This window comes from Tachypleus tridentatus, chromosome 11 (genome assembly GCF_004210375.1).
Source record: "Tachypleus tridentatus isolate NWPU-2018 chromosome 11, ASM421037v1, whole genome shotgun sequence".
NCBI classification, from domain to species: Eukaryota; Metazoa; Arthropoda; class Merostomata; order Xiphosura; family Limulidae; genus Tachypleus; species Tachypleus tridentatus.
The window spans coordinates 56,134,830-56,423,187 of NC_134835.1; the positions used below are offsets into that span (position 1 = coordinate 56,134,830).

At 32.6% G+C, this 288,358-nt stretch overlaps 5 protein-coding genes and 1 long non-coding RNA gene across 25 annotated transcripts; 2 read left to right on the top strand and 4 right to left on the bottom strand.

The window, feature by feature from the left end:
• The first annotated feature begins 62,343 nt into the window (after nt 1-62,343).
• Nucleotides 62,344-88,486, top strand: Mpp6 (M-phase phosphoprotein 6). Of its 5 annotated transcripts, none has more exons than XM_076467339.1 (7): nt 62,344-62,481; nt 65,877-65,892; nt 66,135-66,208; nt 70,018-70,118; nt 78,095-78,185; nt 79,208-79,290; nt 80,822-88,486. In XM_076467339.1, exons 3-7 carry the CDS (start codon nt 66,152-66,154, stop codon nt 80,955-80,957), a joined length of 468 nt encoding a protein of 155 aa, XP_076323454.1. In that variant the 5' UTR covers nt 62,344-62,481; nt 65,877-65,892; nt 66,135-66,151; the 3' UTR covers nt 80,958-88,486. The 5 variants fall into 5 exon arrangements, with proteins under 5 accessions (XP_076323454.1, XP_076323458.1, XP_076323455.1 ...); XM_076467340.1 differs by having other exon boundaries at nt 62,345-62,481; nt 65,828-65,892; XM_076467338.1 differs by lacking the exon at nt 62,344-62,481 and adding an exon at nt 62,600-62,623.
• Nucleotides 85,330-164,951, bottom strand: LOC143232193 (RNA-binding protein 39-like). Of its 14 annotated transcripts, none has more exons than XR_013017427.1 (14): nt 164,444-164,772; nt 158,392-158,456; nt 142,611-142,663; nt 140,487-140,891; nt 138,594-138,671; nt 133,808-133,919; nt 125,018-125,110; nt 122,301-122,498; nt 119,035-119,100; nt 103,449-103,653; nt 97,930-98,012; nt 97,365-97,494; nt 93,916-94,100; nt 85,330-85,880 (listed from the first exon to the last, which is right to left on the bottom strand). XR_013017427.1 is itself a non-coding variant. In XM_076467328.1 (14 exons), the coding sequence occupies exons 1-13, from the start codon at nt 164,481-164,483 to the stop codon at nt 90,252-90,254; spliced, it is 1,728 nt and encodes a 575-aa protein (XP_076323443.1). In that variant the 5' UTR covers nt 164,484-164,771; the 3' UTR covers nt 85,330-85,880; nt 90,221-90,251. The 14 variants fall into 14 exon arrangements, 13 of the variants coding, with proteins under 13 accessions (XP_076323443.1, XP_076323448.1, XP_076323444.1 ...); XM_076467328.1 differs by lacking the exon at nt 97,930-98,012 and adding an exon at nt 90,221-90,349 and having other exon boundaries at nt 164,444-164,771; XM_076467333.1 differs by lacking the exons at nt 97,930-98,012; nt 164,444-164,772 and adding an exon at nt 164,793-164,951 and having other exon boundaries at nt 140,487-140,879.
• A 24,952-nt stretch (nt 164,952-189,903) lies between these two features.
• On the bottom strand, nt 189,904-206,370 carry LOC143232196 (uncharacterized). 3 transcript variants are annotated; one of them, XR_013017428.1, is made up of 3 exons: nt 204,610-206,370; nt 190,651-192,466; nt 189,904-190,181 (listed from the first exon to the last, which is right to left on the bottom strand). XR_013017428.1 is itself a non-coding variant. In XM_076467344.1 (2 exons), exon 1 carries the CDS (start codon nt 206,213-206,215, stop codon nt 204,620-204,622), a length of 1,596 nt encoding a protein of 531 aa, XP_076323459.1. In that variant the 5' UTR covers nt 206,216-206,370; the 3' UTR covers nt 192,502-196,309; nt 204,610-204,619. The 3 variants fall into 3 exon arrangements, 2 of the variants coding, with proteins under 2 accessions (XP_076323459.1, XP_076323460.1); XM_076467344.1 differs by lacking the exons at nt 189,904-190,181; nt 190,651-192,466 and adding an exon at nt 192,502-196,309; XM_076467345.1 differs by lacking the exons at nt 189,904-190,181; nt 190,651-192,466 and adding an exon at nt 192,504-195,571.
• Nucleotides 206,371-250,228: 43,858 nt separating this feature from the next.
• LOC143232197 (uncharacterized) lies at nt 250,229-252,217 on the top strand. The gene is made up of 3 exons (XM_076467346.1): nt 250,229-250,387; nt 250,944-251,298; nt 252,091-252,217. The coding sequence occupies exons 1-2, from the start codon at nt 250,376-250,378 to the stop codon at nt 251,286-251,288; spliced, it is 357 nt and encodes a 118-aa protein (XP_076323461.1). The 5' UTR covers nt 250,229-250,375; the 3' UTR covers nt 251,289-251,298; nt 252,091-252,217.
• A 13,745-nt stretch (nt 252,218-265,962) lies between these two features.
• Nucleotides 265,963-267,888, bottom strand: LOC143231496 (uncharacterized). The gene is made up of 3 exons (XM_076466031.1): nt 267,586-267,888; nt 266,457-266,792; nt 265,963-266,157 (listed from the first exon to the last, which is right to left on the bottom strand). Exons 1-2 carry the CDS (start codon nt 267,595-267,597, stop codon nt 266,478-266,480), a joined length of 327 nt encoding a protein of 108 aa, XP_076322146.1. The 5' UTR covers nt 267,598-267,888; the 3' UTR covers nt 265,963-266,157; nt 266,457-266,477.
• Nucleotides 267,889-271,071: 3,183 nt separating this feature from the next.
• Nucleotides 271,072-272,458, bottom strand: LOC143231497 (uncharacterized). The gene is made up of 3 exons (XR_013016949.1): nt 272,303-272,458; nt 271,493-271,681; nt 271,072-271,209 (listed from the first exon to the last, which is right to left on the bottom strand). It is a non-coding gene; the product is annotated as an uncharacterized LOC143231497 (long non-coding RNA).
• Between the last annotated feature and the right edge of the window lie 15,900 nt (nt 272,459-288,358).

The following is a 288,358-nucleotide window of genomic DNA, read 5'->3' on the forward strand; positions in this document are numbered from 1 at the left end:
TAACCCAAGAGTGGTAGGTGGTAAGTAATTGTTTTGTCTTTGGTCTTACACTGCTAAATTACGAACTGTCATCATACATATCTCTTGTGTAGCTTTGCACGAAATTCAAAACAAAACAATCTCTAGAGAAATAAAATATTAATTTCTCTGGAAATAATGGTTATTTTAGCATTATAATAAAATGTTAATTTCTCTGGAAGAGTATCCCGCTAGTACAGCGGTAAATCTATGTATTTACAACAATAAAATTGGAGTTGATTCTCTCGGTGGACACAACAGATAGTATGATGTAGCTTTGCTAAAAGAAAACAGTCACACTCATTCTCTGGAAGTAAAAGTAGTTTCAGCTACGCACTAAGTTATCTGTACTTTATTCACTGTGATAATTGAACCGCAGATCTTAGTATGGGTTCACCACAGATGATACGCTGAAAGACCTCTGAATATGCAAAATTGTATGGCTATCAATAGCTGTTATCGGGAAGGCACAAAAAACACATAAGTGTGTAACTTAAACCAAACCAACAATTCTAACATGTACTCAAAATTACACCAACCTAACAAATAACTGATTTTCACTGTCGAAGATCCTCAAAATAACTTTCTTATAAATTGATATTTCATTTGGAAATCATAATTTAATAATTAATAGGAATAACTCCTCTGTAAATTCTTGTTGTTAAAAGTACTTGAAACGAAGCCAGTAATTTGATATTTCATAATGGTATTATCAATCCCTGGAGGTAAAGCGATTTTATTATAATAACTATAAACATAATATAATCTATGTTTTTCAACAGTGAATAGGTATCTCAGATGACTTATGAAGAACATTCATAACAATAAATTTTATGCATATATTGATAAAAAGTTGTCTTACTAAAATAAAATGTCTCCCGCTGGTACAGTGGTAATTCTACGGATTTACAAGCTAAAATCAGGGATTCGATTCCAGTCGGTGTACTTAGCAGATAACCCGATGTGGTTTTGCCATAAAAAAACATACACCCCTCCCCACACACACTAAAATAAAAATAATATATTTAAGTGAAAAGTGTTAAGTCCAGAAAATTTTGTTGTTAAAGATTTCTGGAACTCTGTTATCATAAAAATACAACCTTACTGGTATATAAGATTCAGAAAAATAAACTTAAATTACAAAAAATTACATATGTGCAAAAGAATTAATGGAGTATATTAATCACAATGTATATTAAGCCTGAAATAACAATATACTTCCATAACAAAATAACAACAGCTACTGTAAGTGACCACAATGAAGCTTATTTTAAGATTAACATAAGTTCTTAACACAAAGAATCCAGTCAGTGGTTTTAAGTTTAAATCATTATATTTCGTTTTTTGTTTCAACCTTAAGAAACTTGAATGTCCGTATTTCCTGTATATATATTTTGTCCAATGACATAAAAAATCGATTATGGTTCCTTCGAATAGACACAATTTATTAACATATTTACTCGTGCACTATTCTGAAGAAACCTGTTTTAAAAGATATTTACTCGTCCTTGGCATAAAAGTAATAAAAAATATTTTCGTCGACAAACTTCAATTCGTAATTAACAGAATTAACTGTTATTATATAAATCAATGCCTACTCGTAGTTACTGTTAGATACGTTTCTTTTTTATGTTCTAACGATGGATTAAGTTTCAACCCACTTCATGTATCTTAAGATTAATGAAAGCTGAACCACATCCAATATCGATAAAAAGTTAAATTCTAAGTGCCACTACCTTTTTTTAAGCATTCATTACCATATTTTACTTTCAAACAAAGTTTGTTGTTTAATTGCTTATCTGAAATAAGGACTGTATTTAGAAAATATATAAAACCAAAATTATATACCGAGTTAAACCAAGCTGTTATCTGGGTATACTCTTTAATTCTGATTAAATGTTTATCGCTCGTTTTCCTACATTAATTTCTAATACCAGGGGTTAACCGAAAAGCTAACTGATTACAAAATCAATATCGGCTCCTGCTGTATCGTTTTTTTGGTGGTCGGTAAATTCGAACGAAAAACATGAAAGAAAAAAAGATAAAAATATGGAATGAACACTTTTAGTAATCTACGACGACAGAACATACATTAGTGCTTTTTTGCTTACAAAGACAATTTTAATTATAAAAATATGTTTTTTCTTTTAAAAGTGAAATATTTATTTTTGTTTTATAGAACATTACTTTCTCTCTATTTGTCATAGAAAATTAAAACTTGCAATCCTAAATTAAGGATGACAAAATGTAATCAAAAGACAAATGAAAACTAATGTTAGGCAAGACATGCCTAGTTGTTGTTTTTCTATGAAATAATAAAAGTATCTCCAGAAGGCAAATAACTTACGAAAATGTTATGAATGAGTTTTGTTCCGTATTGTATTTAAAAGCAAAACAGAATACAAATTATATTCTATTTTTTTAGAAGAGCACTATCGATTACTCCAGGAGTATTTTTTTTTTCTATATTCAATTACTTTAAACTAGAAGTGACTAGCCTTCTGGTTGTCAAAATAATCTCGTATATACGACATTTTTATTCATACTTGTGTGTTTTGGTTTATGAGCTTCTTGAGGGTGTTCAAGAACTCCACGTGTAGCCCCTTGGTTAGTTTACGTTGCTTATCACTGCTTTAGAAAATAAAATATATTAAGGCGATAAAAGGCTCATAAAATCGTGCTTACTTTGATTCCTAAATCTACTTTTAATTCATTTGTTTACAATTTACTATTACAACGTCGAAATAAATTGTTTTACGATGAAACTATTGTAACTTCTCTAGTCATAGATAACAGAGCAAACAAATAGGCTTGAATAAAATTGAAGTTTTAATACAAAATTCGTTACAAAATTTATAAAGAATGTTGCTCTTCCATCAAGTATAAGTATATTGATATGATTTTTTTTATATACGAGTTCCTTCTCTTTCAGTGGTTCCACTGCACTTCAGGAAAATTAGATTGCTTCTCTACCCGCCTGAAGATATGTTGAACAAAGATAAAGATAAAATTGTTATACAGATACTACACTAAGTACCAATCATTGATGTTTTCTGAATATAATACACACTTTTATTCAAAATGTGATGTAAAGAGACAACTACACAACAGAGTGAGGAAATTTTATATTTATTTTAAACGTTGACTTTTTCAGAATAAATATGAAATGTTTTATAGACATACAGCGCTAAACTGAATATTTATTTCATGGGTTACCCGCAGCTGTTAGACGTATTTTATTATTACTATTGGTAAATCTCTAGAAATTCCCTTGTGTCCGTTGAAATTGTTTTCACCAATTAGTTATTAGTTAACTCATAGACGAAATGTAGGAAAGAAATCTGATTTTTTTATTTCCTTGTTGTTATCAGTGAATGTTTGACAGTTTTTCTTTTTTTAACAAAGATATGTGTCCCCTGGTGATAGAATAGTAAGTCTTCGGATTTACAACACTAAAATCAAGAGTCTAATTCCCCTGAGTGAACACAGCAGATAGACAACCCAAGGTATTAGAAAACCAGCTCACCAAAACTAAGTCAGGAAAATAAATCGAAGTATCAACTGGATAAAAAAAATTCACTTCTTTAAAAATAAACTTAAGTTACTTAGCATAAAAAGACATAAACTCGCATTATAACGAATAAATGGTCATTTGGAAAATCAGAGTTCTAACTGAAAAAAAGAAATGTTCAGTTATTTTATATACATACTAATTACATTTTTTAGCTTTTCTCAATCACTATTACAAGTATAAATTTCAAGTACGTCATAAAAGTGTAATTAAATTTTCACACATATTTCTACGGGGCAAGAACCAATTTATTTACAATATAGCATTATGTTAAAAATATTTCTATAACTTTAAATTATAAAATTATAATCATACAATAACAGCTGATTCGATTTATTGTTTAAAAATAAATTAATTACTTTTAGTAATTATTTAAAAGCAGGAAATTCGAAATCCCTCATTCAACCTCTTGACGAACTAATAAAGTTTCAAAATTCTACAGCTAATTACCACTCGTTCAAGTTCCTGACGAAAATCAAGTTTGTTGACTTTAAAATGATTCTTTATGAGCGGTTTATCAGTTTTACACACCTTTTACTATATTCAATGAAACTGTTTTTATTTTGAAATACGGCGACAAAACAAATTTATGCACATAAGTATCTTTTGATATTCCTCTTTGAACATAAAGTAAACATTTACTTTGGTAGTTAGTAAAATACACTAGTGTTCGTATGGTTTCTAATTTGTATTATAACATGTTTTTTTTTATTTCTTAGCTACTAAATAGCATTAAATTAATTTCACAAAATACACTTTTTGCATGTTTTTCGCTCATTAGCGTCATATCAGTTATACCAGTGTCTGTTAGATTTATGTGTTATTATTTCTATTGGTATAATTCATAATTCCTATATGGCCCGTGAAACTTTTAGGTTTGTAGCTTATTTTATCTGCAGACTTAGATGTGCTTAACTGAGTAAATCAGACTTTTAGTTTGCGAAAATAAATTCATAAAACAAAACGGGAGTCGTCATTTCTTTTTTCCTATGTTAGAGATGACCAAAAAACCGTGATTATCCATCGAGCTTCTTCTACCTCACTGATGTTTGAAGTACAATTTAAAGATAAAGGTTTAAATTTTGTATATTTTTACAAATATTATTTGTTTGTTTGTTTTTTTTGGAATTTCGCACAAAGCTACTCGAGGGCTATCTGTGCTAGCCGTCCCTAATTTAGCAGTGTAAGACTAGAGGGAAGGTAGCTAGTCATCACCACCCACCGCCAACTCTTGAGCTACTCTTTTACCAACGAAAAGTGGGATTGACCGTCACATTATACGCCCCCACGGCTGGGAGGGCGAGCATGTTTAGCGCGACGCGGGCGCGAACCCGCGACCCTCGGATTACGAGTTGCACACCTTACGCGCTTGGCCATGCCGGGCCTTACAAATATTAACCTGTTGCTTTTGCATTCAACATGGGAACTGTAATAGTATAAAACTGATGTAGCTAATGTTTATGTTTTATGCAAATCTAATGTCAGAATGCAACATTTTTGACGCTACTTCTTACTTATTTTTTATAATTTCATGTAATAAAAAGTTTGAACATTTATTTTATCACTTGTGGATGTACTTATATTTCACAAAAATAGACTTATCATGCAAATAATCCATTTGGAGCACCTTCACGGCGTACGCCTTGAAACTTCCTCTCGCGAAGTTATGAAAATTAATTACCTATACTATTGGGTTGTTTTTGTTGTGTTTTTTGCCTTTTTACAAAATTTATTTTATTTTATTTTTGATAGCTAAGAACACTTCTATGATACAAGTAAAGTTCAACAGATTTTTGAGTTTCTCTAAATAGCACCTTCATTTCTACCGTATCTAGAATGGATTATTGAAAAAGCATCTGTAGACAGATCTTCAATAACAAAAAGTGGTTAAAATATCAGTTACTTCCTATAGCTACAGTCTGTACATTTGCTATAAAAATATTTCCAAAATATTGTTCAGCCATGTTAATCATGTTCTTATATTTCGTTCATGAATTAACACTTTTTGTATTAATGCTAAAGAATGATTTGTATAAATGGTCTTCAAATTGAGTATTAATAGCCTCAAAACCCAACGCAATATCGACTATATGCTACATACTTTTCAACTTCTCTTTGTATTAATGCTAAAGAATGATTTGCACAGATGGTCTTCAAATTGAGTATTAATAACCTCAAAAACCAACGCTATGTGGACTATATGCGGCATATTTTTCAACTTCTTTCTTCTAACGTACTAATAACAAACGAGGTAAGTGTCACCAAAGTATTACGCTAGCAGAACTATTATTTCAATAACTGATGTCGTTATTTTGGTGTAAGGCTACAAAATGAGCTATCTATGCTCTGTCCACTGTCAATAGCGATTCGAAAGCCAAATTTTTAACATTCTAAGTCCCTAAATTTACATTTACCGAAGGATAATTCAATGCCAACGAGGCCTTACAAATAATAACAGGGCTTTTAAAGCCATCTGGGATACAACAAATGTAGTTGTATCTCAGACTCTTTTTATATTACAAAAATGCTTGCCATATTTGTAATTGTATCAAGTTAGTAAAGAGTAACTTATTACCTAGTTTATTTACATCACGAAACATCAGAATTAAGATAGGGATTTTTAACATTATATTATTTATTTATTTTATCAACATTTATTATTATTTTCGTGATTCGACCTGCTCATTATTGAGAAAAACCGGAGAACCAGCAAGCTACTTACTTATTTTGAGTTATCAACGTTTATTTATCTTCATATCAAACGACATATGATTTGACACTTACATTCGTTTGAAAAGATATATAACTTAATGTCTATTTTTCTCATTATAAGTATCTATAGCATTGGACGATTATATATATTTTACGTGGAACATTATGCAATTTGTTATTTCCTTTCATATGAAATATCGCAGAGTTTGGATACACCTTTCACTGTTTGTACTAAGAATGATACTTTTCTTTTCATTTCTATGCACGTGGAAAAGAAGATCATCAAAGAGATGGTGTAGAGGAAATATTTGCTCTAAAATTATGCAAATCTAGACATTTACTTTGTGTGAGATCATACAATAAGCATAGTTTATGTTCTTCATGTTGTTCACTATAATTTTAAAAGAAGTTACAGTTAAATATTTATTTTCATGTAAGAGTTACTGCAAATATTAATATTTCATAAATCTCGCACGAGCTTCTAAAGAGTTGAATAACTAATGTGATTTGTTTGCACACTTTAAAGTTTAATGTTTAACTATGTTACAAAATATGTTTCTTATCCTCCCCTGGTGAGATACACACAAATGGTTGTTGTTTTACAGTTTACTTCTTTTCCAGTAAATTTCTACAGAACTGAATACTTCCTTCTTTTCATATAAAATGCTGAAGTGTTGTATATAATGTATAAAATTTTGCAAAGTTCAATTATTTTTTTATTCGTGTAAATTGTTGTGATATTTATTATTCTGCCCTTCAGTATTTAACAATAACTTTTCTTGGTGTGAGTTTCTTCAGTCTTAGCTATTTAACTTTATTCGTGTCACATTCTAAACGCGTGTGAGCAGTAAAGATCTTCTATACAACTTATTTATCTTCTGATAAAACGTTTTCAACTTACTCTTCAGGTACATGTGAAATAATGTTCAACGTTGTTCAGTTTGTTTTGTTTGTTTTATTTTTGCAGGTTGCATCAAGATGTCTATTTCATGTTTTAGTTGTTTTGATACATGATATATTCAATAAAATATTTCTGCAAATTTATTTTCAGACAGTTTTCAATAGAAACCTAAAATCATATAGAAAACGAAAAAAGTTTATGTATGAAACATTTTAATTATTTAACTGTCCTGTATATATGATCATTTATGTAGTTTTAATACAAATATATTTATATAGATGTATAAGTCATTATAACAAAATATATCACGTGCTAAAAAGTAACATACAGGGTGTGGACCAAAAAGGGACCCCCCCTTGAAAATGTTGTTAATTTGTTATATATTTTATTAGATAAAAAAAATATGTAAAACTAAATGATCAAACAAGTTTGTCTGAAATTGCTGAGTCGTTGAAAGATATCTTAAAAATAAGTGAATTGATGTTATCGAAAGGCCAAGTCAATCACGTGATGTCAATCAGATTGAAAATTTATGGACTGAGTTAAACCGATTAACAAACGATCGCAAGTCAAACTCGGAACGAACTTTTTGAATTACTCAAAAAAGAATGGCAGTAAATCAATCTGGAATATGTGAACAAAAAATATTTAAAGCATGCCACTTCCATGTGAAGCAGCACTGAAATCCAGGGGAATGCCGAACAAATGTTAATTTGTGAAACTGGTTTGTGTTATTTTTACGTTAGACTATTGCAGAGAAACTTGTTTGATCGTTTTTAGTCTAATTTGAAAAAGAAAATCTAAGAAACTACAGCGAGTGCATAATACTTTTTATGAGAAAATGTAACTAAAATCATGAAAAGTTCAGGTATTTACGAAAGCCAGTGTTAAAGTTACGATTTGAAATCATATTTGAACAGATATTAACAAAAGGAATAAAAACAGCATAGTTAAAGAAATAAAGTCATCGGAACTATATTAAATGAATGCAGGCTTTTTAAAGTCCACACAATCTTAACAACAGTTATATTCATCCATTAACATACGTGCTTTAGAATACATCACTAGTTCTATTGCAAAGCTGTTCAAAAACGAGTGAGATTTTGATCTTTTCCCTGATGTGTAGTTCAAATGCTGTTACAAAATATTGAGAGAGAGATATTTGAATTCAAACCGAAAACACGAGCAATGTAAATTTTATTAATTTTAACATGTGTATGATTTTAACAGCGTTGTCATATGTGTTGTACGTTACTCAGATTTTTGGTATTGTGTATTACACAAGTTTGTCATACCACATTATCATGCCGAAAGAAGGAATTTCATTTATGTGTCCTCCAGTGGCACAGCAATATTTCTGCAGACTTACAATGCTGGAAAACAGATTTTGATAACCGAGGTTGGCATAGCATAGATAGCCATTGTGTAGCTTTGTGCTTCATGCCAAAAACTCAGACAAAATCTGTCTATGCAGACAAAGTAACATTATCCACAACACCAATATACGAAAATAAATCCATGCCTCATCCAACTCTCATTAATTGTTCTATACTATGACACTAACCCCATCTCAACTACCACTCTTCCAAATCTGAACAACAGAGTTGTATCTGAGGTGCTCTCTAGGTTGCCATCAGTTCCATAATAAAGATGTGCGTTGTTTTACTTCCCAGTTGCGATGCTACAGGTGAAAAACTGATTTTTTTTTTTTTTTTTTTTTTTTTTTTGCAAAAGCAACTTATATATCGCATCCCACTCATAAATTCATCTTCTCTACAGCTCTGGTCTTTCAATCAGTTTCTGGATGTGATTGGTGAAATTCATTCACGACGTGTAGTTTTTGTTTCAAATTTACTTAGTTCTCACTTAACGAAGATGATAACTGTTAGTTGTCTTTACCGATATTCCACATTAATACTCTTTTGTTTATTCAGCATATTAACTACAACGGATTTAAGTAGGAATCGACGAGTTAAAATATCTTTAGCTCTCATAATATCAGCATACGTCAAGTAACCGTTCCCCCTCGAACTTTCAAGGAGTCTTTCATTGAGACATCTAGACTTCAATTGATTGTCTCTTGCATTTTCTGATCCTAAGTTAGAGTGCACATTACGATTTATCTTTGTTTATTTATTTAGAGCAAAGCCACATTGGGCTATCCACTGTGTCTACCGTGGGGAATCGCTCCTGGATTTTAGCTTTGTAAATCTTTAAACGTGCCGTTGTCCCACTGGGAGACCGTATTTATCTACAACATCAAGAATAATTGATACAGATCTTTATTAGCTGAGTATTTGTTTCTTATAATTTTATTCCAAGTTTTATTAACCGTTTTCTACTGATACTCGTAGCACATTATGTACTTGATTTTCCTAATAATTTCAATGAACTCTTTGTTATTTTGTATTAACTTTAAGCATAACTAAAAATAAAGTCAAATAGAGCCACTAAACACTGATTTATCTTTTCAACCTTAATTGCTATTGAATGGTGAGACACGTAATTAATTGTACTAGAGGGTGTATTGTGTAAATTTGATTATTTACATCTTGTTACGTGAAAAGAAAAGAAAGTTGAATTTTTACTATGAAGCCTATTTGTGTAGTTCCCCTTTTTGTGATTAATATGATACCAATTTAAAAATAGTTAATTATTTTTGTTCAGGAGAAATGGATATATTTTAAAATAAGTTTCTATAGCGTACACCAAGTACAAACCGGTCGCTGTGTGATTTCTTAATTTTCAAAATTATGTCATATCATAAACTGTTGTATCTACATCGAATATCATTTTGTTGTTGAATCACATGTTAGTTTATATTTTCTATTGTTTCAACAACATAATTTAATATCTCAGATTTATTAGAACTCGTTAAGTAGTTAACTAATCTAGATGTTACTTTACTTTGCTTGGAAATGCTTTTAACTTAATAAAATATGTTGTCTATAACTTAATATAATACGCTGACTATAATAAGCATGTAGTCGACAGCACGAGCTCCTACAGGAAACGTAACCGTAATCTATAGGGGTGTAATATGTATGTAAACACACACGCACATGCTCCAAGATAGATAGATGGATAGATATTCTTCTAAATATAACTTTTGTGTAATTCACTTATGTAACTTTCTTTCATGGGAACTGCTTGTATTAAATGTATTTTGACCTTATTATTAAATTACTAAAATGATGTATGTCCCGTTGTTCTTAGACGTGTACTTCAGCTTAGTAAATTAAAATGCGACTTTGATTATCCTCGGTAGCTCAGCGACAAACTTATGACTTATAAGCCCATTGTAGGCTGAATTCCTGTGGTGGACATAGCGCGGGAAGTATTTAGTACAGATTTGCGATTAAACAAAGCAAACTTAATTGAAAATTCCAATGATTGTAGGTTATATACGACAAGTGTATCAAGAATATTTAATTTTATGCTACAGTGAAAATTAATTTTCTGTAAGTCTTCACCTTGAATAGAACAAAACGTGTTCTAACTATAACACTGAGTTTAGTATATTCAAAAAATAGAAAGCTACCATATATAGGTTGACGTTTCAACTAATCAAACCCCATATCACAAACATAAACGTTTCAAGATTAAAACATTTATTCCAATGTAAACGCTTATATGATTAAATAACATTTTATTTGCTTATTTTGTACATAATACGCCGTTTAGAGTAAAATAATGCATTTTAGAATTGCACTGATTTCCTCATTATTCTAAGAGAGAAATAGTGGAATTATATATCGTTTAGAAGCCTTTTTTCTTCCCTGAGAGGATTAACGGTAGTTTTACGGACACACACCGCTAAATAAAGGGTTTGGTTCCTGCGACAGATAGAGAGAAGATAGCTCATCGTGTACTGTTGAAACGAAAATAAAAAAAACATTTCAGACTTGTAAAGCATGTATTCGAGTACGAAATGAAGATATTTTAAGAAATGTGATATTTGATTTATGTAAAAACCTATTGATATTTTACAAATCTCAATATTCCCTATTCCCCTTCTACTCAACACATCTAAAATGTTTAGCTTCAGTACGTTTATATTATTACTTATACAATAATACATTTATGAGTTTATGTACTCGTGTATTTAATCTCTGTTATTTTTATGAGTAATTCATACTAATGAAGAATTAAATTAGCATTTGTCAACAAAGAAGAAGATACTTCAATATATAAATGATGTTTTCCAAACCTTATCACTTGAAATATATACCTTTAATTTAGGTAATCACAAAATACAATTGGTCAGTGCCACGAACACAGACCAGTCTAACGTAACCTGAACTAAAGGCCTAATAGTTAAGTGATTGTTTGTTTGTTTTTGGAATTTCGCACAAAGCTACTCGAGGGCTATCTGTGCTAGCCGTCCCTAATTTAACAGTGTAAGACTAGAGGGAAGGCAGTTAGTCATCATCAAACACCGCCAAATCTTGGGCTATTCTTTTATCAACGAATAGTGGGATGGACTGTCACATTATAACGCCCCCACGGCTGGGAGGGCGAGCATATTTGGCGCGACGCGGGCGCGAACCCGCGACCCTCGGATTACGAGTCGCACGCCTTACGCGTTTGGTCATGCCAGGCCATAGTTAAGTGGTCCAAATATAACAAATTATGAACACAGTTTTATTTAAAATCACAAGGAAATCGTATTTTATTTTACTAGAAACAGCAAAATATGTTGTCTGATGATAAAGTAAATTCTTTCGTCTTCGTTTGACCATAAAATACGAATAGTTCATGGTTAGTTTTATGTTATATTTATGAAAACATTTTTTTTCAGTTCGTCAAATAAACCGGCACTGGTATGATGTGATTTAAATTATTTTAGTAAGAAGAAATACTTACACAGAGATATCATTGAAATGAAAGTAAATATATGAAAATAAATAGAAGTCAGCAATTAAACAGTATACTTTAACAAACAGAGGACTAACTATTTAACACTAATTAGCTATATACAGATGGGATATTAAAAAATAATAAATTCATCTAGACAGCTATTATTTTTAAGTTGGTTATTTTAACATAAATAAAAAATAAAAAAAGACTTCTTTGAACTGTATTTAATTGTATTTCCATTAACGTAAAGTACTCTTTTCTTTTACTATCAAAACTTTAAATTTCGGCAACAAATGAAACCTTGACAATCAGTCTTACAGCTATAGGCTTTATTGTGAAAAGATATGTTATCATGACAGCAACGTCTAACTTTATAAAGCCTTTATAGATATCACAGTATTTCCACCGGCGACAAAAACCTCCAGTTTTTCAGCTATACGTTATGTAGGGTAGTGCTTCTCATCTTTACTACACAGTGTCTACTTTCACAGTTTTCAGTTGTATAGAATGCAATGACGCCAGTTTATACCACATGCTTATATTATACTATAACTTACTAATTTCACCAGTGAAACATTTTTTATAAAGGTTAATGCTTTCTCAGTGTTGAGAATTCGATTGTTTAGAGGCGAACTTTTCTCACTCATCGTTAGTTTTTGTTTCTGCTATATCTGGTTCTGTTCAACTCTTCTAATCAAAATAAGAATTTCACATGATTCAAAACTCTGTGTCTTGTACTATTATATAACCTTTGCCCAAAGAGTTACTGCATTATATACTATAAGAGGACGATATGACTAAAGTTATGTTTAAATACAATCATGTATCCTTAATTTCTAAAATAAAGTGTGTATTCATCTTCTGACTAGATCTTTTTGTGGTAATTCATTGTTTACATCTTTGAAATCGAAATCAAACGGAGAGATTTTCTAAAATTCTTCTAAAATGATTTTTTGAATGATTCAATCATCATATTCCTCTCCTATATAAAACATGTTCTTGATCCTAGGCTGATCATTATGGGACAAGCGGTAAATAGAAGCTAATTTTTCATAAGTTAGAAAAAGTGCAAATAAGAGCGAAGTAAGTGTCTATCTTAAGTCAAGCGAGCAAAAAGTACAAGATTTCCCAATTACAAACTGCTAGTACGACACTCATTTTAATTGCTTTAAGTACCGCATTTTAACCACATAAATAAGGTTAATTCAGATGATATTTTTAACAGAAAAATAAAAATCAAAGCCTTTTGATACAAAATTAAAAGCCCCCCCACCCCGTGGCTCAGGGGCAAGTCTAAGGACATATAATAATAAAAATAGCTTATTCTGTAGCTTTTTATTTAACAAGCAAGTGCAGAACATGAAAAAAATATATAAAATATGGTAATTATTTGTAATATTTAAGTTTCACAAACTGCTTTAGTAGTAGTTCAAACAAAAAAGGAGATTTACATACAACCCAAAACGGTTGCAATACTTAAATGAAATGTAAAATGATTACACTTTATTGTATTTAACAAATTTAGCTTTGATTTTCTTTCAGTCTTCTTTGAAGTGTAGTAATATCTTTTCATACTTTGATTTTAGGTTACCAAAATTGTTTTTAATAAACTTTCATTTTTATGTTCAGATATTGTAACTTGTAAAGCACTATGCTCTAAAGTGAAATATCAGCGACTAATTATTAATTCACGTTTTTACAGACAAGTAAACGAAGTTATGTATATAGGGTCCAAAGATTGCATGCCGTTGCCGCAAAATTGTAATCCTCATTTTTGGGCTGTCGGTGAATTATAAAAGTGACAGATAGATCTCTATATTCGACTAAATTATTCTATTATTTTGATATAGGCATATTTGTCTGCTGCGTTTTCTCTAACCTAACAAATATGTAGACGGCTAATTCATATAGATCTTTTGTAGCTTTACGTGAATGTCCGAAACACACAAAGTTCTTTACATAATTTTTATATCCCAAACTTTTATGTCAGCTGTTTTTCAATCCTCTGTTGCTATAAAGTATATATATATATATATAGTTTTAATATTCAATAATTTCATTTAAATGCAAGTTACAAACATATAAAACATATGATAACTACGAATCATAAATATCATCAAGGGAATAGATAATAGAGGATTTTTAATATGTATGTTTTATGTAATACTAGCAGAAACACCGTTCTATGATTGGCTGTTTGGTCTGGATCTTGATGAACTAAACAGTGTAATTTTCTATAATAAAATTACTTCTAACTTCTAACTACATCTTGATATGCTTCAGTATTTCGGGTTTGTTCCTGGCTTTTTTTCATTGAATCTTGCCTCATAATTTGGTGAGCAAGTCTATATGTAACTTACATTCTGACGTTTTATCTTCTTTCTCAAAGTTTTAGACTTTCTTCGTGATATGTTCCATTTCCGTTGGATAATTTTTGTCATCGTAATTTGCGATGTTTTTCATAACTTTATTCTCATACTGAAGTACAAAAAGTACTTGGGTAACTTATAAAATTTCTGAAAATTTGTATACGAACGAACACCATACGAAACACTTGAGATTCCTTCGGTCATTGAACTATTCATTTCGTAGCGTTCGCTTGGATTCTCTAACACACAAAAAGTCACTTTTCTCCTGAAATACCACAATTATTATTCACTAGGAATATTATCTATTTTTTCTTGCATTAAACTTATTTGACTACAATTTTACAAGTTTTATCCAAAAAAATTAATTTCGTTCATTATAATAAATGTTTAAAATTAATATACATTATTGAAAAGGAAAGAAACGTCATCTGTCCATTAAAGAAGTGGCTTTGGAAAAAATGTTATAAAATAATGTTGTACAATTAATAACTTTTTCATTTTGGTGCGATATAAACTGTTATTGTTCTATTTCTTTAGAAAAGTGGACACATGCAATAAATAATGTTTTTATAAGAAACCCAATTGTAATGGAACTTACGATGTTGAAAAATCGTGCAAAGTTTTGTCCAAGTTGGACTAAACATGTTGAAGGAGTTTTGTGGACAGACAGGCATTATTTTCTTATATAGATATTAGCATATAGTCCATAAAAAATGACGGGGCAAGTACTATCACCACAACTTGATATCACATTGATAAATCAATCTTAAACAATAAAGAGGTTGAAAAGTGTAGTCGAGAAAGTCAAATGTCGGTAAATTCCTTTCTGACCCAATCAAAATTGAGATTTCGTGAAACGAATTCGTGGCGTATTTGTAGAGTAATTATTGGTAGAAATCAGTTATAATAAATTCAAAAATTTAATTGCGCATAAAGCGTTTTTGAAATCTTTTTTTAAACTCTGACAGTTTGATTTGTTTTTATTTGTTTGTTTTTGTATTTAAACGCAAAATTACATAAGACGTTGTGCCCACCATAATCATTGCGTGTTTTCTTATAGCAAAATCACATCGGGCTATCTGCTGAGCCCACCAAGGGGAATCGAACCCCTGATTTTAGCGTTGTAATAGACTTACCGCTGTACTAGCGGTAGGCCACTATCATTGTACTCCAACTGTTAGCATTATGAGCCCATCAGCTTACCGCTTAGGCATCACTAAGAGGAAGGAACGAAACATACGAGAAAGCGTAACGAGATATATTTCCTCTAGTACCATTTATCGCGGGCCCGGCATGGCCGGGTGGTTTTGGCACTCGACTCGTAATCCGAGGGTCGCGTGTTCGAATCCCCGTCACACCAAACATGATCGCCCTTTCAGCCGTGGGGTCTTTATAATGTGACGGTCAATCTCACTATTCGTTGGTCAAAGAGTACCCCAAGAGTTGGCGATGAGTGGTGATGCCTAGCTGCCTTCCCTCTAGTCTTACACTGCTAAATTAGGGACGGCTAGCGCAGATAGCTATCAAGTAGCTTTGCGCGAAATTCAAAACAAACCAAATCATTTATCACATTAGAGTTAATTACCCTAAACTAAAGTACTAACGAAATTTTCCGAAAAATTTAATGAAGAAATAAATGTGTTTTGAAACTTCTCTACAGTTGAGTTTCTCGCTCGTATCATGTTGCCCGAAAGTGATTTGTAGAACATTAAGGAACGTGTATTTTTTGTTCTTCTTTATTTGCACTCTAAAGCGCACGTGATAAACATAAAGAAAAATTTACGACCGTTGAGATGCCATAAAACGTCAGAAACACTGAATAAAGAATTCAGCATTATAACATACTATAAAAACACACTCAGCCCACTTGTCGTAGTAATGATGTATCTGCTGTCTTAAGATTATATTATAATACCAGAAAACCAATGGTTGTTATTATTTTTTTATTTTGGTGAACCAAGAACTATTCATTTCAAAAAGTACATCTTGATTGTAGTATGTGCCATTCAAAAGATTTATGAATCACATACAATTCTAACCAGTAAAAACAATTACATACATAACTAGCATTACATTTCTTGTACCATTTCGCCCCGATGTTTCTATTATATAAAATATAGCAAGTACTCAAAATGAAACGATTACATTTTTGTGTAGAATGTCTATGAATCTATTGTTCTATGACAGATAAATACCAGTTCTTACAGATAACTGGCATGATATTGCAGCTACAGGAAAATATGCATGGAATTAGATCTATTTTTAATATTACCAGCTTTACTGAAATGACAGCTTTGAAATTCCTTCATCCTAGGCTGTAGCTGGCGAGTATCATGTACGTAAGCTTTTAACAAAACTGCCTAGCACAACCCCTTTAACATCCAGCAAATAAGCAAGGATTGTTCGTTTCGGGAAGGAGGGGGGAGTGATGCGAATGGAACTCGATGTTATAAAAAAGTTTGTATTTTAACTGAAATAAATAGAATAAGGAAATTCAGATACTTAAATAAAAAATCGATGTAAATAATTTTTAAAACTAACGATAGAAAAACAGTTCTGTGGTAATTACCTATATGTGCATTGATGCTTTATTACATTAATTTAGCAATCACTAGTTCTTACTGTAAACACGTTCCTGTTCAACAGAACTTTATTTCATTATGATGATTATTTTAAAATTGTTTTTTGTAGTTCCAAGTAACGCTAATACAAGAAGAAATAAATATAATAGAATAGCAATCTAACCAGTCATATTAAGTATTCTAGAACACGTTTGTTTAAACCCAGTATCACACCGTATTAGGTATGATTGGTTTTATGTTACTCAATCCTCATCAAAATTTATTATTCAGCTTATTCATAATTCATGTTGAATGTGTTTTCTGTCAAACGCCATGATTGTTGAGGATCTAACTGCAGGTGTTACTGACAGCAAAAGTGATAAATTATATGATCTATAAAACACTGTCTAACAAGACACTGTTTCTAATGTATACAATGTATTTAACACTTCTGATATGTGTCAACCAATGGTCAGTGTGCCACATTATGAAAATAAAGGTTCTTGCTTCGTGTCATGTTGCCGCAAATTCCCGCTCTCAACTTTGGACTGTGGATACGTCATAACAGTAACCGTTCAGTTATACATAAGCAAGTAATGAGAGGATTATTATTTTTTACCAAAATAATCGCTTAAAACAGACTTTCGCAAATGATGTCTAACACGTTATCTTAATGGCCTTCTCTCATCATACTTCGCTAATTTTATGTGGAGTTGTAAGTAATAGTTGTTTTGTGTTTGTTTTTTTTTTGCAGAGTTTTATTAAAGTGATTTTTAACCATTATCGCTAACGAATCAACACAACCAGAGTAATGACAAAACATTCTCAGCACTAATTAACTGTCAGGTAATCAAAATCTAAAAGCAATCCACTACAATGTAACCAGATTTCTAATGCTACAAATAATGTCGATGTGTGTTTTATTATAGCAAAACCACATCAGACGATATGGTATGTCCACCGAGAGGCATCGAACACCTGATTTTAGCGTTGTAAATCCAAAATTTTATTGCTGTCCCACTGGGGATAATAATGTGTAATTTATTCTCTTACAAACATTCAAACTACAAACATGGATTTTACCTACACGATAGTATATGCATATGCAATCTTTCTGTGGGTATTATAATTAATTGATTGTAACACCTTGTAAAAGAGAAAAAGTGTGCAAGAACTTTTGTTCTTTTTGTTGCTTAGTTATTCATCTAATAATATCTCAAAATTAAATGTGTACATGAGTTAAAATCTGGATTTGAATCTTTACCTAAACAAGAGAGAATCCTCAATAGCTAAGATTGTTATTAGGTCTCAAATCGGCCGAAAGACGGAGCTATGAACTAAATGTTTTTACTTTTAAAAAACACAACTCAGAACCATTCCATGTCCAGCTATTCCATAGCTCAAAGTACTTTAACTTGTAAACGTTCCAGGTGGTATACATCATGAATAAAGTTTATTGAAAAGAACTTAACGTTAAGTATATACGATGTATAATTTCTTTGGATTTATCATGAATACAATACACATGCTTGTTCTTACGATATAGATTGTAAGTATTTCACATGATGTAATATCAATGCATACCCATAACTTTGTTCTGTCATCCGTTCAATATACGAAATGGAACAGACAAGCCATATTTTCAGCTGAATGTTTCTTTTGGTTTGCTTATAACAGCATTTAAACACTAATTTCCAAACTAAAAGTTTCTGAATATGGTAGTAGTTCAGTGTAAACAGAAGTTTCCTTATTTTGGAAAGAACTTGATAAAAAATTAAACGACAACAAATAAGTTTGTTTGGCTGATCTATGGTCTGCTTTTAGCAGGTTAGGACCCAAGGTGTCATATACAAAGACAGATGTATCCCCAATTCTCTCAGACTAAAATATATTTATAGAAAATAGTGGGTGTTGTTTTCTAATTGTCTCCCATTTAATCTCTACCATAACAGGTGGTTAGGGCGCTTGACTCGTTATCTTATGGTCACGGATTCGAGTCCCCCGGCCCGACATGGCCAGGTGGTTGAAGCACTCGACTCATAATCTGAGGGTCGCGGGTTCGAATCCTCGTTACTCCAAACATGCTGGCCCTTTCAGCCGTGGGGGTTATAATGCTAAGTTCAATCCCACTATTCGTCTGTAAAAGAGCAGCCCTAGAGCTGGCGGTGGGTGGTGCTGACTGTCTACCTTCCATCTAGTCTCACACTGCTAAATTAGGAACGACTAGCGCAGATATCCTTCCTGTAGCTTTGGGAAAATTTTCAAAAACAAACAAACTTCAATTTATATCTTCAAAATTTGGAATGATTATGGTCAGATATCCTTTGTGTAGTTTTGAATCAATTTTCTTAACACAAATAAGCAAATAAGCTGACCATTTAAATATATTAATAAGCATTAATTATAATAAGTTATAAATATTTTACCCATATAGTATTACTATTTTACTCGCCCAACATCTCTTAATATAATAACATCTTAAACTTGGTATTATTTCCAGATGATTTAGCTTTATGAAATTACAATATACCCAATGAAAATATCACTGTAATTACCCCAAAATATGTTATTATATCTTAGTATTTTCTTATGATGTTCCTTATCCCACTTGTGCATTCTTTGAATATAAAGAGCCTGGTAGCGACGCTGTGGATTTAAAAGTTTGCTAAGAAAAATATTTCTGTCATCTTACATTCTGCTTTATGTACACAGTGGCCTTTCAAAACAATTTTTCGTTAAGAAACTATGCTTTGATTTTAGCAACTTAAATAATGTCAAAACAATTTAATAATTATTTTAACTATATTTACAAATTACACTTTAAACTTTATAAAAGTTGTTTTGTTTTATTCCTATCAAGTAAGGATTTCTTACAAATCGGGAAAAAAAAGAACTATCATTTAGGTAATATTTACGACAAATACAACAGAACAATCTTAGATCATTTACATAAACTCGTGTTGCCTTAGTAACGAATAAATAGTACTGAAAAAATAATGTCAAAGTGTACACATAAACAATTACTGTCCAGAAATTTTAGTCGTTTATATACTAGCGATGTGTTTCTCATGGGTTCTGGAACGATCAACAAGGTTCTCATGTTGCAATTGGTTCAGAGAAAATAATCAGTGATGTCGAGAAACCCACTTGTTGAGAAATTTATATGCAAAAACGGCTCGTTTGGGTTGATAAAATATTTTACATAGAAGAGCGAACAACGTTTCGACCTTCTTCGGTCATCGTCAGGTTCACAAAGAAAGAGGTAACGGACCGGAAGCTGACCACATGTTTGAAAGGGGTTGTGTTACTGAGTGTCGGAATGTAGAGGGCGGTGTAAGATGTTTGAATATATAATTTTATTTATTTTATTATATTAATTTCGGTATAAAGGCGTTCCTTTATATTGGTTTATACCTTTATACCTATATTACACAACCCCTTTCAAACATGTGGTCAGCTTCCGGTACGTTACCTCTTTCTTTGTGAACCTGACGATGACCGAAGAAGGTCGAAACGTTGTTCGCTCTTCTATGTAAAATATTTTCTCAACCCAAACGAGCCGTTTTTGCATATAAATTGGTTCAGAGAAAACTACAGACAGTAGTTGTCAACATTTTAAGAATAACAAAATTAGACATAATTTCAATGAAAATTATTCACATATGTAAAAGTAAATATGATGTTTTGTAAAAATTCTGTACACGGTGGAGAAAAATGGATTAATTTTCAGGTTTAACGTATAGGAATTACTGTAGAACCTTTTAAAATTTCAATGCAATCAAACCATCGCAAGCCTGTGTTATCATTGTTGTGCTCTTCTTGATAATAAGATAAAAGCAACTACCAATTATGTCTCCTTTTTCAGTTAAAGAATACTAAACATTTTTAATGATCAGAGTTACAAATTGAAAACTTAATATTTTCTTTCATTTAGAATTTTTTTAACTCTGAAATACCTGAAATGGACATAAAAAGTGGGTGGGTTAACAATAAACAGTCGATCTGTGTAGTGTAAAATCGATAAATGACAGACATGTTAGTAAATGTGATAACAGTGTCTACAGAAAGCTATTGCAAAAACAAATAAAATAACCTAAACCTATATTGCAAAAATAAAATTTCACTCTAATACACGTCCTTTAAAGAATTTCTTTGGCAGTTGTTGATATGCTCTCCAACGCAGAAACTTATGGAAAGATCGAGACACGGACGAAGTTTCGGCACTCATGTACTTTCGTCATCTAGAAACTCAGCACAGATACCTTATAAACCTCCTTAAATCTTATCAGTTTCCAATAACTAAACATGAAAAAGGAGTGGAAGGCGAACTATATTTCCTTGGTGTTCTAGTCAAAAGCATTTCAACTAATTTATCCATCTCAGTTATCAAAACCAACCAACACAAATAAATTTCTGTATTATCGATCAAACCACCCAGACAATACTAAAAGATGTATTGTCCGTTGATTACACAAAAGAATCATTTATATAAATTACTATGAAAATCTACCTCAGAAAGTTAAACACCTGAGAAATACCTTCGACACGACGGTTATCTAAACATGGTGACAAAAAAAAACATAAAATATATCTACAGGAGTTTTAGAGAACCCAAGTGACTCATATTCATTTCTTTCACGTCTTAAATCAATTACATAATAAAAAACCTGCACAAACTTTCAGAGTTAAACTACCTTAAGCATCAGCCACAATAAAAAGTCTTCTAATTGAAATAAAGCAACGAATCAGCAAACGTTTGCTGTTATCTAAGAAATTCCTTGTTACTGTCATTATTTATGCAAAGAAAAGCATTCGGACATTTGTAGCAGAGATAAAAATAAAGTGCGTTTTGGCTAAAGAATATTAATAGTTTAGACAGTGTGGGCAATTACTTGGTTTTTGGTTTAGTTTTTTTAGTTTCGCGCTAAACTACAGAGGACTATTTACGATAGCTGTCCCTAATTTAGCAGTGTAAGACTAGAGAAAAGGCACTCATTTACTAATGAATAGTGAGATTAAGCGTCACGTTATAACGCCCCCATGGCTGAAAGGGTAAACATGTTTGGTGTGACGAGGATTCGAATTTACAACTCTCAACTTACAAGTCGAGTGCCTTAACCACCTGGTCATGTCGAGCCGATCAATTATTTAGCCTTTATGCTACAAAAGTAAAGAGTATTAAAGAAGAAGATGTGAACAGTAACGTATTATATAACATGAGGAATAAAATAGGGGAATGAACTACGAAGTAAACGAGCTCCCAATTCTTTCATTTTAACAAGTCATTATCATAAGAGAAAACCGATGTTATTAATAATACGTTAAGCTTCCACAATTTAAACAATAGTGGTCTATCAAAAGTTATTCTTAGTAGTGTGTGTTTGTTTGTTTGTTTTTGAATTTCGCACAAAGCTACTCGAGGGCCATGTAAGAATAGAGGGAAGGCAGCTAGTCATCACCACCCACCGCCAACTCTTGGGCTACTCTTTTACCAAAAAATAGTGAGATTGACCGTCACATTATAACGCCTCACGGCTGAAAGGGCAAGCTTGTTTGGCGCGACGGGGATGCGAACCCGGACTCTCAGATTACGAGTCGCACGCCTTAACACGCTTGGCCATGCCGGGCCGGTAGTGTGTGAGAGATCTAGTACTTCGTTTTCATATATTATGACAGACTGTGGGAAATTGCGTTTGAAATATTGGGTTGAGGAATAATTCGTGAGCGTTTTTTCAAGTTAAACAAATATATTCATAAATGAAACGCTTTCGCAAAATATTTCATGTCATTTGGTAGATAATTTTTTGCTCTAATAGATGGTGTGTTTGATTTTCATATGTCTTTAATTTTTGCTTTCATTTTCAGCTCATTAAATGGACTGTCAAGTGGACAAAATCGAGCATTTTCGACACCATCTGCTTTTCGCATTTAATTCCTTGCAATTTTGTTTAAAACAATGCAATCTATATACCTAGGTATTACATGAAATAAAGTATCATAATAAATGTTTTGGGTGTAATGTGTTCATACATTGAAGTATTGTATAGTCTTGCATGTAATGCTTGAATGAAATTATTTAAAAACGCTCACGAATTATTCCTCAACCTAATATAACAGTAAAAAGTTGTAAATGATATATTTGTTGCGTTCAGTAAACCCTTAGGTTTTAAGATAGAAATATGCTTTATAATATTTCATTACTTTCACACGAAACATCGTTAAAGTGAACCACTATAATTTACTATATAAAGTACTGAAAATTTTCAAAAGGCAGCCATGCATCGAAGAATCTTTACAAACCGCTAGTTTGTATGTGCCTACGTATACTTAAATTTAAGGCCCAAACGTTGTAAATATATATTTGATATTTTTCAGTATTTCTTAAGGTATTATAAGTTATTTTTATCAATAAGCTGTTTTCTGGTCATGAATCTGGAATACCCATGCAAACCAAACACTTAAAATTAAAAAAAAAAAACTTTGAGAGACACGTTTACAAAGTGCCATATTTACAGCATACAGAATTTGAAATTATCTAACTGTTAAAATAAAATGTTTAGAAGTTATACCTTCTATCACTTGATAGTGGTGTTTTCATTACATACAACGTTTGATGACCTTTCACACTTAAAATAAACGAAACATTGTTATATAAAATAATTTTTATAAAGTATTAGCAGGAATTACAGAAATGTACAGTTGGTGCACATACAGGAGTCACAAATAATGAGTAATTGGTGCTAAGTAGTCAGTTTGTCACTAATTTCCCCCGCTGGTACAGAGGTAGGTCTACGGATTTACAAGGCTAAAACCAAGGGTTCGATTCCCCTCGGTGTACTCAACAATGGCCCGACATGGCCTTGCAATAAGAAAGCACACATACACTTGTCATTAATACATTATTATACAACATGCAAAAAACTAATGAAGAGTGCATGAATAAGTATTACATATTTTGTTTGTACAGAGCATTACGTGTTGTTTAAACGATACTATAACTTTATCAAAGTATGATTGGGAAAGATCCTTCCAAAAGTCCTATTTGCTGTTACTTCTCAGGATTCAACAATAATTGTGTTTGTCTGTTGACTTTTTCAGATTTTTCTAAAATTCATACAACTTTATTATTCTATTCATACTTTGTGGATTCGACATCATGGTTTTGAATGATTTATCTTTCTTCTTTTTTCTTCCAGATATCCGTTCACCACTTTCCCTGCATGTTTGAGATCTAGTTTTGCTCAAAATATATTAATGCCAAACATACTTTTTTCCTGCAGGAAGTATGAAAAATGATGATGAATCAACACTATCAATTTCCTTTACAAACATTTCAATCAAATCCCCTCCAACTCTTCTGTTTTTCAAGAGAAAATAATTTTATAGATTCCATTGTCTTTTTGTATAACAACCATTCCATCCCAGGGCACCATCCCAGTAGCTCTTCTCTAAACTCTTTCCAACAAGCACGATAAGCATAACGGATAAGAAACTTCTTGAAGTTAGCAATGTGGATGTCTTCACTTTACGAAAATCTCGAAGACCACTAGTTGAGATGCACTTTATACTTTTTAATAGGCTCCTGCCGCGATTCACTGCAGATAATATACAATGTCCATGATACAGTTCTTCTCTCTATTCTCAAAGGCCCGGCATGGCCAGATGGGTTAAAGCGTTTCACTCGTAATTTGAGGTTCGCGGGCTTGAATCCCGATCGCACCAAACATGCTCACCCTTTCAACCATGTGAAGCGTTATAATGTAACAGTCAATCCCACTATTCGTTGGTAAAAGAGTAGCCCAAGAGTTGGTGGTGGGTTGTGATGACTCGCTACTTTACCTCTAGTCTTACACTGCTAAATTAGGGACGGCTAGTACAGATAGCCCTCGAATAGCTTTGTGCGAAATTCAAAAAACAAACAAACAAACTCTGTCCTCAAACAAATTATATTTGAATGTTGAAAACAATAAGAATTTTGATTTATCAGTAATAAGTTCTCTTTTCTCATTGTAATTGTTCCATTGTTTAAAGTATGATCTTCATTTAACATATACTGCTAAGTAACAAGTTTAAGTACCCACAAGTAAACTGAGTCTACTTTTTTCTGATGTGTTTTACAGATTTGAGGAATCTCCCTGAACATACATTACGATAGAAGGTAAAGACGTCAAAAGTAAAGGGACTTACTTATTTAAGGGCAAATATCAGTGGTGGTTACAAGTATAGAAGAAATTAAATCAAATTATAAGAATAGCAAAAACAGCCTTATTGATTCTCAATTAATTTTTAAGGAGGGATGTCAAACTATAATTGAGGAAGACACTATTAAATGCTACTTGTGGTCAATCCTACTCTGCAGGATGAAAACATTTCCACTATCTGCTAAAACAAAACGAAAATTGGAAACAAATTAAATATTTTTATAGACGAATATGAAAACAATCTACAGAGAAAGAAAAGTCAACGAGAGGTATTAGAACGTTCAAAGCCAAAAGCAACATTTAATTTTGACTTATCAAGGAAAATTGGTAATGATTGTAATGGATATACATGAAGAACAAAGACAGACAAAAAGAGGCTCACGTCGCTCGGTGAAGTTGCAAAAAAGATTGAAGAAAAGAAGCAATTAGGAAAGTCTACAAAAGAAATGGGAAGTATTGAATCACAGTTGTCAATCTTCAGAATTGGAAAATGTATAACGGCTTATTGCGTGCCTGTAATGGAAATAACATTCACAATTAGGTTATTAACTCTACAGAATTATTGTATATCAAACACAACATAACGATTTCGGACAACATGGGACTCATTAGTCTACCTCGGCTCTTTCATCATCTAAAATAAATTAAAACTATCAATCAATCAATAAATAAAATCTTATTTCTTCAAGAGAAAAGAATTTAAAAGATTCCTCCCTTTTTCCATATGACAACCCCTCCATTCAAGGCACCATTTTAGTAAACCTTCTCTGACTCCTTTACAACAATTAAATATCTTTCCTAAGGTAAGAGACCAAAAATGAGCACAATATTCCATCCTATAAAATAAACTAAAACTATCAATAAATAAATGTTACAAAATCTTAAAGCCAACTCTTATGATTCATGTTCTTGTCAAGCTTTCTGACTTAAATTTACTGCTTCCACAACATCTGCAAGCATCCTATTCGAATGGTCACACCCTGTTAGAAAAATAAAACTGTCTTAGTTGAAAATGGCTCCTACCCTGCCAAAATTTATACTTTTGTCCCTTATTCCTATTGTTATCACTGTTAAGTATGAAAACAGATGCTGCATCAACACCATCAATTCCCTCCTCATTCTTCATTTTTCAATAGAAAATCATTCGAAAGATTCCACCATTTTCTCATACGACAACCCCTTCATCCCAAGCATCATTCTAGTAACCCTTCTCTGAACTCTTTCCAACAGTTGAATAATTTTCCCAAGGTAAAGAGCCCAATAACGAACACAGTATGTCAAATGTGACTTAACCAGAGATCTAAATAATGAAATTATAACCTCTTGAGAGTTGTTTTCAATATTTCTATAGATATAACCTAAACTCCTACTTGTCCTACCAATAACAACAGCACATCGTTTGCATAGCTTTAGAAACTGGTGTACTATTACACCAAGATCCCTTTCTTTCATGACATTATTACGGTTATTCCTATCCATATTATATTTATATTTCAAATTATCATAACACATGTGCATTATATTACATTTATTATGATTAATAACCATTTGTCATTTATTTTCCCAACTCACTAACTGATATAAATCCGTTTTTAAAGCATCAGTATCATTTTCACGGATAGCCACACTCAAAGTTTTGATATCACCTGCATATTTAAGTAACTTACTGACCATTCTTTTATCTATGTCATTGATGTAAATCAAAAAGGGCGAAGATCCTAAGACGAAAACCTATGGTACGCAATTTGTGACATTAATCCAGTCTGATAAAACCGTATTTGTAACAATCCCCTGCTTTCTTAAATCCAGCCACTCTTCTATGCAATTTGCTAACTTATCCCAAACATCTATATAGATCGGTTTTTACAGTTTGATGAAAATCCAGATACACCAACTATTTTCAAAGTTATTCTAAGAAAGAATTTTTACCTGTATACGTCTGAATCTACAGAACTGTTTCATGATATTAATAAATAAAAAGTGTAACTGTAGTGTTACAAAGTTGAAAATATAAAATATGTCCTTTTCTAAAGTATCAGTTATATAAACATGCAAGTGCATAAAATGCTGGAAACATGTCTATGTATATTGTATATACATATAAGTATACGAAGGCACTTCAAACGCCTAACAATAGCTAAAGGTTGATTATATATACGTAGGCGTGCACAAAATGTTTAAAACGCTGAATTATGGCAATAAATTGCACGATTACATATACACATTAGTCTAAAAAATGTTGAAAGAAGTCTAGATATAACTACAAGCTATTAATATGCACATACGCATATAAAATTCCTAAAACTCTTAACAATGACTACAGATTGCTTATATAAAAATTATAGTCTATGGTCACATATTAAAGTTGTTTTTTGCAAAAAACGTACTTTACATTCAGCATAGTAAATGTTATTTAGAGAATTTGTAACCTTGAAAATAATCTCAAGTTAAAGATCCGCTTTGAATTTTTTTATATTCATATGATGTGGATAGAAATTTTTGATTTTTAAACATTTCAACTATAGGAATTAATTTATTATTCTAAAGAATGAAATTCGTTTTCCTCAATAATATTTGGAAATTAATTCCATATTATTTGGAAGATACAAAAAATAGTTCAGTTTTCTCTGTGGGAAAGCAGTAAGTTTACAGACTTACAACACAATATTCTAAAACAGCGTTCGATTCCCTACAATGGAGAAGTTGCAGATAACCCATTTTATAGTGTTGAACTAAAAAAGGAACAACATAAAATGCAGAATTATATTATTTTATGTTTGATCGTTTTGTTCACTAAACGTGTGAGTGTTTTCTCATAACAAAGCTACATCAGGCTATCTTTTGAGTCCACGGTAGTACTCGAACACTGATTTTAGCGTTGTAAATCCGTAGACTTACCGCTGTACCAGAAAGGGACTCAATTAAACAAAAATTTCGTAAACTGTAATCATGAACTTTAACACTCAGAGCTGTGATTCGTAATGCTTCTTCAAACTTATAAAATATAATTTCGCTTTAGAAATTAACACTTAAAGGGATTTTTGCAGTTATTGGTGTCAACGCTACATGAAATCATAATTTAAAATTTCTCTTTCTACTATATTTCATTTCTAATTTATTTTTCACATGCATTTCTAATGCTTTCTTCCCTATCCTACGTCATGGATTTCCGATGATTGATCAGTTAACAAGTGTAGATACGAGTTTATAAACATAAATAATAGAGAAACGCCTATAAAATGTGATTCATTTTATATACCTAGTTACTACATCAAATCTTAAATCTTATCAATGAGGCTGAATGCCCGATATTAGCTAATAAAAATGCTTTACTCATATTTTCTTACACGCAAACTGAAGATTTTCCCATGTATTTGGATTGGTTTGTTTTGAATTTTGCGTAAAACTTCACGAGAGCTACCTGCTCTGGCTGTCAATAATTTAGCAGTATAAAACTAGAAAACGGCAGCTAGTCATCACCACTCACTGCTAACTCTTGGACTACTCTTTTACCAATGAATAGTGGAATTGATCGTCACATTATAGCGTCCCCACGGCTGAAAAGGCAAGCAAGTTAGGTGTGACAATGATTAGAAGCCAGATTACCAGTTAAGCGCCCTTAACCACCTAGCCATGCAGAGCCATGACACTTAGTAATCGAATCTATTTTTTCTTAAATAATTATTTTAAAAGACAAATATTTCGTCAACGAATTAAACAAAACATTCGATAACATAGTGTTTATGCAAGTTTTCTGTATGAAAAGCAGCATCTTAGATTTCTGCTTTTGATAAGCTTTCATCACGCATATAGCTTTTTCTTCAACTTAAAAATAATTGCATAACCGATCGATTCATTTGTTTTAACGCAAAGTTACACCATAACCTGCTTTTGATGTGTCAACTGCATGGATCAAACCTAGAATTTTATCTTTCTTTAATTAGAAAACAGAATGGTTTTGAAAGTTACTGATGAAAATGTGAACAAAGTTTAATTTATCTAATATTTTTAACGCCCTATCAGAAGACCCTTCTAAACAAAAAATATTTTCAAAAATTAAATAATGAACAGTTTTATACAGTGGATAGTATATTATATATCATAATTACTTTTCGGAGTATGTTGATTGTTCTTCCAAACGAACTGCCTCTAATAATAAAATTATAGTATCAAAACATCTTCTTATTGAAGTTTGTTATAGCATGAATGGAGTTATAAACATTGTTTACTTTATTAACCAAAGTATGTGAAAGTTGTTATGACGTACTTTAACGCATGGAGAAAAAATGTCACAACACATCAGTGCATTAAATGTGAGTGAACAAAGCAAAACCGTCCCATCAGAATACTTCCTACATAAACTCAGAATCCAACACACAAAATGTCAAAAACCATTTAAAATTTCTATCACCCAAAAATAGTTTAAAGAAACAAATGTATCAAAGCTATAATATTCAACGAATAAATTTAAAAAATGTACAGAAACAGTAGATGGCGTATATAACTAAACCGCGATTCAGAAGATAATACCTCATACCAATACTCCTAAAACTATCATAAGTACGGTAGTAAATATAAAAGAAATACGCTAGATGTGCATTATGTGTATGTGGAATACAAATTAAAATCTAAAGCAACTACAGTCACCATGTAAACAAAACTTTGTAAGCAATTTACAAGCACTGTTGAGTAATGAATAAACCGACTGCTGAGTATTAAGGAACCAAAGCACTTGATAAAACCGGTAAAGTAAAAACAAAATTTTCACAAAATCACAACTTTGTCCATCTTCCTACCACTCAGACAGACTGATTAACGTTGTTATAAAGACACAGCTCTCTCTTTCCTTACCCGGCATAGTCAGGTGGTTAAGGCACTCGATTCGTAATCCAAGGGTTGCGGGTTCATATCTCCGTCACACCAAACATGCTGGACCTTTCAGCCGTGGGGTCGCTATAATGTGATGGTCAATCCCACTATTCGTTGGTAAAAGAGTAGTCCAAGAATTGTCGGTGAGTGGTGGTAACTAGCTGCTTTCCCTCAAGCCTTACACTGCTAAATTAGGGACGGCTACCGCAGATAGCCCTCGTGTAGTTTTGCGCGAAATTCAAACAAACCAAACTCTCCTTCCTTCACTTTATGCAAATATTTATACTTATTATTGAATTATGCTACCATAGCTAAAAGCATTATTCGTAATTTAGCTTATAACCTCTGTGATAACAATAACCATTTTGAACACTCCTAATGAGCTAACGATACAATATTAGCCATATTCTATTCTTATAAGTACAATCTGTGAGTTGTCAGGTAACAACCTGCCCTTATATCACGTGCGGGTGAAGGATTGCTTACATGTACGAACTACATGACCAGCCTTTAGCTGTATTAGTAAAGTAAAATAACGTAAACTACGTATATTCTCTAAATCTATATTCTAATTATGATCTAACCTTTAAAAGCAGAGTTTTAAGGTCTATACATATGACAGGAAGGTTTTGTGTTGGACAAAGCAATTGTTTCATAGCAGTCAGTGGCTAAGACGTGAGTCTCCTACGTGAGAAAGGATGCTAACACTGCAGAAGTCTAACATGGCTTTTCTCAAGTGCTCTGGACTAAAAATAAGAATGATAATTTGTATAAAGTATATTCGCATTGTTTTCAAACTAAGTATGACTTATATACATCTAAGGTTGTACATGAAATAGCGTGATTTTTAAAATATGCCTTTCAGGGAAGAAAAGAGAAAATAAAAATATATTATGTGGATAGCTTTGAAATGTCTTTTTCCCAGCGAAGAAAGCAGTGTTGTAAAAATAAAGATGAGGTTATAAACAGTAATACTGAATATACGCAACAAGTCTTATTTATTAATCTAACCAAAAAAAAAAGCTGCTACCTTGCTAGATGGAAAAAGATCAAATAGCAAAGATATGAGCAAAAACCAGGAAATGTCGAGAGAAAATTCTTAGAAAAGCTACAAAAGACACAGATTTAGTGCCCAATTGATCTAGACTAGTACCAAGAAAAGCTAAGAAAAAGTTAGGTCTAAACCTCACTTACTCACGAGACTTAGTACTAAAATGTTTCAATAAAAAATTAGAAGTAAGAATGGGAGTACAAAAAGGTAAGGAAACAATGTAGAAATGGACGGAATACCATTACAGCATCTTGACACATTTTGACAAAGTGTAACCTTAAAGTCGATATGGCCATCTTTGCGTCCATTACTACTTTGTGTTTTAAAATGAACTTTGATCCAATTATAGACGTGAAATACGTTTTATCAATAGTTAATTATTTCAATATTTGTTTTTAATTTACAAATCAACGGGTTTTGATACAATTCTTTTGGTGTACCCGTTTACCAGTAAGATAACTATAATGAATCTCTTTTGATGTTTTGCATTTTGTTAGGGTCACATAATTACATACATGTACCTACACATAAATTTAGTTATACATATCTTTCACTTAGTTTGAGTACGCACTTATCATGTTACAAAACGTATACGAGATAGGAATGGATGGAAAAATAGTTACATCCACTTTAATATTGCTTCATATCATAAACCGCTAAGTGTTGTAATATTTTTCCCGTCCATTCCTATCTTATTTCATACCTTTAGATGCTCTTATTACTACTTCCTAATTTCTGTTTTAAAATGTTTACATTTGTTAATATAAGGTTAACACTTTCGTACCCTGGCGTATCACACAGTCTTACTTACAATTTGTTTTAAACACTGCTAGTATACTTTTTTATCCTTTCAACTTTACCTTTTAGTTTTTGGCAGCTTCTATTATTCTGTCTATTTGCCATTGAGGCTAATCATAAAACATTTTGTGATTCTCATTATTTTCATATTTTATGTAAGGAGTATATGTCATATACCACATTTTAATGTATCTTACTGTAACTTTTACAACAACTGACTGCATTTTAAAGATACAGTGTAGTACTATAATATTTAGAGTAGTCATCTGTGATTCAGCCTTACCTTGATTTATATAGTCACATATGGTTCTTTTTGGCACAACATATCCCGCTATTCTAATTACAGCAATTCACAGGAATTTTTTTCGACAAAAATATATAAAATATTTCAAAAGTATTTTTTTTCAAATTGATTGAAAATATGGAGAGGTATTTAAGATTTTTGTAGGGTGATGATGTTACTGGGACGGAAAGATAAAATAGTGTATACGAGAAATCCTGATAATCTGAGTTAGTTTTGTCGTTACTTCAGCCAGATTCAAAATAGTTCAACAGCTATCGTTTATGATCAAAGCTCACTAAGAACCTGCCTCAAGTACTCTACTTTAGAATGATGTATGGGAATGTCTAGAGAGAGAAAAGAGGCTTATATCTTAAAATCAATTTACTTTTATATAGCCCTTTCTTAATATAAGCCCGTGAATATTCATTTTGACACAGAACGAAGCTCGACTGGCAATAGCATTCTTCTCACGATTTGTCTGTTGGTCCAGACTTATATTTTTCTATAGTCGAAGTATTTGCTAAATCCCGAAAAACTCTATCAGAGAAAATAAAATTTCTAAAGGTGCCCGATATTACTCAGAACAGTAAATCCGAAAGAATAAGAGTCAGTAAAATACAATTTGCTAATTGGCCCTCTCCTTGTTTATAACCCTTAACACAATAATACTGCTTTATTGCTTGGCAATAAACTAATCTGAGTCTAAAGAAGTCGAGGCCAATAAATATTATAGATTTATAATCCATGTCGTAAATCTAAACAAATATGTACATTGATTTTATAAATAAATAAATTTCCATTTCATGTTAGCTACTCTGACGTCATAAGTCTCGCGAGAGTTTTGTAGTTCAGCAAGTACATTTGCTAATGTTTTCAAAGCTACAAACACACCTTGGATACAATGTTCAAATGTCCACAAGTTGACACATATGGAATAAAATTTGGTTCTGTGTTCACAAATTAATATACTTCCATGCATGTCAACCAGGCTTTCCACCTTGTTTAGGCCACGACTCATTTAAAGGCTTGTTTTCTGCAGATCTTTCATTTTATCTGAAATAGTTTGCAAATGAAAAGTGATTATTTCTTACATATGATTATCTCAACAGAGAAATATATCTATTCAAACATTTGGGTAGTGATTCAAACAACAAATCCTGTAAAACGAACTTAAGTTCTTAAAAATTAGGATGACACGCTGTACAATTGCTTATAAGTAACAATATCTCATATCCCTTGAATATCAAGCGTGGAATTTGTATCTTCAATTCCAAAACCTTGTTGACAGGATATGTGCACCAAACATTTTTGCTTAAAGTTGAGATTGACGATTATCTTCATGGTAGAAATATACACTTTCCAAACAACAAGATGACACTAAAACACCATTACTTGACACATTATGCAGAACCCATTCTTAAATTTTGATCAAGTTCAAGACTGTGAACCTTAAGATTGGAAAGCAAATAGAATTGCTTTAAACAGTGTGCAAGAAACTTGCAAAATTTGAAAACTTTGTGCAATTGGCAGAAAAACATCGACTTTTACAAGCATCTATGATTTGTTTCCTCCAATTATTGAAGCTGAAAGTGGAATAAAATTTAATCAGGGTAAGTATGATGAAAGTATCACAGAGGTTGTGAATTGTTTTGATTTTACATCTTCTAATACAGTTGTATGCAATACTGTCACCTACAAAGCTACAGTATGCAGGAAGGGTATGTTTGTTCTTATGACATTTGTTGGTGACTATGTATCTTTGGAAAAATTGTCCTTTCATTAGAATTTCCCGATTCGAGTATTTATCTTGTCTGACTAAATTGCATTAATTGTATCTGTCAGACCTGGACCTGTATCATTTAAGACAGCAATTAGAAAATTCATTATGTAAGAGGGTTCTCTTACACAACTTCTTAGATTATTATATGGCACCAGTTTATCAAGTAAACAGTTTATCGCTGTTGTTACTTCACCATTCTGTCTGTTAAAAATACATAACATGACTAGCAAAGCAGTGTGTCACCTATGCATGTCACCCTACCGAATCTTCGTAAGATTCTGTTACTTCTGTTACTAGTTGTATCACTATATTCTTTTGTTCTCACCTTTCTATGATATCAGAACACTATAGAAGCACAGTTTTGAAATAGCTAAAGTACAGCTTAAATATAATTTGATAAGACACATTATAATCTACTTATGTCAATGTAGAGCAAAAAAAGCAGTTTGAACAGAAGTTTATGGTCTCATGAATAAGTGACAAGTTAAAGCTGAACAATAAAATCCAGCGAGAAGAGCTGACAATTACTACTGAAGTGCTCTTTGAAGTGTATATGAAGCCATTCTTTAACATCCACTAAACATCAGCACTTGAAATTCTCTCGAGACGGCCCCCTCAGTCCCAGGACAGTTATTCATTTTTTTAGAACACTCAAGTCTAGATTAGAAAACACTCAGCAGCTATGGAGTTTCCAAAACGTGATTCTTTTCTTTTCGTAATTCCATAACAGAGCCCCAAACTCAAGAACATCTTTAACATTGATAAAATTGAGAAAGTAGCTAATCTTTGGTCAGTCTCTGACGAATTAGGTAGTTCAATATCTCTAAGTCATTAAAAATTACTAAAGTGAATGTCTATTTTTCAACCAGATTAAATATTAATACCACAAGATCCCGTATAGTTATGAAATGTTATATTCTGATAAACGGGAAGTAGATGCAAGGTCAGAGATAAAAGGGTCAGTCTGGTATAAGTTTGAGAAATGAAGACAAAAGACAAGACTTTAACAAGAAGAAGAAAAAAGAGAAGACAAAAAGATGTGAATGAGAAAATGAATAAACTGGGAGAGTGAAGGAAGAAAGTTATGTGCTGCTTTTAAGAAAAAACTATTTCTATGTCGATATGTTATTTGTTACCAGTAATAAACAGCAATTTGCTATGTTACTCCAAACATTTTATAATCGTTTTGAATATCTTACTCCTTAAATTCGTTGAAGACTGACCAAAGACAAGTAACTGTCTCAACTTCAGCGATGTTACCTTACATCTAAAGATCTACGAGTATGATTTTTACAGCATTCATAAAATTATTATGTCCAGGAAAAGATTATTCCTACATCTTCCTAATCTCTTGAGGAAATTCCTTACATCAGCAATGAACTACTTTCCTTCGCTTCTTGGACCTTTAAATTGCATAAAATACAACTTTCACTTGGATAAAGTTCTAAATTTATAAAACACAGCAGTCAGGGAGAGTGCAGAAAAGTTTATCCACAAAAGAAAATAGAAAAATCTGTCATAATAAATAACGCTGAAGTGACACACCACATTTTATTCTCACTACCTTATCCTATGGTGTTTTCAGGTTCATTGACAACATTACAGGCAAAGATAGACTGCTTCTAAGTGAAGAAATAGAAGGAACTATAACGCATAATTATGTTAAAGTTTTCAGATTATTCAAACTGAACATAATGCTGAGTAAAGTAAAATCAATCTTTATTTTTCAAACACAAACAAGTCAAAACAGAAGAGTGCACAGAATGTGAGACAGCGTGTCGAGATTGCAGGAATTTATGTTTGAATTCTCTATCCATCTTGAAAAATATTCTGAATCTAAACTAAAAAACTATCTTCTTCATGCTTTAATGAAAATGGTAAGCTCTCCTAGAATGCATAGTTACTAGATCACTTGGGTGTTTCATGAGTGAAAATAAGGAGGACAGAACTTATAGGAATTTACAACTCACATAAAGTGATACGTATATATAAAATATCAAAATATGTTTTTGGTAACACGCCATCCGTGAATTATATCCAAATATACCAAAAATCGACACACTCCTTGAGATAAGGTAAACAGGAACCTTAAATAAGGTCATTACTATGAAAGGTGATTTTTTCTATATATCAAAGTTTACACATGTTCCAAATGCGTGCATGTTTTAAAATATAAGTAGACCTTTCTAAATTATTAGAGATATAAAACATGATCAACCATTAATTATGTTGGTCATTCTTCTTCACTAAACCTAGTGACATTAATTTTCAACATAATATATGATGAAATGGCCTTGTATGTCATCAAGTATCGAAATAGTACGTAGTCTGTCAACAAACACTGACAAATAACAGTTCATTAACATTCAAGTAGTGCAAAATGGTTTAACATCAAGGTTTGCATCAAATAATGAGAAACTACGGTCTTTGTCTAGTAATGTGTTAGGTTTGTTTGTTTGTTTTAAATTTCGCGCAAAGCTACTCGGGGGTTATCTGCGCTAGCCGTTCCTAACTTAGCGGTGTAAGGGAAGGCAGCTAGTCATCACCAACCATCGCCAACTTTTGGGCTACTCTTTTACCAACGAATAATGGTATTGACCATCACATTATAAAGCCCTCACGGCTGAAAGGGCGAACATGTTTGGTGCGACCGGGATTCGAACCCGCGACCCTCGGATTACAAGTCGAACACTTAGCCATGCTGGGCCTTCAAGGTGTTAGGATGTTGTCCATTATGAAACATAATGACAACATGTTGTTCATTCTCATGTAGGACAACCAAATGTGATCCATTAGCATGATAACAAGACATATTTCATTAACAACCATTGCAATTGGACATTGTCATCATTAAGCATTGTAATAAAACGTGGTCCATCGCATGAATAATAGCAGAACATGACTCATTATCAAACATGATTGGTCAAAAGTACGCTACCAACCAATTAAGTTTTCTTCACAGCTTTAACATGTAATATAACAATATATTAATCTTTACTTAAAAACAATGTTTAAAAAGATGAAACAAACAGATATTTATATAAATCTTTCTTTATCTTGTACTTTCATCAAAATCTTCTTAATTTGTGTATCTTACGTGCAAGGCTACCAAACTGTGGATATTGATTTTACTTCATACACTTTGGTTATTTACCGTAAACTTCAGCAAGTCTGTTAATCGTGGGTGAAGTACTTTTACGAAGATAAAAAAAAAAAACCTGTACCATTACTAGTAAAATCTTTTGGTGTACGTTGTTATTTACTTTGAGATTGTTACTAAAGTAAAGAAAGAAATTAATTGTTGTATAAACAGTATCTTAATAGACGATTGAAATACTTTTATGAAACTGTAACATTTCTGGGGGTGAAAATATTTTACTTCAACTTTGAAGGATTTATATGATAAAATCTTTATCTCCTTGCTTACTGAAATAATACAGCTTACATGTTTATTCTGCTTACTTATGATTGCATTTTCGCAAAGTAGCATCAACAATCAAGACTGGTTCTGTTGCGTACGTTTATCCAATTTCACTGTTTACCAGATACTATGTCAAATGAAAAAATAAAACATGGGATACATGACAACAGTATTATTATAACCAATTATGTATATAATAATTGTAAAGAAATAACCTATGCACGTTCTTTTGCGTAATACCAAAGTTATGCTTTATTGCATGAAATGCTTGACACTTTCATTCTGTTACTAACAGTAATGTTCACAATCATACTGCGTATTAGCGAGATAAGCCTTCCAAGTTACAATTCCTGTCTTCGTAATTCTCAAACGTCTAACATTTGTTCATGGGTTCATTTTTTTCTAAAGTTGAACCACTCTAAAGACTGAACTCAATCTAAGTTATCGCTAATATTAAATGGTATTTTTTAACGGGAAACAAATTTCTTATCTTTATTAATACTGTTATGATTTAGCCAAATACTTATAAAGTTTTACGTAGATGTACCAAAAATAATGCAACCTCTCAATTTATTAAATGTTCTTTTTAATTTAGCAGATAAAATGCATGCATATTGAAAAACCACATCTGAAAGGTTTTTAAAGTGTGTTAAGGCGTTCGACTCGTAATCAGAGGGTCGCGGGTTCGAATCCCCGTCGCGCCAAACATGCTCGCACTCCCAGTCGTGAGGGCGTTATAATGTGACGGTAAGTCCCACTATTCGTTGGTAAAAGAGTAGCCCAAGAGTTGGCGGTGGGTGGTGATGACTAGCTGTCTTCCCTCTAGTCTTACACTGCTAAATTAGAAACGGCTAGCACAGATAGCCCTCGAGTAGCTTTGTGCGAAATTCAAAAACAAACAAACAGTCGAAAATTACATGTTATTATTGGAAATCAGACATAACCAGCAACTTGGAGCCCATGGTAGGACTATTGTACCACTACAGAAGAGAAAAAATGAGCAGCTCTTCTACTGATTCAGATGTTGCACTAACAACCCGAAGCAATTCAAAGTAGGAACTACGTGTAGTGAAAACCAATAGAGAGGAGAAAGGCATTCCATTTTCCACATAATATACTATATTTATTAGATAACAACGAATAGCCTGGCTGCCTTAATAAAAAGAGGGAACACTAGCTGGTTCACGTCTCAAGAAAAGCTAGCCTTTTGAGAATACATACGAATATGAAGAGAAACTGCAAATTTGAAAATAAACATCTTACCTTACAAGAAGGCTAACATATATCGTTTATTTTTACAATAAATGCCAGACTCATGTTCACTTTCTCGCTTTTTTTATAAAACTAATTCATGCATCTTATCATATCGCCATATAAACAAAGCAAATCTATACATCGTTACTTTACAAAAAATAAACACACATTTTCTCATCTTACAAAATGTTACACACGCACACATATATATATATATATATAGAACGCAATGTCTTACGTGCTAGTTGTTGTTTTTATCTTAGATAATTGTCATTCTATGTTGCAAGTTTCACAGTCTCTTTACAATTAATAACATGCATGTAGTGAAGATAACTTAGAGGTAACATCACAGCTTATACACATCGTGTTGCCCCCCAGTGGCCCAGCAGTATGTCTGCGAAATTAAAACACTAAAAACCGGGTTTCGATACCCGTGGTGGGCAGAGCGCAGATAGCCCATCGTGTTGCTTTGTGCTTAATTAAACAAAAACACATCGTGTTATACATCTAAAGCTAGGCCAAGCATGGTTACATGGTTAAGGCGCTCTACTCATAATTTGCGGGTCGCGGGTTTGAATCTCCGCCGCACCAAACATGCTCGTCCTTTTGACCATGGGGGCTTTATAACGTAACGGTCAATCTTACCATTCGTTCGTAAAAGAGTAACCTAAGAGTTGTGGTGGGTGGTGATGATCAGCTGCCTTCCTTCTAGTCTTACACTGCTAAATTAAGGACAGCTTGTGCGTAAAATTTAAAACAAATATCGAAAGCTGATAACGATTTTTATAAATATCATTATAAAATGATATCAATTCGCTATTGGGCTAAGGTTAGTGACTTCAAATAGTTTAAAATTAAGAGTGGCTTACCCTAACCCGCAAAAATCTCTGATTTGAGCATTTAGCCCATTTGTCAGTAAGACTAAAAAATAAAATATGGGGCCCGGCATGGCCAAGTGTGTTAAAGCGTTCGACTCGTAATCCGAGGGTCGCGGATTCGCATCCCAGTCGCACCAATCATACTCGCCCTTTCAGCCGTGGGGGCGTTATAATTTGACGGTCAATCCCACTATTTGTTGGTAAAAGAGTAGCCCAAGAGTTGGCGGTGGGTCGTGATGACTAGCTGCCTTCCCTCTAGTCTTACACCGCCAAATTAGGGACGGCTAGCGCAGATAGCCCTCGAGTAGTTTTGCGCGAAATTCAAAACAAACAAAAATAAAATATATTTTCCATTTTCAATTACATTCAAAATTTAATATATGTTTTTTATTTCTGACTTTTTCTAACTGAATAACACAGAAATAATTGTAAAAATATATAACATACATTGTTTAAATTTACTGGTTGATATGACACAAAAACTCGCTAATTTCAAGATTTGATGCCGAAACCTTACACATACATAAAATGTAGTCAGAAAAAGTTGCATAAATTAATTGTTATCATCGTTGTATTCATTGATCATTAAGAAAAGCTAGATTTAGGATCATTAGAACAAAAAAGATATCTATTTTGTTTGTTTGTTTCGTTTCTCATTGTTGTTATTTTATGCGTCTATTCCTGCTCCAGGTTTATGTAGTTTATATAATATTATAAATTTTATATATAGAATAAACAAGTACATCTTGACTCAAAATAAAACTTTAAAATCAGATGAAAGCAATGTGATACGGTGTAAAGAAGCACGTAAGAAGACGATAACTCGTAGTTTTTGACTCGCTAGGACTTACTTGGATTCAGCTGGACAGACATTGATCGAATTAAACTCTCTGACATCCACTACAGTCGATACAGAGACACTGTAATGGGTTTTACTGGCTAACATTAGTCTATACGGTTCCCAGCTTCAGCGAAACTCACGATCTATTTTATGGTTGTCGTCATTCCCTTAAAACTGCAAATGATCTTGAACATCTATAAAAAGAGCTTGTGTCTGCTAATGCAGTAGGTGGACTCCAATGAACTCTAATTTCTGTGTATTGACTTAACTTTTTTTCTCAACATGAGTACAAAAATCATTTCACGGATGAATTACAAGTGACTAGGTTATGTTTTAATGTCTTTTATTTTGTTCATTAACTTTTACAAATATAGTGCTTAGTTTTCCTTCGTTTTGATTATCTTAGCTTTGCATATTTTTTGCACTTTTTCAATCCTCTTCTTTTTTAAATGTCCTTCGCGGTAAGTCTACGGACTTACAAGGCTAAAATCAGGGGTTCGATTTATCTCTGTGGACTCAGCAGATAGCCTGATATGGCTTTGCAACAATAAAACACACATATATATTTTAAATATTAATTTGTATTAATAGCGCTCTTTATTTACAATCTCCAATTATCTTATAATGAACCAACTAAAACTTATCTACACTTAGACCTCTTCTGGTATTTAAAGATGATTATCAATACGTATGTGTGATAAAACCAAACTCTTGGATCGCTAAATTAACGCACATGCTATCACTCTAAATTCTTACCAACACACTTATAAAAAGTCAAAATAGTGTTCTGAAAACATAGATGCTAATTAAATTGCCAAACCAATTCAATATAAAAAATACACATAATTGTGAAGTATTCTCAACTTTACTGATTTTTCTTGGAATAATAGGGTAGAGCAACATAAAACATGGATGTTTCCAAAAAATGTATTACAGGGCGAAGGTTTGAATTTCACGCAAAACTACACAATGGCTATCTGCACTAGCCGTCTCTAATTTAGTCATTAGTCATCACAACCCACCGCCAACTCTTGGGCTACTCTTTTACCAAGGAATATTGGGATTGATCGTATCATTATAACGTCCTCAGATTACGACTCAACTGCCTTAACCACCTGGTCATGCCGCGGCTGCATAGCGAATCTCTGAATATAATTTACATAATGTACAACACAGAGAAACATCCTTTATTTTAACAAGAAAGATTTGTTTCTTTGTAATTAAGAAAAAAGCTACTAATAGGCTATCTGTGTTCTGACCATCATGGGTATCGAAACCTACTTATTAGCATTGTAAGTCCAAAAACATGCCACTGTTCCACAAAAGGTCCTCTAATCTAAGTTTGAAGACAATTGTACTGTGCAAAACCTTTACTAGAAATAAACCTCTAAATGCTTTGCAATATAAATAAGATGATTGTGTATTCTATAGCAGTATGTCAGACGAAAAATACGTGGCATTATAAATAAATGACAATAACGTCACTCTTCTCAGGACACAAGCGCTACCTATGTGATTGACGATCATTCTCACTTCAAAATTAAAGATATTCCTGGGGCATCACCTGACATGCTAGTATAAAATATCACTCCTTATATACATTACGTTCTTGCAACAGAACTCTTTCTCAAGAGAAACTATATCTGGCACTCTAGTTTAATGACCTAGTTTTTTGGGTAACTAAAACGACAGGAACTTATTAGTTATCTTCACAATAGTTGTTGTTGTTTGCAATTAAGCACAAAACGCTATCAGCGCTCTGATCACTATGGGTATCATAACCTGGTTTTTAGTGTCCGGATACATACCGCTGTGCCACTGGGGAGCTATCTTGACAAACATTCTACTTTAGAACCACATATATAATATTGAAAGAAGTAGGAAAAACACATATTATGAATACAAATCACAAATATACTTTCTTTATCACACTATATATTTGATAAATTCAAAACACGTTTTACCTTATAAGCAATCATGCATACATGATTACAATTTATGATGATAGAGTTTATGCCACTCTTTACATAGCAGGATTGACTGTCACATTATATCCATTTTCTGGCTGAAAGGGTGAGTATGTTTGGTGTGATGAACATTCAAACCCATAACCCTCAGATCACGAGTCGATTGTCCTAACCATCTGGTCATGCCGGGCTTTCAGTAGAAGAAACCAATGATAGAACACAAACTTATCTTCATTATTACTCATTGGTAAAGTTTCGAAAATTTATTATTAATGGAATATGATTGTTTAGCGGTAGTTCACTGACTTGAGGTTTTGCTTGTTTGTTAATTTTACCATAAAGCTAAATAATGGCTATCTGCACTAGCCATCCTAATTTAAACGCAATGGACTAAAGGGAAAGCGGCTAGTCAAAATCACTTGTTGCTAACTTTTGTGCTACGGTTTACCAACGAAAAGTGAAATTGACTGTCACATTGTAACATCTCCATGACTGAAATGTCGAGCATGAACAGTAACGGGATTCAAACCAGCCACCCACAAGTTAAGAGTCGAAACCATAATTTTTCGGCCGTGCCAAGCCTCTTGAATGTTTGTTGGAAACTTCATGATATAGTGTTATCTCAGTTGTAGAAAACTGACTTTGATCTTTAACATTGCTTTATCACAAACGTTGTTATTCAATATTATTACATTAACTTAAGCTTTTATAACGGGTTTTAAGTAGCACTGAAAGATTATTCGTAGACAAATGACTAAAATCATAAGTGTTTTTCAGTCTTTTTTGTTGTTTTATTGTATAGCACTCGTTTGAAACATTTTAGAGATCAACACAATCTGTTCAGCTAAGTCTTTCTTATGAATTCAACATAATCGTGATTTCTTACTGAGTTTAGTTATCAGTAGTAATGACTGTTTATCAGATAATCAAAACATCCGTTATAGCTCAATGCTAGAAATCTAGTTCAATGCTTTATTAAGAATTTAATACAGTTGACTTGAAATGTATTGAAGGAGGTATCGTAGCCACAATAGTCCAAGGGAATGAGGCACTAGTACGGTTTGGTTTGTTATGAATTTCACACAAAGCTACACGAGGGCTATTTGTGCTAACCGTCCATAATTTAACAGTGTAAGAACTAGGGGAAAGGCAGCTACTCATCACCATCCATAGCCAATTATTGAGCTACTCTTTTATCAACGAATAGTGGAATTCACCGTCACGTTAAAACGCCCCCATGGCTAAAGGGCAAGCATGTTTGGTGTGACGAGGATTCGAACCTGAAACCCTCAGATCACGATTCGAGTGCCTTAAGGACCTTTACCGGTACGGATGTGCGATTATTTGTAACTTGATTGTGGTAACATAAATATTTTTATATTTTTTACCACACTTCTCTTGAAGTATGGTTTCTACACTCAGATGGACGATTTCTAAAGTTTTAGAAAACTATACTTGTTAAGATACTTTTGTAACCTAACATCACATCATTTAGCGCAATTTGCATCATTTTGGTCAAAATAATATTCACTTGCACTCTGAAATTTAAAAAAAAAAACATTGTACACATGTATCATAAGTTGCTGTCAACAGCAAAATCAATCGATTTTTGTACTATTAGATACAAAAAAGATGGAAATCTCTTCTCGTTAATTTATTCACGTGAACCAAATGACACATTTTCTGTTCTTTTTTATTAAAACACTCGTACATCTGATACTTAATAAGTTGAGTGTGGCTTAAAGTTATAGTGTAGTGTTGTGTATCAAGGGTCTACGGTTTGAGTCCTGATGTTGCTCAACACGTTCTACGCATTCCGTTTAGAAGCATGTAAAAGTAACTTTCTGTTTTATTATTTGTTTCAAAGAGTTAAGCGAGCAGATGCATTCCTGGTTACGGGTGCTGCTAACTGGCTTACTTTCATATGGTTAGTTGTTCAAAATCAGGGTTTGTAGTTTGTTTAGGATATGCACAATAACGGAGCTAGTCACCTCTAATTTTTAACTGTTAAACTAAGGAAAAGGCAATTAGTGAAAATTCCCATTCAGCTCCTGGGCTAATCTAAACCGTAGACTGTCACTCTTGTAACGCGCCCACGATTCGAAAATGCGGGTGCAACTTTGCGACAACGAGACGCAAACTGTGGAACTTTGAATTCACAGTGTGGCAACCTAATCACTAGGCCATAAAGAGTCCTCAAAATATAAATGGCTATAAATAAACTTTGAGAATTTCTAATGCAACCATTTATCTCACATGTCACTCAGGTCGAAACTTCATTATTCTAAATAATATATTTTTTTGTGTAACAGATACAGATATGAACCGTATCATTGCGTTTTAGAACCTAATTTACTGGTTTTCTATATTACATTTCAATTGTTAATGTATATCTGTTTCCTTATGTGTATAGAGGTACGGAGATAGATATACAAATAAATTTTTCTGATGTAAAATAACTAAGTTTTTTGCATCTGAACTTATTATCTTCAAAGACATGAAATATGCGAAATAAAATGTGTGCCTATTAATGATATCAACGTGATACAACAACAACAAATTATTGATCTTAACTCATTCACCTGTTATACTCATACACAGGAGTCAAACCAGAAATATGTGTAGAATTTGACGTAAAAAATAATAGACCTGTATGGCAACATCAATCAAATAATTTACTAGCGCACATGTTTCTCATGCAATTATAATAGGTTCGTGATGACAGCTTTTTTATTTCAACTTTAGATCCTGTTTCAGAAAGATTACCCTGCTTGTGTCGTTTGTCATTCTGACAGCAGTTTATAATGTATATCTTCAAAAATAAAAATGCACTCAGAGAAGATAAGCCTTATATGACCATAGTTTAGTATACATATATATATATCAACTTAGTTTCGTCGCTCAGTAAAAATGTTAAAGCAAAACATTTCTGTAAGAAAAATTTGGAAACGTTATTCGAAAGAAAAATCTTACTTAACTTAAAAATCAGTATCATTTTATTACAGAGAGGGAATATTTTCATAACATTTCAGTTGATATTAACATATCTTAATTTATAGTTGATGTTTGAAATTAAGCTCAAAGCTACACGAAGAAATATCTGTGTTCTGTCCACCATAATTATTGAAACCCTGTTTCTAGCAGTATAAGACCACAAACAAATTCTGGTGTACCACCGTGGGAGATACTTTATAAACCTCTTATATTTCTCACTTCCAAAATATAATACAATATCAGTTTAGAGATCTTATTTTTTTTATAAACTGGAATCGGTGTTAGTAATAAAATTAATTTAAAAAGGTGGGTAGTTAGGGCTCCACTTCATTATCCAAATGATGCCGGCTCACGCCAACTGGCTATCTCAGAAAATTGAGAGAAGGATGTATGTAAAATGATGATATCACTGACATCACAGTTCTACAAAGTATCACCAGATGGTGCAACTAACTTGGAGAGGGTTGAAATTATAGTTTGATACGAAATGGGTGATAATGCTGCAGTAGTATCAAACAGTAAAGAGCATGTTTCCAGGCCGCCATGACAAAATGACTCACACAATATGTTCTAAACACTACTATTTTTAACCAGTTTAAATTACTAATATATTAGTTAATTAAATTAATTATATTTAAATCATTTTAAATAGGACACTTAACACTATTTATTAGTTAATTGAATTATATAAAATATAATCATCCTAACAAGTATGCTTAACACTAATTCATTAATTTTCTTAAATATTTATCTGTTCTAAAAGGATGATATCATGAAATAATTAAAACTCGTTGTTTAACTCTTTAACTATCTATCAAGTGTTTAAAGATTATTTGTGGTAAGAATATAATACAATGTTTTCAGCACAATATTTCTCTTAATAGTTTATTTAATTTGTCACGATAAAGATTTTGCAATGTATTTTACATGAAAAAGACACGTCTATTAAGAATTTATTTACATGAAGGCATTTATGTCGATTAATTAATTACTTTAAGGCCCGGCATGGCGAAGCATGTTAAGGAGTTCGACTCGTAATCCAAGGGCCGCAGGCTCGAGTTCCGGTCACACCAAACATGCTCACCCATTCAGCCGTGGGGGCGTTATAATGTTACGCTCAATCCCACTATTCATTGGTAAAAGAGTAGCCCAAGACTTGGCGGTGGGTGGTGATCACTAGTTGCCTTCCCTCTAGTCTTACACTGCTAAATTAGGGGCGGCTAACACAGATAGCACTCGAGTAGCTTTGCGCGAAATTCGAAACAAACAGAAACTATAATTGTGTGTTTGTGTTTTCTTATTGCAAAGCCACATTGGACTACGCCCAGCCCACCGAGGGGAATCAAACCCCTGATTTTAGGGTTGCAAATCCGTAGACTTACTTTTGTACTAACGGGGGCGTTACTATTACTTTAAAAACCGTTTATAGTATTTTAACAAATTAGAATGTATTGTTAGACCATCAAATATAGGTCGATTTTCTTCCAAATTAATACTGTTTTGGTTCTTTTCTTTCTTTCGCTTTAAACAATCTGAGACTTTTGATTTGAATAATATGTGTATTAGAGTATGCAGAATATTCCATGGATTAATTAATGTTCTACATAGTAGTTGTTGCATCCAGAATTTATTTTTAAACATGAGCTCAAGATATTGACTGAGATGAAAAAAAAACACAAGTTTTCGAAAATCGTGTATGTTTAGACGTTCCTCTGATTCAGAAATAACTCATGTTTCTCAGTGTATCTCACGTAAAATTTAGTTTTACTGGAGCAAGTAGTTTTTAAGATATAATAATTTTACTTTTGGAGATTTCTACATAATCACCTTGTGTATATAATAACTAACATAAGTAATGCTATTCGAACTCCAAACTAAATTTTATGGTTATATCAGTACAAGATGTGTAACTTCTCCATGGCATTTTCAGGCATGCTTATTTTAAAGCAAAGCTACCTGTCCTATGTCTCCAGGTGACACTATTTTGTGAAGAAAAAAATGGTAACTACCATGTTTTTAACTTGATTTTTATATTAAAAAATTCAGTTAATTAACTTCAAAACACATTACGTATGTGCAAAAGAGAATTAAAAACACCATATCAGTCTTTCAGAATACGTATTAGTATGATATCAGTGTAAGTTCTAAATATTAAAACACCTTTTCAAATATATCTCTTTTAAAAACAAAAACAAATGTAAAGAAACAATAGTACTTATGGGCAATTTTAATCAATTTTTTAGGCTAAAAAAGTCTTATTTCTTGGCTTGTATTTGTTTCATACAGTATTTTTTTTCTTTGTTTTTATTTTCATCGCAAGCTTTCGGTTACAATTGCTGTAATATTCTTTATATACTTGAACCATTGAATAAAGCAGATGGCCATTCCAAGTGGAAGCAGAAACTGCTTGTATAAATCTTTCCATCTACATTCTGATCCTACCTCAGTATCTGAAAACGATTTCTCAAGTAAATACGGCTCAATCAACCAAATGGTAAAAACTTAAAATAAATTCAATACTAACAAAAGCAATAAACCATAGAAATCTCGATCAATTTCAATGTTATTAATTAAAGGTTCACAGCGAGGTAGTGATTCCTCACACAATTAAATAATCTATAAATATATCAAAACACGTTTTAAAGTGCATAAAAAGATTATTTTAATTTTTTTATGCGCTTTATAGTTTTAAAGTGAAAATAATGCCACACTTTGGAAATATATTTGAACCTCAATAAACATTATAATAAGTTTATGCACATATAAGTTCAACACAACTGGCTTATAAACATCGATTTTTGTAATCATTATCCGAATCACAGAATACTTTCTTTTCTTAGGTAAGTTAAAGCATGTTATTCTTTTAAAGAGCAAACAGACTGTAACAGTAAGAAAATAAAACGTTCCTGATGTTTATATATATATAGAAACGTTTTCTTATATTGTATTTTAAAACTTATTGAGCAAAAACAAGTACGAAACCCATTTTTGTTCATTAATCCTATTAATCCCTTTAGTTGTTTGTTATTTTAAATTAGTAACACTGAATTAGATTGTTCAGGAGTATTGTTTTTGTTTGTTTGATTCTGAATTTCGCTCAAAGCTGCACGAGGGCTATCTGTGCTAGCCGACCCTAATTGAACAGTTTAAGACTAGAAGGAAGGCAGCTAGTCATCACCAGTCACACCCAACTCTTGGGCTACTATTTTACCAAAAATAGTGGGATTCACCGTCACATTATAACGCCTCCACGGTTGAAAGGGCGATCATGTTTGTTGTGACAGGGATTAGAACCCGCGACTCTCAGATTAGAATTATTATTCCGTTTATAGGTGTAAAGGTTCGTTACCGCCTTTAGACAGCAAATATAGAAGTCTGAAATTCAAGAGTCTTTGAACCTAACTAGCTGTCTAGGGATGATGTTGATAAACTGACAAAATGTTAGCACTCATAAATGTATCAGTTCTCAAAGTTTAGAGGTAAATGCGTCACAATCTCACATTTATTCAAATATGAGCAAACTATGAACAGTAAATAAAGAAAAAAACGTTTGTACATATGGATGGTCGATAGTACAAACCATTGTGTGTGCGACTCACAGCTATCTCAACATAAAAATATATCTTGTGCTTCAGAACTGCTAAATTCGTCGTTTTATGAGTGTTAATAGTTATAAGTTTAGTCACAAAAACTCTTTCTCGTATTTTTCTGAAATACATCAAGCATCTCTTAAATTTACACTGAATATTACTGAAAGTGTAAAATACATTGCATAGGTCATCTGTAGACTATAAAGCAGAGATAATATTTTAATCATGTAATTAGCATTAATTTTAGATTTTATAGTTATATTTTTGGAACTAAAGTTAATAAAGAAAGTTATTTTATAATCAATGGTTCGCTTAGTGACTAAACTTATGTAACAACATACTAAAGTCAGTATAAGGCTTTATCTGCATCTCTAAATTTAACAGTAGGTAGTGGTTCTAATATTTTAATTTCAAAAGTATGTGCATCTAACAAACAATATACGTTTATGTTCAAGCTTGCAACAAATGTTTATCTTTTTTTTTCTCTATTTAAATTACTCACTTTCACCATTTATGAAGAGTATGATTTAAAACTTGGTTTATGTTGAAACTAGCAGTGTAGTAATTTTAATCTGTATGACAAGATTTTGTGAAGCCTGCTCAGCCGTACCGGAACATTACTTATCTTTAAAGCTTTTGCAAGACAAACACTAACAAACCAAATTTTAACATCAAAATTTTGAAATTAGTTTAATCTAGGTTTTACAAAACTGTCCCGTGCTTGATGGCCTGATATAAAGCTTTTTAGATGATAAAAATATTTTCAAAAATGAATTGTACAACTATGGATCAGAAAAACGTACACAAACATCTAAACTGTAAATTTCTTATGCCAACTAAGTATTAAAAGATGTATAACAACATTATTGCCAAAATCTCAATGATCATACTTCTACACAAAACTATTTCTCAATTTCGCTAAAACGGCAAGAAATATCTTTAGTTTTTCTTTTTCTTCATCATATCAATTTTTCAAAAACGAAATGGTCTCAGTTAAGTGGAATTAATGTAACTGCGTGAGATACATAAACATACAATTACTTTGTTAGCCTTTAGAAATATTTAATATATAACAATAATGTGCTATACGTTATATTCATATAACATTTCTTTTTATACATTATCTTTCTAGCAGTTTTATTTTAGAACAGATACATAATATATATTATCACAAAACCACTCAGCAGCACGACTTAGCAGCTGCAAATGACGCTCCAAATACAAAAAAATGAAACTATATGAAACTGTTGTTAATTACTTCACCCATGTTCCTTCCTTTGGAAAGAAGACATGTAACTCAACACAGAAATGAAATATGAACAGAACTTTACACTATACTGAATATTCATGCCTTTATGTTACAATATGTAAAAAATATTATTTTTTTAAACAAGCGTTAACATTAAAATGAGTACTTTTTAAAATTTAAAATACTACGAAGAATATTTTATAAGCTTACAGTAGAACTTAAGAGAAACTTTAAAAAAAAACGTTCAAATTTAATAAAAATGTTCTTGTATTTCAATAAGCATTTTTAAATGTGGTAGCTCGCTGTAGTGTCATTTTCAGAAAAAAAATATCCTAATAGTCGTAACTCTAAAATGCAAACCTTTTCAAAGTAAAAAATATTAAATATTTCTCTTCAGTTAGCTGCAGATACCTGTCACTGAGCTCAAATTTATTAAAGATTAAATAAGAACAAGAAATAATGATGCATTATTGAAACTGCAGCGCAGCGTAACTGTGACGTTTTTCATGGGGAGTCATGAAAACGACGTAACGTAACAATGTAACTTGGCCTGTTACCATACACCGTAACCTTTTCTAATCCTTACTATAAACACTTTTTCTAGAAAGTCAAAATAGTTACCAAGAAGCCTTTTGAAATTTCGCGATTTGTACCTCTTATTTTCTCTCTTTTTCTTATGAACTGTATTAATAAAGTTTGATTTCAAAGCATACTTTAGGTTGAAGATGAACTGAGGCTGTAATCTATATAAACATGAAATGTAATTTGCCTCAACAATATACATTTTAAAGAAACAAATGTTGCAACAATAGCGTCTTCTAGCGATCTACTATCTTAATGGGTACGTTCTACTTTTACGTGTTTATTTTGTAAATACATTTTACACACACCACCTGCATAATAATGTCAGTGTGAAATATTCTACAGATAGAATTTGAGTACTTGTTCTTCCTGATTAGTAGTAATCATAATTCTTTTGACATATTTTGATTGATTTGTTTCTTAAATTTCGTGTAAAGTTACTCAACGATTATCTACAATAGTCGTTCCTAATTAGTTAGTAAAAAATCACCCCCTTTCAATTCTCGGACTACTATTTTACCAAAGAAAAGTGGGATATCGTTACATTATAATGCTCAAATGGAGACCACGTACAGTGGCAAAATTAGAACCCGCAACCCCCTTATTGTGGGTCGAGCGTTTTACCTATCAGACCATCCCAGGCCTATTTCGGAATGAGTAGTTTTATTTATTAACTTACACATTTTTTATTAATCAACTTTTACTCTGTCTTATATCAGTACATTTTTATCACTTCAATAAAACATGTACCCTAATAACATGAATGAAGTAATGGTGCTTTATTTAGCTTTGAGATGGTGTTTGTTGCTTTGACAACAACTTCATAATGATCTATCTGTATTTTGACCTCCACGGTAAAACGAGCCCCAGCTTTTAGTGTTCTAAGTCCATGAACTTATCGTTGATCCCCCCGAAGAAAACTTTGAGATGTATATTAATTTGAGTTAAAAAGATGTAGAACTGGACAAAGATAGCGTGTGTTAAATCGTGAAACTCCACCTTAAAATAATTGCATTCCCAACTAATGTAATTAAAACTACTTACAAACCCCATTGTGTTTATTCTCCAGTACGAACAGATTTAATTAGCATAGCTATCTAAACGTGCTTCTGCTTGGAATATAATAATAAGACTTCTTTCTCTTTATTATGTATTTTTGATATTCTTTCATAAGTGAATGTTTACGAGACGTATCACTGTTCTAAAAGATTTATAATTAGATATATTCTATTATTATCCGTATAACAGATATAACACTTGTATTGTGGTCTATGAGTTGTTTGAATCCATTCGTCTTTGTATTATGTTACTTTTCTTTATTTGTTTCGAACATGGTTGTATAGCTCTAAAAATTTACAAACAAAACTAAATTTCTTGATGGAATCTTAGCAAATGTTTATGCGATAGTCACGAAATTATTTTATCAGCTCCAATGAAAATATTAAATCACACTAAAAACTGACCCTTACACAAAATGTTTAGATGGAGGGTTCTAATGTGTAAAATCATAGCTAGCACGTGTTGTGCGAAGCTAATAAATACTACATGGGTCAGGTGGGGGCATGCACCCTCAGAAAATTGATAAGAACTGTCTATTATTAAGTACTGGCATCCACTTATACGTTCTAATGTTCTCGTACGAAAGTAGACTTAGCATAGAATGATCAGACGTTTTCTGTAGGTCTGCGTGAGGGGAACTTTTATTATCTCAAATGTTTGTCCACAGTTGTACCTGAACTGTCTTGGCATGAGACCCAGAGGATCTCGTCAAACATTGGGTCCATAATTTTTTTTTTCACTGACAAAAATAATACTGCAGTGACAACCTGTTCAGCATTGTACAGCTATATATCGATCATCACGAAAACACTTTAAAAATAGATAGACACCTTTTATTCCTTAATATAGGAAAATGGTTAACTGTTACTGAATCCTCTGAAAATATGATATGACTTTAAGTTATTTCTGTTACTACAGTGAACATTATTAAATTTTCGTAAATCTTACAAAAATTTCGTTGTCTTTTAAGATGTAGAAACTAAAACTTTATTATATCTAACTAATTACGCTGTGAAGAAATTAGACTCTGTATAAATTGGTGAGTTATATTTATAAGCAATGATAGTTTTAAACAACAAAGCTGAAAATAGCAACTTATAAACTAAAAAAATAATTTCTCAGTGTATCAAGTATTGAGAATTTCATGCATGTACAATTAGTTTTCTATATAGTTACGTAAACAGCAAAACTTTAAAGATAAATCTAATCACCTTGATGCATTATTTTCATGTGAATTTATAAGAATGGGTTTTGTAAACTGATTCCATGTAAAGATTGATATATCTTTTCTGGTGTATCATACCTATCTCCTGAGATTACGAAACTTAGGAATTTATCACAATATTAAAAATTGTCCACTTTAACATTCATGGAACTTATTTTTTCAAATAGAGTGACATTACAATGTACATAATACATTATCTGTCATTTATTTCTTACTAGTGCCACAATCAGTGTTCTGTATTGTTATATATCAAATGAAACATGTTATATTTTGTTTTCATTACATAATGGAAAATAGATTGCTTCTCAAGTAGTTGTCAAGTGACTAACTAATAAAGATCAGATCTTTGGTCACAAAGTTTTACTCTTTGGTGTCACTTTTTAAAAAGTTCCTTTGATCTGTATTAAAAATATCTACATATAAGTTTGTAAAAATAATAAACAAACATACCCACAGACATTAGTTACGAGTGTATACATTGTACTAAATGTTTTCAAAATGTATAATCATGTAATCATTATCTTTCTACAAGTTATTAAGGTGCGAGTCCTATCTGTTTTGTTTATGTCTTATTTACACGATCATATGATTGAACATTCATATATTACCCAATTACTTCTTCACTGGGCCATTGGTATTATACACAATATGTACAATATATTTAAAATAAGGATTCGTGTTGATGATAATTAAGATAAACTCTATTCCTCTTCTGAAAAACGCTGTTTTGTTCAAAGACGTGAATTCTAAAGGGCCTTTTAAGGATCATCGCATCCTAAGAAACAGAATATATTCTTCTACTTACCACCTTTGCAACTAAAACGTTTCTCGTTTTTTATACTTAGAGTGAATATCGCCATTAGGTATTGTCTGTTTTTTTAAGACCTATATATCTTTATTACCGAGACCAACTTTGTTAACACTGTTCATGTTTATGTATTTTCCAGTATTTCCAGATAAATATAAGATTGTGTCTTATATATGTTTCAGTAACAGTCATAAATATTCATTTGTCTTGGGTTTAAGTTTATGAAGAAAGTTGAGCTAGATAAATAATTATCTAATATTTGATCTTTAGTTAAGTTTCGAGTTTATTTCTACAAAATTTGTTACATTTCAGATTGAACAACAACTGTAGTTGACAAACGAAGTTCTTTGTATAAGTGTAAAAGATAATACGTGACATTTACTATAATATTGTAAACATGTGCTAAAAAGTATCTTGATAAATTTGATGTTTGTTTACAAAAATAAAAATATAAATTCTAACTGAAATAGTAATATGAGTATAAAATACAAATGTTGTATTTAAAGTAATACAGTATTTAGAAGCTAAATACTTTATGGTATGTTAGTGTATGTTGAAATTTTGCTAATAAATATTTTGTGTTTTAAATGTATGTGTGCGACTTTACTTACAGATGATAGTCGTAGCACGATAATGAAACGTGTTTTATATTAGAAATGTAAATAGAGACTTGTTAGAAACTGATATTCATGATGAGATTTAACTTAGCATAAAAGACTAAGCTAATCATAAATAAATCAGTAATTCATAAACTAAGATGATTTCGTAGATGGTATATATATTGAAATTGTGTTAACACTTGTATCAGTATGTATAATACTTAACTCTAGGATTGTTCTTCGTTTTATGAATAAATGTTTCAATATGCATGAAAACTGTCTTAGTTAAAGTTTGTGATTTTGCACTGAAATATCTATAACAATTGTAACATGTGGTCAGAAGCTTATTAACATTTAGAAATAAAAATTAGACTGTTTATTGCAGACTGAACTTGTGAATGAAATTATCAACACTACCCCAAAACAACCATCTCTGTTAAAATCCTTTACATAATAAAATTTTATATATTTTACATGTTGGTATTCAAGTAGATATTAGAATTTAATCAGTCTTTAATCTTGAAATATTATTCTAAATCTAACTGACATGGTCTAAACATTTGAGTGTTTGCTGTGTGTGAGGTACAGTATTGGGTAAAAAATATGCAAAAATTATACACTAACTGAAACATGCCGTTAAATATCGTGAATAGACATTTAGTATTTTAGTGAAAGAACTACATTTATTGACTTTCAAATTTAGTGATGTATAGAAGTTATAGTTAAAGTATGGTGAAAATTAAATTTACGTAGAAAAAATATTATTATATAGGGTTTGAACAGATTATTTTCAATATTAATTATAATATAAATACACTAGATAGTTAGTTAGTTATCACCATTAGATTTCATCTAGGAACATAGGGCCGCAATCGCTTGCGGATTCTTCAACAAGTATTTAAGTAAGTAGGTTGTTAGCCCACTGCACCGAGTCGTCCCTAATTTAGCAGTGTAAGACCAGAGGGAAGGCAGCTAGTCACCACCACCCACTGCCAACTCTTGGGCTACTCTTTTACCAACGAATAGTGGGTTTGACCGTCACATTATAACGCCCCCACGGCTGGGAGGGCGAGCATGTTTGGCGCGACGAGGGTGCGAACCCGCGACCCTCGGATTACGAGTCGCACGCCTTACGCGCTTGGCCAAGCCAGGCCTAAATACAGTAGATAGCGACGATGAATTATAACTGACTTGTTAAACATTTCTTTTAATAACATATTTCTTCTTATTTTAATAAAACCATAATTAAGAAAACGTTCTACATTTAAAGGAAAGTTTACCTGTTTTAGCAAATACAAAAGTCAAAAGTTTTTCTAAACTTCACTTCCTGCCCTCTATATTTCCTAAAACAAAGGTTTATCAAGCCACTAAGTTGTCTTGAATATCAAACACATGACTCATATCACGAATGGGCTAAAATAAACCAAGCAAACATATTGACTATATGCAGTTGGTAAAAAACAATCTCTACTAGACAAAAATGTAACAACAGTAATCATTATTTACAAAGGTTCTTCAAGCACAACTGACTTATAAAACTAAACATGAAAATAAGAGTCCTTTTCAGGACTAACCATTTGATATAGAGAAACATTGATTTTAGTTTTGTATCTTTTAATTATATTTTCTGAATCTATGAAAATTATAACATGAAAAAATTATACTGAACTTTTGATCAATTGTTCAATATTGTTCATAAACCATATAAAATCTTACATACTAAGTTAGAATGAACATAATTTGCATAAAAGCTAATTCAATAAAATTATAAACTATGATATTTATAGTATTTGAAGTTTTGCTAAGTAGGTATGATAGCATATTGAGCTATGAAAAGATATACATTTTATATAAGAACCCTGAATTTTATAATTCATGTTTCTGAAAACATTTGAACTAACTACATGGTTTATCATCAAAGGAGACTCGGCATGGCCAGATGGTTAAGGCACACGACTCGTAATATGAAGATCATAGGTTTGAATTCCATTCACACTAAGCATGTTTGCCTTTCAACCGTAGGGGCATTATAATGTTATGGTCAATCCCACTATTCGTTGGTAAAAGAGTAGCCCAAGAGTTGGCTGTGGGTGGTGATGACTAGCTGCCTTCCCTTTAATTTTACACTGCTAAATTAGGGATGGCTAGCGTATATAATACTCTTGTACCTTTGCGCAAAATTAAAAAACAAAACAATCATTAAAGGTTCTTGCGTTAATTTGAAAACTAATAGGTTTAAAGGAAATTTATTAGTTCTTGTACAGAACAAATTGCAAAATAAAGTTTTAAAAAGAGATATTGTGTCCAGAACTTTTACTTATGTTGAATCAGAAACAGTTTTACATTTTATTAAACCCAGACAATATTGACACATTAAAGCAATGAGCTTATCATCATATGTTTATAGAAACATTACTTTTAATAACACCATCCGTATGTATGTGACCACGTGACTACTTTTATATTTCTAAACAGTCAAAGTTTATTGAGATTGATATTACTGTCCACACCATTTCTATATGTGTGATATTCCCAAGCAAACAGTGGTCTTGACATCAGACAGGCTCGAGATATTTTGATAAAGAAATGTTAATATTCAAGTGAATGTTGTATAAAAGATGTATAAATAAACAATAAGTCGCTCATTCATTATATTTAATTGGAGCAAAATATTAATCTTTCTCGGGACATAAAGTTATGTAAAATATCATTGTTGGTTATAATGACTGCCTAATTCGCATAATGAATAATAACAATTTATATAAATTATAATAGTTGTCTCGTTAACTGGTGAAAGTGAAACATCAGATATCCTATGAAACATTGTCTGCTTAAAGTAACACTACTCTTAGCAATGATAACATATTCAACCCATAGAAATGCTGTAAAAAGTTTATAAGTCGAATGATGTATTTTGTTAAGACCATACTTATATGTATAGAGACAAACTATGGAAAATGCATGATATTTAAACATAAGCATCCTTTCAAGACAATAATTGCAAAAAGTATGTTTAAATTTAGAAACAAAAACTAAACTAAGTACATTAAGTTCCCCATTGAAACGTCCGTAACCCCTCCTACTTACAATGATAAATTTAAGGGTTTATCCTCTTCAGTGGACACAGCAGATGGCCTAACGTGGTTTTGTTATAAGAAAACACAAAAACACGCACATTATGTTAAATCAAAATTGGTTATGTATTTTCTTGTACATTATTTTAAAAATCAACGAATTGAAGTATTTTGTAAGTAGCATAGTTACATGGATTATATAAATTCAAACTAGTGAAAGTACAAACATTTATGTTAATTTATTGCCTGATGTGTCCTTTTAATAACAATAATTGTGAAAAATATGCTTAAATATTGAAATTAAAACAATAATTAATGTATGTTAAATTTGTGCTAAATAATATAATATAAACTGGCTGACATGTTGAATATTTATTCAAAAAGCATCAAGTATATCCAAATCCTTTGGGAAGTGCATTAAAAATGCTAAGATTATCGTCCCAGAGAAACGCAACTGTATGAAAAATAACATGAGACATGTCAAAACCTGTATGCTGTCCAATGAAAGTATGAACACACCTTTATAAAACATAAGTTAAAATCTGTATGCAACCCTTAGTAACACTTCCCACTTTTCTAAGACCATCCGTCCATAGTGACACATTCCTCCTATAGAAACACAGTCCACCTATAAGCATTATTAGCACAATCCTTTTATAGTAGTAACAAGTCTTCTGGTATCAAAACATGGTGTTATCTCTCCCTAAGATAACCATGCCATAGAACTAAGACGTCGTCATCTCTAATATTCTTCTATCATGACTGTTTATCAACACTTCTTCTGGTGACACATAGTGCAAGCATAACAACACTATTTCTTGTGACATCATCGAATGACACCAGCGCTCTCCACTGATACTTCTTAGAATCCATCGTTACATCATTATCTCACCCATTAGTCTCAGTCATCATACTTGTGACGCCCTCTAGAGGCATGCTGTACTATCCCTGCCCTAACAACTAGAGTGATTATTTCTAACCCCCAAAAAATGTTAAGCGTTGGCGGTATCTGGTAATTACTAGCTTCCTTCTCTCTAGTATTACACTGTTAAATTAGGGACAACTAGTGCAGATAGCCCTCGTGTAGCTTCACTCAACAGTAAAAGTTTACCGTTTTCAGTTTTTCAGTATTCGAATTGAAGAGATTGATTCAGATCAGCAAAACTATAAAGTGAAAGAAAGTACAAATACGTAAATATTGGTTAGGCCGAGCAACTCAAGTTAGTACTTTCTATCAAAAATTTTCAAAAAGAATCATACGGGTGGACGGTTATTATTCATTATTCATTGCCAATTTTTTCAGCACAAATTTACAAATTTCATTAAATTATTCTAATTAAAGATCGTTTAGCGTCACGTGATATTACCTTAATCAGTTAGCATAAAAAAGAAAGTTATTAATACTGTTTTAGAGGGAAAACTCCCATCACATATTTCAAAGAATCCGTATGTTCCGCATATAGGGTTGCGATCCTAAAACTAATGGTGGTTACTATAAAATGTCACTTTCTTACATGCTGTGATTTGTTGGTGTTTATAACTGTTAACTACACTTATAGTAATGACAAGACATTTGCAACAAATTTTTATTCATTAGTTAGGCTGAGTTTTTGTTCAACTTGGGAGAATTGGAGGATAAATGTGTAGCTACCAGTTCGGCCGTCAATTTTGATTTCATTCCTTTAGCTCGCATATTCAATCTTTTTTTCTCCGCATTTTTTTCATACTTAAGGTGCTTTTTATTAGATTAATGAAAAGCACAAAGATATAAACATTAAGAGCTTTTACTTAGAATGTTCCTTAATAAAAACAGAATTACTTAAGCTCAGGAACAGTCAAAAATAAATTAAGAGTAGTGGGCTTCTACACTGAGCCACATTTCCAGCGTAGTATACCAAATTAATTCCATAGCTTCTCTCAAAGTTGAAGAACTTAACACGTCATTCAAAATCTTTCCAATACCATTCTTCACAAGCAAATATTATATCATTCTCAATTTAATACTCTATATATTTGCTACAATTCCACCTGTCAAATACTTTCAACCTTTTTTTTAGAAATTAGTTTATAAAACACTAACGGAATATTAACGGTATATAAATGTTTTACAATTAATACTATGATAATTTCTTTTCTTAAAAATCATCTATCGTTTCAAATATAATCAATTTTTGTTTTTAATTTGTCTAGTATTCTAGTGAATTTATATAAGTATGTCTATGCATTTACAACCTAAAATCTGGGGTTTCATAACCCATTGTTCAGCTTTGCGCTAAACCAAAGAAACAAACAAATGTACTTAAATTTCAAAAAAATAATTACAGTAAAGGAAAGATAAGCAAAAAGAGTGAAACCTTATTTACTTTCAATCAAGAAACAAGCAAAAACAAAGGGGTTAATTTTCAAATTCCTAGAACCAATTTGTTTTGTTCACGCAATAACATTTTTTATTAAAAATAGATTTACTTTCACATATCTCCTCACTGTAACTTGTACAGAAGCTTATAGTATTGGCTACAAAAGCGGTAATTCATAAATTTATCAACAGGAAGTTCGACATTAAAATTAATTAACTTCATGGTAACTGATGAAGATTATTTCAATTTTTCTCTCTTATCATAGACTCTTTCATTAAAAATAACAAGTGACGAACAATTCATGAGAGAAAAATTCAACCTAAATTAAAATTTGATAACCTGGTAATTTGTCTCAGGTAATGACGTAACATTAGAAATATTCTTTTATCGTTATTTCAAAAAATAAGAACCTCTGAAATGTATAAATGCTCAAATGAAATAAAAGGATTTAATATAAAAGGAGTAAATAATCAGTGTTGTTTTTAATAATTTGATAGTAACTTGAAAATTCTTTATTTAAATAGAACAGATATCGTTTGACGCTTCCTCATTATTACCAGATCACAGCTAAATTTTGCTGCTAGCGTCATCCAACGACAAAATTTCTGAAATACCTCTAAGCAAATCATAATGAACAAACATTTTTACACCTACTCTAATTCAGTTAAGCTAGCAAGAAGTTATATAGCGATGATAATTTTTTTTTCTGTGTTATTTGAGATTTTTCTTAAGAAATATTGAGGTTTTATAGTTTGGCAATAAATTGTAAATGTATAATAAACATAGTAGTAATTCATAACAGGAATCGCCAATTTATTCTTCTTTATTATTATTTAATATTGTTTCATCATCCTAGAGCAAAATGGCTGCGATTATTTAAATAGCATCTGGACAATGTTACTAAACGCATCAGTGCACACTGTTTAGTGTAATTTTTAATTTTATTTGACCACCTAGCAAATAATAGTAGTTGTATAACTGTTGACACTGAGTTGTTTCTAAGCAGTCTGTAGTTTATATGGAGCCTCGTAATATGTTACATACACACATATACAACTAATAAAACTTAAGTGTAGCTTTTATGAAACATTTTTATTCCTTATTTTCCTCTTTTTCTTCTTTTACAATTTCATTAAAGTAGGTTTATAATAAAAATTTGGCTTCTTATGTAATGATTTTTGTATGGTTTTGTGTATTCATCCGTACTTTCTTTCTGTATTTTTCTGGCATTGTCATCCGTACATCATTCTTAATTTTTGAATTTTTTATAACTTATTTCCCTCTCTTTTTATTGAGACAATTTCAATGAAGTAGGTTTATAAATGAGCATTCATTTTATTTTAATAATTAAGTGGTTAGCTTTCCAAACATGTCAGGTAAAAAGTGGTGGAAAAGCACGGATCATGATAAGGTTACATGAAAATTTTGAAGTCCTAATTATCCTTTTATGTACAGCGATATCCATCATTAAAGAGTAGAAGGTGCTTCATGTCACGGAGTCATTATCCAGATCAGGTCGATCTTCCAAACTAAAGAGCCCAATAAGAAAGAAACTGCCAATGAATTTTATTATGAAACCAACAGTGACTTTGAAAGATTTGCAAAGTTCCATGTCTGAGATCGGAATTAGTATTCATATATCGGCACTACCCCAGTCCCTACACAAAGCTGACTTATATGAAAAAGTGGAAATAAAAAAGAAATATCTTAAATCTCATATGGAGATTGTGACAAAGCATGTAAATGATGCTGCAGACGTGTGGCTGAAAGTTTTGTGATCAGATAAGACAAAATTTGAGCTTTTATGTCTAATTCAAAGAACAAGCCTAACGCAGCACATCAGCCAGTCAACATCATTACAACTTTCAAGCATGGTGGTGGAAGCATCGTGTTATGGAGATGCTTTTCATCAGCAGGGACTGGGAAGCTTGTCAGGATTGAGGAGATAATAGATGGTGCAAAGTACAGGGAACTTTTATAGGAAAACCTTCTTCAGTCACTCAAGAATCTAAAATTTGGGTCGAAAATTTACATTAGAGCAGAATAATCACCCAAATATTTATGGTGAGTCCTAAAGATTGCAGTCCATAAATGATCTCTAGTCAGAATTAAAGAAATTTTACCGGAAAGAATGGGCAGAACTTACAACATCCCATTGTGCAAAGCAGGTATAAACCTGTCCGTAAAGCTCACAGCAGTAATTTCTGCCAAAGGTTCTTCCACTAAATGCTGAATACTTATGCAAGCATCGAATTTCAATTTATGTACTTTCTTTGCATATTTTACTAACATTTAACCTCTTTCAAAAATAACGGTGTTAGATTCGATCAGTAGAGTTTTAAATATAATAAAGTTACTAAAAATTCTCCACATTACTTGTGTTTTACTAAAATATGACATTTTGGTAGCAGTGAATACTTTTTAAAAGGAAACTTAACTGTTCCGAAATGCGACTTTTACACAACAGTGGGCGCTGAGGTTATTTTGTGACTCGGGGTTGGTGAGGACGGTTATAAAATTATATTTACGTTCAATTGTAAAATAAGAACATAACAAACTTATTTGAATATTTATTTTTGTTTCCTTGCATTTAAGAACTTCAGAATTAAGTAAGTAGTAAGATGAATATTAAAATGATAGCTTCTTTTCGCAAAGAGTGTTGTCTAGTTGGTGTTGTATCATTCAACTTACGATCATGTGCTACACGACATTTGCCATAATAAAGCGCCCGTTTTATAGTGTATGCTTGCTGTATCTATGCTACGGTAATTGCGCTAATATCTGCAAATTACAATGTAATTCTAACGTAAACAAAATATTAGAGTATAGCAGTTAGTTTCTACATGAATATGTATTATTGCCTTTAAATTGATTATTATTGCTGTATTGCTTTTACTAGCATTGCTATTGCAGTAGTAGTAATAATTTATGACTGAAACAACTTTAAGTTAAGGTTTAGAAAAGATTGGGTAGTTTTCAAATGATCGAACAAAATCGAAAAACTTAACATAGTCTAAATAAATAAATTCAGACTCAAGGGTTTTGCTTTTCCCATAAGGAAGTATTCAAGGACTTTGGAGTTTATCACAGTATTCATGTTTTTCTTCCAGAAGAAAGATGTTGTTAAAGGCATATTTATCAAAATTATTTAGTGATTGTTTATAAATGCCAGATACTACACAAAAGTGGAAATCTAAGTTTAAATTCAAATGATAGTTTATTACCAGCCATAATGAACCAGATGCACTTACTGTAACGTAGTGTTTAAATTTAATGTGCCTGATTGTGTATATGAGGTCCAGTATGTTTCATTATTATAAAGCAGGAAGTAGCATCATGGACTTTCTGTGCTGTATTCACTGTGAATATGATAATCCAATTTTTAGTGCTATAAACTCATATTTAACACTAAGTCAATGGTAGGTTTGGTTCCTTTTCAAGTGAAAAGAAAATATTTTTATGCAATATGAGGCTTCTGCATGCATTATAAGAGTAATAGTGAAATCAAAAGTAATACATGAATTGCTGTTGGATGATAACTAACTGCCTTTCCTCTGGCCTGTCACATACAAATTAGCAATGCCTAATTTATTAGACCTGGTGTAATTCACCAAACCTGTCATTATACAGGTGAAACCTGAAGAAAAATACAGAAAAATGGTAGTTTTAAAAATAACCAGTTTTATTTAATGAAGTATTTCATTTTTCAATTTATGTCTATTGAAGATTTGTATTCAGGCAAGTTTTGCTATTAAGAGTAAACTAGACTTTTTTTTTTTTTGCACAACGAAAGGTAAAATCTTTATTATTATTTATAGCTAAATAGTTTCAGTTACACAGTTACCATTAATGAGGGTTAGCAGATGTACAGCTACAATATATTCAATGTATATTTAGTGAAAGAAAGTGAATCATACATAAGGGATTACTTAAGTGTACTAGTAAGACGTTGATTTGTCCATCATGTCTGGCCAAAACTGTTTTTAATTATGCAAATAGTCTATCTTATTTTTCTTTCTGTGTTTATTTGTGCATTTCTAAAGATATTTACATTCTTTCAGTCATTATTATTACAGTTCCAAAAATTTTAGCTTCACAGGAGGAAGTAGGCTCAACTAGTATGAGTGCAAAAGTGATAAGAAAACAATGTTGATTGCAAACAGGAAATTTTAATGTCTTCACACATTGCCTATCGTTAAAGGAATTTTTTCTTTTGTTCATGTAAAGAAAAAATATGTTTGAAGATAATGGAATTAAATAAATCCAAGCCTGGTCTAATTTGTAGGTATTATGTTTATTGAATTTCATATCAATGTACTTTGACTGGTGTGATCAATTTAGCTCAGTTACTGAAATGTATAAATTGTAAAATTTATAAATAGATCCATAGCATGAGTGTTTGGATTAGTACTTAAATATGACCAAAAAAGTTTATAGGAGGAACAAAAGGTGAAAATATTTATGTAAAATGAACAATTTTTGCTCATAAATGGGAATGTAGGAGAAATTGTGAAAGAATGAAATACAATAGAATGCTAAAATAGGCAAACTGTATTTCATAGTTTTATCAGATACAAATAATGTTGTATTTCTAGCTATTTGGTGTGGGCTTGGCATGGCCAGGTGGTTAGGGTGCTTGACTCATAATATGATGGTCACAGGTTCAAATCCCAGTCATACCAAACACGAGGGGCATTGTAATATGAAAGTCAGTCTTGTTCGTCAGTAAAGGAGTAGCCCAAGAGTTGGCAGTGGATGATGATAACTAGCTACCCTCCCTCTAGTTTTCCACTGCAAAATTAGGAATGGCTAATGCAGATAGCCCTCATGTAACTTAGTTCAAAATTCAAAACAATTTGGTGTGACAAAACTAGTGCATAGATTGGTGTTGGGTGATGTTGACTAACTGCCTTTCACCAAACAAACCTGTCAAGACACAGTTACAGTCTGAAGCAAAATAAGGAATGTTATCTACTGAAAAAAAATCTTCCTCAAAATTCACTTATGTCAAATTTCTTATGTCTCCACTGTTACAAAATCTAAAATTTCCTCTTATTTTATACCAAGAAAAGTCAGTACAATTGAATTCAATCAAAATTTTTAATTAAGTGACAATTGTTGAAAAAAGTTATTTTTTGTAATGACAGTTATATCATAGTTTAAAATACCAGTATTTTTATTCACTTCCTTTTGCTGTTTTCGATGCTAACTTAACTGTGGCATAACTAATTTTCTACTTTAGTGTAATTTCTAAATGACTAGTGTATTGATCATTCAAATAAGGAGTTTTATGTTTTTTTATATGTGAACAACAATAATTTTGGTTTGAATATTTTACGTATTAATCTTCCTAATAATTCTAGTAAGAATTTTTCAAGAATATTAATTTTCTCATTTAAGCATTTCTTGTAATCCTCGTACTCTGAAAAATGTATCAGGAAGTCAATCTTTTTCATGTGTTACCACTGCAGTTATTTTAAGTGTTACTAAGCCTTTATTTTAACAATAAAAACAAATACATTATGATTTCTAGCACCTGGCCTTCATTGTATGTATTTATGAAAGAAAAAAAATACAGATTATTTCAGCCTGTGATGAATTACTGATTCATTTCTTTCAAAAATCTTATTACATTGTTATTCTTTTATTTTTTACATATAGTTTAGTTGGCACAGTTTACAATTATTATTATTTAATATTCTCTCAAAAAAAAAAACACAAACTTATAACAAAGATCTGTATAAATGTATCAGATTAATGTATTTTGGTTTTTTAATCATGCCAAAGCATTTTTGAACCTTTTTACAATTTCCCAAATATATTCTTAGTCAGTTTATAATTTAAAAATAAGATGTGTTGTATATTCATTTGGAACTTGCATGAAACATTGATATGTAAAATATGTAAATTGCAAAGTGGATTGTATTTTATGGAAAATATAACTAAGAATCATAGTTTTACCTTGACTTGCCCTGCCATGTTGTCCCACTCTTGAAATGGACAGGATCAGTCTATTAAAGGTAAACCTCTACATTTATGCCTTGCCTAAAATTACTAATAGTTTTGTTTTAATGTTGAGAGAAAGTTTGAAATATGTTTAAGTCAAAGATTTATTATTAGATAATAAAAAATAAATTTTGTATGTATATATTTTTACTTCATTATAAATGTTTATGGGTGGTTTTAATCTTGTTTGTGATGGAGTTAGTGAAAAGTAAGTTATTTATTTTTATTTCACATAATATTTTTTTATATATTGTAGGTTTTGATAAGAAAAAGATGACTATGCAACCTAGGGAAAAAGCAAAGCTTTCTAAACATGTATTAGACATGAAGGTACATGTAGTTTTGAATTTATATTATATCCTTTAATGTCAGCCTTGATTTTCACATATTTATGTACATTTTCTTGTTTTGTGTTAAATTCTATCACCAACTCTTTCCACAAGCTTAGAAGAAAAAGGCCTTTTGTTTATTTCACTTTTTAATAACTTTTATTCATGTATTAATGAAAGTAAAGCTCTTATATGATCTGTTATATTTATAAAGACTGCATAATAGTTTGTTTCTTTTGGTATCATATCTAATAATACATTATCACTAAAGCTACAGAATGTCACAATTAAGGTCATTACTGATATTTAGTGAAGAACCTCCATGAAATCATAACTTAGCGGAAGATGGGAGAAGTTGCTCTGTAGTATCTACTTCTCACAATACCCAAGTTTTAATAAGACAGCATCATCATTATTGCTATTTCTGAGGTAATACTTTTAATTCCTGGAAAGTTGTTTTCAATTTTATTCCTGCCATTTTCACTTTTAATACAGCTTATTTCATTTTTATATAAGCTGTACATAACAGTTGAAATATGGAAAACTTAATGACCCCTATTACTAAATGAGGTACTTTAAACTTTGAGTCAATTTTACTTTTCCACAAATATTCATACAAACTACCTTTGTAAAAAGTATAAGGGAATTTTCTTCTCAGCTTAAGCATATAACACGTCATCAGACAAACTCATTTCATAGTATTACAGTTCTAGCATTAGCCTTCGACTCATTCTCTTTCATATAATTTATTTCAGACTATGAAAGTTTGATTTCATAGGATAATTGAAATGACTTATTAGCTTCACAACCGGTTTTAATATTTTGTTCAAATTTTTTAATCTATGCATATGCAAAGTTAGTCTTGAACAAATGTAACTTGACATTACAATGTAATCTTGTGTATATATTGTTTAAAATAAATATAACTTGGACCTATCTGATAGGTCTACTAAATAGCTAGAAATTTCCTACTTAACTGAATCGGTGTTAAGCATTATATAAAATGAGATTTGATACAAGCATAAAAAAGCTAACCTTTATTTAACATAAAATGCTGCATATGTAGGCTTGCAAATGCTGGATGCACATTTTTGCCAAGTTTTCTTTTAGATCAAGATTATCTAACAAAATGGCCTTAGATATGCATAAATCAGACTGCCAAACATTGCATTTATTCAGAGTGATGTGCTATCACATGAATGGTTATTCTCATTACATACAGGTGGGGTTGTAAGTTGTATATGTTATCTAAGTAGTCATTGAAGAGTACTCTGTTCTTAACACTCCAGATTTGCTTATTCAGTTCTCTGTTTGTAGTACATTTAACGTTACGTCATTCAAGCAGCCTTATTTTGTGGTGGTTCTTGAACAATTTTTCACAAACTTTAGAAATTAGAAGCTTCTCTTATTACTGCAAAATACTATAAAGTGTCAGGTCTAGCTGGTATGGTTTTGTAATGTGGATGTTTGCATCTAGCAAGGTGCTGTTGCTAAGAATCTGATAAATATCTTTTAGTATAGTCAGTGGGTGTGATTTTTTCTGTGGATTAGAAGTCTGTATTCCTACATTGCCATCTGTGGATTGACCTCTTTTGTATCATAACCTGTATCCTGCCTCAGTTTTTCCATCTCTTTCAACTGAAGGTATTGAACTACAAATGTTTTTAGCAGTGATAATTCTTCAATGCTGAATCTTTCGTTGATTATTTTAGTGCATAAATCAAGAGTGATGAAATAGAATTTTATGCAAATTACATATTTTGAACTAAGCACAATTTAATTTTTACCACACATGATCCAGCCTTTTTAACACCTTTCTTGTTCACTGTTCCTTTTCAAATTCTACTTGTATTTTTGAAGCAACATTTTCACTTTCACTGCTACAACGGGACTGGAAAGGCCAACTTCAGGTGACTAATGCTGCTGTTTGAACTACCCGTCAGTCGTCCTGGCGAGTTGTTATTACAATTTTGCTGCATGTCTTTTAACACTTTTATTACTTTATTTTTTGATACTGGCCATAATGACACATAACCAATAACCAGGACTGGAAAGGCCAACGTGGCTGACGGTGGTTCTTGTACTTACCTGTTAGTCTTCCTGGCAGGTTACGATCATTACCATTATGCTACAGAAAGTCCTTTACAACTTTGTAGACTGGATGTCAACATTGGTTTTATGCCATTTATGTTTTTAATTGCTGTTTTGTTTTTACCTTCATTTCCTTTTATGAATTTTACCACTTTTACCTTTTTACCAAACATTTGGCAAATTATTATTACAATTTTGCTACATGTCTTTTAAAACATTTATTACTTTACCTTTTGATAATGGCTGTTATGACACATAACCCGGAACCAGGATTGGAAAGGCCAACTTCAGGTGACTGATTGTGGTTCTTGTATTTACCTGTTAGTCTTCCTGGCAGGTTATGATCATTTCCATTTTGCTAGAGACAGTCCTTTACAACTTCTCTTTCTCTGCTTTCTCTCTTAACATTGTAGACTAAGTGTTAACATTGATTTTATACTTTTTTTGTTTTTCAATGCTGTTTTGTTTTACCTTCATTACCTTTTATGTATTTTACTACATTTATTTTTACCTTTTTACCGGACGTTTGGTGCAGATAGCCTAGCTGCTTTGTGCCATAAAACACTAAATCAATCAACCATCATTGCTAGAAAACTATAAATCTGCATTTAATCATTAAAGTTCTTTGCTAATGTTCTTATCCATTAAAATAAGAAATAAAAAGGAATATTAGAATTCAAATATATTTTATTTAGCTGTTTATTTTTATTATGAAAACCTGAATAAGTAATTCTCAGTATTTATGTCAGAGTTAGTTTTGGTTTAATTCTGTTAGATTTCCAGGCTTATTATTAGGCCTAGCAGTGTTGATATTGTACACATTTCCAGTCTTTCACACTTTGTATTTTTAGCTTTCTTGAAGGATAAACATTATAAGTCACTAAAGAATTGGTAAGTTTTAAATATTCAGTGTGTGACATATTTAAGTTTTAATTAAAGGACAATATTTCATACATAACAGAATGGGAATCAGGAAAATAAAGCATTTTGACTTGGTAAGCTTAGCTGATGTTTGCAAAATGCAAATGGTAGGTGTTACTTATATCAAATTGAATTAGGTATTATGACTAAAAACAACCTGAAAGGATTAATGAAGAGTGAAGAGCCTGTATCAAGACTGGTTCCTAACTTCTCAACCATGCAACAACAGTAAAAGTAGCATTTTAAAAATCATCTTATTTACACTGGAAATAATAATAAAACAACAAATAATAATAAAGTAACAGTGATTGCTGCTAACCAGTTATCTTCTTGTTTATGGGTTTAGAATTGGGGATGGCACTGTACAATGAGTGGGTCTGTGCACTAACAAATGTGCTGCAACATAGATTTTGCCACATTATATCTAGCAGTTTTTGCTGTAAGCTTTAGTATATTGAATGGCTTCAAAGAGAAACTTGTTCAGTTGCAGTGAAAAAAATGATAAAATCTGCATTATTTCACATACAGACATGAATATTAAAAAGTTACTACAGTACAAGTTTTTAATGTTTATTCTAGATGAAGCTAATTAACTTTCTAAAACAGCTATCATACTCAATTAAGTAACCAATAAAATATCTTTTTGTAGGGAGAATCCATTCATAGTGTAATATAATTTTTACTACATAAATAAAAACAACTAAGTTTCTGGCTACATGTTTATAAATTTATAAGCTGTTCCTTTCATGTTTTTATTTGAAGTAATGAAAAATTGTTTTCTTTTTCTTTTTATTGCAGTTTATGAAGAGAAGCAAGGAGAAAGTTCAAAAAGAAGCTGAAGAAGAAGAGAGAAAGACTATACTTGAAAATCATATCATACATGATTTGAAGAAAGAAGGGTAATTTATTCAAATGAGTTTTCAGCTCCTAAAGATTTTGAACTATGTGTTAGGGCAAGTTAATCACCTGTTACACCACAAGCTTCTAAGAATGCCTGAAGTGATACAGTTATTCCATGTTTTAACACTTACTGGAGATGTCTCAAATGTGTTGTTTTCTCTCGTACTTTAGACTCCCCCTCAGTTTCGATTCCTGTACGTGGTGAAGGGGACCTCCCAGGGAAGGTTCTGTTCTTTCAGTTTACCTCCTCTCGGATCTAAACATCCACCCATGTGTTTGCCGTGTGTAGTAACCTGTGAAAGGGAGGAGAGGACCAACCCTAACACACCACGTTGGCCTTGAATTCCCATAGATGGACAGCCTTTGCTTCCTACCATCCTGTGTATCTTTCCTCACAGGAAATATTTCTGAAACCTGTTGATACAGTCACCTTTCAGCAGTTTTCTTTCTGTAAAAATAGCAGGCTGTATGATGGAGGATTGCATGGAGGGTGGCACTTGCTCACCCTGTCTTTACCACTCTGCACATCCTTGGAGGCTCTAGCCATCCATGTTTCCTTTGGTCATACTATCACTGTTTGTTCTCTCTACCTGTCACCTGGAGAGACCTATGATCAATCAGACTTTGATGCTCTCGTTGAATAGTTGCCATCTCCATTTTTAATCCTGGGGGACTTTAATGGATATAATCCCCTCTGGGGAAGAACTGATAGTGCTTGGAGGAGTTGCTTCATAAAGCGTATGCTCTCAGATTGCTATTCTCCACTTTTCATGGAGGGTTGGCAATAACCCATGAGGCAGTGATCATTTTCCTATACTTTTGAGAGACTGGCGCGATCAAAGCCACCCGACCCCTTGTGACTCGATGGAAGCTGGATCAATCCAACTAGCCCTCTTTCACAGAACTTGATCCTGCCATCATCTATAAGCTAACAGCAGATGAGTACGTGGCACTAATAACTGACTGTATTATAAATGCAGCTGCTCAATGTATTCCTAAAAACCTAGACATGTTTTCCACAATATCCTTATATTTGGTGGAATCCTGCCTGCCACATGGTATGGAAGGCTCAAAAACAGGCCTGGGATACTTTGCATTAGTATCCCACACTCTTGAACCACATCGCTTTCCAGCAGGTCTGTGCACATGGTTGAAGGAACCTTGAATTAAGTTCACAACCAGCATATCTTTTATCACCAATTCCAAAGTCATATGGGAGAAGATTTGAAGGGTCAGTGGATAATATAATTCTGTTCCCCTCTTGATCTTGCTCTGTGATGGCCAGGAAGTATTTGATACCTAGAGCATTGCTTATACTCCAGGTGAAAGCCTCCACCTTCTTAGCCATTAAGACTCAGGCACAGTGCTCACCTCTCTCTTTTGAGCTGATTGTCTTTGTAACAGTAATTGCCCCTTTACACTGGTGGAACTCAAACTAGCCCTACATAGGTCAAACCTGATGATGTACACTACGAGATGCTGCACCATCTATCTCCTGCTTTTCTTCTGATTGTTTTAACTGGATCTGGCAGGAGAATTTTTTTTTATGCCTGGTGCTGGGCTATTGTCCTGCCTTTCTCTAAGTCTGGGAAGAATTCCAAGATTACTTCAAACTACTGTCTAATTGCTTTAACTAGCTGTCTCTGTAAGACTTTAGAGAGGATGGTTAATGCTCATCTTGTTTGGTTCCTAGGATCAAACAACCTTCTCTCACTCACCCAGTGTGGGTTTTGATGACAGTGCTCAACCATGGACCACCTGATTCGACTTGAAACATCAATCAGAGAAGCCTTTTTCAAATAACATCTTGTATCAATATTCTTTGTCATTGAGAAGGCTTATAACACTACATGGACATGTGACATTTTGTGAGACCTCCATTTATATGGGTTACATGATCATTTGCCCATTTTTATTAACAAATTTTTAATGGACTTGAAACATCAATCAGAGAAGCCTTTTTCAAACGACATTTTGTATCAATATTCTTTGTCATTAAGAAGGCTTATAACACTGCATGGACGTGTGACATTTTGTGAGACCTCCATTTTTATGGGTTACATGATCATTTGCCCATTTTTATTAACAAATTTTTAATGGACAGGCAATTCTAAGTTTGTGTGGGTTCAACACTTTCCCATTCTTTTCTACAGGAACTTGGAGTCTCTCAAGGCAATGTTTTGAGTGTCACACTTTTCAGTATAAAGATTAATGCCATCACTGAACAACACCCTCTTACTGTTGCAAACGGGATCTATGTTGACGACTTTGACATCTCATGTTAATTATCGAACATGAGTCATATTGAGCTACAGACTGCCCTCAATCCTTTACTGAAGTGAACCACAGCAAACAGTTTTAACTTCTCTCCCTCTCTCTAAAACCATTTGCATGCACTTTTGCTGCCAATAGGGTATTCACCCTAATCCTGAATTCTGTATTGGTGAAGTTCTACTACCTGTGGTCCCTGAGACAAAGTTATTGGGGCTTATCTTTAACCTTAAGCTGACCTTTATACCACAGGTCAAGCAACTACAAGTCATATGTACAAGAGCACTGAACATCCTCCATGGCCTCTCTTCCACCTCTTGGAGAGCAGATTGATGTTCTATGCTGAAGATATATCATGTTCTTATTCGATCAAAACTAGACTATTAGTCACTGGTCTATGGCTCTGCACAGGACTTCCTGCAATCGCCCGTTTCAGAGCTTATACACAGAGTCTCATGAATCTCCTCTACACCTTTGAAGCTTTGATCTTTACCACAGCATCCCACTTGGGGTTGTGTTTTCCTTCCTCGGTGAGCCATGCTTTTTCAGAACAGACAATCTGCCATTGCTCCTTTTGGCCTTTGTATCCAGGTGCAGTTGGATGAATTCAGTCTGTCCTTGGATAACATTGTTGTATCCACTGGTCAGATCATCCCACCATGGCTTATTACAATCCCTAAATGTGACCTTTCTTTGAGTCATCTGAGAAAAGCAGATACTCCCAATTGGAAATACTGTCTGTTATTTGGTGAACATCCTTCCATTCCTATTTATACAGATAGTTCAACATCATGTGACTCTGTGAACTCTATCATGGTTTGTTGTGGTTCAATAGTTGCACACAGACTCCCCTCTCCAGCTTGTGTTCACTGCTGAGCTCTATGTCATTTCTCTTGCCCTTGATCACAGAAAAGCTAAGCAGTACTCAAATTGCACTATTTATACTGACTCACTTGGTTCTCTACTGGCATTGGAATTGCTTCATGTTAGTTCTCACCGACATTCAAAGCCAACTGGCCCATTTCACTTTAACATCTACTTCTATCCAATTTTACTGGATACCAGGCCACGTTGGTATTCATGGGAACAGGCTAACCGACACTACAGCTAAATCTGTCTGCTTTGGCACTGTCACTACTGTGCCTGTTCCATACATGGGCTATGGTTCTGTATTCAAGGCTCGGCTCCATGTCAGTTGGCAGTCGAATTGGAGTGAGCAACGAGAAAACAAGCTACCCAAATAAAACCCTCTCTTGGACTTTGTGCATCTTCCGTAAGGATCGGAAAGTTGTCCTGACTAGACCACGCATTGGTCCCAGTTTTAACTCATCATTTTCTTTTATCTTGGACTGATGTGCCAATGTGTTGTCTGTACAACATTCAGGCCACAATAAGGCACATTTTACTGTCTTGCAGTTGTTATGGCTCTGAATGACAGCACCATTTTAGACATGTTTTGTCCCCAAATTTATTCATATATATTAGACAGTTATTAGTGATGGTGACACTGCCCACCTTAGAAATGTTTTTAGTTTTTAAAAGCCTTTAATCTTTTTAATGTTATTTAAGTTTTTTATTTTACAAATTAGACCTTTTTTAATGTGATTTCCTTTTAAAAATTAAAGTACCTCTAGTTTGATTTAACATTAGGAAATGGTCGTAACATCAAATAACTTGAAACCAGGACTGGAAAGGCCAACTTCAGGTGTCTAACACTGATGTTTGAACTACTCATTAGTCATTCTAGTGAGTTAAAATAATTGAAATTTTGCAACAAGTCTTTTAAACTTTTTTCTTTACTTTCTGAAAACAACCATAATGCCAAATAACTCAAAACCAAGACTGGAAAGGCCAACTTCAGGTGACTAATGTTGAATTTTGAACTTCCCCATTAGTCATTCTCACGAGTTATTATAATTACAGTTATTCTACAGAATGTCCTTTACAACTTGAATCACTATTGTTTTTCTCTTACCCCTGTAGACTAGATATAAAAATTGGATTTAATTTCATTTATGTTTTTAATTCAGAAATTAAACTTCCTTTTGTTTTACATTAATTTTAACTTTTTATCAGATGTTTAGTGCAGACAGCCCAATTTCTTTGTGCTATAAAATGCCAAACCAACCAATCAACTTCCAAATATAATGAACTTTATTTTCCAGCTAATCTATACTATCTTTTCCAAAATTTATTGTGAATGATAACACTGTGTAACAAAAATTTTGTTCTTGGATAGTGTGTGTTATTTCTTAATTGCTTATGTTGTAAAAGTACAGAAAATGGTCATTATTCTCTTCAAACTGTGCTTTTGTGACCTGGATAAAGAAAATTAGGAATTAACCTATTTTTTATGTAAAAACAGGCAAATTTGCACATTTTTATTTACATAAGGTCTGAATAAAACAACATATGAATCAAGATTTACATGTATTTATACTAAAGTTATACAAAATTGAACAAAAATGTTTAGAAGTGAGTAGCTTTTCGAGATTTGTGAATATAATGTAAATCACTTTCATGTATCTGCTCCCAAATATAGTCTCCTATCATGTTTTTGTTATAAGCTCCTTGGTAGCGGCATTCAAAGTCCAGTATATCTTGGTGGAAGTGCTTGCCTTACTCCTTTGAGTATGCTCCCATGTTCTTCTTGAACTTATCAAGATCAGCATCAAGAATATGGACTTTCATGGACATCCGGTAGCCCATTTTGCTGTAGTTCTTCACCAGAGCCTCAACCAGTTCCACATAATTTTTGGCCTTGCAATTGCCCAAGAAGCCACAAACCACTATGACAAAACTGCCCCATGCTTTGTTTTCCCTTCCCACTGAGCTTCTTAGGGAATTCTGTGCACTACTGGATCTTCTTTATTTGTGGTTCAATGAAGACACCAGCTTTGACCTTTGCCTCAGACAGCTTAGGGAAGAGGTCTGGAAGGTACTTGAAGGCTGCAGAGACCTTATCAAGAGTTGTGACAAACTATTTCATAAGACCCAATTTTATGTGCAGTGGTGGGAACAACACATTCTATAGGTCCACTAGTGGCTCACACTTGACATTGTGCCTCCCCACAGAGAACTCAGTCCATTGTGGCCAGTGCTTCCTGTTGTAGTGTGCTGCAGTGTCCCTGCTGTCCCAAAGGCAAAGATAACAGAAACTTGGTAAAGCCTCCTCGGAGACACATCAGGAATGCCACCATTTTGAAGTCTCTGATAACCTCTTAGCCATACTCATCATACTTCAGGGCTCCTAGGAAGTTATTGACACTGTTGTATTCCTTTTTTGAGGTGCACCGAATGACCCAGGGAAAGAAATGAATACTTAATTTCATTATGGAGCAACACAGCTTTGAGGCTTTTGGATGAGCTATCAAGGAAGAGGCACCACTTATTTTGGTTAAAGGCAATTTCAGTTGCCTCGCACAGGCCGAAAACATTGTAGCAGAAGTAGAGCCAATCTTGACGAGTAGACTCTTGAAAAATTTTGGTTATGCTTCCTCTGACTTGGAACTTGCACACTTTCATCTATCATATCCCACTCCTTGAGCCTAGATGTCAAAAGCTCAGCATTCGACTTTGTTAGACCATAGATCTCTGATCAAGTCATTGAGGTCTCTTTGATTGGGGGTAGTATAGGTTTCTCTCACCAGCTGCACCTCTGAAATTGTAATCTGGATCTTTAATGTCTACCTCCTTTTCTGATTTGGTGCTCTCTTCTGAGGATGGCTGCTTTCTCTCTGGCAGAGTGGATACAGGGAGCTCAGGGAAGTGTGGCACTGGGGCAATGGATGATGGAAGGTCCAGATACATGATAGCAGATGCATTCTTGCCAGCCTGATGTTTGTAAGGATCCACCATGCAGAAGTAGCAATTGCTTGAGTGGTCAGTGGGTTCATACCAAATTCTTGGAATAGTGAACTTCATGACACTCTTTTTTCTGCTGTACCATCCTGCAAAAGAGCAAAATAAAATTATTATGAAGAATAAATTTATTTCATCCACAGCTAATGTGTTAGAGGTTCATGTAAAATATTTTGATATTTTTCTATACTATTGTAAATTATAAAAAAAAAAAATATTAAATTTTGAAAGGTCTAAATTTTGTATAATATAAAATTTTACTATTCAAGCAAGCAAAAATTGTCTGTCTTACCTTCTAGTTTTTTCTAGTGCTCGCAGGTAAAATGAGGTGCCTGGGGTTTGTCTTGAACCCCAACAGGGATACCAAAATATGCTTTCTAGGCTTCACACATTATAGTAGATGCTGTCACAGAGTACTTTTTCTCTCTTGTCTTGATAAATTGGCCACATACATAGCAGAATGCATCTGGAGAATGCTTGCACCTTCTTGATGCCATCTCTGATAAAATCAGATAGGTCTATGTGTTCTCTTGGGCAGCTGGAACTAACTGAAGTGGTGAGCCCTTGTATATATTTTACTATGGAAAGTTCTAGAAAATTCTCGTAAGTTCTACAAAATTCTAGAAAGTTCTTGAAAATTCTTGTAAGTTCAAGAAAATTCTCTATCAGCTACTCAGCACTGAATCTACCTGGAATGTTCTGGAAAATGGGTAAATTTGAAAATTTCATTCCCCAGGTCACAAAAGCAAAGTTTGAAGAGAATAATAGGTCTTTTCCATTTACTTTAGGCATAAGCAATTGGGAAAAAACACTTTCTGCCCAGGAACAAGAAAAAGCACAAATTTTGATACATAGAGTATTGAATATTTACTAGAAATGTTGTGATTTGATGAGACATCATTTCTCTCTGTTTTTAAGTATGAATTGGAATTGTCTCCCATTTTTAGTACTTTAAACATGGTTTTTGAAATAGCATGATCAAGAAGTAAAATCTAGTCATTTTTAAGATTTATTTATACTCATATTTGGAAATACAAAACTAGTTATTGAAACATTATTTTTGATATTGAAAACTACAAGTCATTTTGATGAAACCTTCAAATTCTCTGATAATTTAACAATATTTTTATTTTGGTCACAGTTGCAGAGATAGCAAGGCACTATGGCAAACATACTATTAATAATTATCGTAACATTTTTTTTCATCAAAGAATTACTTTGACTGTAGTATTGCAAAAATCTAGGTACACATTTACAGAGGAAAGGCAAATTTCACTCTTTTTGTCTATGTGTATTATATTTGGGAGTGTACGTGTATTAAGTTTGAGAAATTACAGATTACATATTTTTTTGAAGAATTAAAAATTGAAAAACAGTGAAGTAATGCAGATAAAAAACTTGTGTGCCATTCAGAAGACGATAGTTTTTTACTTGGTTGAAGTATCTGCCTGGCATGCAGAATTATAGGTTTTAGATTTGAACAAATTAATATTTAATTGATAGTCTTAATATAATATATGAAATGTTTCGAGTTTGTTTGTTTTGAATTTCGCACAAAGCTACTCGAGGGTTATCTGTGCTATGTTTTGAGACACTTTGTCGTTAGGCTTCAATATAGAATTGTGTTATTCACAAGTAAAAATACGTAAAATATTTTTTCAAATAACGACACTTTTAGAATAAGATTAAAAAAAACAAAGTTGAGTACTTTATTGACCTAATGATTGGTTGGGACAGTTTTTATTAAAATGTTCTGATATATTGATTCAACTCTTTAGTTTTTTGGTTTTTTTTTAATGATAAATATTTTCATATTGACAAACTTGTTCTTAATTAAATTCAGGGAAAAATTCATTATTGAACCCAGTTTTGGACCCTGTGAAGAACTTGTAAGTGGTAGGATGTCTTTTAGGGGCATGAATCCAAGGATAGAGGTATGATAAAAATACAAGGAATAACAGAATAATATGTCAAGAAATCTTATAAAGGAAAGTGTTTTTTTTAATTTAAAGAAGTAATATATAACCTATTGTTTTGAAATTAAAGTAGATGAAAACTGTGCCTAAAAATATTTTAAATACACCTGAAATTTAATTTTATAATTTAATATTTTAGGTATACTTTCCTGAATTAAGTGAATAAAACGTGAAATAAATCTAGACTTGTCAGAGATAAGTGGATAAGTATACAGCTAGATTGTGATTATGTATTAATTACACTTACAATTTTGATTATGAGAAAGACAAATAAAATAGTATGACACACACACTGAATATTTTTAAAGTCAGTCATAGATGCATTTGCAAACATCCATATCAGATGTTTCTTGTAATGAAGCAAAATATTTTCTTAGTGTCAGTGGGCAAGTTAAGCCTGACATTTTGTAGAATCATAACTTGACCAAAAATTAAACCTTGAATAATGAAATATTATCCTTAGTTAACTAAAATATCAATAATTAATATATTTCTATGAACAGTATAATAAGCATGATGAGTCAAATGTCATTTGTACAGTCAGACATTTAGTAATCAGTAAGATTGTATAATATCCAAGTGCTGAACATTTTTAATAAGTTTTCTAATTTGTTCTGTGAATCTGTCTGAAAACTGATGTATGAATTAACTATTATATGTACATAATTTTTTGTTGTGCACATAATTGCACAATTTATTAAACAGAAAAAGCAATTAATGGACAAAATCATGTGCTGCACAAATATCAATATTTATTTTTGTAAAATCTTCTGAAACTCCATTAAAATCATTATTATTTTTAGTCTATAAACTTACAAGATTTCATCATTTATAATTATATCTCAATAGGAAGAAAGATGTATTTCATTGAAATTAATTTCAAAATATACATATAAGATACTATAATAAAAATATTTTCAGAACACTGTATTACACATGTGTAGCTAAATATTTTATTGAGATTTATCATTGTTTTGCAGAGAATAATGGAAGAGAGAGAACTGGCTGCTAATCAAAATCAACATAAAATGGCTGGTATTTCAGATAAAGAAATGACAGAAAGGTATGTATTCACTGATTTCTCATTTGACATGATGTATATTAACTTAACTGGCACTCAAATCATTTTGTTGGTTTTTATTGTTTTGAGATAACATATTCTATTAATGACCATGTTAATATTGAAATAAATCAAATATACAAGTCTTACTTGGATTGGTGCAGTACTTGTGTAAATTTTAGATATTAAATCTATGTTTCTTGTTCATAAATATCTGTTACCTCACTATGGAAAGTGTTTTTCTGATTACATCACTTTAGGGCTTCATCCAAATTATTTATTAGTAACAGACCTTACATATATATTTTTATTTTACTTCAAAAGAAAGTTCATGCATACTCAAAAGAATATTTTCATCTGCAAATTACACTAAACCTCATTAACTCATACCCAAAGAGAGCACTATTTATAGTTATTTGAAATAAGTTGACTGTTATGTGTATAAAGCAATAATTTCATGTGATAAAAATATGTAGGTTCAGTAAGTCATGATACAAATTAAATAACACATGTATGTACCATTAATATATGTTAAGTTTTCAGTTATCTATGAAAATATCTTAAGATCTTCTGTTCATGTTACATGGAGAGGCATAATGAGTTCACAATACAGATTTAATTTATTCTGGAATTTAAAATTTGGCTTGAAGTTGCTGAATAAATCAGTATTTTTAACACCAGTGATGATTCATGAACACAAAGTTTGCTTTTATGCATTATTTTAGTGCTTGTAATTACATTTTCATGGATTTTTTTATACGAGAATGGTGCATCCGTCAAGTCCAGTATTGTACTGTGGAAAGTATGAATAGTACTTTATTGCTGAAATATCAACAGTACTTTTATGTTGTAAAATGTTACTGGTTTTGATTCAGCTAACTTGTGTAAAATACATGGCATTTGATGGTGATTATTCAGAGAGATACCTAATAATTTTGAACTTACATAGAATGAAATTACAAAAGTGGCATATTTTACTAAAAATCAATATGGCTGATCAAAATGACACATTTTTAGTGTAGAGAGCTGTGCAATGTTTTTTGTAAACTAATTTCTGCAAAAAATATGAACAATTTAAAGCCATTATAATCTTTGAGATTAATCTGACCTGTGGGTATTCCAAATAATTTTCCTTATCAGTAATGTACACTTCTTTGTAAAACATTTTGAGCTCAATTTAAATGTATTGTGAAATGAAAGTAACTTTGATACCCTGCAGATGGAATTTAAGTACAAGAAATTACATTTAATATGTAACCAGGAAAACTGGTAATTAGAATTGTGTTAAAGGGTGTAAAAAAAAGTTTCAAGAAGATGAAAATATTTATTTAACTTTTAAGTAGCCATGTGTTCACAAGAATATCTTTGATAAAAAATTTTATTTTTGTAACAGTTTGCATTAACTATGTTCACATTGGCATTTTGATTTTCATGATTGAATAAGACTTAAATCCATGCACTTCTACTGTTAGAATTGTAAGTAGCAAAGAATTTGTAAGATTCTAGTTTAACACATTGTTTTTTCTTACTTTAGGTATTCTACTCTAATTGGTACAATAGCAAAAAAATTTGGGAAAAAGCGAGACAGATCAGAATCAGTAAACAAACAGCAAGAGAAAACTAAAAAAGATTCAAGAAAAAGGAAATTCAGGAAGCCATTAGATGATTAAGTTTTATTTAGATGATCCAAATGTGAACTAAAACTGTCAACATCATAACATCCTGGAATTTAATACCTGTTTATAGAATGTATATTTTAAAATTTCTTGCTATTCCAGAGGTTTATATAGATGGTAACAGAATGACATGAAATTCATAAAAATACCAAATGACATACATAGTTGTACAATTTCCTTCTAAAATTGGAATTATAAAGTATTAGTTTTTGTTAGATCTTTATTATAGTTTTAATATTTATACTATAAGAAAGGTCAGTTTAGTGATTTAAAATATTTTTCAAAACAAGCCTTGCTTAAGTTCTTAAATTCATTACTATATTTTATGGACTTGCAATACAATAACCTGTGTTTTGATGCTCTTTTTGGGCATGGCACAGATATCCCAGTATGTAGGTTTGCACTTAACTACAAACTATGAGTATTTGGTAATGGCTGTTAAAGCCATTAATATTACTCTCTCTTTTAAATTTTTTTATCTATTGCAACAAAATGATTCATGATAATTATATTTTAAAAATATAATGAAACATAATCATAACTTTTGACTGATGTTAAAGAGACTGGGTAACAAACCCCTCAATGTGAATTCCTGTACATGGTGAGGGTACCTCCTAGAGAAGGTTCTGTACTTTCAGTTTACCTCCTCTGGGATCTAAACATACACCTGCGTGTTTGCCGTGCATGGTGACCCATGAAGGGGAGAATAGGATCCTGGTGGTTGAAGGGTCCAACTCAAACACACCACTTTGGCTTTGAATAGGCAATCTTGGTGTGCTCCCCAAGATTCAATCAGCTAGTCCATTTAGGCCAATGTCAACTGAGTGACAGCAGTGTCCTCAGTGGGTGTAGTGGACATTATGTCTGATAGTGGTGTTCAGGTATAGTGCTCATGAAACCCTGGCATTGCTGGAGTGACCTTATACCCCTCATATAAAGAAAATAAACAAGCATGAGAACATAGAGAAAAATCCAACTACTGGCAAACAACCACACACTGATGACTTTATACAGTCAAACTCACAACTTGAAGCTGTCCTGCAATTTTTAATTATACATTCTTTAACTGAAAAAGCCCTTAGGGCAGGTGTCTCCATTTTTTATTTAGAAGGGCTTGCTAGCTCTCCTAAATTGGTAAAAAAAGTTATGGTCTGGGGACTTTTAGGGGAAGTATCTTCATCACAACATTCTAAATTTCTCTTGAAATCAAAAGTCATTGGGGATATACCCATTGAGGTTACTTTGAATTCTTCCAGAGGAGTTACAGTTGAGAGAGAGTTAAAGACCATTCCTAAGTCAGAAATCCTTGCAGGTTTCACCAGCCAAGATGTTACAGCCATGTGCCGAATTTTTACTCGTAAAGACGGGTTTATGGAGCCAACAAATATTCTAATATTGACATTTACAACATCACGTCCTCCCACCACAGTCAAGGCAGGATATCTTAATTGTAAGGTATGGCCTTATATTCCTAACCCTGTTAGATGTTTTCATTGTCAATGATTTGGTCATTCAAAAACATCTTGCCATGGTTCCTTGACATGTGCCCATTGTGCTGGGAAAGACCATGATGCTTTTGAATGCCAACTAGAACTGCATTGTATTAATTGTAATGGTCCACATCCTTCCTATTTTACTTCTTGCCCTAAATGGGTAGAAGAGAAAGAAGTACAATGTCTAAAGACAGTTCACAGTATTACTTACCCAGAGGCTTGAAAATTACTATTCCCAATTCCATGTCCAACTTATGCTGCTGTAATCCATTCCACTATCACAGAAGGAGTCCAGATAGACATTTCTGTGCCTCATACAGAATCCTTAACAGTGCATGTTAATCTAGTACCTTCCAAAATCAATAAAGTTAATGAATCAATATCTACTTCTATCTCTGTCACTACCACATCTTCCAGTTATTGCCCAACTTCACCTTGTTCAAGCCCAGGTGTTTCCATGGGTTCTTCCTCTCTTGACACCCCAAAGATTACACCATTCATTCACACCCTCAATCACTGGAACATATGCCTACAAACACTGACCTGCCTACTTGATCCAGAGTAGGATCAATAGAGGGTGACAGACCCACATCCATAAAGAAAAGAAATGTAGTCATAAGCAGAAGGTCTGTTTGCCATATTCTCCTCCAAACTAAATAAATTGGCCACACTAATCAAATGGAACTGTTGAGGTTTTCAGTCAAATGTGAATGACATCAAGGATTTGATTGACTTTATCACCCCAAATGTCTTTCTTTGCAAGAAACATTTTTAAAACCTACTAATACAGTCACAATTTGACAATACTCCTTATACCGGTCACAAATGACAGGTCACTACTGGTTGATCAGCATGTGCCCACCTGATCCTTATTGCTGAATATGCCCTTGGAAGCACTAGTCATCCATATTTCCTTGAGTCATATCATCACTGTTTGCTCTCTGTACCTTACCCCTGGAAAAAGTTATAATCAATTACACCTTGATGCCCTCACTGCCAGCCCACTTTTTAATTTTGGAGGATCTTAATGGGCATAATCCCCCTTGAGGTAGTTCTAGTATTTATGTGAGGGGTGTGCTATAAAGTATATGCTCTTGAATCACAACCTAGTCTCTCTTTAATAGTGGCTCTTACACTTATTTTCATGCACCCAGTCAAACATTTACTGCTATAGATCTTTCTATCTGCTCGTGCCCTTATCCAATCCAAACTTGACTATGGGTCTATGGTTCTGCCAGAACCTCAGCACTGAAAATGTTGGATTCTATCCACTTTCAGGGGCTTCAGCTTTGCACTGGGGCCTTACGTACTTCTCACCAGTCCAAAGTTTGTACGTGGTGGAGTCCCATGAACCCCCTCTGTATATATGCCATTTGCAGCTGTCTCTTAAGTATATGCTTCCAAATTTTGCTCTTTACCACTGCATTCTACTTTGGGTTGTGTTTTCCATCCTCAGTGGGCCACACTTTTTTCTAATAGAAAATCTGTTATTCCCTTTTAGCCTTGGTATACAAGCACAATCAGAAAAATTGGATTTATCTTTGAATAGCACAGCAGTATCCACAGATTGGCTTCTTCCACCATGGCTAATTACTATCCCCAACTGTGACCTATCTTTGAGTCATTTGATGAAGGCAGATACTCCTGATTGGAAATATCACTCTTTATTTGCTGAACATCTTTCAAATGATCCATCCATTCCCATATGTACAGCTGGTTCAAAATCAGGTGATTCTGTGGGCTCTGTCATGGTTTGTAGCACACAGAATCCCCTGTACAGTTTCTGTGTTCACTGCCAAATTGTATGCCATTTCTCTTGCCCTGAATCATATTGAAACTATGCAATACATGAATTGTATGACTATATCTATACTGATTCACTCAGCTGTCTGTTGGCCCTGACATCATTCCATGTTAGTTAGCACCCTATTCTTATCAATATCCAAAACAAACTGACCCATTTCTCTCTATCATCTATCTCTGTCCAGTTTTTTTTGGACACCAGATTATGTTGGTAATTGTGGGAATGAGCAAGCTGACAGAGCAGCAAAGTCCATCTGCTCTGGCTCTATCACCACCATACGTGGACTATGGTCCAGTTATTAAAACCAAATTGTACACCAGTTGGCAGTCGACCTGGAGTGAGCAACGCAATAATGAGCTTTTTCAAATCAAGCCTTATTTCACTCTTTGGACATCTTGTTTCTGTCACATTGGTCACAGTTTCTTAACTCACCACATCCTTTTATCTGATACTGATGAACCAATGTGTGGCACTCAGGTCATAATCATACATATTTCATTATCATGCCCTCATTACAATGCCATTTTAAACATCTTTAAAGTAGGTTTGTCCTTGACATTAGCCAGTGTCATAGGTGATACTGCCCACCTCACTCATGTTTTTACATTTTTAAGAGCTATTGGTCTTTTTAACTTAAGGTTCTTATTGAACTATATACTGTTTTAGCACGATTTCTTTTACACATTTTTATTTTGACCTGAACCCAAGACTGGAAAGGCCAACTTCAGGTGACTGACAGCAAGATTGAACTTAATGCTTCAGTCTTCCTGGCAGATCTTAATTTTATGTATTTCACTTAATTTTTCATATACCATAATGGTATAGTACATCTTGTTTGATACAGATAGCCTAGTAGCTTTGTGCCAATAAACATGAAATACCTACCTGGGTAACAAAACCAGAATTTGGAAGTCCATAGTTGAAGAACTATGAAAAATTTGCATCTGCTACAGAATAGCATTTGTTCATAAAACAGTACCGAATATATTACCCTTATCTTACAGGTTGAATTTTAAAAGCAAGTAAACTTCTTGCAATCTTATTTGGTTTTAAGCTTGAAGCACACAAATTTTAGGTGAAGTATTTATTAATTGTACAAGGATGAAAATTTACAGAATGATACACTATCAAATTGGTTGAATAAGTTTTTAAGTCCTAAAAATACATATAGACCTTAGGACATTCTATAGCCTGAATAGGCATATAATAAATACAGAAGAAAATGACAGTATCCAAGTGTCAGCTTTGCAAAAAATGTTTAGTACAAAGAAAAGCACTTTTATTTATCTAAACTCTTCAAAAATAAATCAAAATAATTTTAATAACAAAATGTTTTATTTTAGTATAAAATGAAATAAATGTACTTAATTTAAACAAGTTCATTAATAATACTTCTGATGAAATATTTCAAATCGAGACCACGAAGGATATTTTTCACAACAAAATACCAGTATTAAACTACTATAACCCCTTTATACATTAAGAAACACTTTTAGTGATAATTTAACTCAAATCTTTCAAGGCATTTTTCAGCTGTTAGTGATGGTGATACATTCACAGCATCTGCAAACAAGTTGTGGTAGTTAGTCAGTGGTACATATGCTGCAGTGATGATACGCCCTATGATAAAAAAAAAATCATAAGTGGAAATAACAGATTTGAAAATATTTATGAAAGGTAGTATTGTATATAGAAGCCAGCATATATTCATGTGCAGCCAGTTATTAGCAATCTCAAAAAATAAGACATGATTTCCTGCATAACAGTTCTAATGAATACTGCTTCCTATGCTTTTAACTTTATTCTCCACCCAATTTTTTTTAACTATTACAAGAGCACATAACATGAGGTTAAATAAATGCCAAGTTCTATCCTAATATAGATTTTATTAATATATACTTTAAATAAAATCCAAAATTTTATATCAAATGGTAAAATTTTCTCCCAGACTAACATTTTATGTTTGAAGTATCTGTATTTCAGTTACATTTTATAAACTCAGATGCAGAAACAGAAATACATTGTCACCAGACTAGAAAATAGTTAAATACCATACTCTATTTCCTTCCATAAGCTTGTACAAACTACTCAACTTTAGACTTGCCACTACCTTGTAATTTTGATAGTATAATTATTTACTAACCACAAGATTACACCAACACTTAACATTTAATTGGTATAAAAACTAACTTATTATTTATTTCAAACACAAAAGTAGGCAAATTTAAATAATCTATTCAAACATGCTTTAAAATAACCAATGTTTAATATCTGGAGTAAACTGTATACCTCACTTAAACCAAATACACAGAAGCAGTCAAGGTAAATTAAGACCATCAAAAATCACCCAGTTTTCAATTATGGAATTTATATTATTCCTCTAAACAAGTCACAGTACTATCAACTACTGATAAGTCACTAAAAGGGCTTTTAAAACAATTTCAAAATGTGGTTAACAAGCAGTAAGGAAGTTATCTGCAGAATACAACAATAAAATATTTCTATTTTAAAATTATTTATGAAATAATGATTTTGAATGTTTTGGAACAAACAAAAGAAATATGTAAGAGCATTACTATACACTCCTGATATGCAACAGTATCCCTATCTCCACCAAACTGTAGTTTCATAACTGGTGAACAATAAAATGCAGAAAGATAAAATATTTAATATCCTTTTCACTTTCAAAAAATATATTATTATCATGCTACAAATTTATGGTATGATATGTTCCTGCCAAAATACTTAAAATACATTAAGATAAATTACTACAGACAATCAGAGTATGGTTAACAAAAGTATTTACAAGTATGAATTAAAATTTGTTATGCCTTGAAAATGCTGTTACACTTCAATTTTAGAAATAGTAGTAGCTAAACATATATATTTTATCATCAACTAAAACCATTATGAGTAACTAAATCAGTTTTGTTATGAAATATTGTATTTACAATTTAATACATTTGTATGTTTAAAATAGACAATTTTAAATGGATTTTACAGTTTTATGTTCATCAATGCAGCATCTAAGAATTTTACATTAAAATCATGAATACAACTAAATTCATTAAAGCATATATTTAACAAATTTATCTTAACATAAAAATGATTTTTATGGGGAATGAAAAGTGCATTATTTTCATGCTTTTTATATTAGAGTTAAGGATGTATCATCAGTAATCCTTTGCAATTCTAAAGAACTAGTAAATTTATTACTATATTTTTTAATTACATGATTGAAAAGATTTGAAAAAGCCAACTACAAGAAAGGTGTATTAAAGATGTTGGTTTTCTCCAGCAAAAGTCAAATTTAATTAATTCATTCTTTCACTACTGGTTTGCTGGAATCCACCTTGTCTGTAGCCACCGAAATTATCCATGAAAATAGTTATACTATTTTTGCAGATTATCAGTAAACATTACACAGCTTCTATAGAAAAAATATCAAGATTTAAATTAAGTATTATGATTGTTTGACACTATCAAAATAGGTGATGGGTCAAAGGCCATGCCATCACATTTGCTGACTTGCATTTAAAATTGTATTCAAGTACTATTTTATGAATGTTGTCATAAAATTTGGTATCAAACTGTAGTTATAATTAAAAATGTCATTATAAATTATTTAATTTCTTAATTTAAAGGATACACCTAAACATCAATATTTGTGTATCATGATGTATGTTGTTCAATGCAGCATTGGTTCAAATTAGATGTTTGTGATATCACAATACAAAGTATAGTTTTGTAGATATTAAGTACTCAAATTACTAACACTTAAAAGCTAGAATATAAAATATTAGATATCACTGATGCACTGAATCAAACACAGTGTCCTTCCCACTCATCCCTTCAATTTTTGGAAACAGTCCCTTACATACATTTCATTCTATACATGAATGTAAATATCCAACTGAAAGCTCGGATTATCCCAAAAGTGGTTTTTCTACCCATTTTCATGTATAATGGCATCATTTCTTCTTCACAATAATTGATTATTTTCTGGTTATTCAAATGAACACATATAGAACTTAAAATTATTTCCTTTTAATCCTCCATGTACAAAATTTCTTAAGGCTTAGCAACCAAGTACAAATGTAAGTAGAAGAGATAATTGTTTGCTTTTCTTATTTATATAGGTCAATATAATAAAACTAATAAATAGATACAAGTGTATATTTTTATGACATTTAAGCTATTTAAATTAAATACTTTTGTTTTCAAGCTATAATTTGTAGTTATTCAAGAAAGAAAAAATATGTATTTCCTAAATTTTTTTATGGGGGATACAGATCAGTCAAATTTATTCACCACCTGGAAATTCTGGTTTCATAGTGAAATAACAGATACAATTTTATTTTTTCCTTAAAAAAAAACGTGAAATCTTTTATAAACTTCAGATATTTATCATGTGGAATTTAAAAATTTTCTCATGCATAAAAATATTTTTAATCTTAAAATGAAAATTACTCTGCATGCCTAGACAACATTCTGAAAGAAAAAATTTACAAGAAAATCTTTCATTGAAATATCTTAATTTTTAAAAAACTGATATTTTGTGCACAAAAAGCCTTTTAACATTTACTAATAACCTGCAAAAATATGTATGCATTATCAAAAATCATAGCATAATTACTCTCATGGATGTCTTCTTGGTTACAAGCTAGGTGGATTCCACCCATCCATAAGGAAGGGTTAATTAAAGATTTAGTCATTAATTTTTCTTTCTTTCAGAACATTGACTATCCACATGCAAGCCAATTTTGATTTTAAGATTAAAAACACTTATATTTATCTGAAAACTGTCAAGTTTGTTTTGGATAACCATCAAATATTTTTTCAGAGAAAAATTTATATTTTAACTGTTAATTTGTCAACCTTAAATACATACAATGTTGATCTGTTTGAGCAACCTCAAAAACATCATTAAAATTGGAAATCTAATTTTTTTCATTGTTTTCTAGAATGACTTCAAATTGTAACAGAAAATCATAAATGTTTATTCCAAATAGCTTACGTTCTGTAACAGTACATATCTATTTATACTAAATAGTTTTCATTTAACCTTGTCCAACTAAAAAATACTGACACAAATTGAAAATCACATGGAAACCATGTAGCTCACACTACAGTATCAAACAGGTGAATGCCCAAGTTGCTTGCGTACATATCCTGTGAAGAATTTTGATTTTTAATTATTTAACCTAACATGTTTCTACTTTTTATCTTTTAGTTACTTTCATAATAATAAATACAGAAAAGAAATGAAATATAAAAAAAACTTTGTAATTAAATATTAAAACAAAATATAAAGCTTTCCTGGAAAAAAAATATTTATTTTTCTAACAGTACACTTGATTTTCCAGGATGTAGACAAGTAATCAAATTATAATGAAAATAAAGATTGCAACATGCAAAATGTATATTATTATTATTATCGATCACAAAGTTTCAAAGTATTGATGATCAGAGTTTACACTTCTCACCTTTTTACAGTTATTTTATTGCTAGAAGATGGCTGAGAAACTAGAAGAAACAAAATGAATAGTACTCTGTCCTCTTTCAGTATGGGTAATGAAGAACAAAATCTCTACAGTTTCCTTCTGCTAGTAATCTAACTGATTTTTAAAACGTTTTTTTTTTTACAATGGAAATATTGCAATACATTATAAATTCAATGACTAAATCCACAATGAACCTGTAATTTGAAAAAGTAAAATGGACTCTTATTACTATTCAACACGTTTCAGCTGATTTTGGTTTAACTAGAATTATGGATCATAACCTTCCTTCTCTTTCTGGCTACTAGCCTTCCTGTCCACTTTCTTTACACCCCTTGGACACCAATATTTTATCTAAAAACAGGTCTTATTTTATTCACAGATACTTACATTTTAATAACAACAGTAATGCTCTTCTTAAAACTACGATAACATTTTCAAAGTACAACCTATTTATACCTTCTAGAATCCTTTGCTTCCCACAATTCTCCTAACAGGGAATTATCTTCAAATGAACAAATTTAAAACTGGTCTCCCTCAATATCCACCAAAGAAACCTGTCAAGTGGGGTATCATGTTGTTTAAGATCTACACAAGCAAACAGGGACAATTATTACCCACATATCTTGCAGATGACATTGTGATGAAACATGGACAAATATAACAGATTGATAAATCAAATATAACTCTGGGTTTCACGAACAACCTTTATATTTCTTCTCATTGATTTGACAAATTATTGTTTGTTGGAGCCTATGTTTGTGAAATATGCAACAAATACAGATTTTTTAAATTACATAAATAAACTTTTCCCGAGTTGCCAAGTCTTTAGTTTTGTATAATTTGTTTTTATTCTACCTCAAGAATAGAAAAATAAGACAAGTTCAATAAACAATTATACTTGTCTATTAAAAAAAACTGGCCTACAGAGTAAAAATTTCCTTCTCTTAGCACTAGGATACCAGTATTTTGTAAAATACAATGCTATTTAGGTTAACATACCTTAAATGTGTACATATGTTATTATTATTACAAATAAATACTTATATTTCAGTTACTACTTCCAAATTAAACTGTAGTGGGTCTAAAAGATTCAGTTTCTGTTCATAACAGAGCCTTGATCAAGATATTCAAACTCTAATGACACAGGAACCTTCAACTCTGATATAACTTAGGAAAATTGGCAAAATTTCACAGAGGAAGTTTAAAAAGTTTTCAAATGGCTATGAGCTCATAGGTATAGAAAAGTATGTGTAGATAAACAAGTATTCTCAAATTATGAAGTGGAGGGCAGAGCCAATATATAGTGGGTTTGCAAAATACTGTGATATCCCAGCAAACAGAAAAAGTAGGACATTCTTATTTTATATTCTTGCTTGCCACAATCAGAAATTCAAGTTCCTAATTCGTAAGAGACTATAGACGTTTTTGAGGAGTCATAAAATGTAATGTGACTGAACCTAGAAGACAACAAGTCACAACATACAAAGATCAATATTTTGCATTTGTTTTAAATACTTAACTCTAAAATTAAAAATTAACTAATGTATAACACTAAAATCTGAACTACAATCTACAACATGATGCCACACGTATTGACATGCATTCATAAAACAGTATTTCTAAAAAGTTTTGAATGTAAGTTTACAAATGTGATGACATGATGAAAGGGATAACAAGTTTGCTGCTGCAGTAAGTTTAACCCATGCACTAAGCCATTAATATAGAGTGACTTGCACTTTTTACTTGTATTAAAGATCCATATGGCAATCATTCATTACTGCTAAAATGGCAAAACTTTAGGAACAATTCAAAACAATCACATGCCATAACAGTACTGACAAACAAGTGTAGCCAGCACTGAATTAGTAATCCTCTATCAGTTTTCTCATGATGCCTTTCATGAAATGAATAACAAGAAATTTTATCATTTCAGATGCAACCATTGCAGACTACTGATGCTTTTAGGCTTTAGGCAGTTCAATTCAGCAACTATCACATTTACAACGCCCTCCATTACAAACAGCTTGAAAACGTAAACTGAAATGGCCTCCAGTAGCAAACCTACAACCACTTCCAGCTGAGCAGTTAAAGAAATATCAATTGGACTAACATGTGTAGTCTAGACAGTCTGCTATCCATCAAGTGAAGCTGGTATTCACATTTTTAAGAATCATGCTCCTTAACTTTGTATAGTGTGTGTAAGCAACAGCACTCTTTAAAATCTTAAGAGTAGATTTAAGAAAAAATACTGTAATCAGCACAGCAAATATAAGGATTTAATTTCACTTGATCATTATCAAACTTACTTTTAAACTGGCATGATTCAATGATGCACATGCAAATCAATATACTTTAAGATAAATTTCCATCAGAGATTGACAAACTGCTCTAATTACTAAATGAAACTTGTTCAACTAGAATAGAGCTGATCAGTACCAATGTTACATGAATGTTCAACATGAAATAGCATGTGTAACATACACCTTATTTCATCATGAAATGTAACACCTATATGAGGCAACATACATCCAAGTGATTTTCTGCATTAGTTGGTTCTATACAATGTTATAACTTCTGGCAGCACTTAAAGAAAATTGTATTTTTAGAGCTGCATGACTTTCAAAATGAAAGATGTAATAAATAAGTACATCTAAAAAAGAATTTTTTTGTTCAGGAGAGTGATTTTCTCTCCACTGTAATTTAGGGACAGCAATTATAGCTGTCCTTGTATTTATTAAAATAAAGGAATGGATAATCAATCCATTGTCACTGTCTGGATTGGCAGTGTTAAGCTTGAAAATTTACATGGTATTTACAATCCAGACCTTTTTATATTACCAGACTCAGAATTACTATTTCTACCTATATCATCATCCTAAAATGATTCAGGATCCGATTCTTGTAAAATATTTACACTATCACTCAGACTAAAATATCTGTGCAACCTTACCATCTTGTAGCTATAACAGTAACCAAAGCAAACCACTGTGTGAATCTCAGGTCATGTTACTTGAAACTTCAACAACAGAATTTTATGTCATCCACAAAAGGACAGCACACATACAATCATAGTACAATACTAAGGAACTGTTTATCTGTATGCTTACACATAGCTGCAGCTTTTATGTTGATTAATGTATCAGTACCACGTGACTAACAGAAATGATTGATACATTAACACATCATTTATGGTGAATGTATTAAAATATTTGGTATGGTATAATGGAAGTGATGAAGTGTCAACAGCAAAACAAAAATCTGTATGTAAAATACTGCAATAACTACTAGTATTTCTATGTTTCAAAAAGTTGAACAGAGTTTGGATGGTTTCTGTTTTTGAATTTCATGCAAAGCTACACGAGGACTATCTGGGCTAATGGTTTCTAAAGAAAATTATCTCAAATGGATTTTATGAATTTTGCAATAAAAGATAAAAACAGGGTAATGTGAAGAACTGCTACAACAAAGTGATTAAATAAACTAGCACAAAACTGTTGTCTGACCTGCTCAAAAAATGTATAAAGAATGGAGATACAAAGGGTGACAAGAAAGGTTGAGAGACAATAATTGCATGAAAAAGAGGTATGCAAGAAAACTTGGATGGCAGAGCAGCATAAAGAAAATTAATTAGTATAAGGGATGTATTTCTAAATTGGCTGACTGAATCACATAAATCACAAAATTACTTTTGACAGAACTTTACTTGTACATGAAAGACTATCAAATGTTTTGAAAAGTGACCTGCTCACTGAATGATCAAAGATCTGTATACTCAAATATAATTCTCAACCAAAACTTTAAGCAAAATCCTAAAACATCAAAAGCAAGTAATTCATTAGATGAATGAAAAAGAAAACCAATATTTATCTCAAAAGTGAATACCAAAAATCTGTTGAAAGATCAGAGTACTAAAGATCTAAAGAGACAACTATAAAAACATCAAGCAATCACTGTCTTACATATTATTACATATACATTTATTGAATAGAATCAAATACTCTTAAAATTTGCTACTTAAATTCAATGAGTGATGGTAAGCTAAAGTCAAATATACACAAAAAATAAATTTTAAAGCATCTGAAACCAAAAACATATTAATTTTACAAAAGATTTATGAAAAGCCATGTTAAAATTAAATTTAAAATTTTTACCAGCAAACCAGCGACCATGAAGAGAATTCACCGAAGCAACTGCTGCAGCTGTAGTTGGACATTTTACAAACACATTTCCCTGGGCAGACGCTTTGTCTACAAATACATGTAATACACCACCATGTTTCTGACACTCTTCTATGACATCATTTCGTATTTCTTGATCCCAGGTTGGACTTTTTTCCCTAAGAAAATCAAAATTCCCAGCATAAATTACAACACAGGTATAACCCTCTGTAAATTCTAGTCAGTACCAATTTATCTTTTAGGTTTACATACTTTTAAACATGTATAGAGGTTCACTCAAGGTAGCCAACCTTGTAACCATGCAAACTATAACATAACATACAAAGTGTATCTTCAAGGAATTTGTAAAGCCTTGAGTAAATGTTACAAGTCTTGTGCACAAAAAGACCTGGTTTTTAATTAAATAACTTTACTAAAGATTTGTTTATGAATTTATGAAGACTTTACAAGGTAAAAGGTTATCTTCATGCTTAGAAAAAAATACTTCTTTTCAACTTACAGTTTTTGTATTTCACTTGCATAACCTCTAACACCTACTAAGTGAAATCAAAATGATTTTCTTGGGGGGGGGGTAAAGGGGAGATGAAAAACTACATTTTTTTCTCAATTTTTTCTACCCAAACACTAATTGTAGCAAAATCTTCAAGGTACAATGAAAATTTTAAAAACAAAAAAATTATTTCTTTACTTTTTCAAGAACAATGGATGATTGTAACAAACAGTTACAATTATTTATCTTCACAGTTTCAACTTGTAACCTCTTGACATGATTTTTTTTAAATTTTATATTCTTGTTACTGGACCCAATGTACAGTATTCTGCTGCAACTTATGTTTCCAGTCAGGTTAAAGTAAACATGCACTCAGGTAATAATAACAAATTCTTTTAGCTTCCTCACTAAACTAAATTCTATGTATGTTTTGTATCTAACCTATGAAGTTTGTAAATTATACATTTTAGTTGCTTTTGTTAAAGTTGTATAACAATAAATAAAACATTTACATAAAAAATTAAGAAATTTAGCACTGAAGTCATTTACACTTTGACATTATGCTTCTGTGGGGTTACCTTTTTCCTAAAATTAATTCATGTAACTTTTAAATGTGTAGTTTAAAAACAAAATCAGGCACTAGAACAGAATGTCCCAAAACTACTATAATTAACCTAAATTTTGATTAAGCTATCTACAGGTTAAAAAAATTCCATTATTACTCAGAACAATGACTTTCCTTAACAGACATTAAACTTTTGTTGTGCATTTCCATTGTTTGCCAAAGGTAGGTACAATAAGATCTTCCTCAGATTACAAGTCGAACGCCTTAACCCACCTGGCCATGGTGGGTTCGAATCCTGGTCGCACCAAACATGCTTGCACTTTCAGCCATGGGGGCATTATAATGTGATTGTCAATCCCACTTTTCATTGGTAAAAGAGTAGCCCAAGAGTTGGCAGTGGGTGGTGATGACTAGCTGCCTTCCCTCTAGTCTTACACTGCTAAATTAGGGACGGCTAGTACAGATAGCCCTCGAGTAGTTTTGCACGAAATTGGAAGAAAAAAAATACAAACTCTTCCTATTGCCTACAAGCATGTCCGTTCATAAATTTCTTGGTATATCAGCAAATCAAGTCAGTAAGAAATTCACATTTTATATTCCTTGTGAAAATATGTAGTCTAATCTTGTAACTGGATAGAACATACAGAGGTTGTTTTGATTAAATTATAAAATCTAAAGCGAAGAAATAAGATGGCAGAGATATCGTGTGACATAGAAGAGTAAGGGACTAGACGTTTTTGATACTTTTAAAATAAAAACAAGTTAGGTAATATTAATAATTCAATTATAAATTGTTTTGATACCAAGTTAACTGGCACACATTGATAATAAAGTTGTTAAGTTAAATGTTGAATGTAACTCTGTAAAAAGGTTGCAACATGCAGAGAGTTAAACTGTACTCTAATTTCCTGCTAAAAATAAACTAAAGTATGAAATTCAATGCCATTAGTAACATAAAAACAAGAGCTCTACCAAGGGGTGCAAAAGCTCATCATACGTTTGCAACATACTGATCGAGGTCTTCCATTATCCACAATTACTTTTATAGATTTCTCAAACTCATGCAATATTTGTTACCAAACATGTCAAATAGTTGATGCATAGTCTCCTGATTTCATCTTTGCTAACATTTAAGTGTTATCTCTCACTCAGATACATATTATTAAGGTACAGTTAAATTGTATTTAAGTTTTATATTTTATTTGTTATGTATTGGGTTGAGGAATAATTCGTGAGTGTTTTTTCAAGTTAAAAAAATATATTCATAAATGAAATGCTTTCACAAAATATTTCATGTCATTTGGTAGATAATTTTTTGCTCTAATAGATGGTGTGTTTGATTTTCATATGTCTTTAATTTTTGCTTTCATTTTCAGCTCATTAAATGGAATGTCAAGTGGACAAAATCGAGCATTTTCGACACCATCTGCTTTTCGCATTTAATTTCTTGCAATTTCGTTTAAAACAATGCATACTATATACCTAGGTATTACATGAAATAAAGTATCATAATAAATGTTTTGGGTGTAATGTGTTCATGCATTGAAGTATTGTATAGTCTTGCATGTAATGCTTGAATAAAATTATTTAAAAACGCTCACAAATTATTCCTCAACCTAATATTATTTATGTTTTAAAATCTCGATTTGAAAGGTTTAATAATTATTTAATACAACCCAAATTTTGCCTATATTCACAAGGGTTAACTCAGTACAAAAGTGCAAAAACATTTTACCGAATGTTTGTATATTTCTGTCAAAGATGTTGAAATATGCTCCTCTGACACCTGATAAATGTCAAGAAAATTTAATGATATGTAAACAAAAATAAACTCTACATAAAAAAGTAAAGACCTGATATTATGAATATAGCCAAAAAAAATCTTAAAATAATTTGATGATGAGTGAAATTTTACATTCTTATTTCCATTTCTTAATTTCAAACAATTTCATCGCATATCATCAGTGATGATAATAGCCACAGTTAATAATATTACAGAGAAAATGAAAAATTAAATATAAACATTTACCTTATAAAAACTTCTGATATTCATTTGGGAAGTTTTAGAAGTAATATGAATGAAATTTAAAAACTTTATAAGATAAAAAAAAAAGTATTTTTATACTAAATACAAAAGTCACCTTTCACTTCAACTCCTCAGAATTTGAATGCAAATAACTACAATAAATAACATATTTTAATACAAACAGTACAAAAAATAGTAAATATTCTAATTTTCTGAAACTACATGTCTTTAGAAAACTGCTTCTCATATTTCAAACAATTTCATCCACTACTTATATTTTTGGAAGCTTCTTACAATGTGAAGGGGTTGACTAACAGAAATATTTCACCAATGGTACTCACAATGCTGGATCAAACATGTTTGATAACATGAAACACTGCGTAGCTATTGGTGGAACAGAATTTTGCTGAATGATTGATCCCTGCATCTGAAGAGCTGACATTGCTACCTTGGGAATTTCAAAACCTGTTCCTGTATAATACAAATGTTTTATGAAATAAAATATTAAGTTAGAGAAATATATGAATGACTTATATTTTCTAGTACAAAAAATGAATGGGAAATTGCAATATTAAGATAATGATCCCCCCTTTCAAATGTTCAAGGAGGTTCACTAGCCTTTTCATTAACACAGAGTATTACAAACTAGTTGTTTTACTGTAAAATTCTTCACCCAGAAGGCACAGGTAAAACAATGGTAAAATAGTTTTCCATACCACAAGTCACTTTTACTTGTAAAACATGTTCACTAGCCACTTGCTCTAGTAGCAAAATTTTAATATCAAGCAATAACGATTTCTTCCATTTATATATGCAATAAATAACTACTTGCACTATGAAAAAAAAAATTAATGGCAATATCTAGCATATTTAGTTAAGAAATAAAAAATACAGCAATAGCCAAACCTTTGTCTCTGCAGATTTCCAGATAGGGCTATTTGCTAGAGTAACTGAAGACTTCCAAAAGAAATCTAAATACCTTGGTATATCTATAGACCATAAAATATTGTTTCAAAAAACATTTCAATATTTACACAAGATAATGTTGTGTAACATACCAGAGAATGCTAACAATTACTTGCAACTTCTACTTGCAACTAACAAATTATCTCTACATATAAATCTCTCATTTTAATAACAGTCAGTACTAGTGCACACTATTCAATATGGTTTTCAGTGTTTGAAAAATGCAGATTTGTGTCAAAGGCCTTACTCTAACAAGGAATTACATATATCTAGACACTTTTCTAATAAAGAAAATTAACTGGTACTAAAAATTGTTAAAAGAATTGAAGAGCTACAATCTCAATTACTATTAGAAAACTCTGAGATCCTTTTTTGTATAATATATCACATATTAAACTTTACATCATACATTTTGATCCAAATCAAGCACTGCTGTATATACATCAGTGTTAGTTGCTTGTTATTTCAATAAACAAAATATAATTTAAAACATCTATTTATATATAATTAAAAGGAATACAGCATTAAAATAATTACACAATAAATAGTAAAATATGAACTTGCCTTTAAAAGATTAAATTTTTTAAGTATTTTTAAAGCAAGTCCCTGTTTTAATAACTATTTACTGTGTAATTATTTTACTGTTGTAGTCCTTTCAATTATATGTATAAAACAAATATATTTTACTGAATACCTCATTTAAAACACTGAAGCAGTGTTCATAGCATTTTTGTCATTTACACCTTTATAACACCATCAGATGAGTCAAAACAAACAGTTTATATAATACTCATAATAAGTTATCTTTCAGTTGTAATAAGTTGCCATTTCTCAGACACACTATGAAATTATCAACAATTTAAGGTAGCATGTACCCTTTACATGTCAGAAAATATCACTACTTGTTTGAATATTACAAATTCTTAATCCCTTTACTTTTACTGTCTAATACATAAAAAAATCTTTATTAAAGTAGTAAAAACCCTTAAAAATCATGAAGATAAAAGATTTTCCACTAAATCCTTTTATTTACATTCCATTTCCATGGCAGTGTGATCAAAATTGTTGCTTTTCTCCTCATCTGGAAGTATTTTTTGTCATTTTATCTATAGTTCCACCTGCTTATCAAAATGCTGCATTCTTGCTTTCACTTTGAAGTAATTTAACTGTTCAAATAACTTTTCATTGATGAGTCAATCACAAAGGTTAAACTCTATGTGTTTAAAAAGAAAGTGCTTTTACTGATATCTGTAGTCTAACTTGTCATTAAAAGTACTTATTCCCATGGTAAGTCCTCAATATTTGAGAATGAACAGAAAGCATGATCCTAACAAATCAAAGAGGGGGAACTTTCCTGGTAACAGATTCACCAGAAACAAACAGTTGAATAAACAGAACACTGGGAAGCTTAGCGAGCTATTCAAGTTTTTACAACTTCTGTGCACAATTCCATGGAACAAAATGCTTCTAAGAGAAAGTTTTGACATTTGTATACTTCCAAACAGACTCTACCAAAAAAAAAGAAAATATTATACAAGATTGTATCTGAAATGGTAATATTTTTGTTGATATGGACATTCTGTCAGAAGTAACAAGTGAATTTTGCCATTGTTCAAATGCAGAAAAGTTGAGTTTAGAAATTACCAACAGAAGTGAACTAGCTGCTTCTCTAAAACCCATGTGAAAAGGAATGAACTGTCATAATGAGGAAAGTTTGGCATATAAGTAAATAAACTGAAAAGAACTCATTTGCTACGAACAAGCAAGTTCTGTAGACTACATCATTGGAAAAGGTAAAATTGCCAAAGAATTGTTCTGTGTTGTTATGAACATGACCCTACAAATTACACAGAAGTCTTGGGACAAGCATTTCACATTTGTTTTGGATGCCACTGAAACAGATGGTAGTGAAAGCGTGAAAAAATAAAAAAACTTCTGAAGATTTGCAAAAAGATGCCAAAGTTACTGAAACATCTGTGATGTGTGATGGTACCTGGCAGAAACAGGGGCTATTCTTCCTTACATGATGTTGGCACTGTTCATTCAAGTGAATCTGAGAAAGTCACAGACTATGAACAGCTAAATAATTACAATCATTCCTGTAACAAAAACAGGGCAGCACAGGTAAAAAAGAGGAAACTGTAGTGTGCTTAGCACACAATGATGGTTCCATACCATTGATGAACCAGTAGGTAAGGTGAGGATATTTCAAAGATCTGAGGAAGAAAGGAACCTCAGGTACAAAACATACATCTGTGATGGTGGCAGTTCAGAAGAGCCTAGAAATAGTTTTGTGAAATTGAAAAAAACAACAAAAAACATGAAAACTAAAAAGCTCAAAGACAGCAAAGAAATAGGGAAATGGTATGGAAGAGCTAAAAAAACTCAAACATAAATGTGGAAGAAAAGTGGAATGCAATTTGGGAAACTTGATACAATTAAATATCAACTGACATCAAACCTTAGCATCAGTTGTGTCCTACTGGTGAAGATCTTGGAGCAAATTCTGAAAAGCTAAGGCCACCAGCTTAGAATATTCACACAAACATTTCATGCCAGTGTAATAAAAGCCATCAAGTCCATCTAAGAAAGGTAATATAGTGATGAGCATTTGAAAAAAAATGCTTAGATTGCATCTGTGAGAAAGCTAATAAGTTCCTAAACTATGTAAAATAGAATAATTACCCCAAGGATATTTCTGTTGGTGCAAAATGTATAAGATGAGATGCTACTGATGCTGCTTAACATCAGTGACAGAAGTTTCACCAACAAATTATTTGCTTATGCAGAGAAGAAAAGATTATCTGCTACACAAAATAAAGCTTCCAGGAAAGTAGTAAAACAGTGACAAATAAAAAGAAATGTCAAAAAGGAATCTGAGGAGATCAAGAAAGACAAGGAGGAATAACATCCAGAAACATATTAAGGTTGTAAGTGTCACAATATGCAAGATGTGGTATATCTTTTTTCAATTAGACAAAGACCCTTAAAGTTCCCATTTTGTGCTAAATTTTCAAACAAGTTTTTCACAGAATCTGAAAATGGACATTCTATGGTGGGTTTAAACTCACAACTTCACATCTATTCATGTTATAGACTTCACAATTGGTACAAATATGCATCATCAATGTATCTAAAGTTGATAAGAGTCACTGTACCCAAAACCTACTTAGGGCATACTCATTAGGACCATAATACCACAATACTAATGTTACATAACACATTACAGAATACATCTTTGTACTTATTTCAATATTTTCATACAAAAAACATAGTATGAAAATATTTTTTCTGATCAAAAGGCCAAAACTTAGATAAAACTATGTAATGGGTATACGCTACCTTATAGGTAATATATATATATATATATTTTTTTTTTTAACTTTTCACAGACCTTCCTGATTCATAGATTTCTTATTATAAACTTAGTATATGTGTGTACACTCTATATCATTTAATTTTCTTTCTGCTAATTACATAAAATATTCCAACATAATGGCTAAAGCTAGACAAGTAGTGGAGTTTGCCAATCCATTAATCATCAGGCTTATTAATTAATTACATTCATTTACAATTCTCACAAGACTAATCATCTATTTTCATGTTGTCTAATGACATTTTTGAAATAAACTGCATTTAGATAATTTCAACTAAATAGTTTAGGGTTAAGTTACTTTGTTATACAAGCAAAGGAATCCTACAAAATGCAATACTAAACCTGAAAAAAGCCAAAAATATAATTAACTGTTTCATGGTTTCTCTGTACATATTTTCACAACACTATTAGAACTAAACAAACTTATTCTTTATTAAAAAAAATCAACCTTATATTTCATAAAGTAAAACTACTAAAGATAAGATATGATACATAATTATCCTGAATAAATACCAAACATTTTATTTTAAGAATAACTATCTCTATTATTTGCTCTACTATAACTCTACATGGGATCATAACATTTGATTGATCTCATAACTACCATTTAAAATTAAGAAATAAATCCTCATTACTTTATTTTGCTGTCTTGAATGACTAGAAATTGCAAAGGAAACCAAAATGTTTATCTTAAATAGCTTTAAACCTGTAAAAGTATGCATATAGTTAATTTCATTGTTTTATTGACCTAGGAACTGTGTACAATTAATAATCCTGTCACACAATTTGTAAATTACTTGGCAAACATGAAGATCACATTATCATATAAAATTACATAACACACAAGTATATCTTGTGAATAAAGTTGTTGTTTTTTTCTTTTATCCAATGCAGCTTTGCATAACATAATAAATTACTAATTTTTATATTTTAGTTCATTTTATATTAAATAAATACACATGAAAAACAAAAAATATGCATTTAACTGGATTTTTTTTCTGCAACTATTGATGAAACTTAAACCTGCATTTTTGTATCAATGGAACTACTATACTTAATAATTTATTTAATTACATAATGCACCTAAACCAATGTCCTATAAGTAACATAATTTACCTGGCTTCTCATGCATGAAATAAGAGATTTTAAAAAACATTAGCTAAATTTGTAAATGTGAATGCTGCAATAGAAATCTTCAAACTGGAGGCTAAACAAACAATACTCTATGCAGAAAAGAATGTAATGTAATATTTATTTGATAAATTAAAACTCTGACTTTCTACTGGTTATAAATAATATATAATATAGTATAAAACATCAGCAAGAAGTACTGGCAATGGTGAAAGAGAGGATGTGAGAGGTGCGAGTGGCAAGAATGTCTAATTTTCTTGTTTTGAGCTCTGTAAACAAATAAGATTAAAGATATAAAAATTATGGTGTTCCTTAATATTTATATAATGACGAGTAACTTGTGTTAAATTCCATATTTCTTGGGGGGGGGGTAAATAAAATTATAAAAGAGGAAAAACTAGAAAAACGTAACAATTCTCAAACTAAGGAAGACTGAGGTCTTAATATTTTTATAAAATTAAAATCTTAAATAATATTTGAAGTTAATTTGTTAGCTACATTTTTGATACCAAATTCATCTGTACAGATAGATAAAAAAGTATTTTTAAATTCTGAACATAACTCTGTAAAAGGCTGTAACATGCACACTTTGATCTGCCTGGTGCTTAAGGGTTAGTCCATGGAATTGCCAACAATGGTTTTATAATAAACATTCCAAATAAATTATTATTATAATCTTTAGATTAATAATAACAATAAAAACAACTGTTCCATGTGATCTAAACAACTGCATTTTGTGACACATTCCAGCTCTTGAATTGGCCACTTATGAGCTATCACTTACCTACACTGCATCTTACAGCCTAGAAGAATCACTTAACTCCTGTAATGTAGCAACTTATGGGCCAAATTATAAAAAAAATTATGTAATTTAGGTAGAAAAATTAGATTTTCTCTACTCAAAACCTAGAATTTATATATTATTGTGTGTGGTCATTACCTTAATACGTACCTTCAGCAAGCTTAGCCATAAGTTGCAGTCTTCCAGTGACACCAAGACCTACACCAGTATGATCTAATTCATCACTATCTAGGAAAGATGCACCATAGACATAATCAGATCGATCTGTGACATTGCCAACTTTTATTGAACGTCCAGCCAATTCAAATCCATTTAGCTGATCTAGAGCTTTTCTTGCATCTTCTGAATTATAGAACTGTAACATTCATAAGCATCATACCATATCAGCTAAACTACACATACCAAACAAATTTCATTAAGTTTACTCAAATATCAGAATCTAACATGGATAATATAAGCAAACTTCACAGGACATATTGCAGACATTATATGCACAATTCACAAACATTACTATTGTTCAAAAATTAAATTCACCAAAAATACATTAAGATCAAGTTTGAAATATGGTTGTTATTTCATTCATAAAGTTTATTTCCATTTAGTATTTCCCCAGCTTACATAATGTTCCTAGGCCTTGAAATTAAAGAAACTACCTTTTCTCTGCTTAATTACAACTTCATAATTAGTGTATTTATATCTATAGTATACACACAAATCTTTACTCAAAAGAGCTAACATAAACTGTTTCTCATTAACTATCTTTCAAGAATTCAAAAAACATACACTGTAAACTCTACATTTACAAATTGGAAAAACATCCCAAAATGCAAATGTAAATGAAATCTATATGGAAATAATTTATTTAGTTTAACATTGTTTGTGTTCAAGGAATGTTTCAATTTTGGAATATACAAATGCAAAAACTGGAACATATTAAGGTTGGTTGGTTTATTTAGAGTTTTATGGCACAAAGCAGCCAGGCTAACTGTGCCAAACATCCAGTAAAAAGTTAAAAGTAGACTTAGTAAAATTCATAAAAGGAAATGACAGTAAAACAAAACAAAGTACATAAATAGAATAAAACCAATGTTTACATCTAGTCTACAATGTTAAGAGAAAAAACTACAGTAATTCAAGTTATAAAGGACTTTCTGTAGCGTAACTGTAATTATCATAACTCACCAGGAAGACAAACAGGTAAGTACAAAAACCACTGTCAGTCCCCTGAAGTTAGCCTTTCCAATCCCGGTTCTGAGTTATTTCACATTATGGCCATTTTCAAAAAGGAAAGTAATAAAAAGGTTTTAAATGACGTGTACCAAAATTATAATAATAACTCACCAGGATGACTAATGGGTAGTTCAATCAGCAGCGTTACTCACCTGACAGCCTTTCCAGTCCTGGTTTCAAGTTATTTAATGTTACAGCCAGTTTCTAATTTCAAATCAAACTAGATGAACTTTGATTTTTAAAAGGGTGCCACATTAAAAAAGTGTAACGTACAAATTAAAAAACTTAAATGGTAGTAAAAAGTTTAATGGCCTTTAAAAAAACTAAAAATATCACCAAGGTAAACAGCATCACCGATAACACTCTCTAACGTTATGGACAAACCTTGGGACAGAACATGCTTAAAATGGTGGCATCATTGAGAGTTGTAATGATGACAAGAAAGTAAAATGTGGCTTATTGTGATCTGAGTGTTACACAAACTACACACTGCTGCATCAGTTCCAGATAAAAGAAAACGATAAAAAAACTGCGTTAAAAAACTGTGACCAATGTATAATCTAATTAGAAAAACTTTTTTCTTTCCAATCCTTACAGAAGTAAGATGGTCAAAATCCAATATAGGGTTTCATTTGGAAAAGCTTGTTTTCAAATTGCTCACTCCAAGTCGACTGCCAGCTGGCACAGAGTCAAGCCTTGAATACAGGATCATAGTTCAGGTATGGAACAAGCAGAGTAATGGTAGTGTCAGAGCAGATAGATTTAGCTGTGGTGTTGGTTAGCTTGCTCCCACAAATACCAACGTGGCTTGGTATCCAGAGAAACTGGATAGAAGTAGATGTTAATGAGAAATGGTCCAATAGATTTTGAATATCAGCGAGAACAGGGTGTGAACCAACATAAAGCAATTACAGGGCCTGTAGAAAACTAAGCAAGTCAGTATAAATAGTGCAGTTTGAGTTCTATGGGATCCAGGGCAAAAGAAATGGCATACAGTCGAACAGTGAACATTGAAGCTGGAGAGAGGATTTTGCATGCAACCACCGAACCACAACAAACCATGGCAGAGCCCACACAGTCACCTGATTGCAAACCATCTGCATAAACTGAAATGGAAGGATGGTTCAAAAGAAGTTCAGCATATAACAGACAGTATTTCCACTCAGGAGTGTCTACTTTTCTCAGATAACTTAAAGATAGGTCACAACTGGGGACTTTAAGAAGCCATGGTGGGAAGGGCTGACCAGTGGATACAGCAATGTTATCCAAGGATCGACCCAATTCATCTAACTGCACCTGGATAAGAAGGCTAAAAGGAATAACGGCAGACCATCTGGTCTGAAAAAGCATGGCCCATCAAGGAAGAAAAACACAACCCCAGGTGGAATGCTTTGGTAATGAACAAAGATTCGAAACATATAGTAAAGACAGTTTCAAATGGCGGAGGTGCAAAAAAGGTTTATGAGACTCTATGTATAAGCTCTGAACTGGAGAAGTGTGGAAAGCCCCAGTGCAGAGCCGAAGTCCTTAATGATAAATAGGGTCTAGCATCTTTAAGGCCAATGGTCTGGCAGAGCCATAGAACAGTGATCCATAGTTGAGTTTCGATCGAATAAGAATTGTATATTCTTTAGCACAGAATGTCGATCTGCTCCCCAAGTGGTGGAAGAAAAAACACGGAGGATGTTCAGTACTCTTGTACATTTGACCCGTAGCTGCTTGATGTGTGGTATAAAGTTTCAGCTTACAGTCAGAACTTAGTCTCAGGGACCGCAGGCAGCACAACTTCACCGATACGAAGTTCGGGACCAGGGTGAATACGCCATTGGTGGCAAAAGTGCATGCAAACTGTTTTAGAGAGAGAGAGAAGGTAAAGCCATTTGCTGTGGTATACTTCAGTGAACAATAGAGGGCAGTCTGTAGATGACTCTAAATTTACCTCATGTTCGATGACTGATGTAGAGCCCATTTGCAACAGTGAGAGGGAGTTGTTCAGTGATGGAATTAATTTTCATACTGAAAAGTGTAAAACTCAGAACACAGCCCTGAGGGACTCCAAGTTCCTGTAGAAAAGAATGGAAAAGTGTCGAACCCACACATACTCGGAATCTCCTGTCCATTAAAATTTTTTTAATAAAAATGGGCAAATGGCTACGTAACCCATATATATGAAGGTCTCGCAAAATGTCATACTTCCATGTTGTATCATAAACCTTCTCAATGTCAAAGAATATTGATACAAGATGTTGTCATTTGAGAAAGGCTTCTCTGACTGATGTTTGAAGTTGAATCAGGTGGTCTATGGTGGAGCGCTGTCATCAAAACTCACACTGGGTGGGCAAAAGGAGGATGTCTGATTCGAGAAACCAAACAAGATGAGCATTAGCCATCCTCTCTAAGGTCTTACAGAGACAGCTTGTCAAAGCAATTGGATGGTAGTTTGAAGAAATTGAAGGATCTTTCCCAGCCTTAGAGAAAGGCAGGACAATAGCCTGGCACCAGGCATCAGGAAAAACATTCTCCTGCCAGATCCAGTTAAAAACAATCAGAAGAATAGCAAGAGAAGCAGGAGACAGATGGTGCAGCAGGTCATAATGTACATTATCAGGTCCATTGATATACTGCCAGACAGATGAAGGGCTAGTTCGAGTTCCACCAGTGTAAAGGGACAATTATAGTCATAGAAACAATTAGCTCGAAAGGAAAGAGGTGACTGCTCTACCCGAGTCTTGATGGCTAAGAAGGTGGAAGAAGAAGCAGAAGTGCTAGATACCTGGCAAAAGCTTTCATCTAGAGTATCAGAGATGCTCCGGGTATCAGCTACTTCCTGTGTATCAGAGAGCAAGATCAAGAGGGAGACAGAATTACATTGCCCACTGACCTTTCAAATCTTGTCCCATATGATTTGGTACTGATGTTATAAGAGATGCTGGTTGTGACATTAATCAAAGATTCCTTCTGGCATTGACATCTTTCCCATGAAGCATATGCATGGGCCTGCTGGAAAGCGATGTGGTTCGAGTGTATGGGATATCTACGGAAAGTATCCCAGGCTCGTTTTTGAGCCTTCCGTGCCATTGGCAGGCAGGATTTCACCATGGACGAGGATATAGTGGAAAACGTTTCGAGGTTTTAGGAATATACTGAGGACCTGCTTGTACAATACAGTCAGTTACTGCTGCCATATAGTCGTCTATTGATGGTTTACAAACGATGGAACGATCAAGTTCTGTGAGAGCAGTGATAGAGTCCCAGTTTGCCTGATCCAGCTTCCACCGGGGCACATGGGTTGGGTAGCATAGACCACTGCCAGTCTCTCTCAAAATTATAGGAACATGATCACTGCCTTGTGAAATATTGTCAACCCTCCATGAAAAGTTGGAGAACAATGAAGAGGAGCAAATTGAGAGATTGAATGCAACAGGAGTTTACTGTGTTGAGGTGTGGATGTTTCCACCAATATGTCACCAGATCAAAGCTTCTTTCCTGACTTTGAAGAGCCAGCAAGTCCCTCTAGTCCCTTTTGAATGAAAAAGGGAGACATTTGCCCTAAAGATTTGTCTGAAAGTGAGTGCAATATAAGAAAATGAAGTAGAACAGGTGGTGCAGATGGTGAGTATTGCTGCTCAGAATTTTCAAGACATAGTCGTTTACCTACAACATTTTTAATTCGAGTATCTATAATAAATAAAGGGAAATTTCAGTACCCACTGATTTGACCCACCAGAGAGCCCTATGAGGGAACACACTACAACGTCAAATAAGGACACTGCAGCAACGTCTGAGTTTCGTGAACACCATACCCAAACACCAGCCTCAGACACAATGTCCACAACACCTGTTGAGAAGATCCAACACTGGTACTTGGTTGACCCTAGCCCAAGTGTACCAGCTGATTGACCCAAGGGGGCCACCCCAAGGCTGCCCATCTACAGGAATTCAAGGCCAAAGTGGTGTGTTGGGGTTGGACCCCTCAACTACCAGGATCCTCTCCTCCCCTTCACGGGTCACTACACATGGCAAACACGTGGGTGGATGCTTAGATCCCAGAGGAGGGGAGCTGAAAGAACAGAACCTTCTCTGAGAGGTCCCCTTACCACGTACAGGAATCCACACCAAGGGGAAACATATTATAAGCACAAGCAAAAAGTTAAAATTAATAAATTAATTCCGCATAAAAATACCAACAGTATTGATCCATATAAGTGAAATCTGTACCAAGTCTGTTCAGCTAAAGCATTTCTGAGCTAATGTTTATCAAATATCATCACAAATTACATATTTTAATTACTTTTTACAATGTTTAAACAAGCACAGAACCCTTGAAGCATAAATATAATAATCATTTAAAATTCTTGAATGCAGATATTCTTTTAATCAATAAGTACAAAATAAAATGGCTAAGAATGGTTTCACTATGCACTTGAAAACTGTTGTTTTATAGCATTTCTAAGGTCTATGTATATATTCAAAAATATTCTAAATGTAATAGCTTTCCCAAACTAATACACTGAGGAAATAGATAAAATATGAATTTAACTTTTTCCAGACTGAAGGAGTGCCAATAATACCCCTTGATTTTTTTCCTTTCTCACAATGGAAATACTTAACTACATTGCATCAAACTCAATTCATATATATTAAATATTATCTAGTGTTGGCTTTAAAACAAAGTTGAAATTGAAAAAGATTTATTGGCAGCCTAAGACTTCACAATAGTATTCAATAAACAAGGAATTGAGTCATTGAAATATTCACCTACGTAAACTTAAATGATGCCTTTAAAAAAAAACTAAAAATTAATATAGTGTCTAAACAAACTACTTAATATTTCTAATTCTCTGATTTGCATTGATGTTTCCCAGCCTTCCATTAGCTTCTTCTCCTCATTCCTACAACAGCTTTCACAAGATACTTTTTGAAAAACTATAAATTACTGTTCAAACCACTTTTATTTACTATACAATGATGAAAATAATTTATAATTTGCTCTATTTAGTCACATTTAAGTATTGGTTTGGTTTGTTTTGAATTTCGTGCGAAGCTACTCAAGTGTTATCTGCACTAGCTGTCCCTAATTTAGCAGTGTAAGACTAGAGAGAAGGCAGTTACTCATCACTGCCAACAGTTGGGTTACTCCTTTACCAACAAACAGTGGAACTGACCATCGCCTTATAATGCCACCATGGTTGAAAGGTGAGCATGTTTGGTGTGACAGAGAGTCAAACCATGGCCCTGAGATTACGAGTCGAGTGCCTTAACTACCTGGTCATCCCAGGCCTTTAAATACTGACTGGTTATTTTCAGTTGAGCTTCATTAATAATAATTCAGACCACCTTCATGCTGAGACACAATAAAAAAAATGCCAAAAAAAAAGTTATAGTAATAAATAAAAGAGAAAAACATTTTAGAAACATAATTTAAAAATATATTTTTATGTGATGATAATTTCTTAGTAAATATAAAACTAAACTTTAAGACAGGCAGAGAAATTTTGAAAAGTAATTTATAGATGCACTGTTTATGGGGAAAATTATTTGGACATTTTCGATATTTTCCTTTATAAATTACATTAAATGTTATCTCTAAAATATTTTTCAATGAAAATCTGTTGAAACACAGCAACAGTTATTATTGTTACTTGACACATGTAAAGTGTTTACCAGTCGAGATAGGATTAATGATATTCCTGGGAACATTTACATTTCAAACATTAATTGCTTCAGAAATATCCATACTCTGAAAAAAAAAAAAATTGACAATTTGGTAAGATTCAATACACATGTGCACCATCAAATGTATTTCATGCTTGAAATGGAGGAAAAGAAGAAGTTGGATGATTTGTAAAATCTTCATATCCGAGTACTATATTTCTTGTTTTTCATGTGTATAATTTCTTTATTACTATAAAACTAAAATGTAAAATTATTAAACTTATTAGGTTAGATTAATTAAGACAAGAAATAAAATTATTTAAGTAATAGTACAATTTTTTTCATGAGGTATATTCACAAGCATCTTGTACAGTACATAATTCAATATGGTAACACAAACTGCACATTGAATGAGTGAGTAAAAACACGGATGGCAGGATTAATAGTTAAACTGGGATCAAAGTAATAATTGTTTGAAAACAACACATATTTTTCTTCCTTGATAAAACATCAGGTAAGCTTTATTGTCTTATCAGTAAACATGACAAAACAGTAGAAACAATTCCATCAGCTGAAATCATTTCACAACTGTTAAATTTATCATTATCACACAATGTACATAAATAAAATAATTTAGGATTTATTGTACATTTATTAAATACAAATTGATCTTGATGAAAAATACTATTATAAAAATAGGTTTACTCAGTCTGACTTAAACACTTAGTTATGGCATAGCAGCTCAGAGAACAGCTGAGTTTTTTTAAAATTTTTTTCAAGTACAAATTGTAGTTCAGAGCTCCATCATTTCTTTTTCAACTTGAGATCTAATTATGCTTTTGGAGTCAGGAGGTCAAACCCTTTCAATTAATGTATCTTACCCATTCAAGGTCTCACAGGTTAATTTATTCCATCTTTGCCTAAATGAATTTCATTTTGAGAGTAGGTCAACAGAAATCCTTATGAGTATTACTTCTTAAACAGTAGAAATGTTGTAGGTAGCAGCATCAATTGATGATGGCCACCATTTAAGAGTTAAAGTTAAATTGGGTGTACACACGCCCCACACTTAGTATTACTGGTGCAAAAAATACAACTAAAAATAAAAGGAAAAAAAAATCTTATAAATTTAATCCTGCCTAAAATAATTTTAAGTGTCATGGCTATTAAAAATTCTCTCTTGTTAAAGTTCAATTTACATAAATTTTCATGAAAATTAGTTTTATATCAATAGCAGAAGGTGTATTAATGAAAAGAAAAGCAACGAAAGTGAAAGACATACATACACACACACACAACACATGTATGTATCTACACATACACAGTTAAATATATATTACTTGTATTTACATACATCTATATCATGCATTTTTTTAATTATCATTGGCAAGGTCCAATTTGATCATGAATCTATCATACACTCTTAATGACAGCAAGTCTGTTTCAAACAGTTAGTAGCACTATAACTTAGAATCTTCTCAATAAACACCTAACAGTAAGTTTTCGGATACAGTCAGCTTATTTTCATGTTTCTCTTCTCAAAATTCCTGCAAATTCAGTAAAAAATGTTTAAATAATCCTTTTCATGTGTGTAAATAATAAAACTTTCAGATACTTTTCCTGAACTGTAAAGTTTATGATGCTGTTTATAGATATCAGTTTTGTCATCAGATAAACTGTTATACATAAGGAGTGTAAACAATTAATTTCTTTAACCCACTCTGGCTGAGTGCCATTTACTGCATGTCACATATTTTTAGTGACTTACATTCAAACTTTCATAAAACTACTTTTTCTTTGTTATACCAATTAGTACAGAATAAAATTGTAGTTAATACTCCATATTTCAATGGTATATAAGTTCTAAGTCCTTTATTTTATATGCAATATTACAAATATATTTAATTTTACCTAGTGTGAGAAAGGTAGTATTTTTCTATACATCTTCTCTTCTCTATTCTATTTGTCACTCCTTCACTACATACAAAATTCAACATAAATTACTCACTACAAGATCATCACTGCTCAAACAACCAATAATTTTTATAGCCTTCAATTTTGTTGATGCTGATTTTGTTTCAGCACAACTGTAGTTTTGAGCTATTGCACAATCAATAGTATCATGAAGAAAGCTGCAAAAGTTCCTTTTCCTCTTCTGCCTCGTATAAAAAATTTCTGCTAACACTATGCAAATTCCATAAATATTTGATACAAAATATTTTATTTCCCATTTTCTTTGATTCAATAGTTTAGAACATTTTGACAAGATATAAAGACTTAAAAGTTTGGTCAAATGTAAATATTGGTAGGCCTTGATTGGCAAAATTCCTGGTCAAAAACAACTGCAATGACTTAATTTATCATAACATTTTATTCTTTTCAGACTCCAACTCTGTCCCACATTTCACAGTTGATCTGTCCTATTGATAAAAGTCTTTCATCATAAAATCTTAGGATTTGGTCATTTATCTGCAAGACTTTTGTAATGTTTTGCGTCATTCTCATTACTTTTGAGGCCACTTTCACACATGTTCTAACATCAATCACTTTTCTACAGACTTTACAAAAGGCCTCATGTTTGTTGGGTCCACAGTGCTGACACCACTGACAGAATTTACTACCCAAGCATTGTTGAAAATGCATTTTTCCATCTCAAACGTTTGACAAGCTTACACACTGCATGCTTAGTTGCCATTGTTGTTTAGTGCCATGCCTTATAAAAATGAACAGTGATGTATGTGTATCAAACTATTCATTTTAAGAAAATCACACATTTAATAATGAAATATGTTACAAAAATATGAATATATGAATCTCCATAGAACTTGTACTTATTTTGAACCAATGACTTCTGGAGTGTTAGAATGCTTTTTACCAATACTGCTCACTTTGTCATGAGCATGATTGAGCATTATTTTCATATTATTAGCCAAAGCCTGTGGCCACAATGTTGAACGTGTGTGTGCGTTTTCATGTAGCAAAGCCACGCAGGTTTATATGTTGTGTTCAACAAGGGGAATCACATCCCTGATGTTAGCATTGTAAATCCAGACTTACAGCTATCCCAGCCATTTGGCCAATATTGAAAGAGAAAGTTGTTTATAACAAAAAGTCACATGTTCAAATTTACTGTACGAAATATACCACCAGAATAACAAGTAAATTTGTCATAGAACACAAGTTTTGATTTTAATTGGTTCAACACAAACAAGGATGCTTTGTTTTGAATTTTGTGCAATGCTACCCAAAGGCTATCTGCATTAACCATCCCTAATTTAGAGGTGTAAGACAAGAGGGAAGGCAGCTAGTCATCACCTCCCACTGCCAATTCTTGGGCTACTCTTTCACCAACAAATAGTGGGATTGACCATCACATAATAATGCTCCCACGGCTGAAAGGATAAGAATGTTTGGTGCGACATGGATTCAAACCAGCAATCCTCAGATTATAAATCGAGTGCCTTATCCACCTGTCCATGGCCAGGTCATTACAAGCAAGGGATGAATTAAAACTATCACTATGGGTTTGCTAACATCAACTAAATTTGTGACCCCAATTGATCTTTATTTCCAATTGATCTCCAATATTTTAACAAACCTTTACAAAGAATTTAGTCTTTAGTAGCTAAAAACAAATTTTTAATGAAATATAAAGTACTGACTGTTATTAGTGCAAAATGATTTTAACATTAAAATTAAAAACACTTTTCTTAATTAGAAAATTCTGAAATTACATTTACCTAATCTGTAAAACTTAAATAAATTTCATGTTTTTTAGAGTAAAGCTATATATTTTATATATTCTCTACCCTAACTCTATGAGATTCGTCAATAAGACCAACTCTGTAACCATCACAAACAAAATTGAAGATGGAATATAAATTACCCTTTTTCCTTTCTGAATGATTTCAAATTGTAACATGAAACCACAGTCATGTGAAAAAATTAGGACACCTTATGAAAGCCTGTATATTTTTGTAACATTTTTGGATATATAGATATTTAATCCCAATTTTAACAATACTGAGAGATTATAGGAATATAAATAAACAATTAAACCTGAAGAAAAGACTTTTCAAAATCATCTGTCAAATGTAATTCGATAAAAATGTATATTCTAACTGAGGAAATAGTTAGGACACCCCCACATTCATACCCACATAAAATGGCTCAACTCACACACAGGTGTATCACACCAGGTGCATGTGATTAGAAGATTGTTACTCAGCATTGTGAATAAGGCTTGCCCTATTTAAACCTCAAACATTTAGTTTGGTGTGCTCCTGACTGTTGAAGTGAGAGTGAGCACCATGGAAAGAGAAAAAGAGCTGTCTGAAGCCTTCAGAAAGAAAATTGTAGCAGCTTATGAGTCTCGTAAGGGATTTAAAAAAATCTCAAAAGAGTTTGAAATCAGCCATTTCACTGTCCAGAAAATAGTCAACAAGTGGAGGGCTTTCAAAACAATTGCCAATATGCCCAGGTCTGGTCATCCAAGCAAGTTCACCCCGAGAGCAGACTGCAAGATGCTAAAAGAGGTCTCCAAACACCCTAAAATGTCATCACAGGACCTACAGCAGGCTCTGGCTACTGTTAATGTGAAAGTGCATGCCTCTACAATCAGAAAGAGACTGCACAAGTGTCACTTGCATGGGAGGTGTGCAAGGAGGAAACGTCAAGACCAGACTGAAGTTTGCCAGGAAGAATGTAGACAAAGACCAGGACTTCTGGAATAATGCTCTTTGGACAGATGAGTCCAAATTGAATTATTTGGACACCAGATATGAGAACATATTTGGCATAAACCAAATACAGTATTCCAGGAAAAGAACCTCATACCAACTGCAAAGCATGGAGGTGGATCATGGATTGGGGCTGCTTTGCTGCAGCAGGACCTGGACAGCTCACAATCATGGAATCCACCATGAATTCTACTGGGTATCAGAGGCTGCTTGAGGATCATGTGAGACCATCTGTAAGAAAATTAAAGCTGAAGCAGAACTGGACCCTGCAACATGACAATGACACAAAACATACCAGTAAATTCACCAAGAACTAGCTGAAAACTAAGAAATGGAGAGTCCTGGAATGGCCGAGTCAAAGCCCAGATCTTAATCCCATTGAGATGCTGTGGGGTGAGTTGAAATGAGCTGTACATGCAAAAAACCCCTCAAACATCTCACAGCTGACAGAATTCTGCATTGAGGAGTGGGGCAAACTTTCTTCAGACTGATGTCAGAGACTGGTAGATGACTACAAAAAGCATCTCACTGCAGTTATTTCAGCCAAAGGGGGTAACACTAGCTATTAGGGAGATAGGGTGTACTAACTTTTTATTACTGTTATTATTCTCTTTGTATTCTAACCTAAAACATTTCTAATTTTTACATTTTAGTTATTTTTATCATAAAGAAAATAAAGAATACACATTTAAACAAGAAAAATAGTATTTATCTGTTTTTGTTTTTTTAATCCTGTCAACTGTCAATGAAACATAACCCTAAATTTTTATACTAATGGTACTGCTGCATTAGAAAATTTCATATTTTCTCTCTCTCAAATAGATCAACTCTGTGACCACTGTTTGTTTTCAGTTTTAATACTATTATCTTTTATTGTAGTATCTTCACCAAATTTGACATTTACAGTAATCATTACAAGTCTTTTGCAAAAAAAAATTTTTTAGTGAAATATTTTTAATAAAAATTATTTCATGAATATATTAAATCTTTTTTCTTTAACTGCTCTGAGTGCAAAGTGAATACCATGGTAAGATTAAAAATACTTTTCTTTACCTCAAAAAATGTTAAAATTTTATTCGTATAATGTCCAAAACCTCCAAAATATATTTCAAGCATTTTATTCCCAGTAAAACTTTATATTTTATCTGCTTTTTCTACCCTAACTCTATGCACTGTTGGTCAAATTGACCTCTAACTACCTAAAGAAAAACAATCAAAATAAATCCTTTTTTTCTTTTACAAAATGTTACATAAAACTACATTTTTATCATATATAGCTTTAAACGCATTACAAAATACATTTATTTATACTAAATTTTACTGTTTTATTGTTTTTTGAACTATGTCTAACTACAATTCACACCATTATAACTTGTAAATCATTTGAGAATGTGCAACTCATGATACACTACTAAATGATATGACATGAGCTACTCAAAGCTCTTGTGAGTGTACCCCTGAAAATTTTTTTATGTTATTATTTTCCCAATTCTAACCTTAATTAATCTTAACAATTTTCTATTTTAACATTTTAGTAACTTTTACAATAATAAATAAAGAAAACACCTAAAAAAAATAAAGTACTTACTTGGGCTTTTCATTTATTTGCTATCTTCTGTTGATGACACTTAAACCTACTTTTTTTTATATATTGATGGTAGAATTCTAGTGTACCAAATAATTTTCAGTTAATCAAATAATGAATCAAAGAACAAAAAATAATAACATGTAAAAAGGGAGAATATGTCCACAACCTATCACAATTTTACTGGCTTGGTAACTATTCAACAAGAACTATAACAAAAAAACGTTTTTCTATATATTTCCAGCAGGAATGAAACTTGTAATGAAAGAGAAATTGACATTTTTCTGTACAGAAAACAAAATATATCATGTGATTTAACAGATGAAACCTTAGCTTTCTATTAGTTATAAATAATCAGGTTATACTGATTTCCTGTTTGATGGTTCTGTAACCAAACAAGATTGAAGTCTATGAAACTTATGCTTCGCCAGAGCGATAACAATATAATGAGTAATTTACATTGAATCTTGTAATTACTGGAGAAGTGGAAAACAACTTGGAAAAGAAGGGATGACTAGAGAATACTGTTTCATTGTTCTAACAAGGAAAAATTCAGAATTTTGTTAAACACAGCATGTAAAACTTGTACATTATTAAAATATGAATAATGAGCTAGAATTTTATACTTTACTAATTGGTGTAAAATGAACAAAATATAAATTTTGAATGAAATTCACTCAAAACATCATGGCATACATAGTAAAGGATGTGTTTGGTAAGAGGATTAATTAAACAATGCATCAAAGAACACAGAATAACAACACAAAAAATGTAGACTATGTTCTATAACTATCATATGTCTTCTGGCTTTCTAAGTATATGACAAGAGCCATTAGAAATTCAGCTACACTTGTCTATATGAGTCCCCTGGGAATAGTCTGAACTGGAAGGGAAAATAAATAATTTTCTGCACCAAAAACAATGTAATGCAATACATTATTTGATAAAATGAAATTTGGCTTTCTATTGGTTATAAATAATATGGAACTACATATTAAAGATGACTATTGCAATGTTTGAAAGAGAAAATCTAACAGCTGGGTATAACAACTGGGGCCTAATTTTCTATTTTATGACTATGTAACCAAATAAGATTGAAAGCTATAAAAATTATGAAAAAATTATAATGAGTAATTTATGTTATACTTCATCCTTCTTTTAGGGATGTTAAATAAATTAGATAAGATGAGATACATAGAAAGCAAATGTCACAATTCTCTTACAATGAGGAATCAAGAATTTTGTTTCGTTATTACTTTATAAAATTCAAATTTTAAACAGTATTAAAATTTGGAATGTTAGAAACATTATTATGTCGAGTGTATTCATACACGATGATTAAAAAAGTAATTTACTTAAATCTTGAATGTAACTCAGAAAAACTGACATGCTGAAAACATTCCTGTACCAAAAAGGTTAATTTTAAACATTTTTAACATTGCAATTGATGTTGTTGACAACATCTATAGTTATTGATATCTAATCAAAAACACCTAAGTGCATAAACATGGTGGAGCCAAAAGAGGATTGAGTGTTCATCTTAAACAGAGTGAAATTAAAATTAGCAGCCAAAATGACAGCTACATTTGTAGCATTGATAAGAAGTTTACAACAAATATTCATTCATTAGTCAGCTATGCTGTGTATTTTATTCTACCTACCACCATACCCCAAGCTGAACAAAAACTCAGCCTGGCTAGCTAATAAATGAATATTTACCGTACAATTCTTATCAATGCCGTAAATGTAGTAACCAATTTGGCCACTAAGGGCCAGGTATGCTTCAACTAGATAGAAGAACAAAAAACCTGAATTAGTATTATGAGTAGGCTCTTGAAGGTTTTGTCAAACAAAGTGATTAATATTATCTAAGTGAGATGTTTATATATAGTACCAAGACAAAGGGATAGTGATGTAGGTGGAAAATATAATTAAACAAATATTGTCAAGGGCATTTAAGTGAGGCATTCTGTATATTTTGGTTTGTTCTGAATTTTGCACAAAGCTACACGAGGGCTATCTGTGCTAGCCATCCTAATTTAGCAGTTTACGAGTAGAGGGAAGGAAGCTAGTCATCACCTACCACTGCCAACTCTTGGGCTACCCTTTTACCAATGAATAGTGGGATTGACTGTCACATTATGATGCCCCCACAGCAAAAAGGGTGAGCATTTTTGGTACCACAGGGATTCAAACCTGCAACCCTAAGATTATGAATCAAGAGCCTTAACCATATGGCCATGCCAGGCCATTTTGTACACTACATATCAAATAGGTCATTATTCATTTACATTGCCACCTCATGTGGCTATGAGAGAATTGCTGCTAAGTCAATATTTTTTAAAGTACATTGATCACAGCATAAAAATTGCAGTTTTAGTAATTTTTTAAAAGGTTTTGTTTGAAACAAAGTAATTAAAACTTAGATAACATAAAATGCTTTCTGTATGCAAGTCATTTGAAATGAGACAAGAAAAAAGCACTGTTCTCTATATATTGAAAGATTAAAAAACATTAAGTTGCTCACTGTAATGAATCCATAACCTTTAGATCTTCCTGTCTCTGTATCTCTGATAAGTTCCACTTTTTCAATCTGAGTATTAAAAACAACATATATAAAAGACATTTATATACATTAAGTAATCACATACCAAATCAAGTCTTGAACTGAAACAACACTTACAAAAGTGTAACAAATCAGTAAAATAGTTTACTACAAATAACTATGTTGACAGATTTATCAGCAGCTTTATTGTTTCACTTCCAAACCTTTATTCATACCTTGAAGCACTAAACGATTTTACATTTCATGATTGCATTTAAATGTAACTAAGGCCTGTGAAACAACAATTCAATATTACTTATCAAATTCAGGTCTTCAACAATAAAACCTTAAAACAAGAAACACAATAATGAGTGAAAATATTAACTTTAACAATTTGGTTACCATACATATCTTTGTAGTAAAACTCTTTAACCTTACATATACAGCAAGGTCAAAGTGCATGTCACACCAGTTATATTAAAAAATTTGATCAATATGTCAATAAACTGGAAACTAAAAACATAGTTCACAATTCAAGTTTTACTACTAAACATTTTAACTCTCTCAACATGGGCTCAGTCTATATGACCAACCACTTGACCTCTGTACTTTTTTAGTCTTTTTAGACTTAATACTTCTAACTTTCAAAACAATGTGATTTTCTTCACAAAGTGTGGCAGTATTTCACTTAATAAGTCTTTAATGTACAAAAAATACACATTTTTTAAAGTGTTTCTAATAAAATAAAGATTTGTCCATATATATGTTGTGAACTTGTTTTGAACAATCCATGTGCAAAGTAATTTTGATGTTACAATAAAAAATCTCAAACTTTCTTTGTGTAACCTCTAAGACCTCCAAAATACATTTCAAATGATTTTTTTCAGTAAAATTTCATAGTCTATATGCTTTTTTCTCTTGCCTTACTCAAAATGAGATTAGTCAATCTCACCCACCTTGTAGCCACCAAAAAACAAATTGAAATAAATCTAAATTACCACTTTTTGCTTCTAGGATGACTTCATGCTGTAATATGTAACCTCATTTGTTTATCTTAAGCAGCTCTATAGTTTGTAACCATATACTTCTATCTGTAGTTAAATTTTATTTCTGTTATTGCCCTTTGAACAGTGACTAACTACTATCAGAATGTCTATAAGTGGTAAATCACTCAGGGAATGTGCTGCTCATGTTATGTTATCGAACTACAATACCCACAACTAATACATGCAGCTTGTGCGCATGCCTCACAAAACATTTTTATATTATTATTATTTATTGTACTTAACCTAATCTTAACTAGCTTAAAAACATCCTTACTTTTACATTTTAGTTGCTCTTATAATTATATGTAATGAATAAGCATAAACAAAAAATAAAATACTTATCTAATCTTCTCTTTTCTTGCTCTTTGTTATCAAAAGGAGTTAATTTGATAACTAACTATATAGTTAGTTATATAGTTATATAAGCTGATGGTAACATTATACTTCCCATGGGCAACTATTAATATATGTTGACATAATACTGACAGTATTGCAATTAATAATTTTTATTTAATTAAATAATGCTCCAAACAACATAGATTAATAGCATGCAAAAAATAGACAAATTCCACTATCTCTCACAAATTTTCTTATTCAGAATGTTTTAGAGATTACAAAATTTAACTTTCAGATTTCTTACACAAAGGAAAACATTTTTAATCCAAATGTAGAAAACATTTTGCTATCATAATAAAAACATATATGTTTCAGAGTTAAATCTTTAAATCTGATTTTATATTAAGAAAGAGTTGTTGTTTACTAACAGAAACTAACAAGTACAAATTTGTTACAACCTCGTAATGTGCAAGTTAAGTAGACATTATTTGTGTTTTAAAATTAACATCTGAATGGTTTAATCACTTTTTGTACAATCCAAAATTTTTTGCTTCACTCTGTAAGAACTACACAACTAATCAACCCAAAAAACATTTTGCTGGAGGCTAAAGTAACTCTGCTGATGGTAACATTATACTTCCCATGGGCAACTATTAATATATGTTGACATAAGTTATCCATAATAAGTAACAGAACAAAAACATTAAAAATGAGCCACAAGCTAGAAGGTAAAAAAATACAATTACACATATAACCAAAAAAAATTTAAGATTATTGAACAAAATGATAAATGTGTATATTTTGATTTTTTTTAATTTTAAACATTTCATTGCACTTTATTTTAATGGTAACAGTTCCAATTAAAGATAATGTAGAGCAAAAATATATATCCACATACACTTACTTTAAAAAAAAAATTTGATTTTCATTAAGGAGGTTAGAGAGGTTATGCAAATGAAATTTCAAAAATTCAAGATACAAAAGTCCTTTTATATTTAATATGAAAGTCACCTTTCACACAAACTATTTAGAATTTGAGTTGGAATGACTATAAAAAAAAATTTCAGTAGAAATAATGGAAAAAGTAACAATTACATATTTCATTTTTCTGAAACTACACGCCTTTGGGAAATTATCTTTGAATTTTCAAATCATTTCATTTACTACTTTTATTTGTGGAACTTCCAATGTAAGTGGGTTGCACATGTTGATGTGCATACTGCAAAAGCAATTTTCAAACTGGAGGTAAGATAGATAGTATTATGTAGAGAAAATAAATGATTTAATAGATTAAAACTGTAGCTTTGTAGTGGTTAAACAATATAGTATAAAGCGTCAGAGAAAACTAGTTGTAATTTGTGAAAAAGATGATGTAATACTGTGCACATGACAAGTGGGGTCTGATTTTATATTTTATTGTTCTGTAAACAAATAAGATTGAAGGCTATAAAAATTATGATTTTCCTCAGTAATATCTATATTATAATTATTAATTTATATTAGATTCCATACTTCTTAGAACTGTCATAAATACATTAAGAGCAGAGAGCACATCAAGAAATGTCAATTCTAATTACTAAGGTAGATGAGTTTTAAAAATTAAGAACTTAAACCTTATGTAACATTAAAATATTATTTACTAACTATGTTTTGATGCTAAATTCATTTGTATACAATGATGATAAAGTAGCTTACTATGGTAGAGAATTCTCCAGAAAATCATGATATGCACACTTTAACCTACCTGTAATGAGACAGTCAAGCTTATACTAGAAAAAAGAAATTAATGCATATATATTCTTTTTTAAATGAGCCTTATTTCCGATTTCTTGAAAACTGAAACTTTTATCTCAAAATAAATCTTACCCTTCCAAAAGGCTCAAAAATGCCTTTTAACATGTCTTCAGTTATGTTAAAATGTAAAGACCCCACATATAGCCTCATAGGTCCATTACCACCTTTCTGCAAATTACTTGCAAGTGCTGCTTGTCTATTCTTTTCAGCTTGAGAAGGTTGCACATTTACTGGGATACCAAGCAGTTTCTGACCATTTAGTCCAACAGCCTAACAAAAAAAATGCAATAAAAGATAAAAATAAGTCAGTAATCCATTTAAGACTTAGACATCTTTATAAGTTGAAGAAATGAGAATAGTATATCAATATTTCTTAAAAACTTGTTTTACCCCAAAAAAAAAAAAAAACATTTATCAAGTAGTTGGCAGCACTGCCTTTGTAGAACCGGCTCAAAATGGTATTTAAAACTTTCCTCAAAAAGTCATCAGAACTTTAGATTAATAGACAGTGTTTCCTTTTATAACAATATGTATGTATTTGAATTTCTTGTTCTTTCTTCTGCTTCTTTTCATTACATGGTTACATTAAAACCACAACAATGGTATCAACCAATTTCATCAAGGTAACAGTTTCAAACAGAGTATTTGCTTTTAGAAGTATTGTTAGTTTAAAAAAATATCCCAATTCCAGTGTAATTGACAATATAATTACCCCCTTTAAGTTAGGTTTCTTACAGAAATTTGGTGTTCTTTTAATCCTTTTGCAACAAGTTCAGTATAATATACACAAGTTCATATACACATTAGCACGTTAAATATTTTCACTATAACTTTTAATAAAATGTGTATTTTCTCAAGATTTGGAAGACTTTTAGTAAATGTTACAATTTTTTGTACATAAAAATATTTTTAATGAAACATTTTCCTTACTCTTTGTAAAAATATCAAATCTGTTTCATTACTAGTCAGAGTGCAAAGTGATTTCATATTATGGTTAAAAACTCTTCTTCATTGCAAAAATCTCAAATATTATTTGTGTAATCTCAAACCTCCTAAACAGATTTCAAACACTTGTTTTCAATAGCTATATAGGGTCTGTCAATTGACCAACTCCTCACCATCATGCTAAAATGACAACATAATACAACACAAACATACAACTGTTTAGTCTTAGCAGCATAAGTCTCAAAACATTACATATTTAAATTTAGATACATCATTTTTCATTATATTGACCTTCTTGTCATGCCTAGCTAACATTACATAACTTACACAGTGCACATACACTCATGTTACCGTTTCCAACAGTACAAAACTGATCTTTATTGTTCCATATCTTGGATGTATTTTAGTGGACTAGTATTTTTTTTATATTCAGTAACATTTCAATTATTATACATTACATTTATAAATTAATACAATTTAGAAAGAAGTCACAAAACTTATTTTTCTTAAAATATAGAATAACAAATGAAAAAGTAAAGCAAACAATTAATTCAACTAGCTATGGCATATGAACTCAGTTACTGCTGGACAGATGTTGCTAAACCTTTTAAAATTTTTCACATGAAGAGTATCAAACCAAAAATTACTTAGGTTTTATATATACACACCCATATACAACTGAATAATTAAGTATCATAAATAATTATGCTGATACTTTAGAGCCACACTATAATTTTATTAAGCTTAGAAACTAAGCTGTATTTAGGTTTAAAAAAATATGAAAATTCAAGGAGACTAAATATAACCCACCTTCTTGAAATCTCGGTTTTAAAGAATGCGATAGCCTTTTCACAAGTTAAAATGGCAAAGATAATCACTAGGAGACATTCTAAGCTGTTGACTGGTTATCTAAATATCATATATTGAAGTAACTGTATACAAGGAACTGTTTCCAAAAACAGGTACAGTGTTCAATTCAGTATGCCAGCCATATTTCAGCGAAATAAAAAGATACAAGGTTTTTATTTTGCATTCAAGCTTGTCAATATTGGTAACTTGAGTTTTTAATTTGTACAACACTACAGACTTAGTATTTTGAAATCACAAACATCTAATTTTAAACAGTGCTGCATTCAACATGCCACATGACTCACTAAAATCTATATTCAGGTGTGTTATTTTAATATTTCCTTTCAGATTAAGAAATTAACTCATCTTTAAAATCAAAGTTTGAATTATATAATTTGATTCCAAACTTATTGACATAAATTCATAAAGTAGCAGTTCAATAAAAATTTGCATGCAAGTCAACAAACGTGATGGCATGACCTTTAACCCAAAACCCTATGCAAAAGGGTTAAACAAGAATTGCCACACAATAATAGACCAATAATAAATATTATAGTCAGAACCTCACAATCCTAAGAACTTGGTCACAAACACAACCTTCCTATGTCTTTTGAAACACTGCATTAAAAAAATCACAAGCAATCAAGTAAAGAAAAATATTTTTAAAAATGTAACTAAATATAGGGATGGTTAATATCAGTCCTTCACTGTTTTCAAAGAACTGATATTATACATCACTATACTTACTTCCATTTCTGTATAGTTTTTCCCTACTGGTAAACATAAATCTAAATAAACTTTGATAAATGACAAAAATCATTGAAGACTAAATTTGTGTTGCTAAAGATTACTATTTGCAAATGTTAAAAATCATTCAGAAAATATGCCTATAATCTGTATATTTTAGACTTAAATAGTCTTGAAAGCCCTACTCTACAAAATGAAGATAGAACTACATACAAAATATAATGAGAAAGAAGAAATATCTAGCTTACCAAAGATACAGATTCTATGTCTTCAAATTCAACATAGGCAATTCCTTTAGACCTTCTAGTTCTAGTATCCACAATAATCTTTACATCTCGCACCTAGTAAAATCAGCAGATGTGATACTTAGATTCATGCTTGCAAGCATTACTAAATTAAATTTCAACTTTACACAGTAATAATTAGACAAAATGAGGAAAAACTGAATAGAATATTATTCATAAAACACCTATGTGCAATGAATCTATGCATACTGTATGATTTATTGTACTGGAAAAAAATATCAAATGAAGTAGTTTGAAACTTTCCACGTTATGTAGCTTCTACAATTGACACATGCTTTTATATATGATAATTGTAAGAATTCATAACTTTGAAAACTCAAAAGGATTTCATAGTAGTGTTTTTAAGAAGCAATTAAAATTATTTACATTTGTACATTTCAATTATTGATTTTATCTTTTACTACATTACTGTAAAACTTTCTTATAGCTTTTCTTTTCTTTTATAAAACAGTTAATTTGAGCATTGTTTTCATATGAAAACATTTCAAGCAGTTTTTATTATTGTATCTTAAGACAGCTGGTATGGATATTAACAATGTTTACTAATAAAGTAGAGAACAACGTTTCAACCTTCTTAGGTCATCTTCACGTTAATGTTATTCCCTGCTTTATTAGTAAAAGTGTTAATACCCATACCAGCCATCCTGATATACGTGTTTACTTCAAGTGGGTTTATTGTCATCACAAGTTTTTACGTGCAACAAAAATATCCTTTTTTACCATATCACGATGGTTAGCAAACCAATCTTTTTTAACTGTTAATCAAAAAATTAATTTAATATACATAGTAAGTTTTAAACCATGTATTTTTTTCATGAATCTTCTATGCCCCTTCAAGAAGTTACTTATGCTTCTAACACTTAATTTACAAACAGCTTATAAAACAAAACTTGATAAAATCAGGTGTAAAATTATTTAATTCTACCTCTTCCTATTTCACAAAAAATATTCTAATAACATTAAAACATTATAATTCAAATGAAGTAAGAGAAGGATAAACAAAAATAAGCATTATAATTGTTTGAGTTATTCATAAACATATTTTCTACTGTGTCACCAAGTTAACCTTTTATTCCTTTGTTTCACTATCTTGACAAACCTCATATGAAATATAAACCAAATTGGCTTATACAGTTAAAATGAATAAAAAAAACAAGAATCTTTCTTTGTATGTTCAGGCCACAAATCTGTTACTTCTCAGGCCTGTTATATACATATACATCATACCATTAAACCAATGTTAAGAAATGCTGACTGGCTAAAATCAATAAAACTATACTTACACTGAAGTTACAAGGACAAATTTATGTTTATTTTTAAAACTGTTTCATCAATCCTCGCAGGTGTACTTTGTTCAGAAAAACTGAGGAAATTCAGGAACAATATTTTTCATTTGGAGTGTGATTAAAAACAGCCCAAAATCAAAATTTGTAATTTTTTCAAGGTACAAGTTTAAACAAATAAAATTTTCTTGTTACATGTTTCAATTTACTTTAAATTTATATAGATGAATGGTAATGCTATTTTTTTCTTTTAAATATATGGTGCAATGTTTCCCTTGTGGCAGAACAGGGAAGGACAACTGGTGGTATTTGCTAATAAATCACACCCACTTAACCCCATAAAATAAAAAGAATAAAAAAAAATGTTTGTTTCATAATTTTTACAAGCACTGCACTTTTCAAATATAGTATCAATATTATTTTTAAGTAACTTTCTAATTACCTTTGGTTTCATACAACATACTCCTTGTGACAGATGTCATTTGTGCATTTCCCAAAAAGAAAATTTTTTTCTGAAAAAAATATACTTTCCACAATTTGTTTGAAAGATAATCTGGATAATTCATAGTTTGTAACTGAAATGCTGATGTTGATTAAGTACCACCATTACAGTGCCAATATGTTTAGTTTTTAACATATGTAGCAACTGATCTTCTATAAATCAAATAAATTGATATCTAAATAACAAAAATAAGTTTTACAACCACTGACAATGGTATGAATGTTTTCATTTAAAAGATATCATAACTGCAATTAGAAAATTCAATAAAGATATGAGTTACTGAAATATTTTGCTGTCACATACCATACTTATTAAACAGTAAATTTAACTGGTTTGACAACTTTATTTGGTGAATATAATACAAAAAATGTTTACAGACATTGCAATTCAATAAAACCATAGTATACCTATCAAAATATAAAAATTGAACTTTCAAATGAAGAAACAAACAACATGTTTTTACTAAGCTTTATGTAACCTCCAGTTTTATTTTGTTTTATTTTGAATATATATATATATATATATATATTCTTGTATCCAGACAAACTAATTGTACCTAATGACAAAATATTCTCAAATGTTGTACAACTATTCCTGTATTCAACCTCTAATAGTTTTCTTTGTTACACTTTAAACTTTTCTAAACTGTATATGTACAGGCTTGCTTCATATCTAGTTCTCTGATGTCTTCTCATTCAAAAATTAGGAATAACAAACTCTGTCACAATTCACAAAATTATAGTCAGTTGGTTTGTTGATTTAATGTTTTATGGCACAAAGCAGCTAGGCTATCTGCACCAAACATCCATTAAAAAATTAAAAGTAAATTTAGTAAAATTCATAAAAGAAAATTAAGGTAAAACATAACAAAACTTTAAAAAAAATTGCATAAAACCCATGTTTACATCTAGTCTACAATGTCAAGAGAAAAACTACAGTAATTCAAGTTGTAAAGGACTTTCTGTAGCATAACTGTAATAATCATAACTCACCAGGAAAACTAACAGATAAGTACAAATGACCACTGCCTCATGGATTACAGTCAACCCTCCACGAAAAATGGAAAAATAATGAAGGGGAGAAAAATGAGAGATCAGAAGCAGTAAAGGAATGACTAGGTGCATGAAAATAAATATAAGAACCAGTATTGAAAAAAGAAAGGTTGTGATCAGAGAGCATACGCTCTACAGAGCAACCCCTCCTTTCAATATCAGCACTTCCCCAGAGGGGGTGATGTCCATTAAAGTCCCCCAGGATAAAATTGGGAAATGGCAACTGTTCCATGAGAGCATCAAGATCTGATTGATCATGTATCTCTCCAAGTCACAGGTAGATAGAACAAACAGTGATGGTATGACCCAAGGAAACACGGATGGCTACGGCCTCCAAGGGTGTGTCGTGTGGCAAAGACAAGGTGGTCACATGCTGATCAACCAACAGTGCCACCCCTCCATGCACTCGTCCATCACACAGCTTGTCATTTCTGTATAAAGAAAACTGCCGAAAGGTGACCGTATCGGCAGGTTTCAGAAATGTTTCCTGTAAGGAAAGACAAACAAGATGGTAGGAAGCAATCAGTGTTTTGATGTTATCCAGATTAGAACGTAAACCTCAACAGCTCCATTGTATCAGGGTGGCCATTTTTATTTACGTGTGGGTGAATTGGGTGGAGAACCCTTCTGTTTACGACCATGTCTTTCTTCCTTACTGTCCTTATTCGAGGGAGGTTTATCAACCTCCATGGATACTGCCCTGGGTCAATTGGGCTGCTCTTTGCTGTTGGAAGGAATTCCAGAGACTGAGGATCTGAACAAATGATTGTTTTGCATCTTGGGGTGAGAGAAGAAGATGTATCTAAGGAAATGCCTCTACCTGGAACCAAAGGATGTGGATCTTGGGGTTTGGTGGAATGTATATAAGGGACAGAGATAGTTGTTGAAGTTGATTTATCAACATTTTTAACCATGGAGGTCAAAAGATTTTTCCTTTGTTTGAAGAACCATTCTTTTGGAGGCACAGAAAAATCTGTCTGCACTTCCACAGTAGTTGTGGAACGAAGTGCAGCAGCATATGTCCGAGATAAGGTGGTGGACAGCAATTTTCGAGCCTCAGGATAGGTAATGTCAGAGATGCCAACTATTTCAAATGACTGAGCATAATGATTGTAAACAGAGCCCATACAGATATCGTACAACCACTGGATACATGCGCCACAAAAAAAATCGATGTGGCAAACTGTACAAAACGCATAACTGTTGCTGACTTTTGATGCAATGACTGGATATTTTGCACTATATTCTTTCCTAAATTTTTGATTCACAGTTTTAGTTCTTTTAGATTTGCCAGAAACAAAACAATCTGGTGAACGAGACCTCTTTTTTTTACATCTTGTGAATGATGGTGTTTCTATGCCACTTAGAAAATGAGAAATATCCATCTACGCGAGCGCTGATTGGCTGACAAGCACTGATGACATAACTATGGATTCCCCCACATACCCTCTATGGAGAAGCACCGCACTCAAACTTTTTTATTATTGCAAGCACAAACATGATTATTGCAAGTAGCCATTTGGACTACGTCTTTTATTTATTATCAAAATTTATTTGTATCTCACTAGAAATTTTCTTTTCATCCCTTTCAAGCCCTGGGGGAACAATTTATCACTTTATTGTATAGGCCTATATAATATATAATAATTTGGGAGTTGCAACAAGTCGTAATATTTGTCTGTATGAGAGGATAGTCATAATATATACACCAAAATCGTAATGATTACGCTCAAATCATAACAATTGACATCTCTGTAATGTTATGAATTATTTTCAAACACTGCACCTCTCTTTCTTCCAACCATTTAGGGCAAGAACGAAAGTAGGATGGGTGAGAGCCATTGTAATTGATGCAATGAGGGTCCATTTCACACTCATAGGCATCATGGTCCTTGCCACTGCAACGAGCACACGTCGAGGAACCACGACATGACGTCTTCGAGTAACCGAACTGTTGGCACTGGAAGCATCAGAGAGGGTTTGGAATGTATAGCCATACTCTGCAATTAAGATAGCCTGCATTGATGGTGGCAGGCAGACGTGGTGACGTAAATGTGAGAATGAGGACATTGGCCGGCACATAATTCCATCTTTGTGTGTGGAGATACGCTTCACTGCACAAAAAACTCCTTGAGCAGAGAAACAAGCAAGAATCTCCAACTCTGGGATGTTCTTCAAATCCCTCTCAACAATAACTCCTCATGATGAATTCAAAGTCGCATGAGGTGTAACCTCAATAGGTATATCCCCAATTGCCTTTGAATGCAAGAGGAGTTCACTGCGTCTCCACCAATATGTCACCAGATCGAAGCTTCTTTACTGACTTTGGAGAGCCAACAAGTACCTCTAGTGCCTTTTGAATGAAAAACTGAGACATTTGCCCTAAAGGTTTGTCTGAAAGTGAGTGCAATATAAGAAAATGAAGTAGAACAGGTGGTGCAGATGGTGAGTATTGCTGCTCGGAATTTTCAAGAAGTGGTCATTTACCTATAGACTGTTTTTTCACTGTTTTATTAAGACTTTTAATTAGAGTATCCATAATAAAGAGAGGGATATTTCGGTTTCCATTGACCCCACCCACCATGGAGCCCTACGAGGGAATGCACTGCAATGTCAAACAAAGACACTGCAGCAATGCTAGGGTTACATAAGCACTATACCCAAACACCAGCATCAGATATAATATCCACATCACCTCTTGAGAGCATCCAACACTGGTACTTGGTTGACCCTAGCCCGAGTGGACCAGCCAACTGAAACAAGGGGGCCACCCCAAGGCCATCCATCTACAGGAATTCAAGGCCAAAGTGGTGTGTTAGGATTGGCCCCCTCAACCACTAGGATTCTCTCCTCCCCTTCATGGGTTGCCAAGCACGGCAAACATGTGGGTGGATGTTTAGAACCCAGAGGAGGTAAACTGAAAGAACAGAAGCTTCCCTGGGAGGTCCCCTCACCACATACAAGAATCCACACCGAGGGGGAGAATTTATAGAAAGTATAAGAAAGTCTTAAACCTGTATATTTTATGTTATGTAACAGTCTAGCTCTTGCTCTATCCAATCATATTTAAACCTTCATTACAGTTCTTTTCAAAGTTCTGTTTCATTAAATAATGAAAATTAAAACACCACTTCTCCTTTTTAAGACACACTTGGTATAATATACAAGTTCATATATACATTTACACACAAAGTATTTACACTATATCTTGTGATGCAGTGTGGCTATCTTTACAAAATTTGGTAGACTTTTAGTAGAGATTTTGAGTGTTTTGTGCACAAAATGTTATATTTTTTAACAAAGTATTTTTACTAAATATTTGCTTGTGAACATATTGAATCTGTTTCATTACTAGTCTGAGTACAGAGTGATTTTCATGTTCTTATTAAAAAAACATTTCTTCATCCCAAAAATCTTAAATATTATTTATATAATCTCTTAAACCTTCTAAATACATTTCAAACAATTGTTTTCTATAAGACTTCATAATTTCTCTGATATTTTCCCTACCCTATGTGAAGTCTGAAAATTTGACCTACCTCATAACCACCATTAAAAAAACAGAAATATTTACAAATTATTCTTCCTTTATTCTTGATTTACTACAAATTATAACACAAAAATACAAATGTTTAGTCTAAACAGCTTAAATTTCATAATATTATAGATTTATTTTTTTTATTTTACTGACCTAGATAACATTACATGACTTGCATTGACGCAGCACATGTGCTCATGTTACCAAATCCAATAATATAAAACCGTGTTTTAGTGGACTAGTAAGAATTTTCAGTCTCTGTGTGGATGCTTTCATTAACCCTATCTGCCCAGACTTTATTTACTGCAAGTCACAAGGTTTTATTAGTCTACACCCAAAATATTACTAAGTTATTTTTTATGTTATACAAATTAGTAAAACATAAAATCTTAATTAATAGTCTACAATTTATTAGTATATGAGTTTTGAGTTCTTAATTTCATAAAAATCCTGAATTTCTCCTTGTGTGAGAAATGTGACATTTTCTCTAGATATCCTCTCTTCTCTATTTTATTCACTATCCCCTCCAATAAGTATGAAATTTAACATAAATTACTCACTACGAAATTGTCATTGCTGGAAAAAAGGAAATTCTTATTAGCCTTCAATCTTGTTTGGTTACAGAGCCATCAAACAGAAAATCAGACCCCCTCCTGACATGCTCACCCATCACATCCTCTCTTTCAGGATTTATTAAGTTCTGTTTAATGTTTAATTCTAAATTATATGTATCCAATACAAAGCTACGGTGTTTTCATCTATCAAATAATGTATTATATTATGTTATGTTCTGAATAAAGAATTGTCAATTTCTCTTTTAATTTTAACTTATTCCCACAGAAAAGATAATAATTAATTTGGATGAAATTGTAATGGCTCTTGTTGCAGAGTTAAAAATCCAGAAAAACTGCAACAGTTAGAAGAAATTGTCTACTTTTTACACATTATTATTCTATGTTCTTTGGTGCATAATTTAAATAAACAAAAAATATTTTCTGCATTACTATCATTAGTATTAAAAAAAAATAGGGTTAAGTGTCATTGACACTCAACAGAAAAACAAAAGTCACAGGTAAGTACTTTATTCCTTGTTTTACATGTTTATTCTTTATTATTATAAAAGTAAATAAAATGTAAAAATAGGGACCTCTTTAGGTAAGTTAAGATTAGATTAAGTAAAATTAATAATAATAATATAATAAAAGTATTTCACAAAGCACACATGCAAACAGCTCAGAATAGTTCATGGGTAACGTAATTCTATAGAGTAACATAAGCTACACATTCCCAAAGTGATTTACAACCTACAATTGCAGTAATAGTACTGAGGCACAGGTTAAAGAACAATAAAATGAGGATAGAAAAAGAACAGAAAATACAAAGTTTTACTCAAAACAAACATCTGAAATGTATTCAGAACATTTTAGAAACTACACAAATAAAATTTGAGAATTATGAGATGAAGAAAAGTGTTTAATCTTTACATAAAAATCACTTTGTATGTAGACTATTCAAAACAAATACTCAATGTATTCATGCACAAATCTTTAATTTATCAAAAATACTTCACTAAAAATATACTTTTGTATGTAAAAGAAAATGTTCACTGAAAGACTGCCAACTTTTGTAAATATATGCACACTATATTAAAAATTAGTAATATCAAATCTCTAAAGACTTTAAACAAGTACAAAGAGGTCAAAAGGTTGGTCAAATTGATCAAGCCTTTATTGAGAGATTTAGAAAACAAAACCTAATGCACCAAAACATTTCATATGTGAAGCACTTAGAAGATTCACAATTAACAATTTTTATAATAATACATGGAAAATTATAAAAATATAAAAAAACAACATGAGATATGTTGACAACCTTAACTAGAAAATATAAGATTCTAGCACTGTACATCTAAAACAGTTGTTTGAAATCTGCAATACTATTGTATACTTCTTTATACTTTTTAATTTTAATAAGCACATGTAATTTTATAACATCACTACTAATAGGAAAATGCCTGTTCAACATATTCAATAGCTAATACAATCACGCTTTCAATAAACAAACACTCTTTTCAATAATGATACACCCATGAGTACTTCAGTAGGCTTTATAAAAGTTAGTTTATTTAAAAGTAAATTAAATATTAACTTCAACATTTCAAATAACGTACCTTTAGCTTCTCTTAAATATACTAGTCTAAGCAGGTTTAAATGTGACACAGACACATCACTGGAATGTTTCTTAAATACCACAAGAACCTTACAAATGAATTTCTAGGTTTACATCATATATTTCAGACATCCCTAAACATTTAAATTATAAACTCTAAATGTAATTTCATACCTAGTAACTACTAACCTTTCCCACTGAGGAAAAAAATTCCTCCAGGTCTTGGCTATGTATTCTTGGGGACAACTGCATGCATAACACTGTTCGCATATCACGTTCTTCAGCACTCATTTCAAATGATCTAAATATAAAAATACTCCTCATCCTTCAAGCTCAGCAATTTAAAAACATGTATTACCTTAACACGCAACATAATTAAAGAACACTTTTTAAACGTAGTCATTATAAGACAGATTAAAAGATGGCATTTCATCCTGTAAAGCTGTGTTTGATTTATTGATTGATTTAGTGATTTATGGCACAAAACAGCTAGGCTATCTGCACCAAACATCCAGTAAAAAGGTAAAAATAAATTAAATGTAGTAAAATACATAAAAGGAAATGAAGGTAAAACAAAACATCACTGAAAAACAAAAAAAGCATAAAACCAATGTTGACACCTAGACAACAATGTTGAGAGAGAAAGCAGAGTAAGAGAAGTTGTAAAAGACTTTCTCTAGCAAAATGGTAATGATCATAACCCGCCAGGAAGACTAACACATAAGTACAAGAACCACCGTTAGTCACCTGAAGTTGGTCTTTCCAGTCCTGGTTCTGGGTTATGTTGTTATAACAGCCAATATCAAAAGGTAAAGTAATAAAAGTGTTAAATGACATGCAGCAAAATTGTAATAACAACTCGCCAGGACGACTAACAGGTAGTTCAAACAGCAGCGTTAGTCACCTGAAGTTGGCCTTTCCAGTCCTGGTGTTGAGTTATTTAATGGTCTGGCCATTTTCCAATGTCAAATTGAACTAGAGAGATTGAGACTCCGAAAAGGGAACCACAATTAAAAAGGTGTAATGAATAAATATCAAACACTTAAATGAGATTAAAAAGATTAATGGCCATTAAAAAACTTTATCAAGGTGGTCATTGTCACCATCACCAATAACACTGTCCAATATTACAGACAAACCCTGGGACAGAACATGTTTAAAATAGTGCCGTCATTGAGAGTCATAACGATGGCAAGAAAGTAAAATGTGGCTTACAGTGATTTGAGTGTTACACAAACTACACACTGCTGCATCAGTTCCAGATAAAAGAAAACGATTAGTTAAAAAACTGTGACCAATGCGTAGTCTAGTTAGAACAACTTCCTCCTTCTGAACCTTATGGAAGCTAGACGGCCAGAGCCCAATATATGGTTTTATTTGAAAAAGCTTGTTGTCACGTTGCTCATTAAAAGTGGACTGCCAGCTGGCATGGAGCCGAGCCTTAAACACAGGACCATAAGTCCATGTACCGAATAGGCACAGTGGTGATAGTGCCAGAGCAGATAGATTTAGCTGCCGTGTCTGCAAGCACATTCTTGCAAATATCAATGTGGCCTGGTATCCAGAGAGACTGGATAGAAGTAGATGTTAATGAGAAATGGGCCAGTTGGTTTTGAATATCAGCAAGAACAGGGTGTGAGCCAACGTGAAGTGATTCCAAGACCAGTAGAGAACTAAGCGAGTCAGTATAAATAGTGCAGTCAGAGTACTGCTCAGCTTCAATATCATCCAGGGCAAGAGATATGGTGTACAGTTCAGCAGTGAACACAAAAGCTGTAGAGGGGATCCTGCGCGCAACCATCGAACCGCAACAAACCATGGCAGAACCCACAGAATTACCTGATTTGGAACCATCCGTATAAATTGGAATGGAATGATTGTTTAAAAGATATTCAGTAAATAAAAACAGAACTTCCAATCGGGAGTATCTGCCTTTTTCAGATGACTTAAAGAAAGGTCACATTTGGGGGCTGTAATAAGCCATGGTGGAATGGGCTGACCAGTGGATTCTGCAATGATATCCAAGGACAGACCCAATTCATCCAATTGCACCTGGACGAGAAGGCCAAAAGGAGCAATAGCAGATCATCTGTTCTGAAAAAGTAAGGCCCATTGAGAAAGGAAAACAGATACCCATGTGGGATGCTTTGGTAAGGAACAAAGTTTCGAAGAATACAGTAAAGACAATTGCAAATGGCGAAGGTGCAGAGAAGGTTTGTGAGATTCCACATATAAGCTCTGAACTGGAGAGATGCGAAAAGCCTCAGTGCAGAGTCGAAGTCCTTGATGATGAATGGGGTCCAGCATCTTTAAGGCCAAGGATCTGGCAGAGCCATAGACCACTGATTCATAGTCGAGTTTTGAACGAATAAGAGCACAATATATCTTTAACATAGAACATCGATCCGCTCCCCAACTGGTGGTAGATAGGATATGGAGGATGTTCAGTGCTTTTGTGCATTTGACCTGTAGCTGCTTTAAGTGTGGTATGAAGGTCAACTTATGGTCAAAGATAAACCCCAAGAACTTCGTCTCAGGGACCATTGGCAGCAAAACTTCACCAATACAGAGTTCAGGATCAGGGTGAATACCCTGTTGGCGGCAAAAGTGCGTGCAAACAGTTTTAGAGAGAGAAAAATTATAGCCGTTCACCATAGTCCACTTCAGTACACGATTGAGGACAGTTTGCAGTTGCCGTTCAATATATCTCATGTTCGACGACTGACACGAGATGTGAAAATCGTCGACATAGAACCCGTTTGCAACAGTGAGAGGGAGTTGTTCAGTGATGGCATTTATCTTTATACTGAACAGTGTGACACTCAAAACACAGCCCTGAGAAAGTGTCAAACCCACACGAACTTGGAATCTCCTGTCCATTAAAAATTTTTTAATAAGCATGGGTAAATGACCATGTAACCTATATATATGGAGGTCTCGCAAAATGCCATACCTACATGTAGTGTCGTAAGCCTTGTAAATGTCAAAGAATATTGATACAAGATGTTGGTGAAAAAGGCATCTCTGATTGATGTTTCAAGTCGAATTAGGTGGTCCGTGGTAGAGTGCTGTCGTCGTAACCCACACTTGGTGGGCAAGAGGAAGTTGTTTGATTCGAGGAACCAAACAAGATGAGCATTAAGCATTCTCTCTAAGGTCCTACAGAGACAGCTCATGAAAGCAATTGGATGGTAGTTTGAAGGAATCTTGTGATCTTTCCCAGGTTTAGAGGAAGGTAAGATAATAGCCTGGCACCAGGCATCAGGAAAAACATTCTCCTGCCAGATCCAGTTAAAAACAATTAGAAGAATATCATGAGAAGCAGAAGATAGATGGTGCAGCATTTCATAGTGCAGATCAACAGGTCTGACCAATGTACTGCCAAACTGATATAGGGTCAGTTTGAGTTCTATCAGTGTGAAGGAACGATTATAGTCGTAGAGACAATCAGCTCAAAAGGAAAGAAGTGATCACTCTGCCTGAGTCTTGATGGCTAAGAAGGTGGAGGAAGAAGCAGAAGTGCTAGATACCTGGTAAAATCTTTCACCTAGAGTATCAGCGATGCTCCGAACATCAGTTACCTCTTGGCCATCACAGAGTAAGATCGAGAGGGGGAACAGAATTATATTGCCCACTGACCTTCAAAGATTGCTGCTCAGTCTTCAAGACGAGGTTGTTTACCTATTGACTGTTTTTCACTATTTTATTTAAATTTTTTGTTGGAGGATCCATAGGAAAAAAGGAAAATTTCAGTACCCACTGACCCCATCCACCATGGAGCACTACGAGGGGATACACTACAATGTCATGCAAGGACATTGCAGCAATGCCAGGGTTTTGTGAGCACTATACCTAAACACCAGCATCAGACACAATGTCCACAACACCCAGTGAGAACTTCCAACACTGGTACTTGGTTGACTCTAGCTCAAGTGGACCAGCCGATTGACCCAAGGGGGGCCACCCAAAGGCTGCCCAGTAACAGGAATTCAAGGCCAAAGTGGTGTGTTAGGGTTGCACCCCTCAATCATCAGGATCCTCTCCTCCCCTTCACGGGTCGCCACTCACGGCAAACACGTGGGTGGATGTTTAGATCCCAGAGAAGATAAACTGAAGGAACAGAACCTTCCCTGGGAGGTCCCCTCACCACGTACAGGAATCCACACCGAGGGGTGTAAAGTTGTGAACATTTGTTTCTTTGTTTCATTTATATATTAAGTACAGAAAAACAAATTTAAAAAAAAAACAATTTGTGGCTGGGTGTTGCAATTGAAGAAAAACTCGCTTGGAAACATCTGCAAAATGTATATATAGAACAATTACAATTAATTTCATGTTTTATAAAACTCAATGTGATGGAGACATGTTCCATTATTTTTAACTTTAGTGACAATATCATATCATATATACAAAACACGTGTAACAATAAAAGCAGGGATAGATACAAAGCACCTGCTGTAACTAAACAGGTTATTGGGAAATGTACTATTAAAAGACATTTAATTTTATGATACAGTGCCACATGTATTAGTGAAATAAATAAATTAAAGTTAAAAAAAAAAAAACAGTATGCAAGTTTTAGTAACTTATAGCCTTCTTCTGTTTCAATTATAACCAATAACTGTAGTTTAATTGTGTATAATTTTTAAACTTTATTAGCTCCAAATTAATACAATACCATCTGCTTAAATTACAATGTGGATTTATTAAAATATGTTTGATAAATGACATGGAAACTGTTGAGTTAAAAATACATTACAGCAATAAACGACATAAAATTTTAAAATATTTTTAATATATTCAGAAGGTTTAGGAGATATGTGTCAAAATATTACTGAAAAAACTAAGATGAGCTTTGATTCTAACACGAAATTCTCTTGACTCCTTTCAGTGGTGCTGAGAAAGAAAAATAAATAAATATCTATTACACACTTAACACTGAAAAATACATATCTGAAACAAAGATAATTCATACCTGTCACAAGATGGTTGTCTAGGAGACAAAGGAGGAGAAGGCACTCCTCCACTTCTACGTTGTTCTCGACTGTAGCTTCTACCAAAAATAATCATTCTCAGCAAAATATGAGCTGTTACATACTTAGATTACCATATCAGATCAAAATTTACATTGAACTTCAATTACAAATTTCTTCCCTGAAGTCATACTTTATACCCATTCATTATTCTCTATCCATCACTCAGCAGAAATAACAAACAAGGAAAATCTTTCTGTTAAGACATTACAAAAGTTTTCTTTTAACACTTGTTAGCTAGGTTTCAGAATATCTATTTTGCTAAAGATCTCACATCTAAATTACACCATCTGTTCTAAACAGATGATTAGAGAATAACTTTAGATATTGCTTTTCAAATTCTACTCATTTTTTTCTCTTTGATGATCATCAAGCTTTGATCAATAATTAGTAGCTTTTGCATTAGATATAAATTTTAAAGAAGTTTTAACAAATTTTTATGGCTAATTAGAAGATAACAAACACCTTACCAAATATTATTTGCTGCATTACATTGTGAATTTCAAAAAACTAAGTATGTTTTGTTAACTCTCTTGCTATGGGCTCCGTTGAATCAGCCAAGGTCGTCATCCCAAATTAACCTTTACAGTTTCCATACAGTGACTTAAAATATAATTTGTGAATTTTCACAACATTTCTTAAGCTTTCACTGATTATTAAAAGTTATTTGCACAAAAAAATCACAATTTTTATGAAGTATTTTCACTAAAAACTTTTTTTTGAATATATGTTGGCATATTGTTTATTGCACTGAGTACAAAGTAATTTTCACAATAAGATTAAAAATACTTTTCTTCATCTTAAAAATTTCTATTTTTTGCATGACTTTTTAAAAGTTCATAAATAAATTTATGTTGTTTTCTCAGTAAAAATTCACATTCACTTTATTCTTTTCTCTACTCCAACTTTATACAAGGTTGATCAAGTTGAGAAACCTAGCAACAACTAAAACAATATCTAAAATCTGAATTACCCTTTTTTCCTTTCTAAAATGACTTCAACTTGTAACATTAAACTACACTTGTTTATCCTAAACAGCTTTAAACCCATAACAGTGATTAAGTGCTTGCTTTCAATAAATGTAAATGTATTTTGACAAATTCAGAACAGATACATAGTTATTTTATTTTTGATAAGTAGTCTTCACCTATGGCATGATACCTAATTTATTACAAGTCTTCCTCAAACATAACTTTCTAATAATTGTTGTAAAATAGAGTTGGGTATACTCATACAGTACTCAAATAGGTAGATACAGTACTCAAATAGGTAGACACATCTGGTGTATTGACCTTATGTAGCTAATCACAAGCAAAATTTCTGTAACTTATAATAAATGTTCTAATTCTATGATACATACAGAAAGACAACAAAAATAATAATAAATAGTTTTCTAGTACACAAACATTGTATAAAAATCAATAAATACTATAAAATTAATAAAATATTCCCAACTCACACTTCAGTATTTTCCCACAAGTTAGCCTAGAATCAATTTTCAGTTTCAAGATAATTTCATGGAAAATATATCAGTGATTATAACAATTTTTTAATTACTTTTTTTTCTAGAATGGGAATCACAAAACTTATTTCAAAGTTATTTAAATTACACAGGACACCATTTATATATATATTTAAATAATCTGCAAAAAAAAAAAACAATTACCTTAGATAATGCTTATTGTAACTAGAAGAGAAACATTTTTTAAATATTTCTCAAGTCTTGTATCTCCTAATAATAACAAACATATCTCCAACTCAAATAGTTTCCAATATATTATTTTAACTAGAAATGCTAAATAACAATAACTAAATTTATGTGAGAAACTCTATACCTGCCCCTTCTCTGTTTCTTATCATGGCTTCTACTACGACATCTATAATGGCTATTGCGACTATGAGATCTACTTTGTCTTTCTTTGCTGCTGTTCCTATGAAAGCAATTTTCTCTGCTCCTACTCTCATAGTTACTTCTTTCTCTGTTCCTACTCACATGATTACTTCTTTCTCTGCTCCTACTCACATGATTACTTCTTTCTCTGCTCCTACTCTCATGATTACTTCTTTCTCTGCTCCTACTCTCATGACTACTTCTTTCTCTGCTCCTACTCTCATGATTACTTCTTTCTTTGCTCCTACTTCTTCTATTTCTACTTCCACTTCTATGACTTCTCCTACTTCTACTATGGCTCCTGCTCTTTTGTCTTCTCTTGCTACTCCTGCTCCTACTACAATGGCATCTTAAAATTTATAAATGAAGATTAAAAAAATAGTCTAATTAAATTCTATTATGGTTTATGATAAAATTACAAAGATCCATGAAACCTGATTTGCTTTATCAGTAATAAATTAAACAATTTAATGGAACCGTTAAAAAATTTTAAAAATTAAATGTATTACATTTGGATTTTATTTTTGGCTCATTTCATCTAGTTTTTCAAACTTGAAGGAGAAAAAGATTATATGCTACAGAAAATGATATTTGTCTATGTATATAGGATAGGGAGATAGATAACTGAAAGATCTTAGCAGTTAATTTACTCATTCTCAAATAGCCATGCATAATAGTGAGAGACTTTAAATAATCAAAGTATGTGGATGCAAGGACAGTCTATAAGTAACTTTCTCTCTTGGTTATAACTGCTTTCAATAAATAGCAAACCTCCACTGATGAGTGAAAATGCGTTATCATAACTACGACAGAACAGTTGGTAGCTTCAAATGTGTGTGTGTGTGTGTGTGAAATATGACTGAAATACACCAGATATTTTCATCAGTTTATTTGCAGCACTTATATAATTTTGGTTTTGGAAAAAGCAAAATAAAATATGTATAATTCTCAAAATTTTATGACACATTATGCACTTCATTCCTTACCTTCATATTGAATTTTTAGTTTTTCAAAGAAAACAATTCCATTCCTGTATCTGTTGAACAAGCATCAGTGCCACAAACGCTAATGCATCAAAATTTAAATAAGGTTCTCAGGCTCACGTGATTGTTAAGATTTAGGTACTAACTAAATCCAAGCAACATATTCTGTATGAAGAAACAGTTAATTTTCAAGGTGTACAAAGAACACAAGGAAATAAAATAAAAGATAATATGTACAATTATGTATACATATTTCTACATTATTATAGCAGATTAAATCTCAAGTCAGACTATTCTTGAGCTTTCATAAGACAGACTAAAACATTTAAATTCTATCAAAAATAATAAATTACTTAGTGAAATCCAAATGACCAAGTATTTTTCTTCACATAAAGAAATTTGTATTTTGAACTTATGACAAAAATACTCAGTTTATCTGCCACTATCTCTAATTCTGATCTACTAACCAAAGTATAGGTAACCAGTCAGCAGCACCCACACCATTCACACCACAGGCCTGACCATTACTTTTATAATCCACACATAAGTTAATAAGCAGGGAATATTTTGTGATATCACATACATTTAAACCCAGCCTGCTAGCTCCAAAATCCAAATTCATACCACATAGCCAACCCTTTCTCCCACATAAGATATATTATTCCTGTAATTCACACTAATATTTATAACATCTGTAGTACAAGAAAAAGCTTTAAATATAACACTTCAAACAAATCAAGGGAAGATTGTTTTTTGTTATTACAGATCTGAATAAATTCAGTGTTTTGAAAACAATGCCTGTGAATACTAATGAAAAAAAGACCCAATGTAGATTGCACATTTTAACTTAATAATCAAACTGGTATTTCAAAATACTTAATCATTTATTCGTGCATTCTGCAAATACCAGGCTTCTGGTGAAATAAAAGTAATAACTTTCATTTTGACAAGACTGTAAAGATTACAAATTTTTAACAGAATAAATTATGTACTTTTATTGCAATAAAAAACTTTTTATCTTTGTTTCTTAAGAACATCAGCAAAACAAATATGTATAGCAAAAATACCATCATAAACATTTATACCTTTTGTTTTCTTTATCTGACACTGAGCCTTCCGATGTTGTGCTACACTGAGTCTACATAAAAATAAATATATTATTAAAATAAATATATTCTATGGCTCATATAAGAACTTCAAACTAATTCTATAAATTATTTTTAACAAATTTTCAACATCTGCTAAGATTACTTCAATTTCAATACACAGAAGTTCAAGAATTACTCCTCCCATGAAACATTTGTCATTTTGTTTAATAAATAGTATACATACTTTATCATGAAGAAGCAGTATGCTGATCATGATAAAACTTTCAAAATCAAGATTGACAAAAAACTGTTTTAGATTGCAATTTCATCCATTTAGCAAAATAAACTTACAACCACACACAACCAAAATACAGACAGTCCAAATTACAAACTTGGCAGGTAGCATGGTACAGATGTCAGTTGGCAGAAACTCTTTTCACTACAAAAGAATCATGAAAAGAAAGAGAGAAAGTAACGTGTGATTGTTCCTCCCATCTTTTCTATTTTCGTCTTACAAATATTTTTAACGTCCATTCAAAACAGCACAACAATCAAGCTATTTAATTTTTTTTTACTAATATAATTAATTTGTGAAAGAGAGGAAAAATTACATGCATTATTGTATTAAACATAATTTGCTTCTTAGTCACAATTCTGTACGAACTTCTCTTGTTTTAAATAAACATGCAATTATGCTAACTTGGACTACTAAAACTCTTATGTTAAAGAAAATTTGTAGTACGAAAGCCACTGAAGATCCTACCTAAATCATCTGATTATGTTGCATCTTATTAACCCTTTCATTATGGGTTGAGTGGAATACAACCAGGTCGTAACCATAGAGGTATCCATGAGAGTAATATTAATATGATTGTTGATAATATATGCATATGTTTACAAATTTTACAGATTAATAGTTACAATTACAAGGCTTTTATTGTATACAAAATATCAAGTTTTTAAATTAAGTATTAAAATATTTTAATTTAAGATTTTCTCATAATTTTTCTTTCAGAATGTTGACTATGCATACAGAGCAATTTTCATTTTAAGATTAAAAATACTTTTATGCATGAAAAAATGTTTAAATTACACATGTGAAACCATTGTAACTTCCAAATAATTATTAAATATTTTAAGAGAAAAAAACTTTCTATTTTACTTATTTTCACTATCAAATTGAAATCCCTGTATATGTTTGATAGATCTAACCAATCTTGTAACCACTATAAGAAATTAGAAAGCAAGTATGATTTAAGCTTTTCCTTTTTCTAGAATGACTAGAAATTATAACTTGAAAACAAATATTTAATCTCAATAATTTAAATGGGGTCATTCCATGTCAAATCATCCAGATTTTGGAAAATTTTCCAGGTGACCCCCTCAGAATGCCTTGAAAAAATTCACATGTGCTCATCTACCCATATAATGAAAAATTGCCAAAGATTAGATCAATATCTCTAATAGTTTCTGATTTACAGCCCTGTAAAATTTAATTATTTTTTTGTTATTTTTGGCGAATTCATTTTCGAGTAACTTTGGCTGCTTAAATCTTCAAGAGTAATGGCGGTAGAAGGCTGAAATTTGCTACACTGACTGAATTAATCTCATAGAATTCAAAAATGGTCTCAAACCAAGTTTAACTCTCTTAGGATTTTCATAGTGAGGTTGTACAATCACCTGAAAACCCAAAATCGTAAAAAACATTGGTTTATTTAATAAGCCATAACTCTAAGACTTAATATGATACAAAGCTGAATTTTGTTTCCAAATTTCCTATAACATATCTGTTGATAAATCAGCAATTGTTGTATTTAAAAGTCTATTAGATCTCCTGTAAAAAAATGTAGTTGCATGCAACTTTTTTATGATTTAGCTAAAAATAGCCCTACTTCAGGCCACAGTTTGACCATGTCACCAATTATTCAGCCTTTTCAGGTTTTTACCATATATTCTTTCATCTCTGAATATGATCCACAAAAAACTCAGGATGATGTATAACCTACTTTATGAGTTATAATTTTTTAAAGTATCCTCTGACCATACATTGTTTACTTGAAAAAAAACTTCAATTCGGGTGCATTACTGTGTGCAAATATAACCATACAATTTTGAAGTAATTTATGAATCCCATTGAAATATTCTAATCAGCCTTTACCATATATTCTTATATCTCTCAACATCATCTTCAAAAAAATCAAGGTTGTGAAAAATAATAAATTGTCAAATTTTAAGTGTCTCTGATATGTATCATTAGGCAAAGGACCACATTAAGAGCATTCAGTTCTTTGTTGTCAATCAGGAATCAGTCCTGCAGAATTGTGTAAAGTTTGGTCAACTTGAGCACTATAAAAATGCAAAACTGTGGCAGGTATTAGGTCACATCATAGCTTTATTCCCCACTCTACCAACAAATTGTATATGAGAAGGCTATCAGATGATGATGTGTACACAGTTGTAACTGTTGGTAGTAGCAGTTAAAGTGATGTTGCAGGATCTCAAATAGGGTCTAATGATAGCAATGACAATTATCAGCCAGGGAAATATGTAGCATGCATATACGATCATGAACAGTATGTGGGAAACATAAAAGATAAATCAGATGAACATTCCGATGTGTTGGTGTCATTTATGAAGAAATCAAGAAACGAACTGTTCTCATGGCCTGCAAGGTCACGTAAAGATGAAAGCTGGATTCCTTTCCAACATATTCTTTGTCTGATAAGTGTACCGACCATGCAAGGCAGTAGTGCTCGCCACAATGTTCTAAGTCAAAGTGATCTCAACACAATCAAACTCGAATTTCAGAAATTTATTCAAGCTGTACAAAGCAATGTTTATCTGATGTTGTTAAGGCTAGTTTATCACCAAAGCAGTTTTTGAAACATTTCATTGTCATGATTATTGCAGTTTGGTGTGACTATAATCTTTTTCAGTTATCTCCATGTTGTATCACTGTGCTTTTTGTGTCTGGTTTACTTTGGATTTATTATATTATGAATCTTAAACTCAGCCATATTTGCATAACTGTAATGCATACACAATATATTTGCATTGCCATGTGATCTAACTAGTTATGCCAATAAATTTGTTCAGAAATGAATTAATTCTTTCTTGTTTCTTACAACTTCATTAATTAACATTGTGAAAGGCTGGTTAGAATATTTCAGTGGGATTCATAAAATTCTGACAGGTATTTTTCAAAATTGTATGGATATATTTTCACACAGTAACACACCTGAACTGAATTTTTTTTAATACAAAACGTATGGTAAGAGGATACTTTAAAAAATTATAACTCAAAAAGTAGGTTGAACATCATCCTGATTTTCTTTGTAGATCATATTTAGAAATGTAAGAATATATGGTAAAAATCTGAAAAGGTTGAATAACTGGTGACATGGTCAAACTGTGGCCAAAAGTAGGGCTATTTTTAGCTAAATCATAAAAAGTTGCATGCAGCTAAATTTTTGTACAGAAGATCTAACAGACTTTTAATTACAACAATTGATATGTTATAGGAAACTTAAAAACAAAATTCAGCTTTGTATCATATGAAGTCCTAGAGCTATGGCTTATTAAATAAACCAATGTTTTTTTACAATTTTGGATTTTCAGGTGATTTTATAGCCTCACTATGAAAATCCTAAGAGAGATAAACTTGGTTTGAGACCATTTTTGAATTCTGTGAGATTAATTCAGTCAGTGTAGCAAACTTCAGCCTTCTACCACCATTACTCTTGCAGCTTTAAGCCGCCAAAGTTACCCGAAAATGAATTCACCAAAAATAACAAAAAAATAAATTTTAAATGGCTGTAAATCAGAAACTATTAGAGATATTGATCTAATCTTTGGCAATTTTTCATTATATGGGTAGATGAGCACATGTAAATGTTTTCAAGGCATTCTGTGGGGGTCACCTGCAGCCCCCTGGATAATTTGACATGGAATGATCCAAGATCACATCATTGTACATTTATATATATATATATACATCTGTTACTCTTATTATACTGACCTTTCAACCATTGTTAACTAAGACATAAGTTACAATGATGCAATGCATGTGCACTCATGACAGCACCAAAGAATATAAAATTGAGCTTTAGTCTTTATAAAGTGACCTGTCTTGGCTGTGTTAATGGACTAGTATTTTGTAAAATACAACCACATTTCAGTTACATTATATATGTATATACATTATTGCTATTTATATGAAGATTTTAAACTTATTTTTCTTAAAACAGAAAAGTAAATAAAAAGTATGGCAAACAATTATCTTTTCTAGTTATAACCTTCGCACTCAGTTGCTGCTTGTCAAAGGTTGCTAAGCCTTAAGGTATTTCGAACATAAAAAGCATGTGAAATAAAATCATTTATTTAGATTTTATATATACATTGGAATAACTGAAATCTAACAAATTACTATATAAATACCACAGAAACCCACTGTAATTTATCAAGTTTATTAACAGAACTGAATGTGGGTTAGGTAAAAATGAAATTTCTAACTTACCAGCACAGAGGTCGGCCTTGAAAGAAAAAATTACACTATTATATTTGAAAATGGCTAGTATATTCTGAGCATTCAATTGGTTATTCACATGCCATATATAGAATTAAGTGTACATAAGGGACTGTTTTGAAAAATCTAAGTAGGAAGCCATTGTGTTTGATTCACTATATATAGTGATTGCTCATTATATGGAAAAAAATAGGTTTTATTTTATACTCTAGCTTTTAAGTATCAATAATTTGAGTTTCTAATTCGTACAAAGCTATAGATTCTGTATGTTGACACCTCAAACATCTCATTTGAACCAATGCTAAATTCAGCATACCATGTGGCACACAAAAATTGATGTTTAGGTTTTTAAATATTTCTTCAAAATTAAGAAATTAAATAATATATAATATCAAAATTTGAATTAAAATCTACAGTTTGATACCAAACTTTGTGACATAAATTCTAAAATAATAGTTCAATAAAGTTTTGAATGCGAGTCAACAAATGTGACATGATGTTTGACCCATAACAAAAGGGTTAATACACACATATTTAAACAGATTTAGAACTATAATCAAATGCCTCATCCATTTGATGTAGTATTGCTTCATAATTCAACTTCTGAGACATGGACATCAATGATCTACATAACCTAACCTAAACCACACTTGGAAAAATGTATTATGATACATATTGAAGTGAAAAACAACATTTGTGTATTTAAAGGCACAGAATATAAATAACATGTATTTTAAATATTAATTAAAACAATAAACATAAATGGAGCAAAAGAAGGTGCTAGTCTACAAAAAAATAATGCTCTGACATGAAAGAAAGTGCTAGGGCTGTACTTATGTCAATAATTAGAAAAGAATGATTAAACAAACTAAAATATAAGATCAGGCTTATAAAACAATACATTTCAAATAAAGTATAAATTACACATGAAGCTTTTCACAACCTTACCAAAAAGAAACACTACTGTTTTTCTTAACAATCTTTTCTTCTAACAAAATACCAATAAGCTAAACTTTTGATCTCTCAGCCATCAATGAACTGGAAGCAATATTCAGATACAGAGTTGATAAGAACTGATTGATTGATTGATTTACTGTTTTATGGCACAAAGCAGCTAGGCTGTCTGCACCAAACATCCAGTAAAAAGGTAAAAATAAATTAAATGTAGTAAAATACATAAAAGGGAAGGAAGGTAAAACAAAACATCATTGAAAAACAGAAAAAGCATAAAATCAGTGTTCACACCTAATCTACAATGTTAAGAGAGAAAGCAGAGTAAGAGAAGTTGTAAAGGACTTTCTCTAGCAAAATGGTAATGATCATAACCCACCAGGAAGACTAACACGTAAGTACAAGAACCACCGTCAGTCACCTGAAGTTGGTCTTTTCAGTCCTGGTTCCAGATTATGTGTCATTATGGCCAGTACTAAAAGGTAAAGTAATAGAAGTGTTAAATAACATGCAGCAAAAGTGTAACAACAACTCGCCAGGACTACTAATGGGTAGTTCAAACTGATAGTTCAAACAGCAGTGTTAGTCACCTGAAGTTGGCCTTTCCAGTCCTGGTGTCGAGTTATTTAATGTTCTGGCCATTTTACAATGTCTAAATAAATTGGAGAGATTGGGACTCTGAAAAGGGAACCACAATTAAAAAAGTGTAATGAATAAATATCAAACACTTAAATGAGGTTAAAGAGATTAATGGCCATTAAAAAACTTTATCAAGGTGGACAGTGTCACCATCACCAATAACACTGTACAATGTTACAGACAAACCCTTGGACAGAACATGTTTAAAATAGTGCCGTCTTTGAGCATCATAACGTTGGCAGGAAAATAATATGTGGCTTACCATGGTTTGAATGTTACACAAACTACACACTGGTGTATCAGTTCCAGATAAAAGAAAATGATGAGTTAAAAAACTGTGACCAATGCATAGTCTAGCTAGAACAACTTCCTCCTTCCAAACCTTACGGAAGCTAGACGGCCAAAGCCTAATATAGGGTTTTATTTGAAAAAGCTTATTGTCACGTTGCCCACTCCAAGTGGACTGCCAGCTATCACGGAGCCGAGCCTTGAATACAGAACCATAGTCCATGTACAGAATAGGCACAATGGTGATAGTGCCAGAGCAGACAGATTTAGCTGCCATGTCTGCAAGCGCATTCCTGCGAATACCAACGTGGCCTGGTATCCAGAAAAACTGAATAGAAGTAAATGTTAATGAGAAATGGGCCAGTTGGTTTTGAATATCAGCAAGAACAGGGTTTGAGCCAACGTGAAGTGATTCCAAGGCCAGCAGAGAACAAAGGGAGTCAGTATAAATAGTGCAGTCAGAGTACTGCTCAGCTTCAATATGATCCAAAGCAAGAGATATGGCATACAGTTCAGCAGTGTACACAGAAGCTGTAGAGGGGATTCTGCACACAACCACCGAACCACAACAAACCATGGCAGAGCTCAAAGAGTCACCTGATTTTGAACCATCCATATAAAATGGAATGGAATGATTGTTCAAAAGATATTCAGTAAATAAAAAACGGTACTTCCAATCGGGAGTATCTGCCTTTTTCAGATGACTTGAAGAAAGGTCACATTTAGGGGCTGTAATAAGCCATGGGGGGGGTGGGCTGACCAGTGGATTCTGCAATGTTATCTAAGAACAGATACAATTCATCCAATTGTGCCTGAATGCGAAGGCCAAATGGAGCAATGGCAGATCATCTGTTTTGAAAAATTAGGCCCACTGAGAAAGGAAAACACATCCCCAAGTGGGATGCTTTGGTAAGGAGCGAATATTCAAAGAATACAGTAAAGACAGTTGTAAACGACGAAGATGCAGAGAAGGTTCGTGAGATTCCACATATAAGCTCTGAACTGGGGAGGTGCAGAAAACCCCAGTGCAGAGTCAAAGTCCTTGATGATGAATGGGGTCCAGCATCTTTAAGTCCGAGGGACTGGCACAGCCATAGACCATTGATCCATATTTGAGTTTTGAACGAATAAGAGCATGATATATCCGTAACATAATACATAGATCCGCTCCCCAACTGGCAGTACAGAGGACACAAAGGATGTTCAGTGCTCTTGTGCATTTGACCCATAGCTGCTTTAAGTGTGGTACAAAGGTCAGCTTACGGTCAAAGACAAGCCCCAAGATCTTGGTCTCAGGGACCACTGGCAGCGAAACTTCACCAATACGGAGTTCAGGATCAGGGTGGATAGCCCGTTAGTGGCAAAAGTGCATGCAAAAGGTTTTATAGAGAGAAAAGGGTGACACTCAAAACACAGCCCTAAAGGACCACAAGTTCCTGTACAAAAGAACGGGAAAGTGTCGAACCCACACGAAATTGGAATCTCCTGTCCATTAAAATTTTTTTAATAAACATGGGTAAAAGGCCATGTAACCCATATATATGGTCTCACAAAATGCCATACCTCCATGTTATGTCACAAGCCTTCTCAATGTCAAAGAATACAGACACAAGATGTTGGCATTTGGGAAAGGCTTCTCTGATTGATGTTTCAAGTCGAATTAGGTAGTCCATGGTGGAATGCTGTCGTTAGAACCCACACTGGGTGGGCGAGAGGAGGTTGTTTGATTCGAGGAACCAAACAATATGAGCATTAACCATCCTCTCTAAGGTCTTACAGAGACAGCTTGTCAAAGCAATTGGACAGTAGTGTGAAAGAATCTTGGGATCTTTCCCAGGTTTAGAGAAAGGTAGATAATAGCCTGGTGCCAGGCATCAGGAAAAACATTCTCCTGCCAGATCTGGTTAAAAACAATTAGAAGAATATAAAGAGAAGCAGGAGAGAGATAGCACAGCATGTCATAGTGTACATCATCAGGTCCAACAGATGTACTGCCAGAATGATGAAGGGCCATTTTCAGTTCCACCAGTGTAAAGGGACAATAATAGTCTGAAAGACAGTCAGTTAAAAAAGGAGAGAGGTGAACACTCTGCCTGAGTCTTGATGGCCAAGAAGGTGGAGGAACAAGCAGAAGTGCTAGATACCAAGCAAAAGCTTTCACCTAGAGTATCGGCAATCCTCCAGACATCAGCTACCTCTTGGCCATCAGAGAGTAAGATGGAGAGGGGGACAGAATTGTAGTGCCCACTGACCTTTCGAATCCTGTCCCATATGACCTTGTAACTGGTGGTACACGATATGCTAGATGTGAAATTAATCCAAGATTCCTTCTGGCTCTGACTTCTTACCCACCTAGCATGTGCACGGGCCCGTTGGAAAGTGATGCGGTTCGAAAGTGTGGGATATCTACAGAAAATATCCCAGACCCGTTTTTGTGCCAAGTGGCAAGCAGGATTCCACCACGGATGAGGATATCGTGGAAAACGTGTCGAGGTTTCAGGAACACACTGAGCAGCTGCTTGTATAATACAGTCAGTTACCGCTGCCACATAGTCGTCTATTGATGGCTGATTCACGATGGCAGGATCAAGTTCTGTGAGAGCAGTGAAAATGGACCAGTCTGCCTGATCCAGCTTCCACCGGGGCATGAGAGTAGGGTGGCATTGATCACGGCCAGTCTCTCTCAAAAGTATAGGAAAATGATCACTGTCTGGTGGATTATTGTCAACCCTCCATGAAACATGGGAAAATAATGAAGAGGAGAAAACCGAGAGATCAATAGTGATAAAGGACTGACTTGGTGCGTGAAAATTAGTTGAAGAACCAGTACTGAAAAGAGAAAGATAGTGATCAGAGAGCATATGCACTATAGAGTGACCCCCTCCTCTCAATAACAACGCTTCCCCAGAGGGGATGATGTCCATTAAAGTCCCTCAGGATTAGAAATGGAGACAGCAACTGTTCAACGAGAGCATCAAGGTCTGATTGATCATATGTCTCTCCAGGGGACATGTAGAGAGAACAAAGACCCAAGGAAACACGAATGGCTACGGCCTCCAAGGGTGTGTTGATTGACAAAGATAGGGTGGGCACATGCTGATCAACCAAAAGTGCCACCCCGCCATGTACTCGTCCATCACACAACCTGTCATTTCTGTACAGAGAAAACTGCCGAATGGTGACTGTATCAACAGGTTTTAGAAATGTTTCTTGTAAGAAAAGGCATACAGGATGGTAAGAAGCAATCAGTGTTTTGATATCATCCAGATTAGAACGTAAACCTCGACAGTTCCGTTGTATCAAGGTGGCCATTTTTATTGATGGGTAGATGAAGTGACTGGAGAACCCTTCCATTTACGACCACGGCTTTTTTCCTTACTGTCCTTATTCGGAGGAGGTCTATCGACCTCCATGGAACCTGCCCTGGGTCGATTGGGCAGGTCTTTGTTGTTGGAAAGGGATTCCAGTGACTGAGGATGTGAACGAATGATTGTTTTGCATCGTGGGGTTGGAGGAAAAGATGCATCAGAAGAAATGCCTGTATCTGAAACCGAAGGATGTGGATCTTGAGATTTGTTGGACTGTATGGGAGGAATAGAAATGGGTGTAGAAGTCCATTCATCAACCTTTTAAACCACGGAGGTCAAAAGGCTTTTCATTTGTTTTGAAAACGATTCTCTTGGAGTTACAGAGAGATCTGTCTGCACACCCACTGTAGTTGTGGAACAAAGTGCAGCAGCATATGTCCGAGATGGAGTGGCGGACAGCAATTTCCATAATAACTAATGTTATGGGTTGTTTTCAAATGCTGCACCTCTTTTTCCTCCAACCGTTTTGAGCAAGAACGAAAGTAGGAAGGGTGGGAACCATTGCAGTTGACACAATGTGGGTCTGTGTGACACTCATAGGCATTGTGGTCTTTGCCACCACAACGAGCACATGTCAGGGAACCAAGACAGAATGTCTTTGAGTGGCCGAACCTCTGACATTGGAAACATCAAAAAGGGTTTGGAATGTACGGCCATACCCTGCAAAATAGATAACCTGCCTTGATGGTGGCAGGTGCACATGGTGATGTAAATATCAAAACGAGGATATTCGTCGGCAGTGTAGCTCCGTCTTTGCGAGTGGAGATGCCCCTCACTGCAGAAATTCCTTGAGTGGAGAGACCAGCAAAAATATCTGACTCGGGGATGTTCTTCAAATCCCTCTCAACAATAACTCCTCATGATGAATTCAAGGTAGCATGAGGGGTAACCTCAATAGGTACATCCCCAATTGCCTTTGAATTCAAGAGAAGTTCACTGTGTTGGGATGTGGACGTTTCAACCAATATGTCTCTAGATCGAAGCTTCTTTACTGACTTTGGAGAGCCAGCAAGTCCCTCTAGTCCCCGCTAAATAAAAAAGGGGGATATTTGCCCTAAAGGTTTTTCTGAAAGAGAATGTAATAAGAAAATGGGGTACAGGTGTTACAGATGTTGAAGGTTGCTGCTCAGAGTCTTCAAGACGTGGTCGTTTACCTATTGACTGTTTTTTCACTATTTTACTTAAATTTTTTGTTGGAGGATAATTTCTGTACCCACTGACCCCACCCACCATGGAGCCCTGTGAGGAAACGCACTACAACATCATGCAAGGACATTGCAGCAATGCCAGGGTTTCATGAGCACCATACCCAAAACCATCATCAGACACAATGTCCACAACACCCGTTGGGAACTTCCAACACTGGTACTTCGTTGACTCTAGACCAAGTGGACCAGCCGACTGACCCAAGGGGGCCACCCAAAGGCCACCCATCTACAGGAATTCAAGGCTAAAGTGGCATGTTAGAGTTCAACCCCCCAACCACCAGGATCCTCTCCTCCCCTTCACGGGTCGCCACACACGGCAAACACATGGGTGGATGTTTAGATCCCAGAGGAGGTAAACTGAAAGAACAGAACCTTCCCTGGGAGGACCCCCAACCTTGTACAGGAATCCACACCGAGGGAAGATGAAAAGATAAAAGAATCTCTCAATATGCATTTAAATTATTAGCCTAAAACTTCCCAAAGCTGAGTCATTGGCAATTATCTCACACAATAACAAAGACTGAAAAATAGGGATTGACTGAAATTAATAAACTACATTCATATTAATATTGTAAAGTTTGAATTATTTGTGCTTTCCTCTAGACTATTTCATTTTCATATTAATAAACAAAACATTTTTTTTATTATATAGACTTCAACTCTTAAGCAACTGAAATGTGTAGAAAATAAATCAAAAGTTTATTTTATATAAGGCACCAGAATTAAGCTGTTCTCTTACTTATTAAAAGAAAGCTACAACAGCCACTTTTTCATTAAAATTTCACACTCAAATATCTTTAGTAAGAACTTAGAATGTAAGAAGTGTTATGCTTAGGAAATCATTGTATATTTTGTGAATGTAGCAGCATATTATTGGCAGATTTAGACATAAAACAGATCCAGTTACATTATTTTCACCATCCTTTGTTAAAGTATTGTTACTGCATCCTACCCAGTCTGTAATGTACTGGTAAGCTTTCAAATGCATAATGCCCATTTATATTGAAGTGCTGCTCAAAAACTTAAACCTACAACTTGTGTCAAAATAAATGTAGCCTGCAAAAATTGCTGCTGAAGAAATACATCATGTTACATGGACTAATTTTGGTGTTAATTTTATCAAATATTTCAAAAAATCTCACCCAACAATAGAACAGAACACATTACAAGAAAATATCCTACTGCACCATCTTCCAAATGTACAATTAAAACCCCAATCATCACAAAACAACCAAAAAACAACCAACTACACTGGGATCCTGCTATACCAAAGCCTGCTTTAGCAGGAAACTTGGTATGAGTCATTTTCATTGAAAATTATTTTTTCAGTAAGTACATTTGGTCTTTTTCACAATGTATCAAAATTTGTTACGGTATAAATGCTCCATAAATTACCAAACTGTGTTTTTTATTAACTGCTGGACTATCAGTCACACCTTCATTGTTATTTTAGTAATAAAACACACAGCTGTATTTAAACTCAGCCAATGAAATTTCCCTGTAATTCATTTTATTAACAGAAGTCTGTTTACATCAGATCAAGTAGTTTGTTCATTTATGAATCAATTTTAATCAGCTTCTCTGTAGTTCTGTATTTTTCTATCTACTGACTTGGCACTTTTGAAGTGAACTCATTACAATATGTTTTCAACTATAACAAAGTCTCAAGATATGTACCCTATAGATCACACTATACCAAGGTCCCAGCATATGCATAACTACATTACCAGTATTTAAAATGAAAATGGTTCCTTAATTTGAATTATTATTAGATCCTTAGACTATTCTTTTACTTCTGATAATTGTTTCAAAAAATCTTAATAGTAAAACCTTCATGACATTTTAAAACTGGCATCAAAGTACTACTGTGCCATATTTTCTAGGTTTGATATGAGACCACATATGCACATCCATGCAACCCACTAGATTTCTTCAGTACTTTTAAAACTTCCCATAAAAGAACAATTTACAAGAGAATTCTCAAAGCTATATCATTAGAATACTTAAGTAATTTCATGATTTTGTTTTGGAATGAATTATGAAAGCTACTTAATCATTCCAGTCAATTAAAAAACATAAGAAACACATGAAATGAACAAAGCTGTTTAAAATATTTTATGACAGAGTAAGAAAAACATCAAGCTAGCTTCAGAGGAACTTGTAAAATACTTGTCAAAACTCGAAATTTAGTTATTGAATTATTACACTCTTTGTAGAGCTGAGTGGTTAACTCAATTTATATAATCAATTACCTATGAACATTAATTAGTGATATGTAAAATAACTGATTAATCAAAATCATGATTAAATCAATTAATGTAAAAAAATAATTAACTAATCCAACTAGTTTTTTTCATTATTCTCACTAAGTAATCAAAATATTACCTTTAAGATGTCTCTTATTTTATGTGATTCAAAAAAATGAGAAAATGATTAATGAGCCTTACTATTAATCAATTACAAAATTCTACCCAGCCCTAAATATCTGTACTTATTTCCATAAATTTACCCCACCATTTAAATAACCAATACTAAAATATTTGAGAAGTGATTCCCAAACCTACTGTATTTCAAATGAAATTTCTGTGCAACAACACAAAAATAATAAATCTATAATACAGTTTATGTCCCAAAATACTACCTCTTACTTTCCAATAGAGAACAAAGGATGTTGACGTCAATGATGGGTCTACAAGACAGAGCAGAACATTGTAAGAAATGTGATAATGTTCAATTTTTTAATGAACAAAAAATAAAAAATTTGTAAGTTTAACAAAGTTTTCATTTCACAGGTAATATACCAATAACAATATATCTTATGTCACTTGTTTTATCAACAAAATATTGACAGAAAAACATTTATTAACATGTGAATACTGTGCATTGCTGACTTCTTTTAGATGCTATTCAATATAAATTCAAAAATCATTTTCTTACAGTTACATACATTATGCAATTTAGAATAACTATTTTAATGAAATCTCTCATTTTGACATATTCTGATTCAGTGATAACATCATGTACCTTAGGTCAAGTTATTTTATTATCAAAACATTCAAAAACATTTTTCTTCATAACTTTTTTATTATAAATGTTCAATGTCACCATCATAGTTGAAATGTGACCTTTAAACTTTCAATTTAAATATACACTTTTATATAATCAAGCACTGTTAGCATTTGATGAAACAAATGTTGCTGCTATTGTGGATTCCACTTATTTTTAGTATAGGGTTATTTTAATTTTCCAACTACTTGTCAATGAGTAAAGTAACCCTACTAATCTACAAGTATTGTGTTTGTTGCTTAGCTCTAGCACAAATAATTCACAGTAGTTAGATATTACATGTATGTTAAAACAATGAAATTAAACCATTTCTATTCACACTTAGCAAATACAAGATTTTGAAAACAACAACATAACTTCAACATTCTGAAAACCTTGTATACATATGTATACACTTTCTTGCAACCACACTGCAGAAATCAAGATTGGCCTTGTTTTACTTCACTTAGATGCTAAAAAAGTTTCCAAGTGTATGTATGCAAAAATAATTAAACAGAATCAATTATTCAAACCTGCAGAATAACACTGTATAATTGTCAGTAGCTGCTGAACAGCTACTATTTATCATTAAAATTCAAGAACATGTCCACAAGAAAATATCAGTTAATTATTAATTAGTTACTAATAACTGCCCAACTCCAATTAATAAGGTACTTTTTAATTTTCCTTGTAGTAAATACTCCCTTCAATGGCCACCTTTAAAACACCATGCAATGCAGTTAATATTAAAATAATTATTCCAAATTCACATTCATGCTAGACCATAATCTGTTCTCATGTCATGTTAAGAATAAGCCTGGCAATGACTTGACATAAAATATGTAACAGAGAAACTTAGAAATATCAGCTAATTCTGCTTAAAGAATTTCATAATACAACTATCAAATGACTAATAGGCACATCCCTAGTAAAAATAGAACAAAATAAAGATAGTCATGTGAAAATTCAAACATACATAAAGTTCAGAAAAATTCAAAAAAAAAAAAAAACACTTCCTGCAGGTGGCTAAAGTATACTATAAAATAATATAAGTGAAGGGAACAGTATCATGTGATGGATTTTATTTCTTACCAGAAAGTTCAGTATTAAATAAAATTAAAATAATATATTCATTATCATAATTAAGCAAGATTAGCATAAAATTAAAAAAAGATTTGACTGATATAATGTATCTCGGAGGTCAAATTAATATAGACATGAAAGATTGTGACATTTTAATTACTACTCAATAAAAGCTTCTACTTCTATTTTAAGACTAACAGAACTATTGTTAAGAGCAGATTTTACATAGGTAATATGAATCAGTTTTTCATTAATTACCTCAATAAAATGTATAAAATATAGCACATTAACAGTACAACCAGTAGCTGATGCTGAACTAAACATATTCTGTTAAGTCATCCAACTGTTGTCAGATGATTCAGTGAATACTATGTACATAATAAAATTCAAAATTTGTCTAAGTTTACTTTGCTCTATAATCAAATCTAAATATGGTACAAGCACAAGCTACTGTTAGTTAAGCTTAATTAAAACAATTTAAATACTGATCTGGTTTTACAATAAGTAGATTTAATTTTAACAAATTCCCAAATTAATACCTTTTTTATTATAACACAATGCAGAATTTAGTATCACTCAAATATTTAAAGCTACTTTCTTAAAGAAATTAAACCCTCTTACACAAAAATTTCAGTTCAAGAATATTTGTATTATATCAAGAGATAACTCACTTTTTGATATGGAGCCTCTAGCATAGCCTCAACATCTACATCAACTTCATCCATCTCTTTGTCACCTGCATGTGAAATTAAAACAGCATACAAAACAAAGGTCTAAACAGACCAAAATTTTTGCTGTGTGGATCTTTAAAATAATTCACAAGAAACTTTATAGACTAACAGAAAACATCAATTACTGATGAACCAAACATTTTCCATAGCCAAAACACACACCTTTAGCCTTTCACATGCTTGCAGAATAATTATACACCTTGAACATGTATTCAATATAAAGTGATATGCTATACAGATCCAAATAAAGTCCTGAATAACAGTACAGAGTTGACAAATTACAAATTTCTAATAATAATAATAATAATAACAATAATAATAACAATAATATAGTCCTGAATAATAGTAGAGGGTGGAAAATAGAGGGTTTTTTTTTAATTCCATACAAGCTACACAAGGGCTATCTTCACTAGCAATCCATAATTTAGCAGTGTAAGACTAGAGGAAAAGCAGTTAGTCACCATCACCTACTACCATCTCTTGTGCTACGTTTTTTTGCCAACAAACAGTGGGACTGATGTCACATTATAAAGCCCCAATGGCTAAAAGGCCAGCATGTTTGACATGATGGGGGTTGGAATTGCAATGCTAGGCCCCATACTTCATGTGCATTATTTTTATGTTCTGCTAGTAGCAATTGGGGCAGCAGTGTTGACACTACCACATTTATTTATATAAAGTGCAAAAGAACATGGAAGTGACACTTGTCTTTAAACAAGTTCATTTGAAGCATTTTTGGCTAAAATTGAACCTTTGCTGATAATAAAATGTGCTGTTACATTTATCAACCATCTGAGCAAACTGGCTAGTTATAAACTAGAAACCTGCCAATTTCTCTTACATTCAATGGATCAAAGCCTAGACACTGCTTTACAACATGATTTTTGACAGGTCACCAAGTGTTATAATTATATAATAAATGCACAATTATTTGGACCTCTATATTGCTAAATGTTGTAATTAAAATAAAGTTTTGTTGAAATAAGTGTGATATCTCAATTTTTTTCTTTACTTTTGACTTTCAAAACTAGAAGGCATTTAAAAGATACAGGTTGCTAATATGCACATGAAGTGTTTTTATATTCCTATGATGCTAGCTGGAAAAAGACTATATTGAAACCAAAAATAATTTTCTAATTGATGAATAAATTAAAAATATATAGGTTAAAAATATTAAATTCACTTGTAATATATGAAAAATACAGATTTTTATAAAAACAAGCAAAAAAAGAAATCAAGGATAGTATAGGCCATTTAACCTCCTCTGCAGCAAATACTGTCAAGTTGTATATGCAAACCAGCTTTTTATCGTTAAAATACTGTTTTATGATCCCACCTTTAATTATTTGTATCTTTGTTAAAAAAATGTATTTTTATAATGTATTATTAATATTGTTAATTTTAAAATGGGAAGTCAAGTAAAACACAAACCATCTGACAAAAGAATACAGAACCAAAAGAAGTCAGAAGAACAAAACAGGAAACTGGTAGTGAATCACTTGGTGAAAAAAATCTAAAATAGCATCTTGAGATACAAAATAAGAATCTAAAGCATGAGTATCCACAGATCTGCAGTCTGATAAATAAGCATTAACCACACTTATAGCTTCCAAGGTCTACAGTATACTACTTGTAGCAATCAGCAATATAAAACTGTTTCTCAGAAAATCAACTTATGAACTTTAAGGCATGGTTCTAGAAACTTGAGCTGGCCCAACAATACTGGTATTTGCATACATATATACCTTGTTGATTCTTATGCTCAAGAATCTTCTACAGATATAGTGAGCATGCAAGAATTTTGCAATACACATTCAACAGTATAAGTCACATGCATTTCTAAATATATATTTCACTAAAACAAACAAAAATCAACATACATTAGTCAATCCATTACAATCTAAATTCTAAAGTATTTCCCTCTTACTAAGAATTTGTGAGTTTTTGCTGAACCAGATATGTCAATATTGGCTTATACAATTGAAAAGAACAGAAAAATAGCTTTCATTACATGGTTATAGATCATTTGACTATAACTTCTCAAAACCAAGATATGGTAATTACATCACACAAAGTCAGCCTGAGGTTAAGAAAAAATAAGTGGCTACAACTGTTAAATTACACTTCTATTCTAGTTATATCATTCAAATGAACACTTTTCCAAAAAATATTTGTATTTTCTCTTAAGAGTATCATATTATGCTAAAAAAAAATCAGGAAGTTCACAGAGATTAGTGTTTTTATTTGGAGCAAGCTGAAATAAATTTCAATTCTATTACCCATACATAAAATTTAATAAACTTCTTATTGAATTACTTTCAAGTATCATGTACTATTTTTTAAAATGTATGGAATAATGCACACAAATTTACTTCCTACAATTCTTTAGTTCCATAACACATTTACTTTCAGTTGAAGGTTGATCTATTCGAGAGGCATACAGAAACATTACAATGGACTTGGTGTCTGGTTTAAAAATACAAGTTAAATAACACGTTACTTACAACTTCAGTTAACCTTTGTATATTCTACACATATTGCAATCAGTTAAATCGCATATTCAATGTTTATTTTATATTTCACTTTCCAGAGCGAGCAAATATTTATCTTGCTTGCATACACAACTTCAAAGTCCCAATGGAAGCAAAAATAAATTTGACTTATTTTTCAGGTAAACACATATGTAAAATATATACTAAGCACATATCGTTATCACATTTACGTTCCATCATCATGAAACTATACAATATGTTGTGCAGGTAGCCTGCATCAGCTTCTGCCTATATATATAACAATGTGATGAGTATCTGTTATAAAGATAACATTTTTAAATTTATACTAATACTCTACAGCACCCTTGAAAATAAAGGTGAGTTTGAGGCGAGTTCCACTATAAGTTTCACATCATTGGAACACCAAAGTAGGATAATATGACATTAAAATGCATTTTTATCAATAATTTGAGGTTTATCACAAGTACTTACAATAAAAACATGTCTTAAGAATTTTATTTGTTTCTTGATTTACACATGAATAGACATATAATGGGATTTTTTAGACTAATCTATATTATATTTACCATATTTTGGATCACTATTCGAACATGTAGGGTTATGATTAACTTTTGTGTATGCATCTGTAAAATGATAACCTTCAAATATCAAACTGCCTTTTATCATTATTTTCTTCTTCTGATCCAAAAGTCAACATAATGAACACATCAAAAAAGAAAAATACTGCACATTCAAAAAAATTCAAGAAATTACACAACAGATTTTTTAAAAGCCAACGTGTGTTTTAATATATAATTTTTTCATTGACTTCTTAAATATTTAAATTTTACATTATAATACACATAGATTTATAGAAACTGTAAGCTGCTTGATATTCCATTTGATAAAGTCTATGAATAATATATTAAACAGTTTGCCAAATGAAAACACTGAAGACACAGATGACATTTCAGCAGCATATGTTCATGTATTGGCATTAATAAGCTACTCCAAGGGTTTGAAAATAAATTACCATCATGTAAGAGTTAAAGATCTGAACTTGTTTTTTCCAAAGCACTCAAGAACAGTTTGGAATCTGACCAGACATACTTAAAATATTTAGAAGTTGATCAATCTGCTTATACATTGTCTGTTTAAGCAATGGAACATTAAGGTTTACAATGCCAACTTAATTACTCATACAAACAAATTCAAGCTTACAAGGCACAAAGTTGATATTTTATAACAGTACATTTTTGTTTGGAGATAAAAAGCTTGAAAGATATTTTAATTATCACAGTTTGTGTGTGTTTAATAAGTTATGTTACATTCATTATTATCTAGTGCTCCTAACAAATTTTTGATAGGAATCAAGAACAAATTATTTCTCATCTTTTTTTTTGTACATTTTATGTTTATTTACTAAAGAAAATATGTCATGATGTCATCATTAAATCTAGAAATTTCTTGAAAATTAAAGCCTAAATGTAATCTAAAAGTTTCCTACAATATGTAGATACAAGATTACTTAACCTGTATTATGGAGTTATTAATTTCGATGACAACTAATGAGAATCCATCTGTGATTCAGTTAGTCACCAATTAGGTAGCATGTTTATTATTGATTAATTAGTAAATTTTGCACATAACTTTATTTGTGGGAAGTAGATATGTATTATGCTAAAGTTTCTGTTCAAACTTTATTTACAAAGAAAAGTCATTTGATAACCACATTCTGTCACAAACATTACTGAAGAAATAAATTCATTATTGTTCAGTGGACTGGATCTATTAAAACTTTTAACTAGTAATTGAAAAGAAATTACCCACTGATACTGGTGTCAATAAGCAGGATTATTCTGGTGAAAATAAAACAGTGCTTTGACTAAAATAAACCTCAAGATGACAACAAAAGCATGAAATGAGAACAAAAGTTTATTCCACACAATGAAACATTCATAAGAACAAGCAAAACATGACAAAGCATTAACAGATTAAGAAATTTAAAGAGGTAGTTCAAAGAAATATGTACTTGAAGATAAAGGAAGAAAAAATCTGATTGAAGACAAGAAGATTGATGAATCTTTCACGATGTACACTAGGGTTAGAATATGACTGAAGAAGTACAAAAGGACATTTACAACATACAGAAAGACTAATGGCAAAATCTGAAAATTATAAATGAAATCAATAAGGAACAAAAGAACATCATTCACAGAAAAATATAACTGAAAACTGGAAAATCAAGCCAACCATACCTCCTTCTGTATCCATAAAGAATTCCAACCTAAAACACCATCTACAATAAAATAAAAGAAAAACTATTTGCTCTACACCTGTTACAACTACAACAAGACTGGAAGACTTTCCTGGACAGTTACAGTTATATCACTGCCATATCCAGTATCATAATTTGACTGGACACTTCTGTAACATCACCCAATTAAACAGCCAGAAGACTATAATGGAAATGTAAAATGAGAGGTATGCCAGGTCTCAATTGAAAATAATTTCCAGCATGAATGGGCAGAACTGTGTGCAACCTATCCATCTTGCATTCCATTTAAAAGAGCAAGATTTAGCCACATGCATGTAGGATGGTCAAGATGGTCTTGTTGCAATTTTATACAGAGTTACATATATTACCAATCTTTATAAATAAAAGTATCATCAGGACACAAATTACAATTCATACAATTATGCAACTTTTAGTTCTTAGTATCAAAACAAAATATTCAAACTCTTCAATTTTCAGTAATGTATCACTTGACACTTTTTTGCTCAGAATTACCCATGTTAGAATTCATTTCCGTCCTTATATTACTTTCTAAGTTTCCAAGAGCTTGCAAATTTATTCCACTATCCCCCCCAAGCTGAAATGAAAACTTTTCTATTATTCTTGTTTTAATGGTTTATATGCTAGTGATTCTAAACTTGTGGGCCATAAAGTGAAAAGTACATGCCTTGCACCTCCTTTTCCCAGCATAAGATACCCTTAAAAATATATTAATAATTCTTTCTCACATTTTCTGTTGAATTATTTATAAATAAAACTAGTATACTGCTTTCCTTATAAAAATATGTAATTTTCATGAGTGGTTTTGAGTTATTCTGTGACATATTCATACTTTACTATCAATAACTGCTTCAACCAAGTCAGGAAACTAATTCAATGATATATCTTGGTATTAAAAGAAAAACAGTTTAATTATAACAGTTTTACTTTTAGGTTACTATTTCTTTGTTGCGTTAATATTTTGTGTCCTAATTTGTATTTAAGATAAATTAAATAAAATATTAACTTACTCCTACAAAGACCATTGAGAGTGAGTTATGATAGTGCTAGCAAGAAAAAAAAAACCATACAAAAAACCAACAATTATCACATTTCTTGTTTTCTACGTACATTTTTAGTTACTACTATAAAAACAACAGAAAGGTAAATAATGTAAATCATACATTTATTAGGTTTTAAGTATGAAAACTCAAATAAAAAATACTTAATACGGGAGTACAGCACGTAGTAATTTGACCAAACATTCTGATAGTGATAACTGACGATATATTTACAAAACGTTTCCCTGCTGTAATACGTCGCAAGGCTCTAATCTACAAAACAGTAAAGAAACAAATCTACACGATCCAAACGTTTTTAACTGTAAAAGCTTCAGCTGTAACCTTAGTGTAAGAATAATGTAGTACTAACAAAGTAATATACAGTGAATACATATAGCTTAAGATTAACCTCGAGTTTAAAGATTCCCGGAAATTGTAAATTAAATATGAAATGTATATCATTTATTTGTCCCTACAGTATTTTTCAATTAATAAACGAATAAAAATAGTTACTTATTTGTTTGTTTTTTTATGAACGACACAGACACCTCTCAAATCCTCAATCACAATTAATATATGTTAGTTTTCACAATTATAACTTTTAATCTTAGGTATAAATACTATGTTACGATCCGCTGTCAACAGCAACCAAAATAATACAAAATTGTGAGGGGTTTACAAACGTTCACACAAAATCAATCGACCCTTTCGATATTTCTAATAGATGGACGACAACTTCCTTTTCATTTGGTGCACTAAATTTACTGGATTTTATTTTGAAAGAATCAAAACATATTAAGAAGAACCTTTTTTAACATTAATTTTCAACACAAATGTATATAAAATCTTTTTCTTTGCGTAATCCAATCACCAAAAACAAGTACACTGCATAAAATTCAATAAGCAAAAATCTAGTCAGTTGTAGAAAAAATGCCTAACATTTCATTCAAGTGCAAAGATATTTCTTTAAACATATAGATGCATAGATAGATACGTATTGCATTATTCTACTCTAAGTAGGTTATACCATATTCACAAGGGTCATGACCTCTTTACGCTGACAGCGTCACAATAACATGAGGATCGGCAGAAAATATTACACAGTATGATCGAGTATGAAATGTGCATGCATATTTCAAAAAGCAAGAAATGTTTAGGATTAGATTTTAAAAAAGAAAATAGAAACCTAGCACGTTTCACATTCTACATTTCAACTTCCATTTATCATAGGTCTGCTCAGAAGCCGTATTTTAATGTTAAGAGTCAATTACATAAAAAAAAAACGTAAACAATTTACCTTTTGAAGTCCAATGTATATGGTATCCCCAATAGCAGCTTTTCCGCGGAGCAATTAGTTATCCCGCTTAAAGGAGATTCGAAGAATAAAATGCTCAATCGATCTACAATCGAGTCACCAAAAAGAACAATTTAAACTACGGTGATCTTACAAGTTAATGGAAAAAGATATTTACTGACAAAAGCAAAACAGTTTAACATGTTTACTCCCCTCTATATCAACCAAGTAATTCTGTTTTTACTTGACGTAAAGCCCCCCACTGGCTCAGCGATATACATGCGGACTTACAACGCTAAAAACCACGTTTCGATACCCGTGGTGGGCAGAGCACAGATAGCCCATTGTTTAGCTTTGTGCTTAATTCAAAACAACAACAACTTGACGTATGACATTAGTATTATGTCTATTTCATTGTTAAACATCACATTCTTAATCTACAGACGCACACACCATTAAAGTTTAAAAATACAAAATAATTTAGATTATTTAACGGCTAGGAGGGCGAACATGTTTGGTGCGAGCCGGATTCGAATCCGCGATCCGCGGATTATGAGGTCGAATGCCTTACCCACCTGGCCATGACGGGCCCCAAGATACTGACATTACTATAATATAATTTCTTTTTCTTCTTAACCACAGTTTACCGATTTATTTTTACACCGCTTATGCTAGGGGGAAGCGGGATGTGGCTTAATAATTATTAGGGTCAATTGAAGAAAAGGGGGCCAGGAAGGCCATTTGGCCCACATCTCAAATTCAGATTCTTTTTTTTGCATTTTTTAAGTTTTATTTGTGTTCCTTTCAATCAGTACAAAATATGACACACACACTCAGCTTAGCAGTGACGTATTTAGATAGGGTACTTAGTCCCAAGGCCCATTGGAGCCTGTGGATAATTTTATTCTATGTAAAGTGACGTTGGATGTAGACCCACAAAAATTATTAGTTCCTGGGTTCACACAACCTTAAATCCGCCACTACAGCTTTGGGCTGTGAATTATATATTCAAATTATGTTTCACTTTTCTTATGGGCTAATGATTCTTATTATGTTTGCATATGTCGTAATTTTTTTATAAAAAGCCAGGGCCTCGAAAGACGGAAGAAGCCCGGGCTTCTCTGAGCCTCTGAGAGATCCTGCGCGTTCGCGGTTCGTGGCCCGTGGTCGCAAGTTACATTTCGACTTTTATGGCTAGATGTGCGTTATTAAAGTGGTATTCAAGTTACACTATTCGATCACACTAGCCCAGGAACTTTAAGAGCAATGTTTATTATCTATTTTCCGTTTAGCCTGTCGGTATCTTGCTATAATATTCAAAATAATAAGAAACAAATTACAGATTAATCTGTCACATCATGTTCACTAATTTTGTTTTGGCCAGTTTTAACATCAATTTTAAACAATGAATAAAAAGAAACCGGGGAAAAATTAGTAGTTTCCTACCTAAAATATATATTGGAAACCTCAACAATAATTTATAGTGTTAATTAAAATTAGGGTTACAAGGGTAGTAAATCTGGCCGAATACCGGGTACCCAGCCGCTAACCTTCGGCTGAGGCCTGGTATCAACAAGAATTCCCCCGAAACCGAAACATTAAACAGCTTCTTTGATAGATTGTTTAGACAGAGTATTCATCATTAGATAGCTTGCGATGGGGAATCAAAGGCAAGAAACAGTAAAGAAAAACATGGAAAAGAGAGATGATGTAAGATTTAGCGGAGGAATAAAAGGCATAAAGGATTACTTACATTGCATCCTTTACTTAAACTCTGTCCAGGGATCATCTAACTCTGGAACATCGTGGGTTTTGGGTCAGAGAGATCATGAGCTTGTTGTAATGAAAGCAACTTAGTTTTTGCGTTGGATTTTCCTTTTCCTGTCGGGAAATAGTGTACTTTATAACGCACGTCAATTGACGTCGCGACTGCGTAAATTTCGGTTTTCTCACAAGAGGCGAATTGCTCGTTCTTTGATTCAAATAGAGAATTTCTCAATGAGAGCAGATCGATGAATTTCAGGTCGGAAATTTTTTTTCAGAATATTCTTTTTTGGGATTACATCAGATGCACAGGCGTTTTAACAACTTAAATTCCTTCTTTTACACTCGAATGGCTCAAGAATGTAAGAAATATTTTCCGCCATGGACCAGTAGGACTGAGTAAAGGTGCAGATGTTATATTCAGCGACATAGATTGATAGGGTTCGTTTTTGCTTGACTAGACGTTTCAGCATATCATGAGAGCTATTCACCATTTTTGGCAAATCCTGAATTAATTTGTGCTGGGCAAGATTTATACTTGTTTGAATCTCTTTCAGTTTTTCTGAAACAACAGATGAACATTTAAAATAACCAATATTATATCGTCCACAACTGATTAAATCTTTAATGGATTTCTGTTTAGTATACCATCATGTATTATAAGTTGCATGGTATGAACCATGCATTCCACATTGGGTAAGTTGGTTAGATTTGAGACATTTGTGATGTTGTGGCCATTATGTGGGGGCATAACGTGAACAAGCTGGAGTTGCATATGCTACTAGCCAAGTGCAATGAGGCACTCTTTTGAAACGTTCATACCTGTGTGTGAGTCTTGGATGTGCTTAAGAGATGGAAGCATGAGCTTTTGATCCCAGTTTTTATCAATCTAAACTGCAGTTACAGAGAGATAAGACACAGAGCTGCCACCAGAACTCAACGCATTTGCGGTAATTCTGTTGTGTAACATGAGAAATTCTTCAAGGGAAACTCTCAATTTTCCAACTTCATTGTGTAGTTTTGTTATTGAAAAATTTGAAAAGTGACATTCACATGGCAGATTATAACGAAACCTTAGAGTGGCGATTAAACATTGGAATCATTCATTTTAAACCAGCAAATACGGTTGTTCATCAAACACAATCATTTTACTTATAGCATGAGTAATCAATGATACACGTGGGTCATCAATGGAAAAGTGTTTTGTCTTCTGAAGACATTGATCAAGACTTGGTGTTTTATTCCTCTTGGCCATTGAAGTTTCAGATAGCTGGCGACACCCCTGGCCTAGGAGTGAGGTGAACAGAATAGAGTATAACAGACGCGGGTCATCATTGGAAAAAGGTTGAGTCTTCTTAAGACATTGCTCTAGAGTTTGTATTTTACTCCTCTTAATCATTTAAATTTCAGCAGCGGTATTTCATCGTTACATTTTCTCTTTCTTTTTTCGTTTTTGTTACTCTGGATGGTTACAAATTCTTCTTTATGAAATGAAGCAAGATGATTTCTCAACGATTTGGTTCCAAACGTCTAGGGTGACGTGCCATACCTAGATATCGTAATGAAGCAAAGGGTGCACTTTGCAAAATGATCTACCTTGTTCTCCAACAAAACATACATCTGACAAAGCTAACCAAGTTTACTTTTGAAATGAAAAACTACTAATATAGCATATGAAAATGATTTTTCAACTAAAAAATTAAACTTTGTACGACAGTGAGAAGCGGTAACCAACTGCGTTGAAAAGCCTGGAGGCAACAACAATGTATAGGGTGGAAAAATAATGAAACCAACAGCTTTGGAATTTGATTTTTATTGAGATAGAACTATTGAAAATTACTTACAAACTCAAAGTGATTCCTGAGGTCAGTAAAAGTAAAGACAGAAAGAGTAATGTTGGCATATTTCAGAATGATTTTGCCTAACCCAAGCCTTATTGTTTTAGAAAATCCCACCACCTTCCCGAAAAATTAATTTCTCAAGCCATACCTGTTATTAACGCATTTTATTTTCTGAATCCTCAATAGTCAATTTTTGTTGCTTGGAACATGTTTTGTTAATTAAATTACTTACTGACTTTAACTTTCAGTACCGTGTAAGTTACCACAAATATTAGGGCTTAGATGCCATTTTCAATTACCTTGGTTTGGCTGTTTTTAACTTTGACACTTGGCCAGAGCCGAGTATTACCAAATAGTCCAATATCCGGCCGGGGCTGAATAGTTAGCTGGGTACCCGTGCATCTCTAATTATAATATAAACGGTATTTTCATTTATGTATTGTGTGTGATTCTTATGGTATTAGGGACCAGAAGTCAGGGACTTGTACCAATTTGGTTTCAACAGCCTATGCTGGGATTTTATGATCCAATTGGTAATTCTAAGGTAAAATTCTTTATAATGTCTTTACGTTAGGATGGCATTAATGTTATGTAATTGGTCCTTTATTGATTGACATTACAAAATATCTGTTTATATTTTGTCGCCGACTTTTCCTCGAATTTTCTCGACAATGGACCTGCTTAAACTTTGTGTTGCCTCTTCTCTACACGACCTCTTAACACAAAAATCTCGTAGTTTGTTTTCATTTCAAGTTATTTCCACAACTCTTTCTAGTGCGAAGCGAAGGAGGTTTTAATAATTTTCAAACACCCCAGATTTTAAATGGTTTGATTTACAAGCATTGTTATACAAACGATTTTCCCTCTAAATAGCCGCCAAGAATTGTTTCATTGCAGCTAGAAGCAGAGTGCCCGGGATCTATGTTACATTGCAGTTATATTTTAATCATCTTGAGTAACAGCTGCTCTTGTGCCCCAAATTCTGAATATTTCTGATAGCTGGTGACACCCCTGGCCTAGGAATTAGGTGAACAAAATGCAGTATGTTAATTAAAACTGATATCTTCTGATTTTGCTGATAAATTTAGTTTTTAATGCTTGACATTTTAGATACATCAATCAAGAGTTAACCAACTTTGCTGTTTATTACAATATACAGTAGTTCGTTTAGTAAATAAAATGAAAAACTTTCAAAAAAGTAATAATAATATATTTTTTTACAATAGTATAAGTTACAAATAATTAATGATGTAGATCCTTTAAAACAAAACTTTAGTGAAGCTGATCAACATGAAATTATTGTATATTATTTAAGATATTTGAATAAGCATCTTTTTTCAGGGCGAATAGATATTATACAGTGTATTAATGACACTATGAAACAAAATTTTTACTTTTTCTTGTTTCTGGGCGGAAGGTATTATTTTCCAACTGCTTATACCTAAAGTAAATGAAAAAGACCTGTTTTTTTTTTCCTTCAAACTTTGCTTTTGTGACTTGGGTAATGAAATTTTCAAATTTTCCTATTTTCCAGAACATCCCAGGTAGATTCAGTGCTAAGTAGATGATGAAGAGTTTTTCGAACTTACAAAAAATTTCAAGAACTTTCTAGAATGGTGTAGAACTTACAATAATTTTCAAGAATGCTATAGAAATTACGAGAATTAAAAGATCCTTTTAGAATTTTCTAGAACTTTGAATACTAGTATATATACAGGGATTCACCACTCACCACTACAGTTTAGTTCTACTTGCCTAAGTGAACATATAGACCTATCTGATTTTATCTGAGATGGCATCAAGAAGCTGCAAGCATTCTCCAGACGCATTGTGCTTTGTATGTGGCCAATTTATCAAGACAAAAGCGAAAAAGTACTCTGTGACAGCATCTGCTAAAATGTGTGAAGCCTACAACGCATATTTTGGTATGCCTGTCAGGGATCAAGACAAACCCTGGGCACCTCATTTTATCTGCGAGCACTGCAAAAACCTTTAGAAGGTAAGACAGACAATTTTTACTTGCTTGAATAGCAAGATTTTATATTATACAAATTTTAGACCTTTTAAAATTTAAATATCTTTTGGTGAACTTCAAAGAGGAATACAACAGCGTCAAAACCTTGCTAGAAGCCTTGAAGTATGATGAGTATGGCTAGGAGGTTATCAGAGACTTCAAAACAGCGGCATTCCTGATGGGTCTCCAAGAAGGCTTTACCAAGCTTTCCTGTTATATTTGCATTTGGGACAGCAGGGACACCGCGCACTACAACAGGAAGTAACTGGCCGCAACGGACCAAGTTCTCTGTGGGGAGGCACAATGTTAAGCTTGAGTCACTAGTGGACCTCCAGAAGGTGTTGTTCCCACCATTGCACATAAAATTGGGTCTTATAAAAATTTGTCACAGCTCTTGATAAGGAGTCGGCAGTCTTCAACTACCTTCTAGACTTCTTCCCTAAGCTGTCTGAGGCAAAGGTCAAAGCTGGTGTCTTCACTGGACCACAAATAAAGAAGATCCTGGAGTGCAAGGAATTCCCCAAGAAACTCAGTAGGAAGGAAGAAAAGTGCTTGGGGCAGCTTCATCGCAGTTGTTCGGGGCGTCTTGGGTAATCACAAGGCCGAAAATTACGTGGAACTGGTTAAGGTTCTGGTGAATAACTACGGCAAAATAGGCTGCAGGATGTCCCTGAAAGTCCATATCCTTGACGCTCATTTGACAAATTCAAGGAGAACATGGAAGCATACGAAGAGGAGCAAGGCGAGCGATTCCACCAAGATACACTGGACTTTGAACGCCGCTACGAGAAACTACTCACTGCTAAACATTTCTGTTCATTTTGTACAACTTTAGTATAAATACATGAAGATCTTGATTCATATGCTGTTTTATTCAGACCTTATGTAAATGAAAATATGCAAATTTGCCCAATTTTACATAAAAAATAGGTTAATTTCTAAATTTCATTATCTAGGTCATAAAAGCAATGTTTGAATGGAGTAATGGCCATTTTCTGTATTTTACAACATAAACAATCAAGAAAAAACACATACTATCCAGAAACAAAATTTGTGTTACATAATGTAATAGAACTGAATTATCAATGAGTGTTTTTGATATCAAATGCAAAAATAAGTATGCCATACAAATTACATTTGTTTAATTATACTTTACAAACACACAAACGCACTTTTTGATTTTTATTTATATTTAAAGAGGAAGTTTTGTTGACGATTTAGAAATAAAATATTTTTAGTAACAGACACAAATGGAAATCCAAGAAGTTATTCGTAGAATTTAAGACTTTTCAAATAAATGTGTTGTAATTCATTTATACGTATCTGATCAATGAATAATAACAATATTATATTTGAATTATTTAATGTGCCAGCATTTAATATTATAGTTATCTGTCACAATATCTAATTCTGAACTATTGATCAGATGGAAAACACCAGGGCTCCTACAACCCACCAATCACGCTAAGGGATTGTATGTCACTTTATAACGCATCCACAGCTAAAAGTGCAAGCAGAATTTAGTGGCATCCTATAAATTCGAACCCGTTTCGCCATCTCCGAAATGCAGCTTGGACCTGAAATAGTATCTTTTTGAAAACATGTGCTCATCATTGTAAGTAAGATAAAAGCATACTTGCATAAAAACGTTGTACTTAAATAATTGTTTCAACGGAAATTTGAAATCGAAGTGAGATTGATAATATGTTGCTGTTTTATTTTTAAAATTTGCCCAAAGTCCCCTTTGGTGAAAACAGAGATACCCCAATGTGGCTTTACTTTAAAAATAAAAAAACGAACAAACAAGACGTGCTCAAAAGGACTAGCAACCATTGATGTTATATGTACCTGTAGTAACGAAGATATAGCGTGTAAGGATAGCAGATATTACTTTTGCAAAGTGTGGCGTATGAAAATATATCATTAGACAAAGAAGTAAATTTACTTCAGTGTAATGAAGACAATTTAAATTTTTTTATCATTTACCAAAAGTGCAGGATGTGCAGCAGAGCAAAAACAAAGAAACAAAAAGTTTTGATTTTTTATAAATAATTGTTTGGAAAACAACCATTAACAGCACGTAAAACCACAAAAAATGTTTCAATGTCTTTTTTTTCAGCAAATTCTCCACACATGTGCGTACCTTGTATCAAAGTTTGTTTATTTTTGACATTTTCTGACTTAACATATATATTTCTGCAAAATGAAATATAAATATACAATTAATACAATATTTTTCACCTTAATACATAAATCTTTCTTTTAAAAGATTATGAAACTATTGTATGCCAAACATTTCACAGCATTTTAAATTAACTTGTGAAATGAAATCACCAGAAAGAAAAACATCAAGCAAAAGAAGAAAAACACAAATAATAGAAACTCGACTTACATGATTTTTATAATACCCGCTAAAATAATTTTAGATTAAAATAAACAAGAAACTACTTGTTTGTCAAATGTCGTAAATCACAAAATGAAATGAAATAATTTTTATAGCTTTAAAGGTAATCTAACTACTGACTTCATGTTGTTGAGTCAGCGGGTATGTTACTTTTAAGGCCATAAAATGTGAATTTTGTATTTGTTTAAACCAATTTTTTTCTTTCTTGTCTGAAAATGGACTTGGGATAAGCTAAATAATACCTAAAACTAACGTTATTGAGTCACCATGGAGAAAACGTATGCTGTACAAACTTTTGCTAAGCACCTTCTTGTTTGTTTATGCATACGTTAATGCATATGCATAATCTATAGCCAATTAAGTTACGTCTTTAATTGCAGATCTTTTGATGTTAGGTCAATTAATGACCTCTTCATGTACGTTTAAGCAAATAGTTTATATATGACACCTTTCTTGAAGGACGTTTCTTTTTGTGAAAATTCGCATAATCTAATATTAATACGGCTCTAAAAAGTATTATAATAAAAAACTAATATATCTGTATTTTTAAACAGTGTTTTACAGAACGCAAGTTCGGCTTCATTTAGTTTTCATTATCGATGGGTTCCACAAACAGTTTTTTCGTCATTATTCGTTATGACAAAGATATATAACAAATTTCAAAAAATTATTCAAAACAGTATTTCTATTCAATTTTAAATATTTTGACTTTTCATAAGTACTTCATAATTAAATTTGTTAAAATAAACACAACGGATAAACAAAACAACCATTTCAGTGATGACGACAAAACCCACTTATAGAGAAAAATATATATGTAAAAACGACTGGTTTGGGTTGAGAACAATGCTCCTCTACATAGAAAAATTTTATCAACCGTTTTTACATAGATATTTTTCAAAACAACCATTTACTCCATTATACGATTGCTGTTTTTTTTTTAATTTTGCGCTAAGCTACACGAGGGTTATCTGCGCTAGCCGTCCCTAATTTAGCAGTGTAAAAAAAGGTAGCTAGTCATCACCAACTCTTTTACCAGCGAATAGCGGGAATGACCATCACATTATAACGCCCCCAAGGCTAAAAGGACAGATATGTTTGGTATGACCACGACTCTCGGATTATAAGTCGAGTGCCTTAACCACCTGTTCATGCCGGGCCTTCCATTACACGAATTGTTTATGATAGTAAAATTAAACAACGTTTCGGTCTTAGGATTGCATTTAGTTCCAATATCGCGCTTTAATTTAGCAATGACAAAATCCTGGAAGACAATTTGTCAACACTACTCACCGCCAACTCTTCTGCTTCTTTTTTACCAACGTATAGTGGGATTGATCACAACTATATAACAATCCCATGGGTGTAAAGTCGATTATGTACAGTGACGGGTATTTGAACCTGCGACCTGCACATTACGAGTCGAATGAACTACAAGACCATACGAGACCTTCAAATAGTTTTTGATTCTTACAGTTAAAATCGCGTTTTTCGTGTAATAAACAAAGTTAATGAAAGCCATAATGTAATTTTTGTTCAAATATATTCCTTTCAACAAGTATAATATGACTGATATGACTAATAACACGCTTTAAAGGAACAACACCAGTTTGTACCTTGCTACTGAGTAGAAAAATATGTTCCTAAACAAGGATGGATATGCTAGATTGAGAACTGTTCACTGACATTTATAATTAATATGTTAATTAACAGCATGCTTTAGACAATTTAGCCCCCGATATGTATATATATATATATATATACACTGTTAGCTGAGACCAACCAGTTTTAACATATTGCAGATTATAGAGTGCAAGCATAGTTTTATTATTATTTTGTAGCTCTCACGTGTAGCTGTTTTTTATTGCTTGCGTTAGCCTTAAGAAATATGTTGTTTCCTTTGCTCAAATTTGTCTCGCCTGCTTATCACATATTTCCGTTTCCAGCTGGTTTATTAATATATCCGCTCTTAATTTGAAAACGAATATTGCTTACTTATGTCCAATATAAGATCACGCATGCAGAAGAAAAGGCAAAATAATAACAACAACAATAGCCTTATACGATTTGTTCTTTTTAGAGGAAAACCTTGTTGGGCTATCTTGTGTCTCTCCTGCGAGGAATCAACTCTCAAATTTTAGTGTTGTAAGTTTGTAAGCTTACCGCTTTCCCATCAGGGGAAATACAAATTCCAAGAATCGATAATGTTGTCGACTGTTTTAAGAGCTTTTTGTAGGCTCAGTTCGAAATAAAAATTGACAGATCTTTCAGAAAATAAAATTTACGATAAATATAATATACGAACATCCTGGTGTTAACAAGCCATCAGTGTGGAAAACTGAAACTTTACCAGTAAAATTAAAGTAGCAAACGCTGACAGAAATATTATTAATACAAGACTGACGATGATTTATGGCGAAGAGTGAAAGTGGATAAAAAGAATTTTTCAATGCACTCTAAATGGTCAAGCTATAGACACCTAGAGTTCACATAAAGCAGTCCTTAATCTCGATCTTTCCACCAGAGAGAGAAAACAGCCAACAAGAAATACCCATCATTACACAAAGCTTTGCCCAGCCAGCCTTAACGAAATATTGGGATTTGTTGTTTGTTATTAAGCACAAATCTACACAGGGGATTGACTGTGTTATGCTTCGTTGTTTGTTTGTTTTGAATTTCGCACAAAGCTACTCGAGGGCTATCTGTGCTAGCCGTCCCTAATTTAGTAGTGTAAGACTAGAGGGAAGGCAGCTAGTCATCACCACCCAACGCCAACTGTTGGGCTACTCTTTTACCAACGAATAGTGGGATTGACCGTAACATTATAACGCTCCCACGGCTGAAAGGGCGAGCATGTTTGGCGCGACGGGGAAGCGAACCCGCAACCCTCAGATTACGAGTCGCACGCCTTAACACGCTTGGCCATGCTGGGCCCTGTGTTATGCTCAAAACGGGTACAGAAACCTGGTTTCTAGCAAATATTGGGAATGAACGTCATTTATTGAATATTTGATATTTTTACCTGAAGCCCTGTTCACTAAAACTTGGCCATTTCCAGTTCAAAAACGTAAGAAAAACAGAAAATTAGATTTTCAAAACAAGCAATTAATAAATGAAAGTAACGAATTAGAAAAAAAAATCGAAATTAAAAATGACAAATAATAAACTTTGAAAAGAGAATCGATTATCTAATGAGTGTGTGCGTATGTTTTCTGATAGCAAAGCCACATCGGACTATCTGCTGTCCACTGAGAGGAAAGGAACTATCAAATGAGATCATCAGACTCACAGAGTTAAAATCCGGAGTAGAAAATTTGCAGATAACCTAATTTGTAGTTGTTTCCTAGCGCAAAACTATACATGTAAGGTTTAAAAATACAAAAAGATAAGTCAAAACGCGTATAAAATCGAGACTCTCAAATACATATATAAAATACAAATGATTCGGTGTACTTTTATAAAAGTAAAAATACTGAACATAAATTTCTTTCTTTGTTTGAAGTTAAACACAACACAAAGCGTTACCTGTGCTTTGCCCACCAAGTTACTGAAACCCTAGTTCTAACATTGTAAGCCTGCAGACATGCCGCTGTGTTACTGAAGGACTGGAAGTGAAATAATTTCTTACTGTATGACGGAGAAAAATTGAAGACAGCTTGTCACTATGTGAAAAACAAACTAGATTAAAATGACTAATAATATTTTGTTTTTACTTTTATTATATATTATTCACAGTTAACATTATCACAAGCGGGAAAAATGCAACAGAATACTCTAAACAATGTTGTTGTTTTAATTAATTAAAAACTTACTTAATACCCTTATTCAAAGGCAAAGTTCTCTCAATCATGTACTTTGGCAAGTTTCACTCAGTTTTAATTTTTAGGTTATACATACAAATGTAGATGAATAATAAGAATTAGCTCATATAAAAACTAATAACAAAGCTTTGGAACTAAAGATCTAGTACTTTGGTGATATAATTAAATCTACCGAAAGACAGAGAGTTCTTTTGATGGATAAAACCGAAGGAAGAAGAACAAGACAGTCAGAAAGAAATTCAGTTAATTCAATGACAATAGGAAATGGACTGGTGATAAGACGTGGTCTCTAAATGTGGTACACAAGTTATAATGTTTTGTTGAAGAAAATCAGGTTCCAGTATTTATGGTAAGATGTTTTAGTGATTAATTTTGTTTTGAATTTCACACAAAGCTACACGAGCGCTATTTGCGCTAGCCGTCTCTAATTTAGTAATGTAAGACTAGAAGAAAAGCAGTTAGTTCGTTCTCACTACCCGCTGCCAACTGTTGGAGTATTCTCTTGCCAATGAATAGTGGGATTGACCATAACGTAATAACGTCCCCACAGCTAAAGAGCGAGCATGTTTGGTGTGACAGGAATTCGAACCCGCGACCCTCAGATTACTAGTCGAGCGCCCTAACCACCTTTCCATGACATTAGATTCCAACATTTCTTTCTATTTATTTTAATTTTTGCATGCTGCACAAAAAAGAAAATAATTTGAACATGTACCGTTTTGGTAATGACAGATTAAACCACTTATTTCAGCTCATTTTTATGCACCTCTCTCTACATTTTAACCTTATAAATTATGGTTCTAAGAGCCCGTAAAATGAATTTCCGATCATGTGATTTGGTATCAGAGCAGGTACTCTACAATTACAGTGAACCAGATCTGAGATGTAGTGGTCTTATACTGTGGATGATGGATTTGCCTTTTCTAGATGTTCAAACATTTGTACTATTTGGATTAATTGGTTGGTTTGGCGTTTTATGGTGCAAAGCAATTAGGCTATCTGCACCAAACAAGCAGTAAAAAGTTAAAAGTAAAGTAAAATTATCAAAATTCGTGAAAAAGAATCAATGTAAAACAAAACAAAGTTTAATTTTTGAATTCGAAAGTTAAATAGCGTTACATCCAATTTTTAGATCTAATTTACAGCAGTAAGAGAAAAAGTACAGAAATACAAGTTTTAAAAGACTTTCTATAGCATAATTTTAATTATTATAATTCGCCAGGATGACTAGCGGATAACTTCAAACATCAGCGCTAGACACCTGAAATTGGCCTTTACAGTTCTGGTTTCGAGTTATTTGACGTTACGGCCATTTTTTAATTTCATATCGAACTAGTTGTACTTTAGTTCTTGTAAAGGAATCATATTAAAAAAGGTATAACTTATAAATTAAAAACTTAAATAACATTAAAAAATTAATGGCCTTTAAAAAAGAAAAACATTTGTGAGATGGACAGTGTCACCATCGTCAATGACAATGTCCAACGTTATGGATAAACCTTAGGACAAAACATGTCTAAAATGGTGCCGTCGTTCAGCGTTCTAACGACGGCAAGACACTAAAATTTAGCTTTATATGACCTGAGTGCCACACAGACACACATTGATGCATCAGACCCAGATAAAAGAAAACGATGAGTTAAAAAACTGAATGCATAGTGATCAGAAAGAGGAAGTTGTCCCAACTAGATTACACGTTGCATACAGTTGGCCAAAGTCCAATAAAGGGTTTTAATTTGAAAAGTCGATTGCCAGCTGGTATGGAGCATAGCCTTGAATAAAGGACCATAGTCCATGTATGGAACAGGCACAGCAGTGATAACGCCAGAGCAGACATTTGTTGCGGTGTTAGTGAGCCCGTTCCCGCAAATACCAACGTGACTTGGTATCTAAAAGAACTGGATAGAAGTAGTTGTAAAAGAGAACTTGACCAGCCGATTTTGAATATCGGCGAGAATGGGGTGAAAACTAACGTGAAGCAATTCCAGGGCCAGTAGAGAACTAAGAAAATCAATATAAATAGTGCAATTCGAGTACTGCTTAGCTTCTATGTGATCCAGAGTAAGAGAAATGGCATACAGTTGAATAGTGAACACGGAAACTGTAGAGGAGATTCTGTGCACAACCACCGAACCACAAAAAACCATGGTAGAACTCACAGAGTCACCTGATTTTGAATCATCCGTATAAATGGGAATGGAAGGATAGTTCAAAAGATGCTCAGCAAATAAAAGACTGTATATCCAATTGGTTGGCCCAGCATTGCTAGGTGGTTAAGGCACTCGACTCGTAATTAGATGGGTCGCGGGCTCGAATCCACGTCACACCAAACATGCCCATCCTTTCAGCCGTGTGGGCGTTATAATGTGATAGTTAACCCCATTATTCATTGGTAAAAGAGTAGTCCAAGAGTTGACGGTGGGTGGTGATGACCAGGTGCCTTCTCTCTAGCCTTACACTGCTATATTAGGGACAGCTAGTACAGATAGCCCTTGAGTAGCTTTATGCGAAATTTAAAACAAACAAACGAAACAAACTTCCAATCGGGAGTATCTGCTTTTCTCAGATGACTTTAAAAAGCTCACATTTGGGGATTGTAATAGGTCATGGTGGGATAAACTGACCAGTGGATACAGCAATGCAATGTTATCAAAAGTAGACTCAATTTAAGCAACTGTGCCTAGATACTAGGGCCAAAAGGAACAATGGCAGATCGTCTGTTCTTAAAAAGCGTGGCCCACTGAAAAAGTAAAACACAAACCCGGGTTGAATGCTGTGATAAGGATCGAAGTGTTGAAGCCTACAGTAAAGGCAGTTGCAAATGGCGGCGATGTGGAGGAGGTTCATGATACTCTATGCATAAGCTCTGGACTGGGGAAGTGTAGAAAGCACTTGATGATGAATGAGGTCCAGCATCTTTAAGGCCAAAGTCCTGGCAGAGCCATAGACCAGTGACCCATGGTCTAGTTTCGATCGAATAATAGCACGTTATATCTTCAGCATAGAACATCGATCCACTCCCCAAGTGGTGAACGAAAGGCCACAGAGAATGTTCAGTGCTCTTGTACATTTGACTCGTAGTCGTAGCTGTTTGATGTGTCGTATAAAGGTCAGCTTACGGTCAAAGATAAGACCCAAAAACTTTGTCTCAGGGTCCACAGGTAGTAAAACTTCACCAGTAAGAAGTTCAGGATCAGGGTAAATACCCCATTGGCTGCAAAAGTGCATGCAAATGGTTTTAGAGAGAGAGAAGTTAAAGCCGTTTGCTATGATCCATTTCAGTAAATTACTGAAAATAGTTTGTAGCTGCAGTTCATTATACCTCATGTTCGACGATTGACATCAGATGTGAAAGTCGTCAACATAGAGCCTGTTTGCAACAGTAAGAGGGAGTTGTTCAGTGATGGCATTAATCTTTATACTGAAAAGTGTGACACCCAAAACACAGCCCTGAGGGTCTCCAAGTTTCTGTAGAAAAGAATTGAAAGTGTCGAACCCACACAAACTTGGAATCGCCTGTCCATTAAAATGTGTTAATAAAAATGGGCAAATGATCATGTAACCCATATAAATGGAGGTCTTACAAAATGCCGTACCTCCATGTAGTATCAAAGGTTATTGATACAAGATGTTGTCATTTGAGAAAGGCTTCTCTGGTTGATGTTTCAAGTCAAATGAGGTGGCTCAGGGTGAATCGCTGTCATTGGAACCCACACTGGGTATGCGAGAGAAGGTTGTTTAATTCAAGGAACCAAACAAGATAAACATCAACCATCCTCTCTAAGGTCTTACAGAGACAGTTCGTTAAAGCAATTTGGCAGTAGTTTGAAGGAATCTTGGGATCATTCTCATGCTTAGAGAATTGTTTGTTTGTTTGTTTTTGGAATTTCGCACAAAGCTACTCGAGGGCTATCTGTGATAGCCGTCCCTAATTTAGCAGTGTAAGACTAGAGAGAAGGCACCTGGTCATCACCACCCACCGTCAACTCTTGGGCTACTCTTTTACCAACGAATAGTGGGATTGACCGACACATTATAACGCCCCCACGGCTGGGAGGGCGAGGATGTTTGGCGCGACTCGGGCGCGAACCCGCGATCCTCAGATTGCGAAGTGCACGCCTTAACGCGTTAGGCCATGCCAGGCCCTGCTTAGAGAAAGACAGGACAATAACCTGGTGTGAGGAATCATGAAAAACATTCTCCTGCCAGATCCAGTTAAAAAGAATCAAAGGAATAGCAAGAGAAGTAGGAGATAGATGGGACAGTATCTCGTAGTATATATCATCAGGTCCAACAAACGTACTGCCAAACTGATAAAGAGCCAGTTTGAATTCCATCGGTGTCAAGGGGCCTTTATAGTCATGTACATGATCAGCTCGAAAGGAAAGAGGTGAACACACTGCCCGAATTTTGATGGCTAGGATGGTGTAGGATGAAGCAAAAGTGCTGGATACCTGGGAAAAGCTTTCACAGAGAGTATCAGCAATGCTCTAGGTATCAGCTATTTCCTTGACCATCAGAGAGCAAGGTCGAAAGAGGAATAGAATTATACTGCCCACTAACATTTCTAATCCTGTCCCATATGACTTTGAAACTGGTGATAGAAGAGATGCTGGTTGGGAAATTAATCAAAGATTCCTGCTGGCTTTCACGTATTACCTGCCGAGCTTGTGCATAGGCCTGCTAGAAAGTGATGCAGTTCGAGAGTGTGGGATACCTATAAAAAGTATCTCAGGCCCGTTTTTGGGCATTCTGTACCATATGACAGGCAGTATTCCATTACGGAAGAGGATATCGTAAAAAACGTGTCAAGGTTTTAGGATTACATTAAGCAGCTGCCTCTATGATACAGTCAGTCACTGCTACCACGCAGTGGTCTATTAATGGCTTAAAGATGATGGCAAGATCAAGTTCCATGAGAACAGTGAATGAGGGCCAGTTGGCTTGATCCAGCTTCCACCGGGGCACGCGGATCGGGTGGCATCATCTACCGCCAGTCTCTTTCAAAATGATAGGAAAATTAACATTGCCTAATGGGTTAGATCAACCCTCCATGAAAAGTGGGATAACAGCAAAGAGAAAGAAGTTGAGAGATAAAAAACAGTAAAGGACTGACTAGGTGCATGAAAATAAGTATAAGAACCAGTACTGAAAAGAAAAACGTTGTTATCTGAGAGCATACAGTCTATGAAGCAACCTCTCTCATCAATATTAATACCTCCCCAGAGGGGATCATGTCGATTAAAATCCCTCAGGATTAAAAAGGCAGAGGGAAACTATTAACCGAGAGCATCAAAGTCTGATTGAGAATATGTCTCTTTAGGATACAAGTAGAGAGAACAAAGAGTGATGGTACGACCCAACGAAACACAGATGGCTAAGTCCTTCAAGGGTGTGTCGAATGGCAAAAACATGGTGGGCACATGTTGATCAACCAACAATACCATCCCTCCATGCACTCATTCATCACATAACCTGTTATATTTCTGTACAAAGAAAACTCCAGAAAGGTGACTGTATAAACAAGTTTCAGAAATGTTTCCTTAAAGAAAGACATACAAGATGGCAAGAAACAACTAGTGCTTTGATGTCATATAGATTAGAATGTAAACCTCGACAGTTCCATTGTATATGTAGGCGAATTGGGTGGAGAGTCCTTCTGTTTCGGACCAAGTCTTTTTTCTTTATGTTTCTATATTTGAAGGACGTTTACAGACCTTATCTGGGTTGATTGGGCAGGTCTCTGTCATTGGAAGAGGATTCCAGCGACTAAAGACATGAACAAATGATCGTTTTGCATCTTGAAAGCGAGAGAAGAAAGTGTACCTGAGGAGATGCCCGTACTCGGAACCAAAGAATGTCGATTTTGGGGTTTGGTGGAATGAATGTTAGGGACAGAGATGGGTTTTGACGTTGATTCACCAACTCTCTTAACCATGGAGGTCAAAAGACTTTTCATATGGTTTGAGAATGGTTCTTTCAGAGGCATGATGAGATCTGTCTGCACTCCCACTATAGTAGTGGAATGAAGTGCAGCACCATACGTCCGAGGTAAAGTGGTGAACAGTAACTTTCGAGTCTCAGGGTAAGTAATGTTTTGAATCGTTTTCAAATGCTGCATCTCTTTTTCTTCCAACCACTTAGGGCAAAAACAAAAATAGGATGGATGAGAGCCATTATAATTTACGCAATGAGGGTCTGTTTCACACTCGTAGGCATATTGGTCCTTTCCACCACAATGGGCACACGTCAAGGAACCACGACATGATGCCTTCAATTGACAGAACTACTAACATTGGAAACATCTGAGAAGGTTTGGAATAGATGGTCGTACCTTGCAATTAAGACAACCTGTCTTGATGGTGGCAGGTAGATGCGGTAATGTAAATGTTAAGATAAGGACAATGGTCGAAATCGTAATTCCATCTTTGCAAGTGGTGATACACCTTCACTGCAGAAACTCCTTGTGTGGAGAAACCAGCAAGAATCTCCGACTTGGGGATGTTCTTAAACCCCTCTCAACAGTAACTCCTCATGACGAATTCAAATTAGCATGCAGAGTAATCTCAATGGGTATATCCCCAATTGCCTTCGAATGTAACACGAGTTCACTATGTTTAGATGTAGATGCTTCCATCACATGTCACCAGAGCAAAGCCTTTTGACTGACGTTGGATACCTCTAGTCCTTTCTGAATAAAAAGAGGAGACATTTACCCCAAAGATTTGTCTGAATGAGAATGTAATATAAGAAAATGAGGTACAGGTGTTACAGATGTTAAAGATTGCTGCTCGCAATCTCTAAGACGTGGTCATTTACTTATGGACTGTTTTTCACCATTTCATTTCAGTTTTTATTTGGGGGATCCAGAATGTTTCAGTACCCACTGACCCCACCCACCATGGAACCCTACGAGGGGACATAGTACAATGCCAAACAAGAACACTGCAGTTATGCCAGGGTTTAGTGAGCACTATACTTAAACACCAGTATCAGATATGTCCACAATACCTGTTAAGAGCATCCAACATTGGTATTTGGTTAACTCAAGCCCAAGTGGACCAGCCGATTGACCCAAGGGGAGCCACCCCAAGGCCGCAAGTCTAAAGGTGTCTCAAATCTCAAGGCCAAAATGGTGTGTTAGGTTTGGACTCCTCAACCACCAGGATCCTCTCCTCCCCTTCACGGGTTGTCACGCACGGCAAACACGTGGGTTGATGTTTAGATCCCAGAGAAGGTGAACTGAAAGAACAGAACCTTCCCTGGGAGGTCCCCTCCCCACGTAAAGGAATCCAAACCGAGTGGATATTATTTGGAAGGAAACGGTTCCCCATTATACCTTTTGTTTGGCTGTTTGTTGGATTTTGCACAAAATTATTCGAAAGCTGTGTGCACTAGCTATTACTTATTTTGGAATGATAGACTAGAAGGAAAGCATTTAGCGAACAGTACCCACATTCAATTGTTGGGCTACTCTTTACCAACAAGTACTGGAATTAGTCGTCACGTTATAATTATTACACAGTTGAAAAGACGAGCGTGTTCAGTAACAGGATTCGATCTTGCTACTTTACATTACGAGTCCAATGTCCATATTATACCTACGAAATTTTTGGATGCTTTTAATCGAATCATAACACTTTGTTGTGACTGGCTGTCTTCTTTTCAATACTTTACAAATGCGATAAATATTTCAACGTCTTCTTTGATATCTAACAATAATTCATTAATAAAATGAAATACTTTAAAATGCATTTCGCTTCACATTGACAAATAAGGTATACATGCGCGCGCGCGCACACAGATACATGGGTGTGTGTATTTCTAAGAACCCATTAAGAAAGCAAAGTCGAATATATGTTAACCACAATAAAACTGCTAGATCCAGTAACAATTAAGTCTTTTGTCAGGACGCATCTTGCCAGGCTGCGATACGATATATATAGCAGTGGTCTTGTTGCTATACATATACATTTTTGTGAAACGCAACTGTTACGGTGTGAATCATATTAAGAAAGAGACTTGATTGTCACCAACCTTTATTTAAGTCACAAGTTGAACTACCGATCATTCGCATTGCAGACAGTCAATTATTATGCAGGCCTGCGATAGTTTTATTGTCTTTAAATATTTAGATGTACACCAAATCAGAAAATAATATCCGTTTTTTTTCATCACGCACACGCTTTCCACAAAATGTCGTATGTGTTTCTACATAAATGAATCACTTTCATTAAAATCGGGTCATGCTTTACATATCTGTAATGTTAACTACTAATTATCGATTTCTCTAGACAAGCCGTTCTCAAACCTTTAAGTCTCAGGACCACTTTACACTCCTAAAAATTATTGAGGACCCCAAAGAGCTTTTGTATATGTGAGTTATATCTATCGATATTTACCGAATTACAAATTAAAACTGAGAATTTCTTTTAAATATTTATTTATTAATTCATTTAAAAATAACAATATCTTTTTTTCATTTCGCGCAAAGGTACTCGAGGGCTATCTGCGCTAGCCGTCCCTAATTTAGCAGTGTAAGACTAGAGGGAAGGCAGCTAGTCATCACCACCCACTGCGAACTCTTGGGCTACTCTTTTACCAACGAATAGTGGGATTGACCGTTACATTATAATGCCCCCCCGGCTAGGAGGGCGAGCATGTTTGGTGTGAACAGGATTCGAACGCAAGACCCTCGGATTACGAGTCGAACGCCTTAACACGCTTAGCCATGCCGGGCCTCAATAACAACAATAAATCCATTGCATGTTAAATATGACATGTTTCTTGTGAAAAATAACTATATTTTCCAAAACAAAAAACATTTTTAGTGAGTGTATTTTCTTATAGCAAAGTCACATCGGGTTATCAGCGGAGCACACGGAGGGGAATCGAACTGCTGATTTTAGCGTTGTAGATCCGTATACTAACCGCTGTACTAGCGGGGGATATTTTTATAGAGAAAAGTGGCATTGTTTTACCTTTTTGCACATCTCTTTATGTCTGGCTTAATAGAAGACAGCTGGATTATCGCATCTGTTTTTGTATTCAATCATGTTGCGATATGTTGTTTTGGTTGAAGCATATAAAGAAAATATGGCCTCACACAGATATGTAGTTGGAAAAGGGAGGAATATTTCAACAGCTTTTTCATATAATTGTGGATATTCTTCGTTTAAAGCCCTCCGCTAGTACAGCAGCAAGTCTACAGATTTACAACGCTAAAATAAGGGGTTCGATTCCCCTCGGTGAGCTCAGCAGATAGCCCGACGTGGCTTTGCTATAAGAAAACACGTACATAACGTGTACGTTGATACAACATCAAAACTTGAAAAGTGGTAGTTTTTCAAAGGTTAGTTGCAATGTGGAATCTGAAACCATATCAATGAACCTTTCGTACTCTGTTACATTAAAATCCATTGGTCTATCCTGCACTTTGAATGGATCTTTTACCCATGTATGATTTTGAAACACCGTGCATTAGTTATTGGAAAATATTGGTTCATTGAGTTTTGTAGATCTTCCAAATGTTGACAAATTTCGTTACACTCTATAAAAAAATCATATTCGTTAATATCGCCACTGATTCCGTCAAAAAAGTCTTTAAGTATTGGGAAGCTGTCAAGCTCACAATGGCGGATATAAATTGTCCAAAATTCTAATTTTCGCTTAAAGGCTCTAATTTTTTCATTTGTAACATAGAGTGTCAGTTATTTTCCTCCAAGTGACAGGCTCACTTTATTCATTTTCGAGAACATGTCTACCAAATGCCCAAGTCAGAATAACCATAGTTTTTTTTTGTCAGCTATTCTTTCAATTAAAAATGGTGTTCCATGAAAAAAGCGGATAGTTCAACTCGCAACTCAAACAATCGCACAAGTGCTTTGCCTCGAGACACAGTTGTTTCAGGTTAAACCATGAGATTCAAAAACGTTATTCAAGGCATTAAATATTTCAGCACCAGTTGTGTTTGTTGGCAAGAATTTACATAAAAGATCTTCTGCGATGGATAGTTGGTGCTGATACTGGACGAATACAAGTAAAACAGCAAGTCCAACCACGTCTGTAGATGCGTCCATTTGTAAGGTAAAAGTACAATTCTGCAGACAAGATATTAACTCAGTCTTTATATTTGCATCTAATTCTCTAATTCGACGAGCTACTGTATCATTGGAATGTGACACTGCTGTGATTTTTTTACTGACTTTTTATCCAGCAGGCATTCAGCAATGTCAAATGTACAAGGCTTTATTAGTCTCTCAGCTATTGTGTGTGCTTTTCAGCCAATGCAATACGATAATTTTCTCTGTATGATGCTTCAGTGACTTTTTCATTTCTTGTTTGAAATTCTGTAACCAATATTTTTTGGTTTTTAAACAGCTGATCACTTCTACGTTTTAAATGTTCATTTCCTTTTTCTTTAAATTCTGAATGATTGGTCTCAAAATGACGCAGCAACTTCACTGGCACCATAATACTATTTGAAAATTTCTGTTGCATAAGACACAGTAAGGTGAATTATTAACATCTATAAAGCCGAGGGAATCATAGTTTTCATTTCGTCAGATTTTTGTTTCTTATTTACAGCTTTGCACAGTTTCTTTGAAGTATATTCTTTCCTTCCATGAGTCAGAGACCTTTTGATATGTCAGTTTCATCTTTTTCAGCATCTTTGAACGTAGACGGTGCAGCTGTGTGTTGAGAAAGTGAGTCTTCTAATCTCCCTTTTTTAAGTCAACGATCCATCCTTAATTCTTGATGACGAGAAACCCACTTGAAATAAAAATATATATCAGAAGGTTCGTATGAGTATTAACACTTTTATTGATAAGGAGAGAACAACGTTTCGACATTCCTAGGTCATCTTCAGGTTAAGAAAGAGAGAGTTTGAAAATGACCGTTGCTGGACCCATGTCTTAGAGACTGTAGGAGGCGTTGCAAGTGGATGTTAGATTATTACTAAGTATAGGTATAAAGGTGTTCCTTTATTCTTTGACAGACAATTTAGACAGAGTATTCACGATGAAACTTTGTAGAATGGACGACAAGTGCCTGTTGTGGAGTCACAAGTGTAGAGGACGACGTTTCGAAAGTCTTCTGCCTTTCGTCTTCAGAAGACGAAAGGCGGAAGACTTTTGAAATATCATCCTCTAGTCTTATGTTTCTTTATATTGGTTTAATTTTATTTTAGCTGCTGCATAAGTATGGCTTTTTTGAATTTGCGTTTGTTTCCCTAATTAATATCTGGGTGGTTTCTATGGTTATGTTGTGTTTATTTGATTTGCAGTGTTCAGAAACATGTGAAAGTGTTTTTGTGTCTTTAGAATCTGGTTTTGATTTTTCTGCTTGTTTTTTCAATATGGAAATCATGGCAGTTGTTGCATTGTATTTCATAAATTATGTTGGTGTTTGTTTGTCAGTATGTGTGTTAGTATGGACTTTAGTTTTGTACCTGGTTTAGAATAAATTTGGTGTTTACTGGAATGTTGCATTTTGTTATAAGTTTTTTTTCCAAATGTTGATTATTTTTCGCTGATGTCGGGAATATATGGTATGCAGCAGTATAAGGTTTTGTAGTTTGTTGTATATTGAGATTTATTGCTGTTGATATAGGTGTGTGCATATAATTTCTTCCACGGTTTTTTTTTTGAGGAAATTTGTTGATGTTGATGAGATGGTTTTACTTTGTTGATTTCATCGTTAATCTTATTGGATGAGCATAGTTTTGTAGCTGCGTTGATTTGGTTTCTTAATATGTTGAGTTTTTCTTTTGTTTCATGTGCCGAGTCCCAAGGAATGTTATAATCCAGTTGGGTGACTTTTCTGTGGATTTCTGTTTTGAAGGGGCCCGGCATGGCCAAGCGTGTTAAGGCGTGCGACTTGTCACAAATCAGCTTTTCTACATGAACATTGGTGAAAATATGGAGCTGTTGATACCACTTGAATTGTTATAACAGCGAGAGCCACTGGAGACAATGGAGGATCTTCTTGTGATAAGAGTTGAATATTTTCCTTATTTTAAAACTAGAAATAATAACTAATGTGTATTAAATATTGTTGTTGATTACGTGTCCAAAAATACCGCATATTCATCTTGACATAAATAACTTTTCATTATGATCATTAAACAGTTACTGCACTCATGTTGCCCTAAAACAGTACGAATGATATGATAACAACTTAATCATTCGCATTTATCTGAGACACGATGATCACAAGATGATTGTGGCGAACGTTAACATTACATGTTGCCATTATTCTCTTCAGGGCCTGGCATGGTCAAGCGTGTTAAGGCATGTGACTCGTAATTTGAGGGTCGCGCGTTCTAATCATTGTCACACCAAACATGCTCGCCCTTTCAGCCGTGGGGGCGTTATAATGTGACAGTCAATCCCACTATTCGTTAGTAAAACAGTAGCTCAAGAGTTGGCGGTGGGTGGTGATGACTAGCTGTCTTCCCTCTAGTCTTACACTGATAGCCCTAGAGTAGCTTTGTGCAAAATTCAAAAACAAACAAACAAAAAACTGTTTTGAATTGTGTATCGGTCCTAGTGATCTTGAGATTCAGAAATGCTATTTGGTTAGTTTTTTCTTGTTCACAAGTGAACTTAGCGTTAGGGTGAATCGAGTTAACGTGATTGAAAAAAATAAGTGTATGCTCTGTTGAAGTGAATTCAGCAATTGAGTCATAAACATACTTGTACCAGTATAGTGGTGGGTGTAAGGCGAACTGATTGCTTGAGAGTCAATCTGTGTCATCCATCCTTAAATATAAGAAAAATATTTTATAAATAAACTTTCTTTTATTTTAAATTAAATATAAATATATAAAATAATAAGTTTTAGATAAAATTTAAAAAAAGTTTTCAAAAATGTTTTTAAAAATATTGTTGCAAAATAAGACAACAAAGTGTACTTCTCAAACGATTGAACAATTATATGCTGTACGATTCCTCTTTACACTTATATCTTTCCTTTCAAATTTTCCTATTAGAAAGTTATATTTCAATTTATTCAAACTTAAGTATACTTTTTATATATATTTATTTTTAGAATAAAAAAGTTGAAATTTATTGACCATACGGTTTAAAATTTAATAAATTCTCAAATAAGTTCAATGAAAGTTTGATTCAAAATAATATCGCTTATATGTGCAAAACATGAGAACGAAATCTTAGAACTGGTAAGACACAACCTTCCTTCTCAAAAAGTACTAATAAAACGTTATTTTACCTATTTCACTCTCATACGGTTGAAAAAGTTTGAAGAGGTTTCATTGAATGAATTATATTACGAAAATAGTTTTGACCTCGCGGACCCCCTAAAGAGGTCCTCAACCACACTTTGAGAAACGCTGTTCTAGACCAATCGCGGCGTGAGTTTTCTTTCCGATCATTCCAGAACATGAAAAAAAAAATTATTGTGAATGAAATTATGATTTGAAGTGAGAGCTTTCATTCTTACCTAATTTGTAAAAAAAAATCCTTACATGAAAGAAAAAAACGAGTTATTTCGAAATCTCTGTATATGAATTATGAAAACCAAAACTTTTATGAATTTTAAATTCGCAGGCCTGTGTCGTTAGATATCTAATTACTCGTGTCAATGACTCGCAGAGTTTGACACTGCTTTATAATGTTTTTTTGTTTTTGTTTTATCAAAGCTACATATCACACATTCCCCTTAAGCTTTAATTTTTTAGATGCAACATATGGTATGATATAAACATTAAGATAAAGAAAATGTAATCAACCATAACAAATAACTTGGGGATTAATAGTCCATTTAAATAGCACCATTATATATAAAATCAAGTTCATAAATTTTAAAATCTGGCGTCGAAATTACACATATGTGATGGTAAATAAAATTAAGTATTAACACGTAATCTAAATATATTTCTCACAATTATTGTTTTTCTCTTTATGTCTTCGTGAACAATTATTCATCGTTTTGGATCTTTCTAGACTAATGTTCTGGCGAAACAAACAGGATGTTCTAATACCAATAAAACTTCCTAATGTTCATAAACCGTTCTTCGCCTACTTTTTGATGATGCTTGTATTACGAAAACATGGATGAAAAGCATATTAATGAACGTAAGGTTTACTTCTGATACAAATGTGTATTAAGTGGATGTATCTGTGCTAAAGATGCACAAAAAACTGTGTATTAATTAACTACTAAATCTTACAATTCATACACAGTTAGTGGCAGACTTCTCATTCATCCCATAAAAATAATGAATTCTAACTAATTCTAATTCTAAAATAAAATTTCTAACTGAACTAATTACTGGTGTAGCAGTACTATATTCTCTTTTCTTTTCAAAAACCTATAAACTGGTTAAGGATATGGTCTTATGTGTATGTGCAAAGACATAGATATACACGAATATATACAAAGAATCTAATATTTTCTGTCTTTATGTTCCAAAGTCCTGCTGCAGATTTAATATCAAAGAATTTTTGCATTTCATGTGCAATTTGTCATTGCCCAAATACTGCATGTACTCACTTCTTTTATGGTTTATCAACAGTGAATTTCTGATGATTAAAAAGCCAGTTGTATATTTTTTCATTACTCAGTTATAGTTAACTAATTGTACTCAATTGAAAAATAAAATTCAAATGATTCATGCCTCTACACCTACATGTAAAGTTAAGATTGAAAAGTGCATAGAAATAAATAAAAAAAAAATACTTACACCTACATGTAAAGTTAAGATTGAAAATTGAATCAAAATAAATCAAAATGTGTTCAAATATTTACACCTACATGTAAAGTTAAGATTGAAAAGTGTATTGAAATAAATCAGAATGTATTCAATCATTTACACCTACATGTAAAGTTAAGGTAAAAAGTGTACAGAAATAAATCAAAGTGTTCAAACATTTACATGATATTCTGTTAGTAGTTCTCCATCTTCTTAAGGTCCACAAGAACAGGAAAACATGTTTAAGATATTACAATATTCAATATGTGAAGAAAATTCAGATGAAATCCAGCTTGAACATTTTCACATCTATTAAAACTATATGGAAATTGTCTGACAGAGAAAAAAAAAAAAATTCAGCAGAATGAGAAGTATTCAGTGTAAAAGGTATATGGTAAATGAATAAGGTCCTACTATACAAATTTTATTCAAATCTCTTACATCCTATTAGCTTTTCCTCAAAAACAGTTTGCTACCATATTTAATAATTTAAAAAATAAAGTTTTGTTTAAAACTTCTTTAATAGGCTCTATTTCACCTTCAATTGCAAGATACATATAGTTAGATACTATTCAGAGAGTAAACAGAGTGTAACATATATTAGTATTATTTAGTTAAATCACATGTCTATAAAATTCTCAATATTTTGTTATGGTTTTCATGAACAAATAAGACCTGCAGAATATAATAGTATAACAAAACCACTGAACACTGACAGTATAATTAGACTGAATTGAGAATCGAGCAGAATGATTTATCATTAGAAAAAAAAACTTTTTTTTCTGAAATATACGTATCAAACTGTGTTTTTACACACAACAGTTTTCACAAGGAAAAACATCGAAAAATATTGGCTGTATCAATATTTTACGTAGTAGTAGCAGAGTTTTAACTTTTATGGACTACTTGTATGTCACCTAGCTTTGAAAATAAACAGGTGCAGTCAATAAAAGATAAAGTTAGTGTCACCTATAGAAATGAATAAACTAAAGTTGTGCACTACTGTTCAATATGAAACCTGAAGACACCAACTTTCTTTTTTAGAAAACAATGTGAATGTCTACATTTCAGTCTTACCAAAGAAATAAAAATTTACTGGTACAAAAATGACTCATGTATATGTTATAAAAAAAATATATATTAAATTTTGTGCACATTCAATGCACAATAACTTTACACAAAGTATACACTGTACATCTTATGAATCAGTTCATGTATTGTATCAGAATAAAATACATTTTGTAATTAATAAATGATAAACTTAATTCTCTTATTTGAAAATATTCTAGTTTTACTTACTTCAATAGATATGAAAACTTTAATCTGAAGCAGTATTATAGTGAATGAATGTTTTCTTTACCACAAATAATTAATGAATTATACATCTTAAACATATATACATATCCACTTAGAGAAGCTTAAAGGATCCAGTATATTACCAATATAAACATTAGCTGTAACCAAAGAGACTTAAGCATTAACTTATTAGGTTTCATGTATTGAGTTAATTTGAGACATATATAAACAAGGTGTTCCATGAAAAAAACACACCTGAAAAACAAACATAGAAAGTAAGCAGAGCTAGACCATGTTGGCATATTATAGTAGAATTCTTCTGTGTATACAGGAAAGAGCAATTTCAGTCAAACATGCATGGATTATTAAAAAAAAAAAAACTGTAACACTGTTAAAACAAGTTTTCTAATAAAATATTATTTTACACATACTGTATATTTCATAAGGTAATTAACAAATGTTTTTTGTATATAACTATGAATTACTTTTCAGATTGTTTAAAATTCAAAGACAAAATGTCATATTGAAAAATAAAATTAAAAATACTATAAAGTATATTCCACTTACCACAAGAAACAAAAAATCAAAACAATATATCAAATGTCAACAAACATTACTCATCAATTTTTATCATTACAATGTGTTATAAACAATTGCATTTGTTCAACTACACCTTATTTCCCCTCAAGTGAAGTGAAACAATTGGCATATGAAAAAAACTGTTAAGCAGAACTTCTGATGCACTTACTGTACATAGGTTTATTCTCTATTTAAACACTATATGATTGTGGTTTTTACCCATAAATGTCCACTGTATAATGCTTTAGACATGTTGGATAAATTCCATTTTATTTTAATCTTCCAAATAAATGGTTGAATACAAAAATTAATTTTAACAGTCATTTCTTTTGATATAAAATAACTGTGAGTAATAAATTAAAAGCTTTAGAAATATCTGTACAAAGAAACTATCACAAATGTGCCAACAACAATTTATTCAATTTATAATTGGAGCTACTTTGAAAAAATTAGAGGGCACAATATCTCAACTATCTTTACAACTAATATGTTGGTTTATAATCCTTATATTCTTATAGTAGTTGTGTAAAGACTTAAAATTGTGAAAATCAATTTATACATCTTGACAGTTTATACATATATACATGCATTTGAATTATGCATTTAACCACATGGATGCATAAACTTTTTAAATAAAACACTGCTAAAAGTTAATATTTGTACACACGAGCACACCTTCATTTATAATGGTGATAATGGACTCACAATCCTAGTGTAGTTTTGTTATGAAAGTTACAAAACTGGGTTTTGTATTATTCTGATTAAAATAGCTCCCTTGAATAAAATAGTATTAGTTCAATCTGATAATAACGAACACAAATGACTGGGAGTCATCAAAAGCTAAGTCTACAGTTTCCAATTAGAGTTTCTAAGCTAATACAACACATAATTATGAGACTTTAAAATTTATTCTGTTTTTCCGTTCAAGAAAGAGCTCACTACATGTAATACAGTAATTCACTTGCAGAAACAAGTTACTTGATAGAAAAAACAAGTTTCACCTTTCATTTGATAACATTGAAATAAAGCATATTTAACAACAGATAAAACTTTTTGCACATCAATTTCACATATAAGTAATGGTTTGTATGCAGGGGTTTAAGGATGTAGTTTGCAAATGAAAAAAGGATAAACTGTATGTAATTCTTCCAAATGTAAATCACGAAATAAAACATCCTTATCTAACTTTCACAGACTTTAAAATGTAAAAAAAGTGACATTCATTTCTTAGTCTACAGCTAAACTATCCTGTCATTTCCTTTCTTTTTTCCAAGTAAATTAACTGTATCTCCTCTTTCTTAGTCTATTTCTCCTCAACAGATCTACTCTTTGGGTTTTGATTTATTTGAAAAAAATTTTTCATATGTACAAACAACTTAATCATAGAGAAGCTGTGAACATATTGTATAATATCAATACCTTTTAAATACTGGCCACAAACAGACTTGCACTCTTATACTTCCAATTTCACAACTTATATAAACCAGGTTCTTTTTAACACTCCTACGAAAAGACATTTCTAGTCCTGATTTCTCCAAGCCCGTTCCCCTGGCTGTGGTTTCGCTAGATAGTAGATAGGGACAGTGAGAATCTTGTTAATCCATTCATTAATAGATTTAAATGGCAATTTCATTTAAATACAAAATTATTAGCCTAATATTAATAACCTTTCAAGTTGCTCTGGGGCCTATTAGGCCCCACTTTTCGTAGGAGTGTTAAAACCAGCAAATTACATTTACGTAGTTCCAAAGTAATTCAATAACAAATACAGTTGTCCATAATGATGAGAAATCCACTTGAAGTAAAAATGCATTCTAAAAATGGCTAGTATGGATATTAGAAACTTTAGTTGTAATAAAGTACATAAAAACATTTTGACCTCTTAGCTGATCTTCAGGTTAATAAAGACAGTTTGAAACTGACGATTACTGAAAACATCTTGGGGATGAGTGTGAACATGTACAAGATGGTAAGGATGTTGCAGATAGATGTTAGGTTATTAATTATACTTATATATCCACTGCTAATAACATCACACCTTCAGCTGTTGAATACTGGTACTGTTGATAAACACTGTAGTCATAATAGGAACTTGTAAATTGAAAAATATTTCCTGTCTACTGGTAATTCAGTGAGAAATTGAATCACAACATAAAGAAATCCAACTCAGTAATGATTTATAAATAATACTTTAAAATAAGAAAATCAGTAACTGAATATTTTCAAAATGCATTAACACTCCTACGAAAAGACGTTTCTAGTCCTGATTTCTCCAAGCCCATTCCCCTGGCTGTGGTTTCGCTAGATAGTAGATAGGGACAGTGGGAATCTCGTTAATCCATTTATTAATGGATTTAAATGGCAATTTTATTTAAATACAAAATGATTAGCCTAATATTAATAACCTTTCAAGTTGCTCTGGGGCCTATTAGGCCCCACTTTTCGTAGGTGTTAAAGGAAAAAAAAAGTCAAACATCAACACTACATCTTTTAATTGTCATGCTAGTTATAATTTTACTATATTAAAATATATCTCTGATAAGTGCTCTTCTCATCTCATGTAAACAGCTATTTTCATTTAATGCTGCCCTCAATGTGCAAAATTGTTTGCATACTTTAAGCTCCCACGTACCCTACATTCAACATGGTTAAACTTCATCTGGCATGTAAATCATCATGCAACAACCCTCCATCAATGACAGTGTGACACACTCTCCTGATGCATTGCTCCCTTTATTCAATTCTAATTAAGTACCATTTTGAACTTTCAGAAAATGGAAGTACCAGTTTTCAGTGTGGAGGAAGGGTTGGAAGTGTGACAGGAGATGAGTATCTATTAGAAAGACATTTTCAGTTTCAGAAAATTATATCTTCTGTCAAGATATAAATAGGTTTTCATTTTGAAGTCTTATAAAACATAATTATCTTTTGTAAATATTAAACAGCTTTGTCAGTTCATGGATTTTTATTTATGGTATAATTTGTTTTAAATAATGAGTGCACATCAGAAGAGTATATTTTCTATTTTCAAAATACAGACACAAATAGCACTGTAAACAAAGTGCTTGAAAAAAGCAAGTCACCAGAAAAATTAGTAACATAATATGAATTAACTCAAAGTAGCAGTGGATTTTGTAAAAAAGAAAAACCAGAAATGCAAATACAACAAAAGAATGAAAGTAATCCTACTCTTTTGATAGAAAAAGAAAGATGGAAGAAAATTCAAGCAGAAATGGTGTGAAGAATTTGCATGGTTAACAATATCAAGATAATACTATATATGGTTAACTTTATGGTGCCAAATATGTTCAAAATATACAGATATTTCAAATAAAACCTCTAAGCTTGTTCAAGCTATCCAGTGACCTTTCAAATTATAATCTTATAGACTACAATACAACCACAAACACACTGAAACTTTACAGCTTATACACTTGCTGTAAAAACAACTGGAATGTATACCATTAGCAGTGTCAGAAAAAATTGGATATAAACATGTTTAAATATTTGGAGAAGCTTTTAAACACTGAATATTTTGTAGCAAAATATCACGTCACACATATAATAAGGAAAGAACTACAAACTGAAATCAACGATTGTGATTACACAACTATCAGCACAGATGGGTCAACTGATAAATCAACAGTAGAACAGATAATTACTCATGGTTGATACACAAAAGATAAGAAAGTGAAAAAAACTTTCCAATTAATTATTCCTCTTCAATCATCTACTACAAAAGTTTACTACATAGCTTTACATGAAAAATGCCAAATTTCGAATTAAAATGTTAGAAGAAAACTGGTTGGTAAGACTTAACACAGGTTGTTGCTGCAAACATAGTAAGGAAAAAAGATGGACTGACTGCTAAAGTTAATATAAACATCCTAGAGTTAATTCAACAACATGGTATTTCACACAAATACTGTTTCAATTCTGTGAAACTCATGAAATACTTATTAAGTTGTCAACAAAATGTATAAATTTTCCAGAATTCACACAAAAGAGTTCTTAAAATTTGACTCTTTACATCACATTTGTCAGGTTTTTAGTAAATTTGAAGCTCTTTCTGCTATTGTAAAAAACAGTAACACAGTAGTTTGCTTAGGAAATACAACTAACATGAATGGAAAAGATACTGTTATAGTTAAAGGAAGATAAAATGTTTCAAATGTGCTCTAACTTTGCATTTTCTCACTGATCTTTTGCATATTTTTAAAGTTTCTTCACCATTTCATAAAGAAAATTTAGTTCTCAGTCAAGTTTAAATTCACATAAAAAGACCCTGGATAATCTCAAAAACTCACAATTCAACTGCGTATCATATGAGACTCTGTTTATAAATAAAACTGTAATTCATTGAAAGTAAATGGGAATTGAGCTTTCAAACATCAATTATCTAAGACTTGATTCAGAAAAGAAACAAATCATCAATGATGGAACAAAATATCTTTAGGAATAGTTTTTAGAACAAGAAAAGTAGTAGTACAAAATCTTTGTCAGTGTTTGATACTTTTAATTGGCCTCAAAATAAGCTTGAAGAATTTCAAAAAGACAAACTGGATCACTTGCTCAATATTTTTAAAGATATCTCTTATCACAGAAACATATTTCATGGGATAGTAAAATAAAATCTCTTGTGAATGAATGGTACAAGTTCAAAAGTTTTGGAACAAGTCTTAAAGATTGAAGAATTACTTGAAAAGACACTTTAATGAAGACAGATTTCCTGTTCTAAGCCTCACCATCATTATTACAGCATTTTTACCAACATCTACAGCTGCATTTCAATATGGTTTTAACAATATGAATTTAATTAAAAGTAACAACCTAACACATCTGGAAGAATAAGCCTTAATCACTCTGATGATGGTTCAGTTTAATGGACTTAAGCTTCAAGATTATTAGCCACAAAAAGCTGTTGATAGCTGGTTTTTAAAACCAAAACATTTAAGATACACTCATGTGCACAAGACAAGTTGTCTAAGAAAGAATACATAAAATCATGTCCAAAACACATCAAACTGCCATGACTGGTGTGTAATAATTTATCTTTTTCAAGTAACAAAAGAGATATTTTTGTTCCCTGTTTTGGCTGACTACTTGACAAATTTTCTGGTGACCAAATTAAAAAGAAAAATTGAGCCGTTTGTAAGTGGTTTATGTTAGTTAAAAACAAAAGTAATTACTAATAACACATAACCAATCAATATATAATTACATTCCAAATGCAAATCATCAAAATTAACATGTATCTAACAGTTGAACATGTACTGGCCCTTGAATTTGAGGCTATTTATCATAAACACATTTTCCTACATACATAAAACAAAATCACATGTACATACACTGTGTGACTCTCACTGCAATAGTTTTTCATTTCAATTTCACTAGTAATTCAAAATCTACACTTATTTTCCACACTTTTTATAAATCTTATGTAGTAGTTTTTTTGTTCATCAGTTAATTGTGTTAGCCTTAGTAAGTCTTCTACATTGCAGTTTTCATAGATTTCAGACATCATAGTATTTTCCTATTAAAAATGAATCAAATATACTTTAAATATATAAAATCTTTATTTTTGATATCATGTTTGTGCTATGAGAAAACTGAATGATCACAGTTATATTACTTGGTGATTTTACAAGTTCAAGACTGGACAAATAGCTCTTCTGCATTAATTCAACTGGTGTATGACAACATTTAGTGGTTATTATTACTAAAGATCGGTGTTGTCGCATGATTAGCAAATTAAGATGTATACTTACTGAGCTCACCTGACTGGTCCAATCTTGTTTAAGTTATCAGCTCCAAATTAAACCAGAGTTTTGCCAGTATTAGGATGTTATTTAGTTAAAAAAATTTATTTAAAAGTAGATACCTTGTGAATTATAATGTGGAGTAAACTGCAAGATTTTAGCCTTGATAAATTAATTTAAAATCCACAACACAGGTAATATGGAAGACCTAATTTTTAAGCCCATATCACAACACATTAATTACATCCTTGTAACTACTATTAAGTTAAAACACTTAATGTTGCTATCATGTAAATGTACAAGAACAGAATATCTCTGCAGTAACTGATAACATTATAGGATTATCCATTAATTTTGTTAAATAATGTTGCATTAATCTACAAAGAAAAAGTTACAGACATAAACTCACAGAATCATCCATGAAATTCCTTTATACTATTTCCTCCTAAAATTAATTTTGAGTTTCATCCTTACTCACAGCTTGTAATCCTTGTAAAAAAAAAATATAAAGAAAATGTAAACAGCTAGTACTTCAGCTAATTAAATATAAAATAATGGCAGTGGTAAAATACTTGTCTATACCAATTATATGCCAAAGCTCAATGGAAGGATTGAAATGATTACTAATGCAACTTTAAAAAAAATTGAAAGAGGTACACTCATCAACATGTACACCTGAATACTTACAGCACACTTTAAATTAGGTGGTTAAAATGATTCAGTAATGATAGGGAAAGGGGCAAAATTAAATTATTTACAACAGACTTTGTTTCCAACAAGCAAAGTCAGCCCACACTGATTATTTAAAGTAACTAATTAAAATGTGTACCAGCACCAAGAGAGTTCCTTTCAAGTACGAACAATTAAGTGCTCAAATTCTGAGCAAAACAATTTCAATTATGTAATCAGATGCTGTCAGTTCAGCTTTTATTATCTAATGGTTTACTTCTACCATCACCATCTGATAACAATGTTTTATTTGTCCTCATACACAAAATCATTTTGTCTACTACTACTATGGATAGTTTTGTTACTTTCAATTAGAAAAAAACTTAAAAAAATAATATATATATATATATATATATCAAGTTACAATTTATACACTGCATGATTTAAGTACCACAGAGTAAATAATGTCACACAGCATGTATGCTCATGAAATGTTATTTGGTGCTGATGAAAAAATATTGTTATACCAATAATTATATAATATATCCACTTGTTTAGGTTGGTGTGATTTTCTATATTTTTTAAACAAGACACTTTTATAAAAGGTATAATGTTTTTATTAAAATTTAAAGAAATTTGCTTCAGAATACCAGTTGCAGTTCACTACTTTTAAATGCAACTTGTAGATGTACACAAATTTGCAATTTTTCATTACATTCTGTAACACTTGGGTATATTGTACTATAAACCTAATTCTTATGATGCCTATTTATACATTTACACATACATCATTTTTTTTAAAGTTTTTCTTTTTAAATAGAAAAACTATGAAGCTAGATAAAGCATATTCATGCAACTTTTATAATTTTAAAACTACAAAAGTCATCTTCTGAAATGAAAAAAAGGGGTCTTATGTTACCCTGAAATAATCACTTTTATTTTCCAAAATTTGTTTGAATGCTTTTTTGTGCTAAATTATCCATAAACATGCACAATTATTTCAAGTCAAACTACAGGATTTACATGATAATTCACATGGACAAAGTAAGTTATGTATACACATTCAGAATTTTCAGTTAAAATTAGAATTTATACATGAAATTAAAAAACAAAAATTATACACCTATTGACAACTCATTTCAAGTCTGTTTCCAATTGACATGGCACTACTTTATCACAGATACCAGTCTTTTTCCCTAAAACACCGAAGCATATGTGATCCTACCTATTCATAAATCATAGGTGTATTTTGAATCAGTAATAACTTCTTTATAAATTCATATGTAATTAACATAATCTAATCATGTGTATATTTCTATGTTGCATTTTTAATACAAGCCCTAAAACCTTTCAACTTCAAAAAATAACTGATGTTTTTACAAGCTTTTAGAATGAAAAGTTTAAAAATATTTAAACATCAGGCTTTATGGCCTACAGAAGTCTATACATAGCCTGTCATAAACTCACTTAAAACTTAGATATTCAAAATGCATTACTTAATCAAGAAAACTTTCAAAGCATGCACATCTTACTTGTGTGTGTGTTTATATATATACATATATGTAATATGTACCTTCTAATATTCTAAAACCCAAGTGTCATTATGTATGAAAAATGTCTAATATAACAAGCAAATGGTGTAACAAGTGCTTATCAAAATGAAACTTATTTAAATGTATTTTAAACTAAACACAATGTGTGTGTGTGTGTGTAACTTTTTTCTTTTATGATTACTAATGCATGCATGATCTTTATATTTCTTTTCAAATAAATTTATAGCAAATTTTAGTACTTTTTTATTTCATTATTTTTATGTACACTGCATTATCTATTCAGAATTAAGGACACTGCAATATTTCTTGGAATCTATGCTGCTTACTGTCTTCAGCTCTTAGCCATTATACTTAAGGCTAATTTTTATATTATGCTAATAATTCACCACTTTAAAAAATAATTATATGTAAAAATAAGTTTTCCAACATTGTCACAATAACTGATCTTTCTAAAACATTTTATCCTAATATTTATAGTTAAAGCAGCACCAAATATTTTTAAACTGACATACTAATTTTTTTGAGTCTGTAACTCCCTACAGTTGATAATCTTTTAAGCATTGGAAGTACACATTCTATATTTTTCCAGTGAAGTTACATTTTAATATTTTAAATAATCTTAACTGTATTGATACCTGAAATATCTCATGGGATGTACAAGTACAAATATTGAATATCACACAGCCACAACATACCAGTAATTAGAATAACTCTTCTGTCATACAGTCTTTATAAAATTACCTTCAAAATGGTAAATTACTGAAACTATTTTTGCTTCGAGCTGATAAACCAAGAACTATGTAGTAATAGAATATAACTATCCAACTAAAAATAAATTTGCATAAGTGAAGCATGGTAACAATAATAAGTCATTCTACCATCATATGGAAAGAAATGCAGAAGTATCACAGGTAGGCTGTAATAGACAAAATAAGAGTATTTACCTTCATACATACTAAAGAAAATGAAGCATTTATACATTGTCTTCAGTTATTTGGATTCATTTGTTTAATATCCCCCATGAAGTACCCAACAAGGCAGTTACTTATGCTCTTATGGAGTATGGTAAAGTTCTTACATTTGTTCGGGAAAGTGACTGATGAAGGTATAAGCAAACTTGTTACTCATACCAGTAACAGAACTTTCCCCCTATACATATCTTAGTTGAAAACTACTTAAATGACAAATTTTGGTGACTGATTTAATTTTTGTGTTCTAAAATCCACATTTGAGAGATACATGACATTTTGTTTGGGCAGAGAATTGAGAGAAACATAAGACTATCTGACAACACACTTATGATCCATAACACATTTATGTATGGGAATCTACTAAAACAGAATTTAATGCTTTTAATGAATAAATAAACTTTTCATATGGTACAAAGCTAGGCAATAAAACCATAACTGAAATATATATATGTCTCAAAAAGTTAACAGTTCAAGTTGTAAATATAACTATGAAGGAGATAAGAAATGATGCATATAAAGTAGAAGAAAACCTGTTTCATTTCACATTTTTATTTTATTTACATTAACTGCACAAAGACAATTTAGCTAAAGTTAGTATTAAAGCAGAGAAAATAAAATATAAAACATATATTTACAAATAAAGCTTTAGAAAATCATTCAAGACACTCTAGTAGTTATGCAAATGAAATATGAAAACTGTAAAAGAAAAATAAATATTATTCTTTGACTGAAAATCCCACCTGTCACTCAGAATGCATCACTACTGAAGATGCTTGAAAAATTAATTTTTTTTGTGAAAATGTTTCAACAAAATTTGATTTTGTGGACAACAGACTTATAATAGTTATTCAAAGCTAGCCATATTTCATTTAAAAAAATAAACACAGTGTATTGATTATAATGATATATATTGTTTCACAGTTACATGGTGATAGTTAGAGTTAAAATTTACCATTAATATTGTTTTATAACACAAGAATACTAAATGTACTCAGTATTTTAAAATTAAACAGCTAATTTTCAATAAGATGAAGCCAATATGTTTTATACCTGTATACAAAAAGTAAAATAAAGTATAAGAAAGATCTTTCACAGCTACTTCAACATTTATTATTTCTGATTTTTATTAAAATGTATATGTCTACAGACTGATACATAACTTTTTATTGAAATAAAAAATATATCACCAAAAAAGTTGATAACACCACCTTCCCAGCAAATAAATTCTAGAAAATATCATAATATTTCCAAATCAACTAAAGAAGTTTTCCAAGTATACTTTTTAAACATTTTGCTGAGCTTGTCATGTACTAAATTCTCCATAATTGCCTTTTGTGCTATCTAATACCAGTTGTAGTCTTTGTGTATTCAAGCTTCAACACTATGTAAAAAATTAATATAAAAACAAGAGACTATTACTTAAAAACATATTTACATTTATATTCAATATTTTTTATAACTGTTGAAAGCTTCATGAAACATGTACCATAAATGCATTTAAATATTTAAACCTATTTGAGCTTATATATATATATACACACACATAGATACATGATAAAAAATTATTTTCTCTCCTACTCTGAATAGTCAGTAGTGGCATTTGCAAAACTTTTTATGCTAAATTACTTTCCAAATTTGAAATATATTACCAATTATTTTTTAATAGTGGCCTTCTTCCAGATAACCTTTGATGCAAGCTGGGAGAGGAAGATGTTGAATATGGTCAAATCTGGTATACTGGCGAATAACAAAGCGACATAAGTACTGCAAAGTACGTACTTGAGTGAACCTAGATACAGGTTTTGTCAAACGCACAGGAAAGGAAGGTGATCCGTGATATCGACTACGGGAATAACAAAACACTCCAGACTGAGAATAGTTCATGGACTGCTCAATCAAGTCTACAATCGATGAATGACCTTCTGGTTCTGGTTGAGCATAAAAACTAAACAAACCATTACAATGTTCAATACGCGTATGAAGAGTTCGTCCATATGATCGGAAACTAAGACTAAGGAGGTAACGATCATCTGAGCTGTCCCTCACTAAGAAAGCTCCATCTGATTGATCAGTGAGTTTTTCTTCAGCTTCACTACGAGTAATTGGGCCCCAATACCATCCACATTTGGATAGCTTAAACAACTCTTCTGTAATGCTTACAGTCTTAGAACTATCAGGTACATCAGTACAGGCATTAAAAGCTGTTAGTTTACACTGGAAATCACTAGATAATGAAGGCACATCCAAGGCTAATCTAGAAATATTTGGAGGGATTTCAAGTGATCTTGAAATGTTCCAATCATTTTCACTCTTTTGTGCTAAATTATTACGCTTTAAATCTTGTTCCTCGACACCAACCGAGTTACTCAGTAACTTTATGTCTTCTTGTACTGAGTGACTAGATGTATTTGGAGAAGAATATAACTTACTATCTGGAACATTTCCATTTGTTACATCTCCTGAAACACATTTCTCTAGTATAGCACTATTCCTATGAGTAGAATAACTATTATACCTTTTTCTTTCCACATTTCTAGAGAAATCATCTGTGACTACTTTTTTACAACAAAATGTTACTGAACTACCAGTATCACAAAACTTTAAGACTGTTTCAGATCCTCTTTCATAATTACATGATGCACAATTAGAACAAAGATCTTCAACTGTAGTCTTAATATCTTTTTCAGGTTCTGAACATTTCAAGCCAATACCCAATTGTGTTGAAGCTTCATTTTTATCTGTTGGTGATGTCGTCTGGTCATTACCTTCCTCATTCTCATATTCGTACACACTACTTGATTCACAACGAACACAGCGAATAGGAGATGGCATTGGACACACTGCACTTCTAGTTACCGATTTTGATTGTTTCGACCGAAGTTTCTGAGTTTTAAAGTTAACTACTTCAAGTCCCATTTCAGGGGTCTCAGAATGAGTATTTGTTCTAGAATCACACAATAGATTGTGACGATTTTCATGACGTTTTTTCCGTGTACGGGTCTTGCGCCACTTCCAACGTAATGCTGTCAAGATATTTTTGTTATCTTTTTTTCTATTTATTGACAAACAATTTTCACTACTGTATTTTGTAAGAGTACAGCTGGCTTGTTGTTCACGATCTGCTTCAAAGCTGGCCTTTTTTTCAGCGTCCCTATTATCGAGTGTGTCGCCATTTGCAGGAAGACGGCCACCTTGATGCTTTGGTGGTCTTGAAAAAGTTGCTTTCAGGTGACCAAAACTCACTCTTTTCATCATCTTTTAAGTCCCTGGTACATTTTAAGAGCCAATACTTAATAACTTTTGCTAAAGAATACCTGGAAACATCAGAATATTCAAAAATATTCTTAACGTTTTACAACTATTCGCAATCACCACTGACATTTACTCATGATTGTTATTGCACATGCGCAATGGAGAAGCATAAAATGCGAAGCGCTGTTTACCAGGTAAGTTTTTATTAAAAATGCGATATATCATTGTGTATATATATAATATTTCCCCAAAATAAGACTTTTACGATAATTTAATTTGGTTGGGTGTGTGTGTGTATTTTTCTTTTAGTAAAACCACATCTGCTGAGCCCACCCAAGGGTTTGTTTTTGTTTGTTTTTGAATTTCGCACAAAGCTACTCGAGGGCTATCTGTGCTAACGGTCCCTAATTTATATGCAAAAACGGCTCGTTTGGGTTGAGAAAATATTTTATACATAATTAAAATATTTTCTCAACCCAAACGATCCGTTTTTGCATATAAATTTCTCAACAAGTGGGTTTCTCGACATCACTGGTCCCTAATTTAGTAGTGTAAGACTAGAGGGAAGGCAGCTTGTCATCACCACCCACCGCCAACACTTGGGCTCCTCTTTTACCAACGAATAGTGGGATTGACTGTCACATTATAACGCCCCCACGGCTGAAAGGACGAGCATGTTTGGCGCGACGGGGATGCAAACCCGCGACCCTCGGATTACGAGTCGCACGCCTTAACGCGCTTGGCCATGCCGGGCCACCCTTCCCCCCACCGAAGGGAATCGAATCCCTGATTTTAGTGTTGTAAGTCCATAGACATACCGCTGTATTACTGGGGGAATATGATAATTTAATTACTTTAATATTGTTTTTTATCTGAATATGTTTTCTTCATCAATTTATATCGTTATAATGATATGTTAAGCAACAAGTTCGTATGAAAAGTCATTCGATAATGTTCTAGGTTGTTTAAAATGGTAAGTAATGTCACAGCATCTTATGTAAAAACATATTTAATAGCTTAAATAAGCAAACGATACATTTTGTTTATTTCGCATAATAACATTTTCAATAGCACTTCACCATAATAATTATGCAAGTTTTAAACAAGCATAAAATTGGTGTACAACAGTATTAAAAGACAAGGTTTTATTCAGCAAATGAATTGCTCTACTTCTATGTTTCTGCTAAGAAATTCCCTTTTTGTCACATCCTTAAAAATTTCGGTATAAACACAATTTCATTTATTAAATCGACAATTGAAAGAATATATCTTTATTTTTCAATTGATAAGTTTACGTATTATTTTTAAAAAATACAATTTCGTAAACAAAAAAAATAAATATTTATATTTTAAAATGTTACAAAATACGTTTATTGAAAAAACATAAAAGATTAATTTTCATATATTTCGAGGGGAATGCTTTTTAGTATAGTGCGAGAGCTAACAAGCTATTGATTATTATGCATTTGTCACTTTTTAACTTAAAATAAAATTCCCTAAACTAGATAAATTTAGACATGAATAAAATCACTTTTGATTTTAACAAAGATTGAAATGTTTGGTTTCCACTGCGTCTTAGATCATTAATTTACTTTGAAAAAAAATCACTTACACTTTCAATAGGCCCGGCATGGCCAAGTGGGTTAAGGCACTCGACTCATAATCCGAGGGTGACTGGTTCAAACCCCCGTCACACCAAACATGCTCGCCGTTTCATCCCTGGAGGCGTTATAATGTGATGGTCAATTCTACTATTAGTTGGTAAAAGAGTAGCCCAAAAGTAGGTGGTGGGTGGTGATTACTAGCCGGCTTCTCTCTAGTCTTACACTGCTAAATTATGAACGGCTAGCGCAGATAGCTGTTGAATACCTATGCGAGAAGTTCAAAACAAACTACTTTCAATGATTTTTTTTTGTTTTCTGGTATGTACCTTATTGCTCAAAAAATAACGAAATACATAAATTTCTTTTTAGTTCAATTGTGGCGCTCACATGATCAAAGAACTTTCTTACAGTTAGCCTGTATAACCTTGATCACCGACAATGGTGTTGATAAAATAACACTTGAATATGGTGAATCGTTTTTGCCTTGTCGACAAATCAATGTCTGTCGGTGTTTGGGTAAGAAAAGTTCATACCCTGGAGGGTCAGGTTCTCTATGACCTCTTCCTCCTCCCCGTACTTATATTCTTGACGGATTGGTATTTATAATTGTAGAACTGAATATTATTTTGATCCTTTTCAGAGCAATGTCCATGTATTGTGGCTCATATATAGTATTTATTTTATTCTATCAGCAGAATGTCAAGTTTGTTGGTGGCATTTTTTTTTTATTATTTAATACATATATATATATGTATGTATATATATATATTTATTACTTTATTATTATTATTATTTTTATTATTTAATATATGTATATATTTTCATTTATTTTTATATTTAAAATATACGTTAACTGGGGAGAGATATTTAGGACTAGATTCATCATGTATGAGGTACCTGTCTAGTTAGCATAGTAATTCGTTTTTCATCCAATTCTTATTAAAGTACATGATTGTACTATGTAGGAGTCTATCTGGTATGTTCGAGTATTTGTGAATGAACTGAGATGATATAGTTCTTGGAACTCTGTATGCAGTTGTGAGGAGTGTGTCTTGGATTGTTTGTAGTTTGCTTTTAATTATTTTATTGCTTACAGTTATCCATTACTGCGTAATCTATTACAGGTCTAATATATGTTTTATAGATTTTTAGTATGTTATCTGTAGATGCTTTACTGTTTTTACCAGTTAGACTCCTAGCATAGTTAGTTCTTCGCCAGACTTTATTTTTAATTTCGTTCACATGATTGGTCCAAGTTAGTTTTGAATCATAGGTCAGACCTAAAAATTTTGCCGATGGGGCAATCTGGAGTAGTGTGCCATTCATATATAATTCTGGCTGTTGCTTTTTGTGTTTTGTCAATTGCGTAAAGACTACGAGTTGTGTTTTTGCTGTGTTTATTTTTATTCTATATTTTTGACAGTATTCACTTATTCTATTTAGTTGCGGTTATATGTTAGTGGCTGCTATCGTAGGTGTTGCAGCACTTTTCCAGACTGCCACATCATCTGCAAACTGTGAAGAGAATCCATGATTCGGATCTCTCAGTGGCATATTGTTTACATACATGATGAAGAGTATAGGGCTAACCACCCCTCCCTGAGGGACACCAGCTTCAAGAGTAAAGTATTCAGAAAATGTTCCTTCAACATTTACTCTACACTTTCTATTTTCCAAAAAGTTAGATAACCAGGGAATAATTCCTCGCGGTAGTTCCATTTCATTCATTTGGAACGTTAGACCATCGTGCCATACAGTGTCGAATGCTTTCTCGATATCAAAGAAGCAAGCGACAGTACATTCTTTTTTATTGAAGCTATCTATTATGGTTTCGGTTAATCTTATTAGGTGGTCTGTCGTTTGTCTAAATTTCCTGAATCCATTTTGTTCTTTTGGTAATTTTGATGTTATCTCCAAGAATGTGGAGAGTCTATATCTGATTATTCTTTCAAGAATTTTGCCTACACAACCGGTCAGGCTGATTGGTCGGTAGCTATTAGGTTTATTTGATGGCTTTCCTTCCTCATGGAACATTAATATATTTGCAGGCTTCCAAGAAACTGGGATGTATCCTGAGGATAGAGATAGGTTGAAAAGAGAATTTAGGTGGTCAAACAATTTCGGAGTTCCCTTTTTTAGAAGGATAGGTTGTATTTCATCTTCACCTGGTGCTTTGTTTTTGTGTTTTTTATTGCTTCCAGTAGTTCTTGAAAGGATATTTCATTTGTTAGTAACGTGCTTGCATAAGCTGTGTCGGAACTTGTATTTGTATCAGTTATGTTTATTGGAAAAATAGGTTCAAATTGATGTTTATTGTTTAATATGTGATTAGTGACTTTATTGTAGAAATATGTATCCATACCTGGATCAGTGTGAGTTTTAAGTCGACAAATGCAGGTAGATTTGTTATTTTGAATTTCGCGCATGCTTCTCAAGAGCTATCTGCGCTAGTTGTCCCTAATTTAGTAGTGTAAGACTAGAGGAAAGGCAGCTAGTCATCACCATCCACCGCCAACTCTTGAGCTACTCTTTTACCGACGAATAGTGGGATTGACCGTCACATTATAACACCCCCACGGCTGAAAGGGCGAGCATGTTTGGTGCGACCGGGATTCGAACCCGCGATCCTCAAATTACGAGTCGAACGCCTTAACCCACCTGGCCATGCCTGGCAATGCAGGCAGAATTATGATTTATGTCGATCTTTCAAGTAAAAGATATTTTCCAATAATTACATATTTTGATAAGAAAACTAATGTTGACATAATATACTCTTCAAAACAAGAAACCCAAAACGGATATTTTTGTTATTTTAAAGAGAAATATATGTAATAACGTTACAAGCTCAGAGTATTTGATGTTACACGTGTAACACTGATGTTACACTGATCGTAAGACCTAAATGACAATAAAAGTTGTGCACTTTGAAAACGGAGGAAAACATCGGATTTTTCGCCAAAACGCATGCGTGTCCAATAAATTTGTTTAAGAGATCTGCATGTTCTGCAAGTGCAACATGTACAAAATCCCTATAAAAGTGACGGGTTCTCGGTTTCCATAGCTCAGTGTTAAGCCACAGACACGCAATACAGTTAGGCCAAGACTGACTGAAGCACAACGCAACAACGCCATTGGTCGCTTGGAAGCAGGTGAATCTCGATCAGATGTTGCCAGAGCTGTGAATGTTTACCCAAGCACCATCACAAGGCTATGGAATCGTCAGCAACAACATGGACCAACTCGTGACCGTCCACGATCTGACAGACCTCGTGTGACCACGCTTGCACAAGATCGCTACATCCGGTTACGTCACCTTTGGGATAGGACCACCACTGCGACGTCTACTGCCTCAACCATACCAGGGCTGTGTAGGATTTCCGATCAGACTGTACGCAACCGTCCACGAGATGCAGGAATCCGACCTTGACGTACAGTCAGAGGCGTCATCCTCACCCAGCAACATCGTCAAGCACGGCTGCAGTGGACTCGGGCACATCGGGTATGGCCTCATCGACAATGGAGGCATGTTTGGTTCAGCGATGAATCACGTTTTATGCTTCGTAGGCAGGGTGGAAGGATCCGTGTTTACCGTCGTCGAGGTGAACGTTTTGCAGCAAACTGTGTGCAGGATGTTGACAGTTTGGTGGTGGCAGCGTCATGATGTGGGCTGCCATCGCCTACAATGCCAGAACAGACATTTTGCACATTCGAGGGAATCTTACGGCTCAACGATACGTCGACGAGATTCTTAGGCCCCATGTGCAACCCATCATGGTGAACGTCAACGACATTTTTCAACTTGACAACGCCCGTCCTCTCACAGCCTGACTCACTACTGTCTTCTTGAGACACCACAACATCAACGTTCTTCCCTGGCCCTTCAGATCACCAGATTTTAACCCCATCGAACATCTTTGGGACGAGTTGGACCGACGTCTGCGACGGCGACAACCTCAACCGCAGACTCTACCTCAGCTTGCAGCAGCTTTGCAGGCTGAGTGGACAGCCATTCCATAGGATGTGATTCGTCATCTCATCGCTTCCATGGGCAGGAGATGCCAAGCAGTTATTGATGCTCACGGGGCCATACTCGTTATTGACGTTGAGTGACGTTAAACGTCAACAAGTGAGCGTGGACTTCGCCTTTGCAGACTTTGGATGTTCAGCAGTGAATGTGCAAAGTTTCACACATGTCATACAGAACTACCCGGAATAAACTTGTTAACAATTTGTCTCATATTTTGCCTTTTGCGTTTCTTTTTTGAAGAGTATATTTATTGGTTTGATATGTGTACAAAGAGAGAAATGACAGTTGAAGAATAAATAAATGAATACATAGAACAATAACATATTTAAAATATATTATGCAAAATGCAGACAAAATATATATAGATCAAATATTACCTTTCTTATATTGTGGTGATAGGAAGATAGAGGTGCAACAGAAATCAACTACGCAAGAAAAAATACTGCAGAAAACTGTAAATAATTTTAAAAATTAATTTATTTGTTGTTGAGCATGGAGCTACAGAATGAGTTACCTGTTCTATGTCCACCATTGATATTGAAATCCAAAGGTAACCTACTGTATCTGTTTTTACTGCTGACTCCTTTTCATAACGTATTAAACATAAATATGTATTAAATCCGTTTTTACAAATCGAGGACTTTCAGTTAACATTCTAAAACATGTTTTCTCATGCAATAATTTAGAATCTCTTATAAAAGATTTTGTTTACATGCTGCTTATGTAAAGTTATTTACAATTGGTAAAATAGTATGTGTAAATATAGTTACCCAAAAACAAACAGACTGCTAACCCAAAACTGCTTATTTGATATTTTCAACCACAATGGCACCTTGTACGACACATTGACTAAGCATCTAGGTCAAACAATTTGAGTGTTTTGGTATGGCTATACCTTTTTTTTTTTTTTTTTTTAGTACTGATCAAAGGGAAGGCAGCCAGTTCGGAACATTCGTCGCCAAAATACCAAAATAACTCTGAACCGAATAACAGGAATGGGGATAAGTTGTTACTCTTCTTACGTGTTTAAAGCTGAAAATGCTGATCATATGTTTACCGTCTGGCACGTCAATAAGCTACATATGACCGAAAACTTCCCATTTTATATAGTATATTTGAAAAACAAGAGAGAATCTTCAATAGCCGCGACACTTGAAACTTTTTTAGACAGGATTAGAATAAATTAATCTCTGAGACCTTTTCATTTTTTATTACCTCTATTTTAGCTGTGAGATTTTAGCAAATATGCATAGTTTTATTTATATAATATCTAAAATTAACTGTAAAAGTCCTCCAAAACATTTGTTGTTTATCTGTTGCTAAGCGTATAACTCAAAAATAATCTATATGTGCTCATCACTGCTATAGAAATCCAGTTTTTAGCTTTATAAGTACTCGAACTTTCTGCTTAGCTCCTGGGGTTGTTTATACTGAAAACATAACCAATTTGAGGGAGTAATTTTTGAAATATCTTGATGTATTAAGTTTAAACTTCACACAATCGCAAAATGATTTGTCACATTAAACAAATCGGTAAAACAATTTGGATATTATGGTAAATTAAATTGGGAAGAATTAAAGGACTAGTGTTTTCTAAAAAACAACAAATGGAATTTCAGTAGATTTGTTTTTGAATTTCGCACAAAGCTACTCGAGGGCTATCTGTGCTAGCCGTCCCTAATTTAGCAGTGTAATAGCTAGTCATCACGACCCATCGCCAACTCTTGGGATACTTTTTTACCAACGAATAGTGGAATTAACCGTCACATTATAACGCCCCCACGGCTAAAAGGACGAACATGTTTGGCGCGACGGGCATGCGAACCCGCGACCCTCAGATTTCGAGTCGCAAGCCTTAACACGCTTGGCCATGCCGGGCCGAATTTCAATACAGAGAGATATGTTACAATATTTGTTGTAAGAAATCGATACTCTATAGGTAGAGTAACCCAGCGGTCTAAAGCGCTGGTTTAAGGCACCAGCTTTGAAATAAACAATCTCTTAAAGAAGGTATTCTGTTTGTAGTTAATCACAAAGTTGTACAATGAGCTATCTGTTCTCTGCCCATTACGGATATCGAAAACCGGTTTTTAATGTTGTTAATCCGCAGACATATCACTGTGTCACCAGTAAACTGAACTATAAAACTGCAAAGCGAATACTTATTCTTCAAATATTTATTGACGCTTCCCCTTAACTCCCTTAAATTAACTTCATCTACTACATCTGAAGGTAACCCATTTCAAATGGTAACCACTCTGTTAGAAAAATAAAGCTAATTTTGCTAAAGAAGACTCCTACTTTGTCAAAAATTATACTTGTGTTTCACATTTTTACCATTAAATAAAAAAATCGACCAGAACACCAAGATCTTTCTATTCCATTACACTATTTAAGGTTATTCTTCTCGAAATTTTATTCATAATTCAAATTGTAATATCCTACATGCGCCACTTTCCATTTAGTATAATTAAAAGTCATGTTTCATTTATTCGTCTAATTCAGCAAATATTTCAAATACTTTTGTAAAGAAGTTGAACCTGCCTCATACCTCACATCACATAAAACTTTCATGTCACCACCAAATTTAAATAATCCACTGGCCGTTCCTGTTGTTGTTATGAATAAAAAAAAGGCTCTAATATGAGCACTTAGATGCCACACTCGTGACATTTATCCTACTCAACGCCAATTATAAAATAATTTTTCTTTTTACCATTTAGACAATTTTCTATCCAAAGTAACCATCACGCCTACAAAGTTAACATTTTAACAAGCCATTTATGTCGCAGGTTGTCAAATACTTTCTGAATAACCAGACACACCAAGTACACATTCATATATTCATCTACACAGTCAGCAAGCTCTTCAAAAAATGTCAAAAGATTAGTAAGGCAAGTTGTTCCCTATCTAAACCATGCCGACTGTCGAACAAAATTTTATCCTTTATTACATGACTTTGCAAAGCATTTATCTTTGCCCGTCACTTTTGTAAGAATAATAGGCCTGTAATTAATGGAGCAATTATTAATACCTTCCTTGAAAAGAGAAGTCGCATGAGCCGATATCCAGTCTTCTGATATCTGTCCAATATTCAAATACTTGTAAAAATTAATAACAAGTGGCTCACAATCCAATCCTTAACTTTTCAAAAAAGCTTTGGAAAATATTATCTAGCAATATTATCTGGTAAACAATTCTTTAAATTTATTAATTTGTTCAACAATCTCAGAATTAATGCGATCTTTTTTGTTTTCATCTAGCAGCTGTCCAGGATGAGGAATATTGCTTAGATTTTTGTTAATAAAAGAGCTGAAGGAAAAATTAAACTTAAGTCATCTCATTATTACATATTAGTATTCTTGTATCATCCTTTAAAGGCTATACGCCCGTAGTAATATTTTGCTTAACCTTATTGTATTTGAAGAAATTCTAATTAAAAACTTTTTACCATTGAAATATGTATACACTTTTTGACTTCCTAAACTTCTATTTGACCGGATCTCTTGATTTTCTACAATCCTCCAAATCTCTGTCTTTGTAGTAAGTTATGCTTTTCTTTAATGTTATTCCTTATAACCATTATGAGATAATCTGATTTTTATTTGCAGTCATCCTCTTTTTGAGTTATAAGAAACATGGCTATCTTGAAAATTTAAAAACTTACCTTAAAATATTTCCACATTTGAATGCTGTATCCAACTAACTCACTTACCCAATTCATAGCAGATAAATCTTGTATCAGATTTTTAAAATTTGCTTTTTTAAATATGGAGTCCAATTTTCATTTTTAGTTATGTCCATATGCAGCAAAACATCAAGATTAATCGATCAATGATCATTTGTACCTAGATGATCCTTATTCTCTACCTAATCAACCATTTCTTTATTAGGGGATTACAATAAATATAAAATAGCGTTATTCCTACCAGGTACCAAAACTAATTGTTAAAAGGTCATCTTGAACAGTTTTAAAACGTTGTACCCCTTAATCTGGCTTGCTTTATCAATTGGATATTATAATAAATAGTATAACCAGTTATGCTAATGAAATTAATAATAACTAAATAATATACTGTATCTTACATAGAGAACATAACTGCTAGCTTAAACCACTGTCTTAAACGTAAACTCCTATGAAAATTATAATATCATCTACATTATTAGATGAAAAAACGTAACATATTGTGATATATCATGTAGTGTAATTAGTGTATTATGAAAACTTTCCGATCAAAGCAAGCTATCTATATATATCACAAATAAAAATTAATTTATGTAGCAAACTGCTCCTTGAGGATTAATAACACTAAAAATCGAGTTTTGATACTCTGGGTGGTCAGAGCACAGATGGCCTTGCGCTTAACAATAAAGAGCCAAGTCTATGGAAAGTAGTGAAATATCTCTGTACGACAAAATATTATTTATAAATTTAAGAACATATGCATATATATTTAAAATTATTTTAAATAGGTAATTCTACCAAGAAGTCGATTAACCCTTTAGACCAAAGTTAATAATAAATCAGTTTGTGTGACGGACCCCGTCACGTTAAGGTTTCTTTCTCAGTAAAGTGGTTATTTTAAATGTATTTCAAACCTCCATAATGTATGATTCGCGAGATAATTTGAATCGTACTTACACTCCATAATGTACGTGAAGTTAATATTCACCAATTCCCTTATTATCGCTGTAATACAATATATATGCTACATGACGTATTTCAGAATAAATAAACAGCGAAATCTGTATTGTTATAGTTATGTCCCTAAAAATTCTAAAATGACGATGTGCCTATCATTTTCACCGAAATTTTTATTTCAGTTATTCAACAAGCAGATCATTAATACTGATAACATATATTCTTATGAATTAATAAATACAAATGTTCTTCAAGGCCCAGTTCTAGGACTAAATTTATACTTTTTCTCAATAAAAATACTGAAAGTTAGGCTGTTAATTATTAAGCACAAAGCTACACAAATGGCTACGTGTTTTCTGCCCAACCCACGTACCGATGTGGTTTCGCTATAAGAAAACACCCGCCCGCGTATCAAAACCTTAAAACGTGGTTTCTAGCGAGACAAGACCGCAGCTTCCAGTGCCACTGCGGGTTAATAATAAATCAGTAATATATATATATGTGTGTGTGTGAATGGAGTTTTGCATATAGTTCATTAGTACACTTGTTTGGTGTTACAACTGACGGTAAACTAAATTGGTTTGAGCACATGAAAATAATAGAAAAAATGTTGCAAGATGTATTGATACCGATGTTATTAAAGAATAACGTGCATGCCAGCGTGTGTAGGTAGCTTTATTAAACTATGCAAATATAAAATCAGGAGTAAAGAAGTATGAATGACGTCCTGTATCCGTAAGGGAAGGGTGAACGTAAATAGTGCTGTGTATTGCAAAGGGAAAATTATTTGTCGAACGGTCTGTCATCCCTCAGAGCACTACCTTAGACAACACTGTTTATATGTTGACGTTTTAATTGTTTATAGATACTTGGAGTACCGATGCCATCATCACGTTGAGTTTTAGTACTTCCCTCCAATACACCGGTTTTGAAAGCATCGCTATATCGGGTTTGCCTTGCCAGATAAGTCGATCGGTTTATCATGTTTGATTATATCATTCGGCTTAAAGTGTCTTTTGTATTAGAGGTGTTTGGTTTGTAGCACGTGTTAGGGTTAGGTTCAACTTCGTAGTCATTGAAATACGTATTACGCATGGCTCTTAGAATTTTTCCGAACTCTTTTGTATCTAACTTTATGCATGAGTAGTCTAGATAGATCACCTAACTGTTTTAAATACTTTAAATACACAACAGTGTCTTTACAATTTATGAATTTTGTCCATTCCAATACAAAATGCTCCAACCAAAAGTAATGTTTCGTTCGCGAAGTTCGAGGTTTTTATCAGGTAATAAACAAAATAGAAAAATTAATTAATAGAAAATGTTTCATAACTTTACATTATAATTTTATTTATCGACATTCAATACATACATTTTTGGGAAAACTCATCAGAATATAATGTAAATCTCGTTATTTCTTTATAAACTTATGAAAGTAATTTTGCGTTTACATTACCGTATTTCTTCATAAAAAATTTTAAATATCGGATAAATTATATTTTATTAGGTAGTTTTATGTTTTGATAAAAACGAATTAATCAATATATCCAGTTTTCAACATTTGTTTTAAATAACAAGGACATCCATTCTCATAATACAAAAATTAATGTTGATTTGTACATATCACTTCTTAAAAAAAATCAATATAAAATGTTAAATACCTAATGCAGGGGTAAAAATGTAAAACGCTATACCCAATAATGTAAAAGAGCAGAACTCTTCTAAAAGAGTTTACGTGTAGAAATTATCTATTAAATTTATGATTTAATTTGTTATTTTTAAAAGTAATTTTTAATACTATGCTACTGTTGTCAGTTAGTGGTATATAATATGTTATATGCTCTAATATTTTCTTTTATACATCTGTGTTTATTATCTTTTTAATTAATGAAACTTCTGTGTTATAGTAGATGCACTTTGTATAATCACTTGATTTTTGCTTATTTTTGTTTCTCATTTTTGCGTATTAGATATCTTGTAGTTAAAATTAATATTTATTTACATCTAATAAGTTAAACTGAACTGAATCGAGCTTCCAGTACATTAATATCTCTGATTATTTAGCTTGATAAACTACGCAAGATACATGTATACGACTTCTATTTTAATTATGTAGTGCTGTAAAGTTAATATTAATAGTAATTTGAAATGTTTCCTTACGATTTGTGATGAAACATATCATCAACCTTAAACGCTAAAATCGAGACAATCCAGTAGTTTCCCTCTCTAAAAATAAAATCATTTAAATATCGGCGTTCCTCTTGTGTATAATACTTGACAGTTTTTATACAATAAATGAACATCATCGAAGCTGAATCTCACTGATTAATTTTGAGAATCTGACAACTGAGAGTTTACGGACCTGCAATAATAAAGTCTGAGGCTTGATTTGACGCGGTGAATAGAGAACTAATAGCCTATTGTATAAATTTGCTCTTAAAAGTATAAATAAGCAGTCATACTCCTGGGAAAAAAGATTGAATACATTAAATAAAAATATTTTGGTTCGTTTTTCATTACGCACAAAGTTACACAAAGGGTTATCTGTGCTTTACACACAGTGAGTATCGAAACCCGGTTTTTAGGAGTATAAGTCTGCAGACGTACCACTGTACCACTGGGAGGCGTTAAGGTTGGTAAACATATATTTCTATTAACTTAATCACTAAATTTACTTTAAAAGTGGAAAGATTAAATGTTTCAGTTATTCGATAATAATTCATGAAATGACTGAAACACAATAGGTTTCAGATAGGTAAAATTCCGTTCTATACATACTCATAAAAAGTGGAAAGGCCCTTCATATGATATAGTTTCCTTAATACGAAATATGATTTATTTAGACGTGTAGTCTTCGTTTAGTTTCATAATTTGAAGTTCAGCCAGCCACACATAGTATATTGTGGCGATTAACTGCGACATTTGAAGATTTAGAACATAGCTGTTATAAGTTCATGAACGTAACAAACAGCATATCATAAGAGCATTTAATTATTATTTTCATATATTTGATGCATCATTGTTTATAAGCATTGTTTTGCTAATCAGATTTTGTCAATATTTTAAACTGAAACTCTCTAGGATGACCTACAACCGGTTAATGCCCGTCTGAAGAGAATATTTGTTTGTTTGTTTGTTTTTGAATTTCGCACAAAGCTACTCGAGGGCTATCTCTGCTAGCCGTCCCTAATTTAGTAGTGTAAAACTAGAGGGAAGACAGCTAATCATCACCACCCACCGCCAATTCTTGGGCTACTCTTTTACCAACGAATAGTGAGATTGATCGTCACGTTATAACGTTCCCACGGCTGAAAGACCGAGCATGTTTGGTGTGACAATGATTAGAACGCGCGACCCTCAAATTACGAGTCGCATGCCTTAACACGCTTGACCATGCCAGGCCCTGAAGAGAATAATGGCAGCACATGTAATGTTAACGTTCGCCACAATCATCTTGTGATCATTGTGTCTCAGATAAATGCGAATGATTAAGTTGTTATCATACCATTCGTACTGTTTTAGGGCAACATGAGTGCAGTAACTGTTTAATGATCATAATGAAAAAGTTATTTATGTCAAGATGAATATGCGGTATTTTTGGACACGTAATCAACAACAATATTTAATACACATTAGTTATTATTTCTAGTTTTAAAATAAGGAAAATATTCAACTCTTATCACAAGAAGATCCTCCATTGTCTCCAGTGGCTCTCGCTGTTATAACAATTCAAGTGGTATCAACAGCTCCATATTTTCACCAATGTCCATGTAGAAAAGCTGATTTGTGACAAGTTCGAACCACATCGTAGATTTCTAGTTATTGACTATTCACAATCTGTGCTCTAGGCACCATCAAGGTCATAGTTTTCTTCCTGCAATAAGACAAGTTATTTGTCGTCTTCTTTATAAGTTTTTAATGTTATTCTATATGATATGTTTGAACATAGTTTAGCCTTCAGTGATATCGAGAAACCCACTTGTTTGGTATTTTCTCAACCCAAACGAGCCGTTTTTGCATATAAATAGTTTAGCCTTACAAACAGTGAAGGACGTGGTCAGTTGTAGCAAGGCTTGATATCTTTTGTACTTTAAGTGCTTTCTTAATTAACGTCTTTCTTTGGTCTGTCACCAATGGGTTCATTCCTTATTTGTTTCATTGGCAGGCATTCTATCGTTTGATTGCAACTGTTGAAAGACTGCGATGATAGATGAAAGACAGAAATTGTATTTAATAATAATGCTTATTTCTGCTAAATGCCATCCTACTGTTGTACCCAATTGAACTTTTAAAATCATTTTGTTCATACATATATAATTACGCCACCACATTTTTAGAGATGATGTATTTTCATTTGTACAACTTAACATTCCTATAATTAATATTTGATTTGTACGTCTATCCACTCAAAAAGTTGGTTTTAAATTTAACTTGGAAGTAGTACGTAATTTAAAACTTTTTTTTTTTTCTCAAGGCTATTGCTTTATGTCAGAAAAAGTTAAACAGAAAATTACACCAAAAGTGTGTTAGTGATTGATATTAGTGGCATTAACCCTTTCATATCTATCATATGTTTCTCGACATAGCTAGTTAGAGAACTAGAACCCTCGGACTCCAGTACTATTTATCTCTGTACTTGATTGTTTTGTATCAGCCCTGTTGTTTTGAATGTAATAGTGTGATTTGTCTAAGAATGTGTTATTTTTTCAGCTTCACACAAACGTTTGAACTGAGAAGCTGGTTTTGCTGTGGAATATAACACAGTTTCTTTCTAGTCAGTCTATAGGAAGAGTGTCACTAGCATTCGCTGTAAAGTCTAGAATCTGTCTTCACACCTGCAGTTATAATCTGTACTTCTCTTGTCAAGTGTCATTGTGTTGTTCAATGTGTCATCGGCCATTTACCATAATTTTGAGATTGCTTTTAAATGTTTTCTTACACAACTAAGAACTTGTAACTTATATAATATTAAAAGTTGATTTATTATATATGGTTTGATGTCAAGTGTGTTCATATACTATGATAATTAAGTAGTTTAATTAAATTTTGAATGTAACTTACTAAAACATCGTGACATGCGCAGTTTGACCTACTCACGTATGAAGGATTAATCACGCACGCACCTACCTATCATGCAATCAGTCACATAGGCACATTCCAGAGAGTGGAAGTCAGCAGTTTCCCATATTTTATGCTATTGCCGATTTTTACTGTAAGATTCGCTTATCGACTAAAATATGAACTCAAAACTACCACATCAAAATTTATAATTCTGTGGAAATCAAAGCTGAAATATCAGTGGAAGCATTTGGTCAAAATTTCGAAGCTAGCAGATGTTATTCCTAACATATGATAAATTATAAACCTATACTGGTACCAGTACAGGAAACTCAGAGTACGTAATGGTACCTATTGCAAATCCTGCTGCAGATGCCAGCATGCGAAGATGAATTATGTTTTCAACTGTCAATCTCTATCATATACATATATACGGTGCTGCGGGATTGTCTACAGGGTTTTATAAGTGCAACCCCTCCTGACTGTTATAGCCTCTACGAAAACTGAAATGACACAAGAATGAACTCAAACTAAATATTATATAGCACAAATTACGTGATATTGCATCTCAGGTTATTAGTGACTTGATATAACATGCTCGGTCAACACATGAAATAACACGAGTCTTTAGAGGCAGTGAGGCAATGTAGCATCGAGATGGAGTTACATGAAATGTAGGATGCAAGTCACAACTAAGCAACATTATTTAGCTCAGTCAGTACTTGGTCAGAAAACAAATGCAGGATAGTTGCTCTTATTGTGCTTATCATGGATATGGAAAGTAAAATATAAATCCTCAACATTTTATTAGAAGTTGGGATGTATTCTAACACTGGACAGTCAAGATATTAGACACAGAGCAGCAGTTTACAGTTAGAGTGGATCATGTGTGACTGAATGGCTTATAATACATTTGGTGTAACAATTCATCAAAATTACTAGTATACCATGTAACAAAATCTGATTCAGCAACACAGAAAAAAATTATGGATTTTGCCAGAGGTAAATGAGAGTATGCCCATTTACATTATGTACAAAGTTGCCAAGTTAGTAAAGTGACACATGAAAAGACTGATAAAGAAAGTGTCGCAAATCTATGGTAAATGAAAGTAACTAATTAAGAAAAAAGGGTTTTGTGAAAAAGCAGCTAAAGGACCAAAGAGTAAGTGTGAGAGCAACCACAACAGAAATATAGCACAGAACCTATAGTCTCAATAAATACAGCAATATAGCACAGAACCTATAGTCTCAATAAATACAGAAATATAGCACAGAACCTATAGTTTCAATAAATACAGAAATATAGCACAGAACCTATAGTCTCAATAAATACAGAAATATAGCACAGAACCTATAGTCTCAATAAATACAGAAATGTAGCACAGAACCTATAGTCTCAATAAATACAGAAATATAGTTCAGAGTTTACAGTCTCAAGAAATACAGAAATATAGCACAGAACCTACAGTCTCAAGAAATTATGTGAACACTTACAGAAAGTGTTCTGACGTTTCTATTTCTCACGCAAACGCGGATCGTGTACTTTGAATCAGCTAGCGTGAGATAAAAGAAAGTGTCCTGCACTATATAGAACCATATGTTGGCAAGGATATGAAAAGACGGTGTAAGTATTGTTCTGCGTGTACAGTCCAAAGGAAAACTGATTAGACTAGGATAAGTAGATTTTCCACGGATTGTTCTGAGACCCCTGACAAAAAAAAATGAGCATATGCTGGCTATAAATAATTTATTATTTTACCAAGTGCCTAAAACTTAACTTCTTGCTAACACTTTATCTTAACCTATGGTTGAGCTATTAACATAAAACTGTGGAGCATCCGAAGAAACATACACGAATAAAGAAGTGAAATATAATTGTTCGTTGATTGCCGAGTTCTGCCAACTAGTATGTGTTGTAAAGACACGTACTTCATCTTATCAGTATGACTATCGAAGTAAAAGTAGTGGAAGCTGTCAATTGATTCTTTCAAATTATTTTTAGCTCAGAGTAGACTTGTTGATGTAATCACTACTACGTCAATATGACACACTGATCAAGAATGTTACTCGTTATTCTCCAAAGTTGTTGACGCTTAGAAAAGGAGATATATTTCCTGTGGTTCTAATGTGTTAAGCTGTACTTCTCAAAAGTTCTAACAGAATGTTAACATGTATATGTTCAATAATTTCAACTGCTATTCTTGACTTTCATTAATATCTACAAAAAACTTAGGAAAAAGCAGCAAGAAAACTATGAAAAATCTGTGAAACAATCTTAATACGGACAAAAGCCATTCATACGTCTCTATGATTTAGCTGTATTGCACTATATTTTGCTATTGAAAAACGTAATTCATCAAAATTTGAAACTTGGAAATCACATGACGCACAACTAAATGTAGACAGTGTGTACTTATTGAAATCGTATGCTACTTATTGGTTTAGAACGCTAGATGGACCAGTACTTCTAGTTGCAGAATGAAAAAGTTTCTGTTATCTTTAAATATAAGTAGAAAAGAAGCATAAGGACAGTCTCTGCTGCGTAAATGTACTTGTTTTCTTCCTTTTTTAAGTATTTTGAATTTGTTATACATCACTTTTATTTTAAAAACTGAAATAAAAGTGATGTATAACAAATCGTAGATTAATCGTAGATTATCGTATGTAAAAACTATTGAATAAAGGGGAAAAAAGGAAAAGTACATAACGTAAATACACATACACAAACTCATATACAAGGATATAAGCTGTGTATTTTTGAAGAATACAAAGCTTTAAACATGATTCTAAAATTACTAGCCAAATCCATATGGACCCTGCTGGCTTTTTAGTACGAAACTGCTTGTAAGGCTAAGAGTTTATTAATTAATAATAATACACAAGTCACACAGAAAATAACATCAATATTGAATTCAAGTTTAATGATGATGAACTCATTTTATATAAAATAAAAGTTTGGAATGGTTTGACTGGATGATGAAGAAAACTTTATTATAAATGTGAGATGTTTCGACAAGATTATGCTATCGTCAGGTACATTACCACTCAAGCCGTCTTCAAAGTTTTCAAACCACCAGTATTGGTTTGTTTGTTGTTTTTAGCGCAAAACTACACAACAGGCCATCTGCACTCTGGCTACCACAGAAAATCATATCTTGGATTTTAGCGTTGTTGGCCTATAAACTTACCATTTTCTGGTGGGACAGTGGTAAGTTTAGAGATTTAAAACTCTAAAATCCAAGGTTCGTTTCCCCATGGTGAACAAAAAAAAAGATAGCCCCATATGATTCTGCTCTGAAACAAATAATTAACCGTAAAATTACTGCTGACTCAATGAGGGACATCAACATTAGAATTAACTCCACTTATTACGTGTGAGTTCCCCTATATGTTTACTTTGTTTTGATTGATGTTTTTTAGCATAAAGGTACAGAACAGGTACAATGCATTCTGGTCATTGTAGGTAATCCAACACCAGATTTTAACTTTATAAGTTGAGAAATTTATTGCTGGTCCAGTCAGACGTGCAACCTGGAAAACATCCATTTCTTTATCAATTTCCTCTGTGTTCCAAGTATTTCTAATTTTTAAACTTCTAATTATTTCCTGTACACTTCTTTCCTGAATACTAAGTCGTTATTAATTGGTTTTACCACTGTAGTGTTGGTAGATAAACATAACAGAAGTGGACAAATAATAACAGTCGCTTTCAGATACACCTAAGATATTTTATTGTTATAAACCTCTAAGTTGCAAATATTGCTTTACATACCTCGTTAAAAGGCATAATCTTAAATGTGAAACGTAATCTATCACATACCACAGACACAGCAATAATAATTATAATGTTTGTTTAGCGTGTTTGGTAAACTATATTAATACATCAATGAGTTATATTAGTTATATTTAATACGTTGCATCATTATTATTTCGAGTCGAGCACCTTAACCACCTGGCCATGCCGGGCCTTTAAGGAGAAAAGAACGTGAAACTGGGAGCACTCAAGCGTGATTTTAATCAGTTATGTTTGGCGTAAAATAATATTAATCCTGTCATCATTCACATTTATTCAACGCCCACTGTCCACCGTTCATTCACATTTCACCCCTTTCAAACACCGAAAATTGCATAAAATATTTTAAAAAACATGATTTTTATGTCTTTACTATTGCAGCCATCTTCTCAGTCACTGGAGCCGAAACTTTTGATAATCTGTGGATTCTCAATCGGTGCTCGCCTTTGTCTGCTGCTGAAGTTAAAAAAAAAAAAAAAAAACACTTGAGATTCTCTTGATATCCCTAAGGGCCTACAATGAATTATGCTTTCTTGAATTTAAATCACCCAAAATCTCGCTAAACACATCCGAGTTCTACGACCCTATATCAAGATATATATAGAACATTCACATTTCAAAAACAGAAATAAATTTTCATTTGCCTAGTCTCAACCACTAGTGAAGAAATGTTTCTTAGAAGTAACTTGAAAAAGAAGACGACTGGGAATTAATGTAAAATGATATTTATAAACTTCTGATTCAAAATTTGTAATAGATTACTTAAAACTCAACGTTATTTCCACTTAAGATTTTTTAAATGGTGCTGATCCAACGTACTGTCCATAAAAGAGAAAGTTTAATTGCTAAAAGTCTGAATACAACAACAACAAAAAATTACGTTTTCTCTTTAGACTTTTCTAAAATATTTTCCATTATCTATCTTTGACATTCAAGAAAGAGAGTTAAAGTGCTCTGGAGAATTCATTTAAAATGTTACCTATCCTGACGATTCGGCATGACCCTTATCTACTTATAGCATTCAATTTTAACTCATCGCAATTTACTAGTCTGTAAGTTGTGTTAATTCTAAGTCTTCAAAATGGTTGAGTATTTATTTTGTAGTCACATTAGTTCCTTGACTTTTATTTTACTTTAAAATGAATTGTCTAATCCTATTTTACCATTACTTTTACATGAAAGTTTTGCCGTAACCACTGTCTCACTGCTCGGATGTAAAAAGTTCTCTTCACTCTTGAGCTACATTATTTCTAACAATTATTTTTTCTGTTAATTCTAGCCTAAGTCGTAACCTCTTGATTTTCTACGCATGTATTTTTTTCAGTTAAGTTTGTTTGTCTTTTGAATTTCGCACAAAGCTACTCGAGGGCTATCTGTGCTAGCCGTCCCTAATTTAGTAGTGTAAGACTAGAGGGAAGGCAGCTAGTCATCACCACCCACCGCCAACTCTTGGGTTATTCTTTTACCAACGAATAGTGGGATTGACCGTCACATTATAACGCCCACACGGCTGAAAGGGCAAGCATGTTTGGCGCGACGGGCATGCGAACCCGCGATCCTCAGATTACGAGTCGCACGCCTTAACACGCTTGGCCATGCCGGGCCCTTTTTCAGTTAAGAGGTATATTTATAGAAATGCAAATTATATTCATTGTATATTCATTATATATTTCCCCATTATTTAGAGGTGGCATATGATATTTTAAAAATACTTTACGTGTGTGTTTGCGTGCTTCTTATTGCAAAGCTACATCGGGCTATTTGCTGTGTTCACTGAGGGGAATCGAACCCCTGATTTTAGCCGTGCCATAGGGGGACTTCTTAAAATAAAGTATTCATTTTATAAATAAATTAAAATTTGTTCGTTTATAATTAAGCACAAACCTATAGAATGGGCTATCTGTACTCTGCACACCATGGATATCGAAACACGTATTTTGCGGTGTGAGTCCCGAGACAAACTACTGTTCTACCGGGAAACAGTTAGAAAAAAACATGATACATCTGTTGGAGGTCTGGCGTTTTTTTGGCAGACATAACTTACTTATGATGTATCCTAGCCACATTAGTATCTCTACTGGTAACCATTACTCTAGTAATGCTTGTGTAAGGGTTAACATTTAATAAGCGCGAATGTAATTCTGTTTGCAAAGTAGTGGTTATTGTGTTAGATAGTGAATCCGAGGGTACATGATTCACATCATCTTTCTGTAAAAATCACACTCTGCATTTTGAAGCATGTATATATTGAAAAAGGGATGACAAAATACCATAATTCAATTATAAAAGACCAACAGGTGATTATAGGTGTCATGAACTAACTACTTTCCCTGTATTATATCAGATCAAAATTAAGAATAGTTAACACAGAAAACCTTCACGAGAATATTTAAAAACAATAACCTCTTCGCATAGATTAAACTTTCGACAACATTTGAACTATTTCTTGATACGATTGTTTCATAAATGTTGAATATTTACAAGTTGAAACCATATATTTTCCTATGCACATATGTTTTCTACGGTTTCGTTGTTAATATCTCATCTTTGGTGTTTTCGTGATCACAACTGTATCCGTGCAATGTACTTTTAATGCTGAAATTTAGTTTGCTATCAATGCTACTTTCAGGCGAAAGCATCCTCGTTTCGGTTCCTTATACTTCTTTATAATGTATTGTCACATATAGAACATCTGTTTGCTACTACCCAATCACTATGGTAGTGTTATTGTCATAATTTAAATTTAAATTTATTTTTAATTATAAAGCAAATATTAACGTGCAGTTGTAAATAACTTTATTATTTTACTGAAATAAAAACTATATTCTGCGTGAGTCCTCTAATTTCATAATGATATATTTTTTAAAGCTTTTCATAAAACTGTTTACAGATAGTGTTGTGTAGCAGTCTTGGATGTAATCTTCCTGTTGTAACTCAAACTTCATTTCATCTTTTCCTATTATAGGGATAAATGTCCAAGTAAATCTTTTAAAGTAGAGCATATTGTTGTTTGTGGTTCTCTCAGTTTGTTTTTCTCTCACGATAGCCAGACGTTTCTTACGTCTGCAAAGTCTTCTTGCTGTGGTTGACAGTACTCCCAACATCCCAGCCAATTCGTTTATTTACCTGGTTTGTCTGTCTAGCAGTAATGCGTTTTTTTTAATGGAATGACTTCGGCATGTGTTGAAAGTAGTGCTCTTTATAAGAGTACATTTTACTTTTATTGGTGCGAGTTCAATTATGGTGAGTGATAATGGTGAAAGCCTATTTTGGTCTGGCTTCTTCCCATATGATTGTTATGTTTTTGTGGGATATTTACTTTCCCAGGGCTGAAAATTCTACTTTCTTTGCGTGGTAGGATATCCAATTTTTTAGCCTATTTCTGATCATTTAAATTAGTGAATTCCCTTGGCTTTTGTATCTTCATTTTGGTAAATTTCTCTGATAAAGACGCTGTTTGTTGTTCAGCTCTCTTAGTTACATATTCTGTGCTGGTTATCACACTTCTTGTCAGTTTCTCTGAAGTGCAGTATGCCTCCAGTTCCATGGCTCATTGAATGCCATTTAGCTTATTTATAGTCATTTACAATCTGTTTTATTCACTCACAATGGTTTTACAAATTGGCTATAAATATAAATACAATGGTTAAGATTAGTGTAGGAATTAAACGTTTACAGTTTGTTAGGTGTAAGTGGTGCAATGAGTGGGGTTTATTTGGGAACCTGAGACTTGATGTACATTTAAGGAAGCTAGTAATGAACATGAGCAGTTTGTATGTAGAAATTGTAGGTTTAAAGAGAAGTTGGAGGCTATTCTAATTGAAGTAGAGGCAATAGATAAAGAGAAAAATCGACTGTGGGAAGCGGCAGCAGGACTTCAGGATGAACTTAAGCAGTTACATGTAAGGAATACATCAGCTAACAATGATATTCAGAAATTTAGAAAAAAGCACTATTAAGATAAAAGTTGTGAAATTAGTTTTAATGAACCTATTATGATGAGCAACAAATTTCAGCTTCTGCAAACAAGAAACCACTGGAAGAAAGGAAAACGAAAGGGTCATCGAAGGATGTGGATGATAAGGAGGTTGAAGTTACAAGTGGCTCCTTGATAAGGCATGTAGTTAGGATAGTCTGTGGAGTAAATAGGGAGAAAAGAATCAAATTATTCTACCCAGGGGAACATGTGGAGGATATAACTGACAGAGTAGGAGATATAATAAAGAGGATTAGCAAAATGCGATTTATGTCGTGCATATAGGGTTTAATGATGTAAGGAAAAGTAGGTCAGAGAAGCTAACTGGTAAGTACAAGAAGCTGATAAAGGCATTTAAAGAAAAATACCATCACTTAATTTTTTCAGGAATATTACCCAGAATTAACTGGGGAGGTGAAGTTATAAGTAGGTCACGAGGAATAAATGCTAGGCTTAGATTAATATGTAAGGGTGAGCAGATTGGATGGTTAAGCCTTTGGAATCAGTTCAGTAGAAAATGAGCTTTTTGAAATGGATGACTTACATTTAAATAACGTATGGTCTGGCTTGTTTTGTAAAACTCTAAACTTAGTTGTAAGGAAAATTTTAAACTAGGACGAAATAGTGGTATACCCCTGACATTGAATAATGTAATTGGCTGTGGTAACACTGTCCAAATTGGACAGTGCTTATGTTTTCAGCTTTTTACAAAACATTGGCCTTTTAATTATATTTACATTTTTATCCAATTTTTGGCGTTGTTTTATTGAAGTATTTGTTGTTACCTTTAACAAAACTTTCACCGTTTCTTCTTTTACAGGATGTTTAACGCAGATAACCTAGTTACTTTATGTCAATAAACACCATCCAACGAACTAAACTAAATGTAAAAAGAATAAGAGGCAGAGAGAAATTTTAGCATGGGAATTGAGATTGTAGTAATTATAAAGATAGGCTTAATTGTTAATATTGTAATGCTATAAGTATAAGAAATAAAATAGATAAGCTTGGAGCACTGGTAACAATGAAGAATTTTGATATAATTGTAATAAGTATAACATGTTTAAATGTAGAAGATTTTGATGACAGAAATTTCTTTGAAATTTAGTGTTACATGCTATTTACATCTTCTTGAAGTTGAGGATATAAAAAATAATAACAATGAGGTTAAATCAATTTGGATTTCTGTTACAGGTATAATGATAAGAGAATTTTAGTTGGAATTTGTTACAGACCATCAAATCAAACTAATGAAATTAGTGAGAAATTTTACAATAAGATTGAGGTTTCATCTATTAACCAGATTTCGATAACCGTGATGGGCAGAGCACAGACAGCTCATTGTATAGTTTTGTGCTTAATTTCAAACAATTAATTAATTAATTAAAGAACGATAAGACTCCTGGGCCAGACAGTATTTTCCCAAGTGTTGTCACCTAGGTTAAAAATTGGATATATGAGCTTCTTGCTACTATTTTTTTTGTCAATCCATGAATTGTGAGCAGGTGCCATAGGATTGTAAACAAGCTAATGTAACTCCTCTCTTCAAGGGAGGTGATAAAAATTGTTTTACTAGTGTTAATCCCATTAGCCTTACATCAGTTGTGGGAAAAGTTTAGGAAAGTCTTATAAAAATGCTTTGGAAAGTTATTTGACAAAGTCTATAATTTTATTGGATAGTCAATAAGGCTTTAGTGAGGGCAAATCTTGCCTTACAAATCTTTTGATATTCTTTGAAAATTTTATTGCTTATGTAGATGAGTGTAAATGTGTTGATTTGGTGCATTTGAATTTTCAGAAAGCATCTGACTAGGTACCATATAAAATACTTGTAAAAATTACCTCTACAGGTGTAGGAGATAAATTAGCAAGCTGTGCAGATTGGAAGGAAGAAAGCAGAGGATTATTACAAATAGAGTTCAGTCAAACTGGATTAATGTCACAAATGGGGTCCCTCAAGGCTCAGTCTTAGGACCTTTGCTCTTTTCAATTTATAACGATGACATAGATAAAAGAACAGCCAATAAATTACTATTTGCAGATGTTATAAAAGTTCTGGGTGTTGCTAGCTGTGAAGATGTCTGATACTTTACAAAAGGATTTATGCCATTTATTGTATTAGCCAAATAAATGGCAGATAGGTTTTAATTAAAATAAGTGCAAGTTAATGTATGCAGTCCATCATAATTTGAATTATAAATATAGTTTGGATGGGAATAATCTTAACACTGTCATTAAGGAAAGAGATCTTGATGTAATAGTCAACAAGTCTCCAAAGCCATCCAAACATTGATGTGTTGCTAGTGGTAATGAAAATAAGAATTCTAGGTTTTATGTACAGAAATATCAAATACAAGTCTAAATAGGTTGTTATTTCGTTGTACAGACCGCTGACAAGGCCACATTTGGAATAATGTATTCATTCTTGGGTTCTTTACCTTAAGTAAGACCTTGAATTATTGGAAAGGGTTCAAGGAAGGTTTGCTAGAATGGTGCCTAGGGTGGATGAGTTGTCACACGAGGAGAGGCTCACATCTCTCAAACTGTTTTCCTTTGGAAAAAGAAAGAAAAGTTGGGGTATCTGAGTGAGGTGTTTAAGATTGTAAAAGGAATTAATAGTGATGATACATCACCTTTTTCATATTTAAAGCGAGAATAGCAGGACTAGGGAACACAAGTATAAAGTGCTAAGAACATTTTATTTTTTTCTAAAAAGATAATTGGCTTTTGGAATGATTGCTTTCGGATGTTATGCAAACAATAAGTTTAACTAAATTTAAGAGAAAGCTTGATAAGTATTTGAATGGAAGGAAATGGCCTTGAGATTTTTAAAATTCATTTATTGATAGCTTTAGTTTAGTTTAGAGATGGAACAGCCCACGGCTGAAAGTGCGAGCATGTTTGGTGTGACGGGGACTCGAATTCGAGACCCTCAGATTACGAGTCGAGTGCCTTTACTATCAGGCCATGCCGAGCCCAATTGCTCAAGAGCAATACAAGTGAAAAATAAGCAGATTGATGAAAATGTTGTTTGTTTGATTTAAGCACAAAGATACAGAATAGGCCATCGTTGTTGTTTCAACCATAGAACCGCGACTCCCGTCTGTACCGTTATAAATATTGAAATTTACCATTGAGCCACGGGAAAGCAACAGATAAAATACAAGGATGCATACCGCTAAATGAATGCGTCAGTTAAGATATTTAAAGGAATCCAATTTTATGCGATAAAAAACAACAGAAAGTTATAACGATGATAGTACCATACTGTTTAATTTGACTATTCATAAACATATTTACAAAGAATTCTGATGGTCAAGGCTTCTGGATAATAATTCTACTAATATGTTATTCTTCATTATCATGACTATGAAAAGCACTTTTTTAATAGCATAACTTAGTTGATGCATATTACTAAAATTACCGTTATCATTGGTTATTGCTTTTAAAATGTGCATTTTTGGTCACCCTCTGAATGAATAATAAAAGGTCATCAAAGGACTAAAACCTTATAGAAAAAAAGAAACTCAGAAAATGAATACTAGCTTGGATTATTTTGTCCCATAAAGATAATGCTTCAAATGAAACACGACAACCTTTTAAGGCATCTATTTGATTTAAAATAATAGTTGAAACTTATTAGTTGCTTTGGAAGCATAGTAAATGTATACAATACACAACAGTTTCGATTTAATGAATAGATCATTAAGATCGTTTAAAAGTCAGGCTTATGCATAGTCCCACTACTAATAATAATCAAACTATTGTAATAAATTGATACATTATTTTAAAAATAATAAATTATTTACTGTCAAAAAATTAAATCATCGCGACCAGTTCCTCAATCCATAAGTAATAACATAACCATAAATGTAAGCAGAAAATATGCTACAATAATGTGCTGCCACCTAGTAGTGTTTTTAGAACTGTTGCTCTTCCGGAATTTCTGCTGTCATTGTTTAGTATTATTGTTACGAATAAATATTGATTATATATTTTCAGTTATATCTGCAAAGATTTATATTAAATTGTTGTTGAGTTCCTATTTTCAAATAATTTTAAACTGTATGCAGTGACTTTCTTATAGTTATTTATATAAATGTATGCTTCATTTGAAATAAAGAAAACAAAGTACTATACAATCTATAATAACGCACAATTCACATAATATTTTCAAATATATTATTTTATTATCCTTATTGTAAGTTTTTATAAATAAAAAACAAAAATATTAAACGATTTTTATATGCAAGTTGGTTTGTTTTGAATTTAGCGCAAAGCTACACGAGGGCTATATGCACTAACCGTCCCTAGTTTAACAGTGTAAGACTAGAGGAAAGGCAGCTAGTCATCACCACCCACCACCAGCTCTTGGGCCACTCTTTTACCAATGAATAGTGGGGTTGACCGTCATATTATAACGCCCCCACGACTGATATGGCGATCATTTTTGGTGTGACGGGGATTCGAACCCGCGATTCTCGGATTACGAGTCAAGTGTCTTAACAACCTGGTCATGCTGAGCCTTATATATAGAAAGTTCGTCAATGGTCACGTTCAAACTCTCTCTTTCTTAACCTGAAGATGACCTAGGAAGGTCGAAATGTTTATCTCTCCTTGTCAATGAAAGTGTTAATACCCATACTAGCTGTTCTGAGATACATTTTCATTTCAAGTGAGTTTCAATACATCAATAATGTATTTATTATATTTCCTTAACACCGACAAAGAGGGGCATAAGTTTTCAAGAAAACGAGTATCCTTATTTATTAATACTTTTTGGCAGTATAGAATGCCAGATTTGACATTCTCTAACTAAAATATCATTTTTTTTATAATGCTTACTTTAATAATTACTACTTTGTTTCGTGAATGCAAACATATAACTCATTTTCTGTTACAAAAGTTTATGGAGATACATTGAAATTGAGCATGACAAGTGGTTAGAGGGAATATTTTTAGGCACCTCGGTAGTGTATGTTTACGGATTTACAACGCTACACTCAGGGGTTCGATTTCCCTCAGTAGGTTCAACAGATAGCCCGATGTGGCTTTGCTATTAGAAAAGCACATAAACACAGGTATTTTTTAGAGGTACAATTATTTTACTTTTCGCTAAGGGTATCTAGTCAGAATTTTTTTTTTAAATACTAAATCAATCAACTTTCTATAAATTATCGTTTATGGTTTTTACATCACTGGTAGCCAAGAATAAAATACGTATATTAATATTTGCTGAAAATAGTTCCCTAGCACCCATACTTCTAACTCAAGATGTCGTTAATTCGGTTAGGAAGCTTGTTTTAATTTGAATTTCGCGCAAAGCTTCTCGAGAGCTATCTGTGCTAGCCGTCTCTAATTTAGCAGTGTAAGACTAGAGGAAAGGCAGCTAGTCATCACCATCCACCGCCAACTGTTGGAGTACTCTTTTACCAATGAATAGTTGGATTGACCGTCACATTATAACGTCCCCACGGCTGAAAGGGCGAGCATGTTTGATGTGACGAGGATTCGAACCCGCGAGCCTCGGATTACGAGTTGAGTGCCTTAACCACCTGCCCATGCCGGGCCTAGATCGGTTAGGATGAGAAAGAAAATTTAGTTTAGGCAGTTGAATATTCAATAACACCTGTAGACAAAATTTTAGTATAAGACAGTCTATATCATGGTATCTCAACCATTTACCCATTGTACAGATAGACTGTAGATAACAAAAAACATCTGAGCGCCATCTTGTTACTTGTTTAATTTTTATGAATGAAACATTCTGATAAAAAATTATTATTCCAGCAAGATGATTTGAAAACACAAATTTGAACTTAGAATTGTGATCAAAATGAGTACATGGACTAAATAAACTCAGTCACCTATGCATTTCTGTTAACTTTTTACAGCATCAAGTTTACATTTTTATCACCGTCATGAACCGATAAGTTAATATAGTATTTTACTTTCTTGTTGTTTATTCTTTAATATTACAAATCAATACCTTATCTATTGCATTATATTCTAATAACATAGATGTTTAGTGCTTACATTTACAGTAATGAAGTAAAACATATGTTGCAGATATATATTAAAAAATAGTGTCATTCATGATTCAAGCCTTGGGTTTGAAAGGCTATAAATACAGGTTTAAGTTTAAAAAACAGTCATTGTATACTAACAAAACAGGAAATGTATTGACTGATGTGCAACCTTGGTGTTGAATTATATATAACCTAAACATAGGTAATAAAAATGTGACTTCACAACACAAAGATACGTTTAAACATAAATGATTATAGAAGTATGAATAATAATAATATAATTAAATAGAATGAACAAAAATAACGTTAAAAAGAAAGCTGGTGAAATGAAGTAAATTGAACGCGAATCGTATAAAATTATAAAGTAAATAGAACTAAATACATTGTTGAAATCAGCAAAAAAAATTAGAAAAATATAAATTTGTGAACTCAATACAAAAAATGGAAGCAAATTAACGTATATAATACCGAATTCTAGTGAATTAAAACGAATATAAAATAATGCAGAATACTAACCATATAATTACATCATAGAGGAATAAGATAACCTTACATAAAATACCATAATTGAAATTAGCTGAAAATACAAAAATTACAATCAATATTGAATCACAAAGAGCAAAATCAAACGGAACAGTAAATAGTACATAAATGCCCCAAAATAAAATTGAGTGATTTCGAAATAAGCTGAGCGAAAGATTAAACTTAATATAATATTGGATGAACTGATTATTAAGTACTTTACAAAAAAGTGTGCACAGAGTACCAAACAAAGAAAGTCACTAACAGATGATGGCTATGAATTGACCGAAAACAGCAGGAAATACGATGAGTTAACTTGCATCAGAATTAAATAGACTCAACTAGGCCTAAACGAATATCTGAAGTGTACAAAATGAAACTGAATGAAATCACAAAATAACCTGAAAGGAAAGACTTATACAAAATTAAAACAAACTAAATTCAACATAACTTTTAAATTCCTGAGGTTAACCTATTCTTCTACTTCTTGTTCTAACAGACCATTTTGAGAAAATGACTAGTGCCACATATTTTAATCTTGTCAGTGTGTTCAAGGTGCGGATGTTCATCGCTATAAATGATAATTCACTTCATTGAACAGTACATATACGAGATAAGAAATAGCCCAGCTACAGCTGAGATTCTTATATATTGCAGATGCATACCACTAAGTTCAAACTTTGTTCTGTTACTGCATTGCCATAGTAACATTTTCTACATATGCCTAATTTGTCCACACATTGAAATAAAACTTCATGTATATCAGCTACTAGAGAATACTACAATTTCTTGTGCAGGTTATCATCATATATATTGCTATAGACCATGGTGTTGAGATTCTAAGCATTCAATGTATAAAGACGGTTTCACTTCCAGGTAAGATAATCCATTGGAATGTCTGTACTGGTAAGCTGGACAGTGCTGTAAAACAAATTGGCGCTTTGCCAACATAAACATACAATCATACAATATGAAATTTAAATATTATCAGTGCTTATAGTTATGCATTACCCACACATTAGATTCTATGTTGTACAAACAGTGGCTGTAAATTTGGCAAGCTCGACAATGTCAGTCATATCCTGCTTCATTATACGAGCCATAACTGGTAATATAACCAGATAATACTCCAAGAACTCGTATACATGTTCATATACCTCCTTCCACACAAAAGTACATTTTAGGCTTAGCTGGAGAAATTATCATAGGCTGTCAGTGGTTGATGCAAAAGCTATAAAACAGCTGAATTTTCATTTTATCACAGGCATAAATCTTTCTTTAACCACTGAGATATTCGAAGGATCAGTAAACATGGTTTTCCTGCCAACTAAGTGATCAAGAAATTTTGCTTCGACATACACGAATTACTACTTTTCTGGTTTCTGTTTCAAACCTTGTATTGTTAAAGTACTGGAACATCATTCGCGTATTCTTACTTGTAGCCTGATATATGTGATCAAAGACTATATATTCTCCAGGTAGATGACACATCTTTTATCTCATTTCTCATAGTGTGAGTTCCACCATTTTCCCAAAAGTTCACAGGTAAATTACTCAAACAGAATGACGTAATGCAGAATTTGCACAGTCCTTCCGGAGTTCTGAAAACAATCTTATATTTACCTCTATCAACCAGCTTTGACTTATATATTTTGGTTAGCATATTGAGCCAATGGGTGCCTTCCAATGCATCCAAACATATAAATTCGAAAGCATCAGAGAATTTATTCTACATTATCTCTATAATAAGGTAATGTTGGAAACCTTTTATAAAAATTATTTTTGTCTTGTTTAATTATGTTAATGATGGGATTGGTTTGTTTAAATTTCGTGCACGGTTGCACGAGGGCTAACCGTCCATAATTTAGCAGTGTAAGATTAGAGGAATTGGTCGTAACAGTATGACACCCCCACAACTGAAATGGGAGAGCATATTTGATGAGACGATGATATGAACTCACGATCATCAGATTGCGTATAGAGCGGCTTAACTATGGCAAGCCTAATGTTAAGGAAACAAATAATGTGTTTTTACCCAATACACCATACAAGGTTACATTTGTGCATGTTGTTGCTTATCATATATATTATGTTGATAATTAGTGTAGTTAATATGTTTAAATACGTTTCATTTTGAATTATAATTGTGTGTAAAACCAGTTCACTTCAGCGTTTTCGTTTCGAACTGTATTAGATTATTGTTGAAACTTTGTATAATGGACGGCAACTGCCTGTTGTAGAGACGCAAGTGTAGAGGACGGTGTCTTCAAGTCTGTCAAAAAATAGATTATTCTTTTTACTTATTTTTATTAGGTATACATTTCATTTATTGAAAATTAATAAAAAATTAATTTGGTGTTTTAAACTACTAAATCATATTTTCTAAAAGTACGATTATTATTGAAACTACAATAATTATCTATTAACTGTAAAATTATTGCAAAATATCAAGAGCTAATGTTCCTAATTCATCCAACAAAGAAAAGTGTCAGTAAAAACAATTTCAATTTTTTAACACTGTTATTATTGTAATTAGAATATAATTCTCATGAATTTCTTACGCTCCAAAGTAATGGTTAATCAATTTTATTTACCTGCATCACAATAACAAATTAAAAAAATATATTCATGTTATTCTAGACATATTTATTGACTTAATTTAGTTACGCTTATTTTTAAACGATACCCGTACATTAATTGTAATATTAAGAAATTCATGAAAAGTGACAAACGTTCTTTGCAGATACGTATTTTAATTTATAATAATGTTTTCGTAAATCATTTTTCTTGTCACTCTCTGAAGATGATTAATATGTACCTATAATTGATTTTATTTTCACATTTATCACAAACAATCAAACTAGTAAAATTTGGCCTAACTAAACTGGACTTTTATACAATATATGTTTTATTTTTAAATACACAAATAAATAGCTAAAATATAACATTTTTGTGTAACGTATTAAAAATAAAATGAATAAAGTATTGAAAATATTTTATTACATGTTTCACTCTCCTAGGTAATAAAAAAATCCGAAAAAAATGTGCTACACTTTGAGAAATTTAATATTTACCCTTTGACAATAATAATAGATATTATTTCCTAGGTATCATTTATTCATGGTACTTTAAAATGCATTTGATTAATACTTTCTATCAAAATAGTTCTAAACGATTTAAAATTCCGAGTCACATACGCCACCACAATTTTTCCTATATTCAAGTTTAATATTATAAGTAATGTCGTAAAACACACACCAAACAAGAAATTGAACATACTCTGAAATGTTTATAATATGCGAATTTCTTTTGCAATACCTCTATAGGAACCTATTACCCTTGTCTCCCCTACCCCCTCAGACACACACGAAGATAGAACCTGCCTACTCAATCCAACCAAAACAATTATCACATAAAATATTTCATTTAACGGTCTTTACTAACCAAAACAATTGCCAATACAAAATCACTCATGATAGACACAGACCGTAAAGATTTACAGTTTACAGAAAACAACTAGCAACAATAAGAAAGGAAAAACTAGTTTCAGAGATTGGTTATTCAGTTAATGTATGTGTTTAATAAAATAAACTTAGATTTTGAAAACATTCATCGCTGTTGATATAATTCGAACCTGCGTGGTGATTTATTTATTGGAGTCTAACACCTTAACCACTCAACCACAACTGCTCTGACTCTTAACCTCAAACGTCAATAACATAAGTGTAAATCCAAAATCTTAATTTGTTTTTTCTTAGTCAGGCTATCTAGTGTTTTTAGTCTGTTCGTAAGGTAATTATCATCAAACCTTACTGCTTCATTACATGAAAATTAACAATTAAGTAGAGGAATATATACTACTAATTATGTTTTTTGTTTGTTACTCTCCTGGTTACTGTTTCATGCATAATCTGGTAATCATGTTTAATGTTTAATAATAAGTGATACATTTTACAATTTACTTTATTTTCTTATTCATTCTACCCCCGTTAGTACAGCGGTAAGTCTCCGGATTTACAATGCTAGAATTAGGGATTCGATTACCCTCGGTGGGCGCAGCAGATAGCCCGCTATGGTTTTGCTATAAGAAAAACAAACACCCACTTACTACTTTTGTGGTTTAAACTGGAAAAAAATTATAAACTTTTTCTGTTTAAAAGAAGAAATATTTGATTAGCAACACATTTTCCTGTGGAGTTTAACTTTTAACATTTTAATTGGCCCGGCATGGCCAGGTGGGTTAATGCGTTCGACTCGTAATTTCAGGGTCGAATTCCCGTCGCACCAAACATGCTCGCCCTTTCAGCCGTGTGGGCATTATAATGTGACGGTCAATCCCACTATTCGTTGGTAAAAGAGTAGCCCAAGATTTGGCGGTGGGTAGTGATGGCTAGCTGCCTTCCCTCTAGTCTTACACTACTAAATTAGGGACGGCTAGCACAGATAGCCCTTGAGTAGCTTTGCACGAAATTTAAAAGAAACATTTTAATTAATCGTGCTCAAAAAAGTGTGGAACATGTATAAACAAGACCATACAATATTCAGGTGGAAACTACTTAAATCAACGCTGAAATATTACACTTAATAAAATACTCCTGTGAAACCTTGTTTTCTTCATGATTTGATACTCAGTAGGTTTAAGAATAACCTGAATTAATGTAATAAAAAGTAAGAACTTGATGAAAAATTTTAAACATTATTTATGACTTTTCAAGGTTACAATGTTGGAAAATTCATACTCACTGCGTCAAATGCTTATGGCCGAAGGAACTATTCATGTCTGAGCCTCAATGCTGTAACATCATAACATATAGTTTTTCTAGATCATATGGGAGAGATGAATATGCAAGAGACTATTACTCATATATAAGCTAACCATGTTTTTAAGCAAATGTAAGTACTATCCATTAATACTTCATATTTTTGGAACTTACGGATTCATGTCGAAGTAAAACCTTATTCACTGATTTCTTTCTAAAATTGTTATTTAACCCAAGAAAGGTTGTTGTTGTAAGAAACAACCCCATAAACAATAAACAAGAGATATGCTTGAGGTTTGAATATATTATACTGAACTCCACTGCGCGATACACAATCATATGAACATTTAAAAAACAGGTCATATGAAACGAAGTATTAACCTTATAAGGAGTTTTATTCCAAACTCTCTATACACCAGAACATATATACTCTTTATGTGGTACCTTAGAGTGATACTTTCGTATCACAAAACTAACCCAAATTAAGGAACAGCTAACATGTGGTCTTTCTTATACACAGAAGTCATTTTCACTTCAAGCAATTCTTAAATGTTATTTTCATGAACTGTTAGAATTAGGGTAGCCATTCTCCATAGGTATATTGTAACTAGATTATAATAAATTTTTGTGACACGTATTAATAAAATATTTGTTTAGATAAAATTTTGAGAATAAAAATTAATCATTATTTGCCGTCAAATGACAAGCATTTCGCTTATGTTATATAATCTTTGAGTGTTTCTTGTCATCAAGCAACTGAATTTCGGAGTTTTATTGGGTGCAGGAAGCTATAATTACTACAACAGTTTTTATATATGAGCAATGAGCGAAGAACTGTTAGTGATCGGTACTTTTAGAGGAAAGAAGTTGTGTTTTTTAAATAAAAAACTATGTATACATACAATTGTAAGCGTAATCTTAGGATAGGAATTTTAATTAATCTAGAGATTCGTCTTTAATCTGCAAAAGGAAGACAGAAAATGAGAGGAGTGGTTTGTTACGAGTTTGGAATCAGCTTTTAAGAACTTACGTGTGACAATAGTTATATTTCTTATGCAGCCATTTTGTTTTAAAAGTTTATGTCATCACAGTGATTTCTTGTAGAAGAGATTTACTAAAGTATATATGAAAGATTCTGTTTAATAAAATGACCAGTTACTATTAAAAACTGACGATAATAAAACTGTCATAAGGAGACTATAGAGTCCGACAAAAGCATTTTTATAATATGCAAACATGTACAGTCATGTGAAAAAGTTAGGACACCCTATGAAAGCCTGTGTATTTTTGTAACATTTTTACATATATAGATATTTAGTTTCAATTTTAACAATACTGAGATATTATAGGAATATAACTAAACAATTAAAACTGAAGAAAATACTTTTCAAGATCTTCTGTAAATGTAATTCTACAAAAATGCATAATCTAACTGAGGAAAAAGTTAGGACACCCCCACATTTATTCCCACTTAAAATGGCTCAACTCACACACAGGTGTATTACACCAGGTGCACATGGTTAGAAGATCGTTACTCAGCATTTTTAATGAGGCTTGCCCTATTTAAACCTCAGACATTTAGTTTGGTGTGCTCCTGACTGTTGAAGTGAGAGTGAGAACCATGGTGAGAGCAAAAGAGCTGTCTGAGGCCTTTAGAAAGAAAATTGTAGCAGCTTATGAGTCTGGTAAGGGATTTAACAAGATCCCAAAAGATTTTGAACTCAACCATTCCACTGTCTGGAAAATAATCAACAAGTGTAGGGCTTTCAAAACAACTGCCAACATGCCCAGATCTGGTCGTCCAAGCAAGTTAACCCCGAGAGCAAACCGAAAAATGCTAAAAGAGGTATCCAAACACCCTAACATCTCATCACGTGACCTACAACAGGCTCTGGCTACTGTTGATGTGAAAGTGCATGCCTCTACAATCAGAAAAAGACTGCACAAGTTTGACTTGCATAGAAGGTGTGCAAGGAGGAAACCTTTGCTCTCTAACAGAAACATCAAGCCCAGATTGAAGTTTGCCAGAGAGACCGTAGACAAAAACCAGGACTTCATGAATAAGATTCTTTGGACAGATGAGTCCCAACGTGAATCAGTTGGACACCAGAACAGAGGACATGTTTGGCGTAAACCAAATACAGCATTCCAGGAAAAGAATCCCCCCATACCAACTGTGAAACATGGAGGTGGAAGTGTCATGGTTTGGGGCTGCTTTGCTGCAGCAGGACCTGGACAGCTCACAATCATAGAAGCCACCATGAATTCTACTGTGTATCAGAGGGTGCTTGAGGATCATGTGAGACCATCTGTACGAAAATTAAAGCTGAAGCGGACCTGGGCTCTGCAACACGACAATGACCCAAAAGATACCAATACATCCACCAAGGACCGGCTGAAAACTAACAAATGGAGAGTTCTGAAATGGCCGAGTAAAAGCCCAGACCTTAATCCCATTGAGATGCTGTGGGGTGACTTGAAACGGGCTGTACATGCAAGAAACCCTCAAACATTTCACAGCTGAAAGAATTCTGCATTGAGGAGTGGGACAAACTTTCTTCAGGCCGATGCCAGAGACTGGTAGATGGCTACAAAAAGCGTCTCACTGCAGTTATTTTAGCCAAAGGGGGTAACACTAGCTATTAGGGGTAGGGTGTCCAAACTTTATCCTCAGTTAGAATATGCATTTTTGTAGAATTACATTTACAGAAGATCTTGAAAAGTCTTTTCTTCAGTTTTAATTGTTTAGTTATATTCCTATAATCTCTCAATATTGTTGAAATTGAGATTAAATATCTATATATCCAAAAATGTTACAAAAATACACAGGCTTTCATAGGGTGTCCTAACTTTTTCACATGACTGTATAAGTTATCACATTCTTTAGTTAAACAGAACAAAGGTTATCCATTTTTTTGGAAGCTGTTAATTTAAGTATGCTGTATGATTGCCATAATAGTTTGGTTGTCTTTGTTGAAATCTCTAAAAATATCAACAACGAAAAGTGCCAAAACATTCTTTATTTTCCTTTTTTTTAGTAAACTGCATACATGTAGTTCTAATAGCTCATTATTACTTTCAGAAAATTGTTTAATTAATAAATCTCTCCAGGTTTATGACGATAGACTAGTATGCTTTGTAGTTTTGAATCTGGATAATAACCTTCATACCGGCTAGCAGTTTTACATGACTTAGAAATCAGTCATTCTTTTCAGTTGCAAAACGAGAGTGAAAATGTGATTTATTTCTAAATAAATACAGAATTAAATAGAATACCTCAGAATTGTAAGTAAAATTTGCGAAATTCTAATTTATACATAGTAACAAGGCAAGAAAAGTGACTGAAACTTGGCTGAATGGATGATAACCGCCTGTTGTAGCAACACAATTGTACGTCGTCCTCTACACTTGTGTCGTACAACATCCAGTTTCCTTTCATTCAACTAAGTTTCATCATGAATATTCTACCTAAACATTCTATCAAAGCATAAGGAAAAAAGCTTTTCTTTATAGTCATTGAATTATAAGTAGAAAATTGTATAACTTGTTTTTATTTAATTCTAGGCCGAGTATGGCCTAGTGGTTAGCGTGCTCGGTCTGTGAATCCAAGAGCTTTTGTTTCGTGGGTTGTTGCATCAAAAATGTGCCCTGCTTCGGGAGCAAGGAGTTCGCTGCAAGAGCTTATAGTCAAATCTCATTATTTGGTCAGCTTAGAGCAGCTCACAAATTACTGGTGAGTGCTGTTATTAGTTGCCTTTCCTCAAAATCGGGGACGGCCGTACGCAGTCTTTTGTACGACTTTGCACGAAACCTCCGAAATACGTAAATTTGCTTCTTTCCGTGTCGTTAAAAACATACAGATTGTCGTAAGATATTATATGATTAAATCCAGTAAACTAGGTCAGTAGTTTCGGTCTTGCTGACACAAAATAGGATTTAGTGTAGTTAGGGCCACTTCGTACTATGTTACAGAGGCCACAGTCGGTGCACGTATATATGACACACTATAAATTACGAGTGACGAATACGCCCGTGCTACATATTAGAAATAACCGTTTTTTACTTGTTTTCAAATTTTTTGTTCTTATCTGAAGGTCCCAGCAAGGTCCTCTGTCTCCTTTTCTGCACCCTACTGATTACTTTTGCCTTGTTAATTTTTTTATTTTAATTTATAGTGATTTTAAACATTATATTTTTCATTATTTTTTACATTAAGCCGGAAGTAATTTGCTTGAGTAAACCTACAAACTAAATAGGGATGTTTACTTACTTTGTAAACACATTTCTTAATTGAAAATCAAAAATATTTTACACTTCTCTAATTGACTTTACTGATACACGGTTATTATTTATTCACTTGATTACATAACAGAGATTGATGCTGTTGCAAGTTATATTACGAATAAATAATATTTAGTTATAAATTGCAGACATGTAGTTTTAAAATAATCAGAAGAGTGTCAAAAAAACGATATGGTGTGTTAAAATTTTCATTCAAAACCACAGATTTAAAGATTTAGAATTTGGAAATCTTGAAATGAAATTTGAGAACGTTTCGTTACATTCAGCAGTATTTAATATTTTATGTAAACATAGTTGGAAGACTTAATGTTTTCAATGTTGATCTCTAATCAAACGTCTTTCATTTCCTGTCTTAACCTAACTCGAACTTCTTTTTTCTCATTGTTGATATCATTATAAAATGATGTTCAATGTTCGAACAAGTTAATTAAGTTTCATAATCTAAAAATCTTCCTAAAGTCTAACTTCTGAATATAAGCAATATAATTTATTTATTTCTATAACAAATTATCTTTCAGATTTTGTTCCTTCTAGTCTGTCACTTCAAAATTAAGGACTGCTATGATAGTGCTTTTGTGTAGCTTGGAGAAAAAACTTTGGAATAAATAAACCAATGGGAAGTTTTACGAGTAAAATGAGTGGCTTGCGATATATACAAGACCCTCAATGGCAAAGCGGTTGTTTGCGGACTTTCAACGCTGAAAACCGAGTTTTGATACTCGTGGTGGACAGAGCACAGATAGACCATTGTGCAGCTTTGTGTTAAATTTAAATAAACAAATGATATACACAAACTAGGAGTATTCACATATAAACGATTGTGGTTAAAACCAACCGTATTATATGACAATTTCAGTTCAAAACTAACCTCATTCTGAAAATTTCAATTAAAATATCTCACGTTTTTAATTCCCTTTAATAGAACTCTGTAAAATTCTAAATTAAGCCAACTCTATATCTAGCAGTTGTACTTGAAACTAACAGGGTAATAGTTTCCAACCGACAGCTTTACCTTATAATATTAGATATATAAACAGATATTTATTTTCCGTTTTTTATATTACATCGTTCTCAATCCAACATGAACGAAAGGCTGTTGTATCAAATATACATTTTTGACACACTTGTCTATCTATGTTTATTTTTCTCTTATATTAAATTTACATCAATGGCTAATACGGAATTTGAAGGTGAAATAAAACTGGTAAATTAGGATTATTCATTGTATTGATAAGTAGAGAAAATAAATATCAAGTTCTGAAGAGAGTTTATTTGAAAGATTACAGTTAACTTTAAAATCTTCTTCTGACGTTTTATGTGTGTTTTAAATTGTTAACGTCACAACTTTACGATGTGATCAGATCCTACGTTACAGGAAAATAAGATCTTGTTCAAATGGTAGATTAACTCAAGTAAAGTAATTAATAAATATTTCATAATTTTTCAGAGATTTTAACATGTTTATATTGTGTTATAGATACATGTGGACACTGCCTTTTATGTTCATAAATTACTGTTATTCCTACAATAGTTCGAACCAGCGAGTGCATAGGCCTTCAGTAAGATATGAGAATAGTATATATAGTAAGAAATCACATTCTGGTTCCAAATGGGATTTTTCACATACGATTCACAACGCTCTGCACTCTAAAAAGTAATGATATATTATGTATCTTATTTTGTAGTGATAAAACAAAATTATGTCACTTTTTGCTGTTTAAAATATTCTACAACATATCTTTGTGTGTGTGTGTGTGTATATATATATATATATATATATATATATATATATATACATTAACGGAAATAGTTATGTAAACAAATAAACGATATTCATATAAGAGCCACAAAGAGCAATGACACTTATATGGTGAATTTATTAACGGTACAAAACATTGTAACGTGAAATACAAGACAAAGGTAATAAGTTGTATAATGTATTAGTATTTTGTTGTAAACGTTTTACTTTACCACATACTTTATTTTTATGCTATCATTCAGTTTATCATTGTACAACATGATAATATTGTCCATGTATCTTGTATTACGCATCATGACCTTCACATGTTTTACATGAACCTATACAGCTTTCAGGTTATTCATCTACAGATTTTGTGAAGGGCAAGCTATTGTTATGATTGTTTAATAGGGCATTTTACTTGTAGATTATAGTTTTACCATATGTGCTCTACACTTGGAAATACTGTCCTTTAAAATAAAAATTCCAATCCAACCCAATGAATTCTTTCTCTGAGGTACCATCAAGATACACTTCAATCTGTCTTTTCTTTTCAACACTTGTGCTTATATCACTGATAGCACAGGCTGAGATGCGGCCTCAAACTTATATCGTCTCCACCATGTTTGTCTCTTGCTGCCATAAATGGATTCTGATATCATTTTTCTTTCCGCCGTCGAATGAACAACTATTAATCATTATTGAACAATTCGAGCTTCGATTTATTTGTAACAAGTACGCGTCTCTAGCTGTGTGTATTTTACTTGTTGTTCAGTACATATTTAAATCTTTTGGTATTGGTTACCTTTTCTTAGCAGTCGTTTTCGAGTACCTACACTTCCATCGGATAATTTTGTCTTAACGAGTATGTTATTGTATTCAAGATAACATTTACATTTTATATTTATAACAAGGTCATGGACAATATCTGTTCTTGACTATCACCTATCTCGTAAAGAATATACCTAAATATACTTACATGTAACATCGCTTCTGGAACGTTTTAGTTTCACTATCTCGAACTTCTGTACTCTATTATTAACAATGCCAGTTTCACTTACCATATTCATTCTTACAACATCTTTTTGCATAGAGTATTCTTAACTTAACAAAATTTTTATTTCTATAGTTTTGTCTTGCGATATGTCAGTCTTAGTGGGCATGACGGTATTCGCACTACTTTTTCTTGGCAGAGTATAACTGCTGTAATTCTATTTATAAATTAAATAGTGCTGTGACAGTACTTTCTGATCGGTTGTAGGAAACTAGTCACAGTGTAAACCATCAACATGTGACCGTAATTTGGTGTAGTTTATTTTCACACAACGAATGGATGATAATCCTGTGTTATTTGCCCTTTATAAACCCTTTTATCACTGTTTCGCCGTTTTATAATAATTTTAAATACTGTACATATATATGATGAGAAGAGTATAATTTAGCTTGAAAGAACAAGTTATTTGTATACACATTTGTAAAACACTTGCATATATATAAATCACCAAAAGTGCCTAGACATCCACCTAAAAAGGAATGTAATTTTATTCTTTAAATGTTTTTTTTTATAGCAAAGCCACATCAGGCTATCTGCTGTGTTCACCGAGAGGAATTGAAACCCTAATTTTAGCATTTTAAAACCGTAGACTTACGGCTGTACCAGCGGGGTACTATTCTTTAAAAAAAAAGGAGACAAAGTGCATGATATTACTATTAGAAGTTAGTAGATTTATTCTTTGAAATATTTTAAGCAAAACCACGGTTATATGTTGTATTTTTAACAGGTAAACGAGAAGTAAGACAAGTGGTTAATAGCACCCATCATCAAACCTTGGTCTACTTTGAGCGAACAAATAAATAACGAGATTTCCTATATGTAACATTGTTATACGTAAATTTTACGAGTATACAACAAGACTGTTAGATGCATTTTTAAAGTACGTTGATAAAAATATATTCATCCTTTGTCTTCTTGTCGCAAGTGGTTTAAGTTTGCTATCTCGCCTACGTTTTTATTTAAATTTTGTTGTATGTCTTTGATGAAAACGTATTCTAGTTTATCTATGTTATACACCTACATCACACTTTGTAATGTGCTAACATCAGATCCAAAGAACAGATTGTCTGATTCCTAGCTGGGAACTGAAAAACTTCTTTCTCACGTAGAGATAGTGGAACAGAACTTATTATGTTTAGGCCAACGACAGTACAATTATCTTCTATAGTTATTTACAAAATATAGTAAAAACATAAATTGGGAGTGCAAATGTTTTCAGCCCGAACTGAGATACGCCGTTATTAGACTCCCTAGTCAACCTAACATGCTTATGAAGAACATATAAGCCTCAAATGTTATTCTGAGTTAGGTTTAATAAACTTTACACGTTATTAGGTGATAATTAAGAAATCGTTAAAATTAATTAAGTTTTATAAAAACAAAATCCACTAACACGAATATTGAAATTTCAACCAGAACAGCTGAAATAACATTATTATTAGACATAAGTCAACCTGTGGAAAATTCGTGTTTTTATGCCACCCCCCTTACACCAAGTAAATATAGATGACACGTATATTGTAGCCAGAAAACTAATTGTCATCTTGCAACTGTGAACGTAACATGTCTTCACATTAGTACGAGAATTCACTGAGTTTGTCAAGTTTATAGACAGTTTTTCATTGAATATTGATCAATATTTTGTTAATTTAATAAATTTATAAAACTACAGTTGCCTTAGATAAATATACGTTATTTCTTCTACAAGTCTCTGTTCTTAAATCGCCACCCGCTAGTACAGCGGTAAGTCTACGGATTTACAACGCTATAAATTAAGGATTCGATTCCTCCTCTGTGGGCTCAGCAGATAGCCTGATGTTGCTTTGCTATAAGAAATCACACACACAGTGTTCTTAAAATGTATCCATTTTTAATATTTAACGTCTCAACTGAGCATGCACTTACAACATACGATCGAGTGCCGATTGAAGTGTAGTTGAAGATTGTTTTTAGAGCTAGTCGTGTGTACGTGTCTCAAGATAATAGACCTGTGGTCTGTCTATCACAGGGAATCGAGCCCCAAATTTGAAAGTTCATAAACTTACTCTTGATCAACAGTAGGACAAGACAGTTTTGACAAAGAACTGATTATTAAATATACTTTAAAAATAAACAGAAAGAAAGCTGTACTAAATCAAATAGCTAGTGCAAGTAAACTACTGTTAGAACAATGTATTAATAATTATCGGCTCAATGTGTTCAATAAAATAGGAATATCTTAAGACAGAATAAGTAAGTCGATAATCCTAAATCATTATCAGTTTATAATTGTCAGAACCTGTTTTCCAAAAATGTAGAAGTTGGTGAGGTAATTTTAGTTAGCGTTTTTCAATCTATTATTATATTTAATGCATTTTACTGTAGCGGAAACATTACTACACTGCTACAAACGTTTTCTATAATCGCAACAGATACGAAAGGGTGGGGCGAGAAATGGCATTGAACGTTGTAACGTACCAGTCGAATTAAGCATTCCATGAAAAAAATTGAATCAAGAAAGAAAGTTTCTATACAAATATCTAACTAAGACCTTGGTAGTATATGCCTAACAACTGACAATAATTGTCTTACTTCGGGTATAAAAGGGGTTAAGTTCTTTCTTCCACACCAATTCTGCTCTTGTAGTTACTGTCTACAGTTTTTCAGAAACCCATAACCATGAACACTTTGGTAAGTCAATCTCACTGTCGTTCTTTGATTAAACACAGATACTACACACTGTTTAAGCAGAGAGAATTAAATCTATGTGATTTGAATATAAAACAGAGTTACTTACACTACATCAATTTGTTGTAACCTTAGTTTCTCTAACCTACAGTAGTTGTTTTGAATTAAGCACAAAGCTACACAATGGGCTATCTGTGCTCTGCCCACCACGGGTATCGAAACCCGGTTTTTAGCGCTGTAAGTCCGCAGACATACCGCTGAGCCATTGGGGGGCCCTACAGTAGTCACAAATTTAGTTAAAATGGAATTGATTCTGGGACGCTTCTATCTCGTTGATTGCTAAGATACAAGATGCCATGAAGAAAAATGTCATAAGCACACCAGAGTTAGTTCTTATTAATTTACCATAATATTTTAATTTAGTGATCAGTAAATACAGTAGAGACGAAACCTTAAAGTAAAACAGCTTTACAAAAGCTAATTATTTTGTAATTATAAAGGTAAAGAGTAAATTATAACGTATGTTATGATATTATATATATAAACACTTTTGTTTCAGTTGACCCTCACTTTTTTTGCCCTTTGCTCTGTGGCATTTGGCGGCTTGCTGGGTGGTGCTGGTTTTCTAGGTCCTTTTCATGGAGGTTATTACGGAGGAGGAGCTGTAACTGGCAGTTCTGCCGTCACCCATAGTTTCGACAACCAGCGTGCTTTGACTGGCTACGGATATGGTGGTTACGGTGGATACCTTGGCTTCGGTGGACACCTCGGCTATGGTGGATACGGTGGCTACCGTGGTTATGGTGGCTACCCTTATGGAGGTTATGGTTATGGTGGTTATGGTGGTTATGGTGGCTACCCTTATGGAGGTTATGGCTATGGTCTTGGCTACAAGTTTCACTAAACTCCTACTGGTAAGAATTTCATTCATTGTAAACGAAGAATTTCAGTTCAGGACATGAACGTACGTAATCCTTTTGCTTAAATTAGCATGAAGTTTAAAGTTTCGGTATCCAAGTTATGTAATTGGGTTGACTAACACGATATAAACATAAAGTATTTTATTGCTTCCGATGTCTGGAGCCGGTTAATTATCAGGGTTTGAAAGTTATTATATCATCTTAAGTATTTAAACTTTCAACTTTCGGTTTCTCGAATGACAACAAAACCATTTGATGATTAATTTATGAAAAATAAATTTTTCAAAATTTTTATTGTTGGGTAAGCTTTATGTCTCTTTCCCATTCAAAAATTACTATTGATTAGCTAAATGAGCGTAGAATTTTTTATTGGCTAAAAAATGTTCCTTTTTGCGTTATAATGTCAGATAATATTCAGATAATAAATTATAACTAAAGTCTTTTTTTGATAGCGTTGAGCCACAGAGATCAGTGCATCTACACGTAGTTTGTTGGAACTTTATCAAATTGATATTGATAACTGTCATTTAGATATTATTTTTTATTATAAATATATTGGATGATTTCTAGCATTTTTTAGTTTAAAAACAACATTATGTAACAATTGCATTGTTTTAGTCACGTCGTGTATAAAGAGTTTTATGTATTTTCTCAGGCGAAGTTTAGATTGCTAATGAATAATGTTTTCGTTTATCATTTTAGGTATTTTATTATGATAAAAGTAAAAATTTTAAAAACTTTGGCATTTATAAACTAACAAAATATATTTTCATTTAATTCCTTCAGGAAAATACAAAGCACAATCAGCGAAAAAGTCAAGAAATACCAAGGGATCATTGGATTTGCTGTACAAAGTGTGTTTTTTTAGAAATTTGTAAATCATAACACCAATAAAATCTTACTTTCTGACAAACTAGAGTCCTAAACTTAGTTCGGTTTCATATAACTTCATCCTTTATCAAAACAATGAAAAAGAGCTGTGGTTTACAGAAGGACAATTAAAATATTACGAAATTATATGAATTCATGGTTTACATTGTATATTACTCTGAGAGAGACTTTTTAATTGATAAGCTTGCTATCAATGAATATTTGGACAACATTTGTATTTCTATGCAAAATTAGAGCCAATGATATAATGATGTAAAGTATCGTAAAAACATTCTTAGCACCCACCACACTCAAGAAATATGGAAGGAGAAAATTCCTAAATTCACCAGTGTACTTTGGTCATATAAATATAACACTATGTAACACAAATTTTGTTCCTGGATAGTATGTGTTATTTCTTAATTGCTTGTATTGTAAAAGTACAGAAAATGGCCATTATTCCCTTCAAACTTTGCTTTTGCGACCTGGATAATGAAATTTAGACATTAACCTATTTTGTATGTAAAAAAGGCAAATTTGCACATTTTCATAAGGTCTGAATAAAACAACATATGAATCACGATTTACATGTATTTATACTGAACTTATACAAAAATGAACAAAAATGCTTTGAAGTGAAAAGTTTTTGAGACTTGCGACTGTAATGTAAATCACTTTCACGTATCAGCCCCCAAATATAGTCTCCAGTCATGCTTTCCTTATAGGCTCCCAGGTCACAAAAGCAATGTTTGAAGAGAAAAATAGGTATTTTCCATTTACTTTAGGCATAAGGAATTAGGAAATAACATTTTCTGCCCAGGAACAAGAAAACAAGTAAAAAATTGTATGACATTAAAGTGGCTGTGTGTACTTTAGCCATAGAAATATAATTAACACTCACATTAAAGTGGCTATGGTGTACTTTAGCCATATAAATATGATTATTACGGGAATTCACAATATCTCTTTCTCATTTGAAGATTTAAAAACAAAAGGTAAAGTATTATAAATTTATTTTTACTGTATATTTTTTCGATAAATAAATATTATTATAACATACTTTATGATTTTGAAATATACAACTAATATCGATCATTTATTGGTAAGCATTAAGTTTAGCTCTGGACAAAAGCAATCTTCTTGTTTATTTATTTTAGATTTTAATTTTAAGGTTATTTTAGTTTTTAGTCACTTGCTCGCACTCATGCAGGCTCGACATGGCGAGGTGGTTACGGCGCTCGACTCATAATCTGAGAGTCGCGGCTTCGAATCTCCGTCGCACCAAATATACTCTCCCATTCAGCCGTAGAGGCATTATAATGTGACGGTCAATCCCATTATTTGTTGTTAAAGAGCAGCCCAAAAGTTGGCGGTGGTGACTAGCTGCCTTCCCTCTAGTCTTGCACTGCTAAATTATAGACGGCTTGCGCAGATAACCCTCATGTAGCTTTGCGAGAAATTCAAAAAACACACAACACTACTAGCGAAATTCACTTTGCTCTAACCTGTGTTGTTTTTTGTTTTTGGAATTTTGCACAAAGCTACTCGAGGGCTATCTGTTCTATAAAAAAAACTTTTTTGTTTTTTGTTTGCTCGTAAATGTGTACAAGTGTACCAAACTATCTGAATGCTACATCTATACACGAGTAACTTGGCACAACACTAGATTTTATAATGTTTGCATAAGTAGTAAAGTATCAAACAATATTTTTACTAAAACAATAAATTTAGGCTATTTACAGCTTCAAATGTAACATACGTATTATAATTTCTTAAAGTGAATTTGATAACTTCAATTATTTACTAGTTTTTAACACAAGTGATAAAACGTTATATGTATATATATATATATACCGCATTACTTCGAATGTAAGACGCCCTCTGATTTAAGACGCACCTTACTTTTAAAAAGGTATTTTCAAGAGAAAAAAATGTAATGTTCTATATTTCGCATATGATAAACAATATTTTTAAAATAATTTTCTAATAATACTGTCCGACATTTCTTTCCACGCTTTTGAAATCCACTCCATTATTGTTGAGACTGATACCCTTCTTGTTATACCACTCGGTGTCAAAACATGATTATCTTTATTCAGCCAAGCATCATAATGTTTACAGATACAATCTTTGAATGACTTGTTAATGAACACATCAAGAGGTTGTTACTGGCTTGTCATTCCACCAGGTACGTAGCATCGCTTCTGGAACGTTTAAGTTTCACTATCTTGAACTTCTGTACTCTATTATTAACAATGCCAGTTTCACTTACCATATTCATTCTTGCAACATCTTTTTGCATAGAGTATTCTTAACTTAACAAAATTTTTATTTCTATAGTTTTGTCTTGCGATATGTCAGTCTTAGTGGGCATGACTGTATTCGCACTACTTTTTCTTGGCAGAGTATAACTGCTGTAATTCTATTTATAAATTAAATAGTGCTGTGACAGTACTTTCTGATCGGTTGTAGGAAACTAGTCACAGTGTAAACCATCAACGTGTGACTGTAATTTGGTGTAGTTTATTTTCACACAACGAAAATCAAAGTAATTCTATTTTACTGTAAATATCCTAAAGCACTAATTTGGTACTCATCATTCTGATAGTTCATAATCCAAAAATGTGATTTTATATTATATTTTCCAGATGAAAATGCATGTGCAACTTTACCTAAATAACAAGGCACGGGCTTGCCTTTAACATTGGTTAAATAGTTTTACTAGCTTTGATATGGAAACAAAATAACAGTAACTTAATAGTTAATCTGAGGATCGCGGGTTCGCATCCCCGTTGCGCCAAAAATGCTCGACCTTTCAACCGTGGGGGCATTCTAATGTAACGGTCAATCTCACTATTCGTTGGTAAAAGAGTAGCCCAAGAATTGGCGGTGGGTGGTGATGACTAGCTGCCTTCCCTCTGGTCTTACACTGCTAAATTAGGGACGGCTGGCACAGATAGCCCTCGAGTAGCTTTGTGCGAATTTCAAAAACAAACAAACAAGCTAGCCATTTATTGTGAAATATAATTTACGGTCCTTGGAGTAGCTACCCAGTTATTGTTTGATATATTTGTTTAACTCGGAACTGACCTTTGTTTTCCTTAACCAACTTGTCAGTGATCTTTAGTACGTAAGGTTTGGTAAACTGTGTGCTAAGGGTTGGTGATGTAAGTATATCCAAAGTACTGTAAAGAAAAACTTAACAGTTGATCTTGTGTTATCACAGTCTTTTCTTCTTACTATAAATGTCTATATGTGTGTTCTAGTTTGACGTTACTTTTGTGAAGTTACAATAAAAATGAAGAAAAAATATGTATAACCAGCCAAACCTAAACCAACTGTTTATGTGTGATTTATTTATAGTGTCTTAGCATTAGACAGTCTGAATGTTCTATTAATTTGAACAGCAGTAATCAGTATGTCGTTCCTTTGTTATATTTCTATGTGGAACAGTTATAGGTTATAACATGTACGATTTGTGTAAGTGAAACAGTAATTTTCCCGCTACATAACATTGTCTGACAGAGATGAGGTAATCCATACTTTCACGAGATTTGTGTCCACTCGTCAGTAATTAATGGCTATATGGGTATTCATTTATTATAACAGTTGTAACAAATTATAATTAACATAATGAAATCTAGACATGAATTATATATGTAAGCACAGTCACAGTATATTTGTCAAATTTTGTGGACAGTTATTAAAATAATGCTAATTAAATATACACATATGTGAAAGTCCGCCCTTGTGAAACAAGAGATAATTTAACGTGTCAAATATTATGTCAAGTTAGTAAAAGTGTTATTACACAATAAACGCTTTATTGTATAAACATGTAAATTATTGTATAAAGTCAAATTAGTAAAATTATAAATTTTAATTAATACATAACGTCGCTCTTTTTAGGTGATTTAAACTTACAGTTATGTATTATGGTTGCTTGTCATGGTGACCTAGCAATATGTTCACCATTTTGTGGATGGTCTAGCAATATGTTCTGATTTGGTAAAATAGACAGTCATTAGAATAATGTTAATTATTTGATGTTTTCACGTAAATACTTCCTTAACAGACATTAATGTAGATCAGATTACAAAGTTCAGAAAATTGAAAATTGTTAAAAGAAATATTGTGTCAAGAATATTTTATTATAATCATGTTACTGAAAATACGTAATCAGTTTATTGAGTAAAATATCATCCTCTTAGGACAGGATAAGTAAGTATTAATTTAATGATAAGTATCCTTTTTTGAATAGTTCAATTGTGGCATTATGATCACCTATCATGGCAGCCTATCAATGCCTCTCTAACAACGTTTGGGATTATGATACCTGTCATCCCTCCGAGGCCGACATACTCTTTTCATGAGTCAATTTAATTTGTGTTTCATTATAATCGTGATTATATATGCTATGAATAAATTAAACATCCTTATACAACTTTAAAATTTAATTTCAACAACTTGTACATTTCCTTAAGAAACACCATTTTAAAGTGAGAATAAAAGTATGAAAAGTTTAAAGATAACTGTTTTAAATCATCATGTTTTGGAAACACTAGAGTAAAAATCTTGAAATGAAAACATAATGGAGAACATATGTCAGAATATTTTAATATGACGATTAAGCAAAGTAGCGGCCCCCCGCTAGTACAGCGGTATGTCTCCGGACTTACAACGCAAAAATCAGCGGTTCGATTCCCTTGGTGGGCTGAGTAGATGGCCCGATGTGGCTTTGCTATAAGAAAAAACACACAGCAAAGTAGCTAAACGACCATGCGAACAAAAAGTATTTACCTGAACGTCTAATTTATTATATTTTATTTCTTGCAATCTTATGAAGAACCATTTGACATTATGTTTCATTTCAGAATTTCAGTGTATTCCAAATCCCAAAATAAGCATTTCGGAGAAACAATATGGTCAAGTCAGAAATCGACATTTCTAACTAAGAGTTTAAAGAGTACCAAAAGATCTCGATAAGTCAGAAACTGTCAAATTAAACTGTCAAATTGCGAAATAAGTACTTGCGCAGCGAAATATAATTTCAAGAAAATGAGTATATGATAGGTTGATGAAACACGCTTATAATGATAGTTTTTCAATCCAGATTCGGATATTAACCCCTATACTCTCTCTTTTCTTTTTCTTTTAAAATATATGCCATTACCATGTGGTACAGTTTCAAGACAATAAAACACATTGTATTGTCTGAATGATTGTATGAAGTGTATAGAAACCTTTTATACAAGTAGAATATGGTTAATACAGAACTCATGGTATCCAGACACTTTGTAGTTAGTTGTCCTTAGATAAGTGAACAAATTTTGTCATATAACGGTAAGTATAGTGAATTTAATGACAATAAAAAAGGAACTTTCACTAAATCAATCCTTTATAAATAAACTGTCTCTGGTATTTAGTGAGAAGTGTCTTTATTTTTTACTGTTTTTTTCTAATTTCACACAAAGCTACACGAAGGTTATCTTCGCTAGCCGTCCCTAATTTAGCAATGTAAGACTAGAGAGAAAGCAGCTAGTCATCATGACCCACCGCCAACTTTTGTGCTACTCTTTTACCAACAAATAGTGGGATTGACCGTTACGTTATAACGTTCTCACGACTGAAAAGGCGAGAATGCTTGGTGTAACAGGGATTCGAACCCGCGACTCTCAGAGTACGAGTCGAACGCATTAACCCACCTGGCCATGTCAGGTCTTTTTTTTTACTGTCATTATACCCACTATTACTACTGTTACATGACAAAACTTATAAAAGTTGATTTGTTCATTTATTCAAAGAAAACTAGCTATAAAGTATCACAGAGTCCAGAAATATGTACTTAATTTAGGGTAAAAGTAGAGGAAATAGTTTGAAAGGGACGTGAATGTCTACTCCTAATAGAAACGTTTAAAGTTTTACGGTCTTATCTACGTTCATTTAAATAGTTACTACTATTGAAGTGATATGAAAATAGTACACGGGTTTGAAGGCTCAATAAATTGAATTTGTCTTCTTTATTTTCAATGGCTCATATGTTTTTATTAAGTGGTCAACAATTTGTTTATACAACTGATTGTTATATATGTAAAAACGGCTCGTTTGGGTTGAGAAAATTTGTTACGTAGAGGAGCAAACAACTTTTGTACCTTCTTCTACGTAGAGGACTACGTAACAAATTTTCTCAATCTAAACGAGCCGCTTTTATGAATATATTTTTCTTTACAAGTGGGTTTTCTCGACATAACTGATTATTATTTCATCACATCTGATTGTACATGACACTTATAATTCTTTTGTTTTTTCCAGGAAAAAATTCTTCTATTGCGTATCTTAAGTAAAAATAAAAGTTTTAAGAAATAACAAACAGAAATCAAACTTTTCAACAGCATTATAAATATAAACAATTAAACGATGACCTTTTACCCTTTACTCAAGGTATAATGTTTCCACATGATGCTGTTGGTTTCTTGAAAAGAGCAGGTAACAATCGAGATTTTATGTTATAACATATTAATAGAGCTTCTGGTTTGATATAAAATGAATTGTAGTGATCGTTTACAATTGAAATGTTAAAGAATGTTATTTTTCGATTTTTCTTGACCTTTTAGTTTGTTTTATCTACTTGCAAAATCCAAGAATATATCTTTTAAAATATAATGTTTTGCATATTAAAACGTCAACTCAGAAACTTTGAAAATTAATACTTTATGATAATTTGAATATATTAGTATTGTAAACTGTTTTTAGATCGTAAAGTGTTGACATATTATAAACCATATAAGAAATTAATTTATGTAGAATTCATTAACAATATCGTAATAAAGTGACAGAAACAATACAACTGCTTCTTACAAGAAGTCACTGTACACAAACAATTAAGTTACATTCGTTATCCAATTAACCAAACTGGAATACATTTCTACTTTTTGTTGCATTATAATAGAAAACTATTTACAATACTAGCTCTGGATTTGAAGTAATAAAACATAATAGTTTGATCGCTGTTGTTTGTTATTAAACACAAAGTTACACGAAGATCTATTTGTGTTGTGCCCACCACTAGTATCGACACCTAATTTTTAGCAGTAGAAGCCCACGGACATATCGCTGTTGGTTTGCCGTTTGAAGTTATTTGTAGAAATTGTTCCACCCATTTTAACATTTCTAGATAATTAGGGACAAAAAGTATTTCAATATTCAAACAAAATAGATTTCTTAGATACACTTCTTAAATTGACAGTTAAGTTATATAAATAATAAAGTTTATTTTATCAAAACAAATAATTTGTAATTTTTTCTTCATTAATTGGATTATTTCTTCTACATGTCACGTACTTTAGTAAATATTTCTTAGCAATAAGTTTCTGGTGAAACTTGTAGCCACACCCAACTCTAGGAGACCCATGACAATCTCTTATATCAAACCCACAAACGGGATCGTCATAATCTCTACAAGCAGTAGCCAATTTAGAAACATTATCCGTAACCGAATCCAGGAAAACCACAGCCATATCAATTCAAAGCACTCTGGTTGTCGAGGTTATCGGCGACGTCAGAGTAACTGATGGCATATCCTCCTCAATAAAAGGAACCTAAAAAAAATAATCATCCATGAAACCACCAAACGCTATAGAAAACAAGAAAATCTGAGGATCAACTAAACAAGTTTGAATACATTTATTTTTACGTAATTCTTACAGAGTATGATTGCACTACTTCATATCAGATATTCCTAAACGTAGAGGTAATCCATTTTTAGTTAAAATTAAGCTACCTCTTCTCGCAAGGCTTTGTCTACTGAACTCAAAGCTAAGGTTTACGTCATTTACCAGCTTAACAATAGAAGCCCTGTTTATTATATGCATATTAAATACAAACTACTATGCCCCCAGTAAACTGAGCTGTAGTATTGAAGAGTAAAATTCTGGATTCGTCCCTGCTGGGCAATGTACAGCTAGCCCATTTTAAAATGTATTGCTTAACACCAAAACAGTAATTAAACCACGATAATAAACATTTGCTTATCTGTTTTTAAAGCAAAGCCACATTGGGCTTTCTACTGTGTCCACCTCGGGGAACCACACCTTGGATTTTAGCATTACAAGTTCTTAGACTTAACTCTATTGTATAGAAAAACCCTATAATAACAATTACAGCACTAAAGATATCGTCTGTAAGAAATTATACACCAGGTTATATACTATAAATAGATAATTTTACCAAGAATAATAATAATGTCTTCTGATAGCTTTCAAATAGTAGTTACGATTAAGGGTGAAGGAAAACAAAAGTTTTAAATACTGTATTATTTTAAAAACTATACTGTATAAAGAAGGAAAATATAAGGTCAACATTTATATGTGGGATAAAATTTCCTGTTTGATAAAAAAATCGGTGGACAGTTAAGAATAAATTAAACAATAACCGTAAAAACCAAAAATCAGAAAACTAACAAAAGTAAACAAGATTTGATGTTATATTATTCTTTCGCCGTTATCATGTGAGCTTTAAATTATTATTTTCTAATGTTTTATTTTCAAAATATCTTAAAAGCTTAATTCTATAGAGCAGTAGCTATATATTACACCTAAAGATAAATACTTCGCCTCTATATTTTTAGTACATACGTTAGACATTTCTTTATCATATTTATCATATCTGAGAAACTATAGATAATGATTAAAAGGAGAATATCAGTCGGCGAATGAATGAAGAAATTATTTGCCGTCTTTTGCACCTAAAGTGAGTCTGTTCTATCAGTTGTTTGTCATCTATTGCCACAATGTTACTCAAGTTGTTTTGTTGTTCTTTCTTGTTTTATGTATTCCAAGGAATGCTTAATTCTTATTTCTCAGTGACTCAGCGGTAAGTTAGATAGTAAGTAAGAGAGCTTATGTCGATGAAAATCTGATTTCGACATCCACGGTGGGCTGAACACAAACAGCCCAATGTGAAGCTTTGTGCTTTACAACAAACAAACAAGGTTTACTTGACTGGTACAATAATATGTTCATTGGCATTATCTCTAATGGTATATAAATACGTTCAGCAGCACGTTTTTGACTGGTACGTTAGCGTATTGCATCATTCATTAGCACCTTATTAAAACTTTCACGAGGCGACAGTTTGTGGGTTTAGGTCGTAGACTCACTCATATGTGACATAAAGAGGTTTTCTCTTTGCGAAAATTAAAGATAAAATTCATTCAATATTGTTTGTAAAGATTATATAGGCCTGTGATGGTTTTATGAAATTTTTACATGTTCTACAGTAATTCCTTTACGCTGAATCCGCAAGAATATCAAATTTCTCCATCACGTACAGACTTTGCACAAAACGACATAACGCAAAACATAAAAAAGATTACCACAATGCGTAGTTTTGAGACTAACAGATGTAGATTTCTCAAACAATTAAGAGTAAATGAGGATATATATAAGTTTGACATCAATGTTTTTCCTTTTCATCATTTCTTCGTATTTCTATTAACAAGCACAATAATAAAAATTGTTCATCGTGGTAAACGAAATACTAATTTAATGCACGCAAGAGCTTTTCTTTTTCTAGATTTGTAAAAAAAATCCTTAAACGATAGAAAAAATGATTTGCGTAACTGAATTATGAACAATGTTTTGTTAAAACCAAAACAACTTGTATGAAGTTTAGATTATCAGGGTTGTGTTATGGATTTACAAGTTTTACAGAATACCAGAATCTCTTTAAAACTTTTAATTATTTTATCCGTATTTCTTCGGGAAAGTTGATGCTACCAACTGGATATAATTTAAATTGCAACACATAAGTTCAATTGTCAGTATTAGAGACCTTATATAGTTTGGGTTTAACAGTGAGTTTTTGAGTGAAGTGCTGTGTTATAGAATAAAAGATTTCAAAGAGTATACATATAGTAACTACGGTTCGATACAAAGACAAGTATTGGAAGGTTTCCTAAGTAAGACATGCTATTTTGGTTATTCATTGTTCCTTTCACTGATAAGTATTAATTAGTTAGCATATCGAATGGCATTACTTTTTATTTTAATTTATCATTTATTATTATCCTTCTATTATAGACCTTAAATTTCATTATTAGATTATAATTTGTATTTAAGATTTATCATAAATCTCCTAAGTTGGTCGAACCTTGTTAAAATGATTGGGTTTAAGGTTGAAAATATCGTTAACGGTGAATGTACTTGACTGGTGGAATAATGCATTCTAATCTTTGTAAGTGAAAAAAATATAGTAAACTGGCTACGACTAGGTTAATTTTTAGTTTCACTCTAAGTACGTAGCTTGATCTGATCGAAAGTTATTAATATAATATTATTTCTGCTATGATAAAAAAGAATATCTGGCAGATATGAGATCTGACGAACAAATTTATTCTGTGAATTTTCATGTTGCGTCCGTGTACACTGATAACCTTATTCAGGTGGAAAATTAAATTGCAGTAAATGAGTTGTTGTTTGTTTGTTTGTAAGAAAAAAGAACAAAAACCACAACTGCAAAAGGGTTAATAAATTATGTTCTTATTCAATTATAACATTTTGTTAGAAAGAAATATCTTTTTAACAACAGTATGCATTATGAAATATATGGTGTTGGTATGGACTCAAATTTAATATGCGGTTTAGCAAAACGTTTTTACATTACAACTGTCCAGAAAGCTCTACATTTGCTACATATCATAGGTATTTTGATAATACCTAGGTATTTTTGAGGGAAAGTGTGAGTTTTTATAAGAGCATTTAGACAAAAACATCTATGTATCAAGAATAAGAGAAAAAAATGACCAAAACTTGCATTCTCTGGACCTTAATACTAGCATATTTCTTTATCACGGAGAAATAGCAACACATCATAAGCCTACGCATGCAAGATCGTACAGTAATGTTGGTATTCTATATCTGTTAAACGTGAGATAAGTTTTATAAATATCTTACTTCACAGAGTTATTGTCCATCATTATTTTCACCAAAAATTGGAAAGTGTTAGAACTGTGTTATTAACTGATATTTTAAAATGTCTTTAAGCTTCATGTACACCCCTTGTAAGGTAAGATATAATGTTCGAAATCTATCAGTCTACACAAGTTTCACATTTATAGGTAAAGACAGTTATAGTGAAATCAGGTTATCCACAAATTTCTGTTAAAACCTGTATTAAGAACAAAGAACTGTTTCAACTTCAGTTAAAACCTGTACTGAAACAGAGAATTATTTTAGGTTCAATTAGGGCCTGGCATGGCCAAGCGCGTAAGGCGTGCGACTCGTAATCCGAGGGTCGCGGGTTCGCGCCCGAGTCGCGCTAAACATGCTCGCCCTCCCAGCCGTGGGGGCGTATAATGTTACGGTCAATCCCACTATTCGTTGGTAAAAGAGTAGCCCAAAAGTTGGAGGTGGGTGGTGATGACTAGCTGCCTTCCCTCTAGTCTTACACTGCTAAATTAGGGACGGCTAGCACAGATAGCCCTCGAGTAGCTGTGTGCGAAATTCCAAAAAAAACAAACAAACAGGTTCAATTAAAACCAGTAATGGGAACAAAAGGTTAAATAACAGTAGCTGTCTTTATAATTACTCAAATATCTTGCTTGCAAGTTGCCTTCACTGGCCCAGTCTGGGGACTTATAACTCTAGAATCTGGGTTTCGATACCTATGGTGGGTATAGTACAAATAACCATTGTACACCTTTGCACTTAACTTCAAAACCACAACAAAACAACAGTTTAAAGTTAAATGCACATAATTAAAAGTAGTTCAGTTTTTCATCTTCGGTACAATGTAGCTTGAATATTAACATATAAAAAGCTTGCTGAAATGACTTGTGACAGGATGTAATGAATACATTCAAAGAAATTAGAAAAGACATTCAGAAAAAGAGATTTCACCTGCTTATTTACTTTTATTTAGTAGGCTTAAATTGTTTCTTTGTTGTTAAGCGCAAATCTACGCTGTGGACAGATTGTTTTAAAATCGTTTCTATTTATTACATATATATTAAACAACAACCATGATAACATATAAAACAAACAGATGGTAGTCTTCTGTTTACTAATCTGTATGCGGACTTATATTGTTAGAAACTGGGTTTCGACACCCGTAGAGGGCAGAACAGCGATAGCAAATATGCAGCTTTTTGCTTGACTACATACACCAACAACTCTTAGTAGAAAATAAAAGATGTGAAACCTAGTTTGTTTTAACCCTTATTGATAAAACTATCTTTAACTTCGTAAATCTAGTAAATATACCTGTTGCACATTAGTTTTAAACAGATTTTATTTCTCAAACATCCATCTCTGTTCAGAGCTGTGCTTTGCAGACTATTAAAGAGAGTTCTTATTCCAAAATATAAGATATGTCAGTTATTCATTTTCGCTTATTTGCACATATTGCTAAACGGCCAGATTATAGATCCTTAAGGTTCAGATGAAACTGTGTCTAATCATAAACAGTTGATAATAGGAAAAACTAATCAATAACATCTGTCGCCTGAATGACTTTGTCTCACTCTTTGAATCAAATAACAGGTTTGACCATTACTTTAGTAATGCGCCCAAAGCTGAAAGTGCATGGCGTATTCAACTGCATCACTTCTTGAAACCTGGATATTTAGATCCACATCTTGACTTTCTAGACTGCATCGCTTCTTGAAACTCGGGTTTTTGGATCCGCATTCGGCACACTAACCATTATACCACTTGATCTGACACACTAAAACAACTTCCTTTTGATCTAGTTTAATTTTTTTCTGGTTAGTCTTATTGCCATTATACCATCTGATTTAATCAAAAAATAATACATATGTCTCACTTACCTGTATTCTGTGCTATTTTTCATATCACAATTCATTTGCTTACAAAAATGAGCTAAACAATCTGGAGTATGAAACAACGCTGAGGTTGTAATTTCCTTAATTTTTATTCATTAACCTTTCTGATTCCAAATCTTTTCCAGATAATATGAGAGAATTTCTAACAGTGTTATCATTTATTATAGAAGATTTCATACATGGTGTGTGTGCGTGCTGGAGTAAACTATTGTTTGCGAAACACATGTATCCTTTCGCTAATTTCTCTAGTAGATTATTCAGAATACTTATGATGTCGATGATTGATGAAGTAAATCAAAGTTTAGTTTTTACACAGAAAAAGAGTCAAATATCCATCAAAACGATAACTTATATGTGATTTGGGAAACAGATTATCACAAACAGTAAACAAGCGTTTCACAGTTGTTAGGCCTAACTTTGAAGATATTTGCGGACCTACAACGCTAGAAACCAGATTTTTATATCTGTGGTGGGCAGAACACGGATAAACCTTTGTGTAACTTGGTGGTTTACTTAAACAAACAAACAAATAATTTCGAAGAATTCTGCTTCTGAGTATTTTCATTTTTCACATTTTAGTATTTTTAAAAGATGCTTTTATTTCAAAATAATTCGGAAGATTGCATAAGAAAATAGTGCCCATTCCAAGAACAAAAACTTCAACAATTAAGATGCATCATATGAGATTTAATTTATTATCTTAGTGTCAATGAAAACTTAAAAAATTTGAATATTGTGCTAAAATGTTTTATTTATATTCAAAGAAACTATGTATAAAGTTAACACATCTATTATACAGATGTGTAGTCATATCATTTTTAAACATTTGTGTTTGCATATTTTATTTTAACCTGCTTCCTTTCAAGAACGTTTACTGCATAAAATTTAAATTGCAGGAATTATTAATAAATGAAAAATAATTTTATCTTTGTCAACTGTGTGCCCAAATTAAATATGTTTATTTTTCATCAGAAAAAGAAGTACAACGTCAAATTGGAAGACATAAAATGTTAGATCAAGCAGAAATAAAGATATAAATTTCTAGTAGAAAAAAGCCTTTTGTTGTTAATAAGAAGATATTTTTTAATTCATTCTGTTTGGGAGGGCTGTTGTTGTTTTCTCATTGTGAATTCCGCCAGGTTCTATGGGAAAAAAAGAACATGGAAGACATTAATGTTAAATGACAATATTCCTTATATATATATAACCTGACAATCAGTTTTAAGATTAATTTTATGAATAAAGATAATTTTACCTATGTAGCATAATACTATGGCATTATGGTATATTTGGTTGTACAATTGCCATACGTATTTCAGCGTATTTCAAAGAGTTGCACAAAAGATACGGAAACAAGATAATCAAAATACATATTCGAGAATGTACCTGTATATATTTTTAAGTTAAAAAAATTTGTTCTATTAAATCAGTAAAAGTTTACCTGTTTGAGTAAGAGTTGTGTTTAGTTATATCCAAATCCAAAACCGTATCCATGATTATAGCCATAGTTAGTATCATAAAAGTAGTAAGGATAACCCTGAGTGTAATCGTAACGTCTATTGGGAATATTGCCATAGTTTCCACGAAAAGCATATCTACTGCCGTCATAGTCGTAACCAAAACCATACGATTGTCCAGGACGAGTGAAATAATAGTTACGAGTCGGGAAGTTTCGCCGATTGTTGTAACTATAGAAATCTAAAAAAGAGTCCTCTGGTATTTGAAAGTCAATACCTGTAACTATCACTCCGACAGTAACTGCGACTGCATAAAATAACTGAAATAGCAAATACAAACCATCTTTCAAAATGAAAAACAACAACAGCATATATTTATAAATGTATTCATTTATTATTGAAATGACGAGTGTTGATTCAACGTAAAATATGAATTCGATAATAAAGAATACAACTTCTTACAAACAACTTAAAATATAATATGAAAGTATGTATGAGTTTTGATAGAATAATGAAATGTTCTTTCACTTTAAGTGAAGTGAATAAGGCATAATTTCTAAAAAAAAAGATTTAACACTGAAAACACTTTTGCAACGACAAAAGGGACATAACTTGCGTCGAACAACGGGCCGATTTCACACACTTGGAATGTTAAACAGATGTCTAATTAATTTTTTTCTAATGCTCTCATGAAATTGATATATTGAATAAATGTTTTACAAGAAAACAAACTTTTTTGTAGAATTAAACGTGATATTAATTTTTGTCTGTGTGACTTCTACGTTATACCGGAAAAGCATGCGAACAAACGCTAAACCTAAACTTGGAGATGCATTTCAGCAATGAGTCTGAGAGGTATGTGGATCATTTTAGCGGTGAGTGTTGATGAATAACTGCTTTCCCTCTAGTCTTACACTGCTAAATTAGGGACGACTAACGCAGATAGCCCTTGTGTAGCTCTGCGCGAAATTCAAATCAAACCAGCCAAACCAAACTAGTTCTTTCAGAAATTCACCTTTATTTTAAATACTTGTTGTACTGCGACTAAGCTACTAATGAAAACTTAAAACTGTACTTTTGTTTTGTTGTCACAACTTGAATAAAATCACTTACCAAAAACTTCATGTTGTGTTGTTCTTTAGCTGGTTGCAATGTTCCTCTAGCGAGCTGCTGCGAGGTGTTAAGCTAGGATGTCTAAATTGTGCCTTATATATATATATACCCAGTTCAGAAGGTATGGACAAGGAGGAACTAGACTAGACAGATTCAAGTTTTATATCACAAATAATTTGTTAACAAGAACAAAACTTAAGCGTAATACTACTTACAGATCGGTAAATATTAATGTCACAAGTACTTACCTCAGTAATTCCTACAATAGAATATAACTGTAAATGCTTTTGATATATCTTATAACAAAACTTGTCGTTCTAGAAATACAATTGCATGACACATGATACATGTATGTATTCATACTTATTTATCTATAAACAAGTTCGGAAAAATATAAAAAAAAATGTGTTGTAAAGTTGGGACTTTAAAACTAATTAATATTTTATATGTTATCTTAAAATACAAATTGACCAACAGTGAATTAAATTGTTATAATTTTTTGTTTCCTATAGGGTGATTCAATAAATCATTTTTTTTAATTTTTCAGTTTTTGTTCTCAGTTTACCAGGAGTAAACTTGGAACATTATATAAACATTTGAAAAACAGAATGAGTAATTGAAAGGTATATGAGTCGAAAGAAAAACTTTGTATTACATAACTTATACGTTTGACTACAATGCCACTTGGAGTGTTGAAAAAATACAGTGAGTTTTGACATCATGGAGATGAGTATATCTTAATATTGCTTAATAAGGTTATGAACGAAACAAAGTAGCACATTATTAATATTATTACCATTCTTATAACACATTTTGTGGCCTATAATGGCCTGGTGGTTAATGCGCTCGTCTTAAGATCTGTGGATTACGAGATTGAAACACATTACCGAACATTTCACCCATGCGGTCATGGGATAATTATAAATGTGAGGGTTAACCCCACTGTTCATTCGTAAAGAGTAGCCCAGGATTAGTCAGTTAGTTAGTTGCATTCTTTCTAGTCTATCCCTTTCAAATTAGGGACGGCTAGCTTATGTATCTCTTGAGCAGCTTTATAGTCAACGTGCAAACAAACAACACGTTTCGTATGTCAGGTGTTTTTTTTTGCTTTCTGATAATAAACTGTTATTTTTAAAACAAAATACAAAATTAGGTTATGATTACCTCAATGACGAGCTTGGAAAACTATAACTTAGTTATTTATTGAACAACATTTGTATAAAATGAATTTCAAGAAGAGCATTTACAAAATCATTGCATTTTACAGAGCTGCATTTATCAGCGTATATAGATTGTTTGGTTTTGAATTTCGCGCAAAGCTACGTGAGGTTTATCTGCGGTAGGCGTCCCTGATTTAGTAGTGTAAGACCAAACGGTAAACAACCAGTCCTCAAAGCTCAGCCCTAATTTGTAGGCTAATCTTTAATTGACGAGTAAGGGGAATGACCGTTACATTATAACGTCCCCATGGCTAAAAGGCCAAACTTGTTCGGTACGACGAGGATTCGAACCCGCCACCATAAATATTACAAGGCGAGCGCCTTAACCACCGGGCCAGGCTAATTTCCTTAGATAGAAATGAATAAAAATCATTTTAATGAATAGATTTCCGGATAATTTGATAACAAACGTAATTCAAAAAGAGTCCTTAAATGTTGTGTATAAATTCAAAGTATATTTAAATCCTTGGAACACAATACAGTCGATAATTCTAGGAAAATGAAAAAAATGCTTTTACACTGATTCATTCATTTAATGTGGTCTCCGTTTAGAAAAGCAAGAGTTATTATCATGAAAATGTCTAATAATAAGTTACATTCACCTTTTAACTAAACAAAAATAATGACACCATTATTTGATCAGCGGAGTTTGAAGGCATCGGTAACAATCTAACAATCTTTCTAAGAAATAAGAGCTATTTTTACGTCATCGCTTACAAGAAGTAATGTGAAGTCCATCAGATTCATTCGATTGAGGTAATAATATTGTATTCAGATATAACTTCAAAAATTCAATAGAATAATTCCTGACATTCCATGTTGAACGAATTAATTAACAGTGGTGTTTAAGATACGATTAGTCTTGTGATAAACAGTGACGTTTTATCAGTTGATTAATTATTTATATTTTATAAAATTTATTAACTTGATAACAGTTGGAGTAAATGTTCAAAACATAATATTATTTTATAAGTGAATTGGTAAAGTATTACTATATTACAATAATGTTAAAAGCACTTAATATGGCCGATTTTTTCCCCTTCAACTTTATTAGATTATTTGTTTTGTTCAAAATAACCAGTCTTTCTTTCTAGAGTTTAAAAAATGTTTTTCATTCATTGAAATCGTTATAACAATGCATGAAGCTCTTTCTATAATAAAAGTATTGTTTCTTTACCGCGTCCGAAAATAAAATCTAGTAACAAATATAATGTTTTCCGCTGGTACAAAGGTAAGTCTATGGACTTACAACGCTAAAATCAGGGGGTTCGATTTCCTTGGTAAACTCAGCAGATAGTCTAACGTGACTTGCTATAAGAAAAACACACACACACACACACACACATAACATAAACAAGTATAATACAGGATGGTGGTAATGTATCATATAAATAGTAAATTATTTTTCCATTTACTAATTCCAATGAACCCTTTCTATAGGTTGTTCTTCTTTATCTATAAAGCAGTTTATACGCATTTATATAATTATGTTTATTTATTGTGTGTATGTATTATATACTATGAACATAAATATTTAGGTTTCTCTCAAATAGTTGGGCTCTTAGTAACTTTTATTTGCCAGTCACCACTTCCATTCCTCGCCTAAAGAATGAGATTTTTAGGTAGAGAAAAATTAAGTATTCCTAATAGTTTAGTCCTAGCATGGCCAGGTAGTTAAGGCACTCATCTCATAATCTGAGGGTCGCGCGTTCGAATCATTGTCACACCAAACATGCTCGGTCTTTCAGCCGTGGGGACGTTTTAAGGTAACGATCAATCCCACTATTCATCGGCAGAAGAGTAGCCCAAGAGTTGATGGTGGGTGGTGATGACTAGCTGCCTTCTCTCTAGTCTTACACTGCTAAATTATGGACGGCTAGCGCAGGTAGCTCTCGAGTATATTTGCGTGAAATTTAAAACAAATCAAACCTAATCTAACAGTTTATGTACCAGGTGATTTCATTTGTTCAGGAAAAGATTAAATAGTTGATATTTTCATTATTAAGTTTGTTTGTGCGTTTGTACTTTCTTATAACAAAGCCATATCGGGCTATCTGCTATGTTCATCGTAGGGATCGAACCCCTTATTTTAGCGTTTTAAATCGGTAAACTTACCGCTGTACAAGCGGAGACTTTATATCAAATGACATCATTTAGAGAAAGGTAAGTGAAAATCGTAACTATAGTGTGAATATTAACACATATATAAATATTCAAGGAAAGTCAATTATTAATACACAGATAATCTTTCGTTTTAATGCTTTTATTTACAACAAAATCAAAGAAGCCGTACAGTAGAAACTACAACACGTATGACACAGAGCTTAAGAATTAATGTCCATCAGTCAAAAGAGGCTGAATTCCTGAAGAAAGAACGATGAAAAAGTCCTTTGTTGTTATTCTTCTGTCGATACAATAAAATGAAAACCAAATTTGTGAAAAACAATTCTAAAGAAATGCAAGATATATGTTGTAAATAAAACAGTTTATATTAATTTGTTTGAAACTGAAATTGTTTTAGCCTTATTTAAAATTTTAGAGGAATCTTTAAATTCTAACATAATAAAGTTTGCCATTTTCTTTGTGTCATTTTTTTATCATTATAAGTAATGATAAAGTAACTGAAGTAATTTTTACAGCTTCTCGGTAGGTATTCTGAATGATTGACCACGATAAATAACACTTACCCTGTTTTACCAGTATCGGTAAGGGTAACCGCCATAATATTGTCCGTAATAACCAGGGACAGCGGAGTAGGTATTATAGGTGTATCGATAATTTCCAGGGTAGGTGGTGTAGGGGTAAACACCTCCATAGTAAGGGGCAACAATGGCTCCCATAGTGACAGCCATTAAGGCAAACAAGAGAACAGCAATCTGTTGAAGAACCAAATATTTTTCAACAAATGAAAGATTAGAGGAATTATTCATACAAGTTAGGTCTACCAATATTGTGTATGTAAAATAAAGTGTTTGTGTCACCACAGAGCACTGCTTTCCTTCAAGTAGCAGTGTTTTGTTATTACTTTTTATAAGCGTATGATTTTCACCTCAGGTACATATGTTAAACTATTCCACTAATGCATTTTTCTTAGTAAAATAATTTGTTTAGATTTTTGCAACTTCTTTTGCTTCATTTACAAATAAAGACAGTTTATTTCAATGTGGTTAACAGTTACTTGAGTCTTCTGGCATACGTAATTTTATTGTGTCTAAACCCTCCATTAAGGCAAATAGTATTCGATTATATAGGAAAACAATGATCCCAAAACAGGAGATCTCACACAGTCAAAACAATCGCATATATGATAATCTTTCCTGCTAAACATAAGTTATCAGAAAAGACAAAGATCCAGATACTCATGAAAAATTCAATGCTCGTAAAGAAAATTTTAAAGTTAGTCCGGTATATACTTTAAAACTTTTGAGTTACTAAATGATTTTTATAGACATAGCAAAACATATCCGTATTTTTAGATAGATAGGTTTTATACTCACAACAGCCTTCATTTTTCTGTTTGGTGTTTGTTCAGTCTGTTCAGCTTTAATACAAAGCTAGTAGATGACTAGGGAATCTTCTGATGTGTTTTTATAGAAACAAAATGAGGGGAAGGAAGGGTCCCATGACAAAATGTTCTCGAATCTCATTCGTGATCCTTTTCAAGGTCAATAAGAAAAACTAGAATATCAAAAGATAAAACAATTATAACGGTTGGAAGATGTTGGGAGGTTCGCCCTTCAAGTGCAAAGAGAAAAAAAAAATACTCGTATGCACGTGGTAATCAAATAATATGTGGTAGTACACGGTATCATCTTAACTAATCAAAGGCCACATAAATTATGTAACCTTGAAGGCCTTAAACTTGAAAACAGGTGTTCCTAATACGTACTTATTGTCTGGCCAAGTTCTAGGGAAGTCAGTTAAAAAACAAAAATAGAGAAATAAAAAAAGAAAGATTCTTCTCCAACGAATGGACTCTAACCACACCCAGTACATAGTCTTCAAACCACGTTTATTGTTTCATTATGACATGCTTTTGCTACCGGTTTCATCATCTTATTAACTAAAAAAAATAATGTATAATAAATACTAATATGTTACTGATCATAATTTTAGTTGAAATTTTAAATCATATTTCTATCTCATGATGAATTGCAACATTCACAATATTTTTAAAAGAGAAAAATGATAAAAATGTTTTTAATCGAGTTTTCTTAATTGCTTTAAGTTTTCTCATTTATTTTTTTATTTCTGGACAATTTTCCTTCTTTTATTATTAGTACAGTAAAATGTATTTTATTATATATTTGTGGTTCTTATGCATTGGCTAAATTCAAGCTAGGTTTACGTAGACTAGGGAAAAAAAATCCAAAAGAAATGTACATAAGTTAGTTACATCCACGAGTAAAAATCGTACATCATACCAAATGTACAGAAAAAATCCTAAAACCCAGCACACGCTACAGATGTTTCGGATACAAAGTTTCAGGAAAATTTAATCATATTGAATGTTCTTAGATGTACAAAATGTTTCTAGATGTGAAGTCGAAAACGTTTCGTGCATTCTTCCCTAATCTGTTGGGAATTTAAAGTTCCTTAAACACGATCCGAGTTTTGATCAGTTTTCAAAATTAAGTATCCCGTTACCAATTAGCATAAACTAGAAACATTTCAACAAACATTGGGTTACTTCGTTACTAAAACAAGGTTTCGGTATATTGTGCATACCTGGGTTAATACATTATCACACATGATATTATAAACACAAGTAGAAATTACCAGCATGGTCATAATTATAGGATGAATGTAAAATGTTGCCATAATTATGGCAAAATCATGCATGTCATTGCTCTTAATTCATGTTGTCACAACCAGAAATGGAAGCAAATTATATTATCATGCTGAAGATCAAAAGTCATACATTTCCACAAAATCACAAAAATATAATTCACCTACTTCCTCATCATAATTATATGTAAGAGTCACTATTTCAAGTCGTTGCTGTTCATGTTATTCTAATCATAAGAGAAGTTCTCCATTCAATCAAAGTCACAGGCAGAAGTAACACGTCATAACTTTGGATAAAAGTGACGGGCCTTGTCGCTTTTGCAAGTAGTAGCCATTTATGTCATATTTAAAGTACTTCATGTCGTTACAACTGCAAGTAAAAGTCATAATTACATAATTACAGGCATAACTTACATAAATTTTCATAATTATATGTACATATTATAGGTAAAGTAACTCATACGACTGTACGCTAAAAAAAAAAGCCACATATCTTACCATAACTATGGATCGAATTACACATACCAAAGTGACAGAAACAAGTAAATCAAAGAATTATATAGAAAGAAATCACACATTTTCATAATCACTGTGTTAAACCACACACATTAATTAACGTAATATATGATCTTACAAACGTTGTAGTAACATTTGGTATTGTACTACAAATGGTAAAATAAACCAAAGTTAACGAAATAACATATCAAATAGTAATAATGTTTCAATTAAATTCATAAACGGAAACATTTCACTTACCTTATAAGACAAGAGTTATAATGATAGTATAAACTGGAAACATACGAGTTATAATGAGAGTATAAATTACAGATAGAAGCTGGGGTACCCGTACCCTGGACGAAAGTTGTGTAAATTCATGATTAATGAAAGGTTATCTTAAGACATGAAAAGTTGTTCCATTATATATAGTTTAAAACCAAAAACAGCAAAACACAAAATGTAAAATCGTAGATTTGCATGCATCTCCTCATGCACCCAACAAACCGTCATGCCAAATTTGGTGAAGATTCATCAACAGGGGTGAAACAGTGGAAAAAAACTGCAAAAAGTACTGATGAAAACTGCAAAATATAAGATTGAAAATTTGTGTGTATTTCCCCATGAACCTAATAAACATCCATAATTATTTTGGTAAAAATCCATTCACACCCTGCAAAGTATTTACATGTACATACAATAAACAGCACTATTATATTTATATAGATGACACTTCTTTGTTAACGTGAAAATGACCTAAGAAGTCATCAAGTGGGTTTCTCATCATCACAATATGGTGGTAGTGCATTAAATCAGCGTGTTACGTTTTCATGACGCATAATACATGCACCCTGAGAATGGAGAAAAATAAAGTGTTCAAGACAGAAAAATCGTAACCCCTATTACAAATCTACATGCACACAGGGTAAAACTTTTCCGAAGTTGGGGTTGCACATCGCGTAATAAAAGGGTTTTTTCAGTATCATACAAGCAAGAATCTCATTATAGTGTGACACAAGTTTTGTTAACAACATTTTATAAAACGTATAACGCGGTGGTTTTTAGTCCAATTTAAGGTACACACTTATATTTATATGACATGGATTTATATTTTACTCGAAGAGTACGATTAAAAGAAAATAGATTAAATCATCTAGTGATTAAGTTAACTTATACTGAAAACCTGTTATTTTATAATTTGCGTAACTGTTGTCTCCGTATTTTAATTATCAACTAACAGATACAAAAGTGACGACACGTTAAAATATTATTTAAAGTAAAATTTTGTATCCCTTTCATCTTAGTATACGACGATAAAGTCCCAAAGTTATCACCACAGATTAAAATGAATTTAATAACTTCAGGAATACAGAATTTATAGTTTTATCTAAAGTGTTGAAACGTGTAAACATCAAGTCTACAAAGATTGGTCAGTTTAAACTATTCGACCTTATTTCATAAGACGCGTAAAAATGATTTGCTGTTGAATATATTTACTTTCAGCAAATATTTTGCACTATGATTATCAAATCCTGTTAAGAGTTTCAACGAAATTCGTGAATCGTTTTTGTTACAGAGAAATAGTTTTAGGTTTTTACTTTCCCAATTGGCCCGGCATGGGCAAGCGTGTTAAGGCGTGCGACTCGTAATCTGAAGGTCGCGGGTTCGCATCCCGGTCGCGCCAAACATGCTCGCCCTCCCAGCCGTTAAGGGCTTTATAATGTGACGGTCAATCCCACTATTCGTTGGTACAAGAGTAGCCCAAGAGTTGGCGGTGGGTGGTGATGACTAGCTGCCTTCCCTCTGGCCTTACACTGCTAAATTAGGGACGGCTAGCACAGATAGGCCTCGAGTAGCTTTGTGCGAAATTCCAAAAACAAACAAAAAAACGTCCCCAATTAACGCCCCTAGTGGCACAGAGGTATGTCTGCGGGCTCACATCGCTAGAAACCTGGTTTTGACACATGTAGTGGGCAGAGAATAGATACTTCATTGTGTAGTTTCATGCTTAATTTTAAACAAATTATCAATTACATAAAAAACAGAGAAAAAACAAAGAACATAACACCCGAACACTTTAATGAAAAAATTAAGGTGCAGCTAATAAACCTTTGAGTGTGCGTAGCCATTGCTTCCAAGTGTTTATTAAGTCCAAGGTTTAATAATACTTCAAGTTTGGGTCGGAGTTACCCAATAGTTAGCGTGCCGGGCTATGGACCTGCGATTTGAACTTTTGCGTTCCATTACCACGACGACGACAATAAAACTGAACAGCGCACTTTAAAGCAGTGGGTGCATTATAAGGATAACGGTAAAACTCACATTATACAGTCAGAGACAATAGTAAGTAGATAATTTATTATGTGGGTGCTATTAATTAGGACCCTGACCACTATTTTATCACTTGAAAATTACTGAAAGCTAGCGCAGTCATCTCTCGAGCAGCTTTGCACAAATATTTGAAGATAAGCCTAACAACTCCAGGATACATAATAAAATATATATCTATCTCTTTTCCTTTAGAAGAAATAAGCTTCAAATGTCATAGTAATACAGTCTTGGCCAAAATGTTTGCATACTATTCTATACTTATGTTGTTTATATGCATGAAGTAGTTATTGAGTGAAAGTAGGTAACATAGCATCGGACAGAGGTGAAAAAGTTGTTTATCTGGTTATTATAGGTTGTTGTTTTGAGCATTTGCTCGTCAAAATACACATACACATCTGTTTTGTATAAAAAGATGTGAAATGGTGAACACTTTTTCGAAATACATCAAAGCTTCTTTAAAACAATTTCTCTACACTTCGTTTAGAGTCATGCTTCGTCACGTAACTCTGGTTACAGGGCGACAAATTGTTCGATGGTATGAAGCAAAAAAACATTTTCAAAGAAGTACTACTCGAAATTACCATGTTTAGATGTGGTTAACACGTCAAGGTCCAAAGAAGTCTTGCTACATTCTACGAAAGGAATGGCATGAACACACATATTCTTGGGTATTCAAGAGAACAGTGAGCAGGAGACTGACTAAATAAGTTTATTTTGGGAAAAGAGCTATCACCAAGCCAAGATTAACCAGAATTCACCACCGTTGCTTGAGCAAGACAGAATGCCAGCTTACAGTTAAGACATTGGAGATAAGCCATCTTTTCAGATGAGTCCTGCTTTTTATTTCTTAAAGCTGAGGGTAGAATTCATGTTTATCATTTGACTGGAGAATGGGTGCGGGAAGATTTTCTTTCACCGAGAGAACACATAAAAAATGGTGCAATACATGTTTCGTCAGCTATTCATCATGGTCGATAAACTTCTTCTCACATCCTCCAGAGAAATGTCAGTGGTAAATCTTACAGGCACAACATGTACATGACGTTTCTACCACATACTAGGACAAGATTTGTCATTAACTTTATATTCCAAAACGACAATACCTCTGCCCATTATCTCGATAAGGAGAATGTTACAAGATTGCCATGGCAAACCAAATTCTCCTGGCTACTATCACACTGAGAATTGATAAGTATAACTGAGCCGAAAAATTGCTATCCACGACTTTAGACCAGCTACTGTAGCTGAGTTTCAGCACCTTCTGGTGAATAATTCGGATAAAATAAGGAGATTACATCAATAACATTGTCGACAACATGCCACATTATTTTGCGGAAGTTATTATAGCACGAGGTGAATCAACCAAGTAATGAATATTTAATATGTATTGACATAAGATTACAGGCGTTATTTATAATAATCCGATGCTATATTTTATCACTACATACATTTCGGTAGGGGTTTGTTGCAATAAGCAAAATGCTGAATTACACATCTTTCTACATTTGTCTGATAAGATTATTTGCTGTTGTAGTACATCGATCATATTATTCGTAGAACCTACTTTATTAAACTAATTACTTATATAGATGCTAATACAACACACATTTCTCGATTTGGGAACGCTAAATGTATTTATATTCTATCTTAATTACTTTATTTGTTACAAATCATGCAAACACTTTGTATAAGATTATACGTGAATTGTATTTTCAGGTTTATTCTAAGTCTGTATATTTCAACTACCTAAACAATAATTCTAATAAGCTAATCGTGGCTAGTTATAACTCAGTTACAAAGTTTTTGTGTCAAACAAAAAAGCACTCTGATACTTATTTCTCATTCCAATTTAATTAAGCCACAAACAGTACGTATGTTTCAACTGTAAAACTTTCAACCTGTTCTGCACAAATTGTTGATAATATAATTATTTTTCAGGAAATTAACGTAATAAATGTTTATTTTAATTACTTCAAGAAATATAAATAAATTATTGTATGGATTATTATAAGCTTAGAATGAGAGCTCTGTTGATAACAAAAGTATTAATACAATTATTAAATTGATTTTTTAAAATCCATAATATCAGATTGTAAGAACAAACCAGTTGTTTATTTGTGTGCGTAACACAGGATTTTATTCATTTTATCATAGTTGTATTGCAAATAATTTAAGTAAGTTCTAAAGGATAAAAATCAAACAATTGGAGACTTACTTACTTCTGAGTGTGAAACTTTTTCCTATAATCCACGTATGTTGTTCTTTGAATTTTTATATTTCTTTTCAATTACAAAATCAAGTATTAATTTTTGCACTAACTGAGCTACCACAAAGAATAAGTATATAATTCCTACGACATTTTGAGCCAGTGATTTTTAAAATAATAAATATTTTTATTAGACGTTACACAATACAGGTTTCGTGTGAAAAGACACAAAAATGTCATAAAATTACTCAGGCCCAGCATGACCAGATGGTTGAGGCACTCTACTCGTAATCTGAGGGTCGCGGGTTCGAATTCCCGTCACACAAAACATGCTTGCCCTTTCAGCCGTGAGGGTGTTATAATGTAGTGATCAATCCCACTATTCGTTGGCGGTAGGTGATAATGACTAGCTACCTTCCCTCTAGTCTTACACTGCAAAATTAGGGAGTGCTAGCGCAGATAGCCCTCGTGTAGCTTTGCGCGAGATTTAAAACAAACCATAAAATTGGTCTATCTTTAATATAATTTGTGGCTGAGGCGGTGGACTTGAAATCGATTGGTAACTTTCCGACGTAGGTTCGAATCCTGTCGTATTCATATATTTCTTCCACACGTACTTTGTTTTTTGGCCCAGAGTGGCTCACTAGGATGTGTAAAGGCTAACAGAGTTAAAGTTAGGGTTATGATACCCGGCTGGGCACAGCACAGGTTGTCCATTGTGTAACTTTGTGTTTAAAAACAAAGAAAATTAATAAAATGCAAAATAATTTTTATAAAATCGAAGTAAACATCTCTTAACGTTGAATCGTATAAACAGTAAAAACAAGCGTTGTATTTTCTTTCTATACATTGTACCTAGAAATGTTGTTTTCTCTGCTATACGATTTATAAGGTTATTCTTGTTAAAGTAGGTCAAGGTTACAGTATCAAGTCAGCTTAAAGCACAGCACAGATGTTGAAATTAAAGATGTAATTTTAAAACATTCATCACAACTTAACAACTCTGCATATAAGTAGAATTATTTGTAACATATTAAAACGTGTTCTCCATTAGCTGAGAATTCACAAAATCAGCGAAATTTCTTTAAATTCATTGTATTAACTGCAAAACGATTGGAGTTTTAAAACTAAAATTTAACCCTACTTAACTTTTATGAATATTTGTACGAATATTCAAGTCAAAAACTTATAAATACGACACGTAACTCATTTGGCATTATTTTAACACCATTTTCTAATTTTCTCTAAACTAAGATAATTTACTTTTATTTTTTAATCATTCCCTTTCTATGAACTTTTAACTCCTTTAACATATGTATACTTTTAAATATATGAGAATCTAGTTTTTACAAACGAATTATAATATCAAGTAATCTACTACAGCAATTAGATTTAATAAAGATTTTATTGAAGGCAAGTTTATTACAAGCTGTACATGAGTTTACTGCACACCGTTATAATTTTTTCTTCGATCAAGAGTGTATTGATGATATCGAACTTGAAACCATAGCAACTTACAACGACCGTTTTACAAAAAGCTTAATCTGAAGCACATAACTTGAAAATTAAATCAGCATGACTAGTTTCTATACCGAAGGTTTCTTATCCTTCATTGTTATGAGTGTGACTGATATGCTATTAGTAACGTAGTTTAGAAAATGTGTTTAAAACTCTATTGAATCTGGATCGAATGAGTAATTTTATAATGAAAGTTGAGTAAGAAGAAATTATTGTAGCTATTTTAATAATTAGAAACTAAATTTTCTTCAACATCGTTATAATTCGTAAAATAAATGCTCTAAAGACATTGTAGCTGATTCTGCACGATAAAGCCCTATTGTTTTACAAGTCACTTGGTTTGTACATTTAACCTTTCGAGAGTAAAATCTACTATTGAAATTATCATTGTACGGTTACGAATTTATTAGAATGACATCATGCACTATATATAATTAACAATAAGGTGACCTTCTTACTACAGAAAGAGAAGAAAAAAATATCTAGCTAACAAAAATTATCCTCCAAACAATTTTCTTTTTTTACATTCTCCTTTATTACCGGCATTACACATGTAGTTCAAGGTTGTCAGTTTTAACGATAATACTATACGATATATAATTACATTATAGTTGTGTGCTAACTGGATTCATACTTCTTTGTCATAGCTATAACATTTCTTTAGAAGTACTTATTGTGCACGTTCAAATACTGGAAATATAATTTCTTCTCTTTTTTACGGTTCAGATATACAAATAATTTAAAATTGAACATAAACAAAAATAAAAACAAGCAATTTCGTTTGTTTGTTTTTTTCTCTCTCTCTCTTTTTCTAATTTCCCTTAAATATTTGTGTTTGAACGCGGTCTGCTAAAAGGCCGCCGTTGTGTTCCGGTTTATTTTTTTCTTTTCGACAGTGGACTGACTGTGACAACTCTTCAAGGTTAGGCCTATTGTAGTTTAACTGGGGCACCACGCCTTTGAAAGTAGTGTTAACAGAAAAACAAAAACAGCCCAGTTGAACATAAGTTTGAATGGTTATTCGATGTGTGTAATACGAGCTGTGTTTCTATCTAGAGCAAGTTATGTATTTTGAGTACCAATACGATCAGACTCACGCAAAAAATAAACATAAATAGGTAAATCAATACATTGAAACAGGAAATCTATTTAAAAGTTAAATTGATACGCTTACGTACTTTCACTAAATACTGGTAAATTGATCAGTATGGCTGTGTTGGTGTTGACGTGAAATCAGGTTTAAAACTGTTAACATTATTCGGAATATTTCTATTTTGTAAAACCCAACGTTCCGAAACATATTAGAAAAACAACATACTATTAGCTATTAAGAATCAAAAGAAATATTAATATTTTCTTAATGTGAACCAATTAATGTAAAAATATTAATTAAAGTACTAACCGTAGAATAAAGCTAAGATGCTTAGAATTATACATAACCTATACAACAAACGATAAAATTAATCAGAATCATGTTCTTTAGTTTGAAAATCACGTTATTATTCTACTAGTTACAACAAAATCGCGTAAAACTCTCAAATTATTTAATATTTTTAACACAGTATAGTTTATTTCCGTGGTTGTTATTATAACAGCAATGAAATAACATAATTTCAAAACAGTCGTTTATTCCAGCATTTAAAATGTTTTCTTAAATATTATTGTTTAGTTAGGGCAAAAATTAATTGATCTTAGGACAGGGGCATAAAAGACATAATTTTAACTAATACATATTAGGTTTTCCTAATACATAGGTTTTCCGAAAACCTATTATCACTTCACACACACATATAAGAAGTTGCACAATATATTATTACTGCTTTGATCCACTGCGAGAAATGAGCCTCAAATTACATTTTTATATCTAACACCTGAGGCTTTTCGCTTAGCGATATCTATGTACTTATAACGCTAACAACTGGGTTTCAGCACAAACAGCTCATTTGGTAGCTTTGTACTTAACAACAAACGAACTTACAATTGAGCCACTGCGAGACGTACGTATAATTTCGTTTTGGCATGTGGTTGTTTTGAAAGCCAAAAGTAAAAATACAATAGTCAAGTAATTTTTAAATCTAGCTTAATAAAGTTGGTTACAACCATAAAACAGGTACTGCTTATTTTGTTTGTTTGGTTTTGTCTTAAGCGCAAACCTACCTACTAGGCTATCTGCTTTGTGCCCTCCACTGAAAGTTAACTCAGAATTTAAGCTTTATAAACTTTAAAATTTACTGTTGAGATACTGACTAGCCGCTGATTTTGAGCGATACTGCAAAGTAAGCTGTAGCAAATCTTGAAAACTGTTTTTTTTTTTTTTTATGGCTTCTAAAACTATCTGCTGCCATTCCTAATTTTGAATTTGACCTTAGGATAGACAAGTGTGGTAGCACTCAACGCCATCTCTTAAGTTTATCTTTACCAACAAGTAGCGCGATTTGTGATCATATTTTAACGTTTTCACGACTGGAAAGGCAAACATGATTGGCTCCAGGTTTCGATCTCATGACCCTCACATTGTGGGTAAAGAGCCTTAACTGCTGTACCTTACCAAACCTTTAAAAACTGGTTTGTACACAAAACATAACTGTTAAAGGAAAATGTCTTAGAAAACCCTAGAAATAGACAAATTTTTCTAAAAACCACGGAAAAATCTTTATTAGTACTAATAACAGGCTAAGGTATAACCAAGTATTTATTTGCTAATTCGCAAATATTGCTATCAACAATAAATATTTATTCCGCACCCAGCGACTGACTAGTGATTTCTTTAATAAAATTCATACAACCTCTCTTGAGTTTTATTTAGCTTTAAAGGACATAAATAATTTATTTTTTATTACAACTTAAACGAAGCGAATGACTTGGATATCATGTTAACTTGAAAAAAACGACACCCAAATCTCAAACGCTTTCGAACAGTTCACAGTATTCTTCAGAAAACCATTATAACTGGTCCTTTTTGCTAAGTTCATAATCAGAAAGTAATTGATGTAATATCAAAAATTCTGTTGTCATTTAACACTAAGAAGGTGCTCGAAGCGCTGAAAAACAAGAACAAAATATATAATTAATTTGCTAGTATTTAGTTCATCAGACATGATTTTTTAAACTAATAACCAGTCTTTATCATTAATTATAACTGTCTAGTTTTTTTTATAAAGACGATTTGTTTATTTGAATTTCGCACAAAGCTATTCGAGGGCTATCTGCGCTAACCGTTCCTAATTTTGCAATATAAGACTAGAGGGAAGGCAGCTAGTCATCACCATCCACCGCCAACTCTTGGGCTACTCTTTTACTAACGAATAGTGGGATTGACCGTCACATTATATCGCTCCCACGGCTGAAGGGCGAGCATGTTTGGTGCGATTGCGGATTCGAACTCGTGACCCTTAGATTACGTGCTCTTAAACTCGCATTGTTTTAACTGCATTTAAACATTTCCTATCAGTTGACGGGTATTTCAATTTGTCGCTAACGAAATCACGTCATGTGAACTTTGAAAGAATACTTTAACACAGTTTATACATTAGTAGCCCCCGCTAGTATAGCCGTATGTCTCCGGATTTACAACGCTAAAATGAGGGGTTCGATTTCCCTCCGGGGGCTGAGCAGATATCACTATGTGGCTTTGCTATAAGAAAAACACACATATAGATTAGTTGTTTCCGTTTACTAAACATTACTGATTTTGTGTAATTTTAATAACGGAATAATCTACACGAGTGTTGGATATCCATAAACAAAAAATAACGTAAAAAATGTGCTCCTCACCTTCATGGATTCAAACATCATAAAGGTTTTAGTTATATTATTTTAGATCAGTTAGCTCATAATGCATGAATATTAGTCCATACATGTAAAATTAATTCTTATTCGCACGTGTAGCCTGAGACAAGAAATGTTAAAATGTTTTGATACTCGAAATCTCATTTTGTTCAGATCTGTATTAAAATATCTTGAAAAACTGTCTTGTCTATAAATGCTGTAAAAACCAGCTGTAACTTAAAAATATAATAAGAGTTGGATAAATTTAAATAGGTCAAAATAGGGACTTGTCTAGCAAACTGTACATTTTAAATAGGTATTCTGTTAAACGATGTAAAATTCTGATACAGAATGTCTAATAATCAGCATGCATTTCCACTATACAGAAATTATCTGATAAATACTGTTTTTTCTCACATGGAACGTGTACCAAATAAAATATTTATTGATATGATTTATTTTAACAGACGAACTATTCTTGTTACATTGTCAGTTTCCTTATATCTATGTATACGATATATTATAAAGTATAATTATTCAGTAGAAATGATAATTAAATTTTAGCACAATAACAATTAAACGTTTCATTTTAAAATCACTATTGTTAAACGGACAAATATACTTTGAGGGCAATTTGTAATTTAAGATTTGTAACAGATATATATATAAGTACAGTTACCGATTAATTACCAAGAAATATAACAAGGTACATCATCTTAACATTTTATAATCAGACAAAAATTTCCTGAATATCAAAGAAAACATTTTGTATAAAATTGTGAATTTGTTATTTTGGTCTTGCTTAGTGTAAGTGCAACAATACCGATAACTGAATTATGAAGTATATAAATCAAAACGCAAATAATATTTTTCTTTCAAACCAATGGCGGACGTCTGGTTTCCTTTAAAATAGTATATTAGATGTTTACTGGAAACTACAATATTTTGCTACGCTGGAAGAAACTAAACCTGTAATGCTTTTGTTAAAATTAAAACTAAAGTGAAGAGGAAGTTAAAATAATAATGCTGCACTTACGTAAATTCTAAGTGGTGAGTATTGTTATGTGTGTTAAACTATTATAGTGAACCTGTATAAATAAAACTAAACCTGTAATGTTTTTGTCCATGCTGGGTAAAATTAAAACTAATGTGAAAAGGAAATTAAACTAGCAATACTGAACTCAGGTAAAACCTAAGAGGTGAACATTGTTAAGTATGTTAAACTATTATATTGAACCTGAACAAGTAAAACTAAACCTATAACACAATGTAACGCAAATTTTGTTCCTGGATAGTATATGTTATTTCTTAATTGTTTATGTTGTAAAAGTACAAAAAATGGCCATTATTCCTTTTAAACTTTTGTGACCTGAATAATGAAATTTAGAAACTAACCTATTTTCTTTGTAAAATCGGGCAAATTTGCACATTTTCATTTACATAAGGTCTGAATAAAATAACATATGAATCAAGATTTACATGTATTTTTACTAAAGTTATACAAAAACGGTCAAAATGTTTAGAAGTGAGTAGTTTTTCGAGATTCGCGACTCTAACTTAAATCATTTTAACGTATCAACCTCAGTCTACCATCATGTTTTCGTTATACGCTCCTTGGTAGCGGCGTTCAAAGTCCAGTATATCTTGTTGGAAGCGCTCGCCTTGTTTCTCTGAGTATACTCGTATGTTATCCTTGAATTTATCAAGGAGCGTCAAGGATATGGACTTTCAGGAACATCCTGCAGCCCATTTGGCCGAAGTTCTTCACCAGATCCTCAACCAGTTCCACATAATTTTCGGCCTTGTGATTGCCCAAGAAGCTCCGAACCACTGAGACAAAGCTGCGCCAAGCTTTTTTTCTTTCCTACTCAGCTTCTTGTGGAATTCCGTGTACTCTAGGATATTCTTTATCTTTGGCCTAACGAAGACACCAGCTTTGACCTTTGCCTCAGGCAGCTTGGGGAAGAAGTCTCGAAGGTGCTTGAAGGCTGCAGACTCCATATCAAGAGCTGTGACAAATTGTTTCATAAGACCTAATTTTATGTGCAATGGTGGGAACAACACTTTCTGGAAGTCCACTAGTGGCTCACATTTGACATTGTGCCTTCCCACAGAGAACTTGGTCCGTTGTGCTTCCTGCTGTAGTGCGCTGCGGTGTCCCTGCTTTCCGCTCCTCGCTAGTACAGCGGTAAGTCTACAGATTTACAATGCTAAAATCAAGGGTTTGATTCCCCTTTCTGGACTCAGCAGATAATTCGATGTGGCTTTGCTAAAAAAAAAAGAAAGAAAGAAACCTTGCTGTCTCAAAGGCAAAGATAACAGGAAACTTGGTAAAGCCTCCTTGGAGACCCATCAGCAATGCCACCATTTTGAAGTCTTAGATAACCTCCCAGCCATACTCATCATACTTCAAGGCTTTTAGGAAGACCTTGTGGTGCACGGAAAGATGTTTAAATTTGAAAAGGTCTAAAATTTGTATAATATAAAATCTTACTATTCAAGCAAGCAAAAGTTTTCCGCCTTACCTTCTAGAGTTTTTAGGCAGTGCTCGCATGTAAAATGAGGGGTTTGTCTTGATCCCCGACAGGCATGCCGCAATATGCCTTGTTGGGTTCACACATTCTAGCAGATGCTGTCACAAAGTACGTTTTCGCTCTTGTCTTGATAAATTGGCCACAAACATAGCAGAATGCTTGCAGCTTCTTGACGCCATCTTTGATAAAATCAGATAGGTCTATGTGTTAACTTAGGCAGCTAGAACTAAACTGAAGTAGTGAGTGGTGTGCCCCTGTATATATATTACTATGGAAAGTTCTAGAAAATTCTAAAAGGTTTTTGAAAATTCTCGTAAGTTCTACAACATTCTACAAAGTTCGTGAAAATTCTTGTAAGTTCCAGAAAATTCTCTATCAGCTACTCATCTACCTGGAATGTTCTGTAAAATTGGTAAATTTGAAAATTTCATTGCCCAGGTCACAAAAGCAAAATTTGAAGATAAAAATATGTCTTTTCTATTTACTTTAGGCGTAAGAAATTGGGAAAGAACATTTTCTGCCCAGAAAAAGTAAATATTTTGTTATATAGTGTAACATCAAGTATGGGTTACATGCCCAGAGAAGTAAGACAAACTTGAAATAACAATGCTCGACTTAGTCGAGCAAAATAGATGATTATAGATTTTCTAATGTGGTGTAGTTTTATGCCAGTTTTTGAATAGTCATTGTATATACATTTATGCTTTTTATTAAAATTAATATCAGATGAACTGATCGCCACGCATGATTCTGGAAGTCACATCAACTGTATTACATTATTTGTAAAACAACAAAACAGTCTAATTAGATTATTTCAGGCCTGTGTAAGTTGAGCTTTCATTCTTATAAGAAGATATCTTTGCCCCATGCTGCTTCAATCCAGTCAGCATGCTTTCTGGTTCATTTGAGCTTCATTTTATTTATTTTATTGTGAGGATGGATTTCTTTCTTGAACGTCTTGCTCGAAGACTAGCTGAATACAGGTAAGACCGGATGATGTGTGTAGACTCATTTGTTCCAGAATACAGTTGTCAGCTGCTTTGGAATTTTTCTTCCAACCCTTTCATTTTCTTTACTCAAAACAACCAATCTTTCTATATCTCTGCACCCAGCGGATCACAGTAGACTGGTTTACTTTAATTCTTCTTGCAATCTGCCTGCCTTGTCTTTATTTTAAAAATGATTGCTTATTTCTATGGAGTTAACTCTAAACACTTGAACATGGTAACATCACATACATGTTACAATGGATAGTCTTATAAATAGACTTCAGTCAAGAAGCTCTATTTACGACCAAGAAACGACTGGTGCAATACCAAGACAGTTTAAAAAGCTGCTAAAAAAGTAATTAACGGTATTCCATCCATGAAAAAATACATCTACACGTATTACTGTGAAAAAATTGATGATGCAATGAATTTTTCACAAGTGTATATACAAGTGTATATGATTGCCTTAGTTACAATCTATATTATTTTTTACTATTCATTTAGGCCCGGCATGGCCTAGCGCGTTAAGGCGTGCGCTTCCTAATCTGAGGGTCGCGGGTTCGCGCCCGAGTCGCGGCAAACATGCTCGCCCTCCCAGCCGTGGGGGCGTTATAATGTTACGGTCAATCCCACTAGTATTCGTTGGTAAAAGAGTAGCCCCAAAGTTGGCGGTGGGTAGTGATGACTAGCTGCTTTTCCTCTAGTCTTACACTGCTAAATTAGGGACGGCTAGCACAGATAGCCCTCGAGTAACTTTGTGCGAAATTCCAAAAAACAAAACAAACTATTCATTTTATGGCGAACATAACATCTTGTTTGTAATAGTTGAAATCTGAGATGATTTTACCAATTCATAAAAGTTATACTAATTCAAATATTGAATGATTATGGTAATGTTTTTGTTTAGTGGTATGTGTTTTTAAG

Bases quoted from the DNA above. Each gene is read 5' to 3' on its own strand.
- Mpp6 (XM_076467338.1), top strand. The intron at 70,119-78,094 runs GTAATTTATTCA...AATTAAATTCAG, and splicing joins CATGATTTGAAGAAAGAAGG to GGAAAAATTCATTATTGAAC. The intron at 79,291-80,821 runs GTATGTATTCAC...TTCTTACTTTAG, and splicing joins GATAAAGAAATGACAGAAAG to GTATTCTACTCTAATTGGTA.
- LOC143232193 (XM_076467324.1), bottom strand. From the start codon at position 164,483: ATGTTTGGTCAAATTACTACGTGCTGTACTCCCGTATTAA. The intron at 140,892-142,610 runs GTATAAATGTTT...ATAAATTTTAAG, and splicing joins TCAGATAAAGAAAACAAAAG to ATGCCATTGTAGTAGGAGCA. The intron at 97,495-103,448 runs GTACGTATTAAG...TGTATTATACAG, and splicing joins TATGGCTAAGCTTGCTGAAG to GAACAGGTTTTGAAATTCCC.
- LOC143232196 (XM_076467344.1), bottom strand. From the start codon at position 206,215: ATGATGAAAAGAGTGAGTTTTGGTCACCTGAAAGCAACTTTTTCAAGA.